Source organism: Cryptomeria japonica, chromosome 5, assembly GCF_030272615.1.
Source record: "Cryptomeria japonica chromosome 5, Sugi_1.0, whole genome shotgun sequence".
NCBI lineage: Eukaryota > Viridiplantae > Streptophyta > Pinopsida > Cupressales > Cupressaceae > Cryptomeria > Cryptomeria japonica.
In genome coordinates this window covers 32,360,500-32,648,857 of record NC_081409.1, presented here as the reverse complement: position 1 = coordinate 32,648,857, position 288,358 = coordinate 32,360,500, and the positions used below count along the sequence as shown (strand labels likewise).

Genomic DNA, 288,358 nt, shown 5'->3' with positions numbered 1-288,358 from the left:
TTGCAATTTTGGTTCTTGTCCTCTCAATGGATTCTGAGGTCATCCATGTAGCATCTTCTAAATCTTGATTCCTCCATTTGACCAAGTATTCCAAATAAGTCTTCCTCCTTGTTCGCTTATTGGCCCTTTGATCCAAAATACACTCAATTTCTGGTTTGGATTGTGTGGGAAGTCCTTCTAGCAAGTCTGCAGTAGAGGAATCAAATTGACCTGCATCACAAACATCATCAAAAACACCCTTATATGCATATATATCATAAACATTAAATATAGGTGGCAGTCCCACATCCGGGGGTAGATCTATTTTGTATGGATTGTTCCCACATATTTTGATGACCTTGAAAGGACCTATCTTCTTCATGAGTAGCTTGGTGTATTTCTCCTTAGGGATTCTTTCTTTGTTGAGATGAATCATCACCATATCTCCCACCTTAAATTGAGCATCTCTTCTTTTTAGATTTGTTACTTGTTTGTATTTCTCAGAGGTATGAATCAATTTATCTCTGACTTGTTGGTGTATTTCCTTCATGACCTCAACAAAGTCATCTACCTGAGCACTTCTTCTATCAATATTCTTCACATCTCTAAGTTCAAGAATACCCCTGGGATGTGTACCATACACAATTTGGAAAGGACTTAACCTTGTACTTCTGTTCACAGAGTCATTATAGGAAAATTTTGTCTATGGGAGAATGGTATCCCAAGTAGTTCCATGCTCCTTGGTCAAGAACCTTAACAAGTTTCCAAGGGACATATTTATTACCTTAGTCTGCCCATCAGATTGAGGGTGATAAGCAGAAGAGAAACACAAGTTAGTCCCCAACTTATGCCACAAATTTCTCCAAAAGTGTCCTAAAAACTTAGGATCCCAATCTGAGATAATGCTCAAGGGTAACCCATGAAGTCTGACAATTTCCTTGAAGAATAAACCTACAATATTATAAGAATCATGTGTAACCTTACATGGTAAGAAGTGTGCCATCTTTGAAAACTGGTCTACCACAACATAGATTCTATCATAACTTGATTTAGTCCTAGGAAGACCTAAGACAAAATCCATATTGACTGAATCCCAAGGTTTGGTAGTGATTGGTAAAGGAGTATAGAGACCTGCATTTGAACTTGTACCTTTAGCTCTTTGACACACCACACACTCTGAAACAAATTTCCTCACATCTGATTGCATTATTGGCCAAAAATAAAACCTTCTAACCAACTCAAGTGTCTTATCAAGTCCAAAATGTCCTGATAAACTCCCACAATGATTTTCCTTGACAATATTCTCCCTCATTGAGCAATTAGGAATACAAAGTTGACTACCCTTGAAAAGTAAACCTTCTTGAAGCATATACTCAGAAAAATTAGTATGAGACCTTTCGTTCATAGCTTGACAAACCTCATAAGCCTCCTTGAAATCTGTATCTTCTTGGTACATGTCCTTCATAACAGTTATTCCCATACTTTCTAATTGAATCTCTTGGATTACCAAGTTCCTCCTACTAAGGGCATCTACATCTTTGTTGGCAATTCCCTTTTTATGCTTGATAGTTAATGTGAAATCTTGAAGGTACTCCATCCATTTCATGTGCCTGTGAATGAGTTTCTCATGCCTGTTCAAAAATATTAAAGAATGGTTGTCAATATAAACAACAAATTCCATAGGTAATAGATAGTGCCTCCATTTCTTGAGAGATTTTACCAAAGCATAAATCTCTAGATCATAGGTTGAATATTTTTTCTTTGCTTCATTTAACTTCTCACTAAAAAAGGCCATAGGCCTACCCTCCTGACTCAAGACTCCTCCTATAGCTTTCTTAGATGCACCACATTCAATAGTGAATACCTTATGAAAATTGGGAAGGACTAAGATGGGCTGCTCCGCAATCTTTGTTTTAAAATACTCAAAAGACTTATTAGCTTCACCATTCCAAGCAAATTGACACTTTCTTCCACCCTTGTTGGTATCTATCATAGGATCACTAACCCCACTGAAATTTCTTATAAACTTCCTATAAAAACTTGCTAAGCAATGGAAACTTTTTACCTCACTTGCAGATTTAGGTGTGGGCCAATTGAGGATTGCCTCCACCTTAGATGGATCCATTCTCAGATTACCTTTGGAAATAACAAATCCAAGAAACACCAATTCCTCCTGCAAGGAAACACACTTGTCCAAGTTGACCTTCGACTTCTCCTCATGCAACCTTTTCAATACCAAATCCAAGTGCATCAGATGTTCATTTTTATCCTTACTGAAAAATCAGTATATCATCCAAGTATACTACCACAAATTGATTGATAAAGGGCTTAAGAACCTCAATCATTAACCTCATAAATGTACTAGGGTCATTGGAAAGCCCAAATTGCATTACCACCCATTAAAACAAGCCTTCATTAGTCTTAAATGTTATCTTCCATTGTTCTCCATCTCTAATCCTAATTTGGTGATAACCACTTTTCAAGTCGATTTTGGAGCAGTACTTGGCCCCTCCTAGACAATCCATCAAATCCTCTATTCTCAGCATTGGGAACCTATATCTTATTATCATCCTTTTGATAGCCCTAGAGTCTGTACACAACCTCCATGTCCCTTCTTTCTTAGGAGTAGCATTTTCAGGACTACATATGGGCTTATACTCTTTCTAATGAACCCTTTCTCAAGTAACTCTTGGATCTGTCTGGCAACTTCTGCATTTTGTTCAAGGGTCAGTTTATAGGTTGCCTTATTAGGTAGGGTAGCACCTGGTATAAGGTCTACGCAATGATTGATTTCTCTTTGAGGAGGTAGAGTATCTGTGGTACTGTCTGCAACTATTCCCTTGTACTTATCTAGCAGATCCTGAACCTCCTCAAGCCCAACTTTTCCTCTTGCCTCATGGCTCTTAGGCTGCTTCTTAGGTTCATCCCTAGGCTTGACAACTATGGCAAAGAAAGGAGTATCCTTCTCCTTCAAATCCCTCATGAATTCTTTCTCATCTACTAGCATGACACTAGTCACAATGTGTTTATCCTTATTGTCATCTGGGAGAGGGTCATGGTAAAGTTCTCTGCATTTTTGGTGATGGTGTAGACATTCTTTCTACACTCATGCCTAGAATCCACATCATACTTCCAAGGCCTACCAAGTAATAAATGACAAGCATCCATTTCTACCACATCACACAACACTCTATCCTTATATTCACCAATTGAAAAGTCTACCCAAACTTGTTCACTAATAAACCCTTGTTGTCCCTTATTCAACCAAGATACCTTATAGGGATAGGGATGAGGCACTCTTTACAAGTTAATCTTGGTGACCATCTCAACAGAAGCTATGTTATGTGTGGATCTGGAATCTACAATGACCTTACAAACTTTACCTTGTACCTTGCAGGTGGATCTAAAAAGAGACTTCCTCTAAGGTGCTTCTTTGTTGATGGGTTCCTTCAAGAGAGTCCTTTTTATCATCAAGAGCTCTCCTTGCTCCAGGTCTGCAGGTCTTGAAGTTGATGTGTGGTAGTAGGTCATGCTCTGACTATCTTCCTCTTAAATCAAATGTGCTCTTCTTTCACCCCCTTGACCATCATTCCCTTGCTTCTCTGGACACCTAAAGGATTGATGCCCCACCTGGTTGCAAGAGAAACACCTATTGGTGAAAACACTAGGTCCTCTTCCACCAAATCTTCCTCTTCCATTTGCCCTTCTCCCTCTAAAACTACCTCTGTTCCCTGATTCTCCCTCATGTTCCTGACTGCTTGTTTCTCCTTGGGGTTTAGGGTATGACCCTCTACCATTGAATCTACCCTTACCTCTGAAATTTGTACCCCTTCCTCTATTATGGTGTTCTCCTCATCTCTTTTGCTTCTCCTCAATCCTAAGTTCCATTTGATAACGCTTATGAACAGATTCAGGATTAAACAAACTTAGTTCATCTTGAATGTTTAACTTAAGGCCATTCATGTACCTTGCAAATTTTTGTGTCTCACTCTTCGATATCTTTGCTTTGAGTGTCATTATGTGGAACTCCTCGGTGTAAGCACTAACATCCAAATCCCTTTGCCTCAAATTTTGTAGTTTCTTATGTAGGATTATCTCATAATCCTCAGGGACAAACTTTTTCTTAACATCTAACACATCCTCTTCCATGAAGTGATGGGGTTCTTACCTTCCACCATTCTTTCCCTTTGAAGGACATTCCACCAATTAAGGGCAGGACCCTTCAATTTTGACTTAGCCACCTTTACTCTTTGGTTATCCTTCACCTCCTCATATTCAAAATAGTTTTCTAAGGCCTCAATCCAGTCCATGCACTCCTCTGGATTCATCTTCCCTTGAAACATAGTTAATTATGCCTTAGTGTCTCTTCCACCTACTCTCTTAAGGGCTTCAATGAATTGCCTTTGATCCACAGGTACAGCTAGTTTCTCTCCTTCTTCTTCTCCTTCTTCTTCTCCTTCTTCTTCTTCCTCAGAGTCTGAGCCAACTTCCTTCCTAGCCTGATCCTTCATCAACTTTGCTAGTTTTGCTTCCATCCTTTTGTTCTTGGCTATTTTCTCCCTCACTATCCTAGCCAATTCTACATTGGTGACTCTAAAGGGTATCTCCTCTTCACTTTGTCCCTCTGCCCGATCTCCCATGGTTCAATCTCTTCCCAAGTTCTTCTAGAGCTCTGATACCACTTGATGCAAAGGTCTTCAATAGTAGTGTGCCAAACCACACACACTCTCTCACCTTTCACTCTCACAATCTCAAGCCTATGAAGGCCTCAACTCACACCAAAACCAAAACTTAAACTTTATCCCTCACAAGGATTGGCAAAAACCTTCACTATGCCCTTCGGGTCTCACAAGACCTTCCACAACATTCTTATCCTTGATGGAAAAAAGGTTCAACCGGCAATAGACTTCACCTACTGTCCTTAGACTTCACCTACTGGCACTGACAGATACAACAAGGCTCATTCACATCGGCATCCAGTTTACACCGGCAGAAGATTATACCAGCATTCTAGGCCGACTTGACAATAAATATTGTTTATACAAAATAGATTGTAATGTAAATTATAATTGTAGTTTCAAATACCCTTTTGGAACTTCTCTTAGACTTCAAAGAACCAAATCCCCAACTTGCTCTGGCACTCCTAGACACCTACTTGGGTCACAAACCTAGTTGATCAGATTAGGCATGGGTTACAAAGAAAGTCTATGGGAATGGGACCACAAGGAAGATCCAATGCTTCAGATGGACTGTCTAATGTCTGAATGTACCAATTCAACCATCTAACTCCTTCTAATGTTTGGCATCATGCAATCCATCAATTCTTGATTGTAGTAGTCTAAACCCTTAAAAAGTTTAGGCTAGGGCTTGGTGGTAAAAATACCAATCCAACTCCCCTGATCTCACCCCTTTGGAATCTCATAATACACCCTCCTAACTTTCATCGTAGCAAAGTTCGTTGAGAGCCGGTGACTAGATTGCAAGTTAGGGACTCATCTTTGCAACACCCTGGGGAAATTAAGGGTTTTCGGACCTGCAGAAGCAAATTGTCGATATCTCCTCCCAAAAACCGCTTCAAGAGGTCAAACCATATTCATATGAAATATTATTTAGTTTTCTACTATACCAAGCCAAATTTTTACAAAATTATTCAATGTTCTGTACGGACAGTGCGAAAAAGTAACAAAATTCAAGCGAAATCAGATTTGTTTCATTTCATACTCTCCACCAAACTTCTCCAAATCATTATGTGCCTTAAACCAACCTTTCTCATCGGTTGTACAAGCACAAATAGGCTCCTCTCAATGACCACAACCAACTTTTAAATGGTTGTGACCCTTGGAAAGAGGTTACATTCCAACCGACAAATTTTCAAAAGTTGCTTTGACAACAATGACAACTTTTGCAACTTTGAATTCCTAAGCACCTAAACCTTACCAAACATATCTAAGGACATCATTAACCTTTAAAACACTTAAGACAACATTCTAGGATCATAACCACAAAATTTCATGATTCAAGCCCACATGGCCTAATAGACCTCTGGGCTTATATGTGCACTTGAGAGGTTATTGACCACACAAAGGCATTTTATTACATCTAGAGTGATCCTTGAGATCCAACCCAATATGGAAACATAAGTAAACACAAAACAAATACTAGGCATCCCTACTGGCATGAAAACACCATGAAAAGAAGAGGTGCCCTGCACCAAAATAATAACTAGAATTTTTCCTTAAAGGATCAACAAGATGGATACATATTTACCCTCTTGAATTACAAAAGTGCTTGAACAAAGTAGAGATTTTATCTTGAAGAAGGTTGAATCCTATTGGATATTGCTACTACTAGGATATGTTGTTATCATTGATGTCAACATATTCTTGTGTTTTAGTGTTATAAAGAAATGTGATTGCAGTGAGTTGATATGGTTGGTTTATCTGTTTAGGATGCCGAATCAAATAGAGATATTTCATTCTTTATTGATTCTTTGATACTATGTGATGATTTGATCAAGTTGTGGATTCCGATATGGAGATTGGTTTTCAGTGTTCGGTGTTGCAGTGTTTTGGTGTTTGATCTGTTGTGCTCTAGTATGATCATATCTTGAGTTGTAGATTTGGGAGAATGTTTGGAATGTTTGTGTGTATCTTCGTTTAAGATGGTTCGTGATTTGATGCTATGCAAGTTATCTTTCTTGTCTAAGTTGTTGTTATTGTTAAGTGTTCTTTAGTATTAGTGTGTTGATCGATGAAAATTTAAATAAGTGGTGTTGGTGCAACTATTGTGGATGGTTCTAACATGCTTGTTGGTGTTTCCTAATCATGTCCTATTTTATTTGATGGTCTGCATTAATCATTGTGTGAGTTATTGATGATTTTATGGGTCTGGTGATATTCTTCATGTTATGCGGTATTTTTGGTGGTGTGGTGCGCATTTGAGGAGTTGATTTTGGCCCATGTTATGTTGTCTATGACATTGTATTGTTCAGGTGGTGTATTTATGTATCATGTGATGTAATTTTGTAATTAGGTGTTAAGGGTTTGGTCAACCTTATAGTCAAGGTTGATGATTTCTATAAATGGGTGTAATATTCATGTAATTTGGTGGTAGTTGTTGATTATACATTATCAGAGAGTGGTGTATATGTGATCAAGCGAATTCATCTTTCGGTGTGGTGTGTTGAGAACAGATTGGTGAAGGGCAGACATATAAGCTTAACCAAAACTATCATCAAGCATTAGAAGATGTTATTCTTGTAGTTCACCCTTTCCAGATTGTAGTCTAAATATCTTTATAAGGTAGTGAACCTTCCCTAAGGGTTGGAGCCTTCTGGGTCATTGTAATTTGAGAAGTGAGCTCTAGGCAGTGTGACTAAATGCATGTACATTCCCCATTGTAATATTTACACATACCACTGCGGAGTATCATCTCATTGTGGGTAGGTTCCCATCGTGGTTTATCCCTTAACTAGGTTTTCCACATCGAAAATATTGGTGCTATGTGTGTTGATGTTATTTTTGTTATCTTTATTTTTGTTGCAGTTGATCAGATCTGAGATTGTGCATAATTTTTTTAATTCTATAAAACCTGATTCACCCCTCCACCCCCCTCAATATTCCTTCCTTGTTGTTGCCAATAAGTGGTATTAGAGCTAGATCCTCTGGAAGAAGTTTAACCACTTGAGGAGATCCGAGATGGCAACCTATGTGTTCAAGAAGGAGAGTCCTAGATTTGATGGAAATAATTACACTATATGGAAGGACAAGATGGAAGTTCACCTAAAGTGTCTTGGAGAAGGTTATTGGAAGATACTTTAAAACATTTCAAAACTCATGCCCTCATTTTAGAAGAACTTATCAGACACCCCATCTAGTCAACTGAAAAGCCTAATCAATTTTGTGGATAGTCACTTTCAATCATTTGAGAAATCTATTGAAGAGAAGGCCCACAATGAGTTTTATGCCAAGAAGGTTTCATACTCTAAACAAGGTGGTTATAGATGACATAATCACCTTGGATATAGGTATAAAAGGCATTCAAGATGCACTATTTGAGGGAGGAAATATTTACAAGTCATGTCTAATGTTATCTAGGTTTACTCAGGATATTGAGAAAAAGGTTCAAGAGCATGAGTATCAACTTGTCAAATTATTTTAGTCATTTAATCCATTATCAGTCTCCCTAAACAATCATGAAAAATAAACAATATCTTTTCTTGAGAAAATTAGGAGTCTGAATCAAGAAAAGGAGAAAATAATTGGTCAAGTCAGAGAACTTAGGAGCCTTATTACTCCTAAAATGGATATTATGATTAGTGGTTTAGAAGATGCTCAAGTTGCCATGAAATCCTCAAAGCCATCCAACCTCGAGTTAGTAAAGGCCCTTGCATATTTTCTCAAGGCTCATAACTATGATGGAGAGTCTTAAGAAGAGTTGGGATAGTCATCTAAATTCCTTAAAGAATTCTTATGCTGACATCATGAATTTTTTGTGAATATAAAAAAGACTGTGTACATAACATTTTTGGCTTGGCTTTTTTGTTTCTGAAACTCTACCTTTGTCATTGATGTCAAAGGGGGAGAGAAGATAACTGAAAAATGTTGATCTTAGGAGGAGTTATTTATTTTTGGAGTCCGATAGTCAGAATTTTGGTTGCAACATATACATTTTGGCTTTTGTTCGACACTTAGTCAATTTTCACTAAGTGTTGCCATCAATGCCAAAGTGGGAGATTGTTGGCAAGAGACACTACATGTATGATGGGATGTTGTCATTGATGACAAATTATATTGGATTTGGTATCCACAGTTCATGATGTGATTATTTAGGAAGATTTATTGAAGATCGATTGTGTCTGGTGAGGTCTGGTAAGAGCACAGGACATCCAGCAGAATATTCAATGTTTTGGTTGGGGGATTTTTTTGGTTAAGTATTTTTCTTTGCAGATTTTGGGAAAGGTTTTGAGAAAATGTAATTTACCTTATTTCAGGATTGTGGCCTCCGGTGATGAGTTTGATGTAAGTTGGAAGATTCAATAGATTGGTTATTGATAAGAACAGTGCATATCAGCTGTAACGTGTGATAATTCATTTTGTGGATTTTGTGGATTGATATTGGTGAGTGTTTATGTGTTCAAGGTTGATGAGATGTCATGTGGGAATCGTGTGGACATTTTGTTTTGGTTCATATATGCATTGGAGATGGATTTGGTCTGGCTTATTTACATGTTTCATCTTTTGTGTAATATTCTTGAAGCCGACATGAAAGGGTTCTTAAATTGTGATGCAGATATATAAGAAAGGTTTATCTGATCATTTTAAGGGGTTGTAGCCCTTATTTATAAATTGAGCAGTGAGAACTAAGCAGTGTGCCTAAATGCATGTGTCTTCCCCCTATGTAATATTTCTATACTTTTAGGAGAGTATATTAATATTGTAGGTTAGAATCCCACCATGTTTTTTCCCTTAACCAGGTCTCCACATAGAAATCCTGATGTTATGGTGTCGGTGATTGTTTGCTTTATGTTTTGCATCTATATTTCATTATGTTGCTTCAAGTTGATTAAGAATAAGTTAATGAATGTTTAGTATTGCAAAACATTGATTCACCCCCCCCCCCTCTCAATGTTCATTTATTCCAACATAATAACTAGTCAATCAAACTCTCGACAGTTACTTTAGAGCTTCAAAAATCCCATCTTTTAAGTTTTAACTTATGTGGCCATGTGATCTTTCTCTTCAAGACATAATGACTATTTGTTAGAATGAAGGAAGGCCTGCTCAAGGCAGTGCTATGTATTCTTTTGTTAAAAGATTGCAATACGTGAACTATAAGCTCAAGAAGTGGAATAAGAAATGCTCTGGAAATAACCACTTTAACAAAATGGTATCTCAAGACCAGTTAGATACTATTACTTGCCTAATTCGAGACCATGGGTTTTCTTTGGATCTAAGTAGAGAGGAGGTGTTGGTTGTTAAGGAGTTGCAAGAATGGGAGCTTCAAGAGGAGATTTTTGGGAAGCCAAAATCTTGTATTGATTGGCTTCAAGAAGGGGATAGGAATACCACATTCTTTCATAATTTTGTGAAAGCTCAAAGAAATGAAAGTCTCATTTTTCTTCTCTTGTGTCCTCAGCAAGTTCGCAACTTTCATCAATGGGAGAAATTTCTTGAGAGGCTTCTTTGTATTTCTCTACTCTTTTTACTAAAGACTCTCCCCCTACTGGTGTAGATGAAGTTTCTATCCTAAATTGCAGTCCCTTTTTGGTTTCTAATAAGATGATTGAGTCCCTCCTTTGCCTCATCCCATTGAATGAATTGGAAGATGTGTTTCACATGAAAAGGGTAAGGCCCCAAGCCCAAATGACTTTCAAATTGAATTTTTCCAAGAGCTTTGGGAGATTATTAAATTGGACCTTTTAGAGGTGGTTTGAGAATCACAAGGAAATAAGCAAATATTAAGAGCCATGAATTCCACTTTTTGGCTCTTATTCCCAAAAGAGAAGATGCAAATAGTCTAGACCAGTTTCATCCCATTGCTCTTTACATTGTAATTTATAAATTTATCACCAAATTGATGATAAAAAGACTCAATACATGCCTTAAGGCATCGATTTCTGATGAGAAAGGTAGATTTATTATTGGTAGATAGATTCTTGATGGGATCGTGATTGTTGTAGAGGCCATTCATTCCATGGAAACTTTTAAGGAGAAATTTATGTTCATCAAACTTGATATGGAAAAGCTTATGATATATACTTAAATGGGCTTTATTAAAAAAACTTATTTTAGCTTTTAGATTCAATGAAGATTGGGTCAATTGAATCATGAGTTGTGTTAGTTGTACCTCTTTCTCAGTTCTTGTTTATGGAGAACCATTTGAGTTGTTCAGTGCTTCTAAGGGCCTATGTCAAGGGGATCCCCTTTCTCCCTATTTGTTTCTTATCATGGTTGATGGGATTGATAGATTTATTAAATCTTGAGTTAGACAAAGGCTTATTTAGGGTTGGAGTTGGTGCAATAGTTTGCCTTGTTATTATCATCTCCAATTTGTTTGATGATATAGCTTTGATGGGCATGGCTAGAATCAATAAAGCTATTAATTTCAAGAGAACTTTAGACATCTGTATGGCTGCCTCAGGGCAAAAAATTAATGAGGCCAAGTCTTCTATATCCTTCTTTAATACTACTCAGCTCATTTAGGGCAGGATTGTTTGAATTCTTAGATTTCAAATTGGCTCTCTTCCTTTGATTTATATTAGGATCCCCCTTGGTGTAGAATCACACTGTAAAGGATTCTAGAATGATATTATGGATAAGTTTCAAACAAAGGTTAACCATTGGACTTGTAGATAGATTTCCTCTGCTGGATGGGTGACACTTTTGAAGTTAGTGGTACATGTTCTTCCTATTTACCAACCGGTTCGATTAGTCAAGTTTTATCGGCCAAGTTATATTAAGGGTGTTGTACTTGCCAAGATTGGGTTCAAGCTAAAATTATTACTCATAAGTATCTTTTGGGAGTAAATGTCCTAGATGTTCCTTGTTGTAGCCTAATGGGGAAGGGCCTCACAATTTGGAATACTCTCAAAAGAGGGGCAAATCTCATCAAGGAGGGTATTTTTTGGACTTGCAATAAGGGATTTGATGCTCTTTTTTGGCATGACTCCTGGGACAGTCATCCACTAATTTTTTTTTACTTTCCTCGCCTTCAATCCCTTCATAATATCTTGACTCAAGTTGGGTGGAGTAAAGTGGAGGATTTTAAAACTAAGATCAAGGGTCAAATGGAGGTGACTTTCTAGAAGGATCCCCAAGATTGGTCACAAAGTGGTACTATGGAGGAGCATCAAGAGTTAGTTGTAATCTTAGCTAGTAGACTTTGTAGCTCCCTCAAACAGAGGGATACTTTGGCTTGGAGTCTTGATCTAAAGGGAAAAAATATATTTAGCCTTAGGTTACCTAGCTTTGGATAGGAAACTGTATGGTTAGGATGGTGTGCCTTGGTTGAAATAGGTGTGGAATAAATTCTCTTGGCCTAAATGCAACTTTTTCCTATGGCTTGTAGTCCAACATAAGTGTCTCACCTAGGAAAATCTATGAAAGAGAAGTTTTTAGGGGCCTTTTGTCTGTGTTCTTTATAATAATAGTGAAGAATGTACTTCTCACCTCTTCTTTTAATGTCCTTTCTCTATGGATGTTTGGCACTTCTAGTGGGTGGCATGGAATCATATTTGTGTCTGTTTGGGGCATCCTCTACCTAAGACTTCTTTTCTTGTGGTTGTTTGGGTTTTTGGCCTCACTATCATTATGTGGAATCTTTGGTTAGAAAGGAATCAGGGGATTTTTAAGGATTCAAAAAATGGTGAGTGTGCACTTGTGGTAGAAGATTGTTAGCAAAGTGTGACTTATTTGGGACAATGGATTCTAATGATTTGGTTATTATGAAGAATCTAAATTTGGCTGGTAGGAACTTGGTTTTCACAATAGGAAGAAGATTTGGATGGGCTAAGTAAAAGATTCATAGAGAGGGGTGTTAGCTTCCTACTCTTAAGGGATTTTTGAAGGTCAACACTAATGGTAATTCTAGGGGGTTCCTAACACATGCAGGAATTGGTGGCAATGGTAGGGGAAGTGATGCGGGTGTAGTTTTCTTCTTCTCTTCCTTTAAGGCGCAACATTCTAATAATCTTATGGAGGCTCTAGTTATTCTTCATGAAATTGAGAGAGGGTGTTCCCTTGGCTGGAAATAGGTTATCTATGTATCTGATTCATAAATTATGGTGGATATGTTGAATGAGTAGAGATTGGATGGTGTTAATTGGTATTTAGGCTTGGTAGTAAGGCAGATTCTAAATATGTGTTCTTCCTTGGAGTATATTTCTTTTCGTCATATTCCTTGTGAGTGGAATAAGGTGGCAAATTTTCTAGCTAAATGAGCCTCTAAGAACCTTGGTAGATCGGATGTGCATGATTGGGGACTCTTGTCCTGAGAGTATGTGGTAACTTGAAGAATTTAATTATGAAGGACATGACTATGTATTTTTTTTCTTTGGGGTTCCCTTGGGAGCCCTTTCTTGTTTTTTTTTTTGTTCCATTGGGTGGGCTTATGGCCTTAAGCTTTGTACTCTTTGATGTGATTTGAATAAATTTTTAACCTCTTTTTCAAAAAATAAAATAAAAATTGTCCTTATAATATATTATTATTACTTTTTATCAACCATTATTTATAAATACAAAATCTACTCAATTAGGAAGCACAATCCCAAATCTATGCTTCTAAAATACGACATCAACAAAGCCTATGATAAAGTAAAATGGAGATTCCTTTTAAATTTTTTGGAAAAGTTTCATTTTGGAAGCAATGTCTTGATTGGGTCTTTGAGTGCATCTCTACTCCTAGATACTCCATGACCATCAATGGGGATACATATGGTTTTTTTGAGTTTGCCAATGGACTTAGGTAGGGGGGGCATTATCACCCTTCCTCTTTGTTTTAATGGATGATGCTCTCAACAGGAGGATCTCCTCTTGTTCTACAATCAATTTGTGGAAGAGAATTAATGTGGTTCTTGGTCTCTTGCTGCCACTCACTAGTTCTACAAAATCACCCCTCTTTAGTTTTGGGGTGGAGTGGCTCCCTTCCAATTAATTATGAATTCATTTAAATAATCAAGTGGCAAACAACAACCTATGGAATAACATCTTGACAAAATGCAGAAAGAAGATTGAATGCTAGAAAGGGAGATGTCTAACTTTAGCTAGAAGGATCACAATGTTGAAAATCTTTGTTACTGCCATTCCAATTTATATGCTATCATGTATGAATCTTCCATCTCAAACCGTGCCAAAATATTTATTGCAATAAAATTTTATATGGGAAGGGATCAAATGATAGGAAGCACATCCACCTGCTACCCTAAGACACAATCAAGAAGAGAAAAGCGAGTGAGGGTGAAAACATTTGTGACATTCAAATTCAAACTATCACTCTTGGGACCAAGATCACTTGGAGGACTTTAAAAAATATCAATGCTTTGTGGATTAGACTGCTTAGGAAAAAGTACCTAGATGATGATTCCTCCAATTGCATCATCACCATTACTAATATCCTTAGGGGTTCTTTAGTCTATAATTTTACAATCAAGTGTAGGAGGACAATTACGAACCAATTAACATGGAGAATTAGAATTGGTAGTGAGGCTTCTTTTTGGTTCCACTCTTGGAATGGTCAATATCTAATGGCCACCATTCTTAGTCTGAAGGGTGTGGTACAACCAGATTCTAGAGGTGTATGGGGAGAAAGTTAAGGATTACTTCACAATCACGATCATAGATGGCCCCCTGAATGCCCAATAGAAATATTTTCATGTGCTAGACTCTTATTCAAGAGACTTATGTTTGAAGAGATAGGTAAGCAATGTCTATTGTTATCTAAGGATAGAGATGGTATTATTTGGTGTGCTATGAAATCTAGGGCCTACTATACTAAAAATAAATACTTGATGACTAATCATGAAATGATTGTTGACCCCTCACCCTCTAAGATTTGGTTGGGTCCAGATGTACATCAAAAACATTTATTTGGATTGCTCTTCATAGATGCATTTTGACTATGGAAAAATTACAAAAGATAGGAATTGTGGGCCCCATTGTTGCATACTCTGCAAAGAAAATGAAGAAATGATTGACCACCTTAAAATACAATACAAAGTGACACAAACTTGTTGGAAATATTTTCTCTACAAGTTTGGGTGATTATGGCCCCTTCATAATGACATTCAAGAAGTTTTCTTTGCTTGTCCAAGATTACATAATGACTCTTTCCGTATAGGCATTTGGTCAAAAATCTTGGAAATGATGATATGGAAAATATGGAAGATCAAAATGCATGAATTTTCAAGGGAAAAGAGTGAATAAAGACAATTCTAGATAAGATAGAAATTAGTGTATGCGAACATCCAAATGGGAAGGTTCTATAGAGGCAATGTAAATACTTTTTTTGCATGGGATGAAAAAATATAGAAAATTTGGCCCCACTTATCTAGACCAAAAGGAAATTTCATCAAGGCTAAGGCCAATGGGAATGACATTTGGTAGAAATCACCTCCATCTAGAAAACTTAAATTGAATTTCAATGGGGCCTTATGAGGTAAGATGAGAGTGTCCAAATTAGGCTTCATAATAAGAAATGATTCCAAGAATTTGGTATGGGTTAGATTTAGCAAGCTACCTAATTGCTCCAATAATGATGTCTAGTTTGTGGCTATATGGAGGGATACTTAGTGGTGGTCATGAATGCCATCTACTCTTACAGTGGCCCAAGTTGGAAGGAAAAAAATATGGATTGATGTTATCAGTTCTTTTTAGGACAAGACCAAGGGATTGCCATTCAAACATTAACATTTGACATTTGACAAGCAATTCAAAATTAACAACTGCTTTTGAACCAGTGTTGCCAGAAATATGATAGGAAAAGTCCTTTTTGCATTTCAATGACTAAAATGATGTTTCTTGCTACCGACATCCATTTCTAGCAAGAAAATCCATTTCGAGGGTGTTTCCAAACAAATAAGTCATGAACATTCTACTTTATGGTTTCCAATCAGAGAGTTGCCCACTCTACATGTGAGAAGGTTTCTTGGGTATGGAGCAAGCGTAAACTAATTGTTTTAAACCAATCTTTCACTAAGATCACTTTACATGTGTACCAGTGGAGAGTAAACTAATTATTATTTACTTGATCCTCCACTTTACCTGCATACCAATGCAAATTGTGAGAGTAAATTATTATTTTTTATTTGATCTTTTACTTTACGTGCATACTAGTACAGATTGTGAGAGTAAATTAATAGTTTTTTACTTGATCTTTCACTTCACCTACTTATCAGTGTAGATTGTGAGAGTAAACTTATTTTTGTTACTGAGCCTAATGACATTTTGACAATATTTGGGACAAGTGAAATTGAATGGAACTCATGTATTAACCTAGCATCCTCCAACATACAAGAGGTATATACATACACTATTCAATAAAAATATGACTTGCAAATATCTTATGATTTCCATGTAAAATATTTTAAAATAAATATAACTATGATTTGCATGCAAAATATCTCATGCAATATCAAATGTCTTATGATTTTCATGTAAAATATTTCAACATAAATATAACTATGATTTGCATGCAAAATATCTCATAAAATATCTCAATAATTAGTTTTTTAGGAATGTCTACCATGAGTTTGGCCACTTTTTAATTTTTTGTGTATCTTGCAATAATTAGTTTTTGAGGAATGTCTACCATGAGTTTGGCCATTTTTTTATTTTTATAGTTAATTAGATTGCTTTGAGAATATTTTAAAAATAGTTTTGTACATTTTATAAAAATATTTAATTATTTAAATATTTTTTTGATAAGAATAGTGTGTATTTATAAATTTATTCAATGATTAAATTTGAATGATTCTATTATATTTTAAAAATTAGTTTTGTTATTCTAAACATTAAATTTTTAAAAATAAGTTTGAGTTTATTTATGTTTTAATAAATAATATAATATATTATTAAATAATTTATAATTAGATTATTTAATAAATAAAAATGAATTTAAATATTTTTTTAGTATATTAAATTTTAATATTTTGTTAGAGGCGCCTTAGAGAGAATGGCTTCCAGAGACAACCTGATTCAAGGTTAAGAGAATGAGAATCTGCTACAATAGCATTATCGGTGAAGAGGAAGAGGGGATGTTTTTCAAAGAAATTCAAGTAAGCTGCCTTATAGCAACTGGCTCACACCTAGTATTAGGCCATGGAGATGGAGAGAAAATGCCTCAGGCTTAAGGCAAAGATACATATGGCAAGGGTAGGGTAATGGCTACATAGAAGAAAGGTGATTCTGAATAAGTATACCCTTTAAATTGGATCAAGCAAGTGTATATAGGCCATGGATGAGACCAAGGAGAAAGGTGAGAGTTCTTCAAATTGGTTCGCTCTTAGAATCAACTCATGCAGAGAGGATGGGTCCAAAAAACAAGTAAAAGTCAAGGAAGGTCATATTGCAAAGGACATCTGGAACATAATATTTTGCAAACTTCCTCTTCCTACTCTGTTCCAACTTCAAATAGTTTCTACTTCATGGCAAACTATTATTTCTAGCTCTGTTCACTTTCACAATCTATGGGACAAGAGCAGTATGTAAATGTGGTTGATGATGGATCTTTATGATGAAACAAGGGAGTCTTCTAATGGGCTTGCACTCTTTGATGTCAGTAGAAGGCTTTGGTACAAGAAGATGTTTAATGATGAGTGGAGCTGCAGTAACTCAGAATGGTTTCTAAGAGCTGGAGATGGGGGCCTCTTGGTTTATACATGTAGGAAAAAAGGAACCTTTCGAGTGATCAATCAACTGACTATGTAGTCCCATTGTCTAGAAGATGCGGTACTAACAAGAAAAGGCAGGATTTCATTTTACATGAAAAGATATCATGATGACGTGGTTGTGCGCCTCAAGTACGATCCAGAAGGAAAGACGTACCAAGTAATTGTCATACTTGCAAATCTTTATCATCTCGGAAGAAATAATTTTGTTGTTTTGATTTATAAATCTACAGAACAGAGATGGGGACTTAGAGAGATTGAGATGGGTATGACAATTATGTTTTCTCCAAGCATTTTAATGGAGAAACAAAGAATCTACTTTTTTTTGAAGATGGGCAAAATGTGGGCATGTATAATCTGAATGGAGACAGCAATACCAAGTTTCTTTATATTTTGGGGATGCAATGTGTCATGCACCAGAACTTGGGAATTGTTATGTGCAAGGGCAGGATGATAATGGTGTGTAAAGGTAAACCAATGGAACTGACTTTTTATGAGTTCGGTGAGGTCGGCTTCCAGTGGAGACCTAAATATGAAGCAGTTGTATCACCTAAAAATTTAACTCAGGCGATATGTGTTGGGGGGGATTATATTTGGGTAACTGAGGAAAATGAGGGCTATGTTGAGTATATAATTTGTATAGATATAGATACTAGGGAGCTGAATATATGGCTAGCAGGACAAGAGTACAATGGAAGAGACTGTCTATCCATGTGATTAAGCTTTCGCCCATGCTCTTATATTTCTGAGATCTGGTGTTCTCTTGTAAGCACTCTTCAAAGTCTTTTGGGTCCCTTGATTGCATTTCCATTATTTCCTGAATCAATGAAATCTTTCTATTGCTTCATCAATGAAGGGTTTTAAAACAGTTTAGGATTCAAAACTTATCAAGTTTTGTTAATTTGCAGAGTAAGGAATATATTTCTTTACTTTTCTTTTACGTTTTTATTATGTTCCCAATCTTTACAAACAAATCTGAAAGATAGATAAATTTGATTCTAAGAGTGAAAGAATCTTTATGTTCAAAAAAAAATATGTTTTATTATTTTTTTCTTTCTTCTAAATTTATATAGATAACTATAAATAAATTTTCATATATATTATTGAAGTTATTTTAAATATAACTATATTTAGATATAGTTTTTTTTTTAATTTTGTTATAAAAGAATTGAAATGAATATTATAATTCATAAATTGATTAAAAGATTTTCAAGAAGAAGAGAGCAAAGAATTGGAATTGCAAATCAAGTATGTTTATTTGTTCCATATATTAGTTTATGAATCATTTTTTATTGCTATAAAATAAATTTTAGAATTTGAATTGATTTTTTATACTTGCAAAAAACATTTGAGGAAAAATAGATGGTGCTTCTTCAAATCCTTCTATGTTCGAATTGCAAAGACAAGAGGAGATTTGAGCAAAGGTTGTGAAAGATTTTCACAATAACTAGAAATTATTCAACAACCTATTATGGCAGTACTAGAAGTAGGGAATGGATTTGCCCACATTGCAAGAAAAAAAAAGATCGGTTCAATTGCACATGTTCGATATAATTTGTTGGGGGTCGGAAAAAAAAGAACTGTAATGATGAAAATTTAGGGTTTCCACTATAGAAGGAAGAAACCACTAATTTATGACTTGGGCACCATTACATTAGGGAAAGATAGGAATTAGATAGATCTAAACCTCATAGATCTAGATTGTGGTCTAATTCCAAGGAGTTTTGAATGTTCCCTCTTATTTCCCTTGAGTTGAATTGATTTATTGAAGATACTAAAATTCATGTAAAAATGGGTGAATTGCGAGCTACAGTCGTTGGATTGAGCCACAAACCTAAATTTGAGGATTGTAAAAGGATTTGGACCTGTTCCCAGAAGGAGCTCTTGATTTGTTGGAACTAGTGTAACGGTCGCTTGGGTCCTCCAAACTTTTCGCACTCCAATGGGGGATTTATTCGTCTCTATAAATAAAGCTTATTCTGAAGATCATAGCTTCGTACTTGCTTCCTACACATAGAAAGAAGGGGAAATAGGTTGGAAATAGGGGTTTGCCTAAGTCAAACCCCGATTTAGGAATTAACCTTGAATGAAATGTTGTAAATAATAATATAAATGATAGAAGGATATACTTCAGATTTGCAATGATTGATAATGATGCTTTTCTTCTTGAATGTAATCACATGTGTTATATAAAATGGCATGAACATGACAAAACCCTAATCACACACATGCTTGCATATGAATGTTGTAATTTGTTTCACAATGATTGAATGAAGAGTGTACGACCTTAAAGACCTTTTTAAATGATTGATAATGAACATTTCAATTCTTGAATTCTTGATTGCTTGAATGTGAAGACTTAGATCGCTTAGGATGAAATTAGGTTGATTAAATGCCTTAATATATGAGGATATAAGTCAATTTATCGAGTAGTCCGACCTCTAGCGGTCATATTGAACTACCAATTTATTTTCCCACCGGAGAGGTAGGTCTCACCCCCTCCTTGAAAATTGGGCCCCAAAGAGGGGGACCAAGATGCTAGCGCCCTAGTCCTCAATTCGGGACTAGATTTTGGGCCAAGGGAGGAGGACACCTCTCAGAGGAATCATGTGGTAGGTGTTTGAGGCATAAAGTTGGAGTTAATGCACTGAACAAACCTAGATGGGAGGTGAGGGGGATATTCACTTTAAGTAGGACCACAAAAATGAGGTGTAAATTGGCTCAGTGACAATTTACGATGCTGTAAGAACAAATAGTTGTTTTTGATAAAATTACAAAAGGAGAAAATCTAATTTGATCAGAGTTTAATTTTTTTTATTCTTTAAAACCTACTAAGGGACAATCAAAATATTCTCAACTAGGGATGCCCCCCTTTTCAAGTGCTTCTTCTACCTCTATTTATGGATCTCAAATTGGGAAAATGTTTGATGCTACTAATATAAATAATGTAGATGTTGCTATTGGGATACTTTTCTATGATTGTGGAATGTCATTCAACATTGTTAGGTCTCATTTATGGAAAGAGGCTATAAGGCTAGTTAATAATTTTCCTTAAGGATATGTGCCTTCAAATTATGAAAAACTGCACTATTGTTTTAGACGATGAGAAGAAACACATTGAAGAAAGGATGTAAGACATAAGAGGTAGTTGGTCATATATAGGTGTTTCTATAGTTTCAAATGGTTGGAATGACATTGCACATAGACCACTAATTAATATTCTTCTTTCTTCACCTAAGGGTACATTTTTTTTCAAATCACATGATACTTCAGGTCATGTGAAAATGAAACAATACTTTTCTAGTATTCTTTCTTTTAAATTTTGTGACAAACATTAACATCAAAATAAAAAAAATTGTTGGAGTGAGGCTCCCAAGCCAAGATCATGAATGCAACAACTTCCATAGAAAGAGAGGGAAAGAAATAAATATTTCACCAAGAAATGATATATATTATCTTGTTGGGATATTTTACAAATTTATAATAGCCATGCTTAAATAGGCCAGAGTCGATGAGGTAGTTACAACTACCCTTGATACCAAATTAAATGCATGATACATTATGAAATGAATATTAAATATTGAGCTATGACTCATCTCTGTCTAGAAAGACACCTAAGATGACTAACATGAAAAATATTAAATGATAGTTCCATGTGACAACTAAGCTATCCTAAGTAAACTTAACATGTATGAATAGATGATAACTAAGAACTAGTTAGAATATGTCTTTATTCACGCCAACACTCCCCCTTAAGTGACAATTAGGAAGTTAAATTATGGTGTAAATGGTGCAAGACTGATATGAAGATACAATATACGAGTCCCGACAACTAGGCCATATTAGGTACCCATGCACAACTAATCTCTTACAAATTGAGAAAAGGTGAAAACCTCATGGGGCAAAAATCCTCTCTAAAAAAACGTATTCAAATACATAAAAGTGAAATACAAGTGATGTATGAAGGATTCAACACCAATACCCCCTAAGAACTACATCCATTCATGAAGATCAAAATGATGTTACCCCCATGAGAAGGAAAATGAGAGACTATGTAGACCCCCAATAGTGACTAGTCTCTTGCAAGAATGGTAAATGTTTGAAAGCAAGAATGGTAGGGCATGATAACTCGATGAGTAGTGGGTGACCTACACCACAAAATACCAAATGCAATGTCATGAGAACCTAGGTTAAATAGCAACCGTCGTAGAAAAAATGACCTATGAACTAAATGATATTTACCATAGCCTCCAATCTTGTAAGGCAAACCCTATGTGCTTTAAACAAATTGATAATAATAAACACAATCTAAAATATCGTGGTGAAATGATAATGTAGGCCCACAAATAGAATAGAAAAATACTAATGCAATTGACTGAGAGTGAAATATGGAACACATTACGTGACACCAAATGAAATGGCGAAAAGATATATTGCCAATATATAAACTCTCGTGACCTCAACAAGGTTGGTGAAGGGTCTCAAACTGCTCAATATATAGAAAGAAGAGCATATCAAAATCCTCTAATACCATGCCAGAGTCAGGCTCCCAAGCCAGGATCATGACTGAAGTGGGTTCTATAGAGAGAGAGAGAGCATAATAACCTTGCTTAAACATGCAAGAACATATGTGGTAGTTACAACTAACCTCGATACAAAACTAAATGCATGATGCATTATGAAACTAATATTAAATAATAATCTATGACTCATCTCTATCTAGAAAGACACCTAAGATTTAACCAACATGAACAATATCAAATGAGAGTTCCATGTGACAACTAAGCTATCCTAAGTAAATTTAATATGTGTGAATAGGTGCTAGCTAAGAACTAATTAGAATACGTCCTTATTCACACCGACAGAATTTACACATGCCAAAATAACAATATAAAATTTAACATAGATATAGTTTTTTGGTATTATTGTAATGATGTCAACAAGTGTTGCAGAGTGGATGCCAAAGAGGTTGCAAATTGGAGAGTGAATAGAAACAAGTGTTACAGGTTGAAGATGGTTTTAATTCCTTACAATCGGCATAACACGCAAGTTATGTTGCAGCATTGCCAAATCGGGATAACTATACCGATGTAGGATTTTCCTTTGTGCTTTGATATATTGGGATAGCAATACCGATAACAAAGCAAGATTCACTTATCGGGTTAGCTATTAAACGCAGATTGACACATTATTGCTATGTCGATAGTGTTAGTTGTTTCGATGGATGTGCATTTCAAAATAGCTATGTCAATAAAGGTTGTCACCATGGAGTTTGATCATTGGAATAACACATGTCAATAATGAGAGATCGATAGTATGACATTGGTTTAACTTATTATGTCAATCTAACAACATTTCCCTAATGATGATATTTATGACTATCCTGATGAGTGGTTGTTTTGGAGTGATTTTTTGCAATTCGAAGTAGCCTATGTCAATGAAGTTTGTCACTGTAGAGATTGAGTATCGGGATACCTATGCCGATAAAGGTGAGTTAACAGTATGATTATCAGAATGACATATACTATCAATCTAACATGATTTTCTTATGTCGATAGTTATGCCTAATTTGATTTGTGGTCGCTTGGATTGGAGATTATGCTTTGGGATAGCCTATGGCGACAAATGAAATCAGAGGTGAATTTTTCATTGGAATAACTCATGTCGATGAGAGGGATCAAAGGCATCAAGTAGTCATCGAGATAAGTTTTGAAGGCGAAGTAGAGGCAAGATGTTAACTCGATAGTTATAACTATACCGATGGAGCTTTGAGAAGCCAACTTCAGGATAGCTATAGCGATGAACATTTTTATTTTGCAGACCACATAACATGAAGGTTAGTCTCAGCATGGAAACCGACTGATCTGTGCGGCCCGATTGTCCATATGGATCTTGACCAGCCTTGACCATCTGAACTAGATGAAGAATAAGAGGAAATGTGGCTCCTTGGTGGATAGAACAAATTAGATATGTTATAGTTGGTGAAGGTGGATAATATAGTCATCATATCTATTTGGGTAGATCAATGAGAGGATAGTAATCTCATTAATGGTGAACCTTTTGTAGTTTGTGATGAGATCGAGATGCTTGAAAGAGGTGGGATTAGATTTGTAGTAAAAATAAAGTTTGCTAAAAATAGAAACCCTGTGATAGAAAGAGAATTGAACATAACCCCAAAGAGTAGAAAACAAGGCAGGGTTATTCAATGAAGATAGATGATCGAAAGAGGGAAATCCAATCTACCACAAACCGTATTCAAGAAGGGAAAATTCAGATTACTAAGTTTAGTAATCTATGTACCGATCAACCTGAAGATAGATGAAACACATTTAATGTATGCATCCAGTTTGAAATCATTTTGTAGACAGAGAATAAGATCTTGTTTAAAAAGAGAGCTGACAGTAGGTAGAGAAATTTGATATGATTTTATGGGAGTAGATAAGAAAGAGATTTTTGTGAAACAAAAGGCATCTCTTGATGTTGATGGTGAGAGATACATTATGTGCTGAAGTGAAGTAAACTGTTGAATGATATATATATATATATATATATATATATATATATATATATATATAGAGAGAGAGAGAGAGAGAGAGAGAGAGAGAGAGAGAGAGAGAGAGAGAGAGAGAGAGAGAGAGAGAGAGAGAGAGAGAGAGAGAGAGAGGTTGCAAAAACAAAGTAGTGGGGGTTGTTGTAGCAGTAGAAGATTCAGGATAGAGAGTAATCTGAGATATGTGAAGTTGAGGTAGAGTAAAGAAGACAAAAGAGTATAGAATAGAGAAGAAGAACAAATAACTGTTACTAGAGACTAATAGAGTGTAATCCTCATAATCAGAGAGAGTCATTATCAGGACATAAGAATTATGTAATGTTACAATATTCATTTGTAACCTGGTTTTATCATTTAAACCTAAATATTATTGTAATTTCTCTAAGTGGGTGCTCAGAGTAGGGCTAGGTGCTCCTTTGAGTAGGTGCTCATAAAACTAGGCATTGGTGCTCAGAATATGAGGGGTTGGTTCTCCTTGGGTTGGTTCCCTAAAACATTTTGTAAACTCTTATTTACTATGACATTGGATTGGAGCAATAGACTCCAACAACTATTCTCGCCGAGGTTTTTCCCACATTGGGTTTTCCTTGTACATCTGGTGTTTTGTGATGTGCTCTCTTGTGTGTGTGTTCTCAATTAATTTGTAGTAGTTGTATTTGCACACATAGTTAAAAGTTTTAAAATACATTGATTCATCCCCCCCCCCCCATCTCAGTGTCTATTTGTGTTCTTCAATTGGTATCAGAGCCCCAAGTTCCCTCATATTAAAAGCTTTCTCTAGCTTACGTAGATCCTTCTTAGTGAACACAATGGATAGAAATGAATCCTCATCTAAAGAACCTATCTTTGATGGTACCAACTATGCCTTATGGAGCAGAAGAATGGAAACTTACTTGTCCTCCTTAGGCTTTGATGTATGGATGTCAGTGAAGAATGGTTACATTGTTCATCAAGTTCCTCCTACAAACCCTGATGCTAAAAGGGAATATTGGAATAATGCTAAATCTAAGAATGCAATCTTAACTGGTATGTCAAATATAGAGTTTGTCAAAGCCATGCATTGCATATCAGAAAAATAAACTTGGGACAAGTTGCATAAGATATATGAAGGAAATACCAAAGTGAAAGAAGCCAAACTGCAGAATCTAAGAGCTCAGTTTGAAAGTCTAAAAAGGAAAGAAGAAAAGAAGATAGTTGATTATCTACAAAGAGTGGATGAGACTGTGAGTGCTATAAAAGTACTTGGAGAGGAAATCAAGGATGAAGTTACTGTCAAAAAGGTCCTGAGATCATTAACTTCAAAGTATGATACAAAAGTCTCAGCTATTGAGGAAGCTAAAGACTTAACGACTTTCCCTATGGATGAATTGTTTGGCTCTCTGTCTACCTATGAAATAAGAAAATTAAGTGTTGAACCTTCAAAGAGAGAAGTTATCTTCAATATCACACAAAAAGGAAAAGAACAAGCCAACAATGAGGATGAAAATGATTTTGATGCTACTGTAGAAAATTTTGTTAGGAAACTCAAAAGAGGCTCAGGAAAGTACAAAGGTAATCTGCCTTTCAAATGTTTCAACTATGGCAAGATTGGACATTTTGCATCAAAACACCCTTATGGAGAAAAGGATGGAGATGGAAAGACAACCATGAAGTATTTTGGCAAGGAAAAGATGAAGAACTCTTATAAGCAAAGGAGAAGAAGTTTTAAGAATAAAAGCAGTCTTTACACTTTTGAAGATGATGCCTCTGATGAAGAAAGTGTGTCTGAAGATTGTTGCAGTGAAAGTGAACAAGAAGTTAATCTCTTTATGGCACAACGAGAGTTATCTAATTAACATATTGTTGATGATGAAGAAGATGAAATAGAAACTGAAGCATACCTAACCCCCATTAGTTTCCTTGTGTTGAAAATATGGGTCCCTCTTTTTTGCTTTCTATAGCTTTGTTTTTTTTAGTTTTGCCTGGAAACCTCTGAACCCCAGAGTTTTGAGGTCTCCTTTGTTTGTTTTTTGTTAGTCCTACCCCGGAACCTCGGAATCTCGAAGTAGGTGTTCCTTTATTTGTGCACAACCCTAGAACTCCAGATCCTTAGAGTCCCGAAGTCGTGCCTTGTCCTTTTTGTTGAAGCCTCAGAACTTTGGAGTCCCGAAGTCCCAAGTTCTTCATGTTTTGTTAGTCATCAACCTCAAAACCCCGAAGTCCCAAAGTTGTTGTTTCTTTCAACCTCAGAACCCCGAAACCCTAAAGTCCCAAGGTCGTTTTGTCCCTTTTCATGTCAGAACCTCGGAGTCCCGAGGTCTTTTGCATCTTTTGGTTATTTTTGTTTTCGTAATTCACCCCGGAGTCCCAAGGTGAATTTTGTTCTCTTTTCTTCGTCACCTCGGAAGTCCGGAACCCCGAACTCCCAAGGTCTTCTTTAAGGTGATCATACAGACGAAGTTCAGGGGGGTATAAATAAGAGGAATGAACCTTTCTATGTTCATTTGTGCACTCAAGTTTTTCAAAGCTCCTAGTTGCGACCTCCTGACTTCGCGCCCCCATGTTGCCGAGCATTTTGCGTGTTTTTCTCACCAGGTTGGTGAATTTTCCTCCCTCCTTGTGTTTCCACATTTAGATCTTGTTGTTTCTTTTAGTTTTTCTGTTTAGATTTTCTTTTAGGGCTTTTTTCCTTTTGCGTGTTTTTCCGCCTGCCCTAGTTTTCTTCACCCTAGACTCCTGGAGTTCCGGGCAGGGTAGTTTTATTAACCAACCTCAGAACCCCAAATCCCCAGAGTCCCAAGGTTGGTTCTTTCGGTCGTGCCTATTTACCTCGAAACCCCAGATCCCCGGAGTCCTAAGGTTGGTTCCTTCGGTCATGCCTATTTACCCCGGAACCCCAGAGTTTCGGGTCGGCTCGTAATTTTCAAAATGAACTACCCTAGACCTCGAAACCCCGGAATCCCGAGGTCCTTTCTTATTTGGCTACTGCTTTAACCCCTGGATCCTCATTGTTCCAAAATATCTTCTTGATGCCCTTTTGATCTACCTCAGAACCTCGACGTCCCGAAGTTAACCTTTTTTATCTACCCCAGAGTTCTGGAGTCCATTTGTCTCGTCCATCCTAGAACCCCGAAGTTTTTGACTCTATTCATTTTATCCACCCCAGAGTTCAGAGGTCAATTGTTTTATAAGGAAGTTATCCACCTCGGATTCCCGAGGTGGATGATGTTATTGATATTTTTATCTATGCAATGGATTAATTCTTGATTCTTTCTTGCAGATCAGAGTGTTTAGATGGACCCAACTTCCAGCAAGAGAGGCAAGGAGTTAGACAAACTTCCCATGACAATGAAATATCAATATCAAGGATAGGTGTATGTTTCAAAGCTGGATGACTAGATTAAATGGGTGACAGACACAGATGTAGGACACATTAAGTTGGAGGATATTACAACACAATTGAACCGACCAAGGCCAAATGCCTCGCTAAGGAGGTTTAAGAGATCAGGCTTGCTAGAGGCAACCATTTTTCCACAATCAGTCCAAGCTCATGAATTCATCATGATTGTTGCACAGTTCTACACTGCAGATACAAGAAAGTGCACGGATAGTCAGGGTAGGATGATAATTGACTTGTCTACAGTATGATGGGTTTTGTGTTTGGCATCCCTGCGAGGGATGAAGTACTCCTAACTACTGAAGAAGAAGCCCTCGAAGTATGTAATAGCAATATTGCTCCAAATAAGAGACACGTGAATGAGAACTAGTTAGAGGAGAGAAAAATAGGGCTAAAAGCCACAGATGTTTTGAGGGCAGACTTGAAGAAGCCGCAACAAGATTTGATCATCATGTTGAGCAAGGCCTTCGACAAGCCAGATTGTAGGCATTTCCATCCTTGGATGTTCCATTTCATGACCACTATCCTTAGAGGGAAGCAATACTTCGATTGGGCTCAAATCCTTTCTGACAACACCCATAAGCAGATGAAGGAAGTTCATCAAATGAAGAAGTTATTTTTCACTTCCTATGTTATTTGGGTGGTTGCCCGAGCAGGTAAATTCTCAGGATTATAGGTAGAGGGCCAGCTAGGAGATGAGGAAGGGCAAAAGAAAGTTTGGGAGTGCTACTCACAACTCCCTCTAGACAATGCAAAGGCACACTTTAAAAGAATGAATGATGCCTTCCTCTTCCTTGTTATCATCAAACTCACAGGTGATACAGGTTATAGGATAGGCCCTGAAGCAATGACGATCATCCAAGAATGGGCATGCTAGTTCATCCATAACTAGTGCTCTACATATATCAGGGTCAGTGGGTTCACAAGGAACCCCATGCTATTGTCATGATATTGAAATGATCGCATTATTTTGTTGGAATATGTTAGGCAGATGCTCGACCTCCAATCCCTTTTGTTCTCGAAACATAAGGCAGGGATAGATTTTTCAGTTTCCATTGGTTATTTCTCTTGTTAAAAAATTCAGGTAGCGAAGACAACAAAGCAGGAGCTCCAAGATCTGAATCTTAAAGAATATAATTATGCAAGGGAGTATTATGATCCCTATTGGCAAGCTCAAACAAATCATTCTGAAAGCATATGAGGGGCACAAGCCTAGATTGGACGACTTTTGGGCAAACCTCCAAGACAATTTTGAGGTTAGAGAAAAGAATTATTATAGATTGTCAGTGCCTCAGATTAGGGATTTTGAAATAGAAACCGATCTCCCCAAAGAGCGGAGTGATGATGGAGAACTATTAGACTTTGTATATAAAGAACAAGAAATTGACAAGAAGCATCTCTCTCCTATAAGGTGGTATGCACATGAAGATACAAATATAGCCTAAATAACTCAAACGGTTATTAATAGAACTAGACAATGGCTCGGTTTGAGGGTTAGGCCAAGCGCTTAAAAGGGGAAGCAAAAGGAATCTACCTCAAGTGTGCCCCAATCAATGGGTTATAAGGAGTATGCTCATAAACTGAGGTCTAGTTCCTGGAAGAATATGTCCACTGACCCAGATGAAGCTACTAAGCCTGAAGAAAGTACCGATGAATTATTGAAGAAGCTTCAGGAGCAAATGAGAAAATATTAACTATTTAAAAAGGTTGCAGACTTTGAAGTGAGAGAAGGGTTGGGTTTTGTGCCACTAGAAGAGATACTTCCTATGAGAACAACAATTGGACAAACTCCAGGAGAAGGCACTCAGGAGGAAGGAGAACAAGGAAAAACAGATGAAGGTGCACCCACTTAGCCTCCATCAACAGCTATAGCACAAGCCCCAGTTACTAATGCCCCCTATGCCACCACCAGTTGATACAACAACCGTGCCTCCTAGGACACAGGCATTTAGACCTACCATGGAAACCATAATTGTCCGTAATGTTGAAACAAACTCTAACCAAGAGGATGAACAACCTATAGGGTAGCAGCCACTTTAAGGGGAGAAAGAACAAAATGAGGTTGAAGATTTGTTGAACGAAAGGTTAATCTTAACCCCTCAGGACCAAGAAGATCTCCTGAAAGAGATAGCTATCGGGCAAGGTATGGGAGAAATGGATAAGGATGGCAGGAGATTTGGGGAAAAGGTCAGTGATAGGTTAGGAGAGTTGCACAAGCAACAGTAGTTGAATGTTGATATTGCTCTCCAAACTAATTTGGCTCGCCAAATTGCTTCACCTCAAGGCCTAAGCACACGAAGGAAGAAGAGAAAGATGAAGCAGAGGGATAGTCGGACATGCACATTGTGACCGTCGACATAGTTCCTCACGAAGGTGATAAAGACAAGGATGTGCCACAATGGTTGGAATTCACCTTCGAGAGAAAGAAGAGGAAAGTAGTGTTACTGAAGGTTACACTACAACAGGCAATCAAGGAGGAACTAAGGAAAGTTAAGAAAGCCAAGACCATGCATCTATCTAGAACATGTTCTGGTGAGGTGGTTGCGGATGTAGCAGTTCCTCTGCAGATAGAAGGTCAAAGCTCCCCAAAGTACCAGGTGTCTTAGGTAAAAATAGGTAGGCAGACAAAGTGGGGGGAATTAGATACCTTGGAACTGGCTACCAGCATCATCAAGGGGTGAAAGGAGAAGGAATATACCTCCCATGTAGAGGTCAAAACATAGCTGGAGCAGTACAAGCAGTTGTTGGTATAAATGTGCAAGCCTTTAGATACTTGTTAAAATTATAATTTACCTTCAACCTCGTCACTCCCAAAGGGAGAGGTAAAAGCATTGTTGGAGATAAGACAGGTGGTTGCCACAACAAAATCATGGGCATAGATAAATGCATCCAAAATTAAATTGTTTTCACAAAATTAAATGGAAGCGGAAGCTCAACATGTTCAGCAAGCAGTTATGGGTATTGAATAAGCTTTTGCATCTAGGTGAGGAAGTAATACAAGAGGAGGACCTCCTGGGTGGAGACGGTTGTAAGAATTTGCAGTCTTACACATACATTTTGGAGCTGAAGATGGAAATGCTTCAGCAATATGTGAAGGATGTAGCAGACATTCGAGTTCCTCTCCTTAAGATGGTACAAAAGTATGAAGATTTTGTAAGACAGTTACTTGGATTTTTGGGGTTGGGGATAACCAATGTGGGAGCTATGGAAGAAGAGAAGGTACTTAGCCAGTGGGATGTATATGAGGCCCAGCATTTGGGACCTCTGACTCAGTTTACTATTACATTGATGGATAGATATACATATTTGATTACACAATATCAAGAGGCGACATAGACAATAGGGGAGTTAGAGAAGAAAAGAAAGAATGCAGAGGAAGTTTTGAAAAAGTATAAATTCGGAATCAAGCATTTTGGTGATCCTCCTGTCGAGGTAGTTGCACATATCATCAATAATTATAAGTCCTATAAAAAGAAGTAGAGGATAAACGTATAGTTACTAAAGATAGCAGGATTTTTGAGAGGATATTTTGCATGACTTCCCCACTGGTACTGCTCACCTAACCTCAGTTTTGTAGTAGTTAACTGGAGTATAGAGGCAGAAACTTGCAAGTTAACTGTGACTCCTAGCTTTTGAGTTCTTAATTTAGATTAGGTTTATTTCCTAGAAAGTATGGCAAAAAACTCTATAAATTGAGGAGTTTGATTCATTTGTAAGGGTCCACAAATTGATATTTGAGGCCCACTTAAAAAATTTAGATTATTTTTACAGATGGTTATGAACTTGAGTTATTTTTGTTACCAATTCTTTGAAATTAATACAAGAAGCAACTTATAGATTGTTTGATCTATGCATATGTTCTACGAGTTTGTTCTTTGTGATCTGGTAATGTCTATTGTCTAAAATTAGCAACGTGTTCTGATCTTCCATTTATTGCTTTATGACTCATACTACACACATAAGTGGTGTGTGAGAATTGTTGGGGTAGACAATATTGTGGTGATATTCTTTCCACGAGTCTGTAAGGTTGTTGACTTTGCAGGTTTACTTGAGGTTCATTATTGAATGTTGATTTGGATAATACTTGATGATTTTTGGATTGCAGGGTATTAATTAAGTAGTTTGTTAAGTTGTCTTTAAATTGGTTTCACTTTTATTTTCCCGTTTCCCTATCTCTTGCAATTTATTTCCAGAAGAATCTTAAAATCATAAAACACAAAAAAAATAAGGAAGTTAAGTTATTAACAATTATTGGGATTTAGTTTTAACCAGCACGCCCCTCAACAGGTACAACCACATCAACCATTGGGTTGCCCATCACCATCGAGACCCGACTATAGAGACCTTGGAGTGATTAGTTCCCCATAACTTATTGCTTTTCAGGAGAGGTGGTGAGTGTTCACATTGACTACCTGACTGTTGGTGAGTGTGTCAAAATAGTCGTCAACAAAAACTGGCACTAGAAGGAGGGTCAAATACTAATCCCCTTGTCAATTAACCACATATGGTACTTCTAGGAGACAAAATTTTACCATTCACGCAACCCAACCTCAACTACGAGCAAGACGACATTGTTTCCCAACTATAAAATCTTGCTTGGTACAGTACAAGGGATTATAGTGAGTGGTTGTGAGCACAACAAGTCCTTGACAACAAAAGACAAAGAGGTATACGTATAGAAGTAGAGGCACAAAGGAAACTTCTTCCATAAGAAAACCCACAGCCACCTCCACAGCCAAGAAATTGAGGTATTAAGCTGGATCATATATCATCTTTCTCTCCCAAGAGATTCCACAGAATCCTTAGGAGTAGTTCTTCACCAGCCGACTTAGTAGAGTTAGGACATGCGACTAGGAGAAAGATAAATAAAGCTAAGGGACAACCTTCAACATCCTCACCAGCATAGTCATCCATACCCAACATAGAAGATCAATTGATCCCTAGTCCTCAGCCTATCACTGCACCTTTCATGACTCAACGTCAACCATCACCACTTTCAATGGCATAATTTAACCAAGACCACACGCCACTAGGAACTATACTAGAGGGTATACATGACTTACCTAGAAACCCAAATAAATTTTGTAGTAAATTCTATTATTTGGGGGGTAGGACGGTTGATGAGCATATTGAAGCATTCAAAGATGTAGTCGTTCGTAACAACATTAAACATCAAGATGTAGTATGTATAATCTTCCCATATTCACTTGGGGAGAATGAATATAATTGGTATTTGACTCTACCAGAAAACTCTATCACTGGCTGGGATGTTTTGGAGAAAGCTTTCATTGATCAACTCTGAGTGTATGTTGACCTCGAAACATTGTACCGTCAATTTGCCTCTCTTAAGAAGTCATCGAATGAACCTTTAACAACTTTAATACTAGCTTTCAAAGGGCATTTAAGAGGTTACAAGCTCCTTACCGGGTGGCACCCAACATAGAAATTGACTTGTATCTAAGAGCTATTGACCCATGGACCGCTATGTTTATCAAAAAGAGTGTTCCCAAAGATCAAAGGGATAGCTTGGCAAAGGTCTATGCGTTGGCGATCAACATGAACCATGAGTTGAACCAAACACCAAGGGGAATTGGATACAATTTACCCATAGGAGTGAATCAAGGGAACTATAACCAACTCCTCGGGGTACCCTCGCCTTTACCTATAGGAGCCCCAATGATGAACCCGATGCCAATCTATTCTTCCCAACCTTAGGCTAATCAACAGTTTGTTGCCCAAGCTTTAACTTGGCAGACTAATACCAATGTCGCTCCCACTCAAACACAATATGTTGGTCAAGTACAAGGGGCAAATCAATAATTTGGTAATTCTCACACAACAAACCAACCTCCAACTACGACGCCTGAGAATCAAGGATCACATATATCTGCTAAAGTAGAAGCATTAAAGAAAATGATTTCACAAGTCACTACAAATTTGAGCCAATTGAAGATGAATCCTCTGGGAGGGTACAACCAACCCCAGTCATATAATAATCAGCAAAACTACATTAATCAAAACTAAAACCAAAGGTATAACAACAAACCATACAATAGGCAATGGAACATAGGTCCAAACAATGGTGGGGTGAATCATGATCATCCTGATGCACGAGATAACCCAAATAACACACAAAGTGTTAACCTTGGTAATATGAATTTACTGACTAATTGGTGTAGGTTGCATGATATAGCAGCGCATTCTGAAGTTAATTGTTCCCGGTTCGAAAAGATCATAAGGATCATTCAAGCTGATTCTCAACCAAAGGATTGCTCTAATGAAGAACCTAAGAAAGTTAATACCACAATGTTGGTTAATACATTCCTATGCAAAGAGTTTCAAGCTGAAGTTGAAGGTGAATCGTATGTCTATGATGCTCAGACCTTTCAGACCAAAAATAATTACAATCTTAGGAGTCAAGGCAAGGCTCCATTAACAGAACCACCTCCCCCAAAGGGTAAATTTGTACCTCCTGATGCGAACACAAGCAACAATCCTCACCCTCCTTGGGCTTTTCAAGGAGCACACCCTAGACAAACTCAAGGGAAAGAATATGTTTTCAAAGGATCTTTTGATGTTACCAAGGAGATGGAAAGGACTGCCACCACTATGTCCCTAATCGAGGTACTGAGATATTGCCCTGAACAAAAGAAGGCTCTCCTTAAGAAGTTGGAACTACTGGAGTCTGAGAGCAACGAGGTTAAGATGGCTAACCTGAATGAAGTCAATGCCAATTTCAGTGGCGATACAATTGAGAACCCACCATTTTTACTTAGTTTGAGGATATGTGGAAAGAATCCGCACAACTGTTTGGTAGATTCAAGTGCTTCCAAAAATGTAATGTCATACTCTATATGTCAGAAGCTCGGTCTCAACCCAGTGCGTGCAAATAATAAGGTGGTACAATTGGACAAGACTGAGGTCAATGTAATTGGAGAATTAAAAGATGTATACATCCAGTTGGGTGTTGATCCCCGTATATCCTGTTACATTGACATTCAAGTGGCAGATATTCCAAAGGTATATGGGATGCTTCTCAGTAGGGATTAGTCAAAAAAATTGGGAGCCGATTTCTCAACCTGTTTTACATACTTGTGGCTTCCATGGAAGGGAGTGAGTAACCAAGTCCGAATTGACAGTGAACCCAATTTGGAGAAGTTGGTCACTGATTATGGAGCTCCCAATGAGGTGGCATATGCTGAAGTGAGTCCAGGAGTCTATAGAGTAAATGAAATCCTCACTTTCTCCACACCTGCCATTCCCTAGTTACGTCAAGAAGATATGGTTGCATATAGAGGGCAGGTCAAAGGTTTCATTATAACAGTAAAACAACAGATGCATTTGCTAGGGGATACTATGAAAGTACAAGATTTGTTGCTTCCAAAATGGTGTCGAATACATCATGAGGAGAACTCAAAGATATCATGTATCCCATGTCAGAACGAGGTTACGAAGTTGATGAGCCCATTCCCATGCAAGGATGCTGATCATATTATCAACATGGAAGAAATTCAAATTCCAAGTCGCGAGGGAGTAATACCCCAAACAATGGAAGTTATAAAAGAAACTACCCAGCTGGGACAATGCAACAAGGAGATCTTGATGGTTGATATTGGTAAACATGAGGATGAGGATATCCCACCTATGCAAGAGAATGAATAAACCCAATCTCAAGTGCAGCCTCAAGTAGAACAGTCCACTCCTAACACCGTTGAAGTAATCTTGCAACCTGTAATTGAACAACCTCAGGTGTTGCAAGACCTTGAACCCGAAGGACAACAACCACCTTTAGGAACTAATCTGATCACTGATCCTAAGGTGAAGAATGTAAAGAAACTAAAATATGAAATATGCTTTTTAACTTTTGATGGGTCTAGATCTAAGCAAGGTAGTGGAGAAATCATAGAGTTAACAAGTCCCAAAGGGAAAACCTTTCTAGCCTCCTGCCGACTCCAATTCTCTTGCACTAATAATATGACAGAGTATGAGGCCCTAATTAGAGGGCTACTCTTCGCTCATAAGAAGGGAGCCAAATGCTTAAGAGTGCAAGGAGATTCTGAATTGGTGGTTAAACAAGTAAGAAGCCAATATGCATGTCACGACAAAAGGTTAGCAGCATATAGGAATAGAGTATGGGGGTTGGTTGAGGATTTTGATGCTTTCAATATTTAGCTGGTGCCTAGGAAAGTAAATAGAACATCAGATGCATTGGTTGTAGCAGCAAGTACTCTAGAACCACTGAGCCAATCTCCTTTGAAAATTTTTTCCATAGAGTTGGTCTCCACACCTACTATGCTCGATAACATCAAACACTTTCAAGTCTTCGAGGATGATACCCACATTCTAGTTTTTATTGTCAATTCAGGGGCTTTTGAAGAACAAATCATTGATGAGAAGGATAGATCATATGATCTTAATGAAGGGAGAGATGAAGAAATTATGAATTTGCCTACAAACGTTATTCCCAAGGGTATGGTCACTCTAGAGAGGCTTTTTTATTCTGATCCCAAGGTAAAAGAGAGATTGACAATAGATTCAGATGCAGGGAAATACGAACCACATAATATTGGTCCAAAGTGCTAAGAGAAGATAATGTACATTGGGAACATTTATACTCACAATGAAAGAGACAAAATTATGCAAATATTAAAAGAGTACATTGATGTTATAGCATGGGGATACAAAGATCTGAAATTTTTTGATACATCAATCATCACTCATGTTATACCTTTGAAACCTAATATAAAGTCATTCAGACAGAAGCAAAGACAAGTTAATTCATTGATAGAACCCTTGATTTTCAAGGAAGTTCAAGAGCTACTCTCTGGTAGGATTATTTTCCCGGTGCGTCACTCTACTTGGGTTGCCAATTTGGTGCCAGTAAGGAAAAAGAATGGGGAAATTCGTCTTTGTGTTGATTTTCACAACCTCAATAAGGCGTCTGAAAATGATAATTACCCACTTCCTTCCTTAGATGAAGTATTACAAATTATTAATGGTTCACAAATGATGTCATTCTTAGATGGTTATTCTAGATATAACCAAGTTTTGGTGAAGCATGAAGACCAGATGAAAACAACATTTACTACAAAGTGGGGGACATATGCATACCGAAGGATGTCATTTGGGTTAATTAATGTTGGAGAGACATTCCAAAGAGAAATGGATACGACTTTCAAAGATTTGATTGGCAAATGTATTATTATATATATGGATGACTTGACTATATTTTCTAAGAGAAGATCACCCAGACCATCTTCGTAAGGTTCTGGAGAGATGTTGAAGATATGGCATTTCCCTTAACCCCAAGAAGTGTGTATTTGGGGTGGCCGAAGGAAAGCTCCTTAGTCATGTGATCTTTGAAAGAGGGATATCTATAGACCCAGATCGAGTAGAAGCGTTGTTGAAACTACAAATGCCTGACAGTAAAAAGGAGATGACATATTTTTTTGGGAAGATCAATTTTGTCAGAAAAATTATCACCAAGTTTGCAGAGATAGTCAAGCCATTAAATGAAATGATGAAGAAGGAGGCTAAGATCGAATGTACTACAAAAGCAAAAGAGGCATTCACCTAGATCAATAAGTCCATCGATGAAGCTCCCATGTTAACTAGTCCTGACTATACTCTATCATTTTATATATATTCTTTTGCTTCGTTACATTCAGAGCGACTGTTTTGACACAAAGGCAAGCAGGAGATGAGAAACCCGTAGCATTCATAAGTTCCCCTTTCAAGAGTGCTAAGGTGAGATATTCTTCTCTTGAGAAACAAGCTTTTGCTTTGGTAAGAGCAGTCAAGAAATTCAGGCATTATATCCTGAGGAGTGAAATCTACGCTATTGTACCTGATCAAGTGATTAAGTCACTGCTTATGCAATCAGAGCTGGGAGAACGTCGAGGGAAATGGATGGATATTTTACAAGAGTTTGATCTAGAGATGCATCCAATGAAGTTGTTTAGAGGTCAAGGTTTGTCTCAAGCTATAGTGACTGACATCCCTCAAATCCAATGCCAACAGTATACATTGCAGTCATTCACTCGGGACCCATGGTACACATATTTAGTTTTTATTTTGTTGAATAATAAGTAACCTGAGGGGTTGATAGCCACACAAAGATGAGCTTTAAGGCTCAAAAGTGCCAATTATATGATCAAGGACTTGACACTTTATAGGAAAAACTATGAAGGTATTTACCTTCGATGTCTTGATCATCAAGAAGCCCGTAAAATGATTGAGGAGTTCCATGGGAAGTATGGTATGAGTCATGGGTCAGTAGATGCCAGTGCACATCAAATTTTGAAGGTTGGATATTACTGGCCTAGTATTTTTAAGGATACTCATGAGCATGTTCATCACTATCATACATGCAAAATCGTAGCTTCCAGAGAGGAATCTCGCCATGCCTCTTGAACCAGTGTACGAGGTAAGACCGTTCGCCCAATGGGCATTAGATTTTTTAGGTTTCATTAATCCTAATTCATCTATAGGACATAAGTTCATTCTTATAGCAACAAATTACTACACCCGATGGATGGAGGCTAGAGCATGTCGAAATGCTACTACAAAGGTTGTCTTGAAATTCACTGAAGAATACATCGTCACCAGGTTTGGTATGCCATTAGCTCTGGTATGTGACAATGACCTTGCTTTTACTTCAGCACACTTGATGCAATGGTCATATGAGTATAAGGTAATATTGAAATTTTCATCCAATTACTATATGCAACGTAATGGAGTAGTTGAATCCATGAAGAAGAATATCCTAGATGTCATTAAAAAGCTACTCGAGAAGAATCCCAGGGATTGGCACAATCCGTTGAGATATGCTTTATGGGCCGATCTAACCAGAGTTAAAGCCGCCCTGGGAACTTCTTTGCATTACCTTGTTTATGGCCAAACTCCTATTTTCCCAATCAATTTACAAATACATGTCCTCCAGTTAATGAAAGAACTCGAAATTGCCGATCAGGTAGAGGTTCGTCTCCTAAATCTGTTAAAACTTGATGAGAAAAGGATTAATACCCTACAACACTTCACTAAGCATCAAGTTGTTGTTAAGTGGTGGTTTGACAAAAGAGCCAAGGTGAAATCCTTTCGGATCTCTGACTTAGTTCTGTTATGGGATAAGGCCAAGGAGAAGAAATGTGATCACCATAAGTTTGAAAAGTTGTGGTAAGGTCCTTACCAGATAGCCAAAATTTTGGGAGAAAACACCTTTAGGTTAAGCTCTTTGACTGCAGAACTTGTACCATTACCCGTCAATGCTCAGTTCCTCAAGCACGATTTCAATTAATCCCCAGTGAAGCTTGACCTATTGTACTATAGTAGATTAATTGTTTTTGTTTTGTTTGCTTTGTTGCTTGTTTGGGTTTGCATGTTTGTTGTGTTTTCGCTTTGCTGCATTCTTGTTTCCATTTTGTTTTTGTTTGTTTGTTTCGTTTCATTCGCTTTTGTTTTGTTGTGTCAGGATATATATTTATTCTCAAATATTCTAAAAGGTAGGTTTTCTTTCCATAACAGGTTGCCAAATTTTGAGAGACTTCGACTCTTTTCTCTTTACAACTTCATTATTATTTGGTTAATTTTTGAAACCTTTGTCTGCACTCGTTTGAGGTGGTATATAACGGTTTAAATATGATTTGAGTTTTTTACCCTCAATTGGAAAAGGCTAGCTCGATTACTCAGCACTACCATTACACTAAGATTGCATCAGAAAATTTGGTAAGATATCAGATGAACTTGTTTCCAAGTGAAAAATCAAAAGTCAGGATGTTTCATGTTCTCCACCGTGGTTCCCAACCCAGTAATCAGACTTCAATGTTTGAAATTTTCTTAAGAGATTACTAAAGAAATAGTCCTTCTATATTCCATGATGTTTTAAAAAGGAAAAGAAAAAGAAAATAAATGATCCTCTTAAAGCAACTAAACTTGGGTGTTTCAAGTAACCTCCATGTGGGCTATGGACGCTTGGCTGGCAGTGGAGCACTGCTTGACGGGAACCAGACGTATCTATATCAGGGCTATGAACGTTTGGTTGGTAGTAGAGCTATGCCCAGAATGACCTTGCACAAAACATATTGATTGATTTCACCTACGTATCTTGGGCCGAGTTTCCTTTGTTTGTCTTCATTATTAAAAATGATGGAGTAATAAATCATGCACACACACTTAAGAGTTAATATTGTTCACTTCTGCACTTGGTTGTTTGTTCATTGATTCACTCATCTTTTTGCTCTTATACATCCTTTTGAATGATAGTAGCCTCAGGCGATAGATTAACTAGAGATTCTGAAGTTCTAAATTGCCTAGAGTTATTTTTCCCTGATAGTCGCCATTTGTTATGCCCTGCATACCTAACCCCCATTAGTTTCCTTGTGTTGAAAATATGGGTCCCTCTTTCTTTTTCTTTTTTTTTCTTTCTGTAGCTTTTTTTTTAGTTTTGTTTGGTAACCTCGGAACCGCGGAGTTCCGAGGTCTCCTTTGTTTGTTTTTAGTTAGTCCTACCCTGAAACCTCGCAATAAGTGTTTGTTTATTTGTGCACAACCCCGAAACTCCGGATCCCCAGAGCCCCAAGTCGTGCCTTGTCCTTTTCATTGAAGCCTCAGAACTTTGGAGTCCTGAAGTCCCAAGTTCTTCATGTTTTGTTAGTCATCAACCTCAGAACCCCAGAACCCCAAAGTCCCAAAGTTGTTTTGTCTTTCAACCTGGGAACCCTGAAACCCCGGAGTCCCAAAGTCATTTTGTCCCTTTTCACCTCAAAACCCCGGAGTCCGGACGTCTTTTGCATCTTCTAGTTATTTTGTTTGTTTTTGTAATTCACCCCAGAGTCTCAAGGTTAATTTTGTTCTCTTTTGTTCGTCACCTTGGAAGTCTGGAACCCTGGACTACCGAGGTCTTGTTTAAGGCAATTGTATGAATGAAGTTGGGGGGGGGGGGGTATTAATAAAATGAATGAACTTTTTTAAGTTCATTTGTGCACTCAAGTTTTTCAGAGCTCCTAGTTGCGACCTCCTAACTTTGCGCCCCCGTGTTGCTGAGCATTTTGCATGTTTTTCTCACCAGGCTGGTGAATTTTTCTCCCTTCTCATGTTTCTGCATTTATATCTTGTTGTTTCTTTTAGTTTTTTTGTTTAGATTTTCTTTTAGGGTTTTTCTCATTTTGCGTGTTTTTTCGCGTGCCCTATTTTTCTTCACCTTGGAACCCCGGACTCCCGGAGTTCCGGGCAAGGTACTTTTCTTAACCAACCTCGAAACCCTGGATCCCTGGAGTCTCGAGGTTGGTTCCTTTGGTCGTGCCTATTTACCTCGGATCCCCAAAGTCCCGAGGTTGGTTCCTTTGGTCGTGCCTATTTACCCTAGAACCCTTGAGTTTCGAATCAACTCATAATTTTCAAAGTGAACTACCCCATACCTCGGAACCTCGAAGTCCCAAGGTCCTTTCTTATTGTGCTACTACTTTAACCCAAGAACCCTAGATCCCTAGAGCTCCGAAACATCTTCTTGATGCCCTGTTGATCTACTCTGGAACCACGAGGTCCTGAAGTTAACCTTTTTTATCTACCTCGGAACCCTGAAGTTTCAGAGTCCATTTGTCTCATCCATCCTGGAACCCCGAAGTCCCGAAGTGGATGATGTTATTGATATTTTTATCTATGCAATGGATTAATTCTTGATTCTTTCTTACAGATTAGAGTGTTTAGATAGACCCAACTTCCAGCAAGAGAGGCAAGGAGTTAGACAAACTTCCTGTGACAATGAAATATCAATATCAAAGATAGGTATATGTTTCGAAGTTGGATGACTAGATTAAATGGGTGAAAGACACAGAGGTAGGGCACATTGAGTTGGAGGATATTAAAACACAATTGGATTGACCAAGACCAGAGGCATCGCTAAGGAGGATTTAGAGATCAGGCCTGGTAGAGGCAACCATTTTTCCACAATCAGTCCAAGCTCCTGAATTCATCATGATTGTTGCACAGTTCTACAATGCAGATACAAGAAAGTGAACAGATAGTCAGGGTAGGACGGTAATTGACTTGACTATAAATATGCTAAGATTTGTGTTTGGCATCCCTGTGAGGGATGAATTACTCCTAACTACTGAAGAGGAACCCCTCAGAGTATGGAATAGCAATATTGCTCCAAATAAGAGACACATGAATGTGAACTAGTTAGAGGAGGAGAGAAAAATAGGGCTAAAAGCCACAAATGTTTTGAGGGCATACTTTAAGGAGCCACAGTGAGATTTGATCATTATGCTGAGAAAGGCCTTTGGCAAGCCAGATTGCAGGCATTTCCATCCCTAGATGTTCCATTTCATGACCACTATCCTTATAGGGAAGCAATCCTTTGATTGGGCTCAAATCCTTTCTGACAACATCCATAAGCAGATGAAGGAAGTGCATAAAATGAAGAAGTTCTTTTTCACTTCCTACATTATTTGGGTGGTTGTCCGAGCAGGTAAATTCCTAGGATTACAGGTAGAGGGCTAGCTGGGAGATGAGGAAGCGTAGAAGAAAGTTTGGGAGTATTACTCACAACTCCCTCTAGACAATGCAAAGGCACATTTTAAAAGAATGAATGATGCCTTCCTCTTCCTTGTTATCATCAAACTCACAGGTGATACAGGTTACAGGATAATCCCTGAAGCAATGTCGATCATCCAAGAATGGGCATGCTGGTTCATCCAGAACCAATGCTCTACATATATTAGGATTAGTGGGTTCATAGAGAACCCCATACTATTGTCATGATATTGCAATGATCACATTATTTTGTTAGAATATGTCAGGCAGATGCTCGGCCTCCCATCCCTTTTGTCGTCGAAAAACAAGGTGGGGATAGATTTTTTAGTATCCATTGGCTATTTCTCTTGTTCGAAAATTCAAGTAGCGAAGACGACAGAGCAGGATCTCTAAGATCTGAATCTTAAAGAATTTAATTATGCAAGGGAATATTATGATCCCTATGGCAAGCTCAAACAAATCATGCCGAAAGCATATGAGGGGCACAAGCCTAGACTGGAGGACTTTTGGACAAACCTCCAGGATAGTTTTGAGGTTAGAGAAATGAATTATTATAGACTGTCAGTGCATTAGATTAGGGATTTTGAAATAGAAACCAATCTTCCCAACGAGTTGAGGGATGATGGAGAACTATTAGACTCTGTATATAAATAAAAATAAATTGACAAGAAGCATCTCTCTCCTATAAGGTGGTATGCACATGAAGATACAGATATAGACCGAATAACTCAACCAATTATAAATAGAACTAGACAGCGGCTCAGTTTGAGGGTTAGGCCAAGCGCTTCAAAGGGGAAGAAAAAGGAATCTACCTCGGGTGTGCCCCAATGAAGGGGTTATAAGGAGTATGCTCGTAAAATGAGGTCTAGTTCTTGGAAGAATATGTCCACTGACCCGGATGAAGCTGCTGAGCCTGAAGAAAGTACCGATGAATTGTTGAAGAAGCTTCAGGAGCAAATGAGAAAATCTGAACTATTTAAAAAGGTTGCAGACTTTGGAGTGAGAGAATGGTTGGGTCTTGTGCCACTAGAAGAGGTACTTCCGATGAGAACAAAAATTGGACAAACTCCACAAGAAGGCACTCAGGAGGAAGGAGAACAAGGAAAAATAGTTGAAGGTGCACCCACTCAGCCTCCATCAACAATTGCAACACAAGCCCCAGTTACTAATGTCACTATGCCACCACCAGTTGATACAACAACCGTGCCTCCCAGGACATAGACATTTAGACCTACCATGGAAACCATAATTGTCTGTAATGTTGAAACAGACTCTGACCGAGAGGAGGAACAACCTATGGGGTAGTAGCCACTTGAAGGGGATAAAGAACGAAATGAAGCTAAAGTTTTGTTGAATGAAAGATTAATCTTAACCCCTCAAGACCAAGAAGATCTCTTGAAAGAGATAGCTGTCGGGCAAGGTATGGGAGAACTGGATAAGGATGGTTGGACATTTGGGGAAGAGGTCAGTGATAGGTTAGGATAGTTATACAAGAAATAGCAGTTGAATGTTGATATTGCTCTCCAAACTAATCTAGCCAGCCAAATTGCTTCACCTCAAGGCCCTAACCACACAAAGGAAGAATAAAAAGATGAAGCAAAGGGACTGTCGGATGTGGATAGTTTGTTGTTGAACGTAAAAGGCCAGATGGATATGTGTACAAATTGAAAGAATTCTTTGAGTCCCAATGCATGATGGGACAAGTTGATGAAAGTTTGTTGTGGCATAGGAGACTAGGTCACATCAATTTTGATAATCTTGTTAAAGTAAGCAAGAGAGGGTATGTTAGGCACATACCTCAAATTATCAAACCTGCAAGCACTTTCTGTGATGCGTGTCAAAGAGGAAAACAAACTAAAGAGATTTTTGAGACAAATGAGTACTCAACTACAAGGCATTTAGAGCTTGTGCATATTGATTTGTGTGGGCCTACAAGGACAAGAGCCCTTAATGGAGAAAGATACTTCATGCTACTAATAGATGATTTCTCTAGGATGACATGGGTCACTTTCTTGAAAGACAAGTTTCAAGCCTATGGAAGATTCAAAATCTATAGGAAGATGGTTGAGAAGGAAAGTGGATACAAGCTAAAATGTCTGAGATCAAACTATGGAGGAGAGTTTACATCAAATCAATTTGAAGACTATTGTGAGAGACATGGAATCAGAAGACAGTATTCAGCCCCCATGACACCACAACAAAATGGTATTGTGAAAAGGAATAGCAAATCAATCAAGGAGATAGCAAGGACAATGTTGAATGAAACTAATCTGCTTGATGTATACTAGAAAGAAGCAATCCATACTGTTGTATACACATTAAATAGAATTCTGTTGAGATTGAACAATAGGATGACACCTTATGAGTTATGGTATGATAGGAAACCGTTTGTTAAGTAATTTAAGGTGTTTGGTAGCAAGTGCTTCATCAAAAGAGATATAGATGGATTAGGAAGAATTGCTTCAAGAAGTGATGAAGGTATCTTCTTGGGATACTTTACTCACAAAAAAGGCCTATAAATGTTTCAACAAGAGGCTAAAGAAGGTAATTGAGAGTGTACATGTAAGAGTGGATGAAAACCTACGTAAAGGAAAACAAAGAATAATAAATCAGATTGAAGAGTCACATGTTGAAGATGAAGAGCAATATGAAAATGAACAAGAAGAAGTACCCAACAAGACTCCAAATAGATGTGTGCAAAAGAATCACCCTGAAGAGCAGATCATAGGCAACAAAAATAAGGGTGTACAAACTAGAAGAAGACTTACAAGAAATAATAAACAAGTAAACTTCCGCCTTTTGACTAAGATGGAACCCAAAACATATGATGAGGCCAGGAAGAATGAAAAAAGGATAAATGCTATGGAAGAAGAGTTGTAGCAAATAGAGAAGAACAAGAATTGGGATTTGGTTCCTAGGCCAACCGAAAAGAATGTCACTGGGACAAAATGGGTCTACAGGAACAAGATGAATAAAGAAGGCAAAATAATCATAACTAAAGCTAGATTAGTTTGCAAGGGATATGCTCAAGTAGAGGGCATAGATTTTGAAGAAACATTTGCTCCACTTGCAAGGCTTGAAGCTATTAGATGTTCTTAGGATTCTTAGCCTATAAAGGATACAAAGTATATCAAATGGATATCAAATCTACATTCTTGAATGGTAATCTTGAAGAAGTCTATATTGAGCAACCTGAAGGATTTCAGCTACATGAAGATGAGAACTTTGTATGGAGATTGAGAAAAGATTTGTATGGTCTAAACCAGGCACTTAGAGCATGGTATTCTAGGTTGGATAAGTACCTCCATTAGCAAGGTTTGAGAAAAGGAAATGTCGATAGCAACTTGTACATCGAGGTAGATGGATACTACATGATCATAGTTGTTGTGTATCTAGATGACATCATTTTTGGAGGCAACAAGGACATTTTATGCAATGAATTTGCTGATCAGATGTAGTCTAAGTTCGAGATGTCAATGCTTGAAGAGTTGTCATATTTCCTTGGTTTGCAGATTTCTCAACTAGATAAAGGCATATTTATATCACAAACCAAGTATGCAGAGGAAATGTTGAAAAAGTTTCAAATGGAGGACAACAAATCGACTAGTACTCCCATGGTGGTAGGATGCAAATTAAGCAAAGATGATGAGTCACCTAATGTGGATCAAACCTTGTATGGACCCATGTTTGGAAGCCTGTTGTATCTTACAACATCAAGGCCTGATATAGTTCAAGTTGTGTGTATGGTTGCAAGATTCCAAGATGCTCCAAAGCAATCACATGTGAATGCTTGAATGCAGTTAGAATAATCTTCAAGTATCTACAAGGAACACTTAGTTATGGCTTATGGTATTCGAATAAAGAAGATTTCACTTTGCAAGCCTATACTGATGCTGATTGGGCAGGTTGCATAAATGATAGGAAGAGCACTAGTGGTGGTGCTTTCTTCCTTGGAGAGAAACTGGATTCATGGCACAACAAGAAATAAGAATCTATCTCTTTATCTACTGTTGAAGCAGAGTATGTAGTTGTTGCTACATGTTGCTCATAGGTTTTGTGGATGAAACAAACCTTAAAGGACATTCAGGTATCATTTTTAGATCCTATTGTTATTATGTGTGACAATTCAAGTGCCATTAACATTTTCAAGAACCCTGTTATGCACTCAAGGACAAAACACATTGCAATCAAATATCATTTTCTTAGGGAGAAGGTTGTAGAAAAGGAGGTAAAGGTTGAATTTATTCCCACAAGAGAGTAGGTTGCTAACATTTTCACAAAGCCTCTTCCAAAGGACACATTTGAGTATCTAAGATACAAGTTCGGTGTTGTTCCACCATCCTTTAGTACTTAAACGTACTGTTGGGGTCTATGGTTCAGGGGGAGTTCTAAAATTTTTATGAGTAGTATTAACATTGTTGTTTATATTGTAATAATAGTTCATCTAATGGACTTTATAGCAGACAACAATTGCCAAGCATTGTCCAGGCTGAACATCTTAGGGGGAACATCATGTTTATAGGTTATATGCAGGTCACTTTGCCATTGTTGTCAAAGGGGGAGAAATTTATATGTCTGTTTTGGCATGAAAGGAGGAGAAAGAGTTGCTTGTGTGTGTTGTTGGGAGGAGAAAGAGCTTCCCATGTGCATTGTTGTTGTGTGTTGACATCAATGCTAAAGGGGGAGATTGTTGAAATTAGTGTCAATGATGTTAACAAGTGCTACAGAGTGGATACTAGAGAGGTTGCAGATTGGAGAGTGCATAGAAACAAGGGTTGCAGGTTGTTGATGGTTTCAATTCCTTACAATCAACATAACACATGAGTTATACTGCATCATTGTCAGATCGAGATAACTATACTGATGTAGGAGTTTCTTTTGTGTTTTGACATATCAGGATAGCAATACTGGTAACAAAGCAAGAGTCACTTATCGGGTTAGCTATTAAAGGCGAATTGACACATTATTGCTATGCCAATAGTGTTAGTTTTTCGATGGATGTGCATTTTGGAATAGCTATGCCGATGGAGGTTGTCACCATTGAGTTTGATCATCGAAATAACATATACTGATAATGAGAGATCGACAGTATGACATCGGTTTAACTTGTTCTGTCGATCTAACAAGTTTTCCTTATGCCGATATTTATGACTATCCTGATTAGTGGTTCTTTTGGAGTGAACTTTTTCAGTTCGGAGTAGCCTATGTCGATGAAGTATGTCACTGCGGAGATCGATTATCGAGATACCTATGTTAATAAAGGTGAGTTAATAGTATGATTATCAGAATGACTTATACTGTCGATCTAACATGATTTTCTTATGCCGATAGTTATGCCTATTATGATATGTGATCGCTTGGCTTGGAGATTGTGCTTCAGGATAGCCTATGTCGACAAGTGAAATCAAAGGTGGATTTTTCATTTAAAAAACTCTTGCCGATGAGAGGGATCAAAAGCATCAAATAGTCATCGAGATAAGTTTTGAAGGCGGAGTAGAGCCAAGATGTTAACCCGATAGTTATAACTATACTGATGGAGCTTTGAGAAGATGACTTCGGGATAGCTCTATATAGCGATGAACGTTTTTCTTTTGCAGATCGCATAACACAAAGGTTAGGCTCAACATGGTGTGTGTGTGAAAAGTGGACCTCTATCTGTATCTGAAATACACAACACTTCAATTAAGTCATTAGATGCATGGTTGGTAAATCAATAATCAATGAATAATAAACCATTACAAAGCGACCCATTGCCTTCTAGTAGATGCGATTTTAGATTGCTCTCAGATTGCTAAGTTATCTAGTGACTAGACAACACCTAAATGAAGGATTTTTAAATCTATGAGTATGAATATGAGCCAAATGGATGCAAGATTTAATCTAGATATGCATGATTTAAGCTAGATATGCATGATTTAAGCAATATGTGAATATTTAATAAATGATTTAAGTAATATGAAATAACTAATATGCAATATCTCAATGCAAATTCTCAATGAACCTAGAGCAAAAATAGCATAATAACAATATATTCTCCAGATCCTTGATTAGGAGATGAGAGCCTGAATTTATAGAAAATTCATAAAGAAATCAAAGGCTGAGATCGAATGATGATGAGCGGTCAATATTTTCCAAGAGGAAGCACAATCCAAGTGAATTGATGTGATTGGATGCTTTTCTCAGTTTTAAAGGAAATTGAACTAAAATTAAGATAAAATCGGGAAAAAACTAATTTATTCTCTATTTCATTCAATTTTAATATTTAATTGTTTTAATTGTTTTCTTTGAGATTATTTATCAATTTTTAATTTGTTTTTCAAGATTATCTCAAATTGATTTCTTTTCTCAAATTTTAATTCTTTTTTTTTGTTAATTAATTCTTTTTTTGAAGATTTGATGGCAAATTGATTTATTTCGTTAAATATGCTAGGATATTCAATAAAATAAATAGGATAATTGTTTAAAAAATGATTTACTTGGAATGATTTAATTAATTTAATAAATATTTAATTAATATTGGTTGATTAATTTTCCATGTGACATTTGATGATTTAAGAAATTAACTATGTGCTCAAGATTGATTTAAATGCCTTTGGTTAGGACCTTGGTAACGTTGTCGAGATTAGGGGCTCATGGTTTAGATGATCATTTTTAGGGTATTACACATGGAAACCAACTAATCTGTGCAGCCTGATTGTCCATATGGATCTTGACCAACCTTGACCATTTGAACTGGATGAAGAATAAGAGGACATGTGGCTCCTTGGTGGACATAACAAATTAGATATGCTATAGTCGGTGAAGGTGGATAATAAAGTCATCATATCTGTCTGGGTAGATCGATAAGAGGACAATAATCTCATTAATGGCGAACCTTTTGTAGTTTGTTGATGAGATCGTGATGCTTGACAGAGGTAGGATTAGATTTGCTGTACAAATCAAGTTTGCTAAAAATAGAAACCCTGTGATAGAAAGATAATCGAACATAACCCCAAAGAGCAAAAAACAGGGCAGGGTTATTCAATGCAGATGGACGATCGAAAAAGGGAAATCCAATCTACTACAAACTGTATTCAAGAAGGGAAGATTCAGATCACTAAGTTTAGTAATCTATGTAATGATCGACCTGAAGATAGATGAAACAAATTTAAGGTATGCATCTAGTTTGAAATCATTTTGTAGATAGAGAATAAGATCTTGTTAAACAAGAGAGCTGACAGTAGGTAGAGAAATTTGATATGATTCAATGGGAGTAGATGAGAAAGAGATTTTTGTGAAACAAAAGGCATCTCTTGATGTTGATGGTGAGAGATACATTATGTGTTGAAGTGAAGTGTATTGTTGAATGATATAGATAGAGAGAGAGTTAGAGTGTGTGTAGTTGCAAAAACAAAGTAGTGGGGGTTGTTGTAGCAACAAAAGATTGAGGACAAAAAGCAATATGAGATATGTGAAGTTGAGACAGAGTAAAGAAGACAAAAGAGTATAGACCAGAGAAGAAGAACAAAGAATTGTTTGTAGAGAATTGATAAATTGTAATCCTCAGAATCAGAGAGAGTCATTCTTAAGACATGAGAATTTTGTAATGTTACAAAATTTATTTGTAACCTAGTTTTATCATTCTAAACCTGAATCTTATTGCAATTTCTTTGAGTGGGTGCTCCGAGTAGGGGTAGGTGCTCCTTTGAGTAGGTGCTCATAAAACTAGGGGTTGGTGCTCCTTGAGTTGGCACTCACAATATTAGGGATTGGTGCCCTAAAACATATTGTAAGCTGTTATTTACTATGAGGCTAGATTGGAGCAGTAGACTCCAACAACTATTCTCACTGAGGTTTTTCCCACATTGGGTTTTCCTCATACATCTGATGTTTTGTGGTGTGCTCTTGTGTGTGTGTGTGTGTTCTCTAATTTGCAGTAGTAGTATTTGCACACATAGTTAGAAGTTTTAAAATACAATGATTCACCCCCTCCGCCCTCTTAGTGTCCATTTGTGTTCTTCAAAGTTTATTATTGCTATATTACTTAATATCTATTGAAGCATATACTTGTGACACTTGTTTTCCTCCTTGAAAATAAATAAGGAATTTAATACCTTAGCTAAGATATGCATATATTCCTTAATACAAACACATATTTAAGGAACACACACACACACACAAATATATATATATATATATATATATATATATATATATATATATATATATATATATATATATATATATATATATATATATATATATATATATATATATATATATATATATATATATGAATTTGTGGGATTTACCCACGGTTGTGGGTTACTCCCCACAGTTGTGGCTAGCTCCCATGATTGTGGGAGTAACAACCTACAGTCCTGGGAAGCTCTCACAACTATGGGAGTTACATCTCACAGTCGTGGGAAGCTCCCATGGCTGTGGGAGTTACTCAACACAGTCGTGGGGAGTCCCCATGGCTATGGGAGTTCTTCCCACAACAACCAAAAAAAAGGAATAGGGGGGCGGTAAGACAGAGCCGCCAACAAATAAATATGCAGAGAAATAAACAATAAAATTAACACAAGAATAAATAAATTTGTGTGTGTGTGTGTGTAAACACACCAATATTGAAACAGAGAACAGTAAACTCATCAAGAAAAAATAAAATATCACAACCTGAAAAAATGCAAACTACATATAAATCTCAAATAATATTGAGCACATGCTTTCAGGGAATTAACAGAGAATTTCTCAGAGAATCAATTTGCCCAAATCTAACATCCAATTTCATCATACAACACCAAGATTTATATTTTATTTTTAATAATCAAATCCCAAGAATTTTTTTCTTGAATTTCCTATAATTTGATTCAATAAACAAAATACCAAAATAAAATGAAACCCCTTTCTTCTGAAAATCCCAACTTAAACCCAGAATTCCAAACAATATTCAACAAAAAGAAATTTAGAAATCTCCAATAAAATTTCTACAAACTGATAAGAATTTTAACATGCAAGACATGGGTAGGATCCCTACCTCAAAACGCTAACCGGAAAGAATATAAGAAGGCACATAAGCTACAAACAAAAGGTCCTCGATCCAAACCAGAGATCCAGCCAAGTCCCAAACTAAATCCTCAACAAATAATTGCCAAGAAATTACAGAATAATCTCCAAAACATTAATATAATAAAATCAAATTTAAAGATAAGTTTTTATTTACATAAAATAATGTAGATATTTGGAAAATTAATTTATATACTTGTAAAAATATTAAATAATTTTTGTTTAATTTTGATGAATGGTTAATTTGGTATGTTTTTTGATTTGCAAAAGTTATATATAAGATGCATCAAAAAGATATATAGCAACCAACAACTAGTGTACTCAACCCAAACAATCTTTTAAGAAAAGCAATTTCTATTTCTTAGGATTTTTTCCTTGCCCTCTCATAAATTACCCAATTAATACCTTGCTATCAGCTAATCCTTGCACCTTGTTTTGGTGCAAGTTATTATTTTTTTTCACATGTGAAAACAACAATGTAATATCTAATACAAACACACTTTACTATTGCTATTATTACTTAATATCTATCAAATAGATACTCGCCACTACGATCCTTGTTTTTTATGAACATTCCACACATCCTCTTGAAAAATGCATAAGGAATTTAAAACCTTAGCTAAGATTAACCCCCTCAAGTCAATGTATCATGGTACAACCCCTTAATTGCTCTTTATGTGAGAAACATGAAGATATGAGAGACTTTTTTTGGGAATGCTAGTTTGTTAAAAAGCAATGAAATTCTATTTTTCATGACTTGCTTGCTATTTTGAATATAAACTTAATTGGAAAAAGGTCTTGCTTGGGGTCAGTCTTCATAGTAATGTTATTGCTAATGAAATTTGTCATGTTATTTTGTTGCATTTATGGAGAAGCATATATAAAACAATGCTTAATAACAATAATGATCATCAATAATTTGTAGTTTTAAAGCTTTACTTTGACATATTTTACTCTCTTGCCTCTTTCTTCTCTCAACTACAGGTGGATTCCATGGATTTTTAGATTCAATGTATCAAATGTCAAGTGGATCAATTGCTCAAAAACTAGATGATTTGTACAGCTCAAAGACTAAGACCTTTCTTGCAAAATTAACGGCTGCTTCTTTTTCCTCGTTCATTGTTATTCTATGGTTTATATCATTGGTCTCCATTGTCAGTTTTGGTTGTCATACATTTGTCATGTTCACGAGAATCAAGACAATTTTTATATTGTTTATGCTACGAATTTCATGGATAGTCAATGTCTTACATTTACGAAACAATGTTTATGTTGTTTAGTATGATTTACGTTGCTAGTCTCTACTATTAACTCTGATTGCCATACATTTGTCATGTTCAAGGACATCTATGACTGTCATACATTTATCATATTCATAGACAACAAATTGACTTGTTATGATTATATGTGTTCATGATTCTATTGATAGTCTATTCATTGTCTTTCTATTGTAATCTTTTTCTTTTCAATTTTTTTATCAATTAAAAAAAATAAAAAAATAACACCCTTGCCTTCTATTGTACATTCGAAATCCAAAAAATTAAGTGATTTGTTTCTATGGGCATTCAAAATTTTGCAACCACAACAAACTTTATCTTAATATTATTTTTATTTTCATCGTCGTGGCTACGGTATCCTGTTCTTTTATATTCAGCGAGCCTTCCAAGTCACGAGGAGTCGCTAGCTCTCTCGATGGCGCTTTCTTCTCTGCCCTCACAATCTCATTTAAAAAGGCTTTCAGGACCACCCTCTGCTTCTCATTTAAGTACATTTCGTTCCTTTGGCTTAAATCTTAAAACATTTGGGAGGTATAATCTACATACAAAACACTCAAACATCAGCAAATTTTTAAGGTGCGATCACCGGAATAATACATACTGCTATTTGTTTATAAGTACCCAATTTGCTTGTTTCCTTAAAAATCTGTAGCGTTTATTTCTTTAGTGTTGTGATATTGAATTTGGGTTGTCGCAACTTGTAGCCATGATTTTAGAAGTTTTTGATTCAGAGTCAAGATGGGTTATACAGAAAGTACTCTGCAAAAGGATGCTAATTCTTCCATCAGCCTTCCTCCTCTCCCAGAACAACGAATTGTGGTATGATTTTGCAATCACAACAAATGCTTGTCTGAAATGCTTTTTTTTCCTTTTCCCTTTGCTTCCATTGAATGATTATGGGTTCACACACCCAGTTGCCTGTTTTGGGTTATATTTATGTTCAATGAATGGATTGTGCCCAGGTGGGATGTGGCACTGTTGCAACCGATTACCTTGCAACTGTAGCTGCCTTTCCAAAGCCTGATGAAAAAATTCGGTCTACAAATTTGCAGGTAATGGATTTGTATGTATTATCCTGCAGTCAGAGCTTTGTTTATTGGTTGCTACGCATTAGGTGCAAATATCATGGAACAAACATTTATTTTTCTTGATAAGTATTGTGTCAGTTTATTAAGTTTTGCAAACATGGATCATGCTTAAGGGGTTTCGAACCTCGATTACGATCATAGATTGTCTTCATTGGAATCATAGATACGGTGTAATAGCAATACGGACTGTTGTCATGGACCCAGAAACTGTATGTATATGAATGCTTTATTGTGTAGTTACAAATTTGCAGGCAATGGATTTGTATGTATTATCCGGTAGTCAGAGTTTCGTTTATTGGTTGCTACGCATTAAGTGCGAACATTATGGAGCATACATTTCTTTTTTCTTGGTATGTATTGTGTCCTGTTATTAAGATTTGCAAACATGGGTTATGCTTTCATGTAACCCATTTCTGTTAAACTACAACCTTACCACATATATGCTGGGGGTGAGAGGCTGCCTTGTTATCTTAAGGGGCTTTGAACCTGGATTAACATCATAGGTTGTCTTCATTACCATTGCACCACAATTCCTTGGACCATGACAACAGTCCTTATTACTAGCACACCCCATCCATTTGGATCATAAGTGTAAAAATTAAAGCATTGCAAAGCCTGATGCAAATTGAACTAAGTGTCAAATGTTAACAGCATACAGATTTTAAGAATAGAATCGTGGTATGTGGATAGGTATGGGTTTAAGTGTTAGGATGAATAAACGAATTTAAACAGCAGATTTAAACAGAATTATAAACACACAACACAGACAAATGAGACACACAGATTTATCGTGGTTCGGCAATTGCCTACGTCCACACTTGATGCAAGGGAATCAATTGATTAATAACCAATCTGGTTTACACATGCACAGCTGCAAGCAGCTCCAGAATTAACCTCTACAAATGAATTACAATCAGCTCTTAAAAAGCTCCCAAGGAGAAGTTGAAGAGCCAAGAGTTTTGGTGGCAAGAGGAAGGAGTCCGTTGGACTTCACTTCCAACAATCTCCCACTGAAGACCAACGAATTGCTGCAACAAGTCGATTCCCCCACTCAATCCTGCTATCAGTTATTGGAAAGGCCGAGAGAAGCTGGGCAGAAATCGAACTTCTCCCACTTAACTACTTTAGTGAGCACATCAGCTGGATTCATGTCAGTATGAATTTTATCTACATGAAACTTGCCTTCTTCGACCATATGGCGAACATGATGACTGCGAACATCAACATGTTTTGACCGTGGCTGAGATGTCTGATGTTTAGTCATAAAAATGGCACTGCTGTTGTCACAAAACAAAGCAAAATCTGATTGCTTCAACCCCAACTCACTGTACAAGAGTTGCAACCATACCATTTCTTTTGCTCCTTCAGAAAGAGCTATGTATTTAGCCTTTGCAGTCGATTGAGCAACTGTATGTTGCAATTTTGAAGCCCAACTAATCGCTGCCCCGGCAAATGTGAAAGCATAACCTGAAGTAGAATTTCTTTTGTCTAAATCACCGGCAAAATCAGAATCGGTAAACTCTTGCAAAACTGCCTTGTCCTTTCCAAACTATAAACAAAAATCAGAAGTACCCTTGAGATACCGCAAGATATACTTGACCGCCTCCCAATGTGATTTGCCCGGATTAGCCATAAATTTGCTCACCAATCCCACGGCATGAGCAATGTCTGGTCGAGTAGACACCATAGCATACATGAGACTTCCAACTGCAGATTTGTATGAAATTTTATCCATAAACTCCTTAGCTTCTTGTGTTTTTGGACACAATTGAGAAGACAACTGAAAATGAGAGGCTAAGGGTACACAAACGGACTTAGCATCCGCCATACCAAATCTGTCCAAAACTTTTTTAATGTAGTCTTGCTAAGATAGTTTAAGTTCTCTCTTTTTCCTATCCCGAAAAATAGTCATTCCTAGAATCTTCTTTGCTTCCCCTGAGTCTTTCATGGCAAATTCTTTTGCCAAATGAGTTTTAAGTTCACTCACAATCCTCATGCTTGTGCCGGCCACTAACATATCATCCACATAAAGGAGAAGTATGACAAATTCGCCATTAGGAAGCTTTTTAAAGTAGATACAAGGATCAGACTCGCTGCGAGTAAACTTGTGATCAATCATGAATTTGTCAAATTTAAGATACCATTGCCGGGGGGCTTGCTTAAGCCCATACAAACTGCGTTTCAATCTACAAAAGAGGTGTTCCTGCCCCTTTTTAATGAATCCTTCCGGCTGATGCGTAAATAGTTCCTCATCAAGATCGCCATGGAGAAATGCCGTCTTCACGTCCCGCTATTCAAGTTCAAGATCCCAGGCTGCAACTAAGCCCAATACTGCTCGGATGGTAGTCATTTTAACTACTAGCGAGAAAATTTCTTTGAAGTCGAGGTCTTGCTGCTGAGCATATCCCTTTACAACTAGTCTTGCTCGAAATCTTTTGTGACCATCGACTTCATCTTTTAGTTTATCCACCCATTTATTTCTTAATGCCTTTTTGTCAGGCGGAAGTGGCACCAAATCCCATGTCTAATTTCACAATAGTGCGTCTATTTCTTCGCACATTGCAGCGTGCCAGTTATCACAGTCTGCAATTTTACAAGCTTCTTTGTATGTTGCAGGCTCTGTTTGATTAGAGATGAGCAAAGTAGGTTCAGCTTCTTCACAAAACAATAAATCATAGTTGGAAAACTTTGCAGGAGGTCGCCTCTGTCTGGTTGGTTTCCTCAATTGATTCTCTATTTGAGTGGTAGAGTCATTCAATTTATAAGTTCCCTTTTTATGCAAATCATCATCACTCCCATTGTCTCTATTTATGTTCCTTGTAATGTCTTTGTTTTTGTGTCTGGTAATGTCTTTGTTTGCAGGGTAATCAAAAGCCTGTGGATTTTTATCCATGTTGGATGCACGCAGATCGCAGGAGGATAAACTTGCAGAACCACTTTCCACGGCTTGCCTTGGGCAAGTGTACAGAGGGCTGGGAGCCGTGGCGACATCTTCCACGGCTTGCACGGGAGGACTTTGCAGTTGGACCGTGGAGGCTTGTGGCCGCAGGAGAGCGAGGGGTGGAGGGCCCGTGGAAGCATCCTCCACGGTCTGCACGGGAGGGTGACTCCACGGCTGTGCCACCGCAGAGGAAGAAACGCCTGCAGAGAGCCCGTGAAGGACGTCACGTGGCAAGGAAGGCTGCCGGGAGTTTGCTGCGTGTTGTGCCTTCTTCACAGTATGCAGTGAGTGTGGAAGCCCAATGAGCGGTGGGGAGGTTGGGTTGGTTTGTGCAGGAACCAGTGGAGATGCAAACCACCGAGAGGGGTGCCCAACAATTTGGGAATAACGTGAGCCAAAGTGCTCACCATATGAATGTCCCACCACATCTTCTTCAACGTGAGTGCTGGCTCGTGTGCTATTCTGCATACCCTCAATTTCATAATTAAACGAAGACCAAACATTATCAGCACTTTCTTCATCATTCTCAATTTGAGAATTGTATTCAACTGAGGTAGATGTCATAGGGGCTCCCACTGAATGAGAGACCGGAGGCAGAGCGCTAGTAGTCGAATTCTGAAACAAAGACATAGGGACATATTCTTTCTCTGGTTTTTTTGAATCTTGTAGTGCGGGGAAGGAGGTTTCATGGAAAATTACATCCCTGCTGCGAACAATCTTTTTATGAACTGGATCCCACAATCTGAACCCAAATTGCTCTTCGCCATACCCAACAAAAATACATTTCAGCGACTTTGGATCCAATTTGGTTCGCTTCTCCTTGGGTATATGCGAGAAGGCTTCACATCCAAACACATGAAGCTGCGAGTATGAAATCCTCTTCCCTTGCCATTCCTCTTCGGGAATACCAAAATCCAATTTAGATGATGGACTTCGGTTGATTAAATACACTGCTGTGTTACACGCTTCTGCTCAAAATTCTTTGCCTAAACTTGCATTTGACAACATACATTGTGCCTTTTCAAGAATTGTTCTATTCATCCTCTCGACTGTATCGTTTTCTTGAGGAGTGAAAGGAACAACCTTGATTCATCTAATCCCATTCAGCACAAAAATCATCAAATTCATGTAAACAAAATTCTCCACCGTTATTGGTTTGTAAACATTTAATCTTATGCCCAATTTGATTTTCAACTAAAGCCTTGAAAATTTAAATTTTGAAAAGACTTCAGATTTCCTAGAAAGCATATAAATCCATACTTTTCTTGTACAATCATCAAGAAAGGTTACAAAATAGTTAGCTCCTCCAATGGAGGTTACCTCGGTAGGCCCAAAAACATCTGAGTATACTAGCTCCAACGGTGTTGTCTTTGTGTCATGCCCACCTTTCAAGAAACTAACTCTCTTTTGTTTGCCACAAAGGCAATGTTCACAAAAGGCCAAGTCAACAAGTTTGAGGCCCGGAAGCTGATTTCTTGTATGCATAACATGGAGACCTTTCTTGCTAATGTGCCCAAGTCTTCAATGCCAAAGATCTGCTTTGCTGTCCTCAATCACCATTGCAGCTCCCACTTCACCATGAGTCTTAAATATGTATAGACTACCCACTTTATTACCATTTGCAATCAGCATGGTACCATGAGTTACCTTCCATGTATCTGGGAGAAAATTTACATTAAGACCTTGATCAAAGAGCTGTCCAACGGATATCAAATTCCCCTTCAATTTTGGGACATGGCGAACATCTTTGAGCAGCCATGTTTTACCACCTTCTAATGGCAGCAATACATCCCCTTTGCCTGTAATTTCACAAGCTTTGTTATCTCCTAAAAAAACATTTCCAAAATGATCTTCATGGTAGTTAATGAACGCTTCAAGACATGAGGTAGCATGATGGGAGGCATCGGAATCAAGCACCCATGAATCGGGAGTAGTGTCAGTTGTTGAAAAGATTAGTACACTATCATCTTTATCGTAGACCGTATTTGCTTCGCTGTCCTGCACTCTCTCTTGTGTCCTTTTGAAGTTTCTACAATCTTTCTTCACATGACCAGCTTTGCCACAAAACCAACATTCACCATTTCTGTTTCTAGACTTCGATCTCCTTGCTGATTTCGAACGTCTATGGTAATTATTTTTGCCTCTATTATGACTTCTACCTCTATTTTCGGTGTTGACCACCGTTAAGGCTTCATCGGATGAAGGTTCATCATTCTTTCTTCTCAAATCCTCGCTGAGAAGATTTGAGAAGAAAGAATGATGAACCTTTACCAACTTATTTTTAGCGGATATAGATGTGCTAACTGCTGTTACAACGCCATCCCACCTGCTTGGTAAAGAACATAATAACAGAACAGCCTTGCTTTCATCATCTTGTGTCATCCCCACGGAAGTCGCTTGACTAATCGATGTATTGAATTCATTGATGTGGTTTGCCATAGCACAACCTTCCTTCATTTTCAGTTTGTACAAGCGCTTCATAATAAACACTTTATTTGCAGTCGATGCCATTTCATACATGGTTGTGAGTCTATCCCATACATCTTTTGTTGTTGCATCACCCGTGACATTGAAGAGAATATTGTTGGACAGCGAGAGAAAAATTGTCGCTCTTGCCTTCTTGTCTAATTTTTCCCATTCTTCATCAGCCATCCCAGCTTTTTTCTTTGCTTTCCCTTCAAGCGCGAGTGAAAGGTCTTGCTTTATCAGCAAAGACTCCATCTGCACCTTCCATAACCCGAAGCTCTGACCGGAGAACTTCTCTATCTTCGCTTCTTCCATGATTCTGGAATTTCAACCACCAAAATCTTAACAGCAATCTAACCTTGCTCTGATACCAATTGTTAGGATGAAGAAACGAATTTAAACAACAGATTAAAATAGAATTATAAACACACAACACAGACAAATGAGACACACAGATTTATCGTGGTTCGGTAATTGCCTACATCCACACTTGAGGCAGGGGAATCAATTGATTAATAACCAATCTGGTTTATACATACACAGCTGCAAGCAACTCCAGAATTAACCTCTACAAATGAATTACAATCAACTCTTAAAGAGCTCCCAAGGAGAAGTTGAAGAGCCAAGAGTTTTGGCGGCAAGAGGAAGGAGTCCGTTGGACTTCACTTCCAACATTAAGTACGACATCATGGCATTTTTTCCCTTGGGAATAGGTAAGGGTTTATATATATATATGTATATGAAATAGAGAAGATGGTGGCAATGGCATGAAAGGATGTGGGCCAATTGGTTGTGATATTCCATTAGGAGGATTACACAATCTTTTCTTGGCAAGAGTATGTGCTATTTCCTTTGATCTATTACTTACCATGTGAACATCCTTTTGTTCTTTAATATAGCCCATTATTTGTTGCTTTGGTGCCTCTTTTTTATTCGGCTTTGGACAAATTCTTATTCTCAAGTAAAAAATAGTACACAAGTGAGCTTTCACTCCACTATACAAGCACTTATAATCATTTCCACATTGGCTACAATGCCAACGATAACCCCCATTACCATGAAGAATCATGGTCATATGTTGACAAAGAGGTGATGCTACATCAAATTTAAATGAACTCTTTGCATTGGGGGCAATTAAACTAGAACTATTAGCCATTGTGTATGAACATAACAAAACAAAAAAAATTACAACTTTACAGTCCTACAATTAAAAAAGAAAGGGCATTACAACCCTTGTATTATGTGTAAAAGGTTTAGAAAAATATTCAAAACTTAATAAATAAAAAATTGAATTTTTTCAAGAAACTTTTCTAAAATTGACTTTTTTTACAATATTCACCCATCTTTGTTATATAAATCTTCCCCATGCTGCTTTTTCTCTCCCATTGGTGTATGCTTTTCTCTCTCATAGCCCTCACCTTTGAAGAAAAATACACCAACTTTCAAAAAACAACAATGGTTGCTTTAGAAGAAATTTGTGCACAGTTCATAGAAGCCAAACAAATTTTATGCACATAATAACAATGCTTTTGTTTTCCATTCAATAATACACATTATATAGTTATAGGATTTTCATTTCCTATATTATAAGGAACCTCCCATAACAACTCCCTTAGATAATTACGGGATAACAAATAAACAGACTCCTAACATAAATTTTGTATGTATCTTACAGATAGATAGTTACAGGATAACAAATAAACAAATTCCTAACATAAATTTGTATGTATCATAAAGACTAGCAAACTTGTCACATGGGATTCTTGACTAGTTTCAAATATATAACTAATGCTGGAATATATCTAACACCCCTCATATTACATCATTCTCCAAATGGGGATAAGTGGACTAACAATACTTGATGACCACGTTCAGTAGTTCATCAAGAACATAAGGTATGAGTAGGGACATACACATTTACTTGTGATGAGCAATAGTGGAAGTAGCCTCCGTAGGCTTCTTTAGTAGTATTAACTATACTAGACTTTTATCAAAGGATGGGGACAAACACATCTACCCATTGAACCAAGGATAGGTACAAACACTTCTATCTTAGGTCATACAACAAATTTTGTTAGGGTTGAACACTACCATCTAACATAAAAGTTATTAATAGGGACACATACTTCTGCTCACAACAATTATGACTAGGGACATATATATCCAATCATAATCATCCAACAAATGTGATCGGGGACGAACACATTCAATCACAAACAACCTATAATTGTGATTGAGGACAAACACATCAACACATCCAATCATGTCATAAATAGTTTGAGAACTAAGTCCTCGTTGTTGCGTATGTAACTATTGTTATAGATCTCTGCCACTCTGATCACAAATGAAATGAGATGATTACCGCTGCCACCTAGGAACCAATATTGGCTTTAATCATTTTGGCACAAGTAGTTTATGAAGAGCACTCGAATATACTGAGAGGGGGGGGCGGTGAATCAATATACTAACAAACTTTATCCTTTTAAAACTTGATTAAACAATATTAATGCTTTTTAAAACTTAATCAATACATATGCGAGTTTTAGCAAAAAAGGGACACCAAAGAACACAAAGTTTACATGGACACCCTAATGGGAAAAACCACAACAATAAATGCTTATATATGAATGTCTTCTTTTACAATGTTTGTAGGCACCAACCTACTAGAGGCACCAACACTTGAATATGAAGCACCATCTTGACAAAGATGAAGCACCAACTCCACCAAAATGAGGCACCAACCTCCTAAATATGAAGCACCAACTTCACAAAGATGAAGCACCAACTCCACCCTAAATGAGGCACGAACCTCCGAAATATGAAGCATCAATTTCACCCAAATATTCTGCAATAATGATGATCATAAAACTGCCACAATCTGATCAATATATCCCCTTAAAATCTGCTACAAACTCATACTTTTCTCCTGAACTCTAAAATTATTTTCTCATTTATAGTTGTCTTTACACAGCACACTACACACTCCAATCTCCATTTTCAATCTTCATATATATGCCTTTATATCAAAGGGTCATACCCTTTGAACTTTGAGGAGACACAACTTCCTAACTTTTAATTGCATCCCTTCACTTAAGTCATAAACTTTTCTCCAACCCAAACCTTGAATTGCAGCTTTTGAGAATCATTAATAAGTATAACGAAATCACACCTTTGATAAACTCACACCCATTCATTTATGAATCGCTGTTGTATTATCTTAATGAATAAATGCTTTTCCTTTCAAATATTAATCATGCCTTTTAATTACAATTGCATCACTTCATTAAACCATATTCTTAAACCACCCTTATGAGAAGAAATTAGTAATTGTAATCAAATTGTAACTTCGACTAATCTTTGGTTTAAACTCGCTGACTATGATAATATCCCCATAAGTGCTGATTTACCATAAGCCCCTGGCCATCGATGCTTGTTATTAATTCGCTGCTTTTGATTTAAACCATTTGTCACTTCTTAACACAGACTCAACTTAATCTGCTGCCATTGATTATCAAGGAATCGTTTCATAATACACTATCGTTACTTACCGAATCACCATCAATCGGGTGATTAAAACTTGTTCTTTCACGTCATTACTATCTTGATATGGGGCTGCTGTAAGTATAATTGTTGCTTTATCAATCATGTTTTTCTGTTCATTAATTAATAATCACTGCTAGAAATTCATTGTAATAACTGCATATAATAATCCAAGTGATGACTCATTGAAACAGACTGCCTTATGAATTTGATGTTGCAGTATTTCCTTTCTTTGATCACTGATTATTGATGACACCATAGTAATCTGAATTCTATTGAAATTAATGATAATATTTCTATGACACCAATGACAACATCTCAACAATCTATGCCAAGTTAGGAAAAGAAATCTCCTTGGAGGAGATTCAGAATTCTATTCTTGCACTTAAGGATGATAAGGCCCCTGGGCCAGATGGGTTGCCTGTAGAATTTTATAAGAAAAACAGTGGTTGGATTGGAAGGGACCTACTGGCACTATATGGGGAAGCCTGTGCAAATGGATCTCTAGGGAAGGATATTAATAGGGGGGTTATTAAGCTTATTCCCAAGGAGGGGGACAAATCCAGTATTAAGAACTGGAGGCCTATTACACTATTGAATGTCTCTTATAAGATCTTGGCGAAAATTTTGGCTATGAGATTGGAACGCATCCTTCCAAGGGTGATTAGCAATACTCAAACACGTTTTATTAAAGGTAGATACATTCTAGAGATCTTGCTCACTTGTTGGGAAGCAATGCACTGGGCTCAGGTGTCTAAACAAAGTGCAGCAATGTTGCTTATTGACTTTGAGAAGGCCTATGATAGGATAGAATGGAGTTTCATCATCACGATGTTAGAAAGTTTTGGTTGTAGGATGGTGGAGACTCTCATGAAAGATGCCACTGCCTATGTGGAGGTGAGTGGAGGCAGATCTCAAAACTTTCCTCTTACCAGATCCATTAGGCAAGGTTGCCCTCTTGCCCCAGCTTTATTTGTCATTGTTGTGGATGCTCTATATTATCTCTTGAGAGATCACTCTCTTTCCCCCCAGTTAAAGGACTCCATTTGCCCAATGAAGAGGAGTTGTTGAACATTCAATTTGCAGATGATACCGCTATCCTGTTATGGTTGGAAGAAAGAAATATTGAGGCTCTTATGACCAAAATGGATATCTTCTGTGCAACAAGGTTTCTCTCCCCAAATCCATCATGTTAAGTTGGGAGGAGAACCCTCCTGTGTGGTCTAGTAGATTTCTCTTGATGTGGGGTGGACCTTATCACCAAGTCAGGTATCTAGGGATCCCTTTTTCCCTTGACTTGAATCTCAAAGAGATGTGGGAGTGGGTGAGGGCTAAGATTGATAAGAAGTTGAAGAACTGGAATAGACAATACCTCTCCTAGTAGGTAGGTTTCAAGTGCGTCAAAAAGTTCTCTCCTCTTATAACATTTACTACTCCTTAGCTTGGCTTTTTAATGCATATTAGTTCTCTTTTATCCAAAAGATTATTAGAGACTCCTTGTGGTCAGATGGCAAAGTTGGTTATAAAAAGCATGCTGTAAGATGGAAGTGGTGTACTAGGAGTAAGTCTAAAGGTGGGCTTGGCTTAAAAGATCTGAAGATTCAGGGGTCTGCACTTGCTGCAAAATGGATACTGCATGGCCCCCAAGGGGATGAGCCGTGGAAGGTTTTGGTCAGACATAATATTTCTCATGCCGTTCCCAAACAGAGCTCATCTTGGAAAGGTCTCCCAATGTGTGATTTGGTGTCAGGGAACTTTGTAGTGTACCCAGCTGGATCAACAGTGTTCAAGTCCATTTGGAAGGCTTGGGACAGTGTAAGGACTCACATAGACAGCAATAGTGGTAGTAACAAACTCTCTAGCAATAGGTCTATTTGGTGGAATCTGAAACATAAGGACAAGCTCTTGGCCCTTCTGCAAGGGTGCTCTGCCAAATCTTGGGCAGCTAAAGGCATCAAGACATTTGATGATATTGTTGAAAATGGGAGACTGATTCAGTGGCAAGATATTATGGACAGGTTTGGTGTGCCCAATTCCTAGATGAGAACCTACTCTGTTTTGCAGGCTGCTTGTAGCTCCTACTCCCTGCTCTCTCGCTATGATGCTAGCTCCCTGTCTTTCCTCTCTAGTTTGGTCTGATGGCTCCCCCCTCCTTGTTATTAATGCCAAAATGATTTACAGTACCTTGGATGATAACAGTGATATCCTCGAGCATTTTAATCGAACCTGGCACCTAAACCTCTGTTTGTCCACTTGGAAGAGTGTTTGTGACCGCCTTTGGCACAGGCCTGTTGAGCCCAAGATCATCTTTTTCATTTGGCGCCTTATCCTTGATAGACTCCCGCTCAAGAAACCTGATGGTGAGTATAACCAGTGCACTTTTTGCAGACTTCCAGAAACCCTTAGACATCTTTTCTTTGAGTGCTTCTTTGCCAGAGAGATTTGGGCTATGTTTGGCCTTGCTATTAACTCTAATGTCGATATTGTCAATATTATTTGTGGTCATATTCCCATGTTGAAGAAAGACAGTAACGTTTTCTGGGCTGCCTTTTCATCTATTATAATTTGGAATATATGGAAGTTAAGGTATGATAGAGTGTTTAATGGTAAGAATAGGGCACTTACTGAGTCTCTGAGGAGACTCATCTTTTCAGTGTTTCCATGCAGGTTACTGTTGTGTTGAGGATTGCAAAAAAGAAATTTGAGGACCCAATGCAGGATGGAGCTGCCAAAATCTTCAAGTGTGAAGTTTCCCATGTTTTTTCTTGGACCAGACATGATGGAGTTAGAACTGATTTTGAGAATGCACTGCATAACTTCATGAGAGATCTGAACAGGGTGAGAGGCAGAGACCTGCAGCAGCAGGAGATGGGTATACCCGTGGTGCAACCCTTTGTTCACCCATACTTGGAGCAGATTATAGATTGGAAAGAGTTGGTGTGGAAAGATGGACCGCTAGGCTGGGTGGCATGGACAGAGATCTTACCTATCGACAGGGCAGTTCTAGACCTAGATCAGAACCATACATAATTATCTTTGCAGATCTATTTTAGAAACTTTTTTTGATTTGCTTATCTCATTAAGTAATCTATGTATTTGATAGCTTTTTGATGTACTGTTCGAATGTTTCACTCTCTGATATGAACTTTGATACTCTATCTCTTCTCGGCAGAAGATGCTTTTTTGTATTTTGCTACATTAATTAATAGAAAAACATCTCAACAATTTCCCCTTTTGTCATTGATGGCAACCTCTCAAAGAAATGATCTTGACTATACAATGTTCCTCCTTACTCTATTGCTACCCCTTTCTCCAATTTCTCCCCCTTTGACATCAATGGCAAGGAGTATTGGGGGCTAAGCGAATAGCTCCCCTTGAGTTCATGCTTCTCATGAACTTAGTGAATAGATGAGAGTGACATTACTCTTGACTTCTCTCTCAAGTACTCAAAAGTCTCTTTCGAAAGAGGCTTTGTGAAAATGTTTGCAATTTGCTCCTTAGTTGCAACATACTTCAACTTTACTTGTTGTCTTAGAAAATGATATTTGATCCGTACATGCTTCATCCTAGAGTGCATAATTGGATTCTTTGATATGTTAATGGCACTCGTATTATCACAGAATATGGAGATGGGATGCTCATATTCAACCTTAATGTCTTTTAAGATTTGCTTCATCCATAAAACCTGTGTGCAACAAGCTATTGCTGCAATATATACGGCCTCTGCAGTAGATAAGGAAACAAAAGCCTATTTATTACTCAACCAGGATACTAGATTGTTACTAAGAAAGAATGCTCATCCACTTGTGCTCTTTTTATCATCAACATTGCCAACACAATTTGCATCCGTATACGCTGTGAGGGTGAAATCTTCACCTCTTGGATACCACAACCCAAAATCCATGGTACCCTTTAGGTATTTGAATATCCTTTTGACAGCCTGAACATGAGTTTCTTTTGGTGATGCTTGAAAATGTGCAACTGATTCTATTGCTTGCATAATATTAGGTCTTGTAGCTTTGACATATAACAAACTTCCAATCATAGATCTGTATAGGGTGTGATTAGCCTTTGGAGATTCATCATGCTTACTTGCAACCTGTGACCATGGGAGTACTCACTGGTTTGCAATCCTCCATCATAATTTTTTTCAACATTTCCTTGATGTACTTGGTTTGTGAAATGAATATGCCTTCGTTTGATTGTGAAATTTGCAATCTGAGAAATAAAGATGACTCACCAAGCATCAACATTTCAAACTCTTCTTGCATATTTGAGGCAAATTCTTTGCACATCTTATCTTTTCTACCACAAAAAATAATGTCATCCACATACAAAACCACAATCAACAAATTATTACCTTCATTCTTTATATATAAGTTGCTATCTGCAACTCCTCTCTTGAACTCCTACTCTTGAAGATACTTTCCCTACCTTGAGTACCAAGCTCTCGAGGATTGCTTTAGTCCATAAAGAGCTTTCTTTAGTCTACAAACATAATCCTTCTTCCCTGACAACATGAATCCTTTAGGTTGTTCAATATTCACTTCTTCCTCTAAGTCTCCATTTAGAAGGGTTGATTTCACGTCCATCTAGTAGACTTGAAAGTTCTTGAAGCTTGCAAAAGCTAAGAACATCCGATAGCTTCTATTCATGCTATAGGTGCAAAAGTTTCTTCAAAGTCTTTTCCTTCAACTTGTGCATAGTGTTTGCACATAGGTCTTGGTTTATTCCTTGTGACATACCCATCTTCATTTAGCTTGTTTTGAAAAACCCATTTGGTTTCAATGACATTTTTGTTTTTAGGCCTTGGGACAAGTTCCCAAGTTTCATTCTTCTCGATTTGTTCTAATTCCTCTTCCATAGCCTTTACCCAAAACTTGTTTTCACTTGATTCTATAAAGCCTCTAGGTTCTATTCTGGAAAGTAAGCAAAAATGCGCATGATCTGTTTTGTTAGCAAGTCTTCTCCTTGTTTGAATTTCTGTGTCTAAATCTCCAATAACCAAATCTTCTAGATGGTTCTTTTGGTCAAACTCAGATGGAGTCTTGGGTGGTGCTCTTGATGGAGCTTTAGGATTTCCTTTCTTAGGCTCCTCTTCCTCAATTTCCCCCTCAGATTATTCTCCTTTGCAAATATCCTCCATTTCAAGAACATCTTCCAGGGTTTCTTTCTAATGTCTTCCTTCATCAATTTTCACATTTGTACTCTCAACCATCTCGTGTAGCCTCTTGTTGTAGCATTTGTATGCTTTGCTTCTTGAAGAGTATCGAAGGAATATTCCTTCATCTACTCTGGCATCAAATTTGCCTAGGTCTTCTTCATCTCTCCTTATGTAGTATGTGTTGCCAAAGACTTTGAAATGCTTGATTGTTGTAGGTCTTCCTTTTCATAACTCATAGGGTTTGTTGTTGTTATTTACTTTGATTTGTGCATGATTCAAGATGTAAACTGCTATGTGAACCACATCTTTCCAAAAGGTATCAATTATCTTTGATTCATTTAACATGGCTCTAGCCATTTCTTGGATCGTTCTATTCTTTCTCTCTACAACTCCATTCTATTGTGGAGTTCTCGTAGCTGAATATTGTCTCCTTATCCCATGCTTTTCACAAAATCTTCAAATCCATGAGAAGTGAATTCTCCTCTTCTATTTGATCTAAGACATTTGATTTTTGAACTTGATTCATTTTGTACTAATGCTTTGAAAGCTTTAAACTTATCAAGAGCTTCAGATTTTTCTTTCAAAAAGACAACCCAAGTCATTCTAGAGTAATCATCAATCAATAGCATAAAATACCTTTCTCCTTGCATGCTTTTGGTTCTTGTTGGACCACATAGATGTTTATGTATGAGCTCTAATGGTTTTGATGACGAGTGCTCCTTCGATTTGAAACTCACTTTAGTTTGCTTCCCAAGTTGACATTGCTTGCAAATGATATTTGTGGGCTTTGAAATTTTTGTCATGTCTCTCATTGCTTCCTTACGACTTATCTTGACAAGATTATCAAAGTTTAGTTGGCCCAATCTTTTATGCCACAACCAACTCTCGTCTTCTCACACCATGTAACAACTTTCACTGTTGATCTCTTTTAGGATGTAAAGATTATTTGATGTTCTAGAAGCATCTACTATTAGTTTTCCATCCTTTTTGATTTCACATCTTTTGGGAAGAAATGTCATGGTGTGCCCTTGATCACGTAGCTAACTTACACTTATTAAATTTTTTTAACCCCTTAACATAAAAGATTCTTAGTTTTTGTTTTACCATGGTCTAAACGAAAAGTCCCTTTTCTTTTTATCTCCTTTAAATTGTCACCAAATCTTACCGTCCCTTCATCTTTTGGTTCAAGAGAATTGAATTTGCTTTTATTGCCTGTCATATGTCTTGAACAACCGCTATCAACATACAACCTCTCCTTTTTATTTTGTGCATGTAGAGCCATTTGAACAAACATTTATGCTTCTTTTTCCCTCTTCTCTTGCTTCTTTTTCCAAGTCTTAATCGAGTCTTCCTTTCTTTTGTTAGGAACATCTTCCTTCTTGTTTTGTTTGGGAGGCTCAGCAAAGATGGTTTTGCAAAAACTTGCTGTATGTCCAAAGTTTTTGCACTGTAACACAATATCATAATCCATTAGAGGAGCAAATGAATTATAATCTTTTAGTGAAGCTAGGGACATTCCTTGCACGAATTCTATAATTCCTTGCTTTGTGACCAAATTTATTGCATGAAAAACAATAGCGATTAAAGGAATGATGAAACATAGTCATATGTGGTTGTCTTTGATGAAGGGGCCTTCAGAAATTATCCTTCTTTGCCTTTGGAGCTGGATTGGTCTTTTGTGGGATTGTATTCTTCTTCTTCTTGATCTCCTCCGTTTTGCTGTGCTTGGTTGAATTCATGAGAGCCTTGATGTAGTTTCTTGACTTTTCTTCATCTACCTTTTGTGGTGGATCCACAATCTTAGAACTTGTAGCCTCTTTTGATTGATCTTCAACAAAGCCAAGGCTAGTTTTGATGAGTGGAGATCTATGTGAGTTGATAAGTTCATCTAATTTTTCATTGCTTTTATCAAACTCTAAGCATTGATTCAATTGTTCCATTGGTTCCTTCAATTCCTTTCTCAAGGGGATAATTTCAAGCTCTAGTTTATCACAATCCAATTCCTTTACCTTGAATAGATCTTTCATGACTTCCTCAGTTCATTTTGTCTCTTCTAGTTGAACTTTTAGGTCTTCAATAATTTTGTTTGATTTTTCTAGGGCATTAAAAACTTCTTGAATTTGTATCTTGTGTTTTGTGATCATTTTCTTTAGTTTCTCATTTTGTTTGTATGCATAGTAAAGTTCTTCCTCAAGATCTACTTCCTCTTCTTCATTGCATGCCCCATTGAGTTCTCCTTCTTCGTTCTTATTATTTTCAACTTCCATTGCAAGTATTTCCTCTCCATCACTGCTTGAACATTTGTCATTGCTCTCTTCTAATGAGCTATTATTCTTCTTTAAATAAAATTTCTTGTATTTTTGAGAGTTCTTTTGGCCAAGCTTGTGATTTTTCTTTTGATAATACTTTCTTTCCTTCTTTACATATTTTTCCTTTTCATCCCTACTACTATCATCATCATTTTGAGGACATTTGGAGACATAGTGTTCGATTTTACCACAATTAAAACATTTGAATGGGAAATTTCTTTTATATTTCCTAAATCCTTTCTTTAGCTTCCTCATGAAATAAGCTTTTGCTTAATTTGTTTCACTGCATGAACTTTCTCTTGGTTCCTATTTCTTGCTTTTTCCTTTTCTTGATGCTTTAAAGGATACCTCCTATTGTGATGGCTTGTCTTCAATCCTCATTTCAGAGGCGGTGAGGATTTCATGCAACTCATCCTTTGTTAATTGATCTAGATCTTTAATTTCTTTAATTGTTTATACTTTGGAGTCAAATCTTGTGGGCAAGCATCTTAGAATCTTTTGAACAACTACGACTTCATCAACATCTTCAACTAGTCCTTTGATTGTATTTGCAATCTCATCAACACGAAGCAAATAAGAGGCTATGTTTTCCTCTTCTTTCATTTTGAGACTTTCAAATTTCCTTTGATGAGTTTGAAGCTTTGCCTTTTTTACTTTATCATCTTCTTTATATATGTTCATCAACTTATTCCACAATTCCTTTGTTGAATTGCAATGCATAACCTTTGTGAACTTAGATTCTGTTAGCCCACATAAAATTGTATATTTAGCTTTTGCACTGTTTTCACTCTTCTTCTTCCTAACTTGATTTGTTGGGGTAGTTGAAGGAGGTGTGTAACCATCTACCACGGATTCCCAAACATCATATCGTAGAGCATTCAAGTAGGTCTCCATCTCGATGCTCCAAAAGGCATAGTTTGTTCCGTCAAATAATGGTGCCTTGTTTGAGGAGAAACTATTTCCTTCTAGTCCGACCACTAGTGCTCTTATAGGTCTACCTTCAAGTAGTTAGGCTATATTTGAAGAACCTGCTCTGATAACAACTGAAGAGCACTCAAATATATTGAGGGGGGGGGGGGGGGGGGTTGTTGACGTGGCTAAAATCGCATTGCTACGACTCTATCTGGCAAACGCAAAATAGAATGTTCTCGATGAGTATCCTATCCTCTCTTGTGTAAGGAATCCCTAATGCTGTTTTAGTTGATCAAAGAGGACGACCTCAAGGTTCCAAATGTCAGTTCTTGACTGTGGGATAACTCAACGGTCGATGTGTTTTGCTGGGAGCACAAGGGGCCTTACGTTTTGCAACAGGCTGGTTTGTATCAGATTCTCGAACTGGGAAATAAAAGCAAAAGAGAAGGGATAGGAGACCTAAAATTAACAATACTGGTGTGCGAGTAGACGGATTCAACATAACCAATCCCTCCTTGGCTATAATAGCTCACAACCTCGCAGGAACGGTGCAATCTTCAAGGGGACTTAGAAGATTTTCAGATTGCAGGTGCATGGCTAAGCACCCAATTCTGGCGCAGCTGAGACAGACACCTGCTGTGTGCGGGAAGAGCGGGTCAATGAAACTTAAAAAGTGAAAATGTGGTCTCAAAGAGGCTTATTCACACACCCACAGGACTTCTTGGTGCAAGTTATGGAGTCATGAAGAATGACTCAACTTCCCAAGGTAGGTTCCATGGTTCTCTATCTCACAAGGTCCCTCAAGCCAATGCCTTTGCTCTTAGATCATTGAGCAAAGTGACTTAGGGATGACTAATGCAAGAACGAGGGATGCTTTTGATTGATTTTAACATGAATGCATCCTATTTATGCATGATTGTACAAATGAGTTAAACTAGATTATAAGATGACCAGGTTAGTAGCAATACTATCCTAACATGATATAATAGTTAATGATCTAAGCTAATGATAAAGGAAATACTCTAAAATGCTTATTAGATTAATTCCTATTACAAAGAGAAGCTTTAGATGTATTGATAAATTTGAGCATAAATGTGATACTAAAAGCTTGCATGGATCCTCAAAATGGAGGAATGAGAGCTCTATTTATAGTGAAAATAGGGCAATGGATGGTCAAGATTGAAGGAGTCAATCAAGGGTCAGGATTGAAAGTTATCAATCCATGTTTACAATTTTCACCAATGAAATGGTGACAATTGTCAACATAAGACTGCTCGAGAGGAGATGAAAGAAGCATTAAATGCTTGAGAAGACCTCATGGTTACCTTAGAAGGTAAGGGTTAAGGTTAGGTTAGGGTTATCCAATGGATAAAGCTTTTACCCAAGGGATGAACTCTTGTGCAAAGGTTAAAGGGATAAGGTTAGGTTAGGGTTATCCAATGGATAAAGCTTTTACCCAAGGGATGAACTCTTGTGCAAAGGTTAAAGGGATAACCATGGTCAAAGCAAGGAATGCTTGACGAGACCCCTGGGTTAGACAGAGGTGAAGTTAGGCATAAAGTCTCTAACCATTCCACTAAGGGTTAGTTAACCATTAATGGTTTGAAGCCTTTGGGGACAAATTTGTAAGAGTCCTTCCAAATTTGGGGGCATTCAACAAGTTAGTAAAGGCTTTAATGCTTTTAGAAGACTTTACTCCAAATTTGAGAAGTGACTTCCTCAAATTTAGGGAAAGGGGATAATGAATGGGTTTGGGTTAATTGATCAAGATTAGATGGATTCTAGAAGAAATTAGGAATAGGGTTAGGATGCAAGTGGGAGATGTAGGAAAATGCAAGTGGGTGAGGGAAAACATAATTAATTAAAATAAATTGCTTTATTTCAATTTGGTTGCAAGTTAGGAAATTAAATAAATTAGATTTATTCAATTTGGAGTAAACTATTAATTAAATGTAAATTTAATTAAAAAGTAAGAAAGAGGGATTTTAATTAAATAAAATAATTTATTCAATTAAATGATGTAAAAGGCTTAAGTGAATTTAACTAAATAAATTGAATAATTTATTTAATTATATTGTCCTCATTTTTGTTTCCAAAAATGAAGGACCACTACATGAAATTTTTGTGAAAAAATGAAATTTTTTACTCTATGGCACGCTTCTCGAGGTAGAATTTTCACTAATCCTTGGACTGGCTTAATCCTCAGTCCATCCTCAAATTGCGTTTCGAATTTCGTCAAATTCTGGGTTCGTTTGCTATGTCTTTCCTTCAATTTCAGGTTTAAAAATCCCGACTACAGGTGGAGAATTTTCTTCAAATTGCAAGTTTTAATGATATTCATTGTTTTGGTTGTTGTAGGGAAATTTTTAGCTTATTACATGTGCACTTTTATTAAAAAAATGTTACTTGCAATTTGTTTTAAATTTCCCTTTCTTGTTTTTGTCTTTTTTATTGTTTTTTGGTCTTGTTTAGTTAAAATAGGGATTTTTTCGCCCAATTACAAGTAAACTTGCAGTTTGGTCAAAAAACCCCTACTTTAATGGTTTTTGCATGTAATAGGGATTTTAAATCGCCATTACATATGTGTAAGTATTTCTAACTTGTTGTAGGGATTTTATTTCCCTTTTACAAGTAATTAAAACTTGTATTCCTCTCCAAAAAACCCGATTTTGCCTTGCAAGTGCATTTTTGACAATTTTAAACTTGCAGTTTGCTCCAAAAAACCCGATTTTGGCCTAGTAAGTGAAAAAGTAAAATTTTAAACTTGCTATTTGTCTTAAAAATCCTGATTTTGGCTTGTAAATGGAAAAAGTGAAATTAAAACTTGTTATTCTCTCCCAAAAACCCGATTTTCATTCCCTTGTGCAAAATCGAACTTGTCTTTCATTCCAAAAAACCCGAAATGCAAGGAAAAACGGTTTTTGACCATTTCAAGGCAATTTTTGTGGAGAAATAGTTGGAGGAGGAAGGCGTTTTGGTTTGCATCCTATTCTCATGCATTCTTGGACATCTTTCATGCCAAATGGAGGTTGCTTTGACTGGTTTTTCGCCCTAGATCAGCAGTCATGTTTTTATTTAATGCCACATTTTGGTTGATTAAATCCCAAACAAGCTGCAATCTCCTAAAACGTTTTGCCCTCTCTTACCTATGCGTGGAGTTTGAGAAGAGTTTTAAGCTATTTAATGATGCCATTGAAGATGCAAATGGTGGCCACGTTTTTGTACACGTGATTCCTTTGGCCACGTTTTGCAAACATTTGTCACTATTTCTTCTACTCCTCCTTAGGCGTTTTGTTCCAATCCTCTTGGGTGTGCTCTCCCATTGGCATTTCGGTTCTCCAAGTTTGGAATTGCTGCTTCATTTATCAATTTGGGGCATTTTTGCAAAAACGTGTTAAGGGTTTGGCATTGCGGATTGCTTCTATTTGTTGGTTTTCTTTCTTCTTTCCAAGGATTGTTGCATTTTTGGAGAAGCATTTTCATTTTCAAGAAAGGTATGTTCTCTTTCCTTTCTTTCCTTCATTTTGTTATTTTCTTGCTCTCTTGATTTTCTTTCTTAGTTGTATTTTTAGCATGTATTGTTCTTCCCCCAAAAATCGGTTTTTGTGAGAGAATTCTTCCCTTGGTATGCAATTTTTGAATTGCATTGTTTTTCCCTAAATTTTCCCTCCTTACTTGTATTCGGGATTTTTAATCCTGATTACAAGTTCGCTGGAAATTCTTGTTCTTCCCGTACGGTTAAGGAATTTAACCATTTTTGGTTGAAATCCCAAGTCGAAAAGTGTGAAATACCCCTCCCTTGCAAATTCGGGTTTTGAAAACCGGATTACATGTTGAAGAATTCTTCCCTTGGTATGCAATTTTTGAATTTCATTGTTCTTCCCTAAATTTTCCCTCTTTACTTGTATTCGGGATTTTTAATCCCGATTACAAGTTCGCTGGAAATTCTTGTTTTTCCCCTACGGTTAAGGAATTTAACCATTTTTGGTTGAAATCCCAAGTCGAAAAGTGTGAAATACCCCTCCCTTGCAAATTCGGGTTTTGAAAACCGGATTACATGTTGAAGAATTCTTCCTATTTTCATGAAAATGACTTTCCCGGATTTTCCCATTTCTATCCATCCATGTTCGCCATATCCGTACTTTCCATTTCCGTCATTTTCCGCAAGTCAAAATCTCATTCTTCGTCCATTTCTCCATTTTCGAATTTACAAGTGTACTTGTATTCGGGTTTTAAAACCCTGATTGCATGTATGTCCTTTCCAACTTGTACACTTGCGAAAATTCTCCCAAGATTCGAAATTGGTCAAAGTCAAGATTTTCCCATTTCTACATATTTCCCCTCTTTGTCTCACAAAATCGTGAAATTCAAGGATCAAAGTTTTACCCATTTGGAGAAGAAAGAATGATATTTGCAGCTGACTATGATGTTGCCTTAACTCTTTTAAGTCTTCATCACAGTATCCCAGGTTCACAATCAATGTCAGATTTGCCAGCATCTCCAACTCCAAAGAAGATGAAATACAAATATGACAAATATCAGAACGAGGTTGCACCTTCCCAGGTTTCTTCTCCTTTGGATCGCATCAAAGACACGGAGATAGGGCACGATGATATGGCAGAATTCGTCAACAGGGTAGAAGATCCACAGGATAATAACTTGCAGTGGTTGTTGGACAGCCATATCCATCATGCATCTTCCTTCCCAGTGGCAGCCCTAGAACCTGAGTGCATTCTTGCATGGGCCCATCATTTTGACAAAGAGTCAAGAGTCATCAAAAATGATGATGGCGAAGCTATAATCCGTCTTGATGCAGATATGAACGAGAAGGTCTTCAGAATACCTCCTGCACCTGTTTATATGGAAATCACCAAAGAAAGTGTAGGGGAATATTACGTGAAGAGGGAAAAAGATTGCAAGTGACACATCAATAGGTGGATCTAAGAGCCACGAGCCTCCTTCTCAAGGTGGGCAAAGTTGTACCGTTGCGATTTCAAATGGGAGATAGGAGACACCATCACTCTTCTCAGCAGGATGATGGGCCTTGAGCATTCCAATGTCTTTGAGCCATGGATGTATCAGTTCATTATGTTCATACGATAGTCACATCATATTTCATGGGGGGAAGTCATCAGCGATGCCTTGTGCGAACAACTTGCAGTAGTTCCTACCACCATGACTTTCTTCATGAATTCTTATTTGGTATATTTAGCAGCATCATTTAGACACTTTCCAGGTCTTTCTACCAAGGGTGATCGCTCACTTATACCTGTTTGGGAATATTATGACCAGTTGCCGTTGAAACCCAACAGACTGCATTTCAGAATGGTCCAAGATGCATTCTTTGGATATTTCATGTGTTAGTTTGACAGAAACCTCAGGAACAAGAGAATATCAGATGAGGCATGGGACAAGGTGTGCGAGTATGGATGTTTGTTTCTGCAGTTTCCCACCTTTACCTATATAAGGATCGAATGCTATGATGGTCAGCCATACATGCTTCCCAGATCAATTGATAAGATCATTCTTATGGAGTTGGGAAGACAGATCATGGCTGTTCACACTTTTCAGTCTGCTAAGCACAAGGTTGGAATGGGGATCTCTACCACAAACTCATTGAAAATTGGCCGGTACTCCCTTGTCACATCTATGAAGGCTAAGGCCATGGAGATTGAATTGCAGGAAATCAAGCTTAAAAGGTTTAAACCTAGAGCTGATTTTGATTATAGGGGTATGAAGGAGAAGATCAAGAAATCCTTTGTGCATGTTCATCGCATTGAAGACATCTGGGCAGATCTCTGCACAGAAGCCAAATTCCTCAAGATGGATTACTGCAGACTCACTGTTGAGCAAATTGTTGATTTGAACTTAGTGGATATCCCACAAGGGATGATTGATGACGGGCATATACTTGATCCTGAATACACTTCACGGAGGGTTGAGGAAGCTCCACTTCCTTTGATCCAATGGTCACACAAGGAGTGCATCTCCATCCTTGACAGATTTCAGACTATCTTGGCCAACACCAACTCATGGCTGAAAAGTAATGCTGTTAGACTTATCAAAATCAAGGTTGGTAAAGAAGATGATTCTATGGGGCCTCTTGAAAGGAAGTCTGAGATTCAGATTGACAAAAAGAAGGGTGCTTCATCTTCAGGCACAAGGATCAAGTTACGAGTTAGTCGTGCAGTAGTGCTTCCTCCTGAGGAGACGACTGTTCGTGTGAAGGAAAAATCACGATTCCATGTTCAGGTGATCGATCTGGATAATCCAGAAGAGGGGCAGCAATCTGATGATGCTCCTAAGTCTCGAGTTTCAGACTCGCCTCATGAGGTCATTCCTCCAGTTTCCATTGAGACGCCTCTTTCTCCTCTTGATTTGCTTGAGGATGAGTCTCCTCAGAATGCAATTTCTATTTCAGCATACGAGCCATCTCCTAGTCATCAACAAGAGACTATGTTGAAAGTTCCTGAGGATAATCCTGCTTGCATTCAGTTGTCAGAAATTGATACTTCCACTTCTGGTTTTGAAGAGTTCATGAGGCAATCTTCATGCCCATTGGTAACTGAGCAAACCGTGGTTGCTGTCCAAACAGATATTCCTCCCAGGATGACCACGGTGATTCAAACAGCAACTGCTTCTCCTTTGCCTACGACTGTGACTGGAGGGGAGTTGATGACTTTGCCTCCATGGCTTAGTTCTTTCACCCCGAAAAGGAAGAAGCAAGAAATCTCACTTGACACCTTTGACTATCAGCAACTGAAACAGTTCAGATCTAAAGTTGCTAAGAAGGCCAAGACTCTCCAGAGTAACTGTTGATAGTAACAAGATGAAAGTAGCTGAAATTGTGGAACCTATTGCAGATAAGCCACTTGATGAAATGTCAGCTGTTGATTATAAGGTTACAAGGATAGAGTTGGGCAAACAAACGCATGAGGTCATTAAACATGATGCTCAGTTTTCTGTTGCTTCATTGGTGCAAAGGTGTGATGAGCTTCTAGCAAAGAAAGACAAGCTAGAAGAGGAAAGCTGACAGCTTATGGCAGCCATTCATAAAATCACAAAACTTGCTGCTGAAGGGAGTAACTCCATAGGTTCTTCTGGTTCCCAAGAATCGATTCGTGGAGTGGAAAGGGCTGCTGAAAAGGAACAAGCACTGGATTCCTGGGTTGATCAGCTTCACGATCTATGTACACAGGTAATGAAAGACATTTTCCAGATAATGTCTAAGTTGGAGACCATTGAGCAGAAACTGGATCAGACTTCTAACACTTTCAAAAAGAATCTGGAAAGCGTTGAGAAAAGTCTGACAATTTGGCGTACCATGCCCCAATAACAGCTGAGTGTTCTAGAAGAGCATGCCATCATCTCTTCCAGGGTCATGTACTTGGAATTTGAAGAACTCCTGGAAAACAAGACCCTTGTTCTTAAATCCCTCATTGAGGAGATCAGTGATGCAAGGAGATTCCGGGGTGAAGTTTTCCAAGATATTGTCTCACATTGTGAAAGGGCCTCTTGCAACATAGTAAGTCAGGATGGAGAGCCTATTCCAGAAGAAGAAGTTCCTGCTGATTTACAGATGAGGATTCATAATGAATGGAGGAGCAAACAATTCTCGGCAGCTTCAATTCAAGCATTGATGAAACACCAAGCCTTTCTGCATGAAATCCAGTCTATCCTGGATAAAAACAATTCTGCGCTCTTCCGCTGTCTTGACGTGTCTGAAATCGCTTTGCTGCAAACTCCATACGGCCAACACAGAATAGAATAACCAGTTGAGTATCCTATCCTCTCTTGAGATAAGGAAGTCCCTAATGCTATTTTTTATATTTGATCAAAGGGGACAACCTCAAGGTTTCTTTTGTCAGGTCTTGACTGCGGGATTTCTTAGTGGTTTGATGTGTTTATGCTGGAAACACAAGGGGGACTTACGTTGAGATAGGCAATTTATAGATAAGTTCCCTGGAACTTTTATAATCTTTCTATCAGATGATTTCGGTTAAGCTGATACTGTTTTTTTAATGGGACTGCGGATTTTCTTGATAAAAAAGGGGGAAAAAGGAGGGAAGGATAGGCTGAGAGAGATACATGAAATGTAAATTCTAACTAAGATAGCAGTTTAATCAAACAGACGGAAGCCTCCAAATAACAAGACTAAGCGTTACCAGCTACTCATGCACAGTATTTGCATAAATCTAGTGCAATCTTCAAAGGAAAATAAGATTTTTCATGTTATCACATACAACATCAGAACTTTTACATTCATAGTGAGTATTCAATAACCAAACTAATCATGAAAGGTCCAAATTAACCATGCAGAGAGAAATGCAATCAGCCGTTCCCCAATGGTGTGGACTGCGAGGATTCTATCAGATGTTTGCTTGAAAATGTTATGTAAAGGAAATAAACATAACTGAAAGATTTCTAAATTAAGTGAAGAAGGAGACCATGCACTCACAAGGAAACTTGTAAACAGTCTTAATCTTTGCATTAATTCCTGTAAATTTTGCTAGAGCTTTTGCAACAATCCAAGAACTTCTTACAAAATGAGGGAAAACTAGTCTCTTAAATAGGCTTCAAAAAAGGATGAATGGCCTAGATTTAATCTAAACAAGTGGCGCAGATTCATCCATAAAGCATGGTTGCCCATACCCATAAATGAGATGCAAATATCAACAACCACCCCCAAAGGAGCAATAACTACCTAAAAAGGTGATTACAACAATTCCAAAAATAATCCAAAAGGTGCATTAATAAAGTTTTACATTTTGTTTACCAAAAGTCAAATGTCACCTTTTGGTGCAAAAGTGCACTTTTAAGATTTAGAGAGAAAAAGGCACTTTTGAGAAATCACTTTCTCTATTTCAGCCTCACACTCCTTTTCTAGAAATTGATCTTCGCCATGCAAATATTCCCGCCATAGATCACGACCTGCTGCACGTTCCTCACGAACGTATTCCTGGAATCCGATGCATAATTGGAATAACAAACTTAATGGAGGCATAGGAGGATGACGAATTTTGTATTGCATGCCTTCGAGATATTGGTCTACATGCTTTAAACCGTCATTCCAGCTGGAGCGATTACGCTCAAAGCATAACATGTCTGAATGGAACTGACCAACAAAACTCAAGTCTTTAGCAGAATAGGTAATCCTACCCGTTCCCAATCTTTCTTCCTAGTCCGGCTGGATTGCATCATCGGACAAGTCGTTTATCCATCCCGAAACCATTGATCGGAGGATTGTCTTACCTAGTTCTTGCATGTTTCCCAGAATCACCTCACATGCGTCATTCTCTTGGTCAATAATTTCTCTGGTGTCGTTTTTCATGGTGATAGTCCAGTACCATTCCTTAAGAGTACTGATGCTATGAGGATCTAGGATGGCGGACAAAGTAGGAATTTGCGCGTGTCCAGAAAGGAGCTCTCATGAGTGGAAGGGTAGTGGCAGCCACTTCGTGCATGTGGAGGGATTCTCTCTTTACCTCTAATAACTTGACTAGAGTGAGTTCTCGATGGTGGGCCATCTCTTTTACTTCCTTAAGGATTCGCTCTCCCCTTTTCTTGATGTCTTGTATCCATTCCCTGACGGCCCTTGCGGTGTCCCGTACTCCTTAAATTCTGTTGTGGTCCTTTGCGCGAATGCCATCAGAGGAATATGGGATTCGGAGGCATTGTGAAGTGGCCTCAGAAGCTGATCGATGTATCCCTCGGCTTGCTCAGCACGAGCCCAATACATGTCCTTTTCAGCTGTTATCTCTTCGAGCTGCTTGAGTATGTTCTGCATTGAATCCTTGAATTCTTCTTTTTCTTGCTCCTTAGTGGCTCGTCCAATGGGGACAGTTGTGATGCTATAATCTGCCAGTGTAATCTGATTTGCTGGCTTGTCTATAGGCGGGGTGGCAATGTGAAGAGTGCGGTTCCTCTTTGGTCACTCTAGAATATGCCTTGGACTTTTTCTTCCCCTTAGCTTTTGCTTGGTCTATGCACAAGAAGATATCCTCTAGATCAATAGGTGGTTTGGTGGCGGCCTTGCGCTGGGCTTTGGCAATCAACCATTCTTGAGGTACTGCTTGGGCTGATGATAAGGTTAAGTTTGCATTCTGCTCTTTGACGTTTTCAACCGACTCATTACAGATTCGCAGCTGCTCTGCTACCGGAGGGGTGGAAGAGGTGCGAAGTTCTTTGCTTGCAGCTGAATTTTCTCCTATTTCACTGAACAACTGTCTGGCATCTTCATGTGATGGTTGTTCTTCAGTCCTTTCGAGCTCATGAGTCTCATCTATCCTTTGCTCTCCTTCGACGGTAGAGTCATCTTTGGTTGTATTGTGGAGTAGCAACTCGTGGCGGCTCTGTTGGGTGGGTTCATGCACTTTTACCCCTTGAATGGATGGAATCTCTCCTTCCTCTATTTGGTTGCCCAGTTCGGTTGATTCAAGGGCTCTTAGCTCAGCTTCTAGCATGTCAGGCGCAGGAGGATCATTAGCTTCAAACGTGTCGACGTCACTCTGGGAAGGCGGAGCAAGTATATAATCTAATTCCACTACATCGTCGGACGACCTAGGGTCCTTTGACGATGATGTGACCTTTGGTCTCCTTATAGGAATCTTCTCCCTTCTTGTTCTTTTGGATGTCCGAGTCCCTCTACAAGCCTTAGCTTTCTTTCTCTTCTCAGGTTTCTCAATTTCTTCCCTGGGTGGACTGGACGTTCCCTCATCTTCGGAGGATTGAGAATCAAGGCTACCCATTAGGTGGTAGGTGAATTGGACTCCTTCGTGAATTAGCCTCTCAATCTGCTGATGTAACCATTGATCTGTGTACCTTGCTAGGGCTGCCATGACTGCCTCGAAATCAATGATTGGGTCTTGGGACCAATCAACGCCTGGCAAGAGATGCCTTACTGCTTGAAATTCTCGGACCTGGAGGCAATTCCTTGAATTTGTGAGCTGATCTGGGACCCGACGGTATTCAAAGAGTCGCATTTGCTGCACACTCAGTCTAGAATATTCACGCCTCCGAACCTTGTAGTCATCAGAGCAATTCTTCCAATAGTCTTCAATTGATTCCTTTGCTCTGTACCGCCTGCCATAGGCTCTCTTTGCCAGATTATCGTGATCGAAATATTTTCTCGCAAAATGGTCCTGTAGACCATAAGAGGCCAGCTCTGCGAGAGATTCCTCTGCTAGGGTAGGGGTCTTTAGGTGGACATCATGGTTGCCTATGATTATGGGGAATGCGAATCCAGCCTGCTTGGTTTCTCTGAGTAAGATGCCGGCCGGATGTGACTGCCCTGCGACCTCCATAAGAATTATTTTGTCGGTTGGGTATCGTGGAAGTCGGAGAGGGGCACCATGAAAGCCTGCTATTCGGATATAGGAGAACCTTGGGAACTGAATGAACCGGGCTCCATACCTCTGTACTAGAATAGTAGCTTGCTCTAAGAGCCTTATGTGTAATCCTCCCTGCATTAGCCTGAACAGGCGCATTGTGAAGGCGTCATTAACACGCTCATATTGGCCAACTGCATAAGCTGGGCTGTTCTTTTCCCTTTGAGCTATATCTTGGTAATGCAGCTGCGGGTAACAATCATAGACCTTTACCTGACCAGGCCCATTCCCGATTTCACCTTTCATTATCAAACCTGGCAGCGGCTAGTTCTTGGCGAACATGTAGACCAAGTAAGAGGTCATAGTGAAGTATTTCTTCGTTTCAAGCTCTATCAGCTGGGTGTGGATGCTGTTGCTTATGATCTGGGCCCAGTCAAATTTAGACTTCCCAGTGAAGACTTGCTCTGTAAAATAGAACATCCACTCTTCAAAGTAGTATAAACATAATAAGTGCATAGCACACAACATGCACGATAACACAAGCGAAAGACTTACACCAGAATTCCTTAAGGGTTACCAACGAAGAATTAAAACCAAAAGACAAATTCCACAATTAAGGTTAATCCAATAATCCATCATTAACTCAATGATCACAAGAAGCCATATGCAATAACAAATAACACCATTGAAAGATTGAAAGGATACAATATAATTTTCTCTTCAATAAGCATGCACACATAACATAAAGGAAACTGATAAATAACATCCCAAACAAAGGATTACATTGCTCTTCCAATACATGGCTTCTCAATATACGTATAAAGATGCAACTTAACCAATTACAAGGTTACATAAGATCATGATACAATTACCACATAGGTCTCCAAATAACAATAATCTCCAAAAATGAGATAGAGCAAGAGCCACGAACCACAAAAACACCTGCGAAGCCAATCCTCGCATGAAGGTACGAACAAGAACATCCGATGGGAAGCGGCACTACCACCCAACCATGTAATTCTCAAAATGGAATCACGCCATCGTGCTAGGAGATAGCTGAGGACCCTCAAGCAAACAAAAGCATGACATGGTCAAAAAAACAATACGACTCCATGACAACACAAAATGACTCCACAATAATCCAGGTGACTCAACATCACAAATACACAATTGAACCTAAAGAGAGAGTGTCATCGCATAGCTTAAGATGGATACCATGGTACAACCTCCATAGGTCCCGGCCCCCATCCTGGGTTATCCTGGTAACCTTTCCCGAACCTCCGGTTCCAACTAAGTCTCATGTGGACCCTACCAACCTTTCGTGAGGACAAGGTGGTCGGTTTGCCATTCCAGGCCTTCTCCCTACATTATGAGCCTCAGTACAAGCACTCACCTATGCGCGAGGTACAATATCTTTATTAATGTTTGAGAACTACCCACCTAATCAATTAATTAGATTATCACTTTATTATCTGACTTTCGATGGATTATCCTGCCAACCACTTTGGGCGCAGCCCCCACTCGAAAGCCACTCTCTCAAAGGACACTAACAAACACGGTCACTCCACGAGGACCCTATGGCGAAGCAGACAACCATAACACCACTATCCAAAAACAAGTGGTCAAAACAAGGACATATTGATTCTTGGTTAACCATAAGGCAAAGACACTACATGGTTAAGACAACGAAGTCATCATATATCACTTGGTCAAAGGTACCAAATAACACAAAACAACTCTTTGCAATGGAAAGCTAATTTCCCTAAGTCCGCACTCAGACAATCTTTGAGAAACTCAGCATCATAAGCACTTGCAACATCATTGATTGAAAATTAAATAAAACACTCTTTTACCATTCACATCTATTCAATTTCCAAATCAATATTCCATCAAGGATAAAATTCACATCAAATACTCAACCGAATAAAATATGAATTGCTAATAGGCATTTAATTCATTTCTAGAATATATCCAAATTAACCAATTTGAATTACTAATTCATGCCTTGATTTTCATTGATAAGTTTATTAAACTACATAATAAAAATCACTTGAAAATCACTATTTTATTAATATAAAAACCACTTTTAAATATTTCATTTAGTAAAAATTAAATACATAGCACATACCAGTTTGTACTGGTAAGGGTACAAGGTCAAGTGGGCTCAAGGCCAACCCGCGGTAGTGCTGCTGCCGAGGCAAAAGACACTACCTACCGGTAGTATTGCTACCGTTGGTAACAGGCCTACCGACCGGTAGAGCTGCTACCGCCGGTAGCGGTACTGCCGACCGGTAGTACTGCTACCTGCGGGTAGCAGACACTACCGACCCGCGTGGTGGGACTAGCCCACCACGGGGTAAGGTAAAGTCTACGAACAAATAAAAACATGCTTGCAAAGCATTTAAAACCGTTTAAACATGAACACGATTCATCTCTGGTTCATTTCATGGGCACACACACACACAGTACCAAGATCCAAAATTGAAATGGATATTTTTCAGAAAGGTAGATGGTGAGCTATAATCACACAAGAACCCCAAATCTTGGGCAATAAGATAATAGGAAGCACACAACAAACTAAATCCAATTCATTCCATTCCAAATAGAAGAGGCGATCCAAGAAGTTGATTTTCAAGAACACAAAAACATACAGGAAATAGAGAAATGAACCATTTCTTTCCTATAAGCAGACATATGATATAAGCTTCACAAATCAACAATAATGGGCATTTCTTCTTCTATTCCAATCATTCCACAAGATTCTACAAGAATATTTGCTTTTTCTTTCATACATAGGAAGCAACAAAAAAATCAAAATTAAATTTAAAACAAGAAGAGATCATCCAACCTTGAAGCAAACTAGAAGCAAAATGGTGGAAGCATCCCAATCCTTGCAACCCAAATCGAATTCCAGCTCCTCCTTCTAGAATGATTTACCAAATTTCTCTCCAGAAATTCTTGCTCCCTATTCCCATGAATTTCCAGGCATATATGGAAAAATATATTTTAACCTAAACTTTCTAGGTTTAAAGTTTATCCATCCAATCAGATTTAAATATTTTAAATTAAAAAGCAATCAGATTTACTCCTTTCTTCCAAAAACAATTCTTTTCCAACAATTAAAATAAAAAGTCAAATGGAAAGGTAAAAAGAAAAGCTTTTAATTTTATTTTCTAGTTTCCAAAATACTTTCTTTCAACATAATCATTTAACATTTAAATGGCTGGGCAATTATTTATTTCCTTCCACAAAATATATTAATGCAACTTTACACAATGAAATAAGCCATTTAACCATTTAATCTAGCAAATCATTAATTTAATTAAATCAATAATCTCAGAGCATAATAATTAACTAATTACGCCAACATAAGATAGCATCATCCATTCAATTAAATAACCATACAAATGAACGAAAACACGCAAAACGAAGAATGATCAAATGACGACTCACAAATGACCAAACCAAAGCACTATGACTCGCACACCAGCCAGACGGGAAAGACAACTGACTGACAACACTCACACGAGTGTAACTGCGGGTCAAGTTAGGGTCCAACAACTATCTCCTCCACTCCCATCGGACATATAAGGCACGCTCAGACCTGTGAAACCAGGTGGAGTCGATACCCGTACCTACCCGGTACTTGTATCTGCAATGTCCTGCACCAAAGTACCACACGTGCATATAGACAAATATATATATATATATATATATATATATATATATATATATATATATATATATATATATATATATATATATATATATACAAACACGGCACGCACACCGATGAAGGAGAATCGTGACGTTCCCCGTCTCACTAGAGTGAGTGAAGGAAAATCATCCCCTCGCATCGCATACACATGCAAACACGCAACACATAAATAACGCATCGCACATATAAGGTAAGAGTGTCAATCCATGATAATGATCCTCAAAATAACATTAATCATAAGCACTGAGATACAACATAAAATCATACACCACAAATCCAGATAAAGCATGAAATGACATCTCATAAAATCTAAATCAATATACAATAATGTTCCACTGAAGTCAATCAAAAACATACAAAAAGAGTCTGATCAAGGAGGGGTACTACACAGATCGTGGGTTTTGGACTTGCTGTTGACAGAGGTTGCAGATTTCATGGTACCCTTGTTTTCACTCAGATTTCTCTACATTTGCATCGATTCCACACTCTAATGATTGCAGATTAAAGGTGTGACCAAGGTGATGCTGTTTGGTGCATTTGCTGGTGAGAAGAGTGCATGAATTAATTATTAGAGGAGGACGAAGTATACCAGTTTCGCCACCCCTATACTCCATCGATTGACCTTGTGATGCTCGTGTTCACTCATGGGTCTCCTAGGATGTTTGGCGCTGTCTTCTAGTGGGTGACCGAATCATTTGAAGGAAGCATTGGGATGATTGTCAGCAGATCACATTGTGTTCTCAGACTTTCAATTTTACAGCAGTCACGGCGGCATTATATATGGCACGATTTGACACTTGGGAGGCTTTTTGACAGCTGATATTGCTTCTTACATCATTGCAGTCATTCCAGGTTCCTTGTTGTCCAATTTTCATTGCATTTTCAGTGATTGTAATAAGTTTATGACAGTCTTATGTCTTTAGATAAATCTGATGGTTTCTATGATTCAGTAGTGAATGCATTGCTGTGAACCGGCTAATGAAGTTAAGCCTATTTTAACTCATGAATAAAGATTAGAAGGCTACCCTTCATGTTGTCATTGTCATTTTGATCTTTGCCAACTGTTTGTATAAATGTCAGTCTGCTGTTATCATTAATTCATGGACTCTATTCCATGCCATAGGTTCATATGTTAGAAAGTAATGCTGCATGGTTATCCTATATCATTAATAGAAAGTAATCGTGTGCAAGAGACCGGTCTTGTGAGCAGAGTTGCCAAGTGCTTGAAGATGACTGCCTCTAAAGGCTGAGATGCCAAGAACAACATTGAATCCTTAGCATGTATGTTGAAATTAGGTCCCACCGGGCGTGCCAAAAACTGTTGTCACAAAAGCTCACACCTTTGCTGAGCTATCAACTTAGCAACCTTGTGAAACATGGAAACAACCCCGAAGTGTGGGACCTTGCGCAAGGGGGTTGAATCTTCAGAGAAGGTCGGCTTCCTTCTCAATCCAGGTGCAGGTGTTGAACCAACTCAACACTTCAAAACTAACTCCTAGGCCTATCCTAACAAATTGCAGAGGTAAAGGGAAGAGAGAAATGCTTGAAATAAAAGGAAGTGATATACCAAGATAAGAGATTGTTCCTCTCCCCACCCGAAATGACACAAAAAATTAATTGAAACACCCAGGAGATGCACAAACTTCAGTTGCATGAGTGACTCCAATGCATGTATGGAGGTTAAAATTCGCTGAGTGTCAAGAGGGGAGAAGGATTCCCACAAGTCACACTCAGAAAACAAGTTAACACAACATATATGGAGAGAAAAGCCACAAGACATACACCTATGATGAAGGTAAGAAAACATACACATCATACATAGGTTGAAAGAAGGCAAGAATGGTGATTTTCAATTAATTATAAGGCCAATGGCCAAACTTACAGTTGCATAAATGCAAGATAAATACAAGAGAAGTGGGAGAGCATGGGATAGCTTAAGCCAACAGGGAGAGAACCCTGTACAATGAGGCTTAACAACCTTTATATAGAAAAATGGTTACAAGGGTGATCATGACCCCTGCATGTCAGTCTGGAAGTGCAGGGAAGTGCATGCACTTGATTTGTACATGCAAGCAACCTAGCCATACCCACAAAGGGCAATCCTGAGAAGGTGGATTGACTAACCTTGCAAAGTTAGACATGACATAAGTCACCAAGCATGGCCTCGTACCTCCCTTGATGGAAATCGTGTCAAAAAAATTTAATGCACCCTTGTGGCTCCACAAAAGAAAGTGCACAAGTCACCAAAACTGTCGGAGCATTTAAAGCCTTGAGTGTCGATCATACCATCCAAAAGTGTTGCTAGTCGGAAGGAAGCCGACCTTCTCCGGAGATTCAACCCCCTTGCGCAAGGTCCCACACTTCGGGTTTGTTTCCATGTTTCACAAGGTTGCTGAGTTGGGAGCTCAACAAGGGTGCGAGCTTTTGTGAGAACAATGCCCAAAAATTGTAATCAGATCATTTTCATTGTGAGGCTGGATTGGAGCAGAAGATCTCCAACAGCTATTCTCAGCGAAGTTTTTCCTCGTATATCTGTTGTTATGTGATGCTTTCTTGTGTATGTGTTATTTTGATGTTATAACAAATCCTTTCACACACTTAGTTTGCATAGTTTGGCTTGCCGGTCAACAATCTGTTGTTTCATATTGTACCGGTATATCCCTGATTAAAGAAAAAGTGTTATATCACTGATTCACTCCCCTCTCAGTGATCCATTGTGTCCAACAATTGGTATCAGAGCATAGGTACCTTGTTTTGTCAAAGCGTTCTCTAGCTTGGGTAGATCTTGTCAAGTGTTCACAATGGCAAGAAATGAATCAGCCTCCTCAAAAGCCCCTATGTTTTATGGTGTCAACTATGCCTTTTGGAGTAGAAGAATGGAAACCTATTTGTCCTCTCTAGTTTGTGATGTATGGATGTCGGTTGTGAATGGGTATACAGTCCCTAATAATTCCCCTACTGATCCAGATGCTAAGAAGGAATATGAGTACAATGCTAAAGTTAAAAATGCCATTCTTATTGGGTTATCTGATAATGAGTTTGTTAAGGTCATGCACTGCTCATCTGCCAAAGAAACTTGGGAGAAGTTGCAGAAAATATTTGAAGGCGATGCTAAAGTCAAGGAAGCCAAGTTACAGACATTGAGAGCATAGCTTGAGGGTTTGAAGATGAGAGATGAAGAGAAGATTGCTGACTATCTCCAAAGGATTGATGAAACAACAAATACCATTAGAGGGCTTGGAGAAGAAATAAAAGATGAGATGGTAGTGAAGAAAGTACTTAGATCTCTTACATCTAAGTAAGATACAAAGGTTTCAGCAATAGAAGAAGCAAAATATCTGAAAATCTTTACAATGGATGAGTTGTATGGTTCCCTAACTGCTTATGAGATGAGGACTGCCGGTATTGAGGCTGTGAAGAAAGAAGCTGCATTCAAAACATCAAGGAAAGGAAAAGAAGAGTCTGCTCAAGATGGAACCGGTGAAGACTCTGATGATATCATGGCAAACTTTGCTAGAAGACTCAAGACGGGTTTAGGCAAATACAAAGGCAAGCTGCCCTTGAAATGTTTCAACTGTGGAAAGATTGGACATTTTGCTGCCAAATGTCCCTATGGTGATAAGAATGAAGATGATCAATCAAAGTGGTAAGGACAGGAAGAAGAATGTCTACCGGCATGGTAGAAGAGGCTACCAGAAGGAGAGCAGTCTTTACATACATGAAAATGATACCACAGATGAGGAAAGTAGCATTGTTTTTGCCACTTAATAATTTTTGAAAATGGTGTGCACCGGGAGGGTTTATGTGGCTTTGAATGTCTTTATTTGGGCTTGCAAGAGGGCTGGTGCCCTTCATACCTGCTAGGGGTGCTACCCCCAAGCTCTTGTGAGGGTCATTGCCCCTAGCGCCCCACCAAACTGATTTGATACATTTTGTAGCTGTATTTTGCAGAACATTTATGTTTTATTCAAAAAATTATAGTTTTTTAAAAAAAAATTAAGTGTTTTTAGGTTGCCAAGTATTTTTTTAAGTTGATTTTATTTGTCTTGCCTAGTACTATCTGAATCCGAGTTTGCAAACTTTGATCTTGTGTAATCTGTCTTTGATCTCTGTATCATGGTTAATTTGTATACTTGTTTGCATGCTTTTCTCTCATGGGTTTTGTAGTAAATGGTTTAATCAACTTGATAATTCCCTAACAGGGATGAGTTAAAAAATGGATGATTCTGCCACATGAAATTAATTGAAATAAAAAATTCTCGAAGTCTTAGGTTGGCAAAGTTTGGTTCATTATATTTTTTAGGAGATGCCTTTGTTTTGTATGAAGAAGCCTAAAAAGATGATAAAAAAATCACTCTAACGAGTTAAAAGATAAGACGATTTGGAATCAGAGTAAATGAAATTACCAGTTTAGCTGCCCAAACATATTGACAACTAGACCAAACAGCAGCTTTTGTCATCCAACAACTAGCACTAGCACTTTTTTGTACAACTTTTGTTCTGCATAAGCTCCAAGTGCTCCAGCTGTTTTTATGGTTTTTGGTTAAGTTACCGGTTCGGGTTTGGATTCAGGTTCAGATTCGTGGATTCGGCAATTTTTTTTTTCTTGGGTATGGGTACGGGTTCGTCCGTACACACACACACACATGTACACACACACACACACACACATATATGTACACACACACACACACACACACATATATATACATATGTATATATGTCATATATTATATATATGTTCAAACATCAAAATTATAAATATATATGTTCACAGTTCAAACTTCAAACATACAAATATGAAACATACAATGTATCTTTCCCATACAATGATACATAAATGATAACAGATATATCATAAATCCATAATTGCCAATGCCAATAAATAATCTGATATTCATATATCGTAAATGTAATATCATATTCATAATTTGCAAAAAAGATAATATTCAAGTTTCAAGTTTCCAACCGATTCGAGTTTGTTTATACATTTTTGACTTTTTTGACCTATAATTTTCATGTTTGGTTATACTTTTTTGACTTGTATGACCCGTGGGCCCTGTTTTTGGGAACCCATGGGCCTTGATTCTCTCGGGTCCACTTGGGTTCTCCCTGGGTTCCACCTGGGTCCTGCGTTTGAGTCAAAGGTTAATGCTTATCAGCTGTATTTGGAACCCGCCACTAGACGCTTAAAAAGAAATGGTGCCCATTTTGAATTATGGATGAATGTTCTAGACTATGATCTTAAATTAGGGTCTTTTTTCACATCATTCTTTCTATAGCTCTTTCATCCATGATGCATGCACTTGTTATTATATTGCATGTACAATATGTACTACCTTTTTGCAAAAGGTATAATTTTGGAAATTGAAAAATTCATTTGGGTAAATGAGTGTTTCATTCAAGATTTCCATGTAAATTTTTTCTTGAACGTTACAGCAAAATTGCCAATAAGTGGTTAGGGCACATTATCCTAGTAAAATAATTAGTTCTTTGTATTTATATTTGATCTATTTGCAGACCACCAAACATAATCCATAGCTGATTGTGTCCTTTTGTGTGAAACATGTGAACTATGTGTCTTGTGTGAAAAATGTGAAGTAGTGTCATCGTTGTTTACTTTCAAGATATTATAGGTTAAGTAAATCATGTGTTGAAAGTGATAAACTGATGGTAAACTGTTATGCTTATATTTTTTGCCACTTGATTTCCTGAAGCTAGGTCCAAGGAGGTGGGAATGTTGGTAATGCGTTAACTGGAGCAGCAAGGCTAGGGCTATGTCCTCGTATAATATCCAAGGTGAGTCTGTTTTACAATGACTATATAAATTTGTCTTTTTAAAATTTAATTATGTCTGCTGGGACAAATATTTAATGGTGTTTTCTTTTTTTTCATTATTTATAATTTTATAGTGCCGTTTTCTTGACACCACATTGATCTTAATTTGAATTTTTTTGGAGAAATGCAAGTACCTCCAGTTTGTGTTTAAATGTTTGTCACAAGAAGAATAGTTGGACCCAGGAAACTGAGATCTAGTCCAAGTAAAGAAAAATAATGTGATTTTGTTGACTGTAGGTTGCTAATGATGCTCCAGGAAGAGGAATTCTAGCTGAATTGGAAGCTGATGGGGTCAATACTTCTTACATTGTGGTAAATTGTATTTTCTTCTGAAGTCCCTTTAGATTAGTACCTTTTATTGAAACTTTGCAAGTATTGGAAAATATATCTTGATAACCTTAATTATCTATGAATATATCTCTAGGGTTTATAGTACATATGGTTAAAACTTCAAAGAGTCCTCTTGCCAAACCCAACTCTTCTAATTCGTAGCTTGATGCAACACAGAAATCACGGCACAATCAAATCACACAAAAGCTAGAAAGGTCCGAGTCAAACCTTAAATTTAATAAGTTTATTATTAGAACTCTTGATCTCTTTAACTTGTTTAACTATGATGCTAAACCATTGCCTGTACCTAGAGGTGTAAAATAGGGAAGCCAAAGTCTTTGTTGGTTAACAGATTTTTTTTGATCATTAAATAGCTGCTAAGAGGCAGCACCCTTGTATTATATCAAAAAAGTTTATTACATATTCATGCAGGACCAATAAGTATCAGTCCAAAATGTCCCTCTAGCATATACTATCTGCCTGATATCACCTAACATCTAACTTCAACATCTAAACCTTCTCCAATATGGCCGACCCCTATCTATCACAGTTATAGTGATTGTACATATACATAGCAAAATATTGTAAACTTATCATAATTTTATCATCTTATCTTCCTTTCCCTGCCGCATGCATCCTCAACAGCCCTGACCTTGATTGGACAGTCTGAGCTGCAATCTGTGTGGATAACCACCTCCGCCTCCTTTAACAGGTCCAGTCTTGACATAATTTCTTTGTTCGAGTCCTCATTCCCCAGTCGCTTTATCATCCTCCCCATCGCTTACTAGGCCCTCTGTCGCCAAATACTTCTGCAGGCACCTAGTGCCACCTTCCATCGACAAATCCAGCAGTTTCTTTAGGAATAATGCATTTCTTCTCACCACCTCCCGCCTTTGCTGGATAGGTGAAGCATCCACCAGACTGAGTAGTGGATACTTTGAAAGATACCAACTGCTGATTGGCACAATCTGATAGATTTGTTTAAATAAAATTCTTTGACTAGTGTGTAGATGTTTTGGGTTTGAAGAGTTTTGAGGTTTGCTTGTGTGTTATTGACTTTTGAATATTGCACAATGAAAGAAATATGCAAAATACAACTAATCTAATACTGAAAATTGAATTCAGGCTTCTGATTTCTTTATTGTAGCAAACAAGAAAGACAAATGTAATGTCCCTACTAGTTAGAGATCATTAACTTGCAAAATAGATTGTTAGAACACAACAAACATATATATATATATATATATAATCTAAATTGCAATCTAACTTTAATACTTAATTAATGTAATCATAATTTTCATCTAATAAAAAGGATACGAATGCCATACGAAAGTATGTCCTTAGGCGGCCGTGAAGTTCGCCTTCTTGGAACCCCTTGGTCCCAAGCCCTCCAGGAAATCGAAGATGAGTTCGAATCCTGTCTTGGGTGTAACCTCTTACACCCAAGCCATCCAAGGAAGACCCTTGTCTACCCCTTGCCTTGGGTGATGCCTCCATCATCCAAGTCCTCAGAGGGGACCGTCCAGATCCATCTCTTCTTGGATGAATTTAATCAACCAAGCCATATATATGCATATAGATATTTAGTATATATATTGCCCTAGGGATTATCATAATCCCTCCTTAGACTAAGTGAGTTTCCTCCCTATAGCCCCAACATGTAATAACATTTATAATACATTCTTGCATTTGATTGCTATTTTCCATTCCATAATCCACATTTACATATTCCTGATTTAACATGTATTCCCTAACATTGTAATCACATTTATAATACATTCTTGCATTTGATTGCTACTTTCCATTCCATAATCCACATTTACATACTCCTGATTTAACATGTATTCCCTAACATATATTCATAAAAATGTTCATTAATCATTATTCACATTTATTTATTATGTATATTCCTAACTGTTCATTAATATGTATTCATTAACATATATTTTCACATATCCATTTAACATATGTTTACACATATTCCTAAAAACCATTCCTTAATATATGTATAAAAATATTCATTAATATATATTAAATATCCATTAATTATATTTATTAACATATATATTAAATTATTCATTCATTAATATATATATATATATTAAATATTAATTACTTATATTTATTAACATATACATTAAATAAGCATTAATTACATTTAGTGGGGTGTAGTGGCCGACAGATCTGCCATTATATAAAAAATGAATAATTACTGTCATACGTGTTGTAGTCTATATTACTCTTACTACTAAATTCTGCATTCAAACCTTATTAGCCTTCATATCTTTATTACTATATTCATATAATCAAACATTAGTGATACATGTAATCATAAATATGCACTAGTATATATGTGTGTGTGTGGTACACACGTCCACACACATATATATTTTATGACCCTTACCGTTCTTACCTGTTCGCAGATCGTAGTTGATGTTGGCGTTCCCAATCTCCAGCGCTCCGTTTGTATCCTTACCTATTCCTCCCCCTTTGCCCCTACGTGCAACAAGCTATATAAACATGTAAAGGACTCATGGCATGTTGAGTCACAACGCTCAAAAGGAGACGTGGCTTTCTTTCCGAGTCGCGTCTTTTTCCATACAAACAATGCTTGGGAAAGACATGACCCAAGGAAAAGGGCAGTCCGCACTCAGCGAGATTAATATAGGAATTACGCGCGAGGACATAATTCATTCGCTAATAAAATATTTAATATCTGTGATTACTGTTATTACTGTGCTTCTGTGACTAAATTAAAGCCAAATAGTGGTAGGTAGTTGGATAGTGGTTGGGTGGATAACTAAGAACTGAGTTGGCATGGGTTAAAGCTGCCAGCTTCTAGAGGGCAGATCAGGCCCCTTGGATGCAATCCATCCTGGCCACCAATTCAAATTGAAAAATCTATAAAAGGCAGAGGCCTTTCTTTTGTAAAGGGTTAGATTATTGTTAGATTTGTAGACAGTTAGAATAGGTTAGAGTTTTGTAGAAAGTTAGATTTTAGGAGTAGCATAGAAATGCTGCAAAATATTGTTTTAAGGGCAGTCAAAATCAATATATAAACATTGAAGAATGGTGTTTGTTATCTTGGTTTTCTTCTGTTTGCGTGGTTTCTTTCAGCAATTTAGATAGATCTTCTTGGTGTGCAAGTATCTGATGGATTCAGGCTCATACCATTGAGGATATGCTGATTGTGTATCCTTGTGTATGGTTAGACTTATAAATGTTATTCAATTTTCAATTCAAGGTGCAAGTTATATTCAAGTTATTCTTCCTTTCAAGTATATGTTAATTCGCAATATTATATATCTGATTTATATGGTATGTTGCAAATGGAGAAAGAACATTTATAAATTTCGATGTCCTTCCTACATTTCACCGATCGATATATATATGTAAACATAAGAGATCAAGCAATACCTTGATCGGTCATGTCTATTAGACATGACCGATCAAGATATTACTTGATCGTGCCTCTTCAAACCATAATCGAATTAAACTGATAATCTGTGTGTATGCATTTGACATTAAACCCGATACCAATCAGTGTGTAAGCATTTAACATTAAACCCGATACCAATCGGTGTTAAACCTGATACCAATCGGTGTGTTAGCATTAACAATAAACCCGATACCAATCGGTTTTCTGTGCATTATGATTAGTAACCGATGTTAATTGGTATATAGACATTAGTTAAGAACCCGATTGTTAATCGACATTTATATGCAAGGTTATATATATGAATCGAAGGATACGATCACAACTAGATGGTATATCATGCATACAATCGATGATAAATATATAATAACTGATCATCATCATAATCTCATGTGTATATATAAGATAACTGAAGTCTTATCATAGTCTATCGATGAGATAAATGATTGAATGAGAGACTTCATTTATCTCTCATTCAATCATTAATCTTACCGAGGCTATCATGTATCAACAATCCCTCTTAGCTAGGGAAGATAAATGGAAGACAACATATCTAGTATCACATTTCTCATTATGGTCTTATAATCTTACTCTTTAAGGAATCATATCACCTAGACATGTGACATGAAGTATCATCAAACATATGATACAGGAAATCACATCACCTAAGCACGTGACATGAAGTATCACTTAAACGTGTGATACAAAAGTTCATCACATCAACTTGTGATGACAAGATATCGCCTAATCACGTGATATCAGTATTGCCTAAACATGTAATACTTACGAATAAATACATGAGAATAGTTAAATTCTCAACTTATCCAAGTTGTGGTATGTGCACTAAAATTTTATCCAAATGTTTTACCACAACACAATCATGGCATACCAGAGATCCAACATGATAACTGGTTTGAACATCATAAGATCGTCCCTTTATAATGTTTACATACAAGTGTTCATTATCTGAGAGATCGTCACCTCTTAGACATGAACACAGGGGATTTAAATCCATAAAAATCCTAACATGACAAAGAAGTTTTACACATAAAACATCTTAATAAGTATAGGAGTACAAAGCAAATTAAATTTCAATCATACCAAGACCTTTTCTGAAGTGCTCAACTTTCACCCTTGAAAGTGGTTTGGTAAGAATATCTGCTGTCTGATCTCCTGTACAAATGTATTCCAATTGGATCACATTCCTATCTACCATGTCTCGAACATAATGATATGGAATCTCAATATGTTTGGATCTGTCATGAAATACCGGGTTCACTGAAAGTTTTATACAACTTTGGTTGTTGCAATGAGTAACTGTAGGCTTCATTGGTTCACCGAATAACCCCACAAGTAGCTTCCTAAGCCATGCTGCCTCTCAAGCAGCCATGGAGGTTGAAATGTATTCGGCCTCGGTGGAACTCTGTGCTACTGATGACTGTTTTTTGCTAATCTAGGATATCATGGCTGAACCTAAACTGAAATAGCATCCTGAGGTGCTTTTCCTGTCAGTTACACTTCCAGCCCAATCTGAATTTGTGAATCCGTGTAGATCTAGTTCAATTTTTTCATATTTGAGACCAAGTTTTAGGGTACCTTGTAGATATCTCATGATATGTTTTACCACTACTAGGTGTATCTCTTTTGGTTCACACATAAACTGACTCAAGGCATTAACTGCATAACAAATATCTGGTCTCGTATTTACAAGATACATCAGGGACCCAATCATTTGCCTGTATAGAGTAGGATCTGAGGGTTGTGATTCTGCTGCTACTTCCTTAAGTTTATGAAGGTTTGTTTCCATTGGAGTGGTCATGGGTCTGCAGTTTAGCATTCTAAATCTCTTCAAAATGTCCAAGGTATATTTACCTTGGTTTAGTATAATGCCATCAGAATTCTGCCATACTTCCAAACCTAGGAAGTAATGAAGGAGTCCCATGTCCTTCATATCAAATTCTTTAGCAAGGTCTTTCTTACATTGATCTATGAGGTGATCTTTTCCTGTCATTAACAAATCATCAACATATAAAATCAATATCAGCATATCACCTTTGTTTTGCTTATAGTAGAGATTTGGATCTGCATCATTCTTTGAGAAGCCTAGCCCTGAAAGATTAGTGTCAATTCTTTCATACCAAGCCATGGGAGCCCGTTTAAGCCCATAAAGAGCTTTCTTGAGTTTACATACATGAGATTCTACATCATGAATCTCAAACCCTTCAGGTTGCTCTAGGTATACTTCTTGTGTAATCTCTCCATTAAGAAATGTTGTCTTTACATGCATCTGATGTACTTTCCATCCTTTTGCTGCTGCAATGGCTAAGACTGTTCTTACTGAGGTATATCTGGCTACAGGTGCAAAGGTTTCTTCATAGTCAATTCCTTCCTTTTGTGAGAACCCTCTGGCTACAAATCTAGCCTTGTGTTTCTCAATGCTGCCATCTACAACATGTTTGATTTTGAAGAGCCATTTGGAGGTGACAACAGATTTTCCAGCTGGCTTAGGAACAATCTCCCAAACATCATTTTTCATAATGGATTGGTATTCCTCAGACATGGCATTCTTCCAAACTTGATGTTTATGTTCATCTGATACATTAGTAGGTTCTTCTTTTGAAAGATCATTCATGAGAGCAACGTAGTTGGTGAGTTTGTTAGGTGTTTTGCTTTCTCTCAAGGTTCTTGAAGGAGCAACATACTTCTAAGCTTCTTCTACAGTTTTGGTAGCCCATAATGGTCTTTTCTTGAAATTTTCTCTAGGTGGGTTTTGAGTTTCACCTTCATTTTCCTCAATACTCTCCCTCTGAAGCTCAGGAGCAGGGTCTTCCTCTATGCTAGGGATAGGGATATAGACTTCAGGTTCTATTGAGCTTTGGACTCTTTTGAAGGCTAAGTCTTCTTCAAAGATTACATCCCTACTCAGTTCAATATTTCTCTGACCAGGTATATAGATTCTGTAGGCCTTGGAGGTTTCACTATATCCTATAGGTATTCCCCTTTTTCCAGAAGACTTTAATTTTAATCTTTTCTCCTTAGGTACATGAATATAGACAGGACACCCAAATATTCTAAGGTGGCTGATATCTGGCTTTGTTTTAATAAAGACTTCCTCAGGGGTTTTAGCTTCAAGATGGGAGTGAGGACATCTATTTTGTATATATACATCAGTGCTTGTTGCTTCTGCCCAAAGATTGGTATTTAGATTCTGATCAAGAATCATGGCTTTGGCAGTTTCTACAATTGTCCTATTTTTCCTTTCAGCTACCCCATTTTATCAAGGATTATAAGGTATAGTAAGCTCCCTCTTAATCCCAGCATTTTTACAAAAATCTTTAAACAAATCTGAGGTGTATTCCCCCCCATTGTTAGTTCCTAAGGTTTTGATTTTATTTCTTGAGTAGTTTTCTTTTCGTGATTTAAATTTCTTAAACCTATTAGGGATCTCTTTTGATTCTTTACATTTCAGAAAGTAGATCCAAGTTTTCTTAGAGTAGTCATCAACAAATATTACATAATACAAAAATCCCCCTAAAGAAGGTACAGACATAGGTCCACATACATCAAAATGAACTAATTCTAAAACTTTGCTTGTTTTCCTAGTACTATTTTGAAAAACACCTTTAGTATTTTTACCTAGGGCACATCCCTTGCATGCCCCTGAATGATATTGCTTTAACTTAGGTAGACTTGTGACAAGGTTTCCCATTGATGATAAAGCTCTAAAATTCAGGTGACCTAGTTTTCTATGCCAAACTTCATTAGCATTTGTAGTTTCATGGATTAGGGCTAGGTTGGGCTTTGTGCACAGCTCATACAAGTAGCCTTGTCTTTGACCAATGGTTTTAGCTTTCTTGATAGATGAATTCTTTGGCCACGTCAACACTTTGTTGTCCATGAAGGTCACTTTGTACCCATTATCCTCTAGTGCTGATATGGAGATTAGATTTCTCTTGATGCCTAGGATATATAGTACTCCTTTAAGTTGCAATGATACACTTGACTTCAGTTTGATAGCGCAGGTGTCAACTTCTCTGACTAGATGTGTGGAGTCATCTTCGATAGTTACTTCCTCATCTTTCTCCTCTATCATGGAGTTTAGCACTTTTTTAAACCCTGTAATGTGTCTGGATGAGCCACTGTCGATCACCCAGGAGTTAATCTTGTTTGATGCTTGGTTTGTAAGTGCTGAGTAGAGTACATACTTCTCAGAGTCATCTTCCCCTTTAGATTTTCTTGTTTTGGCAAATGTGGCTTGTTGTTTGGCTCTTTCCAGACATTTGGCAACATAGTGTCCGAATTTGTCACATCTGTAGCATTGAATCTGTGAAAGATCCTTCTTGAAGGTGTTCTTGCCATGACGACCTTTCCTGTTCCTAAATTGTTTCTGCTTGCTTTTCTTATTGGAGTTTGTATTTAGGACTTGAATATCTTCATCTATATTCTTTTGTTTGATCCCTTTCTTATTTAACCTTGATTCTTCTTGGAGACAGTCCGCCTTTAGCCTTTCAAATTTTGGAAATTTATCCCTTGCATTGATGCCTTGGACGAATGTTTCCCATATACTAGGCAACCCATCTAGAGCAATGAGTGTTCATTCTTTGCTTTGGATCTCATATCCAAGGGTTGCTAGCTCATCCCTTAGGGCTGATATCCGCATGAAGTAGGCATTGACTGACTCCCCTTTGATCATAGCTATATGATTTATTTCTCTATTTAAAGCCAAGGTTCTACTAGCATTGGATATCTCAAATGCATCTTTAAGTGCTTTGAACATGTTGTAGGCCGTTTCATGTTTCCTTATGATGGGCATAATATTATTCCTCACCCCATCAACTATGATTTTGATGGCCTTTTCATTTCCCTGTATCCAAGTTGCTTTGTCAGGTTCAGTCTCAGGTTCTGTAGTTTCAGTTTTTACAAATGATTCGACTTTATTTTCTCTTAGAATCATCTGAATTCTGAACTTTCATGCTGAGAAGTCATCACCTTCTCTGAGTCTATCTTCGAATCTGATAGTGCTAGCCATTAGGAGAAATGTGATGTTGAATATATGCTTGTCTTGAATTTTCCACAAAATTGAATAACCTCAGGTTCGATTTAACCTGGCTCTGATACCATGTAAATGTTATTCAATTTTCAATTCAAGGTGCAAGTTATATTCAAGTTATTCTTCCTTTCAAGTATATGTTAATTTGCAATATAATAAATCTGATTTATATGGTATGTTGCAGATGGAGAAAGAGCATTTATAAATTTCGATGTCCTTCCTACATTTAACCGATCGATATATATATGCAAACATAGGAGATCAAGCAATACCTTGACCGGTCATGTCTATTAGACATGACCGATCAAGATATTACTTGATCGTACCTCTTCAAACCATAATTGAATTAAACTGATAATCGGTGTGTAACCATTTAACATTAAACCCTATACCAATCGGTGTGTAAGCATTATCGGTGTGTTAGTATTAACAATAAACCCGATACCAATCGGTGTGTTAGTATTAACAATAAACCCGATACCAATCAGTATCCTGTGCATTATGATTAGTAACCGATGTTAATCGATATATAGACATTAGTTAAGAACCCGATTGTTAATCGGGATTTATATGCAAGGTTATATATATAAATCGAAGGATACGATCACAGCTAGATCGTATATCATGCATACAATCGATGATAAATATATAATAACTGAATCATGATCATAATCTCATGTGTATATATTAGATAACTGGAGTCTTATCATAGTCTATCGATGAGATAGATGATTGAATGAGAGATTTCATTTATCTCTCATTCAATCATTTATCTTACCGAGGCTATCATGTATCAACAAGACTGAGCTTTTAAATGTTGTTTAGTTCAATTGTAGGTGTTTGTCTGAGCTACGCCAGAATTGGGTTCTTAGCCATGCATTTGCAGTCTGAAAATCTTCCAAGTTCCCTTGAAGATTGCATCGTTCCTGCGAGGTTGTGAGCCATTTTGGCCAAGCAGGGATTGGTTATGTTGAATCCGTCTAACCACATACCAGTCTTGTTAATTTTAGGTTTCTTAAACCCTTCTTCTTTTCTTTTATTCCCGAGCTTGAGAAACGCAACATCATTTGAGATGCAGACCAGCTTGTTGCAAAACGTAAGGCCCCTTGTGCTCCCAGCAAAACACATCAACCGTTGAGTTATCCCGCAGTCAAGAACTGACATTTGGAACCTTGAGGTTGTCACCTTTGATCAACTAAAACAACATTAGGGCTTCCTTATACAAGAGAGGATAGGATACTCGTTGAGAACATTCTATTTTGCGTTGGCCGGATAGAGTCGTAGCAATGCAACTTTAGACACATCAACAATGAAGTATTCATTCATTCATTTTTAGAACAACAAATTGGATTTGAGCTCTGGAGAAGAGTTTCAGCAGCAAAACAGACTTTTGGGAACAAAAACTCCTTGGAGATTGGAAGGTTGGACGAAACCTCAACATTCCTTGAAGAGGTGGATTCATTTATAATTCATTTTGGGGCTTATTTGCAGTGATATGAATAGAGCTGTGAATAGTAACGTGAATGGTGCTGCAACAGTGACATGAACATTGCTGCTACAGTGATGTGAATAGTGCTTGCAGCAGGTTTAGATTTGTTTGAGCAAGGGTTTGTTAGTATTTCATTGCTAAGTTGTGCTAGGGTTTGGAGGAGATTTTGGGGAGTTTGGCATCACCAAATTTGCATTCAGCATTGTGTTTTAGACCTTCCAGTTATATACATAAATCTCAGACTTGTTGGAGTCCAGATTTGAGTTTGTTTCATCATCAGATTGTCTTCTACATTGCTCATCTCATTGCCATTGGAGTTATGCAACAACCTGGTATGTTGTAACTGCTGAACACTCAAATACTTAGGGTTTGTACTTGCTGTTACAGTCTGATAAATACCTGATTTATTTGTAATCAGACCTCATATTTCACCAATAAAGGGTTCCTTTGGTATTGTTAAGTTGTTTGTCATGTTCTCTCTTATTTGGTACATGTAATTGCAGCACAATCAATCCAAAATTCTAACAACAAACTCAGAAATTCATATCAGACCTAGAAAAATCAGAATTCAAAGGTTTGCCTGCCAAGTGTTTGACAAAATGCCAAACCATCAAAACTGAAAATTAAGGGCAGAACAACAGGGGTTACTTCAGATACGTTCATTCCATCATTCTAGCGGGGCATGTGTCAAAATGATTACCGTCTCGTACCTTCATGGCCATGTTAGTCCTTGAGGGTATTTGGCACCCTGTCCTCAGCTGACCTGTCTTCCACACCACCCCCAACCGCCTTCTTCGCCAAATCATCAGCCATCCTATTACTCTCACAATATATGTGAGTAACTTTAAATTCCTTAAATTTCCTTGTTAGAGTTTGAGTGGGCCTTAGCCATTTCCCTAACTTCCAAGTTGGTGAATCCACACAGCATTGATTGCTACACTGCATTTTAGCCCCAACAGTGCTACTTGGAATTCTACCATATTATTGGTAGCTTCCCCCAAGAATTCTGCTTTCTCACATTATGCCCAAGTGGATTCTTATATCACACCCTGCTCCATTCAGCCTTGGGTTCCCTCTTGAGGCCCCGTCAAAATTAATCTTGACCCACCCTCTTTCGGTTGCTTTCACTCCACATTATCTCTAGGATTGAGAGGAAGCTCATCCTTCCTGGACCCATTATCAACATTCCTGCACCCATTAACGAGGGTACCTTTGTTGGTTAACATATTTGTCTTTATGAAGAATTTTTTAATTCTAACTCTATTTTCCTAGTTTAATAAAGACAAACTCTATCAATAGTCGGGTAAGTTGTATAATAATTAACTTCTCTTTAATTTTGAAGGTACAACTCTCTTGTGAGATTAAATTTTGATTTTTGAATAATAAACTATGGGGTATACTTTTGACCAGAACACAGAAAGGCATTCAACACTTATTCATAACCACGAGACAAATGATTTTTGAGAATCTTTCTATGTAATGTGCCCTTTTTAGCCGCTCTCGTTTTATGATTGGGTAGCCTATCATTGGCCCTCGTAGGCTAAGACAGTTGTTTAAAGGGTCTTAGTTATCAGAGTAGAAGGCTTATTCCCATCCAGAGTTCAAGTTTGGCCTTTGTTGGACTCAGTTCTACATACTTACTATTTATAGTAAGTTACTATTTCAAGAAATCAAGGTTTTATTTATAGCAGGGCAAATGGATAGGCCTCAATTGTAGTGTTGATCTCATATGTAGATAGATGAGCGAAAAGGATTAATGATTAATTATCACTAAAAGGGCACTTTAATGATAATCTAATATTATAAAGTAAAGTGTACTTTATAATCAATGGGGCCATGACCCTCAATTAAAAACTGTAGACGTATAAAAATGACCATATTCCTAAATGAATATTTTATGTTCATTTTTCTATTTAATTAAATCCAATTTAATTAAATTATCCACATTCTTCTATTTAATTAAGTAAATTACTCAATTTATTTAAATTAAATTCACTATACCCATTTAATGAATAAATCATTTTATTCAATTAAATCTCCCCTATCCACTTTTAATTAAATTCAAATTTAATTAAATAGTTATCCTAAATTGAATAAATCTAATTTATTTAATTTTTCCAAATTTCAACCAAATTGAATGAAAATCATTTAATTCAATTAAAGCCTATTATCCCTCCATCCACTTGCAAAATCCTAAACCCCTTTCTAATCTCTTCTAGAATCTTCTAATCACTTCTAATTAGCCTAACACCTCCTCTAAACTTTGTCACATCCCTAAGCAAGGGGAGGTCACTTCTCAAACCCTTTTACATGGTTAAAACATTTGTTTTAACTCAACCTTCACCCAACCCAAGGGTCTCATCAGGCCTTTAATGCTTTGACCATGATTATCTCTTAATCATTTGCACAAAGATTTATCCTTGGATTAACTCTTAATCCAGTGGGTAAGCCTAACTTAGACTTGACCCTTACCCTCTAGATAACCATGAGGTCTTCTCAGGCCTTTAATGCCTCCAACCCCTTCTCTCAACCCAACCCTATGTTGACATTTGTCACCATTTCATTGGTGCAAATTGTGCACATGGATCCCCAACTTTCAAACTTGGCCCTTGATTTTTCCAATTTTCAATCTTGACCATCCATTGCCCTGTTTGTGCTATAAATAGAGCTCTCATTCCTCCATTTTAAATCATCCAAATTTGTAGTATCACACTTATGCTCAAATACCTTCAAGCTTTCATATCATTTTTATGCTCATCATTTTAGCCTCTTTGAAATCAGGAATTAGTCTAAATATGCATGTTTAGAATAATTTCTTTATCATTTTAGCTCAATCATAGACTAATATAGTATGCTAGGATAGTATTCAAACTAATTTTGTCATTTTATCATTTAGTTTATTGCATTTTTAGAATCATGCATATCTTAGGATGCATTTCATTCTAAAATCTATCAAAGCATCCCTCGTTCTTGCATTTGCCATCCCTAAACCATTTTGCTTAGTGATTTGAGAGCAAAAACATTGGTTTGAGGGACATTGTAAGATAGAGAACCATGGGACCCACCTTGGGAAGCTGAGTAATACGTTATTACTCCATAGCTTGCATCAAGAAGTCTTGTGTGTGTGTGTGGACAAGTCATTTAGCAATTTTTCACATATTAAGTTTTATTGACCCACTTTTCCCACATACATTTCTGGCGCCCACCGTGGGGCGTGACCCCAAATATCAAATCGGTTTTTAAAACTAATCACTTTTGCAGGTCCGCGGGAAACAGGAATCAGCGCGTGGAAAACATTCCCTAGCGCATCGGGTTAACAGTCTAGCGCATCTAGCCCACTGTTCAGCGCGTGGAGTCTCTAGTATAGCGCCTACAGTCCTTTATTTAGCGCATGACTGCCACTAAAATTTTTCCTGTAGGTCTCAGCGCGGAAGAATAACGGAGTAGCGCATCTACAAAATCTATTAGCACTTCGGGTCTGCCTCCTAGCGCATCGAGTTTACCAGTTAGTGCTTGCCATCCATAATCCAGCGCGTGAGGTCTATGCATTAGCGCATCAAATCACCAGCTTTCCTGTGGGTCTGAAACGCAAAAGAAAACCAGAGCAGTGCATTCGCTTCTCTGTTTAGCGCGTTGATACTTCATTTTAGCACATCGAAAATATATTGTAGCGCTTACAGTCTGTTCTGTAGCGCATCACAGACAAAACAAAAAAAAAATAATTTTTTTAAAAAAAATTGTAACCGAACTAAGATTTTAGACTTGTGGAAGTCCCCCAAATCATCTAACATTTTTTTTCCCTGGTTTGCTAACAGGACTCTTAACAATTTTCTTGCAGGCGGAGCGGGCCATTTTTCTTTTAAAAGTGATTTCTTTTGTTGACCACCAAACCGTCGAATTTACTTTGTTGACCGCATTCATTTTCATAGATTAGAAAATCATTGCTTTGCACGGATAAAATAAACACCATGTTTTCGTGGAGCAACATTTCCACATAGATTTTAGCAAATCACTGAATTGACAGGATAAAATAAACCAACTTGATTGCTTTGTCTCGAAAGTGAAAGGAATATGCTCTCCCCTTAACTGGGTGATCAAAAATCCAGACCACTCTTACAGCTTTCTTTACTTCAAGCAATAAAATCTTTAGTAGGCTTGCCTTCCCGAGGAGTTGCAATCAACTCTTAAAGCCGTTTATGGCCGGTGTGAAGGGAACGACCTAAGTGGAGAACGACTTTGACGCCAAGAATTCCAACCCACTATAATCAAAAGTGGAAAGTGACGAAAGTCCTTTTCAACGGTTGCGCATAGTGATTAGCCTTCCCCCAGTATCCTTGAGATACGTAAAGCCTTTGTTCTAAAGGTTGGGAAGTCTCCTGAGGGAGTTTATCACTGACGACCGAACGGGAAGCCTGATTATGAACCATAGAAATAGAAACTTTGAACAGAGTCAGTAACCAGACATTTATAACATCATAGTGCAAGGGTGGGGAAGAATCCGCTGCCAGGATTATTCACCATATATCTTCCAAGATAACTACTCAACTGTGAAGCAATTCACTTTGAGTTAATTTCTGGCAAAAGACAAAAAAACGGGCGCCTCTAGGGGGTGACACGGCTGTTTGAGCTGACGGAGTATCGAGACTAGTGGGCTATGATGTTATTTATAACCCTTGACTAAAGAGTCTATCTGAAGTGTATTATTTGTATCAAACCTGTTAAAACATTGGGGATTTGAACACATCCTCCCAGAACATACACTTTTTGTTGGATTAGGCAAAATGGTTTATACTTTTTATGCTGTGTTTGCATTTATTACTTCAGAAAATCATCCTTAAAACTTGAAAAATTTGCAACAAAAATCAAAAAATTCACAAAAACCAAACCAAAGAAAAATCAGGGCAGTTTAGCGCATAAGAGCAACCTCTTAGCGCGTGGAATATTTCTATTAGCGCATCCAAACCACTAGTTAGTGCGTTGGTTCAAAACAGTAGTGTTTCATCTCAAGGCAAAACAGTGTAAAATCCTTTAGCGCATCAGAAAAACAGTCTAGCGCGTGGAAGCAACAACTTAGCGCGTGAAGACCAAACATTAGCGCATAAAGTCCGACAGTTAGCGCTTAGCAGACCTAGGATAGCGCATAGATTTTTCAAGAGTTGGGAAACCAATTTTAACAGTCCCAAAACTTTAGCGCTTGTCTAGGGGCAGCCTAGTGCGTGTGCTTGTTATTTTAGCGCATAGAGGAATTTCAGTAGCGCATGTAGACTCTGTTCTAGCGCGTGATAAAAAGCAGAAAAACAGAGAGAAAAACAGAGAAAATTTTGGAAATTTCAAAAACATTTTTAGAAGCATTTTTCATCAACATCATTTTCATCAAACCAGAGTGACAAAAACAAATCACTAAAACTATTTCTTGAGCAAAATTTGTGTCAAAACGAATGCTGTTAGAATCCTAAATGAGTCGCGCAATAGAGGACGTCTCTCCTATCATAATCCGGAAATCTCATCATCAGTATCAACAGAATCCTTTACCATCTTACGGATTTTTATCTCAAAACACTTGTTTAAAATTTTCAAATTGTCAAATCAAGTTTCCAGATCGGGAAGCTTTTATCCATATCATTTGACACGCTTTATCGTGAAGGGGCATCTAAAAGCCTTCAATTTGATAGAGTAAGATTTGAAATTTTCAAAACAAGAAACAACTAAATCCAAACCAATCAAAGGAAACCATTGATCACTCATGCATGACTAATCCCCTTATTCTGAGAAGAAGGAACCTTTATTGTAACATCACGTTGAAGAAACAACAACCTAGTTTTGCCAATTTTCAATCTTGACCAACCATTGCCCTGTTTGTGCTATAAATAGAGCTCTCATTCCTCCATTTTAAATCATCCAAATTTGTAGTATCACACTTATGCTCAAATACCTTCAAGCTTTCATATCATTTTTATGCTCATCATTTTAGCCTCTTTGAAATCAGGAATTAGTCTAAATATGCATGTTTAGAATAATTTCTTTATCATTTTAGCTCAATCATAGACTAATATAGTATGCTAGGATAGTATTCATACTAATTTTGTCATTTTATCATTTAGTTTATTGCATTTTTAGAATCATGCATAGCTTAGGATGCATTTCATTCTAAAATCTATCAAAGCATCCCTCGTTCTTGCATTTGCCATCCCTAAACCATTTTGCTTAGTGATCTGAAAGCAAAAACATTGGTTTGAGGGACATTGTAAGATAGAGAACCATGGGACCCACCTTGGGAAGCTGAGTAATACGTTATTACTCCATAGCTTGCATCAAGAAGTCTTGTGTGTGTGTGTGTGGACAAGTCATTTAGCAATTTTTCACATATTAAGTTTTATTGACCCACTTTTCCCGCATACATTTCTGGCGCCCACCGTGGGGCATGACCCCAAATATCAAATCGGTTTTTAAAACTAATCACTTTTGCAGGTCCGCGGGAAACAGGAATCAGCGCGTGGAAAACATTCCCTAGCGCATCGGGTTAACAGTCTAGTGCATCTAGCCCACTGTTCAACGCGTGGAGTCTCTAGTATAGCGCCTACAGTCCTTTATTTAGCGCATGACCGCCACTAAAATTTTTCCTGTAGGTCTCAGCGTGGAAGAATAACGGAGTAGCGCATCTACAAAATCTATTAGCGCTTCGGGTTTGCCTCCTAGCGCATCGAGTTTACCAGTTAGCGCTTGCCGTCCATAATCCAGCGCGTGAGGTCTATGCATTAGCGCATCAAATCACTAGCTTTCCTGTGGGTCTCAAACGCAAAAGAAAACCAGAGCAGCGCATTCGCTTCTCTGTTTAGCGCATCCAGCAAACAGTGTAGCGCGTCGATACTTCATTTTAGCGCATCGAAAATATATTGTAGTGCTTACAGTTTGTTCTGTAGCGCATCACAGACAAAACAAAAAAAAAAAATTTTTTTTTAAAAAAATTGTAGCCGAACTGAGATTTTAGACTTGTGGAAGTCCCCCAAATCATCTAACATTTTTTTTCCCTGGTTTGCTAGCAGGACTCTTAACAATTTTCTTGCAGGCGGAGCGGGCCATTTTTCTTTTAAAAACGATTTCTTTTGTTGACCACCAAACCGTCGAATTTACTTTGTTGACCGCATTCATTTTCATAGATTAGAAAATCATTGCTTTGCACGGATAAAATAAACACCATGTTTTTGTGGAGCAACATCTCCACATAGATTTTAGCAAATCACTGAATCGACAGGATAAAATAAACCAATTTGATTGCTTTGTCTCGAAAGTGAAAGGAATATGCTCTCCCCTTAACTGGGTGATAAAAAATCCAGACCACTCTTACAGCTTTCTTTACTTCAAGCAATAAAACCTTTAGCAGGCCTGCCTTCCCGAGGAGTTGCAATCAACTCTTAAAGCCATTTATGGCCGGTGTGAAGGGAACGACCTAAGTGGAGAACGACTTTGACGCCAAGAATTCCAACCCACTATAATCAAATGTGGAAAGTGACGAAAGTCCTTTTCAACGGTTGCGCGCAGTGATTAGCCTTCCCCCAGTATCCTTGAGATACGTAAAGCCTTTGTTCTAAAGGTTGGGAAGCCTCCTGAGGGAGTTTATCACTGACGACTGAACGGGAAGCCTCCTGAGGGAGTTTATCACTGACGACCGAACGGGAAGCCTGATTACGAACCATAGAAATAGAAACTTTGAACCGAGTCAGTAACCAGACATTTATAACATCATAGTGCAAGGGTGGGAAAGAATCCGCCGCCAAGATTATTCACCATATATCTCCCAAGATAACTACTCAACTGTGAAGCAATTCACTTTGAGTTAATTTCTGGCAAAAGAGAAAAAGACGGGCGCCTCTAGGGGGTGACACGGCTGTTTGAGCTGACGGAGTATCGAGACTAGTGGGCTATGATGTTATTTATGACCCTTGACTAAAGAGTCTATCTGAAGTTTATTATTTGTATCAAACCTGTTGAAACATTGGGGATTTGAACATATCTTCGCAGAACATACACTTTTTGTTGGATTAGGCAAAATGGTTTATACTTTTTATGCTGTGTTTGCATTTATTACTTCAGAAAATCATCCATAAAACTTGAAAAATTTGCAACAAAAATCCAAAAATTCACAAAAACCAAACCAAAGAAAAATCAGGGCAGTTTAGCGCATAAGAGCAACCTCTTAGCGCGTGGAATACTTCTATTAGCACATCCAAACCACTAGTTAGCGCGTTGGTTCAAAACAGTAGCGTTTCATCTTAAGGCAAAACAGTGTAAAATCCTTTAGCGCATCAGAAAAACAGTCTAGCGCGTGGAAGCAACAGCGTAGCGCGTGAAGACCAAACATTAGCGCATAAAGTCCGACAGTTAGCGCTTAGCAGACCCAGGATAGCGCATAGATTTTTCAACAGTTGGGAAACCAATTTTAACAGTCCCAAAACTTTAGTGCGTGTCTGGGGGCAGCCTAGTGCGTGTGCTTGTTATTTTAGCGCATAGAGGAATTTCAGTAGCGCATGTAGACTCTGTTCTAGCGCGTGATAAAAAACAGAAAAACAGGGAGCAAAACCTGGAAAATTTTGGAAATTTCAAAAACATTTTTAGAAGCATTTTTCATCAACATCATTTTCATCAAACCAGAGTGACAAAAACAAATCACTAAAACTATTTCTTGAGCAAAATTTGTGTCAAAACGAACGCTGTCAGAATCCTAAATGAGTCGCGCAATAGAGGACGTCTCTCCTATCATAATCCGGAAATCTCATCATCAGTATCAACAGAATCCTTTACCATCGTACGGATTTTTATCTCAAAACACTTGTTTAAAATTTTCAAATTGTCAAATCAAGTTTCTAGATCGGGAAGCTTTTATCCATATCATTTGACATGCTTTATCGTGAAGGGGCATCTAAAAGCCTTCAATTTGATAGAGTAAGATTTGAAATTTTCAAAACAAGAAACAACTAAATCCAAACCAATCAAAGAAAACCATTGATCACTCATGCATGACTAATCCCCTTATTCTGAGAAGAAGGAACCTTTATCGTAACATCACATTGAAGAAACAACAACCTAGTTTTGCCAAATTCATCAAGAGAAACATGTTCTTATACATAAATTGTCAACTCTTCAAATCTCATCGGGTATTCGTTCATCACGTCAAACGTTATATTCAAAACAAATCTAGCAAATTTGATAAGGAACCCTTGGAAACAAGAGCATACTCTCAAAAGTCTGCTTTTAATTAAACCATAAACCGCAGCGGAAAGATCAATCCAGTATTCTTGCCCAACGAGTGCATCACGTATAACACATCTCGACCAGAACCACCCACCCCTGAGCAACACATCGAAGAGGATTTTGTCCCTTTTGTCACCGAAAGTTTTTACTAAAATGCCTGTTACTCGCTCTCAAAGCAACAAACAAAGCGAGGCACACGTTGAGTCCAGCATGAATCGAAGATTGTCAAATCCTTTTGAAGTTCCACCCGTAGAAGAACCTGAAATTACTGAAGCACTTCTTCGGGAATGTTAGGAAAACCCTTCCAAAAACTTGTAGAAAAGCTCATGGAAAATGACAAAGAAAAATATCTGCTCATGCTTACAAGCAAAGGCGTTAAACTTCCCGAAAATTTAGACCCAACCATTTTTCAAACCGGATCTCGACAATATGCATATCAAGAACAACAAAGAGAAGAAGAAACTCACATACCTGAGCAACATATTCCAGAGCAACACATTCCAGAACAACGCATACCAGAAATGCGTATACCTGAGCTAGAAACACCAGAGCAAAATATACCATTTACCACACCTTTTCAGTTGAGAACCAATACAATGCAAGAACTTTTCCCTCGACAAGACAATATACATTTGGCAGCCCTTACTCAACAAATGCAAATGTTGCAAAGGCAAATGCAGGATATGCAACAAGGGACAGCAGTGCGGTACTCTTTAAACGAAATCTGTCCTTATCCATTTGATAGAAGATTGAACATGGTACCTTTTCCACCAAACTCAGACGTTCCCAAATTTGATAAGTATGATGGGAAAAGTGATCCCCGAGATCATGTTCGGGGATTTTGCACACTGAGCCTTGAATTTGCTCATGATGACACCTATTTGATGAGGTTATTTCCCAAAAGCTTGGGAGGGCAAACCATGGAATGGTTATCCAAAATCTCACCGCCTGTGAGATCATTTGATGAGTTGGTTAACAAATTCATAACCCACTATTCCTACAACATCCAACATGCCATAACCATGCTAGATGTTTGCAATACCAAACAAAAGAACAACGAAACATTCATGGTATTCCTTCAACGCCGGCGACGCATGGCCTCCAGATATCCTCGAGATATTCCCGAAAAGGAGAAAATGGAAATCTTCATTGATAACTTAAATGGCGAAATGAGTTACAGATTGAAACTTCAATGCATACCATCTTTCGCTAAATTGATTGAAAATGGCATTCAAGTGGAAGAAGCTTGTGTCAAAAAGGGAACGCTCAAATTTTACAAGGAAGGAACAAACTCATCAAACTACAATAACCAGAACAACACCAACCTTGACAAATCTCGATTTTGGACTCAAAACAAAAATGAAGGCAATAGTGAAACACATGATCTCAAATCTAAGCAACCAGCGCTTGCATTATCCGGAAATCCTCAAAACACGAAAAATCCTAAAAATGCTACTCCTAGTGCTAACACATATGCACAAAACACTGATTAAGGACAACTCAACACAAATAACACCAACGATACTCAAAGCAAAAACATGAATCCAGGACCTAACAACAATTCACGCAACATGAATAATTTCCAAAAGCGTATCTTCACACCACTGGGGCAATCACTAGAATCAGCATTCAGAGAACTTTTGGCAAACAAAATTCTTTCTTTGCCTCCAATCAACAACTATGAACCCTTAATCAAACCACCTTGGTGGAATGATTCACACTATTGTGATTTCCATCGCAACAAGGGTCATAGGACAAATGAGTGTATCAGATTGAAACATATAGTATAGGACATGATTGATCGAGGTGACTTAACGGTCGATGGTCTCAAAACAAATGGTGATCACGGAGCCTTTAAAAATTCTCTCCCAAATTACAACAAACATGGAGCATCAACTTCAGATGATACACGCGGAGCTCGTATGAATCACATCTACAACAACACCATCAACCACATATCAGCTGAAGATCATCAAGTAAATGTCATCACCATTCGAGATCAGCATGATCATGAATCTGTCAATGTCACAACCCGAACTCAGAAATATGTCTTGAAAGGACATACTGCACCTACAACTACCACATCAAAAATCCAATATGACTTGGTTAGCCAACTACGCAAGACTCCAGCGCAGATATCTATACTCGAATTGCTGAAACTATCGCCAAAGCACAAAGACATATTAGAACAAGCGCTATTGGAAACCAATGTACCTCAAAATTTGGATACAGACAGATTTCAAGCCATGGTCGCCCATATGACAGGACCTCATAACCTCACCTTCTCAGAGCATGATGATGCTTCCTTGATCCATCCACATAATACTCCTCTCCATATCGAAGTCATTGTTTGCAAACACCGAGTCAAAAGAGTCCTAATAGATGGAGGAGCTGGCCTTAATATATGTACTTTAAAGCTTATCCGTGCATTAGGCTTCTCAGAAGAATCTATTGATCCTTGCAAGAAGATTACCATAAAAGCATATGATGATGAGGAATGGTCCTCTAAAGGAACAGTGATATTACCTATTCAAGTAGGACCAGCACAAAAGGATACTATATGTCAGGTCTTGGACATAGATCTAACCTACAATATTTTGTTAGGACGACCCTGGATACATGAAATGCAAGCAGTACCTTCTACGTATCACCAGTGTGTCAAGTTTCCTTATGATGGACAAGAAATATCCATATCTGCTGATCACAATCCATTTCAACATTGCAGCGCAATGGGGGCAGCCCAGGACAGTTTGGTTCCTCATAATAGAGAAAAACAAAAATCTTCAATATCAGATCCACAAACAGCCAAATCCAACTCCTTATGGAGAGACTTCAAACAGAAAATGCAAATCAAAGACCAAGGTATGGGAGAATACTCTTTGGAGCCTTTATGTTTGGCTAAATTGCCAACATCACCTAGATCTCATGGATTGCCTACTACATCAACACATCTGGTCACTCAGCCCATTACCAAATTTGATGGTACTTTCGTCCAACTGGGCACTCTCGCACATGAATCAGAAGATAAGGATATTCTTAGTTGGTTATACAAAGATGAGGAAGAAGATCATAGAGTAGCCGCTTTGGACATTGTTCTACCAACACACCTGTATGGAAAAGGCTACTTAATCATGAAGCAAATGGGATATGGCGGTAAAGGACCTATTGGAAAACGCAAAGGAGGAGTCACTGAACCTATAGATCTTCCTTCACAACCTAGCAGAAACAAAGCAGGATTGGGTTCTAAACTCACGTTCCTATTGAAACGACCGCCACACCTACCTACCAAACCTCAATGGAAAGTAAAGACGAAGTACAAAGAAGAATCCTGGCAGGAAGCACTCTTTGAATCTGCAGAAACAATCCGCAAGGCACGGGAACGTCAAGATCAGAAGTTGCATCAGGAAAAGCTTCTAAGTCATAAGAAGGCCCTATCTGCAGCAGTAACTCATATTCATACACCAATATCTCAAGAACAAATCATGTCATCTCCAGATACCGTTATTCCTCCCCGAGGAAGCACAGTCTATGAACAAATCCAGAAAGTAGAAGACGGATCTGACACAGAATCAACAAAAACCATCAAAATGGTATCCATCATCAAAGATTTGTTTTCACCGTATAACATACCAGTTTACAGCACAGATAGAATCTGGGATGATACCTATGAGACGGATTCCAATGAATATGAATGGGGTACCTGCTTCAATGCTACTACAGATATCCCTAGTGATACTGATTCTATATCTATCTCCCAAGAAGAACATAACACAGAAGATAGGCCTCTTGAATTTGGACCGCAGAATATCTATGACGCCGAGGAAAGCGAACAGGAACATTATGAGCAAGTATATGTAGAGGATAATACCATCGAAGACCTCGACAAAATCCTGAACTTCTTTAAAACCAAGAACAATCACGATGAAAACTCTATCCTAACACTCACAGTAGCCGAACTTAATCCACCTAATGATTCCTTACCACTTGTCTTTCCTGACCTCATCGATTGGGATGAACCTGAAATCCATGATATACCAATTTTCCCAAATGACGAATCTATTATCCATTACCTATGTACCGTAAATCCGGAAACAGCCTCTGCCAGTGAACACAATAACGATCTCTACAAACCAGGGAGTGCCAAGTCTCTCAGTCGCAAAATGAACCAAATAAAGGATCTACTGCTGAAAACCAGTCAATGGCAGTTCTAGATCACAAAAAAGTAAAAATAAAGGATGCATCTGAGGGTGAAAACCTTTTTAAGGCACCTAACGATGGGAGACTTGACACTCTTCCTGAGCACTTTCATGAGCGATCACCCATATTGATTGAGCCCACTCAATCAATCAACATTGGTACCACGGAAGCAGCCAGAAACATACACCTTGCAGAATCTCTGACAGAGGTAGAAAGATCAGCATTCATCATTTTCTTTAAAGAACAGCAAATTAACTTTGCTTGGTCATATGCTGATATGCCTGGAGCGGATCCACACTTAATCATGCATCATCTGTCCATTTCTACAGGAGTTAAACCAGTAAAGCAAAAGCTACGAAAGATGAATCCACAGGTGGCACTCATGGTCAAAACTGAACTAAAGAAACTATTAGATGTCGGATTCATTCGACCCATTGACTATGCATAATGGATTTCCAACATCGTTCCAGTATCAAAACTAGATGGTAGTATCAGAATATGCATTGACTTCAGAGACGTCAATAAAGCTTGTCCAAATGACGACTTTCCTCTGCCCAGTATCGACATCATTGTAGATCTCACAGCAGGCCATGCAATGCTCTCACTGATGGACGGTTTCTCAGGCTATAATCAAATCAAAATAGCCCCAGAAGATCAAGATAAAACCGCGTTCCCCTGTCCTTGGGGAACGTACTGTTGGAATGTTATGCCTTTTGGTTTAAAGAATGCAGGGGCCACTTATCAAAGAGCAATGACCACAATATTCCATGACATGATGCATACATTTATGGAAGACTATGTGGATGATTTACTAGCTAAATCCTTCACCAGAGCAGAACATCTCAGCATCCTGACAAAGATTTTTGATCGATTGGAGAAATTCCAAGTCAGGCTTAACCCTAAGAAGTGTGTCTTCGGGATTACATCAGGCAAGTTACTAGGCTACATAGTCTCAGCTAAAGGTATTGAAGTAGATCCAGCAAAGGTACAAGCCATTATGGACATGCCACCACCAAAGACTATCAGTCAACTCAGATCTCTACAAGGATGACTTCAATCAATCAGGCGATTCATCGCTCAGCTAGCAGATAAAAGTCTACCATTTAACCATTTACTACACAAAAATGTACCATTCAAATGGGAGGCCAAGTGTGTAGAATCTAGACCCTAGACGCGCTAAACCGGTAAACCCGAACTTTGAAAATAAAAAAAGACTAAAAACGACAAAATAAAAAGTCAAAAAAGGGTCAAAAACATTGACTTACTGGTGGTCCATGCGCTACAGGTCTCCGGTACCTCCGAATGCACTCGAAACGGTGTCTATGATACGGAATAGGCATTTTCTCTGTAGACCAAATTCTCTTTCTCCAAAGTCAATAAAGCACAAATGAATCTAATTCAAGCCCTTTTCCCCTTTTATAGGAGGAAAATGAAATTAGGGTTAGCCGAATGGACCTGTAATATGGTCGCGGTCTCCCCTATACCATAACATTTGTAACTTATCGAGAGATGAATCAATTTACACACATTTTACATGCACGAAATCATACACATCATACGCAACTCATCAAATCAAATCAAAAATTTTCAAAAAAATTGATTCATCTCCCGAGGGGGCATCACCATCAAAATATCGAATCTGGGGCATCACACATCAAATCAAAGTCGGGGCATGACTTGCAAATCATAAGAGCGATACAAAAATTGCATTTGATCATAAATCACAAAAACACATCATTTTCTTTGAAATAACATGTGCACACACGTCACTTCAAAGAGGGGCAAAATGTAGACGTATAAAAATGACCATATTCCTAAATGAATATTTTATGTTCATTTCTCTATTTAATTAAATCCAATTTAATTAAATTATCCACATTCTTCTATTTAATTAAGTAAATTACTCAATTTATTTAAATTAAATTCACTATACCCATTTAATGAATAAATCATTTTATTCAATTAAATCTCCCCTATCCACTTTTAATTAAATTCAAATTTAATTAAATAGTTATCCTAAATTGAATAAATCTAATATATTTAATTTCTCCAAATTTCAACCAAATTGAATGAAAATCATTTAATTCAATTAAAGCTTATTATCCCTCCATCCCCTTGCAAAATCCTAAACCCCTTTCTAATCCCTTCTAGAATCTTCTAATCACTTCTAATTAGCCTAACCCCTCCTCTAAACTTTGTCACATCCCTAAGCAAGGGGAGGTCACTTCTCAAACCCTCTTACATGGTTAAAACATTTGTTTTAACTCAACCTTCACCCAACCCAAGTGTCTCATCAGGCCTTTAATGCTTTGACCATGATTATCTCTTAATCATTTGCACAAAGATTTATCCTTGGATTAACTCTTAATCCAGTGGGTAAGCCTAACTTAGACTTGACCCTTACCCTCTAGATAACCATGAGGTCTTCTCAGGCCTTTAATGCCTCCAACCCCTTCTCTCAACCCAACCCTATGTTGACATTTGTCACCATTTCATTGGTGCAAATTGTGCACATGGATCCCCAACTTTCAAACTTGGCCCTTGATTAAACCTTTCAATCTTGACCATCCATTGCCCTGTTTGTGCTATAAATAGAGCTCTTATTCCTCCATTTTAAATCATCCAAATTTGTAGTATCACACTTATGCTCAAATACCTTCAAGCTTTCATATCATTTTTATGCTCATCATTTTAGCCTCTTTGAAATCAGGAATTAGTCTAAATATGCATGTTTAGAATAATTTCTTTATCATTTTAGCTCAATCATAGATTAATATAGTATGCTAGGATAGTATTCATACTAATCTTGTCATTTTATCATTTAGTTTATTGCATTTTTAGAATCATGCATAGCTTAGGATGCATTTCATTCTAAAATCTATCAAAGCATCCCTCGTTCTTGCATTTGCCATCCCTAAACCATTTTGCTCAGTGATCTGAGAGCAAAAACATTGGTTTGAGGGACATTGTAAGATAGAGAACCATGGAACCCATCTTGGGAAGTTGAGTAATACGTTATTACTCCATAGCTTGCATCAAGAAGTTCTGTGTGTGTGTGTGGACAAGTCATTTAGCAATTTTTCACATATTAAGTTTTATTGACCCACTTTTCCCGCATACAAAAACAACTTAAACTACATTTATATTTATTGAGTTGAGTGCCCAAGTATAAGGAGATAATATAAAGTTTTTTATTAAAAACCTAAAAGTGGATTTCAAATGAATATTAAATGCAACTAAGAGGTCGACTTCCTTTGTGAGGCTATTTAAAGGTTCTAAAAGCAAAAAAGAGATTCGTTCTTGAAGACATTTTTAACTTGTGCTTTGATATGAGAGCTGTGTATAGAAATACACAAGGGTTTCAGTCATTTCTAGCATTGGAGAATGAAAACTCTTCAATGTTTATGGAATTCTGAGGCTGTGCAATACCAGTTGATATTATTGTTTGAGGAGAGCTTCATTGTGGAGTTCTATTTGTGCATATTGGTGAAAAATTCAAAGGTTTTACAAGGGTTTGATGTGCTGCTTCAGTACCCGTGAATAGTGACGCTACAGTAACATGAATAGTGCATGCTACAGTGGAACTCTTCTCTCTTGGCACCTATGTCTGGTCCATTCGTTTGTAATTTCTAGAATTATATTCACTATTGAAAGGTCTAGTGCTATGCTGTATAAAGAACAGTACCAGGTGCAAGCATTCTCACTTTTCATTGTTGTTTCTGCTTCTCACAGTGGTAGCATGATTTGGAAGAAAAGTTCCTTGTTTCCTTAGCGAATCATCCTTATTTTATAATCAGAATTTCTCTTATAGTTTTCAGACAATCAGTGAGGGTGTTGTTAGGCTGTGTAAAGGAAGCAAGGCGAATGCTTGATGAAATGACTATGAAGGTTTAATTGCTATTTCTGACTTATTGTGTTTCATGCAATATGTTTGATAAAATGCCAAGTTGTTGTATGAGTGTCTTTTCAGAATATTATTGCCATGAACTCATAGTGATATCTAATCATTATTTAGAATAGTTGTATATCAGTAATATACTTGGTTTGCTTCTAATGAAGGAGATATCAGGTTGCATGCCAAGTGTTTGATGATTTGTCAAGCAGCTGTAGTTATTATTTTTAGTCACTTATATGCATGAATAAGGTCAAAATCAGTTGGCATATCATTTCTATGACATTGATAGTCAATATTTCATGGTTAGAGGCATTCAAAAACATCAATTAGAGCAAACAAGACCGAAACAATACAAATAGAAACTCATAACAGCAAGTTCAGACATTGTATGCAAAGTGTTCGACAATATTCCTTGAGGGTTTAATCAGCAACTTGAGGTCAGATTAGTCAAGGGATACTACATTCTATAAACAAATATATCTGAATTTCATAACAATACTCTAGTAAAATCTCTTATGTCTTTAACTATATGTAAAATTTATGACTTCGTTTATGATTTCAATGTTCATTCTAATATAGGCACTGAAAATGCAGGTTTCAGAAACAGGAAATTCGCCATTCACTTATGTTATTGTTGATGAACAAACGTGAGTACCTCTTTATGTTTTTAAATTAGCATCTTGCAATGCGTGTAATAATATGCCATCTTTCCACTGTTTATGCTCTTGGTCATATAGAATCTAGGATAATGAATCTAAAATATGGATATAAAGAAACACTAAACATGAAAACTAAATGGAGGGTTATAGTTATTTCAAATTCTGAAAGTTGATTTGATTGTGCTAGTCTGAAGTTCAATTTAGAACCTATTAGTTGTTTGATTTAATCTATTATTTCTTGTAGTTACTGTCTTTTATATTTTTTGAGATGCATTACCTGTAGCCAGAAGCACGTGATCGAAAGCTTACACACACACAATCACATATGCATACACATTGTTGGTGTTAATATGCAAAGCCACCTCCTTAAATTTATATATCATGGGCAGCCTGCAAATCATTTTTTACAGGTTGCCGTCTTGCCTAAATCAATTATGAAGGGAAAGCTGCAGCCATTCATTGGATACCGATCCTTGTATTTACACTCACTATAGCCACAATTCCTTATATTCTATTAAGAACAATCTCTAGCATGTTGGTAGGTTTATTCTATTAGAATGTGCTCATTGATGGCAAAGAAGAAATCAGTTTGCTGGTATCAAGAAGCTATTGGGAATGGAAGGTATGAAGACCAAGGGCTACTACTTTGCAAGGCAGAATTTATCCTATCAATGGCAGTGATAACATTAGATAAATTTCCTTATTTTATGCAGGCCGACCCTCCTAAATGTGACACCCTTCCTTGGGATTTGGTAAATAAAATAATATTAATATTTAAATCCTATCTTTGGCCGACTCATATCTTGTTGCCTCTTTTGAAGATATGAAAAATTAATTAATATTTACAAAGGGGCCAACCTAAGGCAAGTGGCCATAGCTTTGTCATGAAGAGTTGCATATAAATGAAGAGGTGGCCTTTAGCAATAATCATGTCTCTTCATGTATTCACCCCCCTTAAAGATGATATAAAAGATGACTTTGTGAGGAGTTGTCAAGGTAAGCAATTATTGAATATCATTCTTATTTTAGAGCAGATCTAGAGCAAATCGTAGAGCAGATCTAAGGTACATTTATGAGCAGACTTTATGGAAATTTATTGCAGATTTATGAGCAGACCTAAAAGTGAATTATTGCAGATTTATGATCAGATCTTAAGGCATATTATTGCAGATCTATGAGTTGAAAGTATTGAAGATTATAAGCAGATTTAAAGAAGCATTTTTAGAGCAGATTTGTGGAGGAGAATTAGAGTTGATCAAAGAAGAAGTTTCATATAATTATCATATTATTTCTTTGGAGGTTGGTGCCTCTTAATTGTGGAGATTGGGAGCTTGGTGCCCCTCATTAAAGGAGATTGGTGTCTCCGGTGGGTGGTGCCTATGAATCATTAAGAGAGGATTGATGTCTTTTATGGGTTGGTGCCTATGACATTTGTAGGAAGATTTTATACAAGCAATATTTTTCTGTGTTTTTTCCCCGTAAGGGTTTCCACGTAAAATGTTGTGTCTCTTATGGGTGTGGATTTTTTTTTGATTGCTTCATTGTGATTATTTGAGTGTAATTAGTTAAAGATTGACTTATATTGATTTACCCCCCCCTCTCAGTATAAGCGTGTGTGTTTCTTCATATTTAGAAAGCCACACCTGTTTGAGAGAGAGTAGACGTTAATCACATTTAGTTTGTTAACAAAAAGGCATGAGAGGAGTTGCGTCCTTTAGAGGAGAAGGGTATAATGAAAGTTTAAGCAAGTAGAATTGTCTAATCATCGAATGCATTTGTATCTATTTATTTAATAGCTTGAAGACGAAATTGCTAAAGGCCGGAAAATTAAAGGATTAAACTGTTGGCATTTTTGATGATGTTGCTGTGATTGTCATTGATGGACACACACTTGCTTTGAGATCACTTTTTGTATGTATGAGTTATGCTCAACTGGTATTTGTTCCAAATCGGTATTATGTATTATAGCCTTTAGGCTATTGGTTTTTGCAGAAAGCGTCTACCGATCCCAACCGGTATGAAGACCTCAAGTGGTTCGAGGATCTCAAGCGGTATGAAGGAATTGAAGCAGCAGTTATCATTTTTCCCAGTCTTCATTTTGGCAAACCGGTAATAGGTAAATGTATGAACCGGTATTACTCTGTGATGAGTTACCAACCGGTATTATTTTTGTGATGAGTTATCATCCACCGACACTTTGGCGGTGATTCTGTGCCGTGTTACCAAATGTGTCCAGATGCACTGAACCTAGGCACTTGCAATGTAATCCAATTGGACCGACATGAAATCAGATTCCTTTATAAGGACATCATGTCTACGGTTTTAGGGGGTGTTAGGGTTTTTGCGTGGTTGATGAAGTTTTTTGCATGTGCGATCACAGAAGAAGATAAGGTCTGTGTGAAGAAACAGAGTGTGAAGATGTAATGTTCCCACTTGGGGATTGGATTATTTGGCGTTCAAGTCCTGCAAACAAACGTTAGTATACAAACAATATGAAAGATAATTAAACATATATATTTATTTGTGCAATTATACAAGAAAGAATGCTATACGTTATTCTACATATTTAACAAATAATGTTAACTGATTTATTGTATCTATAAAAAAAGATACAATACTCAGTTGGACCTTATTTGGATTGACCCAACCCTCTATTGAGAAATATTTCTCAGTTAGGAGCAACCCAGGATGTCGTCCTCTTAAGGTCTCTATTTGGGATCTCTATTAATGAGTGAAATCATTAATGTTCTCAAAGCTTGGCAGAGATCCCACCCCTGCTCAAACTTCTCTATCTCTAACATATGCATATGGTTAACCTCTACAATATAATATATATTGTCTCTAAGAGATTCCCTATGAATCTGTCTATGGATTCCTCTTGGAGTTTTGGCATTCAATTATGCCCTCTGGTCTCTATGGCTCCTTTAAAAGGAGCAATCATCGTAGACATTATCAGGGACTTAAATATAATTCTGCTTTGAAATGCCTCAATGATCCCTAGCTCTGTAAATTGCCTCTGAAGCAATCTCTATTTCCTCTGTTTTAATTCTAAGTGTATCTCTACAATCTTATGGTAATTGTTATTTAACATCACTAATATATCACTATTATATTATAATCTTGAGTGTATCTCTGTCTCTAGAAGTGTCATTACAATTCTAAGTGCATCTCTATTATGCTAATTCTGAATGTATCTCTGCAACATTGATTCTAAATGCATCTCTGATATATTAATTTAGAATGTATCTCTGTTATTTACCGGCTATTCTGCTTTAATTTATCTTGCGGTATGATTCGAATTCCACGACATTATTCATGAAGTATGTCCCACGGTTTAGGGCAAACCACTTATCGTTCACTTATCGCTGGTGTATCCTGGATATGCTGGGTACGCTCTACTCCTTCCATGGTTTTTGCTTCCAATGTGGCTATCCTTGTTAGCACTATCCCCCCTTTTTCTTTATATCTCTCAATGTGAGGGAGAGGTCATACCTCTTCATCCTGTATGCCCTTTGGCAAGGGACACACCCTTTCACCATTAACACCCTTTGAAAGTGTGCAACTCTTCATTATTTCTGCCCTTTGAAAGGGACACAACCTTTCACAATCAGACCTGCACTTCTGATTTCCAAGTTATCCCCCTCCCAAATGAGGTTCTCTTCTCCCTTTTATATCTTATTGTTGAGGGAGTCACAACTTTTCCTTCCATGTCTTTTAACCATTCATTAACTTAATTAAATTTTAATTAATTATATTCTTTATATTATAATTTAATTTTTAATTTTTTAATTTTATTTTTATTATTAAATTATATCATCCACCGACACTTTGGCGGTGATTCTGTGCCGTGTTACCAAATGTGTCCAGATGCACTGAACCTAGGCACTTGCAATGTAATCCTATTGCACCGACATGAAATCAGATTCCTTTATAAGCACATCATGTCTAGGGTTTTAGGGGGTGTTAGGGTTTTTGTGTGGTTGATGAAGTTTTTTGCATGTGCGATCACAGAAGAAGATAAGGTCTGTGTGAAGAAACAAAGTGTGAAGATATTGAAGACTAAAGTAATGCTGAAATGCATTAACAATGAGCTATCAAGGATCTAACCAAGCAGAAGCTGCTAGTATTTAGATCACTCACATGTTGATTACTCACATCTTCGACAAGTCTGTAACCCCTTAACCGGGTAGGCCTGGCAAAGCCTTTGTAAATCCTCTAATAAGGTGGTTCACAACTATGGATCTGAAATCCTCTCACAAGGTAGTCTTTAATCGGACTTATCTCCTAACAGAGATTGAGATTCCTAACAGGATCTGTTCTAGTAAAGAACATTGTATGACCTTAACCGGTCTAGTTACTATTCTGCAGATAGTCACTTGTGAGTTTCATCTCACCGTGGTTTTTCCCATTTGGGTTTCCACATCAAAATCTCGTGTTATGGTGATTTTGCTTCTATGGGTGAATGCCTTATTTGCTGTTTGGTTTGCATTTGTGTTAACCGGTTTGTTAGTAAAACTATTATACCGGTTTACTGCTAAATTGTTTAAGTTCAGTATTTTTTGGTATACTAATTCACCCCCCCCTCTTAGTATCCATCAATTGGTATCAGAGCCAACCTTTCTATAAGTTTAACCACTTGGAAAGAGATATGGGGGAATACACTGTGAGGGAACTTACTCATCGGCTCACTCAGACTGAGAAAGCCTATGATGAACTTAAAGTCAAATATAAGGCCTCTCTGGCAAAAAGAAGAGAGCATGCTGAAAAACTGATAGAACTAATTGAAAACAGTTCCTTTGATGAAGCGGACATGGAAGCCCTAGTTGAAGAAGTTGAAAAACTGAATGAGTCTAATGCCAACCTAAGAAGGGAACTTGAAGGACTGACTATCAGGATGTGTCAAGAGCTTGAGAATCGGAGAAAAGCTGAAAATCTGGTAGAAGACAAAGATCATGAGATCTCCAAGCTGAAGCAAGAAATCAGTGCACTTACCGCTCATCTCCAAGAGAGTAAAGTGGAAAAAGAAGAAATGCAAGGTGAACTAAACTTGGCTATTTCTGAGAATGCAACCTTGAAGGAGTCCAATGCTGCTATTTCCAAAGAACTCACTGAGTCAAAGGAAATACTTGGTTTTTCTGGTTATGAGGAAGGTGAGACCTCTGGAACAAAAGATGTAGCATCAAAGAAGCAACCGACATCAAAGGATAAAGGTAAGAAAAAGTTCAAACCTGTTTGCTTTAATTGTCTCAAAGAAGGACATACTGCTAATGTATGTAGAAATAAGGCTTACAATAACTTTCCTTACTTTCTAAACAATAAGCCTAGATCCAATAGGTTCAATGAAAATTGTTATGCATGCAACAAGTCTGGGCATAGAGCATTTGAATGCAGGTCTGTCATGCACAACACCAGAAGGTATCCTCAAAGGAGTCAAGGAGTTTTTCTTGAACCCTCTGGGAACCGGAATCCAAACTGGTTTAATACCTATAATCATCAGTTAGGTAGCGGTGGCTATCAAGCGGCAACTGGATGGAGAACAACCTGTTTGATCTGTCATGGAAATGGTCACACTGCTGCAACATGCAGAAGGAAGAATGGAAACATGAATAATGGACCTTGGAGATCACCTGGAATGGTTTGCCATCATTGCAACAAACCGGGACACCCTGCTAGAACCTGCAGAATGAGAAAGAGCATATCAGATGATATACCGGTCACTCCGGAAGGAAAGATTGATGTTGAAACTATTAAAATAGATATGAAGACAACATGGAAGAAGAAACTTGAAGAAGTGTTACAAGAAGAACCGGTTTCTGCACCTAGTGTGGAAGTCTGTGATGTCCCCGTCAAATTAAAACTATTTGGTATTATTTATAAATAAAGTAAACTTTCCTTATTTTATATTAGTACTAATACTGACTAATATATCATAATAAGAGTTCTTTGATTTTCTCAATAAAGATTAAAGTTAAATAATAGCTGCCTAAATACTTTGTTTAAACTATTATTTGATTATCCACTCTACGGGAGTTGGTTTCTACGGGAATTTTACCCGTCTCCATTCTTTAAAATGCGGATTGGCACATGAGGAAGGGGGAATTTTTGCAAAGCAACGTTTTTCAAATTAAGGTGGATAATCTGTGAGATTTCCAGTTTATGTATGGTTTCTTTTCGCCAGCCTCACTGGCCTAGTGGAACGAAGAACCCAAGAGTACGATACAGTGAGAAGCGTTGAAATATCATTCAAAATATCAGATTGCAGAAGAGCTTCCCGGAGATTTGGCAAGGAGGCACGTTGAATACTTCCGAGATTATTCCTGGTATGAGAGGGACCCGATATCGGGTAAAGTGGTTAATACATCTCTTGTCCACATTGCGTGAGGAGAAGACCGGACTTCGGGTTTTTCCGTCCTGTCCACGCAGACACCAAGAGACCATTGGAGTCTCAAGTGTAAGAGGTGGAATACGGTGGAGGAACTTCCGTCGTGGTTAATATATAGCGGCGAGTCATCAATCAGCAAACCCGACACTTGTGCTCCCGTGAAACTACAAAATTTCGTATTGTGCAAAGAATACACCACAGAGAGGTGTACTTCAAACGCGTGAAATGATACGAACAAAGAGGAGGTGTGTTCTGGAACACCGCATGATCCATTAATGCTGCAGACGTGGATAGCCGCTGCAAGTTGACAGGTGCCTAGTGAATTGCTTAAGAACTGTTTGAAAATTACCTTGAATATTATAGTGTAGAGATCTGTCAGAAATTGATTGTCTTCACAAACATGAGGTATTATTAGAGTCTATACAGAGTCATACATAGAACCCCCATTGATCAGATGGTTAATTAAAACATTATTCAATCTGGAGATGAATAATTATTTGCTATCATACTTAATCAGACATTTTACAGTATAGATAATTGCATGTTAAACTCAGACAGGGATTTTTGCAGAATATTGTCATTTACAGTCATGCTTAGTCTGGTATTTTACAGTGGTATCCGAGCTTTAAATCCTGCCAGCCTGTAGGGTATTTTTCAGGAAAATTTAATGCACATTTTTAGAAAAAATTTAATGCACAACTGAGTATGCACCAAAGAAATTATAATTTCCGAAGTACTAGGGCCCGTCAAAACAGATTTACAAACTCTCCTTTAGCACAGAATATTTCATCAATCCCATTTGAAATTGAGGATAGCCACATAGAAACAGATGAGGAATTTATTTTTGAAACCAACATGGGAGACCCGGATAACAATAGGGATTTATTGGCTGCATTGATCAGAAGTCAGCAAGACATGCAGGATAATGTTAATAAAATGACCAACTTGATGACCCAGTTTATGACTAATAATATTAATCAACATCAAAATAATGGAAGACAAAATAATCAGCATCAAAACAATGGGGGTAGAGATGAACAGTCAGTTAATAATCAGCCAACGAGATCAGGAACAGCTAGACCATTTATGCCCACATTTACTGCTAGAAACCAGCCACTAGAAAATGAACCAACAATAAGAGAAATACAGGCAGAAATACATCAGGATTGGTTAGATTCCGGTGAAGAATTCCGATCAACAATGACCTTTAGAGAATATTTAGATGTTAGAATGAAACATACGCCACGAGGACAGTGAGGGAATAACAATGAATTGCGAAGGAAAATTGGAAAAATGTCCATTCCTTATTTTGACGGAACAAGTAAAACAACTGCTCGGGCTTGGGTGCAAAAATTAGATACCTACTTCCAATTAAACCCTATGTTGGAAGAGGAGGCAATTAAATATGCTGCATTACACCTTGACGGTATAGCACATGAATGGTGGCATCATGGGCAAATAACTTTGGGCCACAATTTGATAGGCACTTATGTTGAGTTTACTGAGAAACTTATTGATATGTTTGATTCTAAGGATCCTGAACTACACCTTAAGGATTTGACTCAACTTAAGCAAACTGGAACTGTGGAACAATATATCTCTGAATTTGAAAAATTGGCAGTTTTAGTCACTGAAATTTCTGAAAGGCACAAGATTGTGATATTTATAGACGGATTGTTTGATTCCCTCAAAGGGTGGGTTAAATCCTTAAACCCCCTTACTTTACGAACAACTGTCAAAAAGGCAAGAGAATTAGAACCATCTTCAAAAGGAAAATTTTTTAACAAAGGACCACCCCCTAAACTGGAAAAAGACAAACAACCTTGCAACAAAGATGAATTCCCTAGAAACAAGCTAGATAAGGAGGAAAGAGAAGAACTCAGAAGGAAAAAACTCTGTTTCAGTTGTAGAGAAGCATGGCAGCCGGGGCACAGATGTTTAGGGAAGGGGAAAATTCATTATATTGAGGTTATGTCTGATAGTGAGGATGAAGAAAATGTTGATCCTAACATAGATCGAACACATCAGACTACTGAGTTAGAAACAGGTACTAAACAAGGAGGAGTCATAGCATCCATGACAGGAACCCCACATTATAATATTTTCAGGGTTAGAGGAGTTTTGAATGGACAACGGGTAATTGTTATGCTTGATAGCGGTTCTATTCATAATTTTATAGATGCAACACTCGTAGAAAAACGTGGTTTGCAGACAGAAAAACATGAGGGATTTGATGTTAGAGTACCAGGTGGAACTAATTTGTCTAGCACTCATAAAGTTCCTAAACTGAATATTACTCTTGCCAATTACACTGTTACTGATGATTTCTATGTGATTGATCTGGCTGACACTAATGTTATTCTGGGCATACAGTGGATGGAAACATTAGATGAATATACACAGAGCTTTAAAAGAATGGAATTCTCTTTTAAAATTGATGATAAGAAAGTAGTCCTTCGTGGTATGTCTAACAGTGGGCCCAGGATCGTCAGTGTGAAACGAATGGAAGCTATTTTCAGACACGGAGATGTAGCATTGTTAGCACAATGTTTAATCTCCAACAAGGTATCAGGTTTTGAATCTAAATCCTACCAAGCTGATTTGTTAACAGTATTAGATTCACATCATTTGGTTTTTAATGATATTCCTCCAGGAGTTCCACCTGATATAGGTTTCGAACATACTATTGAATTAGAAGTAGGTGCTAAACCAGTGATAACTACTCCTTATAGACATCTTAAAACATTCAAGGTAAAATAGAAAAAGCAATTAAGGAGTTATTGGATATGGGGCACATCAGACCTAGTTCTAGTCCTTTTGCATCTTCTGCAGTGTTGGTTAAAAAGAAGGATGGAACACTTTGAATGTGTATTGATTACAGAGCTCTTAACAAAAAAAAATCAAAAACAGGTGTCCGATTCCTCGAATTGATGAATTGTTAGATGAATTACATGGTGCCATTTATTTTTCTAAAATTGATTTGAGATCAGGGTATCATCAGATTAAGTTAAGAGAACAAGATATTCATAAAACTGCTTTCCCTTGTCATTATGGCCATTATGAATTCTTGGTTATGCCGTTTGGTCTAACAAATGCTCCGGCAACATTTCAGGCCTGTATGAATCATATTTTTAACAAACAATTAAGGAAATTTTTGCTAGTATTCTTTGATGACATATTGATTTATAGAAAAACATGGGATGAGCATTTGAAACATATTGACACAATTCTTGGAATTATGGAATCAAAATCATTGTATGCAAAGGCCTCTAAATGTGAATTTGGAATGACTGAAATTTTGTATTAAAGGCATATGAGCAGTGCAACAGGGGTACAGGTCCATCAAGAGAAGATAAGAGCCATTTTGGAGTGGCCACCACCACGGAACTTTACAGAATTAAGGGGATTCTTTGGTTTATGCAGTTATTACAGGCGGTTTGTCAAAGGTTTTTCACAGCTTGGGGCACCTTTAACAGATCTTACCAAAAAGGGGGCATTCAGATGGACTGAGGAAACTCAACAGGTATTTGAGAAACTTAAAGAGGTGATGAGTTCTTGTCCGGTACTTGCTCTTCCAAATTTTAATCAGCTTTTTGTATTGGAATGTGATGCTTTTGGTGATGGAATAGGGGCACTTTTAATGTAAAACAAATATCCTATAGTTTATTAGAGCAGGAAACTTAATAAACTTGAGAAATTATATTCTATCTATGATAAAGAAATGTTGGCTATCATGCATGCTTTGACAAAATTTCGACAGTATTTGGTTGGTAGTAGATTTGTGGTGAAAACTAACCATAACAGTCTGAGATATTTCTTAGGACAAAAAGATTTAAATGATAGGCAACAAAAGTGGATCAGTAAAATTCAAGCTTATGACTTTGAGATTGAATATGTAAAAGGTAAAAATAATGTTGTTGCTGATGCTTTATCTAGAAGGCATGAAATCAATGCGTTATCTGTCGTAACAGCTGATCGGAAATCTTTATTGCTAGTCAAGTATTCAAAGGATTCTTTTGCATGTGATTTGCTAGAGGGTAATACACAGGATGATAAATATAAAATTGTTAATGATGTTATTTATTACAAGGACATGATTTATTTAACTCCAGGATCGAAGTTAAAAGAAAAAATTCTCCAATCTATGCATGATATTCCTCTAGCAGGGCATCCTGGATACTTCAAAACGTATCGTCAGGTAAGAGAAAGGTTCACTTGGAAAGGCTTAAAAAACGATGTCCTACGCTATGTCAAGGAATGCACCACCTGCCAGCAAAATAAAGCAGAACAAACGTATCCGGTTGGTTTATTACAGCCACTACCTATACCAGCTCAGAAATGGGAAAGTATATCCATGGATTTCATCACAGGTTTACCGAAATCCCAAGGTAAAGATTGTATATTTGTTGTGGTTGATTGATTAACTAAATTTGCACACTTCTTTCCTATCACTATAGAATTTACAGCAGTTCAGATTGCGGAGTTATTCTTCAGAGAGGTTTTCGGATTACATGGCTTACCAAAGACTATAATTAGTGATAGAGATAGCAGATTTTTGAGCATATTTTGGGGGGAGCTTTTCAGATTGACAGGTACAGAGTTGAATCATAGCACCAATTATCATCCGCAAACCGATGGGCAGATGAAAATAGTGAACAAGTGGATTGAAGGTTATCTTCGTAACTATATAGCCGGTCATCAGAAGGCTTGGGTTCGTTGGTTATATTTGGGTGAATATTGTTATAATACTCCCTTTCATATGTCAATTGGAATGTCTCCTTTCAAAGCATTATATGGCTATGATGTACTTTCCTTTCTTGACCTTGCTTTTGAACAAAGCAATGTACCTAGAACTCGTGATTGGCTTCAAGAAAGTCAAGACATTTTGTCAGCCCTTAAGGAGAATTTGCAATGTGCTCAGAATCAACAAAAAATCTATGCAGATAAAAAGCGAGTTGAATGCCATTTTGAAGTGGGAGATTTGGTATTTCTCAGGTTGCAACGTTATCAGCAATCTTCTGTCAAACGTAGTGGATCTGAAAAATTAAAACCTCGGTTTTATGGTCCATATCAGGTATTCTGGAAGGTTGGTGCAGTAGCCTATGAACTTGAACTACCAGTGGATAGCAAGATACACAATGTATTTCATGTATCTTGTCTCAAGAAGGCTTTGGGGCAGCAGGTGTCATTTTCCGAAGAATTACCTCCTTTGAATGATGAAGAGAAGCTTGAGATGATTCCAAAAGTAATTTTGGATACACGGGACAGGCAACTGCGGAACAAAACTATCAGGGAATACCTCATCAAATGGAAAAATCTATCTCAGGATGATGCCACCTGGGAAAATGAACGAGTTTTGGAGTTGCTCGAGGGCAAGCAACACGAGGCATGGGAGACTGTGATGTCCCCGTCAAATTAAAACTATTTGGTATTATTTATAAATAAAGTAAACTTTCCTTATTTTATATTAGTACTAATACTGACTAATATATCATAATAAGAGTTCTTTGATTTTCTCAATAAAGATTAAAGTTAAATAATAGTTGCCTAAATACTTTGTTTAAACTATTATTTGATTATCCACTCTATGGGAGTTGGTTTCTACGGTTATTTTACCCGTCTCCATTCCTTAAAATGCGGATTGGCACATGAGGAAGGGGGAATTTTTGCAAAGCAATGTTTTTCAAATTAACGTGGATAATCTGTGAGATTTCCAGTTTATGTATGGTTTCTTTTCGCCAGCCTCACTGGCCTTGTGGAATGAAGAACCCAGGAGTAGGATACAGCCAGAAGCGTTGAAATATCATTCAAAATATCAGATTGCAGAAGAGCTTCCCGAAGATTTGGCAAGGAGGCACGTTGAATACTTCTGAGATTATTCCTGGTATGAGAGGGACCCGATATCAGGTAAAGTGGTTAATACATCTCTTGTCCACATTGCGTGAGGAGAAGACAGGACTTCGGGTTTTTCCGTCCTATCCACGCAGACACCAAGAGACCATTGGAGTCTCAAGTGTAAGAGGTGGAATACGATGGAGGAACTTCCGTCGTGGCTAATATATAGCGGCGAGTCATCAATCAACAAACTCGACACCTGTGCTCCCGTGAAACTACAGAACTTCGTACTGTGCAAAGAATACGCCACAGAGAGGTGTACTTCAAACGTGTGAAATGATACGAACAAAGAGGAGGTGTGTTCTGGAACACCGCGTGATCCATTAATGCTGCAGATGTGGATAGCCTCTGCAAGTTGACAGGTGCCCAGTGAATTGCTTAAGAACTGTTTGAAAATTACCTTGAATATTATAGTGTAGAGATCTGTCAGAAATTGATTGTCTTCACAAACATGAGGTATTATTAGAGTCTGTACAGAGTCATACATAGAACCCCCATTGATCAGATGGTTAATTAAAACATTATTCAATCTGGAGATGAATAATTATTTGCTATCATACTTAATCATACATTTTACAGTATAGATAATTGCATGTTAAACTCAAACAGGGATTTTTACAGAATATTGTCATTTACAGTTATGCTTAGTCTGGTATTTTACAAAGTCGCTGAACCGGCAAACTAAGCTACAAAAAAGTTTCGGGGGAAACAAATCGGTGAAATGTTTTGAAACTTTGGTTTACACCGATAAAAGACCTTAACCGGTATGTGATACCTGTCAATTGGCAGAAGACCAGAAACGGTAGAAGGCAAATTAGGGTTTACGCCCTAATGGTGGAACATTTATTAATGTAGGTGAAGAATTCGTTTAAAAGGGATTTTCAAGTCATTTTCACTTATCAATTTGCGAGCAAAGAAGTTTTCAAGTGCAGAGCGACAAAAGATGATTTGTCTTGCGATTCAGAGAGATTTCAAAACTTTAAGGAAGAATCAAAAGATAATATCAATAGGTCATGTGTAGAACTCAAAGCGGTAATCCAGCAACCGAAGTAGTGTGTGGCGAAGCCATAACATATATGCATATAGATACTCAGTATAGATACTCAAGCCATAACATATACTGCCTACCACAGATTATCATATACTTTCGTCACCCGAGCCATAACATATACTTTCGTCACCCAAGCCATAACATATATGCGTATAGATACTCAGTATATACTGCCTACCAGGGATTATCATAATCCCTGCATTAGGCTAAGGGAATTTCCTCCCAATAGCCTCCATCATATAGCCACATTATTCATATTACATTCTACAATTCATTATCATTTTTCATTCCATAATTTACGTCTAAATTTACATATTCCTTAATTCACTTTGTTGATCCTAGATGTACATAAATATTCTGCATGACATACCTATATTCATTGCTACATACACATAAGATAATATCTAGTAATATAGGTTCAGAAATATTCAATAATATGTATTAAAAAATTTTCAATAATATGTATTAAAAAATATTCATTAATATGTATTCAGAAATATTCATTTAATATTTAACATGTATTCAAAAATATTCATTTAATATATATGTGTGTGTGTGGCACACACGTCCACACACACATATATCATGTGACCATTAAACGCCTCTTACCTGTTTGTGATCTGCAGCTTGTAGTTGCAGTTCGTAATCGGCGGGGGCTGTCTGTAGTCCTCCCGTCTCCCTCCCTTCCATGCTTCCTTAATGCTGTGGAGGGCTTCCTTTGTACCCCGTGTAGGGTAAGGGTCGCATCCCACCACGGGGTCCCTTCCGCAGGAAGGGGTGTGACGGTGGTCGCAGCCCAGTCTGTGACCTCCGTCCCACCACTTCCCGCGGGGGGGGCCACTGTGGTGTTAGCTTTCCAGGAGGGCTATACCTTTTAATATATTTAATATAATAATTTCACTTTATGCAATTCTCTCTCCCATTTAATATTTAACATCCTTGAATATTAAATGAACATTAATATTATTTGATCATTCATTTATTTAATTGCTTAACATTAATTAATAATTCATTTCCTCTTTTAATACATTACTTTATTAATTGATTTCTTTTATATATATTTCTTTTATAATTAACCTCTTCATTTTATATGTGCTATTATCCTTATTGGGATATTTATAGATTTACATCAGGTGATACGGTAGGGGGTTATTGTTGGCGGCAATATTGTACACGAATAAAACTAGTTAATTAAGTTGTAATTGTCTTTGTTAGTCGGTAACCGAGGGATGGTAGTTACGGTGCGACGGTTGGCACTCGCACCCCCTCGGTACCTTTATATACTTCCGAATGTAACTTGTGAGACATGATTATGAATGGAATGACATCTCTTATATTTCATCTGATGTCTATGGCATTATTATTCTGCATTACGTGTTTTATCTGTATTCTTTAAGCTATTTACCGGAGAGGGTAAACATTTGGCGCCGTTGCCTAGACATACTCGGGAACGGAGGGAGCGGATGGCGCACGGACATGATGGGCCTACTCGTTGGTGAGATAAACCTAGAGGCCGACGACGCGCAAACAGAGCTCTACAACGGGGAAGACACTGCGACGAGGGAATTTTCAATCCTGCTCCAGGTAGCCATCGAGACCTATGTCTGAAGTGAAGCCACAGAGGCTGAAATCCCAACAAGTGCTGTGTGGACAGCACTGGAAGTTAGCTCAACAGTAAATTGGTTGATGAACCACCTCCCCTGGTTGCTTGCACAGGCATATCTGGCACAACGAACTCGCCTGGAGGAGATTGCCCGGGAAGAGCAACGCCAACAAATCCTCCAACAGTACGAAAAAAGCAGCCGTCGGGAAGCGGAACGTGATGGCACGAGGCCAAGAGGAAATTGAATCCTGAATCCCAGAGGGATAAAAGAACATTCTATATTGGAATAAAGGTGTTAGAATATTGAGACAAGTTGTATCTGATAAGATGAATTAATAAAGGAGTGTTCTTTGTTTTATGTGTTGTTATTCATGGAAATGTACGGGAATTAATGCCCAACCTATTAAATAAAGATAGAAATAAGAAAGCACAAACGGAGGAGTGGGAGGCCGCATAGAGGGCCTTTATTTTGGAGCAAGAAGTAGAACATAGACGGAGGCTGAGGCAACTTGCCGAAGGATGACCTGCCGAAGGGTTGCTCGAAGGGAACCAAGGAGGTGTCACGGAGGGTGCAGAAGCCGAGAGAAATTTCTACGCGTCTCCAAAACACCGTAGGGAGAAGCCATGAAGAGTTTCTAGAGGAAACAAGGTTACAGAGGAATCTAGTCAAAGAAACCCGGGATCAGTTCAGAAACTTATCCCTTACGCTACGAAGTGAGGATCACCAAAGGGAGCCAGTAGTGGGCGTGGGTGAGAACGAAGGGGAGGACAATCGTATGGTTGTAGGTGCGACACACGGCAGGCAAAACATCGTACCCCCATTCACCCACGCAGGACAAGACACACCGGCGCTAGAGGGAGCGGCGTAGGGGCACAAACACCGCCAAAGCCACCTCCGGGGAGACGACCCTCGTCGATGGCGAGTAAACAGAAACTGCTGAAGTTCAACGGCGACATGAAGCAAGATCCCGTCCACCATTGCCGCACTTGCGAAACCATATGGTCAGCGAACGGTGTTACCGACCAAGACGAATGGGTAACACAATTTCCAGCAACCTTAAGGGGAGTGGCCATAGACTGGTACTCAGATATGGATAAGGCCAAAGTCGGCACATGGCCTGACTTGAAGAAGGAGTTCGGGATAGAGTTTCACCTCCTTAGAGACGACAACGAAATAGACGCTGAAATCTATGGCACAAAGCAGAACAAGAACGAGACTGTCTGAGCCTATAGTCGGCAGTTCAAGGAACTATTGGGGAAAATGGAGAGTCAACCAGCGGATGGGTTGAAAAAGAGATGGTTCGTGGAGGGAATGAAACACTCCCTCCGTAAGAAGATGAAAATTGTTCCACCAACCTCGTACGAAGACACATATAATAGAGCGATGGATCTCGAGAGCGAGACCAAGACATCCAAGAAAAAAAAGGAGGATAGCTCATCTGAGGGAAGCAACAGCGATGGCGAGGTGGGCAAAAAGGTGCAAGCGCTCTAGAAAGACATGGAGCAAATGAGGAAAGAATTTAAAACAATGAGAAGCACGGGTCGGAGAAAAGGCGACGTATGGTGCACAGAGTGCAAAGAGGAAGGACATACGAAGGGTACTTGCCCGAAGAAGGCCTTTTGTGAGATTTGCCAAGTGATGGGACACTCCATTAAGAGTGCCCATATAACATGAAGACCCGAAGTACACAAATGAACCAAGTGTTGTTCACTGAGCAGGCCACAACATCTGCGCCAACGGGTACGGCCCAACAAACCACGGCATCATCTGGAGGTTACCAGGACAACAGACGCGATGGCGGAAGGAACAATAACAATAACAATAACAGAAGCCGTATCCAGTATGATGCCAAGGGCCGGCCAATGATCTAGTGTAGGGCCTGCAATCGGTAGGGGCACTTCGCCCGTGATTGCACGAAGGAAGCCACCCCTCAGCACCTCTGCCGATGCTATGGGCCAGGCGACCATGAGGACACAAATTGCCCTAAGCCAGGGGTTAACCTCCTCAACATTGAGAAGACTGGTGAGAAGGAAGTACTAGCGATCACCCGCGCTCAGACGAAAAAGGCCACGTATCCTGACCCCTGTACGGAGAACGAGAGATTACGGGAGGCAAAACCGAATATTGAACGTGAGATGACGGCCGAAAGACGAAACAACGAGGGGGTGAGTACATCATCTCGTACGGAAGCTGAAAATAACATCATTGGGCAAGTACTGCAGATGGAAGTACATATAAGGGTAAAGTACCTTTTGGAAAAGTTGAGAACCGCCATTTTTAGTTCCATACAAACCACTGTGCAGGCACCTTTGCGTGCCATACGGGCGGAAGCTCCGGTCAGCCCCTTGGCTGACCCAATGTTGTTGGCCTTAAATAGTGGTCGGCATCCTGCTATAGTAGAGATGGGAATTCTCGGGGCTATCCTCAAAGACACCATCGTGGACGGAGGTTCAGGGGTCAATTTATTGCTAGAGGATATGTGGAAGAAGCTTGGGAAGCCAACACTATGGCCACCCACGTTCAACTTGGTAGGTGCAGACCAACATGACATCAAGCCACTTGGCACCTTGATGGCCCAACCGGTCACCATCGACACGAAACCCTTTATACTAGATTTTGTGGTAATCCCACTCAAGAAAAAGGGGTACGATGACATCTTGGGCAGAGGGTGGCTGGTTACAGCAAAGGTGAACCACGACTGGAAAAAGAACACCCTTTCTATGGAGAAAGGGGGACGGAAGTATACCATTGATCTGAGGACCCAGGTTGTCGGCGAGGAACTAGCGTCATCTAACTCGGATTCGGAGGATTCAAACAGATGGGAGTGGGACTCCTATGAAGGTAAAGACGACAGGGAACCAAACGAGGAAGGAGTGCTGGAACTTGGCGGATGTTCAGAAGATGACACTTCCTCCTTGAATGGACTCTTCCATTGGCAAATGGAAGACTATGAAGTGTTTCATTCGGCTTGTCACATGCTACAGATTGAGGACGAGCCAGGCGAGAAGGAGGAGTTCCCGCCAGAATACACGAAGTACAAGGAGGGAGACGCCAAAATAAATTATGTCTCGGCATACGAATTTTCTAAAGATAGGCCAATGCGGTAAGAAGACCCCACTGTGAAGGAAACAAACCTGGGAGACACTGCCAATCCCCAAAATATCTGGGTAGGCGACGATTGGAGCCCAGTGCTGAAGGCGGCAGCATTCAAAATCTTCCTGGAATACAAGGACATATTCGCGTGGTCCTACAAGGATCTGAAGGGGGTTCCGCCAGAAATGTGTGTCCACCGGATACCATTGGTCCCAGGAGATCAACCGGTACGGAAGAGGCTGTACCGAATGAACAAAAACTATGTTGCCAAGGTGAACGAGGAGATCGAACAGATGCTGGAGGCCGACATCATATTTTGAGTGGAGACAAGTGAGTGGGTCTCGCCGATTGTGATTTCATTAAAGGAGGCCAACGAGATTTGCATCTGCGTGGATTTTCGGTGCCTCAACGCTATCACCATCAAGGACCCGTTTCCCATACACTTCATAGATAGTATCCTGGAGGAGGTGGCTGGCCATGAAATGTACTCATTCGTCAACGGCTTCTCAGGGTACAACCAGATTTCGATAGCTGAGGAGGACAAGCTGAAGACCACCTTTGTGGTGGAAGATGGAGTCTATGTGTACAACCGGATGCCTTTCGGGTTGTGCAACGCTCCTACAACGTTCTAGCGGATAGTTCTTCACATCTTTGATAAGATGTCGGTGGGAAATTTTAAAGCCTTTTTGGATGACTGGTCGATTTTTAGCAGCGAAGACACCCACTTGGTGGCGCTAAGAGAGTGCATGGAGCGGTGCCAAAGGGCCAGGCTCGCCTTGAATATACGGAAATGCCAGTTTATGGTACCACAGGGCAAGTTGTTGGGCCATATCGTTTGCAAAGATGGACTAAAAACTAACCCAGATAAGGTACGAGTAATTGTGGAAATGGAGGTGCCCATTGATGTGACAGGAGTCAAGTCCTTCTTGGGACACATTGGATACTATCGGAATTTCATCAAGAACTTTGCCCAACTTTCATTTCCACTCGACAAACTAACTCGAAAGGGCGAACCATACATATGGGAATTGGCACAAAGGGAAGCATTCCAGGAACTTAAGACGAGACTGGTGGCGGCACCCATTCTGACCTATCCAAACTGGGACCGAGAATTCCACATACACGTGGATGCCTTGAACTATGCCATTGGTGCTACGCTAGCACAGGAAGGGGCACACGGGTTGGATCACCCCATCTATTTTGCAAGTAGGTTGATGTCGAAAGCCGAGAGGAACTACAGTACCACTGAGAGGGAGGCCCTCGGGATGGTCTATGCCGTACAAAAATTACGACACTACTTGCTAGCGACACCCTTCACCTTCTATGTGGACCATCAGGTCTTGATGTACTTGGTAAACAAACCCATCATCCAAGGCAGGATAAGCAGATGGCTACTGCTACTTCAGGAGTTTACGTTCACAATAATTGTACGGCCAAGCAAAAGCCATGTCATTGCTGAGCAATTGTCCCGGATCCGGTCTGGAGAGCCGCTAGAAGGGGTAAATGACGACTTTCCAGATGCCCACCTATTCAAGATCGTAGTACTACCACCATGGTATACTGCCATCGGGGAATATCTCTCCACCTCTATATTCCCCCAAGGCATGTCGCCGGGAGAGCGAAGAAAGCTCGTTTTGAGAAGCCGCACATTCCAGCTGATTAATGGTTTATTGTATAAAATGGGGCCCGACGAGGTGTTATGTCGGTGTGTGATGGAGGAAGAGGTGCCAAGCGTCTTGAGGGAAGCACATGAGGGGCCCGCAGGAGGCCATATGGGACCGGACACGACGGCAAGGAAGGTGTTGCTAGCAGGACTCTGGTGGCCTACATTGTATAATGATGCGAGGGAATGGGTAGTAGGTTGTGATACTTGCCAGAGAGTGGGGAGGCCGCTGAAAAGGGATTTCATGCTCCTCAACCCTTCGCATGCTCAAGAATTATTCGAACGCTGGGAGCTCGATTTTATCGGCCCGCTCAAGGTGAGTTACGCTAGGAGGTGTTGCTACATTGTGGTAGCCACTGAATATTTAACGAAGTGGGTTGAAGCGCGGGCCCTACCTGATAACTCGACTGTAAGTACAACAAGATTCATCTACGAGCAAATTATTACACGATATGGGATCCCTATGCAGTTGACAAGCGACAAGGGTGGACATTTTGTGAATCACGTTATTAAACTCCTTACTACGGAATTCAAGATTTTCCATTCATTGTCTAGCCCCTATTACCTGCGAGCGAATGGGCAGGCCGAGGCTACCAACAAGATTTTTGTGAGCATGATATACAAGTCGTGCGGTGTGGAGGGAGAAGACTGGGAAGAAAAGTTACCTTCGGTCTTGTGGGCCTACTGTACAACCTACAAGGTGACCGCAGGCCAGACTCCGTTCCAACTCATGTACGGGCAAAAAAGAATTAATCCGAGACCAATGGACACAAATAAGAACAAGGTAGATTGGCGAAAACGGTTACAGCCGTTAGAAGACAAGTTGCAGGGAGGGCGAAAAGCTTCAGAATCGAGTGCAGACACAGGCAAACGAGTTTTGCCATCTGGTGTGCGTATTGCAGGCAGCCTCGAGATGAGCAGCAGTCAGAAAAGCAAGAAGCATCTTCCAAAACCTCTGGCGACAAAGGACAAGGATGAGGTAACAACAGATAATATTGTGTTCGAAGGTTTGAATGGAATAGACTGTAGGAACTGGTGGGCGAAGACATCTCACGATGACATGACAAAGAAAAGCCTTTGCCAAGCACAGGTACACTGGGCCGTCCAGATGCCCGTTTTCTGTATAAAGGACTTTGAAGTGGTTTTGCGTGCCATGATTGGCAGCTATGACAGACACCGCCACCAGTCTGTATTTGATTATCAACACTAGTGGATAACTATTTCATTCACGGCAGGCGAGTTCACCAGGGTGTTTGGCATACTAGGGTTGAAAGGGAAAAAAATAGATGAGCATGGCGATCCTTGTTGTCCGTGGTGAAGAGTCGCCTCACAGGTGCCAGCCGCGCGTCTGACATAGCTATCGCACAGATAGTGTTGATGAATGGGCTGCACAATGGGGTGGTGTATGATTGGGCATCACTATTGGCCGATAGAATGGACGAGTTCATGACCCTGCAGTACAAATTTTTTTACATGCCCCATCACGCCATTGGGTTATTTCTGGATGCAGTCTGCACACAGATCACGCCAGGCTCACAGCCATTGGAGACGCAAGGGCGTGTTGCACCAGACCAGCCGCCCATATTCTATTGGTCGCACTTGGACGTCTTGGCACATGGTGCAGAGGCACGTTTGGGCACAAAAAGAAAGAAGACCGCCATGTCAGACACGAAGTCCAACACATAGGGTCCAATGCAGAGGAGGATGCAGATAGCGGGAGGGAGGAATCCGCAGACACCTCCCAGATGAGCAGAGGGAGCTTTCGGTTGGCAGGAAGAAGATGTGACCAGTTGTCAGAAGAAGAGGTAGTAGAGTCGGTCGATACAGAAGGGTTTGTTTTAGCATCACAGGTACAAGTCCACTTTACACCAGCACGCTTACCGGAGACTTGTCAGTTGGCGGTGCCGTGGTCATTCGGGACAATGAGCGTAGTCACCACGGTGCCAGTTCCTAGCTTTGGGCAGCCTCGGGTGACGATAGCGATGACACCACCGTGGATGGAGACCTTGGCGAGTGCAGAGGCTACCATGGTGCACGATGTGCCGGATGTGCCAGGTTTGCTAGGCGATATGCAGGAGGCAATGACGGAAGCAGGCGCTCTCCATGATGACCTCAGTGCCTGGTTGAGTCGTTACCAGCTTACACCTGTGGCACCAGTGGGAGAGGCTGTTCTATCTCCGGGCAGGACTATGCATTCCTTGGATATCATTGATCTAGAGGAAGGGAGTTCTTCGAGTAGTAGGGTGCTTCAGAGGGTTGCGTCACCCCTTGTGGTTGTAGTAACCAGTCCTTACAGAGAGGAGGGGGTGCCTGTGGGAGTACAGTAGGGTACAGGAGAGTTGGAGCAGTTCATTGGCGAGATGACTCTAAGAGCACAGCGGCTTGTGTCATCTGCCACACTTCAGGTGGATGCCGCCATGGTTTTGCGGATCGAGGGGCTATTGACCTTTGCCCACACCGGATGTAGAGAGGAGTTTGAGACGTGTTTTGAGTGTGCCGGGTGGCCTGCGACGGAGAGCCTGGTGATGCTAGAGGCTTGGCGTCTCACTGAGGGGGTTGGCGAGACCCGGATGCAGTCGTTGTTGAGAGAGGTGGAGCAAGCCTTCCGCGAAGGTTATCTTGAGCTTCGGAGGACACAATAGATGGCAACCACAGTTGAGGCCTTGCGCGTAGCAGCAATGACAGCTCGGGAGGAGCTGACTGCCAGGTTTCGAGAGCTGGAGGCTACCGTGGCACAGACTCAAACAACAATGGACACTTTAGTAGCAGAGAAGTCTGCCTTGCTGATACAGTTGGAAGAGGAAAGGGCATCCAGAGAGATGTTGGAGACTCGATTGGTTAGTGCACTAGAGAGCGTGGACAAGAAGGATAAGGAGGTGTTGGAGGCAGCCTATATGGTAAAGACTGCCAGGGAGCGGCAGATGGTGGCGGAACGGGATCTAAAGAGGAGGACGGAGCAAGTGTATGAGCTCCGTGGGCGCTTGGCGTCCACCGCTACACCACCACTGACGCATTCTTCATCAGGGACACCCTTTGTACCCCCTTAGTTTTGATTCTGTAGTCCCCATGTATTCTCCATTTTGTTGTAAGTTGCCTGGAGACGACTTTTCTTTTTGGGGGGATGATGTTGGCGGCAATATTGTACACGAATAAAACTAGTTAATTAAGTTGTAATTGTTTTTGTTAGTCGGTAACCGAGGGATGGTAGTTACGGTGTGACGGTTGGCACTCGCACCCCCTCGGTACCTTTATATATTTCCGAATGTAACTTGTGAGACACGATTATGAATGGAATAACATCTCGTATATTTCATCTGATATTTATGGCATTATTATTTTGCATTAGTCCCGGAAACTCAGGGTAACATAGAAGAAAACTCAACATCAATTTTCTAAAGACAAATGATAGAAAATCCATTGGAATTTGAGGTGGAAGAAGCAAACATGGATATAGTGAATGATTATTGTGGTTATGCAAATAAGATTGATAGAGAATTTCAACTAATATTAGATATGATGGGATAAAAAATAGCGAGGCAAGTTCTTTTGGAGCCAATAATAGTAACAATAATAAGGATAAAGGTCACTTACAAATAACCAAGGGGAGAAGTTCGCATGGAAGAAGGACAAGATTCAATCCAAGATGATATCACCACCTATCATGAAGAATAGAGAAAGTTGTTGATAGAGATTTGAGAAGCAATGTCTTTGACAAATTTTAAGAATATGAAGTTAGAAATGGGCCAATAATTGAACCTAGATCCCAACCAAGACAAAATGATCATCAAGAAGTTTTGGGTAAGTTAGCATTGTCTACATTTGATGATTCTCATAAGTATACTACTTGTGGATGGGGGAAGGAATTAGACACATACCTATCACTGAAACCTATAACTGAGGATGACACCATCGAAATTGCCATCTTACACTTGTAAGGATTGGATCAGGAATGGTGGTACCATGGGTTAGTTACCCAAGGTCTGAAGAGCACACGTTTATACTGAGAGACGGGGGGGGAGGAGAGGGGGTGAATCAGTATAACAACAATATTTATTATTTAATCAATTTAAACTTTTTCAACTTCAATCATAAGTATATAACTTATCTCATTAACATATTCATCGCACACCAACATTCATATGTGATCTAAATAATATGAACACAAGTAGAAGACGAGATATATATGTGGAAACCCTTACGGGAGAAAACCACGGCAATAAATGCGTTTATATAAATCTTCTTTTACAATGTTCGTAGGCACCAACCCCTAACTTTGTTTGTGAGCACCAACCCACTGGAAGCACTAACTCCCAAATCTGAATTTGTGAGCACCAACCCACTGGAAGCACCAACTCACTTCTGAATTTGTGAGCACCAACCCACTTCATATAAATCTGAATTTCCACCTTTACAATGTTGCTATAACAACAGATGATGGACAATTTGATCTTCTCAAATCTGTTGTGATGAATAATACTAATCAGTCACATAAATCTGATCATAATCTCCTCATAACTCTGTCATAAATATGTTCTCAAACTGCACATATAAATCTGCTCATAAGTCTTCTTTATCTGTGCACGAAATGCTGCATAATCCTCCCACTATATCTGCATACACTTCTCTTCTATCATCATCGATATGTCTTTATAAATCTGCACACATTTCTCTTTATATCGGCATATACATAAATCTGTCATACAAATCTGATCATGGATTCTTCACAAGCCTGTCATATAAATCTGTTCATAATCTGCCCATATGCCTGAGACTACTCTTCTCATAGTCTTCTCATAAATCTGCACTTGATCCTTTTTTAAAACTCTCCTTATACCTTCAGCACTATACACTGCTCACCTACAGGTGTATATAATTATTATCTTCTCAACATATATACACCCACGACTCTCTTCCTCTCTTTTTATATTTTCATAGTTCACACATAATACCTTTCTCACATTCTTCTCATACTCACTGTCTTATAGTCTGAAGATTATTTCAGACTTATATACAGACCACACACTTCAGTCTGTACTTTCAGAATTTTAGTATTCCTGTGTATATTAAAAAAATGTCTTTAATGCATGCACGGTAGCATCTTTTTCACTTTTCTTAGCATTCTGTATTTCATTCACTCACAGCTACCCATCTCATATTCTTATTGTATTTAAATCTTCTTTGAAAGAATACGACTCCTATAAGAGAGACGATGCTTCACCATAGATATATTCTTTTTCTTACAAATTATTTCTTCATACCTCCTTTGAGACGCCTCCTTTCGTAAATATAACTCTTCCAAATAAATCGTACCTTTTTGCTGACTTGTCTTAAATGGCATATTATATTAATTACTTGACAAACCTTTCTTATCTCAAGTGCTGCCTTTTGACCTTGAATAAGACGCAAAAGTTTACCTTTCTGAATAAGACAACATTGCATATGAGACAAAGAATTTGTCTTTTACTAAAACAATTTGTCCTAATGTGAAGAGCGCTGTCTTTAAGAATATTAATCACTTTCTTTCGTGTGATAAACTTTGCACCTTTTCATGTATAATAATCGTAGGTTACCATTTGGCGAGTCTTCTTAATCGCACCATTTTATTGACCCGTACCTTATGAAAGGTAATTACACATCTTTTAACTAATCCTTGTTTCAAAGCTTGCTTATAATATTATCTACATTCTTGTCAATTCACGAAATTGTATCTCTTTAGAATAGTCAAAGTGCTTCATTCATTCTTTAGCCACGTATGTTTTAACAACACATCACTATGAAATGAAACGCCACCTTTCACTAATGACAGATCTTCATTTAATATTAATTACATCCTTTACTAACTTTATTAAACAAATACTCCCTTTTGCATCTCCTCCATGAATCGATTTCATTAATACATTGCTATTAGTTAATTTTCTTAGTCATTAATCGACTTGCACTTGTCTTCTCACGAACTTTCTTATCCTTATGATTTTCATTTTGTTTGTGTCGATACTCCTTGCATATACGTATCTTCTTTAGACTTTGTTTATCGGTTTATATTCTATGAATTGCCGACTTGTATGTGGCATTGCTTTTTACTTCAATAAGAAGTCGACCTTTCTCTCCACCGACAAAAGGATCAACTTTCACTCAGTATATTGGCACGGGATCTATATCTCCAACTACTGGGATTGTAATTTATATATATATTATCAGACTATATAGTATGTTGTAATGTTCCCACTTGGGGATTGGATTATTTGGCGTTCAAGTCCTGCAAACAAACGTTAGTATACAAACAATATGAAAGATAATTAAACATATATATTTATTTGTGCAATTATACAAGAAAGAATGCTATACGTTATTCTACATATTTAACAAATAATGTTAACTGATTTATTGTATCTATAAAAAAAGATACAATACTCAGTTGGACCTTACTTGGATTGACCCAACCCTCTATTGAGAAATATTTCTCAGTTAGGAGCAACCCAGGATGTCGTCCTCCTAAGGTCTCTATTTGGGATCTCTATTAATGAGTGAAATTATTAATGTTCTCAAAGCTTGGCAGAGATCCCACCCCTGCTCAAACTTCTCTATCTCTAACATATGCATATGGTTAACCTCTACAATATAATATATATTGTCTCTAAGAGATTCCCTATGAATCTCTCTCTGGATTCTTCTTGGAATCTTGGCATTCAATTATGCCCTCTGGTCTCTATGGCTCCTTTAAAAGGAGCAATCATCGTAGACATTATCAGGGACTTAAATATAATTCTGCTCTGAAATGCCTCAATGATCCCTAGCTCTGTAAATTGCCTCTGAAGCAATCTCTATTTCCTCTGTTTTAATTTTGAGTGTATCTCTGCAATCTTATGGTAATTGTTATTTAACATCACTAATATATCACTATTATATTATAATCCTGAGTGTATCTCTATCTCTAGAAGTGTCATTACAATTCTGAATGCATCTCTATTATGCTAATTCTGAATGTATCTCTGCAACATTGATTCTAAATGCATCTCTGATATATTAATTTAGAATGTATCTCTGTTATTTACCGGCTATTCTGCTTTAATTTATCTTGCGGTATGATTCGAATTCCATGACATTATTCATGAAGTATTTCCTACGGTTTAGGGCAAACCACTTACCGTTCACTTGTCGGTGGTGTATCCTGGATATGCTGGGTACCCTCTACTCCTTCCACGGTTTTTGCTTCCAACGTGGCTATCCCTGTTAGCACTATCCCCCCTTTTTTATTATATCTCTCAATGTGAGGGAGAGGTCATACCTCTTCATCATGTATGCCCTTTGGCAAGGGACACACCCTTTCACCATTAACACCCTTTGAAAGTGTGCAACTCTTCATTATTTCTGCCCTTTGAAAGGGACACAACCTTTCACAATCAGACCTGCACTTCTGATTTCCAAGTTATCCCCCTCCCAAATGAGGTTCTCTTCTCCCTTTTATATCTTATTGTTGAGGGAGTCACAACTTTTCCTTCCATGTCTTTTAACCATTCATTAACTTAATTAAATTTTAATTAATTATATTCTTTATATTATAATTTAATTTTTAATATTTTAATTTTATTTTTATTATTTATTATTAAATTCTAGTTCAAAGGGGGGGACATTACATATGTATGATCGCTCATAATTTGATTGCTGTTCCAGAACCTAATCTCTTTATTTTCTTCGATCACTGACTTGCTGATTCAGAGTCTTCTTTGTCTCAATGCTATGTTACCATAAGTCTTTGATTACTGTCGCTGATTAGTCATGTATTCTGTCACACATTAGTCACTGATTGTCATCTTCCATGTAGTCGATTATCTCAGTCGACTTATCATTATCACCATCTTTGTCTACAAATGCACAATACTTCCTTAAAGAGTTAACCTTGTCGAATATGCCCCTTTATTATATTTTTGTAGACTGTTGGCATGAAAATATTTCTTTAATGTTATCATTGATTACTGTTCAAAGACATAGTCAACTATCACATGCCCACAAAATCTGTCATATGCTATGTTTATGCTGTTAGACATCAACCATTAACTCATTATGTTTGCTGTTATGTAAATCTGATGTACAACATTCTGACACTGCTCATTGTCTAATTTTCTGTCATTACCATGCTCACAGCTTTGTACAGATCTGCTCAATACTTCTCAGATATGCTTATATAGTCTAATGATAATGCCTTCAGATTTTCTGTCATTACCATGCTCACAGCTTTGTATAGATCTGCTCAATACTTCTCAGATATGCTTATATGGTCTGATAATAATGCCTTTATATATGCTTTATATTATACAAATCCACTTGACATTCTTATGGAATCAACCGACATATTCTGATCTTCTTTCTGACGTGTATGCTGACTTGTCATAACAACTTCATCTTTTATGAATCGCACATATACTCATATACATTGTGAATGTCTTCTTGCATCTTTGACATCAATGACAATATTTCCATCAAGGTCATGGTCTAATAGACACATATGATGAATTTTGTAAAAGATTGATTAATAGGTTCAATAGGAGGCATCTTGAAGTCCATATTAGAGAGTAGGTACAATTAGAACAAGAAGAAATCGTGGAGAAATATGTAGAAGATTGAAGTGATCCACCCCGGATCTCAAAATGCAAAGTTCTGATTTTTTTGAAATTTTTTGATTTTCTGATTTTTTGAAAGTTTTCTTCAAATTTCTGATTTTTTTTGTTTTATGCTGTGGTTTGCAAATTAAAAGAAAAGTACAAGAAATAATCGCTAGAAATGATGAAGACAGCAAGTATAAATAATAAATGGAGGGGATTTTGACTTTATTGTAGTTCAGGACAATTACATACCTGATTACACATGTGCAAGTCTGGTTAGGACTGATACATGACAAATTGTGGACTGATCTGATGTTTCAGCGGTCTGATCTGCACTTTCAGATCTGATACAAAATTCTGATCTGCTAAAGTGATGCCTGAAAAACCCATGTTCCAAGTGTAAGGTGGTGCAAATGGTTCCCCAGGAGTGTACGGCTGTCTCGGAAGTCAATGATGCTGATGTATAGCATGCCAATTGGTTCAGATCTGCTCCTACAGTCAGAATTAACAAAGAATCCTGCCTCTTTCACTGCTGCAAACTGAAAATGACTCCTATTGATTTCTTCAATGTTAAATCTTGTACGAATGCTCTTGGGTGATCTTTCACACCCTAAGTCACCAGTTCTGGTATGGGTTCGGGCTCGCGGGTTTGGCACATTTTTTTTGGGGGTTTTGGGTTTGTTAGTACAAAAACATATAAAAATTAAAAATATATACATATATGCAGCAGTAGTTAAGTTCAAAGTACACCACTATGCTTAGTCAAATAAAATTATATTATATGAGAGTGGGAGTATGACCTCAATTTTTGTTTAGTGAATTAATATTGAGGGTTTCACCCCCACTCTCACATAATATAATTCTCCTTTATGAAAATAAAAATAAGGTACAAAAACTGTCTAAACAGTTATAGCCACCACCAGTAACGTACCTATAAACGCCAAAGAGTAAGTTTAGATGAAATATCAAATAAATCCAGAAAGTGTATATCACACTCTATAAATCTTTTGCACAGGTGATCCATAAATCTGTTAGTGGACTTAAAATATTAAACTAATATAACACAAATATTACCTATTATATCCTAACTCTAAGTCACCAGGTTCGAATTCGAATTCGAAGCTCGACAACTTTGAAATTCGAATGAAGTTCGACAAGGAAAAAATTTGAACTGTATAAAATTCGAATTAAATTCGCCATATGTAATTTTTAATTTTTTTTAATAGTATATGTAATATATCTATAAAATTGCCTAAATAGTTTATCATTGATAAATAGATTTGAAATCATTACAAAAAGATGACACATTTATAAAATATAAACCATAGGAAACATATGCTTTCACGATTGCAAAGATGTTTTTTTGTCAAAAAGGTACAATAACAGTCAGACTTTAGAACTTTAAAATAACTCTAAGTCATCAAGAGCATTTGGTTGGGATGCCAAATCATCATCATTTGTATCACTACTCAGTTCATCATGGCTGGGAGATTGCAGGGTGTCGAACACAGTGGTAGAGGCGAACTGGCAGGGCGTCGAACACGACGGCATAGGTGAACTCACAGCGTCGAGCACGATGACAGAGGCGAATTCACTGCATCGAACACAAGCTTCTTCGAACACTACCGCAGACTACCGCGACTTCCTTCGACTTCCACACTTCTCCAGCAATGACTCACGACGGATTGAAGACTGTGGGTTTCTGGCGCTCATTTATAAAAAAAAACCAAAAAAAACCCTAAAATCACGACTAAAAAATAAACTTTTTTCAATGTACGAATTTGAACGAATTTAAACGAATTTTATACTCTGTTTTAAAGTTCGGCGAATTTCAAACTTCAAGGAAGAAATTCGGCCGAATCTGGCGACTTAGATTATATCCATGCAAGATTTTATGAAACTATGGAGTGATGAGCAAAAATTCTTGAACAACATCTAAGTTGTTCTCAAAGCACTCATTGGCCCATATTTTTGTATTAGGGCAACTGCTGCGAACACACATCATAATTTGAAATTCATGTATCAACTCATTGTGCCCTTTTTTGATCATATTTTGATTGTGAAGCCAGACATGGATCAATGTAAGAAAATTCATGCACCCACCATCATGAAATCGACCAGGTCTGATGCTATAGAAAATTAGAAAACACATGAAGAAGAAACTTACAGATAAATAGAGAATCCAATATTTTGGGTGCTCTATTTCTTTGAATTTATTACCCTTATACTCTCAAAATTTTATCCTATAATTCCTAAATGTTGGTGTTGGAAATAAGGCACACCCGGATTGATGATGGACTAGTCCAAGAGGGTCCAGTAGCTCAGTGGTAGAGCACTCCAACAGCGTATGGAAGGACCTAGGTTCGAGTCCTAGCTGGTCCATGTCTCAACATGGTATCTGAGCAGGATTGAGCAAAGATAAGATCAGATTCATATATGCAAGATTATCTTCTATTATTGTCTTCAAGTTCATCTATTTCTATCAACGTCAAGATGGTGCATGGTATCAGAGCTAGGTCCAGGCTAGGAGCCCCAAGCACATGAGAGGTGTGGCATAAGGGGGAGTGTTGGTGTTGGAAATAACCCACACCCGGACCGATGATGGGCCAGTAGCTCAGTTGTAGAGCACTCTAGCAACGTATGGAAGGTCCTAGGTTCGAGTACTAGTTGGTCCATGTCTCAGCACTAAAGAGTATTTTAAGTCATCAAATTAGGATTGGGGGGTCGAATATGCCTTATTGGCATTAAAAAACAATTTAAAAAGGTAAAATAAAAACACTTTTTCCACCAAATTCCTGATGGTTTCTGTGAAAAGGGGCAAAATTCTGCCCAGGTTCTTTTGGGTTCGGTAGGGACAAACCCACAAGGCTTGGGCAAGACCTTGTCCTGACCCAGGGAGAACCGGCCCAGGACGAGGACCCAGGGGGTCCGGGTAAGGAACCCGGTAACTTAGTTCACACCTGTAAGCACTCCATCCTCTGGGAGTTTTTGTTCTCAAAGTCTGATTTCTCTGTTGAAACCCTTGCCCCAAAGCTCCAAATCCAATGTTGTACAATAACCTATTGTTGTGACCTTTCCACACATCGCCCCATTGCTAACAGGGACCCCCTCTTTTCCTGCTTTTTGCGTTGTTAGGTTAGAGTTTTGGCTGCTTAGTGGGCAATTTTGTGTTCCTTGTGCCCGAGTCTCGGAGTTTTGATCATGCCTAGTGCCGTTTAGGGTTTTTGAGGTTATAGGATCAAGCGCGTGAAAATTGAGATTTGAATGATCCTAGTTTTGTCTAAGTGTTGACCCTTTTGGAGCGTTCACGTGTTTTAAATGTCCTCATCGGTGATTTTATGTGCTAAGGTGTTTTCAAACTTTTTAGAATTGTTTCTTGCTCCTAGAGAATTATTCAAGTTGATTTCACACTTTGTCCCGATAGATTTCCTTGTGTTATGCTCCAATTTTGATAAATTTGCCCAAGTACAGTTGAGTTTTATTAGGTTTTGAAGTTTCTAAGTGATTTTGAGCGGAAAATCATCATTTTCTGGAGTAAAATCCATATTCTAAGGGTTAAAAGGTCAAAATTCCATACTAGAGGTGCTTTTTCCCTCATATTCCTGACTACCCATGGTTTTCCCCTCTCAGAATCTAGATTCGACATGGATTTCCCCTGAAATCCATACTTGCTCCATTTTTCCACCATTGTGAATCCACACTAGGGTCGTTTTTCCGCTGGAAGCAATAAAATTTGACTGTGTTAGGATTTATCCTGACTACCCACGTTTTTCCACCAGGGAGGTATGGACAAGGTTGCGGATGACGTTTGCATTCATTCGACACTTGGGTCGATTTTCCACTAGGCCTTTTGTGACAAGTTTTTGAGGATTTTTGTCTGGATTTTCATCCAGACTCATCGATTTTCCATTGAGAGTATTTTTCATGATTTTTGAGTTCGGATTTTCATCCAGACTGAGGTCGTTTTTCCATCAGAGGGGTATTTTTGTGTGATTATTTAATTTTAAGTGGAATTTTTCATTCCACACTTATATCGATTTTCCCCTAGCCCCATTTTTATGCACGTTTGATAATTTTGAGTCGGGATTTTCATCCAGACTGGGATTGATTTTCCCCTAAGGGAATATTTGATGATTTTTCAAGTGATTTTTGTGAGGATTTTTAATCCTTACTAGGATTGGTTTTCCCCAATTGGCCCATTTTTTATTTAAATTGAAATATTTTAATAAATGAGCCCCATTTAATTCTTTTTTAATAAAAGACGATGATTATTTAAAAGATGAAAAACAATTAATAAATGATTTGCAATAAGCATTGAATGTTTTCAACCTTCTAGAAGCAAATCAGTTTTACCCAAGCAAGTATAAGAGCAAGTGTTTTATCCCACATTGCTTGTGTGGTGAAGTTGATGATGAAAGCAAGTTTAAAGGGAGGAGTCCAGCATTATTTTATTATTTGAGTTTGCCAAGTGTGTTTGTGCAAAGGGCGATTTTCTCCATAGTTGGCGATTTTGGAGCAAGTGTTCAAGTAAAGTGATTGATTGAAGACTCTTCTTGCTGCCATTTTTTTTTCCCATTGCCATTCCATTTTCCAGCTAGGCAACATGATTGGTGGCTGCCATTGTTGATCAAGTGCCACGATTTTTGGTGAAGATAGCGATTTTGTGCAAGGGCGATTTTTGTTGATGCCGCCATTCTTGCTTGCTGATTTGGCAGATTTGAAGGCCATTGATGACGTTTTCAGACTTGTGTAAGGTGATGCCATAGCTGGAAAATTTTGATTTTGGTTTGGTTGCATATTTTGGTGGATCCCTTCATACTTGGTGGCTGCCATTGTTCGTACTTGCTGAGGTTACTGCAGATCTGAATTCTGACGCCATTGCTTCAGCTGGTTTGACCTCCATTGTTGGCTAATCATCAATTTTCAGACCTAACTTTTATTGCCCAGCCAACCACAACTATAGCGATTTGCATTTGGAGATGTTTTGGAGGCATTTTGAGATTAAATTTCAGACCATTGGAGGGCTGTCTTAGGTCTGCAACTTTGTTATTGGCTGCTTGTCCTCAGAAACTTATGTTTTACCAGCCATACCTATGTTCCTGAGTTTGATTGTTTTCATTGTCTAGATTGATTTTAATCAAGTTTGTGCATATTTTTGAATGATTGCAACTTGTTTTGAGAGGTTAATTTATTAGTTGCAGGTTGTCTTCAAATTTGTGACCTCCATTGTTGACTGCGGAAGGTGTCTTCAGACATAATTTTTTTTTTGGTGAAAACACAACCTTTCACACCTTTCCCTAGTCACTATTGATCCGGTATACTCCGTTGCACTATGATTTGCACGAAATTTCTAAGTATAAGCAGGTGTTGATTTCATGAGGGTTTCATACCCTAATCTTTTCAAATTTTGTGTTTAAATTGTTAAAATCTACCTAGAGTGTGAACTATTTTCTTGATTTCATACCCAAATTAGCCTAAATCATTGAGAAGTCAAGAATTATATTAAGAATATTTTTTTTTCTTAAGTTCTAACTTCAAGCTTCATACAGGTGCGATATCGAAGTCCGGATTTAAGGAAAGAAGAGAACAACAAAAGATACTGGAGACTGGATTCTTTCCAGAATCCAAGATGTCATCCAGATGGAAGCAGATTACAGATACAAACATGCATTTCCTGAGCTTGAACCTGATGCGACAGCAGATGTTCGGAGTCGGAAATCGGATTCCTTCCCCAGCGTATGTAAACATTATGAAGAGTGGTATTTTTCAAGCCGCTAGATTTCACAGTCCATACAATGCAGTGAGCTTATCCTGGAGTGTGCATGATGTTATGATCCTTGCTCGCGAATGATCAAGACTCCTAAGGGCGTTGTCATTGCCTACCTAGCTAAGGATGCTGTAGTGTCCCTACTAGTTAGAGATCACTGTCCTGCAAAACAAATTGTTAGAATACAACATATATATATAACTAATTTAAATTGCAATCTAATTTTAAGATACTTAATTACATAATCACAATTCTCATCTAATAAAAAGGATACGAATGCCATACGAAAGTATGTTCTTAGGCGGCCGTGAAGCTCGCCGTCTTGGAACCCATCTTGGTCCCAAGCCCTCCAGGAAGTCGAAGGTGAATTCGACCTCTATCTTGAATGTAATTTCTTACATCCAAGCCATCCAAGAAATCGAAGGTTAATTCGATTCCTGTCTTGGGTGTAACCTCTTACACCCAAGCCATCCAAGGAAGACCCTATGTCCATTCCTTGCCTTGGGTGATGCATCCCACCATCCAAGTCCTCAGAGGGGACCGGCCAGATCCGTCTCTTCTTGGTTGAACTTAATCAACCAAGCCATACATATGCATATAGATATTCAGTATATATATTGCCCTAGGGATTATCATAATCCCTCCTTTAGAGTAAGGGAGTTTCCCCACTATAGCCTCCATCATGTAATCACATTTATAATACATTTTACAATTTATTACTATTTTTCATTCCATAATCCATATTTACATATCCCTGATTTAATATGTATTCCCTACATATATTCATAAAAATGTTCATTAACCAATATTCACATTTATTTCTTAACATATATTCCTACTATTCATTGATATGTATTTACTACTTATGTTTATACACATTCCTTAACATCTAAGAACCTTTCATTAACATATATATTCAGAATGTTCATTACTTATATTTATTAATATATATATTAAACTATTCATTATGTGCATTAATATATATATTAAATACTATTACCTATATCTATACATACATTCTGTGACCTCTTACTTGTCTGCACCCCTAGTCTGGTCTCCAATCTGCAGTGCCGCAGTCTCCTTTCCACCTGGTCTCCTTTACCTTTTCCTCTGCCTATGCAGCAGTAACAATTATCTTTTCCTATGTTCTTCTCCTTCGTATTAATCAATTTGGGAGTATTATCATTGTCTAATGTTGGAGGACAATCTCTGATGCAGACCCTCCCTCCCCCATTTAAATGAGTTCGGACTCCCTATATAAGATGGAAGAGTTGTCTTCTGGAGATACGTCTCTTCGTAATGATGCCTTGTTTATTAATTATCATTGGTTGGACTAATTTATTGATTAGTCTGTTCTTTCCTTTATCGATATCTTGACCATTGTTGGTATTTATCATGTACGTTGATCTTATTTATCACAAACGCTGATATATTGATAAGGATTTTGAACATGTTTCATGGTCAGGCTGCCACGTATATCGACTATCCTTGTGATTGTTACGTTATTTTTTCTTCTATCATACTCTCATATTTCTTTATTACATGGCGCGTTCATTATACTCTATCCTTGGCATCGACCCTTGTATCGTATATCCTTCACCCAATATCCATTACTATGTTGACATCAAATAGACTGCTTCATTATGGTCACTGATTGTCGACTCATACCGTATGCAATTCATATTGGCAAAACCCCCCTAATGGATCATTGTTGAAGCGGAAGTGAATGCCTTCATATATCTTCCAATTGGAAGGATAAGTCATGTTGTAAAGCTCATGACTTATGTCTATTCATAACCGCCATCTTTCCTTAACTAATCTCACCCTCCCGTGTGTAATTAGTCATTTCTTAACTTCTGATTAGTCTCCTTACTCTCCGCTGTTTGATAGCATTCTTCCCATGATCGATATTGTTTAATATAAGTTGCTGCTTAGTGATTCTTGGTCGATCCTTGAAATGCAATGAAAATTAATATGAGGCAATCTGATAGTTTATTTGATTGCCATCGTGGGGTACTGTTGACGTGTATTTTGTACACAATCATACACAGAATAAAATACCCAAGGGTACCTTATCCTCTCTTGAATAAAGCCTCTGATTGCTGAAGATGTCGCAAAAAAAGGATCAATCAGGATGACTCCAAGGTTCTTCGATGTAGGGTCTCTACGTGTGGATAAGCACCAGTGGTCGTTGTGAATGCTGTTTCATCAAGGGGCCTTACGTTTTCCGAGCTGCAAGAACAAAATTTCCTAAAACTAACAAGTTCTCAAAAAAGATCAAAGGTAGGGTTTGCAAGAGATGAATTCTAATCTAATCCTAAGGATGACTCAATGTAGGCTAGACTTGGTAAGATTCTACCAATTTCAATATTGCCAAGGAATAACAACTCAACTGAAATTGATGCGATCTTCTAAGGTGACTAATGATTTTCAAATCATCAAGAATCATAGACACTACCATGAAGGTACATATCAATAGTTCAATAATGATTGAAGGTTCAAGTAATCCAAATATCTCCAGTTGACCACACAAGGCGTCCTTACAATCAGCAAGAAGCTAGTGGTTTGGAACGTGAATCTCACCAAAGATCAAGCCCAACACTTAGTCCTTCAAACTTAAATACTTCTTCGACTGAGAATGATTCAAGAAAATAAACAACCATGAAGATAGCCACAAGAATTGCAATAAAACACCATAACTTCAATATTTTATTGATCTCAAAGCCAAAATAGACAACAATTGTTTGAAATTCTTTCTTCAAAGCTCAATCTTGCTACAAAATAACTTCTTCTCTCTAAAATCTGATTTCTAATCTCTCATATAATATCTAATATCTTCTTTCTAATTTCTAATTACAAAATGAAAATGAGTGAGGGTATATATAGCATCCTCAATTACAATGAACGGCCCAGATCAAAAGAAGATCAACGGCTGAGATTTTGACACCTAAACCCTAATTAGGGTTTATTACAAAAAGTCCCCTTTTTATTGAACAATATTAAATGCATAGCCAAATATTTAATTGGCACAAAAATCTAGGAAACATAGACCAATGATAATTAAGGTACCACATCATCTACAACAACCTCTCTTCTAGAACCTTATTCCCTTTCCAATGCTCGCTCTTAGCATATGCAATGAATCTGGACACAATTCCTTCAATCTCAGCAATAGGAATCTCGGGAAGATTCCTCATTTGTTCCTCCAAGTGGATAACCTGATCAAAGGCCTTGAGAAGAGCTGCATCCCATCCAGGTTCGAGTTCTTTGATTTTCTCAATCAGGAGCATAGTAGCGAACATTTGATCCCTTTGCTCATCTGTGATAACATTCTCATCTTTGCAAAAGATGATCTTGACCTTTTCTTCCAACTCTTGAAGATCCACATCTGTCTCGACTTCAATTCTCCTGGCAAGAATAGTACATAACACCTCAAACACCTTGTCCTGAATTGGATGGATGACTTCTTCAACTTGATTGCATTTGGTGCTGATGTCTTCGAAAAGAACTTCCTTCATTTGGAGTAGAGTTGACCACTGGAGTAAATTATGAGCTCCTCCATCCATTGTTTTTTCTTGTGCTAAGATCTTCTTTGGTGTTTGCCTGATTACTTGTAGGACAGGAATGATGACATCTTTAGTGTGGGCAAAGGCGGCTACTGTTATCATTAGGTTGTGGATGATCTCAAGGACCTGGATAGCTCGGTGGATTGTCTGCATCATTCTGGTTGCAAATTCAACGACAAATGTGTGGGATTTGTCAATCCAAGAGCTCATAAGCTGAACCAAGCTCTTGACTCTCTCTGCCTCGCCAACTGACTCAAGGGGAAGTGCCTGCACAGGAGACACTGCGGGATCATGACGTCCCAAAGGCTGATTGAGATGGCTAAAGTAGCCTCTCCAAGCACCGACCTCTCTCTCAAGCTTTCTATTCTTTTCCATTTCTTCCTTAAGTTTATCTTTAAGTGCCTCAAATGAATCGGTTGACTCATCCAGTGTCTGCTCAGCGGTGAGTGGACCAAGTTCAAAGGTTTCCACATCATATTCTTCTGCGAGGATCTCACCTTCATACTTGTCCACTGCTGGTGTAGCTATTTGCAACTTCTTGGACCCTGTCTCATCTCTGATCATCTTGGACATCTTGGTGGCCTTCTTTTCTGTTACTTCCTGAGAATTACCTACAAGGCGCTTTAAGTCAATTACATTATCTTCATCCTCAATCACAATCACGCTTGCTAGTCTCTCCTTTAACCAATCTGGAATGGCAGATCTTGTCTCTCTAACTTGTATGTCTTTAGGTAATGGTTCTTCTTTTCGGAGAGGAGATGTCACTTCATCATCATTCTTGTCTTCATGTGGCTCATTGACTTGGGGAGATTGACTTGATGAACGTTGAGATGCTTGCCCTTCCTCATGTTTATCATTCTGTACTATTGATTCCATAGATTCCTCGACTTCAGGTGCCCTCTTTTCTTGTCCTTGACTTGTCCTTTGTTCATGTCGAGAAGATGTACCAGATGAGCGATCTCGATTGGCCTCTTGCTTCTTCTTGGAGGGTTCCCTTTTCTCAGGTCTTTCTTTCCTCTTCGCGCCTCTAGGATGAGGATTGCCTTCACTTGCGCTTCTGGGATGAGGATTGCCCTCGCTTGTGCTTCTAGGATGAGGATGGCCCTCACTTGCGCTTGCTCCTCCTTCTCCCGGCCTTTACTCCAAAGTAAAAGTCATTGGTATGTTCTGTTCTCTCAACTTTTGATGTTGTACATCTACCCATTTGCGAGTACAAGACAAAACTGGAGCCATCAAAGCCTTTAAGTCCAAAACCTCAGGCTCGTTCCAATCTATTTTCACTGCCTTGTCTTCTCTATCATAGGATGACTGGAGATGCCTGCCACTATCCTGAGCTTGATCGGCCACTCTGTAAACTTTGCATCTCCTGATAAAATCTAAAGGCAATCTGGAATGCATCTTTCTTTTTACTTCTAGATCACTTGAGAGATTCATCCAAAAGTCCTCTACCTGACATTCATGCTTGTACTTTCTACCAACTGTCTCTTCCATATACCCATAAGGATCAAAATTCTCCCTTAAGGCAAAGAATGAAAATGAATATAAGGCCAACTCTCTTTCTGCATCATCTAAGGCCGGAGCATTAGGACATACCTCAACTGAATTCCCTAGTATGATAGGCACAAGAATTCCATTTCCATGCCTGTGTCTGAATGCCTTCGCATAAGCCGCCAACTGCCTAGTTACCTCAAGTAGCACTATCCTGTCTGTCGGATATCTCGGCAACATATAGGGAGGTGAAGGACACGCATGAACTCTGATATACGTAAACTTTTGGAATTGGATGAACCAAGCACCATACTTCTTTACAAGCTCTTGTGCATCTTGAGATAGCCAATTGTGAATCCCGCCTTGCAATGTCCTGATGATGTTCATCGTGAAGGTATCATTGACTAACTTGTAGTCACTTCCTGGTGGATGATGCAAATGAACATAAGACTCACAAACTTTGACTTCCCCGAGTCCTCTTCCGATCACTCCTCTGTGAGGTAGCCCTGCATATTCGAAACTCCTGATCAAGGCATATATGATGTACGAGCTCATGTGGAATGATTTGGTAGCCTTCAGTCTTCTCAATTGCACGTCCAAGCAATGGCTAATAATTCTAGCCCAATGAATTGTTCCTTTTCCTTGAACTATCACTTGGATGAAGTAGAACATCCACTTCTCAAAATAGAAGGCCTGAGGAGCTCCTGTAACTCGATTGAGTAAAGTTATCAAATCTCTGTATTCCTCCTGGAAGTCGATCCTATGTGGTGTGTTGGGGATCTTGCTCAGGCGAGGATGACTTTTGAGTAACCAATTCTTATTGATGATGCTCAAGCAAGTGTCTGGATCATCTTCATACATGGACTTGGTTCCTTCTAAGCTTTTTTAAACCATATCTTTATGCTCTGGAAGATGGAGAGCTTCACCTATAGCCTCTTCTGAAAGGTAAGCCAAAGTGTTTCCTTCCTTGGACATGATTGATCTTGATTGTGGGTTATAATGGCGAGCACACTCGATCATCAGCTCATGGCACTGGACTACTGAAGGGAAACCGGCCGCCTTGATGATGCCACTTTCAATTATTCTCTTTGCGATAGGTGATGGTTTTCCAATGTAAGGGACCTCTCAAAACTTCTTCATACTGAAGTTTCCCAAGTTGGTATCTCCAATGTTGCTCCACTTTGACACGATCTTGGTCTCCAATTCTTCATTCCTCTGATCTTCCTTCATGAGAGCTGGACGACTAGTGGATGCTCCCGCTTTTGGGGTCGCCATTATGACACCTACACAACATTTCATAATGAGTAATATATCTTGCAACGTAGAAATATAGAGTAGAAAGGAAGATTCAAGATTTTAATTAGGAAACTTCATGATAAATCTTGAGTTATCATTTCCTAATTAACTACGCAATTTTCAAAACTTGAAGTTCAAAATTCAAAACTTCAACATTGGGACTAGGATGATCTCGCCATACCTCCACTTGAGAATTAATTGTAAAAAATGACGCAAAAATAAGGTGAATTTTGGCGTCGCGAAATGTAGATTGAAGTCCTTCCTTTAGCAAAATGCACCTCCCTTAGTCCTCACGAGCCTCAATTCCACCACCTTTAGTCTTCAACGCTTAAGATAATTCTCCAACTAAACCAGATTTCGCACTTCTTCCTTGCTCTTCCAAATCGCACTTTGAAATGATGAGTGAATGATGGATTAGAATCGCTCAACACACACCTATTATATAGGTGCTCACCACTTCATTATCCCATAGGCCGACTTGGCAAAATAGGCCAAAAAAAAAAAAAAATTTGCAAAACAAGAGGCCGACCTAATAAAATGGACCAAAATAATACCTCAAAGCGCTCCATTTTCAATTTTAATTTAATAAAAATTAATTTTAAATGCCTTTATAATTAAAAATTTTGATTTTTCTAAGGCTCAAAAATTAATTATTAAATGCTATGCGCTTTTATTAAATGCCAAATTAATTAAAATTTTTTAAAATATTTTGAAGTTTTTAGCGAATTTGGCATCTAATGCGATTTGGAGGATATTGGCACCCAAGCATGGTAAAATAATGAATGTTAATAACCTCGCCCTGGTCCCTTGGGGAGGGACAGGAGCACTCTTTCATTTTAAGCCTCGCATTCCTTGCTTTCACGTTCAAAATCTCCTCCTGGACGTCCAAAATGGGATTTTTATTTGGAACTTCGTGTTTAATTCATTCGATCCTTAGAAGGAGTGTGTCTTAGAACATTTTTGCCCTGGTCCCTTGGTGAGGGACATGAGCGATTTTCTACTTTTGTCCTTGTTCTTTATCTTCCAAATTGCCAATTCGTGTTGTGGGGTAAGCGATGATCTCCTTCGCCTATTCTTTGCATGCTTAACTCGTTTCTTCAAGACAAAATAGACTCTCCCAAGATTTTCGCCCTGGTCCTCCAGTGAAGGACAGGAGCGATTTTTGCAATTGAGCCTAGGATTGTCAATTTTTTGGAAGCACTTCCTTGTTCACTATTTTTAAAAGGACATTTCTCATCTTGCATCACTTTGTCTTGGCGTGGTTTTGGAGGGAAATTATTGGTTTTATAAGAAATCGCCTTGGTCCTCTAGTGAAGGACAGGAGCGCCTTCTAGTTCATTACACAAACTCTTGACCTCATCAACCTCCAATTACCTTCAAAGCATAAAACATTATTCCCCACTCCTCCTTGAGTCTTGGAAACAAAAAAAAACACTTCAAAATGTTAGGCAAATAGGCATATGTGGGGATTTCGCCCTGGTCCCTTGGTGAGGGACAGGAGCGCTTTAGCCAATTGTCATTAAAATTTGTGGTCCTTGCAACTCCATTCCACCTTGAAGCACTTTAAGTATCATTCCAAACTTGTGCCTTGGCCTAGGTTTGTCCCAATTTGGAGGGAAGAGATAGTTTTTAGGTTTTTCACCCTGGTCCCCTGGTGAGGGACAGGAGTGATTTTGCCATTATGAACTTACCTATGCTTTGCTAGCCTTCGAAATTATCTTCAATGGATCAATAATGCCCTCTTTCATTCGCTTCAAACACGAAACTTGCCTTACCTTTGCAAGAAATTTGCCTTGTTAGAAAATCGCTTTGGTTCTTTGATGAGGTACAGGAGCGCCTATTGTCTTTTGGGTTGATTCCCTCCTTTGTGGCCCACTGAAGTTATATTCAATGGACAGAACACACTTCCCTTGGCCTCTTCAAATCGTAAAATCACCTTAATCTTGCAAGGATGATGCAAATTTGAAATTCAAGCTCCGGTCCTTCAGTGAGGGACAGGGGCGAATTTTGCCCTCTAGGCCAAATCGTTTCACTTTTTATCTCGAAAATCCTTTGCTGGGGAAGATATCATCCTTTTACAAGCCATGAACGAGAGCTCAAGTCCGAGAAAGGTCAAAAAGGTATGTATAAAGAAAAAAAAATCACTCTGGTCCTCCAGTGAAGGACAGGAGCGAATTTATCTTTCTAGACCAAAAGCTCCAACCTTTCATTGCTTTTAATTAAGCCTGGATGCTCTAACATGTGTAATTCATCTCTCACCATATCTCTGATGCTTCAATTTGATCAATCAAGGCCAGGAATCAGTTGAATAAGTCTATTCGCCTTGGTCCCTCAGGGAGGGATAGGAGCGAATTCCTCTTAAACTTTCAAATTTTATCATTTTCAAACCTTCAAACTCCTTCAAATCATCAAGTTGCGTCCAATTAGCTCCCTTGGAGACCCTGCACAAAACAACTTAAAAAGTCAGAGACCAAAATGCACAAAACAACATTTTCGCCTTGGTCCCTGGGAGAGGGACAGGAGCGATTTTACCCTTTTAAGCTAAAATATCCATAATTCAAATCCCCAATCACTTCACCAGGCAGGGTTAGGTCATCTTCAAGGCCGGGAATCAGTTAGCAAGCCTTCTCAAAACAAGAAATTGCATTTAGAATGAAATTCACCCTGAGCCTCCAGTGAAGGACAGGAGCGATTTCTCTGTTTCGAGCATCATCTTGCCTCCAAAATTTGATCAAAATTTACCCAGGCAAAAATGTACAGTTCCATCTTCAAAATGCTAACACTTAGACAAAATTTGAATTTTCCCTCAAAAAACCCTGACTAGACCTAACTTGAGACCTATCTAACTTCTTGATAGACTCATCTTATTTCAAAAAAATCTCAATCTTCGGGAGGATGCTTAATGACCTTCAAAAAAATTGACTGGACTCGGCTCAAAAAACACTCAAATGGAACTCCCAGGATTTAACCCTAGCCCAGACAGACAACTCACTTACTCAAAATCCTAGAAGCAGAGAGAAGAACAGGCAAAACAAAAGCAAAAAGAGGGGGTCCCCATTTTAATGGGGCGATGTGTGAAATGGTCACAACAGGTACTAGTCATCCAACACTCATCTTCTTCTTTTACGCCGTGATAGACTATATAATTTGTTTGTTCTATAATCACTTCTTGGACGATTCAATACTCATGTGTTATGGCATCAAATGACTACTTGCTTGGGTGTTAATATTTCTGAATATTATATTTGCAGCATAGGAAATGATAGGCCCGTGAATGGAGACAAGAGGTGATGTGGCTCATTGGGTGCTCCGTATCTCACTTTTAGAAGAGTTTGAAAGGACTTTATATTGTTGCAAGGGAGACCATTCTGACATGCAGCAGATCTGGTCTGCCACAAACATCATCATTTGATATGCTAGATACTTATAAATAGCAGCAGCCATCAACTTAAGGTACGGGTGAGTTGAGAAATTTTCATTTGTGTTTTCTTGGGTTTTCCCACTATCTTCAGCCACCAGCCATTAAGAAGGGAGAAGTGTGGCCCGTAAGGACTTGAGCAAAGGCCCCAAGGGTAAATATCAATTCAAAGATTAAAAACAGAAATAATATTGTAAAATTTATATTATTATTTGATAACTATGAAATTAATATAAATATTAAATAAATATATAATTTATATTAGATCTTGTTCATTATTATTGTTAAGATTTTATTTAGTTCATTTTATTTGATTATATCTATATATTTTATATTTTAATTTGTATTATTATTTATCATTGAATATATAAATTATGTTGATGATATATAATATTTAAATCATAAATAATATTTAATTAATGAATTTTAAATAATCATTCATTGGTAATTATTATATTAATTAATGATAATAATTTCTTCATTTAGGGTCTCTCCCTTTCTCTCCGTATATATATAATGATCCAGGAGGGGACATGACAGATGCGATTGCTGAAGTGTTTGGAATCCCACATGGAGCAGATATGAAGAACGCAACTAAGGATGAATATGAAGAGTGGTACATGAAGAAGATGGATGTGTTTAAGAATATAATAAACAAAGAGTGGATGATCAAGCCTAGGTTTCATCATTCCAAGGCTCCCAAGACACTCATGTGCATAGACTTGAAAGAGGAATATAGTGACTTAGTATTCCTGCTTAACAAAGTGATGGGGATGCCCGCAGGGTGCAATATACGATGGATGGATGTTCTACTTCAATCGGGATTGTCTTAAGAGGGACATTGATAAATTGGTCTAGAATCATAAGTGACAATCTGGACTTTCAGTTGAGGAATGTAGAGTGGTCCAAGTCATTCGCCATGACTTCCTACTTGGTATTCGTGCTTGCACGGTTTGTTTCATACAAATGATTGATATGCAGAGGTGAAGTAGAGAATGGGCAAGGACAATTCAGGAGTCATGAGTGCTATCCCCAGCTGAACATGTATAGAATTGAAGACTATAAGAGAGTGAATGACGTATTCACAATGTACATCACGCGGATGCTGCAAGGCGGAATTCATTAGCGATTGTCCAAGGAGGCAACAGAGCTAATGGAGAAATGTGGATCGTGGTATATTTAGTTTCCCACTTTCACGTACCTTAGGATTCATGGGTTTCAATCCGAACCCTATAGGCTTCCTAGGTATCTGTTGACATTTTATGACACCCTTGGTCCATCAGTGAGAACTGATCAGAGATATGTTCCATGGACTAGTGCTGCACTAGTTGATCATAAGGTTTGGAGTGTTGCCTTGTCGGAAGTTCCTAGGTCCTCTCTTTCTCCTTTTCTCGGAACTTCGAAACCCCAAGGTCCTGAGGTTCTTTCCCCTGGGGTCCTAACTTCTTCCTGCTCGGGAACCCCGGAACCCTGAGGTTCCAAAGTTCCCTTCTTTCCCTAGCTTAGCCCCTCCTCTCCTTAGCCTTTCTCTCTTTCCTCCCCAGAACTTTGGAACCCCGAGGTTCCGAAGTTCCTAGCCTTCCTTTCCTTCGCCTCTTCTCTTAAAGCTTCTCCTTTCCCCGAAACTCGGAACATTGGAACCCCGAGGTTCCAAAGTTCCTTTCCTCTCCGTAGCCTTTCTTCTATCCTTGCTCGAAGCTCCGGAACTCTGAGGTTCCGAAGTTCCCCTTCTCTCTTTAGCCCTTTCCCTCTCTATCCCGGATCTCCGGAACCTCAAGGTTCCGAAGCTCCTTTGCGCAGTTCTCCGGGACTCCGAAACCCTGAGGTTCTGAAGTTCCCTCCCCTTCTTCTCTTCGGAACTTTGAGGTTCCGAAGTTCCTTTTCTTCTCTTCCTCTCTCTATCACGGAACTTTGGAACCTCGAGGTTCCAAAGTTCTTTCCTTAGCCTTTTGAAGTTCTCCGGAACTTAGGAACCGGAACTTAGGAACCCCGAGGTTCCGAAGTTCCTTGCTCCTTCCCTTGTCTTCCTCACTTTGGGAGTTAGAGCTTTCGAAGTCTTCGGGTTTCCTTTTGACTGGCGACACTCCCAGATGGCGTGATCAACACTCAAGGCTTTTAATGCTCCGACATTGGAGGTATGGGGCCATGCTTGGTGACTTATGTCATGTCTGACTTTGGAAGGTTAGTCAATCCATCTTCTCTGGATTGCCTTTTGGTGGTATGGCTAGGTTGCTTGCATGTACAAGTTAAGTGCATGCACTTCCCTGCACTTCGAGATTGACATGTAGGGGTCATGACCACCTTTGTAACCATTTTTTCTATATAAAGGTTGTTAAGCCTCATTGTAAAGGGTTCTCTCCCCGCTGGATTGAGCTATTCCATGCTCTCCCACTTCTCTTGTATTTATCTTGCATTTGTGCAACTGTAAGTTTGGCCATTGGCCTTATAATTAATTGAAATCACCATTCTTGCCTGCTTTCAACTTATTTATGCTGTGTATGTTTCCTTACCTTCATCATAGGTGTATGTTTTGTGGTTCTTCTCTCATATATGCTGTGTTAAATTTATTTCAGAGTGTGACTTGTGGGAAACCTTCTCCCCTCTTGGCATTCAGTGAATTCTAACCTTTATACATGCATTGGGGTCACTCATACAATTGAAGTTTGTGCATCTCCTGGGTGTTTCAATTGATTTTTTGTGTGATTTCGGGTAGGGAGAGGAACAATCTTTTCTTGGTGCATCACCTCCTTCTATTTCAAGCATTCTCTCTTCCCCTTTACGTCTGCAAATTGTTAGGATAGGCTTAGGATTTAGTTTTGAAGTGTTGAGTTGGTTCAACACCTGCATCTACTTGAAGAAGGATGTCGGCCTTCTCCGGAGATTCAATCCCTCACGCAAGGTCCCACACTTAGGGGTTGTTTCCATATTTCACAAGGTTGCTAAGTTGATAGCTTAGCAAGGGTGGAAGCTTTTGTGATAAGAGTTTTTGGCACGCCCGATGGGACCTCATTCATTCACATGCTAAGGATTCAGTGCTTTTCTTGGCATTTCAGCCTTTAGAGGCAGACATCTTCAAGCACTTGGCGACTCTGCTCAAGGACCAGTTCTTGTTCACACAAAGTTCACAGCTTTGTTTACTCCGAAACCCCGGGACCCCCAAGTTCCGAAGTCATTGAAGCCATCTTACTCTGGAACACTCCGAACCCCCAGGGGCCAAACTCCCGAACTTCCTTACTCCGGACCTCCGAACTTCCGAGGTTGGTTAAGGATTTTATGCCCATAATTTATACAAGGGCGTCCTCTAGAGGCAGTTTCCAATTCGTAAAGCTCCCTTCTGTAGGTTTTAGAAGGCGGAAAGGTAGACCTTCATTGTCACCAGTCAGGGGTGTCAAGGTTGTAAACACTCCATCTCCCAGGTCTCGTTCTACTCCTCCATTTGCAAGGCCATTGCTATCAAGGGCTTCTGCCACTCACATCAATAGACCATTGTTTCACATGGCAAGAAATCAAGTCTTTGTTACCTTCAATGGGGGAAGTCCCCTTGTTTTGACTCAATGGAATGACATACCAGTGGCTGCGTTGAAGAGTATACCATACTTCACTTGTGAAACAACTACTACACCCATTGAGCACATTCAAGACATTGCAAACATCTGCTTCGTCCATAATATCACTTAGGATGATGTTGCTGTCAGACTCTTAGCCACATCTTTGAAAGGCAAAGCTTTGCTGTGGTATAGAGGGTTGCCGTCTAGCTCCATTCACAATTGGGATGAATTGGGGGAGAGGTTGTGCAACCATTTCGAAGACAAGAGTGATCACCTATCACTTGTGGAGCAGTTGACTACAATCAAGAGGGCACCCCACGAGTTCATGGGAGATTTCAATTTCAGATTTCATAAGACATGGAATAGAATTCCCGCTCTAGTGAAGCCATCTCCAAATCATGCCTTCTTATATTATCTTAGATCTCTCAACATCGATATAGCTGTCATGATCCAATGAATGGGTGGAGCCTCTCTACCGGGTGCATATGACATAGCCATAAGAGCAGAAAATTGTTTGATTCAGGCTGGGAAGATAGCTCCAAGGCGTCCAATGCCTCTCTTCCCAGAAGCTCATACTCAACAACCCACCTTGGCTCCTATTCCCATGGCTCCCGCAGGACAATCATCCACACCCTCTACATCCTCCAATGAGCTCCACGAGGTCAATGCTCTACTGCAAAACTTTGGCAATGAATTGGTGGCACTAAAGAGGCAGCAAACTCAGTATAGCAAACCTTACCAAGCACAAGATCAGAATTATCAGCAAAACATGCCACCCTTTCAAGGGCAAAACCAATGGAGCAATGCCAGGCCTTTGAATAGTGTGAACCCCACAACCGCAAGCAACTCAATGGTGATAGTTCCAATGCAAAATAACCTCACCGAAGAGCAAGATTGCTGTCAACCATGCAATCAGCCACACAATCAAGGTGTATGCCAAAATGGAGGGTTTGTCCTAACCTTAGTGGTGCAAGATGAGCCGACCACTTTTGGCCAACAATATGACCCAAAGAAGCCTAGTGTTGACCCCTAGGCTCACTTACAAGGGGATTTTACCTTTGTCAATTGGCAGAGGCGAAATTTTGTTGTTTGAACCAAATAAATGGTGAGTCCATGCTGCAATATACAAGGTCAAAGAAGAGAGCCATGGAGGCTGCCTCACCTTCAACATCAGTCCAAGCTCCCACGCCCAATGTAGCTGTCCATGATACAAGCCAGAGTACCATGCAAGGGAACAAGGGGCAGGAGGAGGCCCAAGTCGTCGAAAGAGCAGAGGCAGATCTTGTAGCCTCAAAGGGGCCTCTAAAGTCAGCTGGATGTCCCTTTCAACATAGTTGATCAGATGAAGAGGGCCAACGTTAATGTCACTATGTGGGAGGCCCTTTCAATCCCATCTCAAAGGGATTTACTTAAGGGGGCACTTAAGGATGTTAATCAATCAGGTGATGAGACAACAGTCAACAGAAAGACAGTCTCCACCAGTTTGGTGCAACCCAAGGAGGAGGAAGATTCAAGCAAGATCAACAAGCCTCCTCCTTTCTATCTCTCTTTGATCATAGGAGATAACTTGGTTCACAACTGCATGATAGATTGAGGAGCTAGTAGCTTGGTCATGCCTAAGAAGGTAGCTGACCTTCTTGGCATAGAATACGAACCTGTGACCAAAGGGGTGTTCCAGTTAGAAGGCACTTCTATTAAGACAGTAGGGGTGGTAAAATATTTGAAGTTAACCTTGCATGCATGCCCTGGTTGCATTGTCTTGCAAGACATCAATTATCGACCTCCCTGCCTTCTTTGCCATCTGCTTGTCTAGAGACTTCACAGCCAAGATAGGTGGGTACCTATCTTTTGATTGGTCCCATATGCTATTTCGAACAAGGTATGGTACCAAGGTCACCATCAGGGCAAAGCCCATTGCCCAAAACTACATTGAGCCCTACACCTCTAGCCCTATAAACATGAATTGCACTTTGCATGAAGAGGGGGAGGAGTGCACTGCCCGTGAGCCTGCTACTCTTTTGTAGGAGGTCCTTGATTGCTTGTTGGACAAATGGGCCAATGCTTTTCAGTTTGATCCATTAGCCGAGACTTAAGAGACTGGGCTTGGCACTTATTGTATCCATGAAGAGGATACTCCTATCCCTAACCTCATCAAGACACAAGGAGATTCAGAGGAGTTATGGAACATGTTTTTTGATAGTTCAAGAAACAAGAATGGTGCAGGTGCCGGGGTAATGCTTGTTTCTCCTGAGCGGGAGAAATATTTCTTCTCCTTTAGGCTTCAATTTGGTTGCACCAACAATGTCGCTGAGTATGAAGCCTTGATCCAAGGTCTCCAACTTGCACAAAGCAGAAAGATCAGATTTTTGCAACTATTTGGAGATAGTTAGTTGTTAACCACATCCGAGCCCAAAGTATAGCAAAGAACAACCTACTCAAATCATACAAACACAGGGTTTGAGATTTGATTGAAGGATTTGAAGCCTTCAATATTTAGAGCATTCCTAGGGATTAGAACAAGCATGCTGATAGGCTTGCAGCGGCTGGTGCTCAGTTCGACATACAAGCACATGTTGCAAGTGAGAAGGAGCAACACATCATGCTTGTTGTGAGGCTTGCTGTCCCGGACAATCAAGTAAATTGGCAAGTATTCGAAAGCAATCAGCAGTTCGTCAATTTCTTGCAAAATGAAGCAGAATTTTCTGCTAAAAATCAGTCTAAGCTGCAAGACCAGTATGGAGATCAAATCATGCAGCTCAACTCCAACAAGTTGCCTAAAGGTCTAATTACCTTGGAAGTTATTTTCAACTCGGATGATCAGTTGAAGAAGAAAATGAACCTCGCTGCAAAGAGGCGTGATTACAAGCCAGTTGTTGTTGCTGAGGGTAGGTCCTTGAACTTGGACAAGGTGTGTTCCTCAACCGAGCAAGAGGCCTTTGTTGAGCTTTGTCAAAAGTATGATGACATAGTTGCTTGGACCTATGAAGACTTGAAGGGTTTTGACTCTAGCTTAGCCAAGCATACCATAGAGCTAAAACCAGATGCAAAGCCAGTAAGACAAAAACAAAGGCCAATAAACCCCAAGATTGAGCCACTAATGAGGAAGGAGTTGACCAAGCTCATAGAAGCCAATATCATCTTCCCCATCAAGCATTCTTCATGGGTGGCCAACCTTGTATCTGTAAGAAAGAAGAATGGGGAAATCAGACTATGTGCAGACTTTAGGAATCTCAATAGAGCCTCCCTCAAGGATCACTATCCCCTTACCTCTATGGAGCAGATTCTCCAAAGGGTTAGTGGCTCGGAAAGATTTTCATTCTTGGATGGGTATTCAGGCTACAATCAGATCTTGGTCCAAGAATCAGACCAATACAAGATTGCATTTACTACTAAGTGGGGTACCTATGCTTATTGTAAAATGCCCTTTGGGCTAAACAATGCAGGTGCCACGTTCCAAAGAGCAATGGACATGGCTTTCAAGGGGGTATTAGCAAAGTTTGTGCTTGTATACATTGATGACATAACGGTTTATTCGAAGCATGCAGCTGACCATCTTGCTACTGAGGCAGGTGTTCATGAAATGCAAGGAGTATGGTGTGTCCTTGAACCCTAGCAAGTGTGTATTTGCTACTGAGGCGGAAGATTGTTAGGACACATCGTATCCAAGGAGGGTTTGACCATTGATCCAAAGCGAGTGGAGGCTATTCTTTCTCTTCCACTCCCTAGTCACAAGAAAGGATTGCAAAGTTTCCTTGGTAGGATCAACTTTGTGAGGAGGTTCATTCCCAACCTTGCCACCATGGTAAACTCATTTCCATGTTGAAGAAAAACTTGGCTTTTAGCTGGACCAAGGAGGGAAGGGCCGGTTTCGAAGAGATCAAACAAGCAATTGCTCAGGCCCCTACCCTTGTCAATCCTAATTATGAAAGGGATTTTATCCTCTATACCTTCGGAGGAGAATCCAGTATCTCAGCTGTCCTAACACAGTTGAACGACGACAATTTGGAGCAACCTATTGCCTTTTATAGTGAGGGGCTAAAGGACTATGAGCTTAGGTATAGCTATGTAGAAAAGCATGTCCTAACTGTTGTAAGGGCATTAAAAAAGTTCAGACACATGTTGTCTAACAACAGGATCCAACTCTTAGTTCCGCACGCAAGTGTCAAAGATTTCCTTCTAAAGAAGGATATCAGTGAGAAGAGGGTTGGGTAGATAACCAAGGTCATGGAATATGACATCAACATCAAGATCACCAAGCTTGTAATAGGCAGGGTTCTATGTGAACTTGTCTCATCTTCTGAGACTACTTCAGAGGTTGCCCTTGTGTTACAAGAGAATCAACCAACTAGCAACAACACGCATCTCAGTTGGGTAAGTGACATGACCACCTTCTTGATGGAAGGTAGATACCCCCAAGGTCTGGACAGGACCAAAAGAAGGCATTTCAGGTTGCAATCCATTCCCTATGTCTTAGTGAATGGCATTCTTTTCTGAAAAGACTCCAATGAAGTCTTACTAAGATGCATCGAGCAAAACCAAGTCAGCAAACTGTTAGAGGAATTTCATGATGGCTCTTCAGGGGACCACTTCTTTGCAAGGACTGCGGCTATCAAAATAATGAGGGCTGGTTATTACTGGCCATCCTTATTCAGTGACTCAGATAGATGGGTGAAGAATTGCAAGAAATGTGCTCTATTCTCTGGGAAGCAAAGACTAGCTACCCTACCTCTTCACCCCATCCAAGCAGATCAACCGTTCGCACAATGGGGTTTAGACTTCATTGGCATGATGAATCCACCTTCTAGTGCTAGCCATAAGTGGATCTTGGCCGCAACAGATTACTTCACTAGGTGGACAAAGGCAGTTGCATTGAGGGATGCCATTGAGGCCTCAGTGTTGGAATTCCTTGAAGGAATTGTGACAAGATTCGGTATCCCCTCCACCATCATATCAGACAATGCCAGGGCATTTGTTGGAACCCAAATCAGTTCTTGGGCAGTTAAGCATGGTGTATACTTGAAGACATCATCCAACTATTACCCTCAGGGTAATGGCTTAGCTGAATCTTCCAACAAGAACCTCATCAGGATAGTTAAAAGGACAATTGAAGACAATCAAAGGGCATGGCATACTAAGTTGAAGACAGGCTTATGGGCTAACAGGATCACACCCAAGAGGGCAATTGGTAACTCCCCTTTCATGGTAGTATATGGGAAGGAAGCAAGATTCCCAACTTCCCTAGAGTTACCCTCTCTTGAACTAGCACATCAGCTGGAATTGATAGAAAATGATGCCATGATAGTAAGGCTAGCAGAGCTGATGGAGCTGGAGGAGGTTAGAAGCAAGGCTATGCATACACTTGAGACTCATCAAGAGCAGGTCAAAAGGGTTTTTGACAAAAAGGCGACTAATAGGGTCTTCAGAGAAGGAGACCTAGTTCTCAAGTGGGATGTAGACAGAGCCAAGGCTGGGCGACACTCCAAGTTTGATGCTATCTGGAGTGGCCCATATGTCGTCACTAGTTGCAAGGAGGCCAATGCATTCCATCTCTCCAAGCTTGATGGCGAAGTTCTTCCTATCCCAGTGAATGGGATTTATCTCAAGCCCTGCTTTTGAAGAGGGTATTGATAACATCCTGCAGAAATCGCCAAAATGTTGTCATTTTATGACACCCTTGGTCCATCAGTGAGAACCGATCAGAGATATGTTCCATGGACCAACGCTACCCCAGTTGATCAAGGAAGTGCAATCATAAGGTTTGGAGTGTTACCTGGTCAGAAGTTCCTAGGCCCTCTCTTTCTCCTTTTCTCGGAACTCCAGAACCTCGAGGTTCCGAGGGTCTTTCCCCTGGTCTCCTTCCTTCTTCCTGCTTCGGAACCCAGGAACCTCGAGGTTCCGAAGTTCCCTTCGTTCCCTAGCTTAGCCCCTCCTCTCCTTAGCCTTTCTCTCTTTCCCCCTCGGAACTCCAGAATCCCGAGGTTCTGAAGTTCCTAGCCTTCCTTTCCTTCGCCTCTTCTCTTAAAGCTTCTCCTTTCCCCGGAAATCGGAACTCCAGAACCCTGAGGTTCTGAAGTTCCTTTCCTCTCCGTAGCCTTTCTTCTATCCTTGCCTGGAGCTTCGGAACCCCGAGGTTCCAAAGTTCCCCTTCTCTATTTAGCCCTTTCCCTCTCTATCCCGGAACTTCGGAACCTCCGAAGTTCCTTTGCGCAATTCCTCGGAACTCTGGAACCCTGAGGTTCCGAAGTTCCCTCCCCTTCTTCTCTCCGGAACTCCGGAACCCCCAGGTTCCGAAGTTCCTTTTATTCTCTTCCTCTCTCTATCCCGGAACTCTGGAACCCCGAGGTTCCAAAGTTCTTTACTTAGCCTTTTGAAGTTCTCCGGAACTCCGGAATGCTGAGGTTCTGAAGTTCCTTGCTCCTTCCCTTGTCTTCCTCACTTCGGGAGTCCGAGCTTCCAAAGTCTCTGTGTTTCCTTTTGAATGGCGACACTTACGGATGTCGTGATCAACACTCAAGGCTTTTAATGCTCCGACAGTTTTGGTGACTTGTGCACTTTTTTTTGTGGAGCCACAAGGGTGCATTAAGTGTTTTTGGCAGGATTTCCATCAAGGGAGGTATGGGGCCATGCTTGGTATCTTATGTCATGTCTGACTTTGGAAGGTTAGTCAATCCATCTTCTTAGGATTGCCTTTTGGTGGTATGGCTAGGTTGCTTGCATGTACAAGTCAAGTGCATGCACTTCCCTACACTTCTAGACTGACATGCAAGGGTCATGACCACCTTTGTAACCATTTTTTCTATATAAAGGTTGTTAAGCCTCATTGTAAAGGGTTCTCTCCCTACTGGCTTGAGCTATTCCATGCTCTCCCACTTCTCTTGTATTTATCTTGCATTTGTGCCACTGTAAGTTTGGCCATTGGCCTTATAATTAATTGAAATCACCATTCTTACTTGCTTTTAACTTATGTATGCTGTGTATGTTTACTTACCTTCATCATAGGTGTATGTTTTGTGGTTCTTCTCTCATATATGCTGTCTTAAATTTTTTTCTGAGTGCGACTTGTGGGAAACCTTCTCCCCTCTTGGCATTCAGTGAAATCTAACCTTTATACATGCATTGGGGTCACTCATACAACTGAAGTTTGTGCATCTCCTGGGTATTTCAGTTGATTTTTTGTGTGATTTCGAGTAGGGAGAGGAACAATCTTTTCTTGGTGCATCACCTCCTTCTATTTCAAGCATTCTCTCTTCCCCTTTACCTCTGCAAATTGTTAGGATAGGCTTAGGATTTAGTTTTGAAGTGTTGAGTTGGCTCAACACCTGCACCTAATTGAAGAAGGAAGATAGCCTTCTCTGGAGATTCAATGCCTCACGCAAGGTCCCACACTATAGGTTGTTTCCATGTTTCACAAGGTTGCTAAGTTGATAGCTTAGCAAGGGTGCAAGATTTTGTGATAACAGTATCCTTCCGACAGAATGGTCTTGTTGGAAGTGGTGAGACATCTTCTAGAGTTTGATTCCATTCAGAGAGAGAAGCATAGGACAAGTATGACATTCCCTATTTCAGTTGGGAAGACGTTGGAGGTTTGCCAGTTTGCATTAGCCTCCAACACTGCGAGTGAGGAGCTTGCATTCTATCGATTTACAACCTTCAAGAAAAGAGAAAGATTTGATCCAGAAACTTGGAAGGATCAGGGGAGAAAAATTTATCCACAAGGTAGACATAGAAGATTACTGGGCTAACGTAATGGATGAAAAGGCAGTGAAGAGACGAATGTGGTCCAAAATGTCAGTGGATTTCATGAGGAAGTGTGGACTTTTCCTCATTCCTTATCAGGTGTTAGATGATAGTGATCATACGCATCCATATTATGAAAATGAAATGAAGAATGCAATCTTATTGCCTAATTGGCTAGAATCAGAAGAGATTGATCTGAATGTATTGACGAGAGAGGTCTTGAGTTTTTCCTGTACATGGGTAGATATTTAGATGAATAAGTTAGTTGATATGGGTGTTTCCTTCACTTATGAAAAGATGAAGCTGGAAGAATCTACTTCCGAAGATGATCAGAGGAGTATCAGTGATGTTAGGATTCTCAAGATGAAGAGAATCAAGCTCCCAAGAGAAGTAAAAACACGCCAGGAGGAGTCAAGGCCATAGGGAAAAAGATTGAGGAGGTTAGGAAGAAGAAACAAAAGATTATCTTTCATTCACCTGTCATTCCTTTACCAGCTCTCAGTGTCTCATCAATTAAGGAAATTGAAATAACAGAACAGAATATGGAAACCCAGCAATGTTCCAACACAGTGATACTACCAGAGAATATTCAGGAGTTACATGCCACAACGACATCTGCTCCACCAAATGAGAATGATGATCAACTGGGATCCCCTACTCTGCTTTTGGAGGTTAGCTTGGGAAATGAGATATATGATTTGACTAGGAGTAACCCTGATGATGATGATGATGATGATGATGTTATCTCGGCATTGAGAGGACTTGATCGATATATGTGTCTTGATGATGGTATGGAGGTGGCCGCTATCCTTGATTGGTTGATGAAAAGTATGGAAAAAATAAGAAAATGATAGAGGTACAACCTATTGATAACATTGATCACTACCTAGCTAGGAACAATAAAGAGAAAGAACCCAATAGAGCTGAGAGTTTGTCGCACATAGCTAGAGATGAGACAGGAATGTGGATTGCGCAAGTGGCTGTTCCTATTGGAGGTGCGACGACAGACATTGCTACTCCTACGGATTTCCAGATTACTTCAGTTGTCCTTGGCCATACTACAAGAGAGCAAGAGTTTCAAGAGGTTGCTGATAACCTTAAGGCAATCAGCGCAAGGTTAGATAGAGAAATTGAAGAGAAGGAGAAGTACAAAGAAGAGAATATCAGACTTAGAGAGTATATTGCGGGGATAAGGTGTGAGAATCCCGCCTTTATTTTCCCTATTGCCGTTGATCATGGACTACATTCACACTATGAGGTAGCGAGAGATACACTCTTGGAGGTTGAGGAGTGGATTGAGAGTGCAAGAAAACAGGCAGATGATTTCCTTACTCAGTTTGTCCAGGCATATGATAGGACAATAGGGCTAATGTTTAGAATCTAGTATTTGGAGGGAGTTTGGGAAGAATTACGGCCTATCCAGGAGAAGACTATTCCATGCCTCAGAGCTTTGAAGAAGATTCCTAAGTCCATGTTGATCATTGAGAACATTGTGCATAGTGGAGACAAGTACGATTTCCATGGCTGGTATTGTTCATTGGCCGTGAAGAAATCAACTTATGAGAATGCCTAGTTGAGTTATACAGAGATGGAAGGATTGATTTAGGACATTCAAATGAAGGTCCTTGCCTTAATTGAGGAATTATTGGGTGTTGATGTTAGTGATGCTAGGTGGTTTACACTTCGGTGAATTAAGAGACAAGATGAAACTTATGTATTTTTGTCAGTTGGACTCTTTGAAGAAGAGTCAGATAGATGATTTGGTCTCTTTGTTGATTCATGTTCATAGTTCGCAGAAGCTCATGCCAGATTGGGAGAACACTTTGGACGCTTGCTCGGATTCACTAGACGTGATTGATTTGCAACAGGATACCTTGCCTAGCATTTCCATGGAGGAGTTAGATTCTGTATTGGCTAGATTCTTGGAGTATGCTAGGAGATAGAGAGATGCAGGGAGAAATCTTCTAGAAGATTCCCTATTTGATGACTAGGTATCTTTTTATTGGGCCATATGTTGGTGGCACCATTGTTGATGTAAACTCTAATTAGGGCAATTCTAGGGTTTTGTTGTCATAATCTTGGCCCTTGATTTAGTTTTAATCTTGGCCATTCATTTTGTAAGAGACACTATATATACCTCCTTGTCTCTCATTTGTAAGAGAGAGGTTTTGTAGAATTGTTGGTATATGCTGCAGGTATTTGAATCTAAATCATTGTTCAATTGTTGGTGATTTTGCTCTTCAAATGTTGTCTTTGCATTCATGGTTCTCAATTCCTCCAAGTTAGATTATAATTTATTTTCATGTTTATTAGATTGAGTGAAAGATTTGTTGAATATATTTGTGTGGAATCCTTAATCCATATCACTAGCCTCTCGCCGTTGGTAAGTGCACGTTGTGTGGTCGACTTGAAATTTGAGTAAGCTTAACTTCAACTATTATGCGTCCCTTGACAAGCATCAACTTGGATTATGTCAACGTTTGATGGTGATAGTCTGAAAATCCTTGAGTATACCTTAGACGATTGCACTAAGCTTGTGTCAATACCTGTTTGTGAGACCTTGCCTAGTTTGATTCCACTAAATTTTTTAATCATTTCCTACATTACTAGGCTTAGAATAGATTTCCTGAACCCTATTCCTTTTGCCCATTATTTAGTAAGAACTAAGTCCAAAACTACATTGCTAAATCCTAAGTTGTTAGCACACCTATTCGACATATTTCATGATCCAAGAAGATAATCCTAACATTTGTCTAAGTCCCCAAGTGAACACAACAATTTAGCATTTGAGGTGATTTTGTTCAAGAGAGGGTAAATTACTTTGGTATTTTATTTTGAAATGTTATGTGCATAAAACACACATCAACACCTATAAAAAATGATTTCAGGAGTGCCAAAATGGAGGCTCCAAATGTTACTTTATTGGCCTCAACCCTAATCAAACCCCTTTGTGATGGCATTCGGAACCTTTTTTTTGGAATATTCTTTCTTTTATTTCATCTCGCTCTCTCAACTTAGGCAAACTTTCATCATGAGCCCCTTGTAACATTTTATTTCACTTCCTCGCTTTTAAAAACAACTTCCCCTTACTAGGGAGGCGTGCCATGGTGGGGCCACTTTTAATTTATTAAATATTAGTCTTTATTTTATTCAAATTAAAATATCAAAGAAAACACTTTTAGACCACTCTTAGTTGAGAATTGATGATGCATCTGGTCCCTGGGTGATGTGTATAATTTGCAAGCCAACTCCTAGTCTTCCCCTAAAAAATTGGAAACCTTTTAAAAAATAGGAGTTTGACACAAAACATCAAAATAGGCTCACAAAGCCCCTTGCAAGGCTCCACAAGCTCCGGGAGGTCATCAGGTTGATTGTCAGTCTCCTAAAAAATAGAAGCCCTTCCTAAAAATATAAAATTGGCTCTAAGCTCTTGAAACTCTTCACAAGTTTCCCCAAAGTCATCCGATTCCCTGAATGGGCTTTTTATCCACTGTATTAGCCTACGAGAACCCTAATGATAGGCTAATCCCACTAGAGACATTTGCGCTTAAGAAGGGGACATTACAATCCGTCTTTCCTGAGATTGCTTGCCCTCAAGCAACCTCAACTTCGGGTGCTTCATAATCTGCTCACTCTCCCATGTCGCATGCTCCACTGGTAGATCCTTCCACTTCAACAAATATTCCTTGATAGTTCTCCTCAATCTTCTCTCTCAGGAATCAATAATGGCTAAACCCTGCATAATTCCCCAAGGCGTAAAACTCTAAACCTCTTAGGCTTGTTGCCCTAGTCTTTTTTCGGCCTTGTTCTTTTCCTCCTCAGACGGTCATATCACTTAAGTCCCACCAGGCATGCCAGAAATTGTTGTCACAAAATTTTGCACCCTTGTTGAACGCTAATGCTCAACATCCTTGTAAAACATGAGATTCAACCTCACATGTGCAATGTCCCACACTTGGAGGTCGTTTCCATGTTTAACAAGGTTGTTGAGCATTAGCGTTCAACAAGGGTGCAAACTTTTGTGACAACATCACCTTGATTCAATTTCATGAACTCCAACGCTTAAGCCAATTACTTCACCCTCAATATGATGTTAATCTCTACCCGCAAGCAAGGATTGAATGTGTTATCCTTCTTCACTTCATGGACTTTTCTTGCTACCTTCATGCTTGAGGCATGGATTTTAGCAAGTCAACGAAATGGTCTTGTCATGGGTTAACCGTCGTCATCACTTTCAACATTAAAATGTCTTCATCCAATTCATCAAGGCAACTTCATCATCACTCAAAAAGGCATTGAGATAGCATTACTCATGATTGCTTCCAAGTTCTTCAATCTTTGAGCCTCTAGAAGTCGTGGATCTTAGTAAGTGAGGGACAAAATCATTATTTCATGACCTAGGTCTGGCATTTAAGTAGGTGAAGGGAAAATGCTACCTAGGTCGGGGATTTGAGCAAGTGAAGGAAGAATTCATGACTTGCACTTTGAGTTGACCACTTCGCTACTTACCTAAGTTGATCACCTCAACGCTTTCTTTAGGTGTAGAATGACTCACTCATAGGGTTGACTCGATGTTTTCTTTCCTTTCAACATCACCTAGACCTTTATTGATCTTCATCAAGCACTTCATCTTATTCATTTGATTATCACTTCTTGATCGTTCCTCAACTCCATGCTCTATTTTGAAGAAGTCTACTTGCTTGCTTGATTGCTCATCACACTTGAGACTCATACCCTGACCTGACCAGAAGGCCACCCTACGAGGCATCACTTAATGATCATCTTGACTTCTATTCCTCAAGTAATGAGGGCTACAAGGACTTGAATCTAGCTTCAAAAGAGACCTGATTGCTGCTAGATTGCCTGAGACCTTAAACTATCGGAAAAAAGAGGGGGCCCCCATTTGTAATGGGGTAATGTGTGAAAAGGTCATAATAGTATCCAACAAAGTGATTACATGCTGGCCACCAAGAATTCTCCAAATCCTAAAATAACCCTCTTGCTGAATGCTAGAGATCTTTGCAATGGGTCTATCATCTTCCTTTTCCTTCCCTGAGTCCTCGGATGCACTTTCTGCTTCACTTTCGCTTGTTTCAGTTTGCTGATTTGAATTTTCCAATTTAGTTTCATCTGCTCAATAGTACTCCCCCTTATTTGCTTTCCTTTTTAAAGGGCACTTATGTTTAGGATCGCATTGCTCCTTGCACTTGAAACATAATTTCTTGTATATTGCGAAATCTTGAACGATGACACAATGCTAAAAAGCCTAAAAAACGTCTAAAAAGAAAGCAAACGATTAAACCAAGGTTTCACTGACCTGCTGAAGGAGTACCTTGTGATGGATGGATATTAAGGATAACAAATCAGCCCATGATGTCAATTATAATGCATCATCCAGGCTATGGATTGAGTTTTCTAGAATTTGTGTTTTGAACTTGCATGAAAATAAGGTAAATGCTTCAAACAATAGAGAGAGCTCACAAGTCAATAATAGAAATGCTTTATTGTGTTTAGAATATAGATCAAACACTTGAGGTGGCAGCACCATACAATGCCCCTTATTGGAAGGAAGCCACTTCACACTATATCTCATTATGAGATCCAAACATGTACAATATTCTTCACATGCCCATATGATTTGCTTGGCTAAATTATATAATACTCAACTACCTACCACTATTGCTTAACCTACATGTGGGATAAATAGTTTTATTCTAATTATGTAGTGGGATGATTTACTGTTAAACTTTTCCATGTATCAACTAGGGCTCAAACTTAGGACCACCCATATGCTTTTGGGGAACTCTACCACATAGCTGTTGGCTCACTTGGTGATCGATTTGTCTACGGTTTGTTTGTGGTTCATTTTCCAACATCCCCCTTGAGTCATACTGTAGGTTCTTAGGTTTACTAGCCTAGCTCTAATTAACTAGTGGGATGACTACAAAGCTATTGGAATAATATTGAATTATTAAAAGATAAGGTTTACAGTTTTAATAAAGCCACCTTAGTGCCAAGCATTTTCTTTTCGCTTTTTTAAGATTTGCTTTTAAGCTTTAAGTGAGTTGTAATGTTTATTATTTTTGGATGTTTTTATCTACAATGTCTATATAAGGAGATGAGCCTCTTTGTAATCGTATCCTATTAATTAATAGAATATTGAAATATTGCATTCTATTAATTTTTGCAACATGGTATTATAGCACGGGTTCATGAGAAGAGGAAATGTGTAGGGTTTGTTGGTGAATCATAGACATTTCTTCTTCTATGAAAAAACTAGTCAAGGAAAATTGCAGGTGCCATTTTCATAAAGAATTGTGAGTTTCTTTATTTGTGGAAATCACAACGTTTTTCTAATCGTGTCGGTTGTTATTGGTGAAAAATTTGATTTTACAAGTTCATTCTTTTTTTCAAGTTGCCATTAGACTAAGGAAACTGTGGGCAAAAGTTGTGACTTGTGGGAAGGAATAAAAAGAAGTGACGATTGGTTTATATGCTGTGATTTTTTCTTAGCAACTAGAAGAGATCTGATGGATTTTAAACAATTTCTCTAGTGATCTTTTTATTTATACAACTCACGACGACTAGGGCATAAGTGCAATGGATTCAAATTTTTAGAAAATTGAGACTGTTTCTAGGGTTTGATAGATTTCATGAATTTTTGCTTGTGGTTAGGGTTTTCAGACCTCCATTTTATGCCGACGAGTTTCATGAATTTTTGAAGCTAGTCCAAAATATAGGGTGTAACGACATCAGAGTTTCATTAAGGATTGGCATTCGTTTGAAATTGTGAAAGCCAAAGCATAGTGGTAGTTGACAAGACAGTGAGTGGAAAGAAATATGAGGAGGAACATATGCATTGCGTCATGAAATTTGGAGGTTCCTTAGATGCATCAGCTGATAGAATGACAGGAGTTGCTGATTTGATTCTCAATTTTCATGATGAAAGGACAGATATTGTTTATTTGCCATGGGAAAGACATCTAATTACCTCCTATTGTTGGATTTTGTAGGAACACATGTACATGATCGGTGATCCAAACATTTTTCAGGTTAATGGTTCTGGTATTCAAATTGCTCTAAGTGACCAGCACATTGAAAATGAAGTAGACTCAAAATGGTGGGAATCCTTGCACTTTGCCTATGGATGTCATGAAATAAAATGTGTCTAGGTTCTTCTTGAAGTTAATGACGACATTTGTCGCCATGTTGAAGATCCTCCCGATGCATTTCTATGAGAGTCTAGAAGGATTACTATGAATGATGAATTGTACGTATTTTAAGAATCCCGCACTTTGAAGACAAAGCATTATCAATCTTGGGATTATTAGGTATGCCTTCCTTGTCTTTATCAGCACATCCAACTAAATTGGATGTCTCTTCAACCATATTGAACCCTACTTTGTGTTTGATATTTACATTATTGATTAATAATTTTATCACAAACAGGTCTATTTCTTATTGGATAGTTGTTGGTCAAGGTTTTTGGATCCAAGCTTTCTTTATTACATTTTAAAATTCAATCAATCGTAGTTTACATTGTTATGTCACCTTCTTTTGATCTGTTAGAATACACTATTCAAACGTGGACAGTTAAAACATGGGAAGTTATTTATGCATTCTCAGATTTGGGTACTTCTTTTGGAGTAGTAAATATATTATTATTGTTAGTGGAGTATGTTGGGTATTTTGCAATTGATAGTTAATAATTTTTTAATTGAAGTATAATCTCCAGTGTATCTCCTGCATGATGATGTTAAGTTTTGTTGTAAGATTTGAAACTTGCACCTCTACATTTTCTGTAGTAGGCATGATTAGCATATAAGCTAAAATGGTTTTAACCATAGTGACAAAAGTAATCAACAAATTGTGATAAATTAGAAATTGCATAGGAAAATGATTTTTGAAATTGAAAATTTGTGAATTTTTTGTTGAGCAAATGGTGAACAGTTTTGACCAGAGAAATAGTGATGAAATCATGATCTGCAATCACAATTGATCTCATTATCTGGCAATTTTTGGTGTTTTTTTTGGCTGTATCAATTGTTCATTTTTTCAAAAGCTCTAACCTACACCACCCACTTTGAAAACATTGTTTTAATTTCTGCCTTATGGTCCACTTCATTGATGCATGTAAAGTGTTGAGAAGGAAATTTGCATTCCATATTCATGCCACTTGAATGTTTTAAAATACCCGACCCCTAAAAAACCGTGAACAATACTTCTAGTATTAGTATCTTAGATCAGCAATAAAATTCAAGGCAATTAGAGTGGTCTCCAAATTGTATTTATGGCTGTAGTCTCAGACTATAATAGAATTCATAGGGAATAATAATTGCCAATACATACCGTCCTACCACTTCCTAGAAGCTCACAATTGTTAATTATTAATGTTTATGTGTGTCTATATGCTCTGAATTAGTTACAATTGAAATCCATAGGTTGTCTCAAAGCAACAAAACAGCATGTAGAAGATAATTAAAATGAAATTTGCAAATTTTCCCCCAAAATTATTCATGCCTTCAAACTTCCTCGTGGCTTCTGATGTCAAACTAGACTAAAGATTTTTTGGAAAAGGTCATGAAAGGCTGACTTAAATGCTAATGCAGATTCGATCATAATGCCACGTCAAAAGGACTTTCCGTGGACACGTTGCATATCAAGTTCCGATGCAAGTAAGGTTAAATGTAACTGGTGTTTGAATGATATCATTGGTGGTATTTATCGTTTCAAATGGCATTTGGTGAAGGAGGTAGGTCATGACAGCACAAGTTGCAAAGAATGCCTTGCAAATGTCACATTTCAGTCAAAACAAGCTATTCTAGCAATTTTTGAGGGTAAGGCAAAAGGCAAGAACTGGGATAGAAATAGCTTCTAATTCTTTAGATGTAAGGAGCAATCATTTAAATGAGCAAGGTGGTGCACAATAGTATTTCAAAGAATCTGGGTCAACACCTAAACCAGTGATCCAATCATAGGTGGAGGAAACATTAATTCTTTCTTCGTACCTCGTAGTACACTTGGAGGATCACAAACCTCTTTGGAGAGTATAGGATAGATGAAGAATGTCTATGAATAAACAAAGAAGGCAATTGCAAATTTCTGGTACTTCTCTAGCTTGTCATTCCATGTTGCTAGGTCAGCATATTGGCAAGGTATGGTGAACGCTATTGCAACTGTGGGTCTTGTGTTCAAAGCCCCATCTTACGAGATAGTGAGGGTTGGTATGTTCAATGATGCAGTACAAGATGTTAATGATGCTGTTACTATACATTGATTAGAGTGAGTAAAGATTGGTTGCACCATTATGTTAGAAAGTTGGACAAATAGAAGGAACCGAACCCTCATCAACTTCCTTGTCTTTTGTGATATAGACACTATTTCAGAATTCTGTGGATGCATCGGATACAATCAAATCTGCAGCTACATTGTTTGAGATGTTTAACCTAGTGGTCAAAGATGTAGGGCCGGAAAATGTGGTTCAAATTATTGTTAATTGTCACCATCTAGTTATTATTTATGCACTATGAAGTGTGCTTTGTGAAATGCAATGTAATCACCTCTATGAATATAAACAACAAAAATATATTTTCTACAATTCATGGGTTAAACTCTATTTTATTTGCAATCTATATATCTGTGATATGGAAATGCCCTAAAATTAAAAAAAAAAGAGTAGTTTTTGTCTCTTTTTCTACAATTTTTTATGTTTTTTAAAAAAGTCTGATGTTGCACGATATTTTTTTCAAAAATCTTATACTTTTGGTTTGGTTATTTTTTCCCCAAGTGATTTTTGTTGCTATGGTTTGCATAATGTAGGGTCAAAACCAAGCAAATGTATGGTACCAATTCTGTTTGCAATGATGAAAGCAAAAACATACACTATGCAATAAATATCAACAACCCTAATACAACCTTAAAAAATAACCATCTGAATATTTCCATTTTTCAAATATGAAGTTAAAATAGTAGGATTAGAGGATACAACTTTATAGAATTCCTTATCCAAAATTAACACACAATGTATGCTCTTGACCAAATCTTGAAATTCAAAGGTTGTTCGGTTGGAAGGTGCTAATTAGCAGGTCAGAGGATGATGGGCAGCTAATTGACTGAACCCTAATACCTGATAGTACTAGGGCAGCAAGAAAGAGTAACTGAAAGGAGAGATACAATCACAAGATAAAGCTTGTAGATGTCGGTTGCCAAATGTGTCAAATAATAAGAGTGTGATCTTGACAGTGATCTGATAAGGCTTTGTTGTATAACTGAGTAATAACCTGAAACCATAGTGATAGTTTGTGAGATGGGTCAAGAAGAATGGAATGCGTACTGTGATTGTATGTGTTTGAAGACGTTTAAGAGGGAGGTGCCTTGTGATACATGAATTTGTGTGCGGTTACAACACAATGGACAGACATGCAATCACACACATGCACAGTTATGCACACACATGCATAGGCACACATATACATAGGCACACGTGCATGCACGTGATGCACATGCAATCACATAGACACACACACAATACGGGTATATTTATATCTGTTTTCACTTTGAACTTTCATAATGTAATTTATTTGCTAATTAATATTGAGAAACAAATAAAATTTGATAATGACATTGGTGGACACATAAATATGCTTGTTAGATAGTGATTTTCAAATTCCTTTCTAAATTGTTTATGTAGGAAATCAATATCCCTGGATTGTCTAATTAGGAGGTGTATCTTCTTCTAATAATAGGAAGACACGTACCTGTATTCATTCACCTGGAAGTCCGCCTATGATTCCAGAAGATCTTTCTGCAGAAAGCTTATCATCTGTTTTGACAGGAGCGAGAATTGTGTACTTTGATGGGCGTCTTCCGGACATAGCTCATATTGTTGCAAAAGAGGTAGCATTTGCCACTCCTGTTTCTTTATTTAAATTTTTGAAACAAAAACACTATGTGAATAAAAGACATTCATTACTTGTTGAGTCTAGGAAGAGTGGTATTTGGGTAGGTTGGTGTTTATTGGCAACATAGAAATACAAGCTGACATTCTTTTCTTCTTGTCAGTGGTCAGAAATAATGGGAATATGTATGTTGATTTCTATGACATTGAGTTTGTGTTATAATAATATGTTTTATAGTGAGTACAATGATATGAAGACCTCTGTGAAATATGCCCTAGGACCAGACTTATGCAAGCTATGAATTTTGCACAGTTGCTACTTGTTATTATCCTTGTTTTTTCTCAAATTATCATCAGTGGAGGTGCTGGATGTGATGAATTTAGTAGCCTAAAAAATGATCAATCTTTTAAATTATAGGATTATTATCAAATTGAAGGAAGCATCCATGCTTGCATATTTTTCTCTGCAAGGTCTACAAATGAATCTCTATATTTTCCCCCTTTTTTAAGAAATTGCTATAGCTAAGAGACAGTTGATTTGAATCATCTACACATCTTCATTAGATAAGCTGCATTTAACACATCTGATTAAATAGAAAATCCAGAGGATCTATATATCTGCACAAAACATCAAATGCTACCAATTTGATCAAAAGGAAGGCCTCGAGTCCTAAGTACTTCAGGTTTATAATTTTAAAATGTTTCTCCTTTCAGATGTTTTTGCTTTTTCTTTTACTTTTTAAGTGGGCTATCTGCTTTATAGATCCATTTGGCACCATATAGATATTTCTGACTCTTATTAGTGGTGAGTAGAGAAATCTTGCAATTCTGGCCATTAGGAGTTTTATGGTGTAATAGGAGCCTTCTACAATGGTTTCCAGTATACTCAGTCATGCAACTCTGAAAATGTTTGATTACACTATTGTTAAGTACAGAAAAACCACCAAGTGAATGCACCCTAAGCTTTATAAGAGTATCACCAATGTATACGCTAAAAATAGGTCAAACCATAATAGAAGAAACAATTGAACTGACATTCAAATTATAGCCTAGCCTAGGTCCTTTGCATGTGATCAATCTAGGATCTTCCAAAGTATTAGCATATAGAGCATTGCCATTTAAGATTACGAGGAAACAACTTAAAGTTAGGGATTTCATCTCTGGTCATAACTCACCCTGAAACTTATTTAGAATATTAGTACCCATATACTCATTCTCTTATTATTCAACTGAACATATATGAGACATCTAGCTAGAGGTACATCCTAAATACACCTGAAGCCTACAAATTGATGATGAAGAAACTCTAGAACTGCTAAGGGCCATTACTTAATTCCATCATGTCCTCTATTCAGGTCTAAAATAGTTCATAATAGGCCCTATGTAATGTTTGCTTAGTAGTTTTAACATTTTATTCGAAATGCATTTCAAAAGGGTCTTTGGATGTAATTTAAAGCATTTTTTAATGTTTGGATGGAAAGATAAATAAAAATAATGTTATATCCTCTTCTTAGCTAGGTTGGTCCAACAACTCGTAAAAGGTGTTTTTAAAGTTTTAAACACTCCAATTATTTAATGTAATAAAAAAAAAGAAAATGATATAATATATTTAAAATCTAAATCTGGCTTCTAGTCTTGGGCCAACCAGTATGGTAGTAAATAAATAAAAAGTAAAATGTTAAAAAGGTCAAACAATTTAGCTCCTCATGGCCAGCAGTGTCCTGAATTCTACACCTTCCGGTTGATACAAAATGAAACAAATTCTAGGATACAATTGTTTATTCAAAGCCTCATGAAGCTGAGGGATATTAACTTGAAGACTAGCTTCACAACAAGAATATGAAACTGCTGCTCATCCATTTTAACTCTAAATAAATTTTGTATGTTTTAGATTTTAAATTTTTTTTGCACTTTTCAAAATATATAGAGAGATTTGACATATCTCAGATTTAATACTTGAAAGCTTATACTGGTTCCAACTTGCTTTGGATTTGCACTCTCTAACACAGAATGAAATACATTGGGTATCCTATTCTCTCTTGAAAGGAAATCTTATTTGATGACTCAAATAGTATCACCCCATGGTTTTGGTAGTCAGGTCTTGAATGTGTTTCGGATAACTCATTGAATGTATGTGATTTTGCTGGTACCATAAGGGGCCTTACATATAGCAAGCTAGAGTTATGTTCCTGCAAGATTTCTAAGAAAATCCTAGTATCTAAAATCTCAGTAACATCAGATTTAGCAATAAGAATTGATGCATTTCAACCAACTTAAATTCGTTCCAACATAAAATTCAACAGAGTAGGGATTATAAAGCTAAACTAAGACCTAAATGAAAATTTGTTGATAGAAATAGATAAGATCCAAAATGGTAATCAAATTTTGTTTCACCAGACTATATCACAACTACAACAAAATAGATTTAATCTTTAGAGGAATACTTCAGATTTTCAGACCACTAGTCATTCATTAAATATTTAAAACCGTTCAACATTGCAAATTAATAAACAATTAATGATTTGTTGGTTGAAAATTTTGTACACTTGGGAAGATGTGCAAAATTGTGGTTTCAGCCATAGTGTGAGAGTGTAAAACTCTCCTAATTTAGGGAAGGCTCCCCCTTTGCTTTCTAATTCAACAATTCAAAAATAAACTCTAACTCTAAATCTATTCTAAATCTGGGTGTAACTCTGTCTTGCTCTCTTTTTTCAGAAAAAGACACTTATTCTTTTCTCTTCTTTTAGAAAAGAATCACAGTTGAAAGCACAAATGATTAATGAAGTAAACTAAATAAAGAAGCAAAGTTTCCATAAAGGCACAAAGTCCTCCGTTGCTTCTCTGGGATGGGAAAGCAGAAAGAAAGATCAAAGTCATCAACTATCTACGCTCCCATCAACCTTTTTAGATGATTTTCTGGTAACTAAGCAAAGTTTGTAGCAGCTCAAAGTCTAACTACATGATGAACCTCTTATGCACAAACATAGAAAATAAAAGCAACACAAAGCTTGCAGGTTACCCCTTTTGCTTGAGCGTCCTACAATAGTTTCAGACGTGACAAGCAACTCAAAGTCTGCAGTTTCAAATCTTAAAACCAATCTAAAACTCTAAACACAATAAGCAGCTCAAATTCTGCAAGATTGAGCTTGAATTCTTCTTGTATAACACCTCAAAACTTACAATCAATCTCCAGAAAATGCGTCATATAACACCTTGAATCAACACAAAGTTTGAAAGCAATTTGCCTCTTTTAATTGATTGCAATTTGATTTACAACTAAGCTCAAAGTCTTAGAGTGTACATACAAACTAGCAGAGTTTTGTTGCATTGCCAAAAAGATATATATTACAATAGACCCCATCAAGTATTTATAGGAGAGGACCCTGGAGAAAAATGGTGGGAGGATCCTAACTAACTCGAGAAATTTTCTCAACCACCATGACTTATTCGAACTACGGTCCTAATTTAACTCAACTTGTAGCTGTCTTACATGTAATTACATTTTACAAAAGTGCAAGTGAAAGCAACACTTGCAATTACAAAACTTGCTTTTACATGTAACTTGTCAAAACAAAATTACAAATACACAATCGAAACTATTCTATGTGTCTGAAGACACGACTCTAATTAAATGACATCTTGAACTGGAACAAAAACTTGCACCCTTGATAGTCTTTGTATCTTTAACCAGCGAACTTCAACCTTTCACATGCTTGGAGTAGTACCATTTCTTCAAGAGGGAAAGAGCTGCCTTCCTCTTTTCATGTTATGACCATCTCTGTCTTGAAAGCATTCTATAATTTGCATCCATGAATTGCTGTTGTATCTCTTCTTTTGTTCACTGATGATGAACCCATAACACCTTATTCAAGATGATATTGTTATAAAACAATGCCCATGCCTTGATTTGTTGGTTTGATAGATCATGTGTGCAAACAAGATTGACAAGAGAAGGGGTAAATTGATGCAAAAATGGGCTCACAAGTGAATTTCGGGTTTTGAGGACTGCATTACATGTGTGGAAAAACAAGAGCATCAACTTGCAATTGTGGAGAACAAACATGCAACTTCATTTGTGTAATGGGTAACTACAAGTTTTCACTTGTAATTGGACCTTTAAGACTCATTTTCAAGTGTTTTTGAGTGCATTTTGGACCAATTTCGGGTTCTGGAAGGCTGATTGCAAGTGCAATGAAGGGAAAAACTTTTGCGAAAACATAACTGCGTTCGGATTTTAAAATTCCGATCACAAGTAGACTGAGTTGAACACTCAAAATTGTAAATTTGTAAAAAAAATATTAACTCCTTTTACCAAGGGGTAGATCAATGTTATCATTGTTACTTGTAATCGGGTTTCAAAATCTTGAATACAAGTAAATAGGAAAAATTTGCAAGAGGGGAAAATCATACAAATTTACAAATTGCATTCAAAGAACGAATCAATTTTGGAAGATCTCTTAGAAACCTTGCTGGATGAAATGCCTCGAACAAAAACAAATGAACTTGGGATGACCCGAAATGCTCTGTAAATAGATGAAAGAGCCACCACCTTGATAGTTCTTGCAATAAGTACAACGGTTTTGAAGTCAACCCAAAGCAAAAAAAAAATGGCTTGGAAGAAGAAACCCATTTGGCACCAAACACTTCACATTAAAGGTTGGATGCAAAACACATCACACAAAGGCGGAATACGTGGTCAAATGCCAAGAAACATGGAGCTTAAAGAAGCAAAAATGGAAGCAAAAGACCCCCACGTCGCCATACATTCATGGTGCCACTCCCATGAGAATTGGATTCAAGTTGCAAAGCACCACAAGTTCGCTGCTTCTTGGGGAAAAAAATTATGGTCGGGTTTCTCAAATCCGACCACAAGTAATGGGCACAAAAACTTGGAGCCAAAGAAGCAATCGGGTTATAAAAACCCTGTTACAAGTTTTAATAAGCTCACTTTTCCTTCAATCTTCTAAAATTGGGTTTTAGAGAAGCAAAAACAAATAAAATACTAAAAAGCACTTAAACACTTGAAATCGGGTTTTAAACTCCCTATTACAAGTTAAAAAACAAAAGAAAGTAGGAACTTTTTAAAGAACTTACAAGTTCTCATAAACTTGTATTTTTAAATTTACTTGTAGTTTGACCAAAAAGTTCCTACAAAACAACTTAAAAGACACAAGGGGAAAATGGAAAAGAAAAAACAAATTACAAGTTACACATGTTTTATAAACTTTCACTTGTAATTGCTTGAAAAAACCCGTACAACTTAAAAACAAAATGATCTGTTTACTTGCAAAAGAAGGAAAATTTCACACTTGAAGTCTAGAGGAAAAAACCCGATTTTGAAGAAAAGACCATGTAAATGAACTCAGAAAGCGATGAAATTTGAAACGTGGATCAAGGATGAACCGAAGATTAGTCCAGTTTAGAAAGGAGCAAAAATTTTGCCTCGAAAAGCTTGCCCTAGACTAAAATCTTTAACTTGCAGTGACTTCTCTGAAACCCGAAATTGCACAGAAAGCTAGGAAAATGAAGGCCAAAACTCACCAAAACTTGGACAATGATGGCAAAGACAACCCTTGATGATTTGACACTAACAAACGTGAGTTTTATAGCTCGTAAAACGTGCCTTGGAGACAAAAATGACACATTTTAAGCAAACATTTGTAAGGGTTGCCACACTTTTGAAATTCCAAAAATGAGGACAATAGCTGGCTTTGATTGGGAAACTTCCTTTGATTGTTGGAACGATTGAATGGAGTAGAATCCAAAAGTCTAAGTGGCTTAGTATCTATTGGATTATAGAGTCAAGTAATAAAGACATAGATGACAAGAAGGATGATATGATTGACGCAAAGAAACTACTTAAAACAAGACGCTAACTTGTGCAACTGCACTTATTGAAAATGGAAACCTACCTATCCTAACTAGGCACAATGAAAACCTTTCAAGTGAAGCCTTTCACTGGCTCAACAAAATAATTGCCTTTCTTCAACAGCTTGCAGTATCTTGCATGTTCATGAGCAGCCACAACCAATAGAAGCTCGAACAATTGTACCATAGCTTGATGCATTGCTCCTTGACAAAGATGAACAAATTCACCTTCCTCTTGAAATGAATCATATGTGTTGTTGCTCCAAAGTAGATTTTTGAAACCAGATTGCTCTTGCTTGACTGAAAATGCATGTTTGGCCTTGTTGGTTAACAGATTTTTCACGTAACTCTATATTCTCATGCTCGCGGAGATGACAAATGTAACCACAGTTGAACCAGTCTAACAAATTATTAACTGACTGATTCTCTACTTATTTTACAAGGTGGCAGCTACCTTGTAATGATTTTCAATGAATGAACAAACAACTCATATGCTTTTTACCAGAAAACAAATAAGGAAAGAGCTTTTAACCAAAAAGCTTTGTAAATGCTTTCACAATACTAACAAGTATTTTTTAGATTTTTCAGATTTCCAAATAAAGCTACTATGAAACAGCATTCGCAGATAATATTCCATAGCAACTGAAAATTCAAATCATCCACCGTTTCAATATAAATTCACCAACTGACATCCATTTCAAAGAATAGAAAAGCATCCACACATCATCATTCAAAGATTACGAATATATGAAAGGCACTAGTAGTACTTCTATATCAAAATAGCAGATAACCACATGCATAAAAGTTTTTTGTTCTAAAGAGAAAAACAAAGTTTGCCCAAAAGATCTTTGGAAATTAACTAATCTACCTATTTATAGCTATTACCCTCCTATCTTTTTCGTTTCCAAGAAACGGTTACTAAAGCTAACAATCTTGATCATTACTGTTTCAAAACAAAAATCTTAAAGAGTAACATCAAAATACATGTTGGTTGAAAATTTTGTACACTCGTGAAAGCAAACAAAATTGTGGCTTCAACCACAGTGTGTGAGTATGAAACTCTCCTAATTAAGGGAAGACTCCCCCTATCTATCTAAAACTGAAATAAAAACAAGATGGGACAGCAGTCTTCCTTCTTTCTTCAAGGAAGCCTATATACTTTTCTCTCCTTAGAAAAGTGATAGCAAGAAAATGTATAATAATGGTAACAACTTCAAATGAAAACGAGAGAAAGGAAATGAAGTTACCTGAAAGCTCAAAGACTCCCGTCACTTCCTTTGGGACATGACAACAATATCAGGCTCAAATACTTGACTATTGGAAGTCCTATCTACCCTTTGCTATACTAAATTTTACAACGAATAAAAGACAACAGCTCAAAGACTGGAATAATCTATTCTTTCAACACAAAGATAAGAACTAATGCAAGCTCAAAGACTTGCTGCTATTTCTTATCAAACAATAATTTTTCCTCAAGAATAGACGCAAGCTCAAAGACTTGCTGCTCCTTCTAGAGATTTTCCTATTTTAATTAATCTTCTCTACTTGCAACTCAAAGATTTCAAATCAGATTAGATTAAGCTCCTTTAGAAACACTTTGCATGGAAGAAATAAAAATATTCAAACTCAAACATGTAGCTCGAAGACTCAAAACTTGAGTAACCCTTCTTTATTATTCTTCAAAACTTTCAATTCACATACATAAGCTCAAAGACTTCTTGCTGTAAATTTGGCAGAGTTTTTGCTTGCTTCCAAAAGATAAAGATTACAATAGACTCCTCCAGTATTTATAGAACAGGAGCCTTGAGAAAAAGGTGGGAGGATCCTAACTAACTTGAGAGATTCTCTCAACCACCAAGACTCATTCAATAACTAACTGAGACTTCAATAACTAACTAAGACTTATTTCAAGTTGTTGATGTGTCTGAAATCGCGTTGCTGCAAACTCCATACGGCCAACGCATAATAGAATAGCCAATTGATTATCCTACTCTCTCTTGAGATAAGGAAGTCTCTAATGTTGTTTTCTAAGTTTGATCAAAGGAGACTACCTCAAGGTTTCTTTTGTCAGGTCTTGACTGCGGGATTTTTCAGTGGCTTGATGTGTTTATGCTGGAAACACAAGGGGGACTTACGTTGAACTGGCAATTTATAGATAAGTTTCCTGGAACTTTTATGATCTTTCTATCGGATGATTTCGGTTAGTTTGCTACTGTTTTAATAAGACTGCAGATTTTCTGAATAAAAAAAGGGGAAAAAGGAGGGAAGGATAAAGAGAGAGAGAGACATGAAATGTAAATTCTAACTAAAATAGCAAATTCAGTCAAGCAGACAGACACCTCCGGGAAACTAGACTAAACATCACCAGCTGCTCGAGCACAATGTTTGCATAAATCCAGTGCAATCTTCAAAGGAGAAACTAGATTTTCATATTATCAAGTACGATATTAGAACTTCCACATTCATAGTATGTATTTGATAACCGAACTAAGCATGTAAGGTCCAGATTAACCATGCGGAAAGAAAGGCAATCAACCGTTAATGGTGTGGACTACAAGGATTCTATCAGATGCTTGATTGAAAAACGCTATGTAAAATAAATAGACATAACTGAAAGATTTCTAAATTAAGTGAAGAAGGCGACCATGCACTCACAAGGAAACTTGAAAACAGTCTTAATTCTTTGCATTAATTCCTGTAAATTTCTCCAGAGCTTTCGCAACAATCCAAGAACTTCTTACAAAAAGAGGGAAAACCAGTCCCTTAAATAGGCTTCAAAAAGGATGAATGGCCTAGATTTAATCTAAACAAGTGGCCCAGATTCATCCATAAAGCATGGCTGCCCATACCCATAAATGGGAGGCAAATATCAAAAACCACCCCAAAATGGGCAATAGCTACCTAAAAAGGGATAATTACAGCAATTTGAAATAATCCAAAAAGGTGCATCAAATAAAGCTTTACATTTGTTGACCAAAAGTCAACTGTCACCTTTTTGTGTAAAAGTGCACTTTTAAGATTTGGAGGGAAAAAAGCACTTTTGAGAAATTACTTTCTCTATTTCGGTCTCACACTCCTTTCTAGAAATTGATCCTCGCCATGCAGGTATTCCCGCCATAAATCACAACCTGCTGCCCGTTCCTCGTAAACGTATTCCTGGAACTTGATACACAACTGGAAGAGTAGACTGAATGGAGGCATGGGAGGATGGCGAATTTTGTATTGCATGCCCTTGAGATACTGGTCTACATGCTTTAAACCGTCCTTCCAGTTGGAGCGATTACGCTCAAAGCATAATATGTCTGAATGGAACTGACCAGCAAAACTCAAGTCCTTAGTGGAATAGGAAATCTTATCCGTCCCCAATCTTTCTTCCTAGTCCGACTGGATTGCATTATCGGACAAGTCGTTTATCCACCTTGAAACCATTGATCGGAGGATGGTCTTACCTAGTTCTTGCATGTTTCCCAGAATCACTTCACATGCGTCACTTTCTTTATCAATAATTTCTTTGGTGTCGTTCTTCATGGTGATGGTCCAGTACCACTCCTTAAGAACACTGATTCTATGAGTATCTAGGATGGCGGATAATGTAGGAATTTGCGCGTGTGTCTAGAAAAGAGCTCTCATGAGGGGAAGGGTAGTGGCTGCCACTTCGTGCATGTGAAGGGATTCCTTCTTTACCTCCAATAACTTGACTAGAGTGAGCTCTCGATGGAGGGCCATTTCTTTTACTTCCCTAAGGATCTGCTCTCCCTTTTTCTTGATGTCTTGCATCCATTCCTTGACGGCCTTTGCGGTGTCCCGTACTCCTTCAAATTCAGTTGTGGTCCTTTGCGCCAATGCTGTCGGGGGAATATGGGATTCAGAGGGATTGTGCAATGGCCTTAGGAGTTGATTGATCATGCTGTTCACAAAGTTTAGATTTGGGAGAACTGTCATCAAGACTTGAACAAAATTCATCTATTATGTTTGTGAAAAGTGCTTCATCTAGTTCCTTACTATCTTCTTCATGCACAATATTTCCAAGTTCATAACCTTGAAATATAGATGGAGTCTTCTCATCTTGTTCAACTTGAATGGTTCCTTCATGCTTGTCCATCTTTTCACATCTCATGATATTATTGTCCTCCTTTACCAGCACCTTGGAAAAGTGGCCTTTAGCCTCTTGTTGGGTATCCCCCATGGTATCTGACATGGTCTTTTCTTTTTGTTCAATAGCTTTTTAGAACTGCATAAACCAGATTTGAGAGTCAACAGCTATGTTTGCTTCCTCCTCTTCTTGGAAGAGACCAACAAGATCACTTTGTTCAGATTTGTAATTCTCCATAGTTGCATTTGTTGGTGGTGCCTCAAGAGCAAGCCTTTCTGGTGATGAAGGAAGCTTGTCTTGATTTTCAGCTACATAACTAGGAGCAATATTTGGATATGGCCTCATTGGAATGTCTTCGTCATAAGGGGAAGAGAGAATACACCTTGAGCTATTTGCCTTTTGAGGGCAAGCAAACTCATTAGCCAACCTTTGCACCATAGGATCTGTTCTCTTGGTAGCCTATGATCCTAGTGAAGAGATTTCTTTGGACCCATTTGGCTCTATCTCTATTTTACTCTCAAGGATAAGATCATCTTCAATCTCAACTGCTAAGGTTTGCGCTGCTGCAAGGTCTCTTGGAACAACCCTTCTCAACAAAAAACTTACCTCACGCACTTGAGTATTGATGAAGAAGCACTTCAAATTTTTAGAGGTAGGTTGAGCAATAGCTGGAATTCTGTTAGACAACTTATTGAATTTAGCCACAAACTCTTGCATGGGTTCATGTGACTCCTTTTTCATTTGAGTCAATTGAGCTAACAATGTATGCACGTCCTCTACAAGCTTGAACCTTTCTTCAAACTTTGTTTTGAGTGTAGCCCAATTTGTGATGGTCTGTGGTGCGAGGTGGTAGAACCAATCTGCAACAGCACCTTGGAGTGTCTCAATGAAAAGTATCATTGAAACATCCTCATGTTCCACACCAAGCACACCACAGGCATTATAGAAGGCAGCAATGTGCTCATTTGGGAGTTGTCTTGCATCTCCAAAGAACTTGGGAAAGTTCTTCCTCGAACCATCAGGAAGAGCATGTAAAGGCAGAGTCAGATTCAACGGACCAAAAGCATTTCCCTAGGGACCTTGAGCAACCATCTTACACGTCCCTGGTGAAAGCTTGAAAAACTGCAATTGCAATGAATAGGATACTGGTATACTTCAACCAAAAGCGTGAGAGGCTTTTGGATGTGTATTGTATCCCTAGCAAAGTCGCCAAAAACTGTTGGTTGAAAATTTTGTACGGCTGGGAAGATGTGCAAAATTGTGGTTTCAGCCACAGTGTGTGAGTATAAAATTCTCATAATTTAGGGAAGGCTCCCCCTTTGCTTTCTACTTCAACAATTCAAAAATAAACTCTTAACTCTAAATCTATTCTAAATCTGGGTGAAACTCTGTCTTGTTCTCTTTTTTCAGAAAAGACACTTATTCTTTTCTCTTCTTTCAGAAAAGAATCACAGCTGAAAGCACAAATGATTATTGAAGTAAACTAAATAAAGAAGCAAAGTTTCCATAAAGGCACTAAAAAAAATCGAACTTTCATTGCCCTCAACATCACACCATGTTCGGTACTTTCGTTAGAGATAGCAGGTCGATTAGAGGAAAACGACCTCTCCATGTTGCTGGTAGGAATTGAATAAAAGGATTTCGTTTTGCCCTTGCCGAATTTTATCACGTTTTTCTTGAAAACGTGAAATATCCCCTGTAGTGGATTGATTGAAAAAACAAGGAATATTTGGTGATAACTGACTGTCCAATCTGCGTGCTATGCAGTTTTGTGTTTTGCTTGTTTTGCTGATATGTTGTTTCAAAATTTTCAGATTGGTGTGGAGTTTAACTAACACGCATTTCCCATGAAAGATCAACTACAATCACTTCTAATTAGTGTGTTCCACTCCAGATTAGACACACAATCATGCACCTATAGCTAGCTGACATTATATCAAACGGTTGGCATTTAACTTCAGACAATTCATGTAATTAAAATGCAATCCTGTTCTTCCTTTCTTATTCAAGATGATGATCAATAGGGCCTTACAATAACAATGCTAATGACCAAAACTCAACCCACTTATTACTCAGAATTTTCGAAGACTCGTGACTGTCAAGATTATTACAACCATCTGAAAACAGGACATAGAATGTTGACAAGAACCTGAGAATAAATCGCCTTCCTTGATAGTTGAAGAAGCAATGAATATCCAAGTGATTGAGCCATCTCCATCACCAAATCGAAGAGTTCTCCAAATTCGCCCCTGCTGCTAATGGAGGTCTGATAAACTAATGTGGATCAGCTGCCAGCCTTTAATCTCTTCTCCTAAAATGTTCGCCTTCACCCTTCAAGGGAGGCGCCACCTTCTTTGATAGGATTTGATGCCAATAGGGTGAGTTATGAGCAAATCTGAAGGGAATGGATGGTCTGATACGAATTGTCTTCAGACCTGGTTTGTCACTATCTCCTTTTCAAAATACTCCTTCAAAATGCTTCAAAAGGATCGCCCTTAACTCCTAATGCCAGCGCTGTCCTCCTAGATGTGATACAATGCTCCAATGATGTAGGAACAAAATCGTGGGTTTGGAATGGTGAAACCCAATGTGGATCAGACCTGCAAATCGATCAGATCTCACCTAATTTCACTTCCAATGATCTTCAAATAACATCGCCCTCTTACTTCAATAGGAATCGATGCATTTGGGACAACCAAAGTGATAATCTGAAAACATCATGAATCCCAACTGCCATGAAAATCACAAATAACTCGATAGGCACAATATGGAAGACTGAGTATCTCCCACTCTCAGTTGCAACCCCTTGGAAGATCTGTCACCTCCTCAGTTATGCGAACTATATGGAGTTTTCGTTCCCAAATGATTAATCTGCAGAAACCCTTGGCTCCACAAGTCTACCCAAGAGAAGATATCCAAACAATTGATGATAAACAATGAACCAACTTCCTCTATTTATTCTTTTCACAACCAATTAATTGGTTCCTTCTAGAAGATTCTTCTCTTATCCTGTTATTACACTTTATTATTTTATTACACATATTAATTAATTTAATTGCACTTAAAAATATTATTACATTATAATGAAAGTGCACACGTCTTGCAATACGTGTAATCTCCTTATTTCGCCATATAGTCAAGTAGACACAAAATGTGAAGCCGCAAATCACTGACAACCGACCCCCTAATCAATCTCCTTGGCCTACGAGGGTCAAGTGATAGGCCAATCCTGTGAATGTCTACGGACTAATGAGAAGGGGACATTACAAAATGCCTTCACCTTTTTTAGCGTTTTTCTCAACTTGGGAAGAAAAAGAAATGACGATTTGCACCCCCTTGTGAATGCCGATTTTTAGCTTTAAGCATTTTGATCATTGCTCTTTGTTTTTGAGACCTCTTCTCTAACGATTTTTGGCTCTCAAACATTTAAGAATGTGATTTAAGTGCCCTCCTTTTCGGTGTTTAGTTCAGAGCCAACAAGGCAATTACAAGACTTTCTAAAAACATCCAAACCTTGAAAAATAAAGACCGAACTTTCTATTTGATCACTTTACCCTTTAGAAATATGCTTCTAGATTATTATAGGGGAGAACACGGGGTCAAAAATGATATCTTCTCACTTCGTGGCATTGTAAATGCCGAACTTTGGGTTGCCTAGCAAATATTTTGAAGTTTTTTGATGTTTTGAGGTAATGTTGGGCCTTTCCTCGGCAAGAACCAATAATGACCCTCTATTGGCTCTCTCACGCGGTTAGGCTGGACGGGGTCCCTTTTTGAGATGGGGCGTGGTGTGATACTCACAATAACTGGCGACCCAACTGGGAAATGTTCCTGAAGATTTCAAGGATGACTCTTACAAGACTTTCTAAAAACATCCAAACCCTAAAATAAAAGCCCGAACTTTCTATTTGATCACTTTGCTCTTTAGAAATATGCGTTTGGATTTTATTGGGGACAATAGGGGGTAAAAAATGATATCTTCTCACTCCATGGCATTGCAAATGCTGAGCTTTGGGTTGCCTGGCAAATATTTTTGAAGCGTTTTGATGTTTTGAGGTAATGTTGGGCCTTTCCTTGGCAAAAACCAACAACGACCCTCTACTAGGTCTCTCATGTGGGTAGTCTGGATGGGGTCCCTGTTTGAGATGGGGTGTGGTGTGGTACACACAACAAAACCTTGGGGTGGTATTAGGACTTTTTTAAATGTAGTTTGTTACAATAGCTAGAAAAGACAAAACCAGTGCGGATCCCTTTAAGGAAAAGATAAAATACCCTTTATGGCATAAATTCCCTTGAGGAAAAGACAAAAAGGTTGCAACTTTAATCTTAAATTTAGGTAAGCACCTAGATTACCTCAAATCATCTTGAAGCACAGCATGCCCAACATTCTTCTCCTTTGCGGCATATTCTAGGAACGTTGAGATAACATTTTTGAGGTCCTTCCTTGGTGGCATAGGTGTAACCCTCAAGCTGTATTCCATGGATGCCAACTCAGCAGTAGATTCCTTAAAAGTTTTGTCCCACTTCAGCATGCAGTATTATTAGAAATTTAGAAACTCTTGACATCTTCCATTTCAATATGCCCCAGTTTGGTGTCCTCAACTATCTTCCAGCATAATGAAATCTTTGACTTTGGAAGAACACCTTTTGAAATCATATTTTATCTTTGCACCCTTGGCAAATTTTCAGTTTTTACATGCTGCTTTTTATCTTAAAAGAGGTGAACAAATTAATTTCAAAATTCTAAAAGAATTGCACTAATTTCGTGCCCACATTATGAGTCAAATCATTGTTGGATTATGTGCCAAAATATCCCTTTGGACTGATTAAATCTAATTCGTTTTATGCACTTTCAGAACTTTTGGACGCCTATGGATTTTTGAAAATTTTGGCATTCTTGGAATTTCGGGATTTGGTCTCTCATTAGGATTTTTAAAGATTTTGACAACTTTTGATTTTTGTAGATTTTGCAAATTTGGAATTCTGGAGATTTTGACAACTTTGGGTTTTTCTCTTATTTCAATTTTGAAAATCCCTACAAAGAAAATGCCCTGCAAAGAAAATTCTCTGAAAAATGAAAATTCCTTTGACTTAAGACTGCCTCATTGTAATTTATTGATTTCAGGACTTCTTCTAATGACTTGGCCTTCTGGGCTAACCAGACCTTAAAGGCAAGAACTCTCTCAAAAGCCCCCAAGGGGCAGAACTGGAAAACAACAAGCCAAAATGCGCAACACACCAAAAAGAAAAAAGACGAGGGGAGAAAGTGGGTCCCTATTTGGGTGTGACATGTGTGCAAGGCACAACACCAATTTCAATCTGAGAATTTAAAAGTAATTGCACATTTTACCAGTTCTATGCCTTTGTTTTTGCTTATTTTTATAATTTCTCATTTTCAAGAATTACATCATTTTTCTTGCAATTGGTTTTTATGCAAAGAATGTGTTAGATTAAAGCCAGAGTGATCTTCTTTAAGCTGTTCTTCCAATTCATTTTACTTTTCTTGTTTGAATGACATATCCATTACACCCTCATTCTCTAAATTGAAAATTTTGCTTTCCAAAGCTGTTATCTATGCCATTTTGGCATTTTGCATTGGGATAAAACCTCATTCCCTTCAAAACCTTGTTCCCTAGATGCTACTTGTTTAAATGAGTCATTCGTTTGGAAATTGTTTATACATGGAAGTGAACTTACTGTTTCCAATATTTTTTTTTATTCACAATTATGTTTACAAATTCCACTTCTAGATTTGCAATGTGATTTTGGATACAATGGTGTTTTCTTCTAATCAAATCACTTGACATTCTTACCTGTTTCTGATGCATTGCAACTGCATTTGTAAAATTTATGACATAATCTATTACAAATTTTAAACAAGGAGTGGATATGTTCATTGCTTTGAATTGTTTTTATATGCTCATTTTTTCCAGTTGGATTCGTAACGAATTGCATGAGCGCTTGAATCTTAATACTACAAGAGCTGACACTTCTGGCTTTCCTTAGTAATGTATAGCTTTAGGGACTTTAGTGTGGTCACTTTCAATTAGGATCTTTCTTTTTTCTTTAATTAAATTTTTGCTTTTTGTAAATAGTTAAACTGTTCCTCTCAAAATCGCAGTAGTTGATGCATTTGGTTTTGTACATTTTTAATAAGTCTTAGTTGCCAATGAATTGTTAGCCATTGCAGAGCTTAATAATTCTAGCATACATGTTTTTTTTCAGGCATCAGAAAGGCAGTTACCAATTTTTGTGGATGCGGAAAGACTGAGAGAAGGTTTGGATGAGTTGCTGAATGTGGCAACTTATGTTGTGTGCTCAGCAAATTTTCCTCAGGTAGGCACTTTGAAAGAGCTCCTGAAATTGGATGGTTTTAGTTGAGATTGGAATTTGAAATAACTTCCTTCTCTGTTTATGAATGTTGTTGAGGAGAACCAGTAATCAATTTATGTTTATATATGATTAGAACTTCTTTTGTGTTTTCCATTGTTTTGGCAATAACCATAGTGTTTGGTTATTGCATTATATCTGAAATAAAACTTAAGAGGATTCAAGAATTGTAGATAAAATTTCATTAGAATGTTATGTTTAAATTGACAAAGCAGCTATTTGATGACATCCAGGTTACTCCTATGCAATATGTGTGCATACAGAGTTGTTTACACATGGCCATATATATACTAATACACATAAATCTGTGTTAGTATTTTCAAATTTTGTGAATAATTAGTGTGTGTAATGTCCCCTTTTCCTAGTCAATATCAGTATTCAGAATCAGTCTATTTACAAGTCCTTGTAGGCTGATAGGAGGGATAGAGGACACTAGATTTGGTGATTATTCTCCTGTTTTAGATGGCACTTGTTAGGGGTCGATAACACATGTTAGTTTATAGTGGGGTTGGGTGGTTATGTTTGGTTATGTTTGAGTTGCCAAAAGGTTCCCGTGGGGTAGTTGGTAGTTAGTGACGGTTGGCAACTTGACCAACTGTGGAGTCTATATATGGTATGGATGGAACTAGGGCAAAAGTGGTATTGTACTGGCATATTTGAGAATTCAATAAAGATATCATTATTCTGTCATAGCTGTTTTGTTATTGTTATTCATGCTTTGATATATAGTAATGTTCTGTTACATGAATTGTTGGTACGTGTGGGATATCACTGTTTATCTGCGAGTTTACCAACCTCACCATAAGGACTAAACATTTTGGTGCCGTTGCCTCAACGAAACTGGACATAACTATGGCTGCAGGTGGAAGGAATTAATGGGCCGACCATTCAACCAACAATTGACTGTCGTAGACAGTGACACACAGGAAGAAAGTACCACAAAAGAGGCACGAGAGGATCAGTTGACGACAGACTTGGTAGAGTTTTGGGACGTGTCGGTCACGCAGTACGTGTAGAGGGAGGCTCAGGAGAGAGCCGTCTCTGAAGGCACGATACGTGGTGAACTCATCGTCAGCATTCCCGTCTTTGATCTGCTCGGAAGTATTCCAAGGTTGCTCGCCAGAAATCTAATTGCACTCCAAGACTGAAGGGAGGAAATTGTACGGGAACTCCGTCGACAACAAGTACTCCCAAGGTACGAAGAGCGGAACCGTAGGGAGGAAGAGGAAAGGGAGACAAGCTCACGTCGTACCCCTGGCACATAATGCCCCTACGATCAAACAAAGTGAAATGTACCACTACCACTGAAGGAGTAGACGAGGGAACTGTACGGAGATCTCTCCGCATAAAAGAACAGGCCGAGCGGAGACGGCGGCTAAGGGAAGTTGCTGACTCAAAGAGCCCCGAGGAAAATAGCAGAAGTCGGAGTGTGAGTCGGAGTCGTAGTCGGGAGAGACAAAGGTCGTGTACGTGGAAGGAGTTGGAGGAGTTGCTAGGAACCTGCCACTTCCAGACGTAGCGGAGGAAGATCTCGTCGACCAAGCCCCACAATCGACGTCAAGTGAAGAGGACTCCGGAGCCGAGTCGCAGAGCAACCTGTCAGAGTATTCTGAACAAGGAGAGAAGGCGGTACGGGATCTGCACGAAGGGATCGCCAATATTTTTCAAACGACATTATTTGGCATCAAGAATTTGTCCTTGTCAGAGTGAACCAAAATAGGAGGGTTAGATCTAGAAACCTCAGGAAGGAGGGACTATAGGAGCAATGGTGACCAAAGCCCTGCGGACAAGGGTCCAACCAGGTCAAAAGCGTACAGTACCTTCCAGACACATAATACCTTCCGAGCATATAATAACTTCCAAGCGCTACATAAAACCCTCTGGACAAAAACAATGGCACACACTCCAGAGAAATAGAAGCTTCCAAAGTTCATGGGCGACGGGTCGGAGGATCCCGTACGACATTGTAAGACATGTGTGACCATTTGGGAGGCAAATGGCCAGGATGACCGGGATTACTGGTTGAAGGCATTTCTAGCCACCCTGCGAGAAATAGCAATCAATTGGTATACGGACCTAGATGCCCAGTATAAAACATCATGGAACAATCTGAAGAAGGCTTTCCAATAGGAGTTCAAACTCCTACAGGATGACAATGAAATAGTGGTGGAAATTTACAATACCAAGCAAGAAAAAAGTGAAAGTGTGCAGGCCTATAACAAAAGGCTGAGGGAACTGCTCAACAAAATGGAGAACCAGTTGGCTGATCCCCTGAAGAAGAGATGGTTTGTTGAAGGATTGGTACCGTCTCTGAGATAGAAGATGAAGGTGGTCCTTCCGCCCTTGTATGACGAAGCATACAACCGCGCGATGGATATTGAGAGTGAAAATAAGACATCCCAAGGGAAGTACCAGGTGAGTGATGGTGATAGTACAGAGGAAGACAGTGATAGGGAATCCAAGACCGTACAAGCACTACAAAGGGATATGATGAGGATGATGAAAAAACTAAAGGCTGACAAAGAAAATGGCAAGGAAGGGAAGGAACTATGGTGCACCGACTGTAAGACAGAAGAGCACACTAAGGGGAGTTGCGCTCGAAAAGCCTTCTGTGACATCTGCCAAGTAATGGGACATTCCATTAAGGAATGCCCGTACAACTTGAAAGCACGAAGAACACAATTGCTCTATGCCCAACCCAACCAAGTCACACCGCCAGCGACACGTTTGAAGCCGGTAGCAAACTCGAATGCCTCCCCTGGAGGGTACCAAAACAACCGATGGGGTAACAAGAAGTCCAACAATAACACGCCGAGGAGTAGAATTCAGTACGACGCAAAAGAACGACCCATGATCCAATGCCGAAAATGCAATGAATGAAGTCACTTTGCGCGAGAGTGTCAAAATGGAGATGATGTAGGGAGTTTGCTATGCAAATGGTGCAATCCGAGGAATCACGAGGACATAGAGTGTCCAAAGAAAAAAGGGGTGAATATGCTGGAGGTAGAAGAACCGGAGGAAGGTGTACTGGCAATCACAAGATTGCAAAACAAGAAAGCCATGTATCTTGACCCTCACACGGAGAAGGAAAGAGTTCAGGAAGCCAAGGAAGACATTGAACGCGTGATGGCAGAAGAATGGAGGGCCTTGCATCCGGCTACCAATACCCCTGTCCTGTCGGGACCGGAAAAAACTATCATTAAAAAGATGTTATAGACCACTATACCCGTACGGGTATCCGACCTCCTACAGACCATGCCGCAGCTGAGGATGGCCCTGATAAATGAAGCCAGTGACATCACCGTCGACAAGGAACACCGAACGATGACAAAACCACCTAGTACGACACTCGTGAAGGAACCTGGTATGGACACCATAGACCCTATGCTGCTCACTGTAAGCATTGGACGAAAACCTGCTGTGGTGGAGATGGAGATAATGGGACAAAAGCTCACAAACACCATTGTGGATGGCAGGTCTGGAGTCAACGTGCTACTGGAAGAAACTTGGAGAGGTCTTGGCAAGCCTACCCTCTGGCCACCAACATTCCACCTCGTCGGTGCGAATCAGCATGGCATCAAACCCCTCGAGACTCTCATGGCACAAAAGGTGGCGATCGGGACACAACAATTCCTTCTGGACTTCGTAGTCATCCCACTAGAGAGAAAAGCATACAACGCCCTCTTGGGAAGGGGATGGATGATCATGGATAGAGCCAATCATAACTGGAAGAAGAATACACTCTCAATTGAGAGTGAAGGTCATAAGTATGTGATTGACCCGAGGAATCAGTTCGTCAGGGAAAAGCTTGCGTCGTTTGACTCCGACTCGGAGGACTCAAATAGATGGGAGTGGGGTTCCGAAGGAGACAGAGGAGGGAGGGAACCCAATGAGGAAGGAGTGCTGGAACTGGACGGATTCTTTGAAGATGGAACTAGTTCATTGGCCGGATTCTTCCATTGGCAGATGGAGGACTACGAGGTCTTCCAGCCGGAGTGTCACATGTTGCAAATATGCGAGATTGGGGAATCAAGTGGCGGTACGTAAGAGAAGTCATTTCCCTCGGAGTACGGTAGGTACCAGGAAAGGATGGCACGGTTGGATGACACACAAGCCCACCGGTTTGAATGAGACAAACCCATCAAGTACGAGGAAAGGGATGTGAAAAAAGTCAATCTAGGCAAGGACGAGGACCCGCAGGTGATACTCGTAGGGGATGACAAGGACGTCTTTGCCTAGACCTACAAGGACTTGAAGGGGGTACCACCGGAATTGTGTGTACATCACATATCCCTCGTACTAAGAGCCCAACCCGTACGGAGGAGACTGTACAGGATGAACAAGAACTACGCGGCCAAGGTGAATGAGGAAATCAACAAAATGTTGGAGGCTGGGATCATATTTAAAGTGGAAACAAGTGACTGGGTTTCCCCAATAGTCATTTCTCTCAAGAAGGAGGCTAATCAGATAAGGATATGCATAGACTTTAGGTACCTAAACGTAGTAACAATCAAAGATCCATTTCCAATCCAATTCATTGACAACATTCTGGAAGAAGTAGCTAGGCACGAATATACACATTTCTGGATGGGTTCTCGGGATACAATCAGATAAGTATTGCGGAAGAAGATAAGCTAAAGACAACATTCGTGGTGGAAGAGGGGGTGTACGCCTACAATTGCATGCCCTTTGGGCTATGTAATGCACCGACAACCTTCCAGAGAATAATTTTACACATATTTGACAAAATGTCCGTAGGAAATTTCAGGGCATTCTTGGATGACTGGTCGATTTTCAGTGATCAGGAAACCCATCTAAAGGCACTCAGAGAATGTATGGAGAGGTGTCGGAAAGCTAGGTTAGCTCTTAACCCAAAGAAGTGTAGGTTTATGGTACCGCAAGGAAAGCTCCTTGGTCACATTGTTTGTAAAGAAGGTCTGAAGATAGACCCAGATAAGATAGGAGTGATCGTCATCATGGAGAATTCGACGAATGTAACAGGGGTGAAGTCATTCTTAGGCCACATTGGCTACTATCGGAGATTTATCAAAGGCTTTGCACAAGTCTCCTAGTCCCTAGACAAGCTGACAAGGAAGGGAGAGCCGTTCGTATGGGGTACGGAGCAGGAAGGAGCCTTCAAGGAATTGAAAGATCGGCTGGTGAGTGCACCAATATTGGTGTACTCGGATTGTAATAAAGAGTTTCACGTACAGGTCGATGCCTCCAACTTCGCGATTGGTGCTACCCTGGCACAAGTAGGGACGCAAGGACTGGATCATTGCATTTTTTTCGCTAGCCGACTTTTGTCAAAGGTTGAACGAAACTGCAACACTACGGAGAGGGAGGCACTCGGGATGGTGTACACAGTGCAAAAGTTTCGCCACTACCTGTTAGCTACTCCGTTCACGTTTTACGTGGACCATCAGGCACTAATGTACTTGGTAAATAAACCAATTATCTAAGGTCAGGTAAGTAGATGGCTACTACTTTTGCAAGAATTCACCTTCACCATTATTGTGCGGCTAGGTAAGTCCCATGTGATAGTCGAGCAACTGTTAAGGATCAGGTTAGGAGAACTGGCCGAAGGGGTGAACGAGGACTTCCCCAATGCACACTTGTTCCAGATTGCAGTACTACCATCGTGGTATGAGAAGATCGGCCAGTCCCTCTCTACTTCCACATTCCCAAAGGAGATGTCCCCAGGGGAACGGTGGAAGCTGTTGGTGTTGGAAATAAGCCACACCCGGACCAATGATGGACTGGTCCAAGAGGGGCCAGTAGCTCAATGGTAGAGCACTCCAGCAGCGTATGGTAGAGCACTCTCAGAGCTAGGTTTCCTTCTATAAAGCCTAACCGCCTGAAGGAAGATCCGATTAAGATCAGATTGATATCTCCTTGAAAGTTTGTATTTTAAAATGACGAATGGAATCAGATTCGAAGATAGACTTGAAGGTGCCTCCAACTATGATTCATGGAAACTACGAATGATGTTGGTACTAAGGAAGAATGAGTTAAAAACAATATTAGAGAATCCTTCTAAAGCTGATGGAAAAGACGAACAGAGTCAGTGGGAAAAGAACAATATTAAAGCAATGGAGTTATTAGTAGATGGAGTAAAGAGTCATCTACTACCTATCATTACAAGGTTAGATTTTGCATATGACATGTTCAAAGCCTTGAAAGACATGTTTGAGATTAACAACACGAGCAGAATCCTCACACTTAAAAATCAACTTTCTAATATTAAAAATGAGTAAAGAAGAAATTATCACTTCATATTTTATGAGGATAACAGAATTAAGGAACCAACTCTCATCAATTGGTCACATTTATGATAATAAGGAGCTAACTATGATAACTCTAAATGGGCTCCCTATCTCATGGGAAAACTTTAGACAAGGAGTTAGTGCTCGATCCAAAGTTCCCAAATTTGACAGACTAAAAGCTGACTGCATTCAAGAAGAGTGTAACCTAATATCAAGAGGAATCATGAAACCCGTTGATGAAGATGTTCAAGTTCTAGTCTCTAGTTTGAAAAGGAAAAAGGACAAAAAGACATATGGTAATTGATCATTCAAGAAGCCTAGAGACTCCTCTAAAGTACAATGTTTCATATGTGACGAATATGGCCACATTGCAAGAACTTGTCCTCTCAAACTTAAACTACAATCGTCCCTTGCTGAAGTCAGAAATTCAGACGTATGTTCAGAAAAATATGTTCTCTAGAAGAAACTCAAGATACCTTGTGATTGAGAGGGAGCTTACTAATAAAGATTGAGCACTTCTGAGGTAAAATTGTAAATATTGATTATTATTATTAATACTAATAATTATTTTATGGGCCTTGTGTAAATCATAAGGAAGTGAGGACTTCCAAATGATTTCCACTTGTATTTTTTGAGGTTATTGGAAGGTGACGATCTTACAATAACTCAAGATTGTGGATAGAATCGCCAAGTGAGGCAATCCACGTAAGAGCTTGTCAATAGAATCGCCAACTAAGGCAATCCACACAGGAGCTCATGGATAGAATCATCGACTGAGGCAATCCACGTGAGAGCTCATGGATAGAATCGTCGACTGAGGCAATCCACGTGAGAGCTCATGGATAGAATCGCCGACTGAGGCAATCCACGTGAGAGCTCATGGATAGAATCGCCGACTGAGGCAATCCACACTAGAGCTTGTGGATAGAATCGCCGACTGAGGCAATCCACACAAGAGCTTATGGATAGAATCGCCGACAGAGGCAATCCACCCAAGAGTTTGTGAATAGGATCGCCGACAGAGGCAATTCACATCTTGAAACTATGGTTGCAAGATAAGCATCATACGATTTATGAATATTGCTCCCAATACCTTTTATCCTCCCTAGCTAAGAGGGAGTGTTGATGATTTATAGCTTTAGTCGGATAAAATTAAACGTTAAATTGGCCTTAAGGCCTTCAACATTTAATTATATATATCATTATGTTATTTATTATTATTATTATTAAATTGATTAAATGTATATCGATTAACAATAATATTGATAAACACCAATTAATATATATATACCGGGTTGCATATTATTTCGGGCGGCATATTATTATATTGGGATACATATGATATATCGGGTGGCAGTATATTAGTCACCGATAGTTATCGGTGTGTTAGTCTACACCTAGTTATCGGTTGTCAAGGCTAACACACCGGCACTGCTCATACATTTTTAGTGAATATATCTATGAAATGAAAAGAACTGAAGTTGACTCTGCAGAATAGATGTCTTCTTATTATCAGAACCCATTTATCCCATCTTTTCATTTATCATTACCATGGAACACATTTCTCCAAAATAAGTGGATCAAATACACAATATTTGAGTGAACACTGCATGATTGCAGCATAGGTCAACAATGGGAATTCCATTCACAGCCTGGATCATGAGCAGAGCAGGAAATGCAGAAAAACTCTTATTTAAATATCATTTTTTTGTTGACAATTTAGAATAAACGTCCAACAGTTATTTACTTATGCTTCCCAGTTCTATGCATGAAGAACTGAATGGAGATGTAAGCACCATTTAATTTGTTACTCTTTGATATGCTATTTACAGGCCTGGACGGAGGCACCGTCTATTGCAAGTGCACTTGTTGCCATCGCTCTAAAATTACCTCATCTCAAGTTTGTAATTGTCACTCTGGGTGAGGAAGGATGCATAATGCTTGAGAAAAACATGCAAGGTATCTTTTCACTGACCATACGAGTGTCTATGTTTGTATTAGTAGGATGCCTTGTGTGATGATTCAATAGTTTGTGCAATTAGTAACGTGTTGGAAAACAAATTATAGGGTATCAAAATCCTTAGTGAAGCATGGGCACTCTTATGATTTCATAAGATTGTTTTTGTACAAAAGATATTGCTGTCTTTATACATTTATTTGGTTCTCTTGGAATTAGTCAATCCGCTTCCAACAGGAAGCAGAGATGGTGAGAACATAGATGTAAACATTATGTTGGAGTCACTTCAGAAGAAAGGCAAAGAGATCAGTAGTATTTTACCAATTTCTGTTTCTTCAGAGGTAAGTGAAAAATTATTATATGTTAATCTAGCATTTGATCTCCTTTCAAGTAACTCAGTAAACTATTTATCAAATTTTAGGTACCGTGATAATTACTCTCTGCTTTTAATATATTTTACACACTGGCTTTCCCTCAGATTTTAGAATAAGTATGCAGGTAGGAAGTCTGAAAGCGCCTGGGATAGGGAGCGTCGCTGGAAGACTGCTTATAGGGACAGCTGAGGCCATCCCTCCTGCAGATCTTGTGGACACCACTGGAGCAGGGGATGGATTCATTGGCGCTGTCTTATATGGTGAGTAAGTTTTTCGAATAATAGGTGTTATGTAATATGGTGAGTTAAGTCTTTGAAGTTTCTAGATTCATTTCTGTCATCTAATATGGTGAGTAAAGATTTAGCATTCTCTACATTAAAGCTTTTCCAGGTCCGTCCTAGTTTAGGTCTCTATGAAAATAGTGAATTTTCATAACATATACTAAGTTGCCATTCAATTTCTCTTAAGCATTGCCTGTCAACTTTGGCATCAGTAATCTAAACAAAGAGTACATTGTTACGAGTTTCTGCCTATTTCCCTAGCATATTAGTAAAGATTTTTTGCTAATGTGATAGTAGCATTATATTTGCTCAGTCTTGACTTGACAAACCAAATGTATTTACTACAAGACTATGAATGTGATGTTGAAGCTCCAACATCCTAGTTCACCAGGATTTGATTGTTGGCATCATCATCTAATGCCTTCTACAAGATGACCAAGTCCTCATCATAAAACATTGTTTTCTCACGAATGGTGATCCATTCGTTCTGATTTTGGATCAATCCTATCAAAATCAATAGGCTGACATTTTTGATGCTGTCTAACATTATCAAGGCATAAGTCTCTGATATATTAGTATGCACATTATGCAGGGAAATCAAAGCATTTTGCAAGCTGCAATGGCAACAATAATTAACATTTAAATTAGTAACTTTGAATCTCAAATTTTCTTGAATCATAAGTAGATGTTGAGCCCTAGGTTTGTACCTCATAACCAAGCTTGCCAGCAAACCGAGCCTTGCCAATTGTAAGTGCATCTGGAAAATAGCATAACAAGAGCGAGACAAATGCAATATCCTCACAAATTATGAAACTATTTCATATGCATTCAAATACACCAAAATCTTTAAAATTTTGGATATGGTTTATGTTAAGTCTCATTATTGCCTTCTGAAAGACTTGTCTATCCATTATATGGATTGCACAATATGGAGTAGTTTAGATCAATTCCATCTATATTGTACAAAGCAGTTGGACAATACTGTAATGTATGTAGACGTTCAAATAATATGCTGTAGACAGTAGCATATTTGGGACTCCAATCTCAAGAAATTAATGGGACTGCTATTTTTACTCCTGTTGAAACTGGTCCTTCTGTTGCGTGAAATCACTCCTCATGATGGGGTCAAGGACCAAGGTTCATGATTTCCCATTCTATTTTGTTCCTGTGATTAAGTAGCAAGTAGAAAATTTGGCTACGATTTAGGAGTTGTTTATAGGTGGTCTTATGGGTTGGTGCTTTCAAAGCTATAAATCTTTTTCTAAATGTCACGCCCCTTTTTCAGAACTAATATAATTAATAATATTTTAATTTAGGTCCAATCACTCTATTTTCAAAAGGGCAACTTGAATATAATTAGAGGTTCTATGTAATGTTTAAATAAGTGTTTTTGAACACATTCAAAATGTGATCTGAAGGGGCCTTTAGATATACTTTCAAAGTATTTTCAAATATTTTGAGGGAAATTAAATTAAATAATAATAAATTAAATAGAGGGCTCAAAGTAGGCACCTATAAAAGAGAGCTCAAGGCTAACATCAAAGTATCTGGTTTTGTCATTTCATTATTCCTTTCATTTTGGAGATTGAAGCATTCAAGGATGAAAACCTTCATGGTTTTCCATGGTGGATTTAGGGATGAAAACCCTCATATCTATTGAGGTTATTCTATTCAAGGATTGCATTTGGGCTTATTGATTGTGATTGTTTGACTCATATGCAACCAAATTGTTGGGCTTCATCAGAATCAGTATTATTGGGAGGTTTCATGCAAATGTACAGCTGCACCATAATGGAAATCAGAATCGTTGAACAACTATTGCTTCTATTTTATATTATTTTCTGTTGAGTAGAAGATCATTCATTGCTACCCTATGTTGAATCACACCTTATTACTTTTAGTGCCGCATTAGAAATCTCAAGAGTTTCCAAAAGCTGCTGCAACCTCCTTTCTACTTGTAAGCTGCTGTACAAGTCATGGGCCATACAAGTATGCTGGAAAAACCATCGCAACTTTGTTAAGTAGTTTGGAATACTTGGTGTTTGTTGATAACGTTTGGAAAATGCTTGTTTTTTTTCTGTTATAATGGAATTTGTTGGTAATTAAGAATATTGAAAAATAATTTGTTATTGAGTTTAGCTGTTAATATTGTGCTACAGTATTAATTTGTTTTTTTGAATAAAGATATTTGTAAAAGATGCTCCAATATCAGTGTCGAAGAAGATTTAATATTGCATTTTTGTTGGTAGCATAAATGTAAATACTAAAGTACAAAAATCTATTAATATTTTGATTTTCAGCTGCTATAGGTTAGACTTGAGCATAATAGTTGTCATAGAGATTTATACCAGCTGTTAATGTGATTATCAACTATAGTGAGCTATCCTACTTGAATATTGTGGGGTGTAAGATGCAGATCTGCTGTTATAGTTGATTAATGTAATGTCACCTTTTTCGTCCTCCCTAGGCGCAGATGATTTATAGTAGGGTTAGCCTCTCATCAAGGTTCCCATAGGTTAATGTAGTGGACAGGGGACTGTTGACGTGTCTAAAATCGCATTGCTGCAAACTCCATACGGCCAACGCAGAATAGAATAAACTCGTTGAGTATCCTATCCTCTTTTGAGATAAGGAAATCCCTAATGCTTTTTTTCTATGTTTAATCAAAGGGGACAACCTCAAGGTTTCGTTTGTCAGGTCTTGACTGCGGGATTGCTCAGTGGTTTGATGTGTTTATGCTGTAAACACAAGGGAGACTTACGGTGAGATAGGCGATTGTTGGATGAGTTCCCCAAAACTTTAATGGTCTTGCTTATCAAATGGTTCGAGTTGGGTTGATACTGTCCTCAAAGGGACTGCAGATTCTCTTGATAAAAAAAGGGGAAAAAGGGAAGGATAGGGAGAGAGAGATACATAAAAATATAAATTTTAACTAAGATAGCAGATTCAGTAAACAGACGGACACCTCCAAATAACTAAATTAAGCATTACCAGTGATTTAAGCACAATACTTGCATCAATCTAGTGCGATCTTCAAAGGAAAGTAGGATTTTCATGCTATCAAATACAACATTAGAACTTTTACATTCATTCAATGAGCATTTAATAACCGAACTAAGCATGTGAAAGGTTCAGATTAACCATGCAGAAGGAAAGACAATCGGCCATCCCCTAATGGTATGAACAGTGAGGATTCTATCAGATGTCTACTTAGAAAATGCTATATGAAGGAAAGAAGCATAACTGAAAAATTCTAAATTAATGAAGGAGACCATGCACTCACAAGGAAACTTGAAAACAATCTTAACTTTGCATTAAATCCTGTAAATTTCGTCAAAGCTTTCGCAACAATCCAAGAACTTATTTTAAAGTGAGGGAAAACCAGTCCCTTAAATAGGCTTCAAAAATGGATGAATGGCCAAGATCTTATCTAAACAAGTGGCCTAGATTCATCCATAAAACATGGCTGCCCATACCCATAAATGGGAGGCAAATATCAACAACCACCCCAAAGGGAGTAATAACTACCCAAAAAGGTAATTAGAACATATCCAGAAATAATCCAAAAAGGTGCATTCATAAAGTTTTACATTTTAGTTGACTTGGAAGTCAAACATGACCTTTTGGCCAAAAAGTGCATTTTCAAGATTTAAAAGGAAAAAGCACTTTCTAGGAAAGCACTTTCTCTTTTCCATTTGTAGATTCCTTTTCCAAGAACTCATCTTCACTATGCAAATATTCCTGCCAAAGATCACGACTTGCCACACGCTCCTCACGAACATACTCTTGGAACCTGATGCATAATTGGAATAGCAGACTGAATGGAGGCATAGGAGGATGACGAATTTTATATTGCATGCCCTTGAGATATTGGTCCACATGCTTCAAACCATCCTTCCAGCTGGAACGATTACGCTCAAAGCACAACATGTCTGACTGGAATTGATCAGCAAAACTTAGGTCCTTAACGGAATAGGTGATCTTATCCGTCCCTAGTCTTTCTTCCCAGTCTGGTCGTATCACTTTATCGGACAGGGCATTTTGCCATTCCGAGACCATTGATCGGAGGATCATTTTGCCGAGTTCTTGCATGGTGTTCAGAAATGTCTCGAACGCATCGTGTTCTTTATCAATGATTTCTCTTGTGTCATTCTTCATGGTGATAGTCTAGTACCATTCCTTAAGAGTGTTGATGTTATGAGGATCTAGGATGGTGGGTAATGTAGGAATTTGTGCATGGGTCCAGAAGAGAGCTCTCATGAGGGGAAGGGTAGTGGCAGCCACTTCATGCATTCTAAGGGATTCCCTCTTTACCTCTAATAGCTAGACCAGGGTGGTCTCTCGATGGTGAGCCATCTCTTTACTTCGAGGATTCGTTCTCCCCTCCCTTTGATGCCTTGTATCCATTCCTTGACGGCCCTTGCAGTGTCCCGTACTCTTTCAAATTCTGTTGTGGTCCTCTGTGCCAATGCTGTTGAGGGAATGTGGGATTCGGAAGCATTGTGTAATGGTCTTAGGTGTTGATCGATGTATCCCTCGGCTTGCTCATCACGAGCTCGATACATGTCCTTTTCAGCTGTTATCTCTTCAAGTTGCTTGAGCATGTTCTGTACTGAATCCTTGAATTCCTCTTTTTCTTGCTCCTTAGTGGGTCGTCCAATGGGGACAGTCGTGATGCTATAATCTGCCATTGTAATCTGATCTGCTGGCTTGTCTACAGGCGTGGTGGCAATGTGAAGAGTGCGGTTCCTTTGATCATCTTTAGTCATTCTAGAATATGCCTTGGGCTTCTTCTTCCCCTTAGTTTTATCTTGGTCCATGCGTGAGAAGATGTCCTCCAAATCAATAGGTGGTTTGGTAGCGGCCTTGCGCTAAGCTCTGGCAATCAACCATTCTTGAGGTATTGTCTGGGTTGATGATATGGTTAAGTTTGCATTCTAATCTTTGATGTTTTCAATCGACTCATCACAGATTCACAACTGTTCTATTACCGGAGGGGTGGAGAAGGTGCTAAGTTCCTTGCTTGCAGCTGAATTTTCTCCTACTTCGCTGAACAATTGTCTGATGCCTTCGTGTGATGGTAGCTCTTCAGTCTTTTCAAGCTCGCGGGTCTCCTCTGTCTTTTGCTCTCCTTCAACGGTAGAGTCATCTTTGGCAGTGTTATGGAGCAGCAGTTCATGGCGACTCTGTTGGGTGGGTTCATGCACTTTGATCTCTTGGATGGATGGAATTTCTCCTTCCTCAATTTGGTTACCCGGCTCGGCTGGTTCAATAGCTATTAGCTCGGCTTTTAGCATGTTGGGTGCGGGAGGATCATCAGCTCCAAATGCATCGATGTCACTCTGGGAAGGAGGAGCAGGTATATAATCCAATTCTACTACATCGTCGGACGAACTGGGGTCCTTTGACGATGAAGTGACCTCTGGCCTCCTAATGGGAATCTTTTCCCTTCTTGTTCTCTTGGATGTTCGAGTTCCTCTACAAGCCTTAGCCTTCTTTCTCTTTTCAGGTTTCTCAATCTCTTCTCTGGGTGCACTGGAAGTTCCCTCATCTTCGGAAGACTGAGAATCGAGGCTGCCCATTAAGTGGTTAGTGAACTGGACTCCCTCATGAATTAGCCTTTCAATCTGCTGATGCAACCATAGGTTTGTATATCTTGATGGGGCTGCCATGACTGCCTCAAAATCAGTGATAGGGTCCTGCGACCAATCAACGCCTGGCAGAAGATGTCTCACTGCCTCAAATTCTCGGACTTGCAGACAATTCCCTGAATCCGTGAGTTGATCCGGGACCCAACGGTATTCAAAGAGTCGCATTTGCTGCACACTCAGCCTCGAATATTCACGCCTCTGGACCTCAGTCATCAGAGCAGTTTTTCCAATAATCTTCAATTGATTCCTTTGCTTTGTACCACCTGCCATAGGCTCTCTTTGCCAGATTATTGTGATCAAAGCATTTCCTTGGAAAATGCTCTTGTAGGCCATAGGAAGCCAACTCTGCGAAGGATTCCTCTGCTAGGGTGGGGGTCTTCAGATGGACATCCTGGTCGCCTATAATCATGGGGAACGCGAATCCAACCTGCTTGCTATCTCTGAGTAAGATGCCGGTCGGACGCGACTACCTTGCGACCTCCATAAGAACTATCTTGTCGGTTGGGTACTGTTGAAGTAGGAGAGGGGCACCATCAAAGCCCGCTATTCGGATATAGGAGAACCTTGGGAATTGGATGAACCAGGCTCCATATCTCTGTACCAGGATAGTAGCTTGCTCCAAGAGCCTTATGTGTAATCCTCCCTGCATTAGCCTGACCAGGCGCATTGTGAAGGCGTCATTGACGCGCTCATACTGGCCAATTGCATAAGCTGGGCTGTTCTTTTCTCCCTAAGCTATATTCTGATAGTGAAGCTGTGGGTAACAATCATATACCTTTACCTGACCGGGCCCATTCCCGATTTCACCTTTCATTATCAAACCTGGTAGTGGCTGGTTCTTGGCGAACATGTAGACCAAATAGGAGGTCATAGTGAAGTACTTTTTGCTCTCGAGTTCAATTAGCTGAGTGTGGATGTTGTCGCTTATAATCCGGGCCCAGTCAAACTTAGACTTCCCAGCGAAGACTTGCTCTGTGAAATAAAACATCCACTCTTGAAAGTAGTTGGATTTAGGAAGTCCCATAACCCGGCTGAGTAATGTGACCATATCCCCATGCTCATTGTGAAAGTCACTTCTTGGGGTCTTTTTCCCAATTATGGCACTTGGAGGCCTTCTCTCCTTGTACCACTCTTCGTTGATCAGTGTTCTGCATCTAGCCAGATTCATATCATATGCCCCCTGTGCTTCGTCTATAGTCGTGGTCGTGGGATTGTTTGGGAAGGGAATGTCGAATGCGTCGCCAATGGCCTCAGGAGTGAAGTTGGCGAGGGTCATTCTCGAGGAGCACTAATCTGGAATCTGGCTGATAATGCCGGGCAGCCGCTACCACTAACTCATAGTTTTGTATTGCTGGAGGAAATCCCGCCGCTTGGGCGATGCCGCTTTCCACCATCTGTCTGGGCTTGCCATATGTGTTAGGGGAGAAGACCCAATTCTTGAAGTCTTGGATATCGTTATGGCCTAGGTCGGTATCACCGACATTGTCCCAGACGCTTTGAACTTTTGACTCCCTCAATCCCCCTCTTTGATACTAATACTTCATCCTTTCAACTTTGCGTGGGATATCTGATTTGGATGCTCGCGATGTCTCGGCTGTAGCGGACGTTTTTGATGATTCCACCGCCGATATAGGCATTTATCCTGCACAGCCGGATGCGGATTACGGGGCGATATAAAAGAAGTAAGGCGGGTTAGATAGAGAATATGCTAGCATTCAAGGATTAATTCAAAATTTGGATTGGAAACAGTGAAACATTGCTAACTGAGAGCTTGATTGAACAAAACATTTATTCATGAAGCTTTTGATCGTGAAGTTATACTTAAGCATTTTCGGGATTAATTTTCAAAAGGGACAAAGCTCGAAAAATTCTCCTAAGTTTGAAAATGCAATTTCTGGTTAAATCTTAGGAGCAAATTCTAATTTCGACTGCTTTGCATGACGCCTCAATAATCAGAAAAAGGATGCAAATTTTGAAGATTTAAGTATTTTAATCAGTTTTGCACAGGCATGCATCCAATTTATAAATATTTCAGACGATCAAGAGAGACAAAGCGTACTTACCTGATGAAAATGGATGGCGAGAAATTGCCCGACTTGCTGTGCAAGAATGGACAGATAGTTTTGCAAATTTTGAATTCCAACAGTTATTTCTCTGATTGAAATTTTCGCGGCTGTGGCTGGAAAAGAATTTGCAATGTTGAGTTTTAAACTAGGCGATTTTACCTTTAGGCGAAATGACAATTTGAACTTGGACGCTTGGAAGGGTTTATGTCAACGTTTTACCTTGGATGCAAATTATGCTTTCTGGCTCCCCCTTCAAAACCCTATGCGATCCTCCCTCATGTGAACTTCAGTGGTATTGGGGGGGGGGGGTTACAGACTTTTAAACTTCACACTTCGTCTCCCGAATCGCAAACTTCGGATGCCTTTGCGTTATGAGGTTTACTGCACTTTCTACGCTGTGATCTTCAGAGGAATGGAGGATTTTACCAATTTTGAATTCCTCATTTTTGCCCTATGCGTCGCGATTTTGATATTGATCGCGAACTTCGAACCATTTGGAGTTTTCGCCAAAATTGACCGTTGCTTCTTCGCATCTATCCTCTAGCTCGCAACTTCGGTGGAATGGAGGATTTTGAAACCTAAACTGCGTTTTTACCTTGGAGAACTTCGGCGCTTTATCTTTTCGGACTTTTCAAACGTTTTGGCGATTTTCACACAAACTTTGGATCTTTGAACGTTTTTGCCAATTTTATGAATTCTCCCATTTTGCCCTTAGGGTCCGAAATTCGGCCCATAAGGCGATTTAAGCAACTTTAAACTTTTTGCAATTTTAGTCTTAGGGTCTGAAATTCGGCCCTTTGGGCGATTTTGCCAACTTAAGTGAAATTTCGGACCTTTGAATGCTTGTGCCAGTTTTTAATGAATTCTCCCATTTTGCCCTTAGGGTCCGAAATTCGGCCCATAAGGCGATTTTGGCAACTTTAAACTATTTGAAATTTTAATCTCAGGGTCCGAAATTCGGCCCATAAGGCGATTTTGGCAACTTTAAACTATTTGAAATTTTAATCTCAGGGTCCGAAATTCGGCCCTTTGGGCGATTTTGCCAACTTAAGTGAAATTTCGGACCTTTGAACGCTTTTGCTAGTTTTTTACGAATTTCGGACCTTTTGAGGTTTTTGGCAACTTTAAGTGTTTTTTGGACCCTTCGGCGATTTTGCCAATTTTCGGAGCTTTCAACGTTTTTGTCATTTTTTTTTGCGTTCTCTCATTTTAACCCCAGGGTTCGAGATTCGGCCCCTTGGGCGATTTTGTCAACTTTGGCATCTTGCAACGAAATTCGCTCGTCCTTCTCCGGTTGTCGAAAAATCGTCGTTCGTTCAAATCCCGTAAACTTCGTAAAAACAAACCTCATGTAATCTATCTCATCGCTCTTATGCGAAAAATGACAATTTTGTGTCGTCATGCGACCTTCAGACGTGCTGTTCTTTGCTTGGCGAGCTTCGCCAACCTCTATACTCTTACACCTATCCAGGGCGATTTCACAGTTTTGAACAATCTCTTGGTATTCGTGCTCGAGGGCTAGACTAGCCTAATGGAATCACTGGCTTCTTTTCTTTCAACATCATCACTTCACGGACTGGTTGCGGACTGGCTCGAAAGGACGCGAGACACTCTGCGCTAAACTCAATCGGGCAAAGACGAAAGGCTCAAAAAAAGGGAAGGGGGACCCTGTCGGCGACAGGGAGCGTGTGCAACGCACAACAGGGACCTATTCAAAGCGGGCAGGTGACTTTGGAGATGTTTATGAGGCATTTCTAGAGCTCAGAGCCAGTTTCCTATTTTTTAGGAAGGGCTCTTATTTTTTAGAGAAGGACTGCTAGTTCACCCAGAGCTTGTGCAGCATAGCAGGAGACCCTATGAGCATTTCTAGTTGTTTGAGGACTATCTCCTATTTTTTAGGGAGGTTCCTATTTTTTATACATAGATCGGTAGTTCACCTGTTGACCTTTTGAAGGTTGGAGAGATTGGCAGGGACCTAGAGGAGCAATTTCAGTTGATCAAAGCCAGTTTCCTATTTTTAGGAAGAATCCCAATTTTTTAGTGGATATTGGCAGTTGGCTCGCTACATCTAGACAACACCCCAGGTACTAGTGGCATCATCAAGTTTCAGTTGGAGGTAATCGGGTGTTGTTTCCAGAATAAATTTGGGATATTAAAGTTAATTTGGGATATTAAAGTAATAACTTTAGTTTGTTAGTTTAATTAAATAATGTGCATTTTAATAAAGTCATTTATATTATTATAATACTAAAGTGGTCTAATGGAGGGGACCACCTTGGGGTATGTGCTTCCTAGTAGGCACAAAGTTGTTTTTAAAAATATATTTTAATAAATTAAAAATGAATGCTTATGAAGGGGGGGTTCGAACCAAATTAGAGAGCATCCTTTGGAGCACATTAAAAAGAATATTACATAAGAAGGGTATGTGCAAGATGAGAAAAGCATAAAGAGACTTTGGAGTTGGATTTTGCTATTATTCATAGGTAATTTTTTTAGCTTTGCATCTCTGATTTTGGAGCTTTGGAGCAATGGTTTCAGTAGTTGGATTGTGGAGACGAAAACCTTCATAGTTTGAGGGCCTACAAAAGTGCAATACCTTCCAAGGGTTTGATTTATGGTATTTTTCAGTGTAATCAGCGAAGGGAAAACACACAAAATAGGTTGCAGCAGGGAAGAATCAGTAAATTATTGCAGATCCAGTCAGTCTTGGACATTTTATGAGCCTGGCAACCCATTTCCAGCCCAGCCGTGGCTGATGAGATTTGATTCAGGTCTGATATTGCAGATCAGACATTAGGGAAGCTGTCTATGTGAGGAAATTAGGCCCAACTATTAATTCATTGGCTGCTCCAATTAATAATCAGACCTTTACCTAAATGTACGGGTATGTAACTTCATTTGGGACCTGTCTTTCCTTGCATTTACGTTTCATTTAATTTATTTCTAGCATTATATTTTATTGTCATTCTCCATTGCATACTAAAACCAAAGAAACGGGACTCGGACTCGGCTCAGACTCGGCAAGGCCGTCTCGGACTCGGACTCGGGACTCCGCGTCAGACTCGGCTCTAGACTCGGTTGGACTCGGGAAAGTGAAAAACTCAAGAAATTTAGAGATTTTAAAAGATTTAAAACTTGTTTCAGGCACCCTTTATTGAATACACCTTAAAGACACAATAACATCATCAAACTCGGCTCATTTGCTTACATACACAAGTATACATCAATCACATAAGCATAAACGCAAATTGTAGCTGAAGGAAATAACAAACATAGATATATAAATATTGTCAAATTTATACAATATTACAAAACTCATGGAATAAAAAATCCAGGTCATCATATGATCATCATCAAATGTTTCATACAAATACCAAAGGTAAATACAACTACAAGCCTATGGCTCAGAGGAGCCTGCACCCTTCAGCCCCGGCCCCCTGCGAAGGCGTCTAAGGTAGGTCCTAGATGATTCAACAGCCATAGCCGCTCCCCGTGACACCATGCCATGCTCACCAACATCAAGAACATCCGTGTCACTATCTGCCTCTGAATCTCCTGTCTGTGCTTGTGCTCTCCGCTCCTCCTCTGCCATGGCTACAGTCTCAGCCTCTATATCTACCTGGTCGATCCAATTAGTGTCAGACTCGGAGCTTAAATTTTCCCTACTATCGACGCAGTTTCCCCCCATATTTTTCGACGGGGGTTTGGGGGCAGGGCCCCCAAGGTGGGGTCAAGGGTGTTATTTTTCTATTGGCTGACATGTTGTAACCCTAATTTTTCTCATTCTCAAGTGAAGGTTGTAGTGCGCAAAGACGATACCATTCATTTAAAAAAACTTTTTAAAATGTATTTTTTTTTGTCATTTTACTAACCCAGCCAGTAGCCGAGTTTGAGGCTTGGGACTCACCGAGTTTGGCGAGTTTGAGCCAAACTCGCCAACTCGGCGAGTCTGGCGAGTTTGCTCGCCAAACTCGGACGAGTCCGAGTCCGAGCCCCAGAGACTCGGCGAGCATGACTCGGACTCGGACTTGCTGAGTTTAGGCGAGTCCGGGCGAGTCCCGTTTCTCTGACTAAAACGCAAGCATAAAGTCCTAAAAAAGTATTAGAAAAAACCAGCAAACACAAAAGGATCAGAAAAAAACCATTAAAACAAATAAATGATCAGCAAACTCAGAAAATCAGATTAGCAGATTGGGATGGCTTATTACAATTAATTTTGCATTTGAAAGTTTATCCAAATTTTATATCAGCTTGTGAGGGTTTGAATTTGCTGTTTGGAGTTGAGTAGTTGTTTTATGAGGGTTCGGAAATTGTCATATATTTCCAATCAACCAGTATCACAAGACTTGGACTCGCCTCAAACTTGGACTCGTAAGTTGATTTTGGACTTGGACTCGAACTCAAACTCAAACTCGGTGCCCAGACTCGGTGAAGACTTGGCAAATTGAAAATCCCAAGAAATTCATAGATTTTTAATGATTTAAAACTTGTTTTGTAATGTCCTCTTTTTAGTTTGTTCCTATTTCTGAGTGATTAGCCTATCTTTTTGACCTTCGTAGGCTAATAATTGTGGATAGAGGGTCTTTTGAGGTAGGGGCTTGGTTAATGGGGGTTCTTGCCTTCTCCAGAATTCAGTATGTTCCAGTTTGGTCTTCGTTTGGTTCAGGTTGGACTTCGTTTGGGCTCAGTTTCATATACTTACTATTTATAGTAAGTTAGAGGTACATAGAGAGGGACCCTTTCTATTTTTAGTAAGGTAGTTGCACGTATAGAGGATAAAATGGTCAACTTTTGAGTGCAGACGAAATTGAGAAATAATGTTTATTTGGGGAGTTATGATTATTTAATTATTAATAAAGTGAACACTTTATTAATAATTAATTCTAATAACGCATTTAATGTTATATTATAAAGTTATTAATATTCCATAAAGAAGGGGTCAATGTATCATTAAAAAGGGGCCAATTGATTATTTAAGTGATGTGCCTAGGCCAAGGGGGTGAAATTAAGTTATAATGCCAATATTAAAAAAATATATTGAGTTAAAAAAGTGCTTTTTTGGAGAAATTCGACCCCCTCTTGGAGAGATATAAATATACATTGAAGAAGCCAATAAACTCATTCTTGAGCATTTGTTTTGATGAAATTGTCTGAGAGAAGGAAGCCAAGGGTTTCATTCTTCGAGCCATTGTAGAATGGTACATTCTTCAGTGTTGCAGCCATTTGAGTTGGTGAAATATCCAGCGAGTTTGGCATCCAAGGGGAGCTTCATTTAGAGGTTCCATTTGTGCAAATTGGTTAGAAAATACAAAGATTATTCGAGGGTTCCAAGATTATATGTGGTGAAAGACCCACTGAGGGGTTGTAGGTTGGGAAAGATAAATCAGTCCTTTCATTTGAGCGTTATTGGTGGCCAAGGGCCAAGTTTTGCTAGAGTACAATTGGAGATTATTGGAGATATTCAATATTAGAGTCTCATCAATATTGCTGATAAGAGGCGAAAGCATCTTCCATATTCTGAGTGTTGATCTCAGTCATTTACAGACCATGCATTCAGCTAAGGGGAACCCATGAATATACTTATTTGTGCATATAGAGGCAGCAATTTTATATTCTGATTGGAACGCCCACTCTAGGGAAGGACGGTGATGATATTTGGTGTTTGAGGGAGCTAGAGGGAATCGCAGAATATTTGTTTTAGTCTGAAACCAATCAGAAGCAGGGGCAATTTTGAGAGGAGTTTATTTGGCATTTAAGAGGCCTCCATCTAGTGGATATTGCTTGCTAATTCATCTACAGCATAGGGCGACTTGCTACCACCAGGTTCTTTATGAACTGGTCATGCATTGATCATTAATATGAGTAGTTGATGTAATGCCATTAATCTGAAGCATACCACTAAATGTTTGTAGTTCGCATGCCAAATGCATGACCAGTTCATAAAGAACCTGGTGGTAGCAAGTCGCCCTATGCTGTAGATGAATTAGCAATGTTTGTCTTTATGTCTGTTGGTTGTAGCTGCACATTTCACCTGTGAAATTTATGTATATGCATAGGAAGGGTTAAACTTAAAAGAGGTTATTTATGCAATGAGCTTTAGATTTGATCCTTTGCAAACCTTATTTATGCTTTGGGGATAATAACACGAAATGATATCAGTCTGATAATTCATACCAGCAAATCTGAAGTTTTTGTTTCAGTCATATGTCAAGTGTTTGACAAAATTCTTCAAGGGCTGCATAACACGTAGTATTATACAGCTATCCAAAACTGCATAACACACAGATTATACAGTCTGAAACTAGAACAGCAGGAAATCAGGCAAATGTTTGGCAATATTCCCTACACATCTCAGTCACATAACAGCAGGGGATATTTACATGGTTCATGCACCCTTCAATAAATAAACCTTGAATGCATAATAATCTCATTAAATAGAAGCTACTTTGAACACATGCACAAGTATACATTGATCACATAAGTATAAACACAAATTTTAGTTGAAATAAATAACACATTAGATTAATAAATGTAAAATGTCTACAATGTCATGAAATATGAAATCCATGGGATCATAAGTTCCAAACAAATATCAAAATAAAAGCTAGAAATCAATTGCTCAGAGGAGTCTATATCATTCGGCACCCCAACCCTCCTATGCATGCGCCTAAGATAAGATCCTGGATCATGCCTCAACCATGATATTTGCCTGTGTCTTAGGCATGCCTTGGGGGAATACAGAGGTGGAGAGATATTCCCCAATGGTAGTATACCATGGTGGTTGTACTGCGATCTTGAATAGGTGGGCGTTTGGGAAGTCATCATTTACCCCTTCTGGCGGCTCTCCGGACCTGATCCGGGACAATTGGTCAGCAATGACATGGCTTTTGCCTAGCCGTACAATTATTGTGAACGTAAACTCCTGCAGCAAGAGTAGCCATCGACTAATCCTTCTCTGAATTATCGGCTTGTTGACCAAGTACATGAGGGCTTGATGGTCCACGTAGAATGTGAACGGTGTCGCCAACAGATAGTGTCTGAATTTTTGTACCGCATAGATCATCCCCAATGCCTCCCGTTCTGTTGTGCTGTAATTTTTCTCTGCTTTGGATAACAGTCTACTGGCAAAATAGACGGGATGATCCAACCCGTGATCTCCCACTTGGACCAGTGTGGCACCGATCGCAAAGTTTGAAGCGTCCACATGGACATGGAACTCCCTGTCCCAGTTGGGGTAAGTGAGGATGGGAGTAGCTACCAGCCTTGTCTTCAATTCCTCAAATGCTTCCCTCTCCAGGGTCCCCTAGGTGTACGGCTCACCCTTGCGAGTAAGCTTGTCCAAGGGGTGGGATATTTGTGCAAAGTTTTTTTTGAACCTCCTATAGTAGCCGATATGGCCCAGGAAAGATTTTACCCCGGTGACATCTGTAGGAGGCTCCATCTCCACGATCACCTGTATTTTGTCTGGGTCCGTCTTCAGACCTGCTTTGCATACAATGTGCCCAAGCAATTTGCCTTGAGGTACCATAAATCGACATTTTTTTGGATTAAGGGCCAGCCTTGCCCTTCGGCATCTCTCTAGGCACTCTCTGAGGGCTACCAAATGCATATCTTGGCCGCTATAGATGGACCAATCGTCGAGGAAGGCTTTAAAATTCCCTACCGACATCTTGTTGAATATGTGTAGTATAATTCGCTGGAATGTTGCAGGTGCATTGCATAGGCCGAATGGCATCCGGTTGTATGCATAGACACCATCTTCGACCACGAAGGTGGTCTTCAGTTTATCTTCCTCGGCGATTGAGATCTGGTTATATCCGGAGAATCCATCCATAAACGAGTACATCTCATGGCCGGCCACCTCCTCCAGTATGCTGTCCGTAAACGGGATTGGGAAAGGGTCTTTAATCGTAACTGCATTGAGACATCAAAAGTCCACACAAATCCTTATTTGGTTAGCCTCCTTTAATGAAATGACTATGGGCGACACCCATTCACTTGTCTGTACTTTAAAAATGATACCAGCCTCCAGCATTTTTTCTATCTCGTTGTTCACCCGCGCTGCGTAGTTGCAGTTCATCCGGTATGGTCTCTTTTGTATAGGCCGGGCTCCGGGTACCAATGGGATGCGGTGCACGCACAGTTCGGGACATACCCCCTTCAAGTCTTTATACATCCATGCGAAGATGTCTTTAAACTCCAGGAATATTTTGAAGGCCGCTGTCTTTAGCACGGGATCCCAGTCATCCCTGACTAATATATTCCGTGGGTCCTCCTCCTTTTCCAGGTTTGTTGCCTTCAGCTTGGACTCTTCAAATTGAATTGGCTTGTCTTTCTCGAACTGATGTGCAGGTGCCTCGTCCACTCGGGCTTCCCCCTCCTTATATTCTCTGTATTCCGGAGGGAAGACCTCCGGATCGGCAGGCTCCTCTATCTGCAACATGTTGTAATGAAAAAGTTCGTAGTCCTCCATTTGCCAATGGAAGAGCCCGTTGAGTGAGCACACCTCATCTTCAGAACATCCCTCCAATTCGAGCACCCCTTCACTGTTCGACTCCATTGCGTTCTTGCCCTTGCTTTCGTCGGGACCCCCTTCCCCTTTATTGGAGTCCTCTGAGTCCGAGTCGGAAGAGGCGAGCTCTTCACCGACATCTTGGGTCCTGTTGACGTGTATTTTGTACACAATCATACACAGAATAAAATACCCAAAGGCATCTTATCCTCTCTTGAATAAAGCCGCTAACTGCTGAAGATTCGCAAAAAGGATCAGTTAGGATGACTCCAATGTTCTTGTAAGTAGGGTCTCTACGTGTGGATAAGCACCAGTGGTCGTTGTGATTGCTGTGTCATCAAGGGGCCTTACGTCGCCGAAGATTTTGCTAAACTAAACAAGCTTTCAAAAAATAACAAAAGGAGTAGGGTTTGCAAGAGGTCTAATCTAGTCTAACCCTAAGAATGACTCAATGCGGACAAGACTTGGCTAGATTCTGCCAACTTCAATATTGCCATAAATTAACAACTCAATTGAAATTGATGCGATCTTCTAAGGTAACAAATGATTTTCAATACATCAAAGATCAAAGATACTACCACGAAGGTACATATCCAAGATACAACAACGATTGAAGGTTAAGTGATTCAAGTATTCTCTAGTTGACCACGCAAGGCGTTCCTACAATCAGCAAGAAGCTAGTGGTTTGGAAAGCGAATCCTACCAAAGATCAAGTCCAACACTTTGTCCTTCGAATTAACACACTACTTTGATTGAGAATGATTCGAGAAAATTGAACAACCATGAAGATAACCAAGAGAATTGCAACAAAACACCATAACTTCAATATTTCATTGATTTCAAAGCCATCATGTACAACAATTGTTTGAATTCCTTCCTCAAAACTCAATCTTGCTACAAAAGTAAATTGCTTCTAAACTCTAATCTCTCTAACAATTTCTAACTCTCTCTCTTTCTAGTTTCTAATTTCTGATTTTCTAATGACAAAATGAAATGAAATGAGGGTATAAATAGCATCGTCAATTACAATGAATGGTCCAGATCAAAAGCAGATCAACGGTCAAGATCATGACACCTAAACCCTAATTAGGGTTTGTTACAAATAGCCTCCTTTTTACTGAACAATATTAAATGCATAGCCAAATATTAAATTTGGCACAAAAACCTAGGAGACATAGACCAATGACAATTAAGGTGCCATGTCATCTATAACAACCTTTCATCTAGAATCTTATTCCCTTTCCAATGCTCCTTTTTAGCATATGCAATGAATCTTGATACGATTCGTTCGATCTCAGCAATTGGAATCTCGGGAAGATTCTTCATTCTTTCTTCGAAGTGGATGACCTAATCAAATGCCTCTAGAAGAGCAGCGTCCCATCCAGGTTCAAGTTCCTTAGTCTTTTCAATCAAGAGCATGGTAGCGAACATCTGGTCCTGTTGCTCATCTGTGATATTAGCGTCCTTGCAAAAGATGACCTTGATTCTATCCTCCAATTCCTGCAAATCCACATCTGTCTCAACTTCGATCCTCCTGCCAAGAATGGTACGAAGTACTTCAAATACTCTGTCCTGGATCGGGTTGATCACCTCCTCAACATGGCTACATCTAGTACTGATGTCCTCGAAGAGAACACTCTTCATCTGGAGTAAGGTTGACCACTGAAGTAAACTGTGAGGTCCTCCATCCATGATCTTTTCCTGTGCTAAGACCTTCCTTGATGTTTGTCTGATTACTTTCAAGACAGGAATGATAACATCTTTGGTATGAGCAAAAGCGGCTACTGTTATCATCAAGTTGTGGATGATCTCAAGAACCTGAATAGCCTTATGAATAGTCTTCATCATCCTTGTTGCAAATTCTACGGCAACTGTATGAGATTTATCCATCCAAGTACTCATACGCTGGACCATACTCCCGAATCTCTCTGCCTCATTAATTGATTGAAGGGGAAGTGCCTGCACGGGTGATCTTGCTGGATCCTGACGTCCTAAAGGCTCATTGAGATGGCTGAAATATGTTCTCCATGCACCGACCTCTCTCTCAAGCCTTCTATTCTTCTCCATTTCTTCTCTAAGCTTGTCTTTTAAGGCCTCAAATGAATCGGTGGCATCGTCCATCGGCTGTTCGGCTGTGGATGGACCTAGCTCAAATGTCTCTATATCATATTCCTCCGCTAGGATCTCACCTTCATACTTGTCCACTGCCGGTGTAGCTATCTGTAATTTTCTGGATCCAGTCTCATCTCTAATCATCTTGGACATCTTGGTAGCCTTTCTCTTCTCTGTCACTTCCTGAGAATGTCCAACAAGGCTCTCTAAATCAATTACATTGTCTTCGTCCTCAATCACAATCACCTTCGTTAATCTTTCCTTCAACCAATCTGGGATGGCAGATCTTGTCTCTTTAACCTGTATCTCCTTATGCAATATTTCTTCTTCTCTGGGAGGAGATGTAACTTCGTCATTGTTCTTGTCTTCATGTAGCTCATAATCTTGGAGAGATCCACTTGGTGACCCTTGAGGTGCCTGTCCTTCTTTATCATTTTGTACCATTGACTCCATAGACTCCTCCACTTGAAGTGTCTTCTTCTCTGGTCGAGAAGATGTGCTGGATGAACGATCTCGGTTGGCCCCTTGCTTCTTCTTGGAAGACTCTCTCTTCTCAGGTCTTTCTTTCCTCTTCGAGCCTCTCGGATGGAGATTGCCTTCACTTGCACTACGAAGGTTGCCTTCACTTGCACTACGAAGGTTGCCTTCACTTGTATTTCTGGGATTAGGATTGCCTTCGCTTACACTAGCTCCACCTTCGGCTGGTTTCTCTTCCAAAGTGAAAGTGATAGCTATGCCTTGCTCTCTCAACTTCTGATGCTGCACATCAACCCATCTGCGAGTACAAGACAAGACTGGAGCCATCAAAGCATCTAGATCCACAACCTCGGGCTCATTCCAATCTAACCTTACCGATTTGCTTTCTCGATCATAAGATGACTGGAGATGTCTGCCACTGTCCTGAGCTTGGTTGGCCACTCTGTAAATCTTGCATTTCTTGATGAAATCCAAAGGCAATCTAGAATGCATCTTTCTTTTCACTTCAAGATCGTCTAAGAGATTCATCATAAAATCTTCTATCTCATACTCATGCTTAAACTTCCTACCGACTGTCTCCTCTATATATCCATGTGGATCAAAGCTTTCTCTCAAAGCAAAGAATGAAAAAGAATACAAAGCTAACTCCTTCTCTGCATCATCCATGGCTAAAGCATTTGGACATACCTCAACTGAATTGCCCAATATGATAGGTATAGGTACTCCATTTCCATGTCTGTGTCTGAATGCCTTCGCATATGCTGCCAACTGTCTTGTTACTTCAAGTAACACAATTCTGTCTGTCGGATATCTCGGCAACATATATGGAGGTGAAGGACATCCATGAACTTTGATATAAGTAAACTTCGGAATTTGGATAAACCAAGCACCGTACCTCTTCACTAGTTCCTGTGCATCCTGAGATAATCTGTTGTGAATCCCGCCTTGCAACGTCCTTGTGATGTTCATCGTGAAGGTATCATTAACTAACTTGTAGTTACTTCCTGGTGGATGATGCAAGTGGACATAGGAATCACAAACTCTGACCTTGCCGGGTCCTCTTCCAATCACTCCTTTGTGAGGTAGTCCTGCGTACTCGAAGCTCCTGATCAAAGCATATATGACGTATGAACTCATGTGGAAGGACTTGGTAGCCTTGAGTCTCCTCAACTGCACATCCAAGCAATGACTAATCATTCTAGCCCAATGTATTGTTCCTTTTCCCTGAACTATCACCTGGATGAAGTAGAACATCCACTTCTCAAAGTAGAAAGCTTGAGGGGCTCCTGTGACTCGGTCGAGCATTGTAATCAAATCTCTGCACTCCTCCTGGAAATCGATCCTATGCGGTGTGTTCGGGATCTTGCTCAGGCGAGGACGACTCTTGAGTAACCAGTTCTTGTTGATGATGCTTAAGCAAGCATCTGGATCATCTTCGTACATAGACCTGGCTCCTTCTATGCTCTTGTAGACCATATCTCTGTGTTCTGGAAGATGGAAAGCCTCACTTATAGCTTCCTCTGAAAGATATGCCAAAGTGTTTCCTTCATTGGACACGATCGTTCTGGACTGTGGATCATAATGACGAGCACACTCGATCATCAACTCATGGCACTGAACTGCTGGAGGGAAGCCGGCTGCCTTAATGATGCCACTTTCGATTATCCTCCTGGCGACAGGTGATGGCTTGCCAATGTAAGGGACCTCTCGAAACTTCTTTGTGCTGAAGTTGCCCAAGTTGGTATCTCCAATGTTGCTCCACTTCGACACGATCTTGGTCTCCACTTCTTCGGTCTTTTGATCTTCCTTCATGAGAGCTGGATGGCTGGTGGATGCTCCCGCCTTCGGGGTTGCCATACCTACACAACATTTCATAATAAGAAACTAGATCTTGCAATGTATAACATAGATTAGATTAATTTCAGGAAATTTCATGATAAGTCCTTGAGTTATCATTTCCTAAAAAAAATGATTGAGCTACTGAGATTCAAAATTTCAAAATTCAAAATTTAAAGCTATGACGATCAAAAATTCAAAACAAAACAAAAATCACATCGCCATACCTCACTTGAGAGCTAACTCTAAAATGCAAAACAAGAAATCGCCTAGGCAAAATTTAGAATTTGAAGCCTTTCCACGTGATCTCTCTTCAAACGAACGGTCCTCTTAGCACTTCGCCACCTTTGGGAGGTCTTCGATGTGATGATAGCAAGTTCGCTTAACTTTAATCAAGGTTCGCACTCCCTTTGATGATGTTCGCACCACTTCCTTTAATGAAATTCGCACTCTTTAAACACAATTCGCACTTCTCCTTCCAAAATCGCATATGAAAGATGATAAAATGATAATTTGAAAATGAAATTTTCACCTCCCTTTATAAGCGCTCTCCTCATTAATCCACATAGGCCGACTTTGTAAAAATAAAAAATAATTGAAAGCAATTTTTAAATAAAACCCAAGGCCGACTTTATAAAAATAAAAGAATTGAAATCAAGCGCTCCAATTTGATTTTATTTAAATTAATAATTAATTAATTAAATGCCTTCGTTTTTTAATTAATTCGATTTTTTAAATAGGCAAAAATTAATTAATAAATGCTTTGCGCTATTTTTTGAAATGCTAACTCGATTGGATATTTCAAATTTTATTGATTCTTAGCATTTAATAAAATTCAAAAAAAATGTTTTAGCGCCAAAATTTGGAGAGGTAAGAGTACAAACCATATTGCTCTGGTCCCTGATTGAGGGACAGGAGCGATTTATCATTTTAGTCTTGAATCTTTCGCCTTTGACGTTCAAAACCTCCATCTTCACGTTGAAACTGGCATATTTGTTAGGAAACTCGAGCTTGATCGACTTGATTTGTGAATGAATGCCTCCTAAGGCCAATATCGCCCTGGTCCCTTGGTGAGGGACAGGAGCGAACTTTGTGTTTTCTCCTTGACCTTGCCTCTTTGATTGCCATTCTTCATCATTAGGCAAGTGACGACGTTACCCTTTCACTTCATGCATATTCTACTTGTCATTAACAAGGCATATTCGATGTTTAAATGGTTTTCGCCCTGGTCCCTTGGTGAGGGACAGGAGCGAACCTTGTGTTTTAGCCTAAATTCTTCGTTTTTACACCTTGGCTTCTTGTTCATCGCCTTCCAACTGACGTCCTCGATCTTATGTAGTCTTGCTTTGACGTGATCTTCCAAGGAAAATGAGTGTTTTAATGAAAATCGCCCTGGTCCTTGCCTGAAGGACAGGAGCGATTTAGCTTCTTGGCTCAATTTGATCACCTTTTGATGTTTAACATCCTCGCATATCATCATCTTAAGACACCTTAGACCTTTTGCAACCTTGTACGTTATTGACTTAGCGTGATTTTGGAAAGAACTGGCCAATATAATGAATATCGCCCTGGTCCCTAGCTGAGGGACAGGAGCGAACTTTAGTATTCTGGGCTTATCCTTGTTCTTGTCAACTTGCAATCGCCTTCGCAATGTAAAATGAGGTCCTTTGATCCTTATTGAACACCTGAAATGTGATCAACATCCAAAACTTAAGCCCTCATAGAAATTTCGCTCTGGTCCCTGACTGAGGGACTGAAGCGAACTAAGGCATTTAGTGCAAAATCTTCATCATATTGACTTGCAATTGTCTTCAAGGCGCAAAATGATGTTCCTTACTTCCTTTCAAACACTTAAAATGTGAATGGTAATCTTAAATTTGGACACATTTAAAAATTTCGCTCTGGTCCTTGCCTGAGGGACAGGAGCGAACTTGGGCATTTCAGTGCAAATCCTTCATCTTTGGCGGTCTTTGATACTTCGTTCTTCGTCGAGACACCTCAAAACATCCTTGCCACCCTGTATCCTGACTTGGAGTGATTTTAAACTTGGGAGGAAGGCAAGATAACTACCATTTCGCCCTGGTCCCTGGCTGAGGGACAGGAGCGAACTTGCTCTTGTAGGCTTCATCACACTTTGCTAACTTGAAAAATTATCTTCAATGATCTTGGAGTACCCCCTTTCATTCATCTTTGCCCTGGAGTTCGTTCTAATTTGGTGAAAAATTGACCTAAGGCAAAAATCGCTCTGGTCCCTGACTGAGGGACAGGAGCGCCTAGGCCAATATGGGGTTCACCTTGATGTCTTGCAATCTTCAACTCGTCTTCAACGGGTTCATTACACCTTCTTTGTTTGCCTCAAACTTAAAACTTGCTTGATCTTTGCCCAAAACATGCCTCATGAGGAAATTCGCTCTGGTCCCTGGGAGAGGGACGGGAGCTACCACTGAATTTCGCCCTGGTCCCTGGCTGAGGGACAGGAGCGATTTAGCTTCAAAGTCATGTTTTCCTCATGTTTGCGCTTTCAAATTATATTCAACTGATTAAATGTACTTCCTTTGATCTCAAATCGTCAAATTGTTCAAATCCTGCAAGGACAAGGCAATGATTGATTTTAAGCTCCGGTCCTTCACTGAGGGACAGGAGCGATTTTTGCTCCTGGCACATTTCCATGCTTGTGAAATTCTTCAAATTATATTCAACAGCAAGAACATGCCTCCCTTTATCACTTCCAATCAAAAATTCGTCTTGATCCTGTAGAGACAGTAAGATTTTGAGAAACAAGCTCCGGTCCTTCACTGAGGGACGAGCGATTTTGCTTCTACAGGCCAAAATATCAAGATTTCATGAGTTTAATCACTTCACAAGGCAAAAACAAGCCATTTCCAATGCCCGGGATCAATTATTAAAATTCTCAAAATTTGGTCAAAATTACTCAATCGGACAAAAATAAAAAATCTCATCATTAACACTTAGGCAAAATCTGGAGTTACGCTCAAAATTCCAATTGAAACTAGACCAACTTATTTAGCCTTTGGCGAATTCACTTTATTCAAAATTTCATCCTACGAGAGGAAGCTCAAAAAGCTCTCAAGACTGACTGGATTCTGGCCTGAAAACGCAGAAACGTAAACCCTAAGGCTTGACCCTAATCCAGACAACTGACATACTAAACCAAAACCCTAAAAAAAAGCAAAGCGAAAGGCAGAGCGAAAACGAGCAAAAAGAGGGGGTCCCCATTTTAATGGGGCGATGTGTGAAATGGTCACAACAGGTCCGTAGGTCAATGATATATTTCCGCCCTCCCTTCTCCATGGAAAGTGTTTTTTTCTTCCAGTTATGGTTCACCCTCACAGTGATCAACCACACTCTCCTCAGGATGGCATCATAGCCTTTCTTTTTCAAGGGAATAACTACAAAATCTAACAGGAAGGGCTGCATACCGTCACTTGCTAGGCCATCAATATGCCGAGTGGGTTGATGTTGTTTTGGTTGGCTCCTACCAGATTAAATGTGGATGGCCACAGGGTGGGTTTCCCCAGCCTCTTCCATGTCTCTTCTGGTAGTACATTCACCCCAACACCTCCGTCCACAATGGTGTCCTTCAAAATGGTGCCAAGGATGCCCATTTCTACCACCGCTGGGTGTTTACCACTGTTCAAGGCTAGTAACATCGGGTAAGTCGAAGGGCTGATGGGAACCTCCACCTGTGGTGCACTCGAAGGTACGTGTGCGATGCTTAGCACATTGCTAAGGATGGCATTCTTCAAATGTGGCATGGAGTCTAGAAGGTCTTTTACCTTTATCGGTACCTCCATCTGCAAGACTTGCCCAATAATATTCTTTTCCGCTTTCAGGTGGGTTGAGGGACTCATCATCTCCGTGTTCTTCCGTCCTTCTGCCGCCATCTCCCGTTCAATGTCGGCCTTCGCCTCCTGCAGTCTCTCCTTCTCTGTGCGGGGGTCGGGATACGCTGTCTTCTTTGCTTGCGTACGAGTGATCGCCAATACTTCGCCTGTCTTCTCAATATTGAGGAGATTCACCCCCCGTTTAGGACATTTTGTGTCATCGTGATCACCGGGGCGGCACCATCTACACAGGCTCTGGGGGGTTTCAGTATTCTGGCACTCCCGAGCGAAGTGCCCCCATTGGTTGCAGGCTCGACATTGAATTATTGGCCGCCCCTTAACGTCATATTGCATTTTGCTCCGATTGTTGTTGTTGTTGCCTCTCCCTACTCTTTGGTTACCTCTATAACCACTGAATGATGCAGTGGCATCGGCTTGTGGCTGGGTGGAGCCCGCTGACAGTGAGGGTTGCTCTTGCATGAAGAATACTTGGTTCCCTTTTGTTTTGATGTTGTAGGGGCACTCTTTGACGACGTGTCCCAACATCTGGCAAATTTCGCAGAATGCCTTCTTCGGGCAAGTGCCTTTTGTGTGACCTTCTTCCTTACAATCAGTGCACAACACATCTTCGTTTTTGCTCGTGCTTCCTTTCATGTTCTTAAATTCCTTCAACATACGATGCATATCCTTTTGAAGAGCTTGCACTGTTTAGTCCTAAAGGTATAGTGGTGAATAATCAATAACCCAGTAGTACCTGCACGTACCAAGCATTCATAGAACAAAACAATTGTACATCATAACATAAGTTACAGATGATAATAATCAGACCAGAAAGTTATATCTTTATTCCAATGTCTCCAATTGTCCATACATGATCCCTTGCCGAGGTTCCAACCAAACAATATATAGACCCGACGGTTGGCCAAGTTGCTAACCGTCACCGACTCCCAACTACCTGACGGGAACCTCTCGGCAATAGCAAAACATAAACACACATAACACACTTATAATTATTATTCGTACTAACATACGTTTTTACCCCTAACATTATCCCCCCCAAAAAACGTAGTCGTCTTCCAGACGACTCAGACAAGAGAAACTGAAATAAAACATAGCTAAGACTGAGAAGAGGGAGGAGGCGTCCCTATAGTAGTAGTAGGAGGAGGTCGCTGTCCGACCTGAGTTTTCAGGTTCTTTTCTGCCATAAATTGCCGTTCCCGCGCTTTCTTTACCATGTGAGCTGCTTTCATTAGCTTTTTATCTTTTTACTCCAGTTGTGAAGTGAGCGCCGCCACCTGGGCTGCCAATGCCTGTGCCTCCTCCTCTTGCATGCTGCAGCGGGCTTCGCATGTAGTCATCTTCAGTTCCATCTCCTTCCTCAAGCTCTTCTCTACTGTGGCCAACTCCGTCTGCTTCCTGCTCTCTTTTTCCAGGGTTACTATGTAGATCTGTTGGTCCTCTTTCTCCACTTGATGTTGCCGCATCTGTAAGTACACCTCTCGAAAATTTCCCTCCATACTGCGGAAAGTGGTGCCTAAGGTGCCTGAACCTTCTATCAAGTGCCTGTGGGTCTAGTTCTGAATCATCTCCGGTGTACTATTATCCGGCCATCCCTGCTGCTCAAGGTACTGCGTGAACTCCTCTTTGCACCCCTGGGCCATAAATTGACACAGTTGTGTTGCGTCGGCTGAATTATCGACCTCCATTTGTCCAGTAAGCTGAGCCATGCCGTGTGCAACATCTGAGAGTCCTTGTAGCTCCGTCAGGAATCGTCTGAGTGAGCCTGCTGGGTCACTTGGATCAGGTAGTGTGATATGGAGTCCAGTGAGAGTCCTCTCCAGGCCACTGCTCTGCTCGTCCCTTCCCTGCTGCTTCTGATCAGTGGGTCTCTCCTCATCTGGAATAGTGACCTCGCTATCTGGAGTCACGCCTGGCCCGATAGCCATGTTATGTGGTGCGGGGGAGGGAGGCAGGTGTGGGGTGAGCGTGAACTGCCCTAGCCACCCATCCAGTGACGCGTCTATATCCTCATCTGTCATAGTACCCAAGGCTGCCTCTAAGTTAGCTGATGCCGTACCGGTCTCTGGTGCCATTGTACTAGCTTCCGTTACTGCCGTACTAGTTCCTGCTGCCGCCGTACCAATTTCGGCTGCCGTCGTAGCAGTTTTTGCTGTACCAATTTCTCCTGTCGTCGTACTAGTTTCTGCTGCCAGGACGGCCAAACTGATCTGTGGCAACGATACTCGTCGTTATGCCGGCGACTCCCCTTCGCTAATCTTCTGGAATAGTACCCCCACTGGTCGTACATCTCCTACTGTGCTGGCATCTGCAAGCGCCTCCTGAGGTACTAGGTGTGCCGGAGCTAATTTTGAGGGTGTAAACTTTACTCTCGTACTCTTCCATTGTGCTCGCAATCCCCCCTGTTGCTCCTCTTCTTCATCTTCTTCCTGCTGGCACGACTCTGTTTCTTCCTCCTCCATGGTGGTATGTTCCGACAGATGGAACCCTTCATCCCCACTTTCCTGTTCTTCTGTTTCTTTCGCTTCCTCGGAATCCTTGGCACTGCTAACCTCTTCAATTTCCACATATGTGTCTAGCTTCCACCTCTTCCGTGTGGGTTGCGCTGTGTCGCCAAGGATGTCCAAGTGAATGTAGTAGTACATAGTGGGTTTATTTGGTTCGACCCGTCTGTGAGGTTCAAACGTCCCCCAATCCTTTGGCGGTACCTATAGGCATACGACAACTAGGAACAAGTTGATGGCATGATGGCACATGTAGAATGCTTTGTGTTCTAATCTCAGGAAGTCGTGAATGCATTTTGCCAGGAGTTGCCCCCAGTTGTACACTTTAACGTATTTGATCACGTTCATTAACCCAATCATCCATATGGCGATGTCCGAAGCCCGGCTGGCTCCTGTCAAGCGGCTTTTAACCAGGTCCATCAACATTCTCCATTCTCCTGGTGCAATAAAACTACGCTTCATTCCCTTGCTATCGACCCAGATGCTCTTCCATTGTTCTTCTGTGAGGTCGTCTTTGCACACTAGGTCTACCAACCATTTTTTCTTTTCTCTAGTAAGGTTTTTGGTTGGTTTGGCAGCAGATGCTCCTTTATCTGGTATGCCAAATACGTGCCTGAAATCCTCAGGTTTGAATGAAACCCGCACTGTGTGCCCTTTAAACTGGATGATCGAAGCTCGTCCGTGGGGGTTATAACCGGATACCATGGTCCATAGGACTGGCTCGAACTCTTTAATGTTAAATATGGGCATCTGCACAGCGTGGTCGACCTGTGGTTTTTTATGCGATTCTTTCATCACATGGTCTGGAGGGTTTTCCTCCCACCAGGTACGACATTCATTGCCAGTCACACTCTCGAATGCTACATTGGCTGCCGTGAGTTCCTCTAGATCCTTTGTTGTCTTTGGTCTGCTCCTGGTTTTCCTGCTACTGGCAGGCTCTGTGGCAGTCATGGTTGTACTGCAACTGCCTTTCTCTGCTCTTCTGCCCATACCCCTTCCTGCGTCCTTATTATTACCGTCTGCTAGATTATCCCGCCAGTTGGTATGGCCCATTGTGTCACTTCCAGTTTCCCCGCTGTACGGTCCCTTCCTTGTGTTCTTCTCTTCGTCTCTTATACCCTCGTGCTTTGATTGTCCGGCCCAATGCCTGCAGTATGACCTGGTGGTTGTTGTTGTACTCCTTGTACTTCCCTGTCTGCCACCGTATGGTTTTTTCTTGCTTTTGCACGCTCAGGTTTGCGCTGTCTGTACACCGTACGGTGAAGATGTGTCCCTTCCTTGTATCGTGTCTATACGGTCAAACCGTACGCTGTACAGTGTTTCCCCCTTGTTCTTGCTCCGTTTTTCATACGCACAAACACTATGCGTTGAACGCCGTACACGTACGATGGATGGAGGCTATATATCGTACGGTAGCTTTCGTTCGTGCCTCGTGCTGCATACGTCGTACAAGTACGATACAGTCTTTCTTTTTGCTGTGCTTCGGGTGTCGTACGCTGTACGGTGGTTCCCGCTTGACTTCCTGGCACCTTGAATCCGTATGTCGTACGACATAACCTCTGTAAGTCGTACGCCGTATGACTCAGCTTGCCTTGCACACTCCGTACAATGGTTCCTTCTTACTTCTCCTGTGCCTTGAATCTGTACGTCGTACGGTATAACCTATTGGTCAATCCGTACACTGTACGGCCCAGCTCCTTGGCTCTCTTGCCTTCCAGATTGCGTAATCCGTACACCGTACGAATTGGTCAATCCCCTCGGGCCTCCTTCTGCGTCCGTACCAGTAGTTCTGCTCAATGTTGTCTGGCTAGTGGGTTCACCCTGCTCTCTTTCCTATGTTGTGCCTAATGGGGTCTCCTGGCAACTTTTATAAGCACTTTTCTTTTTGAGGGTTAGGGTTAGGTAAATGTGTTTTATTAATTTGACATAAAATACTTGCTTTTTCAGTAACCTTACTTTCTCCTTACTACGTTTACTTGTACTTGCCTGACATTCCAAATTTTTAATGCCTGTTGATTTGGCCTTCCTTGCTTTTTCCCTGTATTTCCCCTCTTTAGCTTTTAAGACCCCTTGTTTTACCAATCGTCTTATTTATTTTGTTTGGCATAGTTTTTTCAATATTAGCTTCCTTGCCTTTAGTTTACCTCGGTACCGCTTGGCCTGCTTGTGCCTTCTGGTGCAGGCCACTGGCCGGTTGATTGAGTTTACTGCACGCAAGAAGTTCTCCTTTGTTTCCTTTTCCCCAGCCTTTTACCTTGCTTTTTCCTCCATTCCTTCCCTGGTTTGTCATTCCTCGCCTTGTCCTCCTTCCGTTTCTTATTTAGTTCCGAGTCTCTCTCCTCGTTGGTCCTCCTTTTTACTCCTGATGTATTGTTGGGCATCCCGGCTTTTATTTCTGAGTCGTGCAACCATGTACACACATGTGGCAGTCTTTTATAGCATTCTTGTGTGCAACAGATTCCTATGTATTCCAGGTCCCATATTTTGTCCACCAATGGGGCGGGTCCCACACCCTTGTAGCGGCCGTCAATGTACCGGTCCCCGTATTGGTGGTACCATTTTGCTCTCTCTCCGTCGATCTTCAGTGGTCCAGCTGGGCTGGGAATCACCCGATATAATGAGCTAGGTTCGGCCTCCATCTCGCCTGCCCCGGACACGATGACAAATAGATCCTCTGTCTTCAGTACCATTTTTAAACATGGTCCTAGGGTTGCCCCATATTCTTCTAGGTTGAGTTCTTCCTCTAGGTCTCTCGGCTCCACTTCTTTAAGCGGGTTCTCAGTTTTCCTCCAAGCTTCTGCTTCTTCGTCAATGTCATATGCGACCTACCCTTCCCGAGCTCCTTCGTATGGCGCCTGTTTATTCCAATATCTCGAAACCCGTACCCACACAGCTGGGTCTCCGAAATATGCATTCGTGAGATGTTTGTGAATCTTGGGCACTGCTACACCTTCCACCCTTTTTGGTACAAGTCGTTCTTCCATGGCCGATAAGGTCTTTGCCCAGTCGTCATCCCTCCAATAGGGTTCCTCTTGTACTATCAGGTCTTCCTTGATCTCCTTGTCTTGACCAATGGTCCAATGTCCTCTCGTGGCATATCTTAGCATGTTGATCCCAATCACAGGTTTATTTCTTTCCCTGTAGATTTTTAACTTGGAACCGTTCACGGGGTCCCTGATCGGATTGTTATCCAGAGTTGCGAGTTTCACTGATCCGTTACTGCCGACCTCTCTGATTTTATATGGCCCGAGCCAACGGACTTTGAACTTCCCTGGTTAGAGTTCGTTCCGACTGTTATACTTCAAAACTAATTGTCCCGGCCGAAAGTTGGCTTTCCGCAGATGCTGGTCATGCCAATGCTTTCGTCGACGTTGTGCCACCTTAGTCGCCCATTGTGCCATCAGTCTCTGTTCATCCAGCTTTATCAACCCATCCAGCCTTGCATTCATGCTTTCGGTTTCCCCTAATCGATTTTCTACCGCCACCCGAAGGCTTGGCGCGGTGTACTCAGCTGGTACCACTGCCTCCTGCCCATACACGAGTTGGAACTGTGTATGCCCGGTAGTGACTTTGTATGTTGTACGGTAGGCCCATAGCATAGCTGGTAGTCTTTCCTCCCAGTCCTCTTGTTCCACTCCACATGATTTGTAAATTATTGATACCAACACTTTGTTGGTTGCTTCTGCCTGTCCATTAGCGCGGGGATAGTACAGGCTAGATAGGTTATGGAATATTTTAAATTCCACGGTCATGGTACGAATTACCTGATTGACGAAGTGCACTCCTCTGTCACTAGTGATTCGAAGTGGTATCCCGTACCTGGTGACAATCTGTTTGTACAAGAACTGTGCCGTACTCAAAGCTGTGTTATCGGCCAAGGCCCTAGCTTCTCCCCACATAGTGAGGTATTTTGTGGCTACTTGGTTTTAGAGGTCCCACAAAGTCCAGACCCCATCGTTCGAATAGTTCTTGCGACTGGGAAGGAAAGAGAGGCATGAAGTCCCTCTTGAGAGGTTTTCTGGCTCGTTGACAGGTGTCGCATCCGATCACCCACTCTTGGGCGTCTGTGTGTAGAGTTGGCCACCATAGCCCTACCAGAAGCACTTTCTTGGCGGTCGCATTTGGTCCCATATGTCCACCTGCCAATCCGTCGTGTGCCTCCTTTAGTACACTGCGAACTTCCTCCTCCATGACACACCTCCTCAAGATTTGGTCGGGGCCCATCTTATATAGAAGTCCATTAATTAGTTGGAAGGTTTTGCTCTTTAGTGCCAATTTCCTCCATGCCCCTGGAGGCATCTCACTTGGAAATGTGGAAGTAGATAGGTACTGCCCTATCTTTTCATACCAGGTTGGTAGTATTGCAATTTGGAACAAGTGTGCATCTGGGAAGTCTTCGTTTACTCCCTCGGCCGGTTCTCCTGATCTAATCCTTGATAGCTGATCTGCAATCACATGGGACTTCCCTGGCCATACGACAATGGTGAAGGTGAATTCTTGCAAAAGCAGTAGCCACCGACTTACCCTCCCTTGGATGATTGGTTTATTCACTAAGTACATTAGTGCCTGGTGGTCCACATAAAATGTGAACGGTGTGGCTAACAAGTAGTGCCGGAGCTTCTGAATTGCATACACCATCCCTAGTGTCTCTCGTTCCGTTGTGCTATAGTTCCTTTCTGCTTTTGACAGGAGTCGACTTGCGAAGAAGACGGAATGGTCTAGTCCTTGTGCCCCTACTTGGGCGAGGGTAGCACCAATTGCAAAGTTGGAGGCGTCCACGTGCATATGAAATTCCTTGTTCCAGTCCGGGTGTACTAATATCGGTGCACTCACTAGTCGGTCTTTTAATTCCGTGAAAGCTTCTTCTTGCTCCGTACCCCATACAAACGGCTCACCCTTCCTTGTCAGCTTATCCAATGGCCACGACACCTGCGCAAAGCCCTTGATGAACCTCTGGTAGTAGCCTACGTGGTTGAGGAATGATTTCACCCCTGCTATGTTCGTTGGACTTTCCATGTTGACAATCACTCCTATCTTATCTGGGTCTGTCCTCAATCCTTCCTTACAAACAATGTGGCCAAGGAGTTTCCCCTGTGGTATCATAAATATGCACTTCTTCGGGTTCAAGGCTAGCCTAGCCTTCCGACATCGTTCCATGCACTCTTCTAAAGCCTTCAAATGGGTGTCCTGATCACTGAAAATCGACTAGTCATCCAGGAATGCTTTGAAATTCCCTACCGACATCTTGTCAAAAATGTGCAGAATTATTCGCTGGAAGGTTGCGGGCACGTTGCATAGCCCGAAGGGCATGCGGTTATAGGCGTACACTCCTTCCTCCACCACAAATGTGGTCTTCAGCTTATCTTCCTCCGTGATACTTAGCTGGTTGTGCCCGGAGAATCCATCCAGGAATGTGTATATTTCGTGCCTGACGACTTCTTCCAGAATACTGTCCCTGAATGGAATCGGAATGGGTCTTTAATGGTTACTGCATTTAGGTACCTGAAGTCCACGCATATTCTTATCTGATTAGGTTCTTTTTTAAGGGAGATGACTATTGGGGAGACCCAGTGACTTGTCTCCACTTTGAATATAATCCCTGCTTCTAGCATTTTGTTGATCTCTTCATTGACTCTGGCTGCGTAGTTTTTGTTCATCCTATACGGTCTCCTTCGTACCGGTTGGGCTCCTGGTACGAGGGTTATGCGATGCACACACAACTCTGGCGGTACTCCTTTCAAGTCTTTGTAGGTCAGGCGAAGACATATTTATATTCCAAAAATATCTTGAAGGTTGTTGCCTTCAGTACCGGGTTCCAGTCATCTCCTACCAGTATCATCTGAGGTACTGCTTCGTTGCTTAGATTAATCTTCTCCACATCTCGTTCTTCATACTTGATGGGTTTATCCTTGTCAAACTGGTGTGCTGGCGTGTCATCCATTCTTGCCATTCCCTCTTGATATCTACCATACTCTGGGGGAAAGGATTGTTCCTCTGTCCCCCCGCTTGATTCTCCTATCTCACATATTTGTAGCATGTGACATTCCGGGTGGAAGACCTCATAGTCCTCCATTTGCCAATGAAAAAGTCCTGCCATCAAACTGACTCCATCCTCCGAACATTCGTCCAACTCTAGCACTCCTTCGTCAGGCTCTTTCCCGCCTCTGCCTCCTTCAGAGCCCCACTCCTAGCGATTGGAATCTTCTGTATCGGAGTCTGATGACGCGAGCTCTTCGCTGACGGACTGGTTCCTGAGATCAATTACATACTTATGACCGTCACTCTCGATTGAGATCGTATTCCTTTTCCAGTTATGATTAGCTTTGGCCATGATCAGCCACCCCCTCCCTAGAAGAGCGTCGTACGCTTTCCTTTCTAGTGGGGTGACTACAAAATCCAGGAGGAACTGCTGCGTCCCAATTACCACCTTTTGTGCCATGAGAGTGCCGAGAGGTTTGATATCGTGTTGGTCGGCACTGACTAGGTGGAAGGTTGGTGGCCAGAGGGTAGGCTTGCCAAGGCTTCGCCAAGTCCCCTCTGGTAGTACGTTGACCCCGGACCCGACATCAATAATGGTGTTGGTAAGCTTCTGCCCCATTATATCCATCTCTACTACTTCTGGTTTCCGTCCAGCTCCCACCTCGAGTAGCATAGGATTCATGGCATTCGTACTAGCTTCCTTCACTGGGTCCGTACTACATGGTTCCTCCACTATTTGGTGTTCCTGCCCAGGGGTAGTGTCCACGGTTATATTTGTCAAAGCCATGCTTATCTGTGGCATGGTCTGCAGAAGGTCATACATCTGCACGGGTATTGTGGTTTGTAGCATCTGCTTGATGATAGTTTTTTCTGGTTCCGGCCGGGCCAGCATATCGGCGGTCAGGTGCGAGGCCCTCCGCTCTACAACCATCGCTCGTTGGATATCTGCCCTTGGCTCCTGAAGTTTTTCTTTTTTTGTGCGAGGGTCTGGGTACATGGCTTTCTTGTTTTGCAACCTTGTGATTGCCAGTATGTCTTCTTTTGATCCCTCTACATTGAGCATGTTCGCCCCTTTTTGCTTTGGACAATCTATGTCCTCGTGATTCCCTGGACTGTACCATCTGCACAACAAACTTCCTGCATCACCTCCGTTTTGGCATTCTCGGGCAAAGTGCCCCCATTCGTTGCACTTCCTGCACTGAATCATGGGTCGTCCCTTCCCATCGTATTGAATTCTGCTCCTTGGTGTGTTATTATTGGATCTATTATTCCCCCGCCGATTGTTTCTGTACCCTCTGGGTGAGGCGTTAGGGTTTGTTGTTGTTGGCCTTGGAGGCGTTGCTGGTGGTGTGGTTTGGTCGGGTTGTGCGTAGAGCACTTGTGTGCTCTGTGCCTTCAAGTTGTACGGGCATTCCTTGGTGGAATGTCTTGTTATTTGGCAGATGTCACGAAAGACTTTACGGGGGCAACGTCCTTTAGTGTGCCCTTCCGTCTTGTAGTCAGTACACCATAGTTCTTTTCCTTCCCTACCACTTTCTTTGTCACCTTTTAACTCCTTCATCATCCTCATCATATCTTTGCAGAGTGCTTGCACTGTTTTTGAACCCGTCGCTGTTGTCTTCCGTACTGTCACTATCGCTGGTCCGTCGCTTCCCCCGGGATGTCTTGTTTTCACTTTCAATATCCATGGCGCGATTGTATGCTTCATCATATGATGGTGGAGGTACCGCTTTCATCGTCCTTCTCAGGGATCGTACTAATCCTTCCATGAACCACTGCTTCTTGAGGCCATCTGCCGACTGTTTCTCCATTTTGTTTAGTTGTTCCCTCAGCCGTCTGTTATATGCACGAATGCTTTCGTTTTTTCCTTGTTTGGTGTTGTAAATTTCTGCCACAATCTCGTTGTCGTCCCGTAGGAGTTTGAATTCTTCCTCGAAGGCCTTCTTCAGGTTGCTCCAGGATGTTTTATATTGAGCATCAAGGTTTGTGTACCAGTCAATAGCTATTCCTTGCAGAATGGCTGGAAATGCCTTCACCCAATAGTCCCGGTCATCTTGGCCATTTGCTTCCTAGATGGTGACGCATGTCTTGCAATGTCGTACGGGGTCCTCTGACCCGTCGCCCATGAATTTCGAAAGTTTTTGTTTCTCCAGGGTGTGTGCCATCGTTCTTTTCTGTGTGGCTTTATGCAGTGCTTGGAAATGGCTATATGCCGGGAAGGTACTATGTGTCTGGATGGTGCCGTACACTCTTGGTCTGGTTGGGTCCCTGCCAACCAGGCTTTGGTCACCTTCACTTCTATAGTCCCTCCTTCCCGGGGTTTCCGGATCCGATCTCCCTATTTTGATGCCCTCTGACAAGGACAAGTTTTTAATGCCAGACAACGTTGCTTTGAAAATAGTGGTGATTTCCTCGTGCAGGTCTTGTACCGCCTCCTCTCCTTATTCGGAGAATTCCGACTGGGTGTTTTGTGATTCGGTTCCAGAGTCTTCTTCACTTGACGTTGGGCCTGGTCGACGAGATCTTCCTCTGCTACGTCTGGAAGTGGCAGGTTCCTGGCGACCTCGGCCAACTCCTTCCACGTGCACGGTTTTTGCCTCTCCCGACTACGACTCCGACTCACCCTCCGACTTCTGTTGTGTTTCTCCGGATTCCTTGAGTCGGCAACCTCTCTTAGTCGCCGTCTCCTGTTGGCCTGTTCTTTTATGTGGAGGGATTGCCGTACAGTTCCCTCGTTTACCCCTTCGGTAGCAGTGGTACGTCTGTCTTTGTTCGGTCGTAGGGGCATCAAGTGCCAGAGGTACGGCTCTGACTGGCCTCCCTCTCCTCTTCCTCCCTACGACTCTGTTCCTCGTACCGTCAGAGGACTTGTTGCCGCCGAAGTTCCTTTGCTATTTCTTCTCTTTGGTTTTGTTGTGCAATCAAGTTTCTGGCAAGTAACCTTGGAATGCTCCCGAGGAGGTCAAAGACAGGGGTGCTGAGGGTGAGTTCATCACGTACCGTGCCTTTCGAGACGGCTCTTTCCTGAGCCTCTCCCTGCACGTACTGCGTGACCGACATGTCCCACAACTCTAGCAAGTCCGCCGTCAACTGATCCTCTCGTTCCTCTTCCGCGGTACTCTCCTTGTACGTGTCGCTGTCCACGACAATGAATTGCTGGTCAAACGGCCGACCCATTAATTGCTTCCGCCTGCTGCCATAGTTATCTCCAGGTTCGTTTAGGGAATGGCGCCAAAATGTTTAGTCCTAAAGGTATAGTGGTGATTAATCAATAACCCAGTAGTACCTTTACGTACCAAGCATTCATAGAACAGAACAATTGTACATCATAACATAAGTAACAGATGATAATAATCAGACCAAAAAGTTGTATCTTTATTCCAATGTCTCCAATTGTCCATACATGATCCCCTGTCGAGGTTCCAACCAAACAATATATAGACCCGACGGTTGGCCAAGTTGCCAACCGTCACCAACTCCCAACTACCCGACGAGAACCTCTCGGCAATAGCAAAACATAAACACACATAGCACACTTATAATTATTATTTGTACTAACATACGTTTTTACCCCTAACATGCACCTTCTTACTTGATGATTCGTCACTGCTGCTTTCTCCCGAGGACTCCTCTTCTGCAGAAGACTTGTCCTTTTTCTTCCGCGATGTTTTGTCCTCACTTTCCAAATCCATTGCGCGGTTGTATGCGTCATCGTATGAAGTGGGTGGTACAATTTTCATCTTTCTCCGCAGAGACGACCGCAACCCTTCCATGAACCATCTCTTCTTTAGTCTGTGAGCCGGCTGGTTCTCCATCTTCCCCAGTAACTCCTTTAACCGTCGGCTGTATGTTCACACTGTCTCGTGCTTTCCCTGCTTTGTGCTTAATATCTCCACCACGATCTCATTATCATCTCGAAGGAGTCGAAACTCCGTCTCGAAAGGTTTCTGTAGGTCATCCCATGTTCCCACCTCTGCTTTATCCACATCAGAGTACCAATCAATGGCTACTCCTCTCAGGGTGGCAGGAAACTGCACCACCCAATCCGCTTTGTCAACTACCTCGTTGGCCGATCATATTGTCTCACACATACGGCAATGCCATACAGGGTCATCATTGCTATCTCTATTGAATTTAGGCAACTTCTGTTTGCCCGCCATCGATGGGGGTCGTCTTCCTGGAGGTGGCTGTGGTTGTGTCTGTGCCCCTGCGCCGCTCCCTCCGGCGCTGGTGGTGTGTCCAGCGTGGGTCACTGGAGGTACGGTGTTTTGCCTGCCGTGTGTGGCACCTACAACCGTATGGTTGTCCTCCCCTTCGTTCTCACCCACACCCACTCCTGGCTCCCTTTGGTGATCCTCACTTCGTGGCGTAAGGGATAAGTTTCTAAACTGATCCCGGGTCTCTAGTTTCTAAACTGATCCCGAGTCTCTTCGACTAGATTCCTTCGTAACCTTGTTTCCTCCAGAAACTCTTCGTGGCTTCTCACCCTACGGTGTTCCGACGATGCGTAGAAATTTCCCCCGGCTTCTACACCCTCTGTGACACCTCCTTGGTTCCCTTTCGGCAATCTCTCGGCAGGTTGTCCTTCAGCAAGTTGCCTCAGCCTACATCGACGTTCTACTCGTCGTTCCAGAATCAAGGCCCTCTGTGCGGCCTCCCACTCGTCCGTTTCTGCTTTCTTATTTCTATCTTTGTTTAATAGGTTGGGCATTAATTCCCGTACATTTCCATAATTCACAACACATAAACCAGAACACGCCTTTATTAATTCATTTCGTCAGATACAACTCGTGTCAATATTATGACACCTTTATTTGAATATAGAATTTTCCTTTATCCCTATGGGATTCAGGGTTCAATTCCTTCCTGGCCTCGTGCCATCCCATTCCGCTTCCCGACTGCTGCTTTCTTCGTACTGTTGGAGGATTTGTTGGCATCGCTCTTCCTGGGCAATCTCCTCCATGCGAGCTTGTTGTGCCGGCAATGCCTGTGCAAGCAACCAGGGGAGGTGGTTCATCAACCGATTTACTGCCAGGCTAACCTCCAGTGCTGTCCACACGGCACTTGGTGGGATTTCAGCCTCTGTGGCCTCTCGTCGGACGTAGGTCTAGATGGCTACCTAGAGAAGGATTGAAAATTCCCTCGTCGCAGTGTCTTCTCCGCTGTAGAGCTCTATTTGCGCGTCGTCGGCCTCTGGGTTTATCTCACCAACGGGTAGGCCCATCGTGTCTGTGCGCCATCCGCTTCTTCCGTTCCCGAGTGTGTCTAGGCAACGACGCCAAATGTTTGCCTCACTGGGTAAACAGAAGGAATACAGAAGTAATGCAGAAATAAACAATGCAATAACAGTATGAATACGAGAATAAGCTTTCCATTAATAACTCAGAGTGTATACAATGTTCATAGTATTATCTGTCGTAAAACAACATACCTTTCAATACCCGCAGGTAGTACAATATATAACAGCCGAAGGGATGTGACACAACCATCGCGACTCCAACTACCTACCCGTCGGCTAACTAACTATTAACAAACAACATTACTACCAAAACATAAGATATACATATTTCCCGACAACAATCGTTAATATTGCAAAATTGGTCATGATTTTTTGATAATATCAAGCTAAACATAGCACAAAACAAAGCCTGCTAGGAAATTGACCGTTGAACTAAAATTCAGACTTAGGGAAATTTTGAATATCTCAAAAAACTAAACTTAGGCAAAACTCTCCTCCAAGTGCAAAAATTGGCAATCATTAAACACTCGAGCCCTTAGTTGCAAAATTGAACGTCTTCCCATACCGTCGTAATTAGTCGGAAGTGGCACTTTTTGGAGCCCGCTCCAAGTGGCAAATTTTAAACGGAACCAGCTTAATTTCCTGTTTCAAGTAGCGTTTCATTTCCACTTAATCAAGCTCTTTTATTGAATTCGATTTGATCATTGGTTTTTATGCGCTAACATCATCCTCCGTTTTGGCTAACCCGTTTGCTTCCTTCATCTCGTCTCGTAATCTGTGTCCGGTTGTGCAGGATAAATGCCTAGATCGGCGGTAGAATCCTCAAAGACACCTAGTGCAACCAGAACATCTCGAGTCTCCAAATCTGACATTCCCCGCAGAGGCGAGAAAATGAAGTACCAATACCAAAAGGGAGGAGTTAGGGAGTAAAAAGTCCAGAGCATATGGGAGAATGTAGGTGATACTGATTTAGGACACATAGACATTCAGGATTTTAGGAACAGGGTATACTCTCCGAATGCCTATGGTAAGCCCAGGCGAATGATGGAGAGTGGTATTGCTCAAGCAGCAGGTTTCCCTCCATCCGTGCAAAATTATGAACTAGTAGTTGAGGCTGCCAGACATTATCAGCCAGAGACCAGATTAGTGGTCCTAGAAAACATGGTGCTAGCTGATTTCACACTTGAGGCCATTGGGGAAGCATTTGATATCCCGTTTCCCAACAATCCTGTTGCTACAACTATTGATGAGGGGCAGGTTGCTTACGACATGAATCTTGCTAAATGCAAGACGTTGATAAACGAAGAATGGTACAAGAAAAGGAGGCCCCCAAGCATTAGGATCAGTAAAAAGACCCCCATAAGTGATTTTTATAATGAGTATGTGTTGTGCGTTGCACACGCTCCCTATCGCCGACAGGGTCCCCTTTCCTTTTTTTGGGCCTTTCCGTCTTCGCCCTGTTGAGTTCCGCGCAGAGTATCTCATGTCCTTTTGAGCGGGCCTGTGATCAGTCTGTAAGATGATGATGTTGAACGGAGGGGCCTATGAATCCATGAGGTTAGTTGAGCCTTCAGGCATGAAAATTCCAAGAGATTGTCTAAGCTTGTAAAAACGCCTTAGATAGGCGTGGGATGATAGAGACTGGCGAAATCCGCCAAGTAAAGGATAAAGCGTCTGAAGGTCGCATGAGGTCCCAAAGACGCCGATTTTCGCATAAGGATATAAGAGAGATAAGAGGGTGCAGAGGTATATAAATTTTCGAAAAACCTCCTCCGTATCTTGAAATTTGCACTAAAAGGGAGGGATTACATGAGATTTTAGAAGTTTGCAGTATTTGTATGAATGGCGATTTTCGTTGGCTGAAAGGTAAAAAGGGGGCGAAAGCCTTAAAGTGCCCCAAAGTGCCAAAATTGACAAAAACTCACCCAAGTGCCGAAACTCGCACTTTTTAGTGAAAATGCAATAGATTTTAAAAGTTTGCAAAATGAGCAGAAACCCCGAAATTTGCCATATGGGGGTAAATTGTCAAAATGATAAAGTTGGCAAAAGACCCAAAAAGTCCGAAATTGGCAAAAGGCCCAAAAGGTCCGAAATTGGCAAAGCACTTGAAAATTCCAAAGTTGACAAAGTGTCATCAAACGCCGAAAATCGAGATCCAAGCGATACGTAAAGATTTCGAAAGGTTTGAAAAATACTTTAAAGTGTCGAAAAGCGCTATTTGGAGGAGAAATGATAGAAAGGTATTAAGGTTCAAACTTGCAAACTCCTTCAAAAGTCCGAAATTCTCCATACAAGGAAAAGTGCGTGAAAGAAGAAACTCGCAAAACTCTCCAAGTTTACCATAGTTCGCGTGAGGGCAATTGTGAAATCGCAAAATGTAAAACCTTGCGGAAATGCCCCAAAAGGCCGAAATTCGGACTTTTAAGTGAAAATGTGAATAGGTAAAAGTTGGCAAAATGCCCCAAAAGGTCGAAATTTGGACTTTTAAGTGAAATGTGAAAAGGTAAAAGTTGGCAAAATGCCCCAAAAGGCCGAAATTTGGACTTTTCAGTGAAAATGTGAAAAGGTAAAAGTTGGCAAAATGCCTCAAAAGTCCAAAAATCACATTATGGAGGAAGACTAAAAGAAATAAAAAGTTTGAAATAGCAATCCAAATGCCGAAATTCGCACAATAAGGGTAAAAGTGCGAAAAGAATAAAGTTTGCAAAGCACCCTAAAAATGCCGAAAAGGGTGAATACTGCGAAATGTTTTTAACTTGACAAACTCCTCCCAAAAAGCCGAAATTCGCATGTTAAAGGGTAAAAGCTAGAAGTCGAAAGTTTAAAACTTTGAAAAATACACCCAAATGCCGAAATCGCATTATGAGGTAAAAGTGCGAAAGAGTTTAAAAAGTTTCCAAGAGCCTCCAAACCCCGAAATCGCGCCATACAGGTGAAGTCGCAAGGTTACGTAGCTTGCAAAAAGCCCCCAATCCCGAAGTTCGGCATCCATAGGAAGATCGCGGATTTTTGAAAGACCTTGCAATCACTTTCAATCCGCCGAAGTTCGCGTGAAGCAAAAATCGTGAAATGTAAAACCTTGCGGAAATGCCACAGACCCCATTTTTAATGCCATAGGGAAAAACGTAGAGAGAGAGTTTTCAAAAACAGATCGCAAAAACCCCACTTTCAACACAGGAGGTAAATCGCCAGTTCTAGCCCAGGTAAAAATCACTAAGTTCTAAATTCCTAAAACCGCATTTCTCTCTCCAAATTTTAGGCACAAAAATCTAGAATAGGGAGTTAACCGTAAAAAATTCAAAATTGTAGAATTCTCCCATTGAAATTTGCAAGTTGTGTGGATTCGCACCATTCATTTTCGCCAAGTAAGTGTGCTTCAGCTCTCTCAATCATTCGAAATATGTGTAAAATCAGATAGATGTACGTGCAAAATGAATTAAACTGATTAAATCCGAAACCGCATCTTTTTCCGTTTATAGGGCCTCATTCAAAGCAATTAGATTAGAGTCTATTCCTAAGAATCAACTAGAAAACTCATTTTCAGACTTTGGAAATTTCTCAAACTTTGTCCATTTTGAAATGAATGCCTAAGTATAAATTTGCAATCGAAAAGCTTCATAAATATTCATGTTTAAATCAATCAGGCTTTTAGCTAAAGATGTCATGTTGTTCTTTCAATTCGGTTTTTCAAATTGATCCTTGTATGCTGGCATATCCTTTATCTAACCCACTTTACTTCCTTTATAAATCGCCTCATAATCCGTGTCCGGCTATGTAGGATAAATGCCTAAATCGGCGGTAGAATCATTAAAGACGCTTGTTGCAGCTAAGACATCGCGAGCATCCAAATCAGATATCCCTCGTAGAGTCGAAAGGATGAAGTATCAGTATCAAAAAGGGGGATTGAGGGAGTCAAAAGTTCAGAGTGTCTGGGACAATGTCGGTGATATTGACCTGGGCCATATTGATATCCAAGATTTCAGAAACCGAGTCTTCTCCCCTAATGCCTATGGCAGGCCTAGGCAGATGATGGAAAGTGGCATCGCCCAAGCAGCAGGATTTCCCCCGGCAGTGCAAAACTATGAGTTAGTAGTAGAGGCTGCCAAACATTACCAACTGAGTTTTAGATTGGTGCTCCTCGAGGACATGGTCCTCACTAACTTCACTTCTGAAGCCATTGGCGACGCATTTGACATTCCCTTCCCGAACAATCCCACATCCACGACTATAGATGAAGCGCAGGGGGCGTATGATATGAATCCTGCCAGATGCAGAACACTGATGAATGAAGAGTGGTACAGGGAGAGAAGACCTCCAAGCGTCAGGATTGGGAAAAAGACCCCTAGAAGTGACTTTCACAATGAGCATGGGGACATGGTCACATTGCTCAGCAAGATTATGGGACTTCCCCAATTTAATTACTTTGAAGAATGGATGTTTTACTTCACAGAGAAGGTCTTCGCTGGGAAATCCAAGTTTGACTGGGCCCAGATCATAAGCGACAACATCCACACTCAGCTGATCGAACTTGAGACAAAGAAATACTTCACTATGACCTCCTATTTGGTCTACATGTTCGCCAGGAACCAGCCACTGCCAAGTTTGATAATGAAAGGTGAAATTGGGAATGGACCTGATCAGGTAAAAGTATATGATTGTTATCCATAGCTACACTATCAGGATATAGCTCAAAGAGAAAAGAACAACCCTGCCTATGCGATTGGTCAGTTTGAGTGCGTCAATGACGCCTTCACAATGCACCTGGTCAGGCTAATGCAGGGAGGATTACACATAAGGCTCTCAAAGCAAGCTACTATTCTAATACAGAGGTATGGGGCCTGGTTCATCCAATTCCCAAGGTTCTCCTACATCCGGATAGCTGGCTTTGAGGGTGCCCTTCTCCGACTTCGACGGTACCGAACCGACAAGATAGTTCTTTTGGAGGTCGCAAGGCAGTCACGTCCGATAGGCAGCTTACTCAGGGACAGGAAGCAGGCTGGATTCACATTCCCCATGATTATAGGCAACCAGGATGTCCATCTAAAGAACCCATCCCAAGCGGAGGAATCCTTTGCAGAGCTAGCCTCCTATGGCCTACAAGAGCATTTTTCAAGGAAATGCTTTGATCACGACAATCTGGCTAAGAGGGCCTATGGCAGGCGATACAAAGCAAAAGAATCAGTTGAAGATTATTGGAAGAATTGCTTTGACGACTATGAGGTCCGAAGGCGTGAATATTCAAGGCTGAGTGTGCAGCAAATGCAACTTTTTGAATACCGTCGGGTCCCAAATCAACTCACAGATTCAGGAAATTGCTTGCAAGCCCGGGAATTTGTGGCAGTAAGGCATCTTTTGCCAGGCATCGATTGGTCGCAAGACCCGATCACTGATTTTGAGGCGGTTATGGCAGCCCCAGGAAGATATACTGACCAATGGTTGCACCAGTAGATTGAGCGATTGATACATGAGGGAGTCCAATTCACCTACCACTTAATGGGTAACCTTGATTCTCGGTCCTCCAAAGATGAGGGAACTTCCAGTGCACCTAAGGAAGAGATTGAAAAGCCTGAGAAAAGGAAGAAGGCAAAGGCCAGCAAGGGAACTCGGACATCCAAAAGGACAAGAAGGGAAAAGATCCCTATTAGGAGACCAGAGGTCACTTCATCGTCAAAGGACCCTAGTTCATCCGATGACGTGGTTGAACTAGATTATATACCTGCTCTGCCTTACCAGAGTGATATCGATGCATTTGGAGTTGATGATCCTCCTGCACCCGACATACTAGACGCCGAGCTAAGAGCCATTGGATTAGTTGAACCAGATAATCAAATTGAGGAAGGAGAGATTCCATCCACTCAGGGGATCGAAGTGAATGAACCCACCCAACAGAGCCACCATGAATTGCTACTCCATAATACTACCAAGGATGACTCCACTGTTGAAGGAGAGAAAAGGACAGATGATACTCGCGAGCCTAAAAAGACTGAAGAACAACCATCACATGAAGGCACTAGACAATTGTTCAGTGAAGTGGGAGAAAATTCGGCTGCGAGCAAGGAACTTGACACTTCCTCTACTCCTCCTGTAATGGAGCAGCTGCAAATTTGTGATGAGACGACTGAGAACATCAAAGAACAGAGTGCGAATTTAACCATAGCATTAGCCTAGACTGTACCTCAAAAATGGTTAATTGCCCGAGCTCAGCACAAGGCCGCCACCAAGCTACCCATCGATTTGGAGGACATCTTCTCACGCATAGACCAAGCTAAAGCCAAGGGGAAGAAAAAGCCCAAGGCATATTCCAGAATAACCAAAGATGAGCAAAGGAACCGTACTCTTCACATCGCCACCCCGCCTGTAGACAAGCCAGCAGATCAGATTACACTGGCTGATTATAGCATCACGACTGTCCCCATCGGACGAGCCACTATGGAACAAGAAAAGGAGGAATTCAGGGATTCGGTATAGAACATACTCAAGCAACTTGAAGAGATAACAGCTGAAAAGAGGATGTATCAAGCTCGTGCTGAGCAAGCCGAGGGGTACATTGACCAACTCCTGAGACCATTGCATAATGCCCTTGAATCCCATATTTTCCCGATAGCATTGGCACAGAGGACCATGACAGAATTTGAAGGAGTGCGGGATACTGCCAAGGTTGTTAGGGAATGGATTCGAAGTCTCAAGGAGAAGGGGGAGCTAATCATTAAGGATGTAAAGAAAATGGTCCACCACCGAGAAACTGTTTTGGTGAAATTGTACGAGATGAAGCGGGAATGCCTCATAATTCATGAAGCGTTACTACAACTCTTCCCCTCATGACGGCTCTTTTCTGGACGCATCCGCAAATTCCTACATTGCTCGACATCTTGGACCCCCACGACATTAACACTTTCAAAGAATGGTACTGGACCATCAGCATGAAGAATGACACAAAGGCCACTATTAACAAAGAGCAAGAGATATGCGAGGAAATTCTGAAGAGCACAAGGGACCTTGGTGGAATAATCCTCCGATCAATGGTTTTGGGTTGGCAAAATAGTTTGTCCGATCCCATAATCGATCTAGACTGGGAGGATAGATTAAAAATAGATAAGGTCACCTACTCTACAAAGGACCTAGATTTTGCTAGTTAATTACACTCTGATATTTTGAGCTTTGAGGCTAATCGGTCCAGTTGGCAGGACGGTTTGAAACGCATAGATCATCATCTAGAGAGCATGCAGTATAAAATTCAACATCCCCCTATGCCTCAGTTCGGTTTGTTGTTCCAGTTATGCATCAAGTTCCAGAGATATGTTCGTGAAGAACGTGCAGCAGGTTGAGACCTGTGGCAGGAATATTTGCATGGAGAGGATCAATTTTTGGTAAAGGGATATGAAACTGAAAAAGAGAAAGTGCTTTTTTCTTTTGAATTTTGAAAAGTGCACTTTTTGGCCAAAGGGTCATATTTGACTTCCAAGTCAACTTTTAATGTAACTTTATGTGTGTGCACCTTTTTGATTTATTTTGGATAAGTTTTAATTACCCTTTTGGGTAGTTATTGCTTCCTTTGGGGTAATTGCTGATATTTACCCTCCATTTATGGGTATGGGTACCCTTTTGTAAGGATGAATCTGGGCCACTTGTTTAGATTAGATCTTGGCCATTCATCCATTATTGAAGCCTATTTAAAGGGACTGATTTTCCCTCATTTTGTAAGAAGTTCATGGATTGTTGCTGAAGCTTTGGCGAAATTTATAGGATTTAATGCAAAGTTAAGACAATTTGGCAAATAGAGCCTATGGCAGGCGCTACAAAGCGAAGACATCAATTGAGGATTATTGGAGCAACTGTTCTGATGACTGAGGTCCGACGGCGTGAATATTCTAGGCTTGAATATGAGTCTCAGATCAAGTGACTGATTATGGTAATTGCTTGCAAGTCCAAGAATTTGAGGCAGTTAAATACCTCTTGCCAAGCATTGATTGGACTCAAGAACCAATTATTGATTTTGAGGTGGTCATGGAAGCTCCAGGAAGGTATACCGATCACTGGTTATCCCAACAAATCGAGAAACTAACCCATGAAGGAATTCAATTTACATACAATTTGATGGGCAGTCTCAGTTCCCAGTCTTCGGAGGATGAGGGAACCTCAAGCGCACCAAAAGAAGAGGTTGAGAACCCTGGAAAGAAGAGGAAGAAAACCAGAGCCAATAGAGGGACTTGGACATCAAAAAGAACTAGAAGAGAAAAGATCCCTATCAGGAGGCTGGAAGTTAGTTCGTCATCTAGGGACCGCAGTTCGGAGGATGATGTAGTTGAACTTGACTATATACCTGCTCCGCCTTCCTAGAGTGATGTTGATGCGTTCGAGGCTAATAATCCTCTGGCACAAGGTGAGCTAGATGCAAAGGTCGGGATCGTTGGCTCCGATGAACCTGAGAACCAAGTTGAGGAGGGAGAAATTCCACCTAATCAAGAGGCTAGTAAGTGTGAGCTCACACAGGGAAGTCGGCATGAATTACAATTGAATAGCGCCGGCAAAGATGACACCACCGTTGAGGGAGAACAAAAGGAGGATAAGACCCAGGAGCTCGACAAAACTGAAGAGCAACCATCATAAGGGGATACCCGATAGTTGTTCAGTGAGGTAGGGGAAAACTCAGCCATAAGTAAGGGATTGGATATTGCGTCCGTTCCTTCTATGACCGATCAATTGCAGATAGGCAGTGAGCCAGCTGAGACCTCCAATGAACAGAGTGAGAATTTGGCAATAACATCTGGATAGACCATCCCTCAAGACTGGTTGATTGCTCATGTACAGCGGAAAGCAACGGTCAATCCACCTATCAACTTGGAGGATATCTTCTCTCGCATAGGAGAGATAAAATCCAAAGGTAAGAAAAGGCCCAAGACCTACTCCCGGATCACTAAGGATGAGCAGAGGAACCGCACCATTCATGTTGCTACCCTGCCTACAGATAAGCCAGCCGATCATATTGCATTGGCCGATTATAATATTGCAACCATCCCAATTGGGCGAGCCACCAAAGAGAAAGAGAGGGAAGAATTCAAGGATTCTGTGCAGAATATGCTCAGACAGCTCGACGAAATGACCACTGAGAGAGACATGTTCCGAGCTCATGCTGAGCAGGCTGAGGGGTATATTGATCACCTGTTGAGGCCGCTGTAACATGCCACTGAATCTCATGATCCCCCATTAGCATTAACGCAAAGAACCACAACTGAATTTGATGGAGTGCGTGATACCGCCAAAGCCGTCAGGGAATGGATTCAAGGCGTTAAGGAAAAGGGAGAGCAAATCTTCAAAGATCTGTGAGAAATGGCTCTCCATAGGGAATCCACTCTTATCAAAATGTGTAAGCTAAGGAAAAAATGTTATAACACTCATGAGGTGATTGCCAAGGCATTACCCCTCATAAGGGCTCTATTTTGGACCTACTCTCAAATCCCCACAATTGATATCGTCCTGAATCCTTATAATGTCAATACCTTCAAGGAATGGTATTAGATTCTCAGCATGAAGAACAACATGAAGGATAATATCAATAAAATGCAAGATAAGTGCGATGACGCTTTGTCAAATGTGAAGGATCTTGGTGAAAAGATCCTCAGATCAATGGTTCCTGGTTGGAAAAGTAGTATGATAGATAATGAGGCGCAACCACAGTGGGAGGACAGGCTTAAAACCAGGGTCACCTACTCCATGGAGGACCTAGATTTTGCTAGTGGGCTACAGGTAGATATATCATGCTTTGAAAATCATAGATCATATTGGAGAGAAGAGCTGGAGAATGTAGATAGCCTCCTAGAGGGTATTCATTATAAAATATTTAATCCTCCTATGCCTCCTACAACCGAACTGTTCAAGTTGTGCCTAAGATTCCAGGGCTACATCCAGGTAGAGCGTGCGGCCGATCGGGATATTTGGGGAGAGTACTTGCGCGACGAGGTCGAATTTATTGAAAAGGAGTCCACAGTGGGAAAGGAGAAAGTGCTTTCCTAAAAGTGCAAGTTTCTTTTTAAATATTAAAAAGCACTTTTTAGACAAAGTTTATTCCTAACTACCAAAACAATTATAAATCTTGAGCTTCGTGCATGTGCTCTTTTTGGAGTAGCTTTTTGGGTAGTTATTGATTACCTTTTTGGTATTTATTGTTTCTCCTTTTGTTGTTGCTGATATTTTGCCTCCCATTTATGGGTATGGGCAGTTTTGATAAAGGATGAATCTAGCTCACTTGTTTAAAGTTTAAATCTTGGCCATTCATCCATTTTTTGGGAATTCTATATAAAGGAGTTTGTTCCTCCTTTGTTAGAGGCAGAAAACAAAGATTGTTGCAAAAACTCTGGCAAAATATATACAGGATTTAATGGATGTTAAAGCTGTGTTTGTTTTAATATGAGTGCATGGTCTACTATGAGTGCATGGTCCTCTTCTCCATTTATTTCCTATTTCTGCAACTTTATTTACTTTTAGATAGTTATTTATGCATGTATTTGATGGAAAATCTTGGTTCATACCATTAGGAGATAGTTGATTATTGTTTCCTCTACATGGTTAATCTATAGTTGATTATTGTTTCCTCTACATGGTTAATCTGAGCCCCTTTTGTGCTAAGTTCGGTTATTAGATTTGGATGAATGGGTGTAAGAGTCTATCATTCATATCTAATAGCTGGGAAATTCAAAAATCCTTAGATGATTGCATTGGTTTTTACCTAGTTGTGCTAATTCACTGGCAAAGCAATTCCTAGCTATTTTGAGACTTTCGTCTATGTTGAAATATGCTGTCTTAGTTAAATTAGTTAGCTGCTCTTATTCACTCTTTATCCCTATCCCTCCTTTTTCCTTTTTTTATTAAAGAAACCCTCCAGTCAAGCTGAAATGACATCAATTAGAAGCAAATCAGAGGATATAGGACTGTAAAATTTTAGGGAACCTGTACGAAACCAATTCCGTCTAACTGTAAGTCCCCTTTGTGTTTCCAGCAAAACACATCAACTACTAAGCTATCCTACAGTCAAGACCTGACAACCGAAACATTGAGGTCATCCCCATTGATCAAATTCACACAACATTAGGGATTTCTTTATCTCAAGAGAGGATAGGATTCTTAGTATTCTATTCTGCGTTGGCCGGATGAAGTCGTAGTTCTGCGATTTTAGACACGTCAACAGGGTGTAATTTAATAAGTTAATATTTCTTTCAGCATTCACTTCTAGTATTTACATTTGGGAAATTCACATATTGCTGATCAATACTAGTTTAGAGTTTTCTAATTTCATAATTTTATTTTCTCTAAATCAGAAGATAAAATAATTCAGGAATTGTATTGCCTAGGTTTCGATTAAGCATTTACCTTTCAGTTATTTCAGCCATTTCCATAATCAATAAATGCAAAATTTTTTTTCCTGAAAATACCCAACTAGGATTACATAAAAAGTAAAAAACTGATTTATCATTTTGATATGGTCTAAGGTTGGTGCATACATATCCTTTTGTAGGATTTTTACATTAATATTCATTTTTTTTTTTTTTGATTAGTAAGATAAGTTACTCATAGCATTCAACCTTTGTATTGACTCTTGTGATAGCCATTGCTGCCGGTATGCCACCAGAAAATATGCTTCCCTTTGCTGCCAGAGTGGTATGTTAAGACAAGATCCTTTTCCCCTAAAATTAATAACTGTTCACCATCTGAAAATTTTGCTTGAAGTCTTCCATTTTATAGTGGTTGGTAAAAAAATAATATTTTTTTTTAATCACATACAGGCGGCAGCAGGATGCAGAGCCCTTGGAGCTAGGTCTGGGTTGCCACACCGCAGCGATTTGCGTTTGACTCCATACTTGGTTTGAATTCTGTGTCTAGCCAGAATTGTTGTGGGTAGGCAAGAGGTCCCTCAATATTCTTTTGAATATTGTTGTAATCAGGATAAGATTGACTTCTAATGTCCTAAATCAAATTGTAAGTTATGGAATCTTTCATTTTCCGAGGTTTTCAAGTTATAAATGTTTTTAAATTGAAATTAGTTTTGTATGTGCAGTAATTATGGCCTAAGGTTTCAATAGAGGGAGGGCTCATGCTTTCCTCCATTTTCATATAGAGCATAGTTGGCAGATTCAATGAGTTCTTTGTAAAATGAGTTCATCTCATGTTTGCTTGCCAGAAACTTTGGTGAGCTGGACCAAAACAACTCACTAGATGCATTAATAATGTGAAATATGAAAAAAATGCCAATTTTTTTTTCAAAAAAAATAGTAAAAAAGTCACTATTTTTCCCTACAAATGCATGAACACCCCTCACACTTCCTTACACAACACTTGGAGAGCAAATGTTGTTCACAAAAATGTGCTAAACACTTAATTTCTCCCTGAAGTGACAAAATTGTGAAATTTTGTGTGACAAGACCTTAATTTGGGCTGTCCCTCAATTCCATTGGGGATGTTGCCTTCAAACCCCTATGAGGGGCAATGCCCCTTGACCCCGCTAGGGACATTGCCCCCAGATCACCATGAGGGAGGTTGTCTCCCAACCCCATTGGGGTCTCCACTCCTAGACCGGTCGTAGTTATTGGGATCGCTTCTCATATAAGAAATTTGCTTACAGTGAGGGGATTTGGCAGTGGATACCAAAATCTACAACTTAGACATTTATCTTTGTCAGTATCATAATACCATTGGTCAATGATGAAGTATCATACTATCAGTATCAAAAACGCAAATGCCATTATTATTATAAAATACAATACAATCTTCAGCCCTGCATAAGAAAGGTAGACATCAAATTAGAGGAGGTCATTGATTTGGCTGATGTAGAGCCACAAATTCATCCTTCAATGTCGAGCGAAGAGGTGCAACATAGTGTAAAGATTAGAACATCTCCCCAAGTTTCCACTAGACTAAGGAAGAGGTAGATGTGAAATGTTGTATATGCAATTTATGACTTATGATGGTGGTTTTCAAAGAAAATCACCATAAAGTCATAATAGTTGCTAGCTAACTATTGTATCAGTATTTTGCATGATGATGTGATTTTGCACTCAATTTGTATTCAATTGAACCACTTTTAATGTAAAATACTTCTGTAGTTATATATTTTGTGTTTGAATTTTGCAAAACAAAAAAGTGTTTTAAAGAAATTTAAGTAACTTTTTGAAGTGTCGAGTCACAAATTCTGGGTCTATCAAGTTTTTGTTGAGTTGAAGTCTGCCAACTATGATATGGAAAGTGACAAACCCTAGTACACATAGATTAAGACAAGCTTCTTTTCGACATCTATAGGTTCAAACTTGAGTTACACTTGTGAGCACAACCTACCTTAACCGATTGCACTAGTCAATTGGACATGGAGGGGGAATTCCTTAGTTTTTAATTGGAAATGGGGGGCTAAGATGCATAGGTTTGTAGTTATGGATTTTATTTGATGAAAACATTTAATTCCCAACTTTAAGATAAGCAAAGTCTTTGTCAAGAAGTGAAGTTTGAGAAGATTATGAAGTGATCAATTGCGAGTTGTTTTTCTTAAAAAATCCTCATAGAAACTCCTCCTCACTACCCATCCCACAAGGGAAAAAGGGTCTTTTGTAGTTTGACCTACATGTCTCCACCCCTAAAGGAACCCCCCATCTCCCCTACCACACCCCTGCAGTCCTTCCTTGTAATGTCTTGTTTTAAGATAACGAGGAATTATGGGACAATTACTAAGATTCCGTAGAATTACAATATCTAATTTTTACTATAAACTTATGCACTTGGAAATATGAATACAGTTATATAAGGTATGACAATAATCAATGCCACTTGCTTTTGCTGACTTGTACAACTAAGAAGTATGCTTAAGTGACTCGATGAATTATTTGCGCTAAGTGCAACAATCACTTGCTGTATCAAATACGACAAAATAAATATGCAATGATATTTAAAGTGATATTGCTTATGGCAATGTGGACTGTTGTCTCAGATATAATCACTTAAATCATGCAATGCCTGATTTGTGTGATTGATTGAAACGATATAGCTGTTGTGTCTGATTTGGATATAATAACTTGCAACAATAATGAGATATGCTGTTTCAGATTTGACAATGATATCTCGCACTTTCATGGTTTTGTTTCTGACATATGATTGCTTGGAATATGCACCCAATTATGGGCCTTCAGCCTTGCTCACTTTGAGCTCTTCCAAACTAGAATAAGAAATAAGATATAATCACAATCGAGCTTCCGTGGATGAAATGATTGCAAATATATATATATACACAACTGATTGGTTGTGTCTCTTGGAGTATGGAGATGATGCAGAGGAGGGGCTAAAACCTTCCAACTAACTTAATCAAGCATTCAAAAGTAGACTTGGGTTTGTATCAATGGTAGATGCTTCATAACTAGGCCTATTCCCTAGTAGCCATCCAAATAGATCTGCCATGGCATAAATTTCGGGGCAGCCTTCCAAACATATCTTGAAATGGGTAGGGGGTGTTTTGGAATGAAAGGCTCAAAAAGGCTGACGGTTCTGTTTATCACTAGGCCTAATTTGACGATTTTGAATTTTCCAATTCTAGAGGCTAGGGCTTGCTCCCAAATTCTCCCAAATGATCAAACTACTGTTCCCACACATGGAACACATCCAACAAAGTCCAAATGTACAGAACTTCCAACCCCCAACCCTTTAAACAAATTCAAGGCATTGTTCACTATTCACTGGTTATTCTATGATTGATACATAGAGATATCAGTCAATCATGGCTTCAAAACACACACCAAATCTCCACCAAACTCTCTGCATACATAAAACAGACCATTCCATCGAGTTTGAGGTTATTTCATCGGTGGAATGATGAGGAAACCATTTTTTTGTGCCCTCGGTTATCCTAACCTAGTGTTTCAGGCAACTTGGAAAGAAAATTCTATATCTCCTAAACTATCCAATGAAATTTAATGAAACTTGTTGCAAATGAAAGAAGATTCAATGAACTATCATTTCCAATCGGTTTGGGACCACCAAAAAGTTTGTATAGATCCGTACAACATAGTAGAGCAGCAAAAAGGCGTTAGAAATGCAAAAAATTTGATGTTTTGATTGCTTCTCCTCCTCCAAATTCATCCAACCGACCTTTTGGTTGTTGAAACAAGGGTTTTATAGTGTTTCCAACCTTCCCCAATGTTTGGCAACCATATTTCAAATTACAACTAACAAAACATCATTTTGGGCTTACATGACAATAACAACAAGAAAAGTTGCTTGATAACAATTGCAACTTTTACATTATGACATTTTTAATGGTTTAATGACCCAACCTAGACTCCTAACCATCAAACATGGTCTAATAAGACCTTATTACATGAAAACAAAACAACTTTGACAAAAATGGCTTCATGGAGGCATGGATCCAACTAGGTGCTGCTACACCAAGAGACATGTCTTTTGTTATCGTACCCCTTTGTTTATCGATACCCTATTGATCTATGTAGTTGATCCCAACCTCTGTTTGTTTTATTGCGTGTATATGGTAATTAATAATCATTGCTGCTTACGTGGGAATATATATGATCACTATAACCATCGCGGTATATGATCTATACATGATCTTTGTGACTCTTAAATCGTAAACAACTAAATAACCATTACTCCTTTGTTATTAACGGAGTTGCTATTTGATCACTGTTTATTGAGAGTCGGTAGCTCCCTCCTCATCGATAAGATCTAGGATAGCCTTCCGCTCTATAATCGTTGTTTTTATTCTCCATGTCATGATGCTTTATTATTGAAGCGTTGATGACTTCTTGACCAAGGCATGCATCGAAATACTTTGTTGAGTCCTTTGTTTTCATGATCACCACTTATGACGATCCTTCATGATTGTTGACTCATAATCTTATTAAGCATGATGACCTCTAATCATCTCTAATCATACACTTAGCCTCTAACGATGACTTAATCATTCTTATCGATTAACTTGGTATGATGATTTGCTAGTTTATAGATCTGAGTCTGGATGATAAGATATGATTGTAATAGATCATTCACCTCTTTGCTTACTTCCTTTAATGACCTTTCGATTCATTTTGCAATTTTTACTTTACAGAAGTGAAGAAGTACTAGCGATAAGGTCCCGAGTTTGGGGACATTATAGTCTCCCCCTCTTGGAAAGTGCTTGCCCACAAGCATTCTTAAATTGTCATGATGATTCTTGGATCCCAAATAAATATGTAGAACGATTCAACATTTATCCATTGCTTAATGTTGAGGTTATTGAACTCATTATGCAATTCATTCATCATGTAGACTTCCAAGTCCCAAAAGTTAGAGCACAAATGATTCTCACCATAGTTAGGCTGATTATCCAAAGTAACCATCTTGTAGTGCTTGTCCATGAGGCGAGTCATCCAATATTGCATGGATCCATGACACGGATATCTTTTGATGATCTTAGATTTATATCCATTATCAACCTTTGAGGTCCAATTGAAAGTTGAATTCCAAATCGTCGTTTTGAGTGTACCATCACGCAGATGCTATGTAACTCTGATTTTAGTAATTTGACGGTTATTCCTCCAACTGAAATAGATGCTATTGCTGGCCTCATTCTTGATTAATGAGAAGATTTGTTTCAACCATGGAATCAAACTCTTAGCTTCTTTCCTCAAGAATTCAAAATGGTAAATCCAATGGTTCCAACTTATCTTGGTCATGAATAACTTAGAAAGTTTGTAGACTTCACTATCTCTTTTGATGGGGGTAGAGATTTGAATCATTAAACTGCATGAATTTAGAGATACATCATGATGTCCAATTGTCCTTCCCTTGTCACCTTGACTGAAACATAATGATAGTCATAACTGCTTTGCATACGATATATGCGGGGGGTGTAACTTCTCCTTGCTATCAAATTTAAAATTGCTTGGTTCTTGCTCCAAGGAGGGAATCCTTTGCCAAACGTCATCCTTTTGTAAATGGCATGGTGAATGTTTAGTGATGGCATTGTTAGGGCTTGTTATATCATTCCAAACAGATCTCAATGTTTCCTTAATTTTGGATGTACTAGGATCCCAAAATTTGTTTTAATCTTTGCCTTTGTGTGATCTCAAAATAGCCTCATCATTTACTTCAAAGAGTGGGTTGTCATAAATTTTGTCCACTTCAACTTAAAACAAGGGTTTACTAAAAGTTTGACAATTTGCCTTGTTCTTGTTGTGACCTTTTTCACACATCACCCCATTGAGAATGGGGACCCTCTCCTTTCCTACTTTCTAGGGTTTTTGTTAGTGTCCCGTGGCCTTTCACTTCAGTTTTGCTTAGTTCTGTCAAGTTTTGAATGGTTTGAGTCTTAAGGATTGAAAGTTAGTTTTTGCAAGTCAAGTGATAACAGAGTCTAGAAACCGTCAAAGTGCCCAGAAACGCCAAAGGATGAAGAATGCAATTGATTTGAGCGAATTCAAACAACTTTCTATTTTTGGAAAGTTTGCTTTTTTGCTTTTTCCTTTTTTTAAGGTAGTTCGTTTTTGGCATTTTAGGTCGATCCCCGAGATGGCTTTTTTTAGATAGTTTTCCCTTTTTTAGGGATGTCCGCGTTTTGCTTTTTCGGAGTGGGGACCTAGGGTTTGCACTGGTACCACTAGTCTGCATCGATTGCAGTCGAAAATTTTCAAGTTTTGACCCAAAAAGCTAAGTTTCTACATTTTAGGGGTCATGGCGCTTCAAATGGGTTACCTGAGTAAGGATTTCAACTATCATGTTAATCTGGCTAAAATTGAAGAAGTTATCAAATTTTGAAGTTTTCTAGGTATTTCTCTAAGTCTGGCTAATCATGTCGAATGTTATGTCAGGAGCTTCGTAAAGTCCGCCATACTCTTGATAGCATTGGAGCATGAGCCAAGAAGTCCGCCCTCCAAAGTGCCCATGTTTAGTAAAGTCCGCCCCATGATGGAGAAGGAAATTCACAAAGTCCGCCATGTAGGAGAAAGTCCGCCCTCCAAGGTTTCCAAAACCTTCTCAAAGTCCGCCCAAGCAACTCCGCCCTTGATTAAGGTCCAAGGAGGCAAGAAAGTCTGCCCAAGGTGATGAGTGAGGGTGCCTAACTCCAAAAAGTCCGCCTTGTCAAAGTTGAAAGAAGTTTCTAAGTGTTTGGAGGTCATAGTCATGGTGCAAGGAAGTAAAAGTCCACCCTCCTAAAATCATGGATCAAATAAGGTCCGCCTTGCAAGGAAAGATTAAGGTTTCTCAAGTTTCTGAAAGTCCGCCCTAAGGTGAGATAAGAAGCAAGTAAAAAGGGTGAGACTAACGAGATGGTAAGTGGTGTGTGAACATGAGAAACTCTGCCCTCCTACAAAGACCAAGTGCATAAGGCAAGAAAAGTCTGCCTATGACTGGTTTGCATTGGAAGTAAAGTCCGCCCTTCAACTCATGGAAGTAACATTCAAAGCAGGTCTGCCCTCATGGTGTGTGCTAAGGGGTATCAAGTGTTAAGAAGTCCGCCCTCACCTTGGTGCACAACCTAAGCAAAGTCCGCCTTAGATAGAAAGGTTTTGAGGTGCACAGGATGACAAAGTCTGCCCTATCATGCATGAAATGAGCAAAGTCCGCCCTAGGAGGAGGACATGAAATATACATTGGAAGTGAAGTCAGCTCAAATGAAGGAGGATGACATGATTAGAATAGAAAGAACCAAAGAATCTGCTTTGAGGAGAGAGAAATTTGATTAAGGTTAAGGTGCACACATCAAGTAAAGTCCGCCTTAGGAAGAAAGAGATTCCTAAATGCTATAAAATCCACCCTATGCTCCTAAGTATGAAAAACTCCAACTCCAAAAGTCAAAAATTGCTGACCAAGTTTAAAAATGGAATATTATTCAAGTGATGTCAGCAGATCATCATGCAATTCGAACAAGGAATCAAAATAGAATGTTTTGAAAAGAGAATATATTGCAAATCAGTTCGAACTAGGGACTGAAAATCAAAATAGAAAGTTGCAAGATAAAGAGTTTGAACTAGATAAGAGATGACAGTTCAACTGAACACCAAAATGGAAACATTCTTTACGGATTCGAAGGACTGAAATGATATTAGAAACAACTTTTCGAAGAGATCCTCTGTTTTCTAATTAAGAGTTCAATCTTCACTACAAATGCATCTCATTCTTTTCATTTTTTCTCATATGAAGTTCGAACTTCTAAATGCTGAGAGCAGATTGGAGAAGTTACCTTGCAGATTTGAAGACATTTTCAGAAGCTTTTTTCAGGTTGGATGTATTTCTGATAAAGTTCTGAGTGTTGGCACATATTTCCAACCTTCTCCTTCAGCATCAGATGCAGATTTCGAAGATATCAGATTGATAGGAAGGAAATTTATCTATTTTTCTGAGTTTTTCGATCTGATTCTGAGTTCTTTCTATCTGTTTCTCTCATTCTTCTCAGTTGGCTGGAGGTGAAATTTCATTTTTGTTGGCAAATTCTAGCATCTTCCATCTTTCGAAACAAGTTTGAGTGAAGTTTTCTAATCAAATCTGGGGTTTAGAGGTGAAATCAGAATTCAAAATCTTCTAAGCGTGAGATTTTCACAATTTTTTCAGAATATTTGAGTGCAGAAACCCCAAATTTATGACTAAGTGTGAGAATAAAGTGAAAACTACAAGTTACTTAGTCACCAAAGCTCCAAAATTTTAATCAAAATCCTGATTCTAACTTACGTTTCAATTGTCTATTTGCAGATTTTGGAGACTTTACGGTCAAAATGAAATTCCAGGTTGACAAAGATGCACCTCCTGAATCAAGGATGAACTCAGAATGGAAGAATGCCAATGATACCAACCTCGGACATATCAATCTGAGGGAGTTCAAGAAGAGGATGTTCGGCTTGGACAGCCTTGTGCCTACTGTGACCGCACGTAAGATGATGAGGAGTGGCATCATGCATGTTGCTGGCTTTCTCCCTACTATGCAGTGCACAGAGTTGGTAGTTGAGTGTGCTAGGCACCATAACCTTGACAGTAGAGATGTTATAGCACCAGACGGAAGAGTGTTGGCCAATATTAGTGATGTGGCCATAAGGGAAGTCCATAGAATTCTGGAATATCACAATGTTGTATATATGACCAAGGATGAGGCCACTCCAATGTATCAAGACCACATGGAGGAGTATGAGGCCATCATCAATCATTCATGGCTGGACAAACCAAGAAAGGGTGCCTCTAAGCTGTCAAAGAAGAACTTGGTGAGGGCATATTTTAAAGAAGATATTGGAGACATGATTGTCTTATTGAATTGAATAATGGGTAATCCCCAAGGCGTTCCATTGGAGCCTTGGATGTATTACTTCATAAATGAGATAATGAATGGAGTCAAGATGATTGACTGGGCTCAGATGATAAGCAACAACTTGGACAACCAGCTGAGAAATTTGGAGGGAGATAAAATCTTCTACATGAGTTCATATTTTTTCTATTCCCTTGCTAGAACTTATAGATACAAAGGCCTCACCTGCAGAGGAGAGGTGGGAAACAAGGAGAATCAGTTTCTTGTTTACGATTGTTACCCCCAACTACATATGAAGAAAAAATGCATTTCAAGAGGGTGAATAATGCATTTTTTATGCATATCACGCGAACACTGCAAGGTGGATTACATCAGAGACTCTGTACCTGTAATCTCCCTAGTGGGACGTTGTCTATTCGAAGCTTAAGACCCGCAAACAAACATTAGTGCTCCGACAAATATGCAAGATAAGTAAACATGTGTATTTAAATATGCTATTGATACTAGTAGTAAAGGCATGTTATTCTATACATTCAATAATTAAATGCTCATTGTTTGAATGCTAACTAAGAAAATTGGAAACATTACTTAGGTTGATTTTTCCTTGATTGACCCAACCCTCTATTGAGAACTTTTTCTCAGTTAGGACAATCCAGGTAATATCCGCCTAAGGTCTCTATAGGATCTCTATTAATGAGTGAACTCATTAATGCTCTCAAAACTTGGCAGAGATCCCACCCCTGTCCAAGCTTCCCTATCTCTAACATATGCACATGTTTAACCTCTACAATATAAATATTGCCTCTAAGAGATTCATTACGAATCTCTCTCTGGATCCCTGAATTGGAATCATGACATTCAAGGAATGCCCTCTAGCTTTTTTTGTTTTGTGAATTCTCTTAAGAGAACTCGATATTTTTGTAATAATTCCTAATTCTACTCTACCCCCCCTGAAATTATCCTTTATTAACCTTGGAATGATTGTATCTGCTTAATGCGGTATGCAACTATAAAAACTTATGAGTAACAGTGAGTCTGGAGATGGCGTACCCCCTTGTTATTCTCTGGCATTTACACCCTGCGTGTCTTCTTCTGTAGTTTATTGGAGACGCAAGGCATAGGTGTGACCACGCACTCCTTGCTTGCCCGCCTGTATGCTGGCTGTGTGGTTTGCGTGGAGTTCTTTCTCCGGAATATCCCTGGCTAATGGTGATGACCTCCTCTGTTATGTGCACTTCTTCACGTTCTTGTCTCTTGCGTACAGCAACGGCGGCGTTTACTAGTTTGCCTGTGTGCGAGGATACACGCAAACCCCAAGCTGTGACGCCGGTGGTATTCCCTGGTTTCTCTAACTCGCTCTCCCGCACCGCTCCCTTCCCTCTTTGTCTGTGCTTATATGTTCGCGTTATTAGTCGTGACTTTTGAAAGTCACGTTTGGGTTTTTTTGTGTCTTTGCTATTTTATTATTTAATCTTTTTATCATTTTATTATTTGGGTATGCTTAATTAAGAAAATCATGATTTTTAATAAAAATTATTATTTACCCATATTGTATAAGAATGATTATTTATCAAGCAATTTATGATTAATATATCATATTCATTATTTACTAGATTGTATAAAAAAATGATTTTATTATTTATCATTTATTATTTTACACATTACTTAATATATAACATTTATTACTTGATTTATAATAATAGTACTTTATTATCTATCATTTATTAATATTTAATAATAATTCATGATTAATGATTTATTATTTTCTTTGTCAATGAACAATGTGTCTTTGATAATTTAAGTCTCCGGGTATATTTATTAATCGGGAGTCATTAATCAAGGGTCATTGCAGTCCTTCCCTCCCGAATTTGCTTGTCCTCAAGCATTTTAAGAGCCTCTTCCTTCTCCCAAGTAGCATCTTCATTGGGTAGTCCCTTCCATTTGATTAGGACCTCTTTCACTGTTCGGTTCCTCAACTTTTTTTCTCTAGTATCCATGATGATTTCTGGCTCTAGAATAAGTTGTCCCTCATCGTCTAGTGGGGGCAAAGTTTCACATGGTACCACTTGTTGTCCCAAAACTCTTTTCAATCTGGATACGTGAAATACATTATGAATTCGGCTGTCTTTGGGAAGCTCTAGTTCATAGGCCACTTCTCCTACCTTCCGTGTTACACGGTACGGTCCATAGAATTGGGGTTTGAATTTCTCTGTCCCATTGTTCTTGATGGATGTCTGTTTATATGGCTGCAATCGTAAGAAGACTAGATCCCCTATTTCAAATGATCTCTCCACTCGTTTTTTGTCTGCATAGGATTTTTGCTGATTTTGGGCATGATGTAAATTGTCTCCGAGTGCCTTCATGAGGTCAATATTCTTTTGGATAAACTTTTGAGAGCTAGGTACTTTGCTATCTTGGGTGTTCAATCCTCCAAAAAATGGGGCCTCATAACTGTAGAGTGCTTTGAATGGACTCATCCGTATAGACAAATGGTGGGTGGTATTATAACAATATTCTCCCAGATGTAACCATCTAATCCAACTTGTTTGTTGGCCCGTGACATAGTTCCTTAAGTACCCTTCTATCCATTTATTTACTATTTCTGTCTGCCCGTCAGTCTGGGGGTGATAACTGGTGCTTGGTGTTAATGTTGTTCTTGCTAATCTGAAGAGTTCCTGCCAGAACTTGCTAAGGAATTTACTATCTCTATCACTCACAATGTTTTGGGGAAGTCCGTGGAGGCGGAAGACTTCTCTAAAGAATAGGTCTGCTATTTGCTGTGCTTTAAACTCTGAGGAGGTAGGAAAAAAGTGAGCATATTTTGTGAGTCTGTCCACCACTACATAAATGCTGTCTTTTCCCTGAACTTTGGGTAATCCTGTTATAAAATCCATAGATATACTTTCCGATTTCTGGCTTGGGATAGGGAGTGGCTGTAATAGTCCTGCCGGATGTGATGATTTTGTTTTATTCTGTTGACATGTCATACATTCCCGTACATATTTGTAAACGTCCTTTTTTAGTCCTTTCCATGAGTATTTTTCTCTTATATGTTTGTATGTTTTATAGTACCCTTGGTGTCCCGCTAGAGGGCTGTCGTGATACTCCCTTAGAATGGTGTCTTTTATTTTGGATTGGGGGGTTAGATATATCCTACCTTTGTAAAGGATAACACCATCCCAAACTCTAAATTCTTCGCTAGGCATTTTGCCTTCCATGATCTCGGCAGTCAGGGGGTCTTTGGCATATTCTGCTATTATATCTTTTTTCCAATCCTTTGTAATTTTAGTGATAATGTTGGTGTGAGGTCGTCAGGACAAGGCGTCTGCGGCTCCGTTATTCATCCCTTTAACATACTCTATGTCAAAATCATATGCTTGGACCCTGCTCACCCATTTTTGTTGTCTATCATTTAGGTCCCTCTGTCTCAGGAAGAAGCGCAAGCTGTTATGGTCTGTTTTCACCAGGAACTTCCCACATACCAGGTACTGCTGAAACTTTGCTAAGGCGTGCATTATGGCCAGCATTTCTTTATCATAGATGGAATAATGTTTCTCTGTTTCTGTGAGCTTGCGGCTTTCGAAGGCTATCGGGTGTTTTCTTTGCATAAGGATGGCCCCTATACCTTCCCTAGATGCGTCACACTGTAGTTCAAATGGTATGGAGAAGATAGGGATGGCCAATACTGGGTATGAACTCATGGCTTCTTGGAGTTGTTCAAAGGCTTGTTGGGCTCTGTCACACCATGAAAAATCCCCCTTTTTGGTCAGGTCTGTGAGTGGGGCTGCTATCTTGGAGAATCCCTTTACGAATCGTCGGTAATAACTGCATAACCCCACAAAACCTCTAAGTTGTGTGAGAGTTTTGGGCCTGGGCCATTCCTGGATGGCTCTGATTTTTTCTTCATCCACACTCACCCCTTCTGCATTAATTTTATGTCCTAGGTAGAGTATTTCTTTAAGGCCAAACTCACATTTCGAGATTTTGGCATATAGTGACTTTGTCTCTAGTATATTCAGCACTTCCTCAATATGTTTGAGATTTTCCTCCCATGTTTTGCTGTAAATGAGAATGTCGTCAAAAAATATAAGCAGAAACTTTCTTAATTGTTGCCTGAAGGTGTGATTCATACAAGATTGAAAGGTGGCTGGAGCATTCGTAAGTCCAAAGGGGAGCACTAAAAATTCGAAATGCCCATAATGACATCTAAATGCTGTTTTTTGCACATCTTCCTCTCTCATTCTGATTTGATGGTACCCTGACCTTAAATCAATTTTGGAAAAATAACAAGCTCCATGTAGTTCATCCATCAGCTCGTCGATCCTAGGAATAGGATATCTATTTTTTATGGTTTTTTTATTTAAGGCTCTATAATCAATACACATCCTCATGGTTCCATCTTTCTTTTTGACTAACACCACTGATGAGGCAAAAGGACTGTTGCTGGGCTGAATGTGACCCATCTCCATTAGTTCCTTAATGGTTTTCTCAATCTCCTCTTTAAACTTGTGGGGGTGTCTATAAGGTGTGGTAATCACGGGTTTTGCTCCTTCTTCTAATTCAATAGAATGTTCAAAACCTCTTTTTGGGGGAAGGCCGGGTGGAATGTCTCCAAAAACTTTTTTGTACCTTTCAAGGATGGGCTGGACGTCTATATGAATTCCCTGTTCTTCTGAAGGAGTTTTTCCTAGTATCATACATTGGGCTACCCATTCACCTTGATCATGTCTAAGGATTTGTTCAATTTTATTACAAGAAACTAGCTTGGGACACCCATCCGGCATGCCCTTTAAGATTACTTGTTTCCCTTCATGTTCGAAACATATCTCTAAATTAGGGCAATCCATAACGAACCGCCCCAAACAAGTTATCCACGACATTCCAAGGATAACATCATTTTGTATGTTTGCTACATAAAAATCTCTTTTGATCGTATGTTTCCCAAAAGTGATTTCTACTTGAGGTACTATCTTTGTACATTGATTTATGGATCCATCTGCAAAGGCGACCTTAAATCCTGGAAAGTTTTGGGTTTTCAGTCTTCTCTTTGCCACCAAGTGTTGGCTAATGAAATCATGCGAAGCGCCTGTGTCTACTAAGGCAACCACTTTCTGTCCTTTCAGAGTTCCCTTAATTCGGAAAGGTCTATTCATGTTCTGAGTGATGACTGCCAGTGAACCCTCTATTTCGTTGGTCCTAGCCCTCTTGCTCAATTCTTCTATCTTGTTTACTCTGCCTCTCTTACATTGATGCCCTTTTTCCCAAGGTTCTCTACATTTGAAACATAAATTTTTCTTCATTAATTCATCCTTCTTTTGGCACCTATGTCTTGCACTCCAAGGCTCCATACATAAATAACATGGTTTCTCTAAATTGTTTTTTCTTGAATCATCTCTTCGGTAGGATGGTTTGGAGGGGTAGACTTTTGTCTTTTCCTTGGATTGGTTATTCTCAACCCTTCTTGCTTTTCTGATAGCCTCAGCTAAATTTTGGGGTTCGAATGGTTTCACTACATTTTTGGTTAGGTCTTTTCGTCCTTCTATAAACATGTGAGTTAGCCGCTTCTGGGATAGGTCAGGAATCATAACTGATAATTCTTGGAATTTGCTAATAAATTCATCCACTGTGCCCGTTTGTTTGAGGAGCACTAATTCTTGAAAATACCATTCGGAGTCTTTTTCGTCAAATCTGCTGGTCAGTTTCTGAGAGAATTCTCCGTAGGTGTTAATACTTTGATGACCTAGGGAAATAAGTCCATTATGCCACCATTCGTGAGCTGCTCCTTCTAGATGGAGAATCGCAAATTGGAGGGCGTTCTCTTCTGTCATGGGGCTTAGGGTAAAATAGGTATTTAGTTTTTGTAACCATGCATGGGCTGTGAGTTTCCCTGATCCGTCAAAATTGGGAAGGGATACTTTATTTACTTTGTGTTGGAGTCCTTTATCCTTATGCTTCCGGGGTGCTTCCCTACACTTGTCTTCACAGAAATCTCTAAAGGATACTACTTCCCTGATATGAGGGTCTAGATCGGCATATGCTCTGACAATGTCCTCGGTGCTAATTCTGTGTTGTTCTACTCCCTCCTCTTCCGGAGATGGTTCATTGTGAGGTAAGAATTGGGGTTGAGGCACCCTGGATGTTGAACATTCATTATTATTTTCTGAATGATTAGAGTTAGTATCTCTTTTATCGGTGGTATGCCCTTTATTGGTTGAGTTCCCCATAGATTTCAAAGCTTGTAGGATGGCCTGATTGTATTCTTTCATTTCCTTAATCAGGGTGTGATTTGTTTGTTCCAAATAAGATCTCATCTCATTGGCGAATTCGTTCATGTTGGGTTTCTTCTTCCTCTGGTAGACTAACATAAACTCGACAGGATGGCAGGATTTATGCTCTGATACCACTGTAATGTCCCTAGTGGGACGTTGTCTATTCGAAGCTTAAGACCTGCAAACAAACATTAGTGCTTCGACAAATATGCAAGATAAGTAAACATGTGTATTTAAATATGCTATCGATACTAGTAGTAAAGGCATGTTATTCTATACATTCAATAATTAAATGCTCATTGTTTGAATGCTAACTACGAAAATTGGAAACATTACTTAGGTTGATTTTTCCTTGATTGACCCAACCCTCTATTGAGAACTCTTTCTCAGTTAGGACAATCCAGCTAATATCCGCCTAAGGTCTCTATAGGATCTCTATTAATGAGTGAACTCATTAATGCTCTCAAAACTTGGCAGAGATCCCACCCCTATCCAAGCTTCCCTATCTCTAACATATGCACATGTTTAACCTCTACAATATAAATATTGCCTCTAAGAGATTCATTACGAATCTCTCTCTGGATCCCTGAATTGGAATCATGACATTCAAGGAATGCCCTCTAGCTTTTTTTGTTTTGTGAATTCTCTTCAGAGAACTCGATATTTCTGTAATAATTCCTAATTCTACTCTACCCCCCCCTAAAATTATCCTTTATTAACCTTGGAATGATTGTATCTGCTTAATGCGGTATGCAACTATAAAAACTTATGAGGAGCAGTGAGTCTGGAGATGGCGTACCCCCTTGTTATTCTCTGGCGTTTACACCCGGCATGTCTTCTTTTGTAGTTTATTGGAGACGCAAGGCATAGGCGTGACCATGCACTCCTTGCTTGTCCGCCTGTATGCTAGCTGTGTGGTTTGCGTGGAGTTCTTTCTCCCGAATATCCCTGGCTAACGGTGATGACCTCCTCCGTTATGTGCGCTTCTTCACGTTCTTGTCTCCTGCGTACAGCAACGGCGACGTTTACTAGTCTGCCTGTGTGCGAGGATACACGCAAACCCCAAGCTGTGACGCCGGTGGTATTCCCTAGTTTCTCTAACTCGCTTTCCCGCACCGCTCCCTTCCCTCTTCGTCCGTGCTTATATGTTCGCGTTATTAGTCGTGACTTTTGAAAGTCACGTTTGGGTTTTTTTGTGTCTTTGCTATTTTATTATTTAATCTTTTTATCATTTTATTATTTGGGTATGCTTAATTAAGAAAATCATGATTTTTAATAATAATAATTATTTACCCATATTGTATAAGAACGATTATTTATGAAGCAATTTATGATTAATATATCATATTCATTATTTACTAGATTGTATAAAAAAATGATTTTATTATTGATCATTTATTATTTTACACATTAATTAATATATAACATTTATTACTTGATTTATAATAATAGTACTTTATTATCTATCATTTATTAATATTTAATAATAATTCATGATTAATGATTTATTATTTTCTTTGTCAATGAACAATGTGTCTTTGATAATTTAAGTCTCCGGGTATATTTATTAATCGGGGATGCATTTCAAGAGGGTGAATGATGCAATTTTTATGCATATCACGCGAACACTGCAAGGTGGATTACATCAGAGACTCTCTACCTCATAAGAAGATTCGGGTATTGGTATATCCAATACCCAAAATTCACCTATATCAGAATTCAGGGATTTTCTGGATCTCCCTACAAGCTCCCAATTTATCCCACCAACCGAGTTGTGCTGCTGGAAGTGGTCAGGCAACTGTACAACTTCATGACGGTTCAGAGAGAGAAGCAAAAGAAGGCAGGAACATCTTCTCTCACTATTGGAAATGGATTGGAGACATGTCCATCATTACAAGCTGCTGCCATTGTGGAGTAAGAGTTGGCATGGTTTCCCATCTACCAATACAAGGCAAGAAGGAACTTTGATCCATTCTGTAAGTTGAAAAAGGTAGAAAGAATTGTATTTGAACACATAACTGATTTAGAGGATTATTAGGCTAATGCAGGCGATAGTTTCGAAATTAGAAGAAGATTTTGGTCGAGAATTCCCCTAAGTATTGTGAGAGTAATGGAAGTATTCAGGGTCGCTGATCAAATAGAAGACAGTCCTGAACTTGAACAGTCGGGTTTCAAGAAAATAAGAAATGAGCCACTTGCCTTGATTGATTGGGCAGACGGGGAAAGATCAGATTTGGCAGACCTTATGAAGTCAGTGGTCAAATACTCCAAGTGGTGGACATCTGAGAAGACAAAGCAGCTAAAGTCCAAAGGTGTTGCCTTGGCTTATGATTTGATGGGAATGGATGACTCTATGTCTTCCAACCATGGTATGTCTTTAGGCAATGCTTGGAATCCAGAAAGTGTTGGGTCCCAAAAGAGAAAAGAACTTGTTGGAAGTTTTGGAAAGGCCAAGGGAAAGAAAATTGTTGGGGAAAGTCGTGAATCAAATGAAGGTCATTCGACCTTGAGTGTTGCATCTACTGTGCCTGACCAGAATATAATTGAAGAACAGGAGATGGACACAGATATAGAGGATAATGAAGTAAGATAGCCTTCTCCTTTGGTTGAAGAGATAATGAGAGAGGTTGTCTGAAATCCAGCCAAGGAACCAATTTTTACTAGAGCTATAGAGGTTGAAGAATTTGAGCCTCCAGAGGTTTTTCTTGATGGTATAGCTACTGGACTTGGAGAAATAGATGGTGGATTTGATAAAGATACTATGGAGCAATCAACCATTCCAGATTGGTTGAGGGAAAGAATGAAGGCTAAGGCTCCTAAGGAAGGTCTTTCAGAGAACACAACAGCATTCCTCGCTATCGTGAGTAAACCGGTTGAAACAAGACAACCCAAACTAGTGAAGACATTCTCTTTAATTCAAAGAGATGGCGCAAGATTCAGATCAGTGCAGGTAGCTGTACCCGAAGAAGGCAAAACTCAGGATAACATCACTCCTGAGGATTATAAAATCATCTTTATGAATTTGGGTAAGCTTACTAAGACCCAAGAGATCCAAGATTTTGATGATTCTTGCAACGCTCTCAAAGCAAGACTAGCCATGGAAAAGGAAAAAAGAAGGAAGGTTGAGGAAGAGAATCAGCAATGGAGAAAATATGTTCTCCATCTAACTAAGCCACTTAATCATGAGGTACCTGTTACCCCACCCATACCTCTTCCATAGGAGTCTATGAAAGATTATGAGGACATGAAGGGCACATTCAGGCAAGTTAAGGAATGGACCTTAGATGCTTCGACATGTGCTGACATACTTGTGGAAAATTTGGTATCAGCACATGAATCGGCTTCTTCATTGGTCAACAGAATTCAGGACTTAGCTGCAAATTGGGAGGATATTGGAGAAATCCAAGACGAAATACTTCCACAATTGAGGATTATCCGAGTTTTGTCCAAGCAAGACTTGATAGATGCAAGTGTCATCCAGGCTGGGGATAAGTATGATTTTAACACTTGGTATTGTGCTTTGGTCACCAGAATTGAGGTCCTCAAGAAATTTGAGATTGAGTGTTCTGAAATTGAGAAAAATGTTAGAGAAATTTAAGTAGAGTGTTTCGTGTGGCATCAAAAATTTGGCAAAGGGAGGGTATGTGAGAAAAACACTTGCAGGTAGAGAACCTGAGAGCTAGAATTCAGTCGAGCTTTTTCGAAGTCTCAGGGATGATTGATAAGGGGGATCTCTCAAGAATTGAGAGTTTTCTCCTCATTGACGAAAACTTTCTTGCCCAAGTAGTTGAGTGGGAATGCATCCTCGCCACGTATACTGACGATGTGGTGTCGTCGATTTCCAGATTAGTAACTTGCCAAGTTTCACTATGGAAGAGGTTCGGCTCATTGTGTCTAGATACATTGAATCTGCAAAATGGGAAACTGGACACTCACCTCAGTGATGATAGCAACTATGCCACATGTCACTCTTTTGTCTATTCTAACTAATAGAGTTTTGAGAAACCCTAATTAGGGTTTGTAACTTTTTATCTGGGCCCTTGATCACTGTTTGATCTCGGTTGTTCATTGTTTTCTGGAAAACTATATAAGGCTACCTCCTCTCATTTGGAGAGTGTGAGGTTTTTGACATATTGTTGTGTGAAGGTCATTTTTCAAATAGTACATTGCATGTGCGCTTTGTAATCCCTGTTATTTGAGTGATTAGCATGGTTTCAATTTCCTCAACACATTAGTTAGGAGTTAATTTAGATTTGCTTTCAAAGTTGTTAGAGTTGAATGAAGGATTTGATAAGTATTAATTAACAGTGTATCTCTTCTCATACTTTTGGTGAATGGATGATTTCTATTTCATTGTGCAAAGTTAGTTCGAGCCTATCCCTTGTGTATGCCAAAACTTTGATCATAAGCACAACCCATTGAAGATTGCACCCGCTTTGTGTAGTTGTCCTTAGTGTGGCAAAGCAAAGTGTGGTTTCCCGAGAACACCTAGTTAATACCATCTCCAAAATTCATAGGTTTAGATCAGCTTTCTTAACCCTATCCGCTTTTCCCTTTTTTGAAAGTCTAAATCCCGGAAAATCCAAAAAAAAAAAGAGAAAGAGATCCTGAAATTGACAAATTTATCTAAGTCCAGAAGCTTGAAAAACATTTGTAAACGTAAGTCCCCCCTTGAAATTTTCAGCATACACTACCCAAGTAGATAACCCACTAAAGTCACTTGTTCGCACATATAGACCTTGGGATCGTCATATGATAAGCGGTGATTTTTTCAGGAGATGATAGAATACCTTTGGGTATCTTATTTTAATGTTTGGTAGATGATAAAACAGACACCAACAGTTCCCAATACCAACTTTATCTTCCTTGAAGCTTACTTTCTTGGGTAAATCATTCTTCAAAGCCCTCAAGGGTGTTGATGGAGATTCTCAATTAGGAGTATGTGTAATTGATGAAATAGTTGAGTCACCTCTTTCGGTTGGGATATGTGTCTCTTGTTCATCTAGGTGTCCATGCCTTAGCTTGATCTTTCACAAATTCTATTTTGCTTGTGAAGCAACCATCTTTGCTTGCCTAGCCTTCTTGTTCCATTAAATGCTTGGGTTGCTTATTGGCCATTGCTTCATAAAAGAGTTTTCTCATTTGCTCATCCTTATCCTTTGATTTCATATTACTTTTATCTTCTTCAATTTATTTGAACTCGACACAAGATGTATCTTCTGACTTAGTGTCATTGGAAATTTTATCTTCTTCATCCACAACCATTGACTTGTCAAGCCTTCTTCGAGAAGTAAAAGGGAACTTTGGTTGACACCATTAATAAGCAACTTCCTATAATTTGAATTAGGTTTAATCTCTATAATGTCATCTTCAGTGCATGATCCTTGAGACAATGTATGACACTATATACTTCTCTTGTGATAGAAGGAACATATGTTGAATGAATTTCTTCTATTTCCTTAGGAGTGTTGCAAACTATTTCTTGTATCTTAGATTCCTTGAAATGTGTAGTGATCATATTCAAATTTCTTTGATCTTGTAAGGCTTGATGATGGCTTTCTAAGCTTTCCTTTTTGGTGGATATGTTTGTGAACTATGTGATGCAATGTTGCAATTCTTCTTCAAGTGTTCATGCCTCTTTAGCTCAAGTTGATGACTTCTATGTTCTTTAGGTGAGTATTTTGCCCTTAGGTCTATGTAATCTTCTAGAGACATGCCATGAGGTAATCCGCTTTTGACCCAACCTTGTCTAACTTGATCTTGTAGAATACCTTCTTGGTGTTCTCCTTGGGATGGAAACGACGGTGTTATTGATCATGAACTAGTTGTATCCATAAGTCGAGTTGGAGTTTAGATGCGGATGGATTAGTTTCCATTTCTTTCTTTACCATTATCCCTTATAGGTGTAACCGGCTCAACAATTTCTCTTGAATATTTTGTATTGAGCCATTGATGGATTTACTTTATCCTTGAATGGTCTTGGTTTTCTATACTTGTGAGAGTCTTCCCACAAGCTGTCAGGTTCGTTAGCTCTGATACCACTTCTAATGTCCTATTTTAAGATAACTAGGAATTATGGGACAATATCTGATTTTTACAATAAACTTATGCACTTGGAAATATGAATAGAATTATATAAGGTTTGGCAATAATCAGTGCCACTTGCTTTCTTTGATTTGTACAACTAAAAGGTATGCTTAAGTGAATTGGTGAATTATTTGCACTAAGTGCAACAATCACTTGTTGTATCAAATATGACAAAGTAAATATGCAATGATATGTAAAGTGATATTGCCAATGTGGTGCAGGAGCACCCACAGGTCCATTATGCCTCCAATAGGCAAAAGTTGGAATTTTTTCTTTAGTTTGTGTTATTTCATGTTCATAGGATCATTTTAGGTTAATGTTAATCATATGGTGTTTTTTTGGGAGTTTATGAGTTGATTGGATAAAAAATGTAAAAATTGTCAAGAATTGTCAATGTTGTCATGACAATTTTTCTTGTCAAGTGACAACTTTTTAAAAGTTTGTTAACAGTTATTAATGGGTAGTTGTAGGATGGTTGGAGGGGCATAATTGAATTGCACAAGTATAAATTGGATGCTCCAACTCGAATGAGGGGTTGGTGTGTAGACTGAACAAGAAATTTTGAATCAAAACTTGAATTTTCGTGCAATTTTTAACATTCTGCCCTGTTCTGCTACTTAGTATGGATGGTATGGATCACATAATGGTCTGAGACTACTTGGAGTTGATTACCACAAGAATATAGTTAATTTTGCTTTTGGTTTCATTTAAATCCATCTTGTATTTTGAAAGTTATTGTCATTTTACTAAAGCTGGTCTAGAACCCTAGTCCGGGTAACCAATGGCCTAAAATAATGTATAACTCTCCATTACAGCTGTAGAAAATGCTAATTGGTGGAATGGTAGATACTTGTATATATTTTCATAATCCATTCTTGCAGGTCTGGAGATTTTGGTTGGCACGTGCACATAAGGGACAGTATGCCTGATATCATCATGTATCAAGCTAAAAGGTGGATAGCAGACCGAGTTGATGAATGCCATTGAAGTGTTTGGACTCCATAAGGTTGGAAGGTGTTGGGGAAGGGTGTGTAAGGGTCATAGAGACTCAATTCTACTAAGGGTTGGAGTGTCCAACAAGTTTTTGTGCCAATGTTTATGACTGTCCTATTAGAACAGTGCTGCCAGTTTTGGGTAAGACTATGAACAGTCACAGTTTGTGACTCTTGTTTGGAGATATGTTGAAAACTCCCAAAGGGTATTTGGTTGTGTCATGAGTGCCCTTAAACTAACATTGGGGCCAGAGAATCATTAAATCTCATTGTCATATTGCTCAAGGGTTGAAACCTCCTCCTTGTCAAGTCCAAAACAGTGCAATCCTAAATGTTTGAAATTTGATGTTGTATGCCATCAAATGGGAATGACACATTGTTTCTCAAGTCATAGGGCAAACCTTGATCAAGCCCCTTCCCCTGTCCAAGTCTGTGTAAAGGCTCAAGTCTTATGGTGGCCCATGATGGAGTCCAGAAGGTTAGTTCAAAAGAGTAATCTTAAAGGTGTGTTGTAGAAGCCCCCTACAAGTTGGGATTACCATCTTAGTCTAACCCCTGCCTCTGCATCACAATGGCAATATGGACTGTTGTCTCAAATATAATCACTTAAATCGTGCAATGTCTGATTTGTGTGATTGCCTAAAGCGATATAGTTGTTTTGTCTTATTGGGATATAATAACTTGCAACAATGATGAGATATGTTGTTTTAGATCTGACAATGATATCTTGCACTTTGATGGGGCTATTTTTGACATACAATTGCTTGGAATATGCACCTGATTATGGGTCTTCAGCCTTGCTCACTTCAAGCTCTTCAAAACTAGAATATAAAAAAAAACCAAACACAATCGATGCCTTTTTTGGATGAAATGATTGCAAATATATATTTACACAACTGATTGGTTGTTTCTCTTGGAGTATAGCGATACATCTTTTGTTATAGCACAACTTTGTTTATCGATACCCTATTGATTTGTGTAGTTGATCCCAACCTTTGTTTGCTTTATTCTATGGGTATGGTAATCAATAATCAATGATCACTATAGTCATTGTGACATACTATCTATAAATGATCTTCGTGACTCTTAAGTCATAATCAACTAAATCACCATTCCTCAATTGTTATTAAAGGAGTCACTATTTGACCACCATTTACTTAGAGTTGATAGCTCCCTCCGCATTATTATAATCTTCTGTCTATTGTCGATAAGTTGTACGATAGCCTTCCACTCTATAATCATTGTTTCTATTCTCCATGTCATGGTGCTTTGTTATTGAAGCGTCAATGACTTCTTGACCAAGTCTTAAATGGCAATACTTTGCTGAGTCGTTTGTTTACATGATCACCGGTTATGATGATCCTTCTTGACTGTTGACTCATGTAATCATATTAAGCATGATGAGTCCAATCGTACACTTAACCTCTAACGATGACTTAATCATTCTTATTGATAAGCTTGGTATGATAATTTGCTAGCTTATATATTTAAGTCTGGATGATAAAGATATGATTTTAATAGATCATTCACCTCTTTGCCTACTTCCTTTAATGACCTTTTGATTCATTTGACAATTTTGTCTCTTTTAGAGGCTTCACAAAATTGAAGAATAACTAGTGATGTAAGGTCCAAGGTTGGGGACATTACACTCCCCCCATGCCACAAGGATTATAAAGGCCTTTAGGAGTTTTCCTTACTATTCTTCACCCTTAAATAAATCGCAATAATCTTCTATTTTTATTTCTTCCTGGAAGGAAATCCAAGAAAAGGCAATGAAACGAGGAACAAGTTTAAGTCTACTAAATGATTTATCTATGTGAGGATAAGTATTTGACAAAATAATGCTGCAAAATGTTTGAACGTACCATCCTTATCTAACCTCTGCACGCGTTGTGAAGTTTTCTAGCTCAATAGCTCAATGTATATATGTAGGCGTTTGTGTTGATAATATTTGGATCTTATTGAGGACAAACATATAGAGCATTGAAATATGACATCTTCCCTTATACAAGCCAATTAGGTAGCAAATAGTTACGTTTTGGGCATCTGTAAACTACATTTGGCCCAAAATCATTTTGTAGTTTGCTATGTAACTCTTGTTTTTATTAGATGGTCTGCATGACACAACTATATCTTTTTAACATATTGCTAAATACTTGTAAAATCTAGGAGATAAGGGAAAGGAGAATAATGAAAAAAATCACATAAACAAGAGTAATGGGTGGAAAACTTTAAAAATAAGAGAGATCATAAGCAATCGTGAAGACTTAGATGTTTGAATGTGTTTATTAGGTGATCATGTCCAATGATGAATGAGTTACTCAAATATAGGAGGATTAAATGCCTAGTAGCTTGTGCTAAAAAGGTTTGAATACAACAAACTCTTTGGATTAAATATGAATTACATTTACATGTGCTATAGATCTTAATATTAAGAGAAGGTTTTACCTTATTAATGAAAGAGAAAAATTAACCTCTCTTTCCACATATTTTAATCACTCCAAAATAAACTAGTCATATTTCAAATTGCACCTTTTAGGAGTGCATTAACATGTCCTTCCTGTCCTTGATTAACATTGCACCTTCTGAATATGTTCATAATCTATATTAGCTGAAATATTATTTCGAATACTTTATTGACTATAATATTAATAGGAATCTTTTATCAACTGATTAATCTGAATCGCACCTTTGGGAAAGCAAATCATCTTTTTGTCTTATTCTGTTTTTCTTTTTCTTTTTTGTCTTTTTGTCTCGTCTTTTTATTTTTGTCTTATTCATACTAGACCTTTGTAATTATTTATCTTCTTCTCTTAAGGAATTGGCTATACTCATTTTTAAACATCGATTTTATTTAGTACTACTCTCAGTAAGCACTTATTCAAGAATAATGGTATCTTCAAAGGTTAGCCATATATATTATTTTTGTCTAGTGAGTTAGCCAACATAAAATGTTTAATATGTTTCTTTCTAATCACTGCATTTATTTACTTCAAAGTAACGTGTTCATGTTTTGAACTTGCAGTGGTAGGGTTGCCCATTCCTTGTATTGCTTTGGGTATGTGTTCAAGAGAAGCATTCACCTTTTGAATTTTCTAATACTATTTGTAATATTGTCCTTTTAAAGTGAGAGTCTATAATATCCCCCTTAATTTTTCCCAATTTTTTTTTCACAATTACATTCAACACAACACTTGTTATGGTTAGGAAATGAAAACCAAATGCTGCTAAAAGTAACCCTCCACTTTCTGATCATCGAGAGCCCAATCTGAGAGGGTGAGAGCATACAACGTCGAGGGGATCGTTAGATGCCAATAATTGCAAATGATTACAATCTTCGGGTGGCAAGCCAGCCCCTTTCGCTTATACAATGGGATAATGAAAACAATGCAATCACTTAGCGGTAAACTAGCCAAGGACAGGCTAAAGAACTGAAGAATGCAATCACTCAACAACTTGTTCAGTGGGAGGACTAGAAATGAAATTACAATCCAACTCTATCACTTATGCAGTGGGAGAACGGTATTACAATATTCAAAATAGGCAGCAAAGGCAACCTCTTCCACTTATGCAGTGGGACTAAGAGCAATAATCCAATTAGATAGTTGTTAGTACCATAGTTGAACTACTCGTGACTCGGCTCGACTCGCCAAGCCCTTGAGAAAAAAACTCGGCGAAAACTCGGGAAAAACTTGAAAAAACTCGGCAATGTAAAAACACGCTTAATTTTAATAAAAAATGCATTTTTTTGCAAAATTTAATGAGAAGATGCATCCAATGAGTCAATAAATGATAACACAAAAGAAACAAGCTGATTCTAGATATATTTAAATGCAAAGTGTCTACAAAATCGCATCCTCATGAGAAATGCTGATGGCTGGAAGCAAAATAGTAAATAGTTTTTGTAAAACCAAAAGTAAATACAACTTCCTCTTCCCAGCTCTAGCTAAAACTAGTTTCAAACTTTCATCATATTTGAAATTTCATCATTCATACTCATAGTTTCAAACTTTCAACTCTAAAATGTATAATCCCAGGATTTCTTCAATGCTAATTATGTTGTTATATGGAGCCTAATCAAACTCGGAGGTTAAATTTTCCCTACTTCCATCAGCACAGTTTCCCCCTATATTTTTCGATGGGGGTTTGGGGGCAGTGCCCCCAAGTTGGGGTCAAGGGGCATCGCCGAAGGATCCTAAAATATGAGTAAGTCTGGAAAATTGAAGAATCCTCCAAAAACTAGATTTTGCATTATAACTCCTGGAGGTCCGAAACCACTCTCAAACATCCTGACAGTATATATGGAATATAACTTGAAGTATAAGTTATAAGGAAATGTCACTTATACTTAATGTTATATTCCATATATGAACCCTGACGGACAGACCAAAAAACTCGGCGATTACTTGAGGGCATAGTGGGCTCTCGGCGTGGCCCTTCCAAGTTAGTTTCCCCCGTCTCAGCCCAAAACCATATCGAAAACAAAAAATGCATGTATTTTTTGCCGTTTTTGGCTGTTATGCTAACGCGGGCGAGTTTTGAAAAACTCGGCGAGTTTTCCTAGCAAGTAGAAGTCATTACTACTCGCCAGGTCCAAAAACTCGGCGAGATTTTGTCACTTGCCGAGTTTTCGGCGAGTGTGTCATCCATGGTTAGTACTACTAACCAGCTTTACAATGCACAATATGGATTACAATTTAAGGGCAATCACTATTCCAAAGATAGGCGGCAAGGCCAGCCTCTTCCACTTATGCAGTGGGACAAGAAAAAACAATAGAAACTGTTGTTAGTACTACTACCAACATTACAATGTGAATCATAGCATATAAGAGTGATGAACCAAGTGCAATAACATGACCCACAACTGCAAATGAAACCAAGTCCTTTCTCTTCACACCAATGAACTCACACACCCCAAAACCAACTCCAAACACCAAAAACTCTAATTCTGATACACTCCCAGCACATTGAAAACACACAGACCAGCAACACCAAATCCCACTAAAACACTCACAACTCACCCAATTCTTAATCAAATGACACGAAACTGAAAGCAAATGATCACTAGGAGGTAGGCGACAATTCCTAGGACAACAAAACATGGTAAACCGACCCCAATAATCTATGCACGCATTCCAAAGTGCTCAGCCACATGTTAAGATCAGCTAAGGTACGATTTTGCAAAATAAAATCCAACACACCATTTTAAGCTCTATAAACTTGCAAAATGAATCACCCAAACCATAAAGAAAGATAGATGAAATACCCAGAATGAGGAGAATGACACACTGAGACCTGCAACCCAAAAGCCACTTCAGCACACTCAATGACTAGCAACAAAAACACACTACAACACTCCCAAAAATCAGAAATTTAATATATAAATCTGCAACATTATCTTCAATCCACTTCTCTGAATAAAGAGCAGTCTCTGGCTCGACTAGTTGCTGTATTGCAAGCAAGAAATCAAGCTATGGCTAGGAGGTAAGCGTTCCCCAAAGCTTTCACTCTACATTTCTGCAGTATTTCA

The 288,358-nt window shown here is 39.3% G+C and overlaps 1 protein-coding gene across 9 annotated transcripts; it reads left to right on the top strand.

The window, feature by feature from the left end:
• The first annotated feature begins 52,463 nt into the window (after positions 1-52,463).
• LOC131057390 (uncharacterized) lies at positions 52,464-261,336 on the top strand. 9 transcript variants are annotated; one of them, XM_059221072.1, is made up of 13 exons: positions 52,467-52,721; positions 52,877-52,964; positions 53,108-53,197; positions 91,332-91,409; positions 91,686-91,760; positions 119,674-119,741; positions 185,607-185,757; positions 201,945-202,055; positions 210,208-210,334; positions 210,552-210,673; positions 210,831-210,966; positions 260,826-260,878; positions 261,004-261,336. In XM_059221072.1, exons 1-13 carry the CDS (start codon positions 52,561-52,563, stop codon positions 261,085-261,087), a joined length of 1,344 nt encoding a protein of 447 aa, XP_059077055.1. In that variant the 5' UTR covers positions 52,467-52,560; the 3' UTR covers positions 261,088-261,336. The 9 variants fall into 9 exon arrangements, with proteins under 9 accessions (XP_059077059.1, XP_059077061.1, XP_059077058.1 ...); XM_057991555.2 differs by having other exon boundaries at positions 52,468-52,721; positions 119,689-119,741; positions 210,570-210,673; XM_057991554.2 differs by having other exon boundaries at positions 52,468-52,721; positions 119,689-119,741.
• The last annotated feature ends 27,022 nt before the right edge of the window (positions 261,337-288,358 follow it).

Bases quoted from the DNA above. Each gene is read 5' to 3' on its own strand.
- LOC131057390 (XM_059221072.1), top strand. From the start codon at position 52,561: ATGGCGCTTTCTTCTCTGCCCTCACAATCTCATTTAAAAAGGCTTTCA. The intron at 202,056-210,207 runs GTAGGCACTTTG...TGCTATTTACAG, and splicing joins GCTCAGCAAATTTTCCTCAG to GCCTGGACGGAGGCACCGTC. The intron at 210,335-210,551 runs GTATCTTTTCAC...TCTTGGAATTAG, and splicing joins GCTTGAGAAAAACATGCAAG to TCAATCCGCTTCCAACAGGA.